The 288,358-nt window shown below is 45.4% G+C and overlaps 1 protein-coding gene, 2 non-coding genes and 3 pseudogenes across 3 annotated transcripts; 1 reads left to right on the top strand and 5 right to left on the bottom strand.

Moving 5' to 3' along the window:
• Positions 1 to 16,600: 16,600 nt before the first annotated feature.
• On the bottom strand, positions 16,601 to 16,839 carry LOC142439530 (ragulator complex protein LAMTOR4 pseudogene; annotated as a pseudogene).
• A 26,523-nt stretch (positions 16,840 to 43,362) lies between these two features.
• LOC142438295 (small nucleolar RNA SNORA73 family) lies at positions 43,363 to 43,568 on the top strand. Its single transcript, XR_012782696.1, has one exon. It is a non-coding gene; the product is annotated as a small nucleolar RNA SNORA73 family (small nucleolar RNA).
• Positions 43,569 to 47,809: 4,241 nt separating this feature from the next.
• Positions 47,810 to 47,916, bottom strand: LOC142438199 (U6 spliceosomal RNA). Its single transcript, XR_012782624.1, has one exon. It is a non-coding gene; the product is annotated as a U6 spliceosomal RNA (small nuclear RNA).
• Positions 47,917 to 53,114: 5,198 nt separating this feature from the next.
• Positions 53,115 to 53,522, bottom strand: LOC142437308 (fatty acid-binding protein 5 pseudogene; annotated as a pseudogene).
• Positions 53,523 to 81,294: 27,772 nt separating this feature from the next.
• Positions 81,295 to 229,343, bottom strand: NR5A2 (nuclear receptor subfamily 5 group A member 2). The gene is made up of 7 exons (XM_075540524.1): positions 229,214 to 229,343; positions 225,026 to 225,144; positions 223,368 to 223,509; positions 220,430 to 221,076; positions 148,575 to 148,694; positions 135,581 to 135,728; positions 81,295 to 81,542 (listed from the first exon to the last, which is right to left on the bottom strand). The coding sequence occupies exons 1-7, from the start codon at positions 229,293 to 229,295 to the stop codon at positions 81,295 to 81,297; spliced, it is 1,506 nt and encodes a 501-aa protein (XP_075396639.1). The 5' UTR covers positions 229,296 to 229,343.
• Positions 229,344 to 255,975: 26,632 nt separating this feature from the next.
• Positions 255,976 to 258,313, bottom strand: LOC142439523 (adenosine receptor A2b pseudogene; annotated as a pseudogene).
• Between the last annotated feature and the right edge of the window lie 30,045 nt (positions 258,314 to 288,358).

The following is a 288,358-nucleotide window of genomic DNA, read 5'->3' as shown; positions in this document are numbered from 1 at the left end:
AAGAAAGTTGGTAGATTTATTGTAACAATAGGGCCCTGTTGCCATAGAAACTTAAGTACACTGGACCAGGCCAGGCTCCCCAAGCGATGACTTGTACTCTAGCCCCACTGATTTCTCAGCTTGACAGACAGGGGAGCCGAGAGACTAAGAGGGCAAATAACTCAAAAACCAAACCACTGCCACTGCTGAGTCAATTCTGACTCATAGCAACAGGGCAGGATATAACTTCCCCCTGTAGATTTCCCAGGCTGTAGATTTTTAAAAAAACATTTTATTAGGGGCTCATACAACTCTTATCACAATCCATACATATACCTACATCAATTGTATAAAGCACATCTGTACATTCCCTGCCCTAATCATTTTCGAAGCATTTGCTCTCCACTTAAACCCTTTGCATCAGGTCCTCCTTTTCCCCTCCCTTCCCGCTCCCTCCTCCCTCATGAGCCCTTGATAATTTATAAATTATTATTTTGTCATATCTTGCCCTATCCGGCGTCTCCCTTCACCCCTTTTCTGTTGTCCGTCTCCCAGGGAGGAGGTCACATATAGATCCTTGTAATCGGCTCCCTCTTTCCAACCCATTCACCCTCTACCCTCCCAGTATAACCCCTCACATCCGTGGTCCTGAAGGTATCATCCACCCTGGATTCCCTATGCCTCCAGCTCCTATCTGCACCAGTGTACAGCCTCTGCTCTATCCAGACTTGCAAGGTAGAATTCGGATCATGGTAATGTGTGTGTGGGGGTGTGGAGAGGGAGGAAGCATTTAGGAACTGGAGGGAAGCTGTATTCTTCATCGGTGCTACGTCGCACCCTGACTGACTCATCTCTTCCCCTAGACCCCTCTGTGAGGGGATCTCCAGTGGCCGACAAATGGGCTTTGGGTCTCCACTCTGCACTTTCCCCTTCATTCACTATGATAAGATTTTTAAAAAAATGATGCTTTATACCTGATCTCTTCGGCACCTCGTGATCGCACAGGCTGGTGTACTTCTTCCATGTGGGCTTTGCTGCTTCTGAGCTAGATGGCCGCTTGTTCACCTTCAAGCCTTTAAGACCCCAGACACTACCTCTTTTGATAGCCGGGCACCATCAGCTTTCTTCGCCACATTTGCTTATGCACCCGTTTGTCCTCGGCGATCGTATCATGGAGGTGTGCAGCCAATGATATGATTTTTTGTTCTTTGATGCCAGGCTGTATAGCTTTCAGGGAGTAGAAAGCCTCATCTTTTTCCTAAGGCATATCTGCTGTCTTAGAATTGCTGACCTTGTCATTAGCAGCCAAAGCATAATCCTCTAAGCCACTAGGGCAGATAGGAGGTAGAAACCAAAGACAACTAAGATAGTCTCCCTCTTGAAGCTGTGCTATATACTTTCCCATTTTTCAGTATATGAAACCCAGCATTGATGAACCTATAGGGACAGCAATTAGAATAAGGGTTTTAGTGGGGAGGGGGATATATTGGTGGAGGTGGGGTAAAAGCGAGATGGTGACAAGCAGTCCATGCAGAAAAAGAGTGGTTGGAAACTGATGATGGTAGCAATTGTACAATTCTACTTGATGTGACTGAAATATGGAATGATATATACAATTAATATTTTAAAGACAAAAAGGCTCTGCTTAACCTTTTTCAGAAAAGTCTCATGGTGCAGAGCTGATCAGATGTTTCCCAGGATGGAGAACTCCTGGCTGAGTCCTAGCCATAAGGCATTTATTTTCTAGCCTGTGAGATCATGTGATCTTTTGACAATTAAGGTGGGAGAAATTGCGTTCTTAACCGTTTAGAGTCTCATAAACCCACCGGGGCAGCCGTACCCTGTCCTGTAGGGTCAATATGAGTCAGAATCAACTCGACGGCAGTGGGTTTGGGGTGGGACAGTTCATGGACAGAAAGAGGGAGAATGAGAGGGATCCACCGAGCAGCAGGAAGGGAAGGCCAGGCGCCCGTCAATGTCAAGCGGAGCGGACTCTTCCTGGGTGGCGGTGCCTGCCTTTTCCTGTTGTCATGAGGAAATCACAGTACCAGGAGACAGTGTTTTCAGGGAGCTTTCCTCGGTTTCTCTCTTAAGTCCTCACAAGGCTGATTGTATGCTTCAGCGCCTGAGCAAACATGGACTTGGCCGATCCTAAAGGATTTTGCTGACAGACGTTCACGTCTGGCTTTGGATCCAAGCTGAAGAGGCACCGCCACTCGGATCACTTTTCCACGAGGGGTTGGGCGTGCAGTATTTACACGACAGTAGAAAACCCGTCCTGTGTCGTGTTTGCTCCTGGACCTTTCCTGGTCCGGGCTCTGGGGATGCCGAATGTCACTCGGACTCCAGTAAGTAATGCGGGCGGCCCAGGTAGATGGATCTGACAGGGCCGAGGACTAACAGCGCCTCTGCCGCTTTTCTCCAATGACGGCTATCCATCAGCACTTGGAATCTGCTGGAGCCGGAGAGGGTGACAAGGGAATAACATCCCTTTCTCTTCCATCGACAGGGGTAATAACTCCTCGCTCCCTAGGGACAGATTGTAAAAGCCAATAGCCAGGAGCTGTGAAGCAGGGAGGGTAGAAGAATGGAAAATTAAAGAGCCAGTGGAAATTTTGCGTAAGGCTTTAGTGAGATGGAAGAACCCATCAAACGCCCGGCCTTTTAATTGCCTTGTTGTCGTTGACGTGGATTTGCTTGCTTTTATTTTATTCTTTTGCAAATGTTCTTTTTGATTGCTTATTTTCAGCAGCTTGTCCGTCATCCCGTGGATTCCATGTATCTGGGTTCATGTTTTATGCCTAGCTTTTCCTGGTGGATGTTCCTGGTGGGTGTTTACGCTTAATATCTGGACTTTCGGTTTTGAAGCCATTGTTACAAAGTGCTTCTGGACATGGTATTTAAAAAGAAATAAATCTTCCAGAAGCACGATGCACTGTTCCTAAAATGTTTAATGTGATGTCTTGATTTCCTCTTGCGTACCTAGGTATTTATTGCTGGCGTGGAACGGGACCGTATCCAGTTTATGCAGATCCCAGACAGTAGTTTTCAGTCGCTCACATGAATTTCGACGTGAGAGTCAGAGTGACGCCTGTGCCCTGCGGACCTTAGTCTTGGACAGCGGCAAAGGAGAAGCGGGCACTTCTTAAGGTTCACGTTTTCAGCGTGAGTTTCACCCTCCTGGCAGCACACGGATAAAGGAGTTTGGGGTCCAAACGGTGCCTCGCATTAAACACCGCACACAGAGGGATGGAACTTTTCAGAGAGCCTCAGAAAGAGGCGCCGTTCACAGTCACCTGGTTGATAGGAAACCCACTTATTTCGCTTTTAAACCGGGGCTGGTGTTTAGTTAAATTTCCTACGGACTCAGTTCACTGAAGGTGACAGAAGTACTCGCGTGCGCCCAATGAGAAGTGGACGCGACAGTAAATTTCTCAGGCAGCGACAGGAGATCTTGTTATAGGACTCCGAGCGGGGGTCAGGGCAGAGCCTGTTGATGATTGAGGAAAAGAGAAGTAAATTCATTCTGCTTCAGGCACTTTGTCAAGTGCCAGTAGCTCACCATTGAGAACCAGTCACCCGTTCCAGTCTTCCGGCCCTAGAGGTCACTCGGTTGATATAAATCACAGCCCCGCAGAGGCGCGGCAACCTACTGCCACTAGGATGAAATAAAAAAGGAGGCAGGGCGCTTTCGGAATGGAAATGACTACGAATATCCCACCACATGTTGCTGTTTAATGCAATATGTGCTTAGATATTGATCTCCAGAATCAAGTCATTAAAATGTGCAGGTTTTGTTTATTGGACTGAAGCAATTAAATGGTTCAGTTATGCCAGACCTTACCTTTTCTGATGAAAACTATTGATTTCTTGCCACAGCTTTATAAGCGACAATGTTTTTGATTACTCTTGACAAACCTCCTTGGAGTGTTAATTAAAATTGTACCAGAGGAGCAGGTGTGGGAGATCATTAGATCGCCCGGATCACACAGCTACGCTTCATATTCTGCAGCCTTGCATAATGAATAGGGCACGAGAGGGGAGAAACAATATCTTCATCAGCAGAATTAGCATCTCCACTTTCTCAAAAACTAGGTGACACGAAACCTTAGACTAGCGCAGCTTGTGAATTGTTTGCTCGTTCTTAGCCACTGTGCTGGACCGCAGATGGCTTTGGAAACAACTTTCCCATGAATATGTCTAGTACCTAATGCGTTGCTGCTTTTGTTTCCGAGGTGGCAAATATTGAAACGCATTTTGTAGACGGAAAATGGTGGAATCAAATAAGGCTTATGCAGATGAACTCATGAATATTAATGTATTGTATTTAGCAACTTAAAAAAACCCCTCAGCAAGATAGCCTCAATATAATTTTTGAAAAAAATAATAATTTGCTCCTTGTTTTGGGGACCTGTGTGGAATATAAATTTTTAGGAATATAGTCTCTTGAAGACTACATTCTATGAATTTATAATATTACCTCTCTTAAAGCTATAATAAGATGGTTACATTCTAAAACCACTTTTTTAGATGGCATCTTCTCAGTGATAATTCATAAAAACAGAGGCTAGAAATAGGTAACTTTCCAGAAATTAATGATCTTTACATTAGTGCCATCCATTATGAAGTATGATTTAATTATTATTTTACCCATATTGGCATTTTTGCATAATGAGTAACATTTAAATAACTGAAATTAGATTAAAAATCCTCTGTGATCTAATGTTTATAGATAGCAAGAAAACCCAGATTTCTCAGATTCTTCAGCCCCGAAAGGAGCTATAAGCGGTCACTTAATCCACTCCCCAAAGGAACTGTTTAAAAATGTACTATTTTTCATTAGTCTGGAATTTTAAAAAGGACTAATGAATTTAGCAATGTATTATTTACAATGTTCTGATCATGTATAGCTAACTGGAGCTAACTATTGGGCTTTGAAATGGTAAGTTTTTATTTTAATCTTAACTTCTCTCTGTAGAAAGCTTTACGCTTTGAAAAATATTTTTTATTTGTATTATTGCATTCGATCAACAATCAAGTTTTACAGTATGGATTTTTTTAGTTGTTTATATATTTATATATACATATATGTGCATATGTATAAAATAAGCCTCTGGCTCAGTTTGCTCAATTCATTGAATGATATTTACATGTTGTAATTATTTGAAGCCACATTATTGTTTTGCAGCTTCCACTATGGGCGGCTTCTGGGATGCACATAACCCCAAATTGGTATTTGCATGTTGTAGGTGAAGGGAGCTATAACGTTCAAATAAGAGTTCCAAAATAATTTTCCAGGAATAAAATTTGACTCACTATTTCTAATTTCTCCGACACACATAATAACTGTGCTCTCCCAATCACTTAGAACACTCAAGAAAAACCCAAAACAAACCCAAACTGACTGCCATTGAGTTAATTCTGACTCACAGTGACCCTGTAAGCTAGGATACAACTGCCCTTGTAGGTTTTTGAGACTATAACCCTTTCGGAGTAGAAAGGCTCAGCTTTCTCCTGAGGAGCTTGCTGGTGATTTCAAACTGCTGACCTTTGGTTAGCAGTTCCATGTGTAACCACCATGCCACAGAACACTGCAATAAATAAATAGATTATTGTTGCTATTGTATGTAGTCGATTATATTCTCTGATAGAAGAGTATATCCACTGTAAAACAGAATAGAACTGCCCCAGAAAGCTTCCATCTGTAATCATTAAGCAGATTGCTACATCTTTCTCCTGATACACATAGAAGTCTTTTAAAATCGTAGACCTTTAATCTAAGAAACTATATCTGCTATCTATTGCTGCTTAACAAATTACCCTAAAACTCAGTATCTAAAACAAGGCAATCAATTGTTTTGTTTATCAGTCTGCTCACCTTTGCTCTTCAGAGGATCAATTGAGGTGTCTGTACTGGGCACTCGAGAAGCCCCTTCCAAGATGGCTCATTCAGATGGATGGCATGTTAGTGCCCAGGAACTCCAGCGAGGCTGTAGGCCTGGGGCCTCACCTCCTTCAACTTCCCCACAGTCTAGTGGTGGGATCTGAACATGAATATTCCAGGAGATTGAAGTAGAAGCCTATGTTAGTCTGGGTAGACTACAGGAACACATTCGTAGACATTCATACGTATATAAGAAAGAGGTTGATATACAAGAGCAATTGAATATTGAGAAAACATCCCAGCCCAATCCAGATCGAGTTCAAAAGTCCAAAATTAATGCATATCTGTTACCAATCTATAAAGTCCTCTTCAGACTCACGAAATACATGCAATGATGCCAAATGCAGGAGGATCACAGACCTGTGCATTGGAAGTCTTGTGGATCCAGTGGCGTTGTAAGCATCTCAGCACTGGCAGGGTCTCTACGTGGCTTCTCCGACTCCAGATGTCTGGTTGCATTAAGGTAGATCCATGTGGCTTCTCCAGCTCCCAAGGCATAGTGCCATGTGTCTTGTCAGTAGAGCATCACTCAAGGAGTGAGGAGAGAGAGAAAATCTCCTGCCTCCAAGGAGGAAAATACAGGAGTTCCCAGAATTCTCAGGAGGCCATGCCTACACAGAGGCTTCATTGAGTATGACCCGATTGACAGACTCCACCCCTTCACTCTTAATCCTCTCAAGTCCTAAACTGACACTGGATGATGTAACTACCACAAAGCCCTTGGTATTGAAAAATTCTAAGCTTAGAAGCCACATTCTATCATTTTTACTATACTTTTTGTGTGATGTACTCATAAAGATCCCCTGTCTCAAGGAAAGGGGATGCAGCCCCATCACTTGAAGGGAGGGGCATCCAAGCCACAGTGTAAAAGGTACATGAAATGGGCAGTCATCTTCAGCAGATACAATCTGCTTTGGAAAGTATAATTTCAATCTTGTGGCATGGCGTATTTTGTATATGGCTTCATTTGAGGAAGGTAAAAAGTAAATAGAAAATCCAACATCACAAAGAATCAACTAACAGCTGTTGCTGTTAGGTGCCATCTAGCTGGTTCCAACTCAGAGTGACTCCCTGTATGATAGAATGGAACATCACTAGGTCCTACCTCATTCTCACCATTTTTGTTAGGCTTGACCCCACGTTGCAGTCAGTGTGCACTGAGTCTTTTCTTTCTTTTTCAGTGCCCAAGTTCACATGCATACAAGGCCATTGAAAGTACCATGGCTTGGACCAGACCCACCTTAGTCTTCAAAGTGACATCCTGACTTTTCTACACTTTAAAGGGAGGGTGGGGCAGCAATGTACACCCAAATCAATGTGCCATTTGACCTCTTGCCTGCTGCTTCCATGAGCATTGATTATGGATCCAAGAAAGATGAAATGTTGATTACCTCAAATTTCACATTTATTCCATTTATCATATTATCGGTCCGGTGTTAAGGAATTTTGTTTTCTTTATATTGAGTTGTAATCCATACTGAAGGCGTCAATCCTTGGTGCTCATCAGCCAGTGCTTCAAGTCCTCCTCACTTCCAGCAAGTAAGGTTGTGTCATCTGCCTATTGAAGGCTGTTAATGAGTCTTTCTCTGATTCTAATGCTGGGTTCTTCTTCATATAGCCCAGCTTCTCATTTTATTTGCTTAGTAAACAAATTGAATAAGTATAGTGAAATGATACAGCTTTGATGTACACTTTTATAGATTTTAAGCCATGAAGTATTCCTTTATTCTTTTGGACAACTGCCTCTTGCTCCCTGTACAGGTTCTTTAGGAACATGTTGGAGTTTTCTAGGGTTTTCATTCCTCTCAATGCTATCTCAATATACAAATTACAGCCATTCTTTAAAATATTACCTTAAGTTGTGGTTTATTTCACAAACAAGGACATAAAGTTGTTAGATACAGTCATCTCTGTATCATAGAATTCATAGTGACCCTATGTGTAGACAGGGTTCTCTAGAGAGACAAACCAGATTGCTAGTAATTATATATATATATATATAATTTTATATATTTATATAATATTATATATATATTTATAAAGTTAGATATATAACACAAGAAATGAACTGTTAAATTATAAAGCAGTACAAATGGCTCAGTGCAACTCACTCCCGTGAGAGAGCTGTGAGACACTCACAGTCCTTCAAGTCTTAAGGGCTGCCAGGTAGTCCTCTGCAGAGAGAGCTAGGCTATATCAGCACAGGCAGCAAACAGCAAGGCAGGTCACCAACTGTCAGCCAGGTCACCAACAGTCAGTCCCCAGCTCCATAGATGTACATTCAAATCATGTGGGCTTAAAGGGAGCTCAACTTACAGCAACACAGTCCACAGGGTAGGCATCCCACAGGTAGTGTAGCCTGTAAATTGAGGCACAGAACAAGCAAGGCAGCCACACACTGGTCCGATGATCAAAGAGCGAGAGACAAGAAAGGTAGGGCTTACCGAGCCATTTATCGCTCCGCCTTTCAATTAATCCCACTTGTGTTTATCCGCCGGGCTGTTTCATTGAAAGAAGCACAGCTGGTTCGTTGCCATCTTCAACATTATTCTGTTTGAGCCCATTGCTGTAGTCACTGTGCTGAACCATCAGTCTTTCCCACTGCTCCTCGACTTTACCTACCACAATGTCCTTCTCTAGGGGCAGGTCTCTCGATCATGTGTCCGAAATATGTGAGATGAAGTCTCATCATCCTTGCTTTTAAGGCACATTCTGGTTGTACTTTTTCCAAGACAGATTTGTTTGTTCTTTTGGCAGTCCATAGCAGCATAATTCAAACACATCAACGCTTCTTCAGTCTTCTTTAGTCAAAGTTCCCCTTTGACATGTATATGACGGAATTGAAAATAACCATGGCTTACCGATGAAACACACAACTTTCCTCTAGTTCTTTAATGCTCACCCCCACTATCATGACCCCAATTCTACCTTACAAATCCGGCTAAACCAGCGCATGTACATGGGTACAGATAAGAGCTGGAAACAGGGAATCCATGACAGATAAACCTCTCAGGACCTGCAATGAGAGAAGTGATACCAGGAGGGTGAGGGGAAGGTGGGAACGGATCATAATGATCTACATATAACTCCCTTCCAGGGGGATCTACAACAGAAAAGTGGGTGGAGGGAGACATCAATCATTAAGACATGAAAAAATAATAATATTTTATAAATTATCAAGGGTTCATGAAAGGGGGAGGGGGAGGGAGGGAAAAAACAAGGGGCTGATATCAAGGGCTCAAGTAGAAAGAAAATGTTTTTAAATTTTTTGCAAGTTATTATAAAGGTTTGTCTTGTTCTTGGTACATAGGTAGTCCACAAATAGAACTTGGAATTTTTTTGATATAAACATGTTCAGTAGGATTCTCTCTCTCAAAATGCAATTTATCTGTTTAACTCCTGCAATTAAATCATATTGTTATGGATTCTTGCTTGCCAACATAACAACTTTGTATAATCAACATTTCAGTTATAGATTTTCCAATCATCAATTTCAACCAACATTTGTTTATATACATCACAGTGTACTAGGCACTTTTCCGTGCATTATTTTCTTTAATCTGTGATGCTATATGACTATTTCCGTGTCACAGATTAGCCTATCTTGTGTTCCGGTCTTCTCTTCCTGGTTAATGTTCTTCCCTACCTTCCCACCTTCTCTGCAGGAGACGTGGGTAGATTGCTCATGCCAGGTCTACATGCAACCCCCAACAGTGAAGGCAGATCCACTGCCCCAAATCCGGCAGTGAAAACCCCAAACAGTCCAAGCCTAGTGAGCAGGAAGCTGCAGCGCTGGGAACCCACCGGATGGCAGCCAACAGCAGGGACAGCATAATTTCACTGCTCAAGAAGGAAAGGGTTCCGTCTAAAGCTAAATCGTATAGTTAGCTTTACAGAACAGGCCCGCCCCGCATCTCTCCTCATCACTGAAAACTGGCACCACTTCAAACACAAAAGAGCGTCAGTATGTATCCACAACATGGAAAGGAGCCGGAGACCAAGCCATTAGATATACATTAGCTAGCGCCCACCTTTTCTGCAGTAAAGTGAAATTCCATTCAAACAGACATGTGTCGTGTACATTTTGAAATGGAGCTGTATTTTCATCTTAAGCACTCCCAAGTCCACCACGGCCGCTGCCCAGTGACAGCAAGGCAGGAGTTGGAGCCAGGAGTCTCCGTGGGTGCCAGACAGCAAACCCAGCGTTTCACAGATGCTCCCAAACAGCCAAACTGGCTGGCGAGGGATTGGCGCAGATTCCTAAGCCCTTTCTCTCGCTCTTCGCTCCGCAGTGTGCCAGCTGTGCGTGCGTAATTTTCCCACATAGCAGTGTGACCTGTTGAGCTCCGTGGCGGCACAACTAAGGTCGGCTGTTGCCACTGCAGTGACTCCCAGTGTCGCCTGGCCCTCCTCTCATAGGGGACCAAATAAAATCCTTAGCAATGTTCATTATCAGTGTTTATCATAGAAGACGTGTTAAATGCCATTGTGACTTGCTTGGCTGACGTATTTGTTAGATGACATGAATAGAAAAAAAAAATTGTCTGACAAAGTTTTTCTACCTTGTGCTTCAGGACTAGTTGCCCGTGATGTGCGAATGAGCTGAAACCTATTTTCATTTCCTCTCACCGTGACTTCATTCTCAAAAGAGTTATTGATTTAGGTTCAAAAATACAAATGACCACAATATTGTAGCTAAAACACCCAGCAAATTTGACAAAATCAGAGATTGAAAAACGCCGCCCGCAGGACCAGCATCAAAAACAGCAGTGAGAGAGCGTAGCGAGCGCAGAAAACCACGTTTTCCAAGCGTCACTGCAGCTGGGTCATGATGGCAGCCCTGATCGGAGTGCATGCCAACGTTCACAACGTAACATCAAACAGACGTTTAGCCTCTGTAGCTAGACTGATACATGAAAGCTGGGCTTATGGAAAACGTCGTTGCTAGAACTCACCCCTTGAGGCCGACTCACAGCGACCCTCTAGAGTAGGGCAGCTCTGCTCCCGGGGGCTTCTGAGATGGCAACTGTTCACTGGAGTAGAAAGCCCTGTCTTTCTCCCGCTGAGCTGCTGGTGGTTTTGAACTGCTGACCTTCTGGGTGGCAGCCCAACGAGTAACTGCTTCACCACATGGCTACCTATGCATAACCAAGCCCAGGGATTCCCCCTCTGGCCCCTGAGGCAGGGGGAAGGGTGCTGCTGAAATGTTGCACAAACATTCTATGGACAGTCATTTCGATGTCACCCCAATGGACAGTGTCACCCTGTGTTTTTTGCACCCCGCCCCAGCGGCTCGCTCCCCAGGTAGGCCGCTGGTGGAGCTGTCTCCTGTCTTTTTGGGAAAGCCGGGAGGTGGGATGCAGGAGAAGGTGAGGTGCACTCAGTCTTGGGCTCAGGGTTGTGCAGAGGGGGGCACAAGCTCACCCTTTCAGAGCACCGGCCGCAGGATGTGTGTCTGTGAGGTGTTCTTCTGCAGTGCTTTGAATGGCTTGCTTGTCAGAGGCGTTGCATGTTTTATCAGCAACACCTGCATTCTCTTAAGACCAGCAGCTCTCTGCTCTCTCCTCCAGGTTGGAAATGGCTCCTGTCAGCCAGTGCACGCTAAGCTGCCTGGGAGAACTTTGGCATCGTTTCCCTAACCTTCTGAACAGTAAAGGCAGAACTCTCCTTTGATTAAAAAAAGCTGGAGGACTTTGGCACGTCGCCATGAAGGATGCAGGGGACTGGGCTGCGATCTGACAGAATATTCCACAAAACCCTGAAAAGTTCTCTTTCAGGCCCCCAGAGTGGGTCGAGGCACTTTGCTTGTACTTAACATATATCAACTGTCACCCGGCAGCAGTCAGTGTGGAGCTGAACACAATGGAACATCCAGATGGTCTAAACAAAGCGGACAAATGCTCACTGCTATTAAAAGCTGTTTACATCAACTTCCAGTATTTCATGTAGTGAAGTTTATTTTGTGTCACTACTGAGGTGCTTAGCTCTGTCCCCAGCGAAGACCAGCCTTCTATAAACTGGCTCAGAGTGCTCAGACTCTCAGCACCTGGTGGAAGGAAGTCAGGGGGAGAGATGGAATAATGTCAGGGAGATATGCAATTCTGGACAATTTGCATGATTGGTCCCTAGTTCAGTTTTACTAATCGTTTTCTGCAGCCTCTGCCCCAGACCCAACAAACTCAGGGTAGACCCTCCTCTGTCACGGCTGGATGGATGGTGGCCACTATCTGCCTGGGCAGGCAGGGCCCCGGAGTCTCTTTGGCTCCTCAGGGGGGATGTTTACGCTCCGAATGGTTTTGTTTTCTTCCTCCAAGACGCTGTGATATCAGGCCCTGTTTTATTGGGGATTAATATACATGAGTGATAAACCCATGGTGTTTTTTCTTCTTCTTTTTCTACCTTCTTCCTGTGACCTCCTTCTGGCAAGTCCTTTACAAATCCCAGCAGCATCGCCGCCCTTGTCAAAGGTTTGCTGTTGCCATTAATAATAATTTGAGTGCACGTCTTATTGCTTGCTGAAGAAGAATCTAGAAACAAAAATGTCTCTATATTCCCGTTTGTAAATCACTACCAATTTCTTTTGTCAAAGTATACCTACAATTTGGGAAATTACTAAATAATTAATAAATGAATACAGGTTATTAATGTTTCCAGAAATTCAAAGTATCATAATAGCAGAAAAGGCCTTCCCACATACAAGTCCATTAATGATTTAAATAATCATTGTCTATAGGAATTGATAATTTTAACAATATGTTGTGTCATATTTGGGTTGAATTATATATTTTTAAAATTAACTGAACATAGTTTTTTGTTTCTTTTTTCTTTTAAGTAACCCCGCTTCAAGTCTTTATGGTAAATATTTAAAGATGGGTGATGTTAAGGGATAAAACTCATATGGTTGAGCAAATAAAATTTATTGTTCTCCAGGAATAACCTTTGTTTCAAATTAAGATCAAGATTGAGGGACTGAACAATGTCATGGGTCATAAGACAAAACTGAGTTTTACTGATGATCGCCTGTGTTGCCCAAGAAAGAGCTATGTGGGGCTATTATGCACATCTAGGAGCCCTGGTGGCGTAAGGGTTACAGGTCGGGCTGCTAACCACAACGTGAGTAGTTTGAAACCACCAGCTGCTCCAGAGGAGAAAGATGGGCTTTTCTACGTCTGTGAAGAGTTCCTGTCTTGAAAACTCCCAAGGGCAGTCCTACCCTGTCCTGTAGGGACACCAGGAGTTGGCATTGACTTGATGGCAATGAGCTTGGCTTTGGAGTTTATTGTGCATAAAGATGAGCTCAGTTTTACAATGGTACTGGTACATCAAATAATTTTGATAGCTTGGGTAAGGTCTTGATCACCCATCTTTTAATAAGGAAGCACTGTATGCGGCTAGCTGTTGGCCTCAGAATCGTAAGGCCAGCAGTTTGAACCCCCTAGTTGCTGTACTAGAGAAAGATGATGGCATCTACCTCTAAAGATTTATAGTCCCAGAAACCCATTGTGAGCTTGGTAGCAGTGTGTTGGGGTTTGGTAGGTTTTTCCGGAGTTGTCTGCTTTCTTTTTCATGCGATCAAGGAAATTCAAAATTACAGCTTGAATGTTTATATTTCAGTGAATCGCTGGCCAGTCAAGCGCAGCTCCTGGTGCTGTCCTGGGTGGCAGAGCAGGGCTGGGTTCCCTAGGGTTCTCTATGGCTGCATGTCCAAAGCAATGTCACGAGGGCTTCTTTCTCCCCAAGGACTTCTGAGTGGACTTGAACCTCCAAACTTTGGGCTAGTAGCACCATGCTGTAACCATTTGCACCACTCAGGGATATGCTTAAGCTTAAAAACAATGCACTGTCTTTAAAACGTCATCCCAGGATGGCACACTTTATGCACACGATGATAATTAGACAGAAGAAACAGGAAAGTTCTCCCGAGAGTCCCTTTCAGGGTTTGAGACTTTTTGTCGATACTAATTTTGTGATGTCAAGAAGACAACATGAAAGGAAAACCACCGTAGGCACCTCTGTATTATACCTATTGCTGCTGAGTCAATTCTGACTCACAGTGAACCCACCGGACAGAGTCGAGCCACCCCGATATTAGGTCCGAGGTTGGGATCCTGGTGGAAGCTGATAGCCCCCTTTTCTCCTCTGGAGCAGCAGGGTGGGCCCCAATCACTGACTTGTAGTTAGCAGCTGAGTGCTTAAGCACGGTGCCACAGGGTCCCTTTCATTTAAGTCGGGGAGAAGAAGGTTTTATTGGCTGTTAGCGTTTGCAATTTTGGGGAGTGGGTGGGAGGACAGATGTCTCTGAGTGACTGGATATGATTTCTGAAAATGCGGATGACCCAGATATACAAATAAATAAAACAAAATAAGGGCTTCGGTTTATGCCCAGGATCAAGCACCAGGCCTACTTTAGAGGAGCCACTCAAAGCCAGGGATGCCTGATTCCCTAATCAGCAGGGCAAACTTGTGTTTGCTTATTGATCTGTGGTGAACAGCTTCCTGTGTCTGTCACTGCAACCGAGATTGTGCTCCTAGGTCTGGCTGCCATCTGTCCCTCTCCCAATCCCACAGCACCTGCCGGCATTATCAAAGTCTCTTTTACAAAATGTTTACCCTCCCTAATAGGAACTGAAACCTGATAAGCAAGGTAATGATGAGCTAATTGACTCATCTACAGCGAGCACTGTCACTTGGTTTCTTTGTACTTACTAATGTACCGTGGAGCGACCAGGTGAGCCCCGCCAGCACGGTTTCTTTGTGCTCATGTGCTCGTTTGTAGTGAGTTGTGCACTACAGATGTGTAAGTGAGCCCACACAAGCCCATGCGCGCCTTGCTTGTTGAGGCATCCGCCTCAAGAGAGCTTGCCCTTCCCAGTAGGAGCTGCTTCGTTTCCTGTTTATGCCTGTGCAGAGTTCCACATCCGCAGAGCTGGCCCTCAGCAGCAGGTTTCCCCGCACACCCCAGGAGATCTCTTCCTTAAAGTGGCCCATTATTTATCCCTCAAGTAAGCCATTGGAATTTTGTTAATTCCTGTTTTACTTAGCACACACAGAACACTATCATCATCTTGCGAGAGATAATGTTAACTTATAACTGTTACCGAAGTACTAATAAGTGACCTTTACAAAACAAACCCAGCTAGGGAGTCTATGAAATAGAGAGAGCGGATGCCAAGTTGGTTGCCTGCCAGGGCTTTGGGTATATAACCTGAGCTATTGAAACCTGAAGTTGGGAGAAAGAGGAGGCCGCCTGCTCCTGGGAAGATTCACAGTCTCCCAAACCCTGTGGGGCAGCTCTGCTCTGAGTGAGTCCAAATGGACTCAGTGGCAATGGGTTTGGCTTTTGCTTATTTGAAGAAGTTAAGCACTTGATCTTTATGAAATCAGCCAAAAGGTAGACATCTCTTTGGCCTAGGCTACTTTTTGAATGGGCTAAATTTAGCTTGTGTCCTCTTTGTTCTTTCTGCTTCCTTGTAGCTCCCTGGGAGTCCCTGGGCGGTGCAAACTATCATTGCACTTGGCTGCTAACTATTCTGGTGCTTGTGTTGGCCGTTCCAGTCCACCCAGAGGTGCCGTGGAAGAAATGCCTGCCCAGGGAGCTATTTCTGAAAAATCAGCTATTGAAAACTATGGCACCCAGCTTGTCTCTGACAAGCCTGGGTGCACTGTGAGCCCGAGGTCCGTTCAAAGATGGCCAACAGCAATAGTGACATCCAGACCCCTCATCTTTTCTTCCAGCCTCTTATACACCCCTTGAGAGATTAGGGTGAGCTAATTCACACTCAAGTGTAAACGATACTTTGCTAATAGTCAATATCTTCTAGAGCTATGTCAATTGAAAAGAAACTAAAATCCCAAACGAATGAAATAAAGCTCTGAAATGGTCTCCTGCAATTAGCTTGCTACGTGAGGCATTTCCGGAGGCAAACGAAACATCTCACTGTTCCTGTCATTGTGTCGGCTAAAAGAGCATCTCTTTATGATAGTCCTGTATTGTATTTTATTGCATTTACTAGCTGATGGGGCATAATTTTTTTTTTGAAAAAAAGAAGAAAGAAAGAAAACTTAGATATAGTTCAAGCTGTGGCTACATAGGAGTTACGCTTTTGAGATTTCTACATTTTCCCCTGAAAATCTTCTATGACTTGAATACTTATCTCAACAGAAGGGGATACTTTGATTTCCCCTTCTGAAGCATTGTTCCCGAATCATAGAAACCCTTCTTAAACAAAGACGTCAATGTGGGAAGCTGTTGTTCTTTTCCAAACAGAAGCTCCATCCAGGTCTGCATACTTCTGAAGGAGGCATTTCCTCCTCCTCCTCCTCCTCCCCTCCTCCTCCTCCTCCTCCTCCCCCTCCTTCTCCTCCTCCTCCTCCTCCTCCTCCCCCTCCTCCTCCTCCTCCTCCTCCTTCTTCTTTTTTGAATAACATCAGGTTTATGTTTATTAGAGGGGAGGAAAGGAAAGGCTTAATCAAGCGAGTGGACCTTTGGGTGCCCCTCTCTTTAACATTGCATAAAGCCCCAAGCCTGTCCCCGTGCAGTAGGTAGGGAGTGCGCCGGCAGTTGTAGCAGAAGGCCAAGGGGGTGGGGGGGGGCAGAGGGCGCTGAGCACTCCTCCTCGCTCATGGCTCACGGACCCTCTGCACCACAGTGGAGTCCCACCTGCCTCCGTGGCAAGCTTAGATGTCAGTGGGCTCCTGGCCTCGGTTCTGCCTCTTCACCACAAACATCCTACCCTGCCGCGGTAGGATGCAGAGTGTATTCTGCAAAGACCACAGGCAGGCGTTTGATGGGTCCATTCATGTGGTCCATCAGAAACCAGATTCAGTGCTGACCAGCTCAGCGAGGGCGCTGGCTGCTTGCTCTGCTCACCGTTCTCTAGATCCCCAGACGACGCCTGCACCGCGCCTGCGCTCATCACGGAGAAGCCCTGTCAGCACAGAAGTCATCGAAAACTTTAGGTGCTGGGGGCTCTCCCCGCTACAAGCAGTTTCTGACTCTCCATGCTTTAAAAAGATGAAGTATATTAAGAGCATCTTACGTGAAGAAAGCAAATGGTCATTAAAAAGACAGAAAAGAAAGAGACCAAAGCAGATGTCAGTAAAGATTGAAACTTGCTCTTGATAATAGTTAACAATTTTCTGTTCTGCTCTTGACTTTATCATTTCACAGGGTAGCTCAAGAAGGCAAAGTATCATGATGAAATGTACAAAGACCTGGAGTTAGAAAACCAAAAAGGAAAAACATGCCCGGCATATCTTAAGACTAGAGAACTAAAGGAAAAATTCAAGCTTCAAGTGGCACTGTTAATAGAGCGGTTACACATTAGGCTGCTAACCACAAGGTCAGCAGTTCAAAAGCACCGATGGCTCTGAGGGGGAAAGATGAACTTCCTATTCCTGAAAAGAGTTCCAGTCTTGGAAACCCACAAGGGGCAGTTCTACCCTGTCCTACAGAGTCAATATGAGTCAGCATCGACTCGATGGCAGTGAGTTTTTTTAGTGAGATGGGCAAAATATTGAACAATGTAGAAAATATCAAAAGAAGATGAATGGACTACAAACTCACTGTACCAAAAAAACAAAACAAACTACTTGACACAATCATTTCAAGTGGTAGCATGTGATCAAGAACCAATGGTGTTGAAGGAAGAAGTCCAAGCTGGAAAGAAGGTATTAACAAACAAACAACAAAGGCTCCAATAGTTGACAGAATACTATTTAAAATGTTTCAACAAGTTGATGGAGCACTAGAGACACTGTCCCATCTATGCCAAGAAATTTGGAAGACAGCTACGTGGTCAATCCATTGGAAAAAAATTTATTTGTACCTATTCCAAAGAAAAGTGATCCAACAGAATGAAGAAATGATCAAACATTAATATCACACGGAAGTAAAATTTTGTTGAAGATCATTCAGCAATGGTTGTAGCAATACATTGACAGGGAGCTGCCAGAAATTTGGGCTGGATTCAGAAGAGAATATAGCAGGAGGGATATCATTGCTCATATCAGATGGATCTTGGCTCAAAGTGGAATACCAGAAAGTTGTTTACTTCTGTTGTATTGACCACACAAATACATTTTACTATGTGGATCGAAACAAACTATGTACAGCCTTGAGAAAAAAGGGAACACCAGAACTCTTCATTGGGCTATGTAGAATCATGGATCAAGAGGCAGCTGTGCTAACAGAACACAGGAATACTGCATTGTTTTTAATGAGGAAAGGTGTATAATAGGATTATATCTTTTCTGGACATTGGCTTCCACTCAAATACTCCCTCAATGGAAGAATACTTTGTTCTATTAAACTGGCATTCTATGGTGCTCACCTTCCTGACACAATCGCTGAAGACAAAATGTGTGCATAAGCAAATGTGGTAAAGAAAGTTGATTGTGCCCAGCTATCAGAAGATATAGCCTCTGGGGTCTTAAAGGCTTGAAGGTAAACAAGCAGCCATCTAGCTCAGACGCAACAAAACCCATATGGAAGAAGCACACCAGCCTCCATGATCACAAAGTGCCGAAGGGATCAGGTATCAGGCATCATAAAAAAAAAGCTCATATCATTGTGAATGAGGGGGAGTGTGGAGTGGAGACTCAAAGCCCATCTGAGGGCAATTGGACATTCCCTTACAGAAGGATCCCAGGGAGGAGAAGAGCCAGTCAGGGTGCAATGCAGCAACGACGAAACATACAACTTTCCTCTGGTTCCTAAATGTTTCTTCTCTGTACCACTATCATGATCCCAATTCTATCTTACAAATCTGGCTAGACCAGAGCATGTACACTGGTACAGATGGGAACTGGAAACACAGGGAATCCAGGGCAGATGATCCCTTTAGGACCAGCGGTAAGAGTGGTGATGCTGGGAGGGTAGACGGAGGGTGGGTTGGAAAGGGGCAACCGATTACAAGGATCTACATATAACCTCTTCCCTGGGGGATGGACAACAGAAAAGTGGGTGAAAAGAGACGTCGGACAGTGTAAGATATGACAAAATAATAATTTATAAATTATCTAGGGTTCGTGAGGGAGGGGGGAGCAGAGAGGGAGGGGGAAAATGAGGAGCTGATGCCAGGGGCTTATGTGGAGAGCAAATGTTTTGAGAATGATGAGGGCAATAAATGTTTAAATGTGCTTTACGAAATTGATGTATGTATGGATTGTGATAAGAGTTGTATGAGCCGCTAATAAAATGATTAAAATTAAAACAAAGGGCTGTATCCTTTCACCATACTTATTCAATCTGTATGCTGAGAAAATACTCTGAGACAGTGGGCCATATTAAGAAGAACACACACACACACACACACACACACACACAAAGAAGAACACAACATGAGGATTAGAGGAAAACTTAACAACTTTGATGACACAACCTTGCTAGCTGAATGTGAGGAGGACTTGAAACGCTTGCTGATGGAGTATTACAGTCTTCGATATAGATGACAACTGAATGTAAAGAAAAACAAGTCTCACAACTGGACCAATACATCACATCATGGTAAACAAAGAAAAGATTGAAGTAGTCAAGAATTTCACCTTGCTTGGATCCACAATCAGTGATCATAGATGCAACAGTCAAAAGATCAAGTGACATACTGCACTGAGGATGCTGCATCAGCCTCCTAAAAGTATTAACGAGTGAAATGCCTCTTTCAGGATAAAGGAGTGTCCGGCCTAAGCCCTGGCCTACTCAGTGGCCTCATGTGCATGTGGAAGTTGGACACCGAATAAGACTAAAAAAATGGCTGCGTTTGAATTACGACTCTGGAAAAGAATACTGCAAGTTCCACGGACAGTCAGAAGAACAAACAAAACCTTCTTGGGAGAAGCCCAGCCAGAGTGCTCTTTAGAAGGTAGAAAGGCAACAACAACAAAAAAGAAGGTAGAATGGCAAGACGTTGTCTTACATACATTGCACATGCTATCAGGAGAGACTAGTCCCTCGAAGGACATCAAGTTGGTAAAGCAGAAGAGCATCAAAAAGAGGAATACCATCAATGGTTGACAACAGTGACTGCAAAGACAGGCCCAAACAGAGCCACACAGTGAGGATGGCACAGGACTGGTAGTGCCACCTGTTCATTGTGTTGCGCGTGGAGTTGCTAAGAGTCGGAACTGACTAGATGACACCTAGCAACAGCAATAACAATAACAGGTGAAGTAAAAGAGCTGAAAAGAAAACGTCAAAGGGCAGTCTGAGAAGGTAACAAAGTATTATAATGACATGTGCAAAGAGAAGTAGAAAACAAAAAAGCAAGAACAGGTTCAGCATATCTTATATGGAAAGAACTACAGAGAAATTTAATCCTCGAGTTGTAATATTAAGGAATTCTAGGGATAAAAATATTAAACGATGCAGGAAACATCAGGAGAAGATGGAAGGAATACAGTCAGTGTTCACGAAAAGAATCAGTCGACTGTCAACTATTTCAAGGAGGAGCATGTGATCAAGAACTGATGGTATTGAGGGGTCCAAGCTATACAGGAGGGATTAGTGAAGAACAAGACCCCAGAAATTGATGGAATGCCACTTGAAATATTTTTTAAAATTGATGCACTCCCAGAAGCACTCACGAGTCCATCCCAGAAATTCCAAGACAGCTACCTGGCCAACCAACTGGAAGAGATCTAGATCTGTGCCCATTCCGAAGAGAGGTGACTCCTACGAATGCAGGCATCTTCAACAACACCACACACAAGTCAAATGTTGCTGAGGAGAATCCTGAAGTGGCTGCAGCAGCACATCAACAAGGAGTATCCAGAAATTCAAGTCAGATCCAGAAGAGGATATGGAATACAGGATATACTTGCTGTTTTAAGATGGATCTTGTTGGAAAGCAGAAAATACCAGAAAGATTTTTACTTTGTTCTAGAGCAGTGCAAAGGCCATGTGTGGAACATAACAAACTATGGACAACATTGTAAAGAACAGAGTGAGTCAAGAAGCTAGGCCTGTGCTCGTGCAGAAACTGTCCTTGACCAAGAACTAGGAGATGCTGCAAAGGCTAACCTCAACTCACTGCCATCAAGTCGACTCTGACCTTGTTGTTGATTTTACTGAGCCTTTGCTACGTGTTTCATCATCAGAGCCTCCTGCTCGTGAGGGCTCATCTAGTCCTAACATTGTCTGATTGGGTTTCTCAACTTCCTTCCCCTTCATCTTTCGTTGCACATGCCATCTTTTTCTGACTGTCCTTATTTTATCAGGGTTTCCCCATTATCAACAGCTCAAAGCTATTTATATTAGGATACTGGACAGTATTGTTTACCTTCTTGCTCTCTCCCTTTCAAGAAATTCTAAAGTCTCCATAAATTGCCTCAGCCCTGTGGTATGTGGCTAATTGATTAGAAGGCAGTAAAAATTTAATATCTCAGAAAGCAACCCACAATCAGCCATATTTATAAACACTGCTTCATAGAAACAGGGTATGATACGCTGTTGGCCATCGAATGACTAAACACTGAACTCCTCTGGGGATTGTGCTCCAGTCCCGTGACGCATCAGCACACATGTTTTATCCATCACCAGAGGAGCAGCCCATTGAAGGCTTTTCCCTGCAGTAATCAAGGCTAGAGTCAGAGGAAAATTGCATTCCCTTCAGAGGGTACATCAAGATAAGCTGAATCGTTTGAGGAGACTGGCCCACTGGACCAATTCCTTTCTATGATAATATCAGCTTAACAAGATCTGACTTTCCCATACACTGCCAAACCATTTGTTGACTCTTTTCTTGAGAAAACCTTGACTTGTAATCACTTTTGCATGGAGGCAGGAGCCTACGATCTCTTTGCTTCTGGCCCCCTCTCTCTCTCTTGCTCGCTTTCTGCTGCCCCCTACCTCCCCCCACCAAGCTCATTTAAAAGATTGTCATATGGTTTCTTTAATTCCATGCTCACAGTCTCAACAGGTTTTTCAGTCATTAAAAAAATGTGTTAGAAGGTGTCAAAATAAATTTGGTATGTGCTATTCCCTTCTTAGGAATATTCCCATCTATCTCGGCTTCCCACATGAAGCATTCTTTTCCATTGATTAGAATTGAGGATAATAAATTCATTCAGTCCACAAATGTGGATTTAGCCCTACATGTGACTCACTGGGGACACAACAGAGTGAGTCACAGTTTAGATATCCTAAGGCTTAATAGTGGAGACAGATAAGCATTCACTTTGTCGTGTGAAAAGGGAGATAGGCAATTCAAGGCTGGCTGTCAGTGCAGGGGAGAATGTGGAGGGAAGGAGACCTGCCTGGGCTTCAAACACGAGCAGGAGGCAGTCATGTGAATGTGCACCGGGTGGAGTGAACACTCATGTCAGTGGGACTGGGCTGTAGTGAGAACATGTTTCAGGAAACAAGCCCCCAGGCATGTGGAGTCCCTGCAGGAATTTTACATGACCACCGGATGAGAGTAGAAAGGGATGGTTCTTCAGGACTACTTCCCATGGGGTTGAATTTTCTCTCAGTTAGATACCTAAAAGGCTGCAGTCTTTTTTTGGTTTGGTTTTGTGGTGGTGAAATACTCATATGTAGCAAAATAGCCGCCAATTGAATCATTTTTACATTCAAGTGACATTAATTATGTCAAAGTGATACAACCAGCACTCCTGTTTCTGAACTTCTCATCACTTAAAAATGTTGTTTTGTTTTAATGCTTTTATTGGGGGCTCTTACCAGGATCCACACATTCCTCCAGTGTGTCAAGCACATTTGCACATATGCCGCCATCATCATTTTCACAGCATTCTCTTCCCACGTGAGCCCCTGATATGAGCTCCCTATTTCTTCTCCCTCCCTCCCCCCACCCTCCCTCATGAGCCCTTGATAAGTTATAGATTATTTTTTCCATGTCTTACATTGTCCTCCATCGCCCCTCACCCACTTTCCCGTTATTCCTCCCCCTGGGAGGGGGTTCTACATTGATTTCCAACACTCTTAACAGAAATGTTGAAAAACCCAAACCAAATCCGCTGCCATCAAGTCGATCCCAACTCACAGGAACCCGACAGGACAGACTCTCCAAGGCTTTACTGGAGCAGGCAGACTCACCTTTTCCTCAAGGAATGTTTGGAACCTCCAATCTTAACAGTTAGCAGTCCCATTTGCAGCCCACAAAGACACTCAGTACTCCTTAAACCATAGCTCTCTATTTCCTGCCCCCAAACCCTGGGGCCACTAACACACTTCTGTCGCTCCCCATTTGCCTGATCAAGAGAGTTCAAAGTGGGATCCTGCTATGCTTCTGCTTCTCCGTTTGTGGCTGACTCCTTTCACTCAGCATCATGATTTGACAGGGGGAGGCCTCAAAATGTCGCTTGTCCTGGTGCAGACATAGATTTCCAGTGCAGGTATACCCATTGTGTTTGCCCACTTGATGGACAACCTGACTCCAAGGGGTGTGGTGAATTAATATAATGCAAAGTAAACACATAGATTAATCCACGGAAAGTGAGGGCTTCGGCAGTGCCTGGCACACATGCTCAATACCTGCTCAGTATTAGTTATTGTTATAAATCCTGTTAGGAAAGGGAGAAGCTGAAGCAGGCACACTGTCTTTTTATATTAATCCAGGGGAGAAATGATGAGCATATGGACCAAGGCAGCAGAAACAGGGGTGGAAGGGGCACAGATTATGGAGATCGAAAAAGCATCCATGAGGTCCCGAGGAAGCACAAACGGCATGTGCTCTATGACTCATGGAAAGGTTGGTGGTTCAAAGTCACCCGGAGACACATGGGAAGAGAAGCTGTTGATATGAGAACTCCAAGCAGCAGTTCCAGTAGGGACACAGGGAGTTGCCCTGAGTCCGGATCAACCCCATAAAAACATACAACAGCAGCAACAAAGAGGAGCAACTTGATCCTGTGATCCACTGGACATGGGGTATGGGAATATGCACCGGATGGAAAGGACGAGGTCAAGGGTGGCTCTTTGAATCCCGGCTATGGTAGTTGGGTGGACGGTGGTGATAGTCAACTGAGAGAGAGCACAGAGGAAAGGGAAAGGGGTTGGGATGGATGATGGGGAGTTCAGTGTAGCTCGGAAGTGTTGATGGCACATTCAGGATTCTGATCAGGAGCTTAGTAACAAGGTTCTTGCTGGGGATGTAAATGTGAATTGATCAGCCTTTGGATGGGAATTAAGCCACATGTAAGAACACTCTTGAGCTACAAGGAATTTCAGAAAGCTCAGTTCAAAATGGTTAAGAAGCAAAAATTACGTATGAACTCAGAAAGGAGGGCAAGTCCAGGAGTGCGGTGGAGGGCAGGCTTGTTTCGGTACGACTCCAGCTCTGCTGTTCTGCTACACTTGTTCTTGGCCCAGCCTGCCGCCGTGTTGCTTTCCCTGCCCTGCAGATGGCTCCATCCAATCCAGCCCTCATGGGCCCACTCGCAAATGTTCAAAAGAAGCACGGCCATAGTGGGAATGGCCTCTCTTAATCACAGTGCTCTCTATATAACCCCCTCCCCAGGGGGACAGACAACACAAAAGTGGGTGAAGGGAGACAGCGGTCAGTGTAAGACCTGAAAAAAAATTCATGCGTTATCAAGGGTTCATGAGGGAGGGAGGCTGGGGGGAGGGGAATGAGCTGATATCAAGGGCTCAAGGAAAAAGAAAATGTTTGGAAAATAATGGCAGCATGTGTTCAAATACGCTCGATACAATGGACGGACGTATGGATTGTGATAGCTGTTAAGAGGACCCAATAAAATGATTGGGGAAAAAAAAAAAAGCAAGGCACAGAGGACTTCCCGACAAAACCTTCAACTCACTGGCCACAGTTAGGTTAGATGCTTTTATCCAATACAAGTCTGAGGCCAGAGGTTTCTATGGCTCTCAAACCAATCACTGTCTTCAAGGAGAGCTGCTGGACTTCTCTTAAACCTGGGCCATCTCTGGAGGGTGTGGGGTGGGAGAGGCATGCTAGAAACACCCCAGGGAGAGATGAGAACTAGTGTTCTCCCAAGGAAAGCACCAAGGCTCCAGGTAGGTGACTAACCAATTCCCTTTACCGTGACGTTTGCCAAACTTTCCCAAAAGGATACTGAAGCACTGGATGAAATGAAGGCCTAGGACTGACTCCTAGGTCCCAGGCAGATTGTAAAGGTGTTTGGCCTAGTGGACTGCTTTGGAAATCTTGGATTTCTTTGAGAGTGCCTTTGGCTTTTGCCTGACTCTGTGATTAAACGGAACTGTCTTGTTTTGGATGCTACAGAGTGGATCAACAATCACTATTGATATGATGCGGTTCTAAGGACATGATCACCGTGTCAAGTCTGCACTATGAGAAAATAGAGGATAATCACATCAGATCACAAAATGTGGGATGACTGCATTATTACATAACAGCCAAACCACTGAGGATCATGACTCAGCCAAGTTGACACACACCCTTAACTATTACAGTCCGTGTAACTTAGTGCTTGTTATGACCAGACACACGAAGATAATATGATAGTAGATTTTTTTACTATTGTCAAAAGTGTAAAATTTTGGACCACTAGATGGAAATTGGCCATGTGGAAATAGTATATTGTACAGACAAGCATGATAATGGTAGGAAGTCTTGGTGAGTCATGTATGCACACTAGAAGCAGTAACAGACACTTACTGAGTCTGTAGCGTCTCTGGGTGGTGCAAATGCGTACTGCACTCAGCTGCTAATGCAAAGGCTGGGAGTGTAGTCCACGCAGCGGCGCCTCTGAAGAAAGGCTTAACAATCGACTTCTGGTAAATCAACCATGGGAAGCCCTGCGGAAAAATAAAACAAAAAAAAAAAATCCAGGCAAATAAACTAAAATGTAGAAAATCCGAAGGAGCAGAGCTCCTTTCTGGCGTGCTCAGGGTTGCGGTGAGTGGGACTCAACCAGAGGACAGTTATTTCGGTGACTCCAGGTTAAGGTCTCACTTTGTCTTTCCAATAATCCTTGTGAGTCATGCACCCTTAGGACAATCGCCTCGTCACTTTCAGATGAACAGATCAGGACCCATTAAGTCTGTAGCTCCAGCACTCCAAGAACTCACAGAGGGGTACTTCAGCTCAAGTCTCGGTTCCCAATGCACCGCTCTTCAGCATTCCCAGAGGTAGAAATTGGCGTGTAATTAAGGATCTCTGTGCTTCCTTAGCTCTGTTCTTTTTGGAATCTTCCTATTCAGCGTGGTCTAGCTGGTTATCTGATTGTGGCCCGTCAAGGTATCCCTCTTCCCATTATAGTGACTTCTCTCTCGGAACAGCCTCGGCAGCCCTTGGAGTCCGAGAGAAGGGGAAGCCCAGTGGCTAGAGCGGGAATGAGGCTGATGAGCGCGTCCCAGGGTCTCTTGTGATTTGCCAGCACATTAAGCAATCTCAGTCATGGATTCCAAGCAAGAGTTCTGGGATCCCAGGACTTACGAGGGAATCACTCTCGGAAAGGACCTGCGAATCCATCTGATTGACACACAAATAATAATAATAACCCCATGGCCTGGCAGGTTACAGATAAGTAGGAAACGGTAGCAGCATAAGCCCATGCCGCAGAAGAAGGGTCCGCTCCTTTGTTCAGAAGGGGACACATGGAGTCCCAGAGGGCTGTAGAGAAGCCCGTCCTATGGCCTGGATTGAGCCATGATTTGATATGGTCATGATTTGAGGCAGAGAGAACTGTTAAGAAGTTATTAGTGAGAGTCCAGGGGAAGATTTTGAAGGCGAGAGCTAGCTGTAATAATGTAGCCTGTGTGTGTGTACACAAATTCCAGGTATGAGAATTCGGGGTTGGTTTTTAGATTTCTGGCCCACGTAACTATGAAAGCTGAGAAAGCTGCAGGGCCAGAGGCTGGGAAGATGGAGGTAAGGTCATATTTGGGCAAACTGTGTTTAAGGAACCTGTAAGAGACAAGTGGCGATGTGCTGAGTTGTTTTTGCCTTGTGCTGTGGACTCCATGACAACTCAGAGTGACTTCATGGGACAGAGTAGAACCGCCTTGTCCCGGGGGCTTTCCTGGCTGCAATCTTTATAGAAGGACATGGCCTGGTCTTGGCCCCCATGGGGAGCTGCTGTGTGCATTCAAACCAACAACCCTTCTGGTAAGAACCAAGTACTAGCCATTGTACCACCACAGCCGGCCTCTTAGATTTCCTGTAAACCCCAATCAAACCCGCTTCCAACCAGTCGACCGCAACTCATAGAAACCTTTAACGCGACAAGAGTAGAGCCGCTCCACGGGGTTCCCAGGCTACAAGTGTTTTGGAAAGCCAGCGACCTCGCCTTTCTTCTAAGCAGTGGCTGGTGGGCGCGAACCACTAACCTTTCAGTTAGCAGCCCAATATGCCTAACTTTCTGCACTCTCTGGACTCTTTCCTTGCTCTGAAGACGGTGGATGGATGGATATGTAGATTCGCCAGACATCTGATGAAAGCAAGGGGCAAGATACCTCCAATTCCACATAGTGGGGCAGACGGGGAGGGAGGAGCCTGGGGTTCTTCTGTCACTTCCTGACCAGCTCTTGGATTGGCCTGGCTTCCTTGTCAGCATTTCTGGAACTTCATCTGCTTTGGGAGCGCAGGCAGGGGAAGGGGAAGGCTTGCATTGTTGTTTGGCAAAGCGATGAGAGACAATCTGGCATTGTCTTCAAAAACTGTAAGCCATTAAAAAGCCCAGTGCAGGAAGCAGGGTCCGGGGTTAGGAATGTGTGTGTCTGAGCTCCTAAGTGGGGCGTTGTCTCCGTTTTTCTTTTCTTGGCACGGCGGCTCCCTCTGCTTGTCTTTTCCCCCGACGGGTCAGCTGGCCTGGGTTCTCTGTGGTCCAGAAACCGAAGCATTTACCTGGGGGGTGGGGCTGGGGGTGGGAGTCCAAAGAGAACAGCAAAGGGGTGGAGGAAAGATCCATGATTAAAACACACTTTTCTTTCTCGCTAGTTCTCACATGGTTTCAGTTCTTGAAATATCATCTTTTCTTTTGGGTGTGGAGGGGACGAGGAGAGAAAGAAAGAAAGGAAGGATTTCCTATCGATTGCACTCCGGCTTGTAAAACGAAAACTTCCTGCTGTTGCTATTGCTCTGCTCCAGATTCGGGAATAAATAGACGCCTCTGCGCACCGCTGACAACCTTGTAAGGAACAGCCCCCGAATATGATGGAGGCCATTGATTTTTCATAAAAGTTTAATAAGATGATACAGGTCAAAAGCTTCGCAAATTTTGCTATAAATTTTAGCGAGGAGCTGAGCAAGATGTAATTGGATCCGAAAATGTAAATGAAACTTGTGCCGGGGCAGGGACTCTGTTGGACGGTGATGGGAAGAAGGCCCGGCTTGGTGATCGGTGCTCCGCAGACTGACAGACCCACATGTGCCTCAGGCTCTATTCAATCCTCAATAACCGATGATTTAATAATATACTCTGTTACCCATCTAGGTTTTGAACATCATGAAAAATTCACCAGATCCATTTTAGGGCTCTAAATTAAATGGTACAATCGGTATGTTTGGCATCTGACTTCATTCTCAGGTGACGCTGGTTAAGGCCGGGTTCAGAAATAGCATCCTAAAGAATAGTGTACGCTTCCTTTCCGACTCCTGTAACGAGCTGCTGCTCAATTTCCAATACATGTGATTTATGTGGCATTGATTTACTGTAAGTTTTCTCAATGAATGGAAATTTATTTCATTTTCATATGAGGTGCTATCTTTTTATAAACGGACTGCTCTTTTCTCTTCATACTTTTGCTTCATTTAAGATTTTTTTAACTGTCTGGTTTCTTGCAGTGACCTTGAAAGTGATCCTAACCCCAGCACTCCCTCTTTCTTCTTATTAAAGAGTGATGCGGAGCTCCTCTGGACAGTGGCTGCCCTTCCCTTCAGCTTCCTGGCTCAGGAATGCACAGGTTCCCTCCTCAATCTGCTTATAGTCAATTGTACATCCCGCGCGTTCACACACAAACGGCTGATTCTTACAATGATGCGCCTCGAGGAGGCAGCATGGAAAAGATAGGCTTGTTGGGGTTAATTCCACGTGGGTTCATTTGTGTTATATTCTCCGTTGCCGTGTGCGGTTTTCCTTTCCCTTGCTGGTGCCATTTAGGGTGATATTAGACCGTGTTCTTTGTTATGAAACAAAGTGAAACAGAAATCTGCCTCCTGTTCTGGTTTAAGAGACTCAGAACTAACGGAGACTGAGAGGGAAATATGACGCAGGGCAAGACATTTTCCACAAAGCAGCCATATAATTTAGGATACCAGTAAATTACTAGGAAGTTTGTGCAACTGCTATTTAATGGACATGAACTAATTATAGCCCCAGAGTGTGTCTCCTGCGGATATACAATATAATTCTTCTTACAGAAGCAATATCATGTTGCTAATAACATGGCCCAGTAGTGTACAAATCCCAAATTTCGAAAGAGGGGAGACAGGGCACAGGACCAGGATGTGGTGATCTGAGCTTTGGACTCGGAGCTGCTCTTGTGTAGCTGAATGACGCTCCTGGATTATGTCACTGAAAGTCCGCACCACGAAAGTACTGCCCACTTTGTCACTCTGGCAATTGTGTAACAGCCATTTTTATGTATTCCTGCAGACAGCAATTACAACTGCCCAAATCGCTCCACTTGTTTTACTCATTGATGAGCACTTTATAGATCTCTTTGATCACCTAGCCCTGCTACAAACCTTGAACTAATAGTATTTTAGGTAACAGATGGAGAAATGTGACTCAGAGAGGCTAAGGGATTTTCTTTAAAGGTCACACAGTTCATCGGTGGAACTTGAATTCAATGCCAGGTCTACCTCATGAGTAAAAACATCTTACACCTGGCTGGCTGGCTGTGCCCTTACTAATTCTGGGGCTTCGAGGTGCACATCACTTGGCTTTTTGTGTACCTTGTACATCTCAAGGGAATTAGATGCTGTTGGACAAAATGAGGCCAATTGGTTTTAAGCTTCGGAAGAAGTGTGTTTTCTAGCCTGGATCAAGGATGTGGCTCCGGGAGCGGAGATTCCATTCCAGTGGGTCTGCTGGATGCTACTCTGGATTTTGGAACCTGCAAATGTCTGGAGGTCCCAAGTTTCCCTTGCGAGAGGCTTTTTGCTTCGGATGCTGGGTTTCTGCCTCAGCCGATCCAGGAATCAGGTAGGGGTGTACGTTGCTAATTCAAGACATACTGCGAAGACTGCCACCCCTCTGTTCCTCTAAGCATGCAGCTTCTCCATGGGTCCCCTTGTGAAGAACCTCGTTCATGCTAGACATTGATTGCTTCCAGAGCTGGGACTTATTCGTGCTGTCCTGAGCAGCACCTTGGGCCTCTGGGTGCTCAGGCATAAGCAGGGGATCCTATGCTGGAGGGATGTCCCCTTCCGCTGGACCGGCTCCTCAGTGGCGTAGATGGCAGGGGCCACTTTGTCCATGTCCTCTTTTCAGAGCGCCGTGGCTGTTGCCCTCAGACTGGCTCATTCCCGCTCACAGAGACGGCCCCGTGGATAAGGCCGCTCTCTCAGTGAGCATCTCACGGCCCCATGGCGGTTGCCTCATTCCCTGACTATGTTCAGATTACTTTCCGACTTTCGGTCCTTTTAATCCTTCGTTCCTTCTCTCAGCGTCCACTGTGTGGCTTGTGTTCACATGAACATCCGCTCTGAGGATACAGCTGGGAAGCAGACAGACAAGGTCTCCACCCTGACCGGGCTTACTCTCCAAGGGTGGTGTGGAGACAAAACAAATGAGTGTTGAAATATAATATCAGGTAGTAGGATGAGCCACGGAGACAAATATAACAAGTGAAATCATGCTGAGCGGTTAGATAGTTCCTCAGATGGCTCAGAGGCGACCTGTGGGTCGTGATATGAATAATAAGCAGGAACCAGCCATGCAAAGAACTAGACTAGTTCTCAGTCTGGGGCCGCGGACCCATTGGGGTTGAAAGAACCTTTTACAGGGGTCACCCGATTCATAACAGTAGGAAACTTACAGTTATGAAGTAGCAACAAAAAGAGTTTTATGGCTGGGGGGATCACCACAACACGAGGAACTATATTAAAGGGTCGCAGCATGAGGAAGGTTGAGAACCACTGACCTAGAAGATGAAAAGTCAGGCAGGTAAAACAGCCTGTCCAAGCAATCGAGGAAGGGCAAACACGGGCACGATGGGTGAGAAGGAGCAGGCCTTAAACCACATGCAGTTATTGGTGTAGAGATATAGGCCTCCTGGGAAGCTGGACCAGGAGCCCTGGTGGACTCGTGGTTACCCACTCCTGCTTTGAGGTTTGCGGTGAGTGCTAGTCGGCTTAGCGCTGGACGCAGGGAGAGTGTTCCCAGGGAGAGGAGCTGTCGAAGGCAGGGTTAGGAGCTGCATAGGAACAGGGCTTGTTTGGGGATTGTAGCCCATTCAAAGCTGGTCCCTTGGGTGGCTTCCAATTCACCATGATCCCATAGGACAGGAGAACTGCCCCGTGGAGTTTCCAAGATGAGTCTTTTACAGAAGCAGATTGACACACCTTCAAATGAAGAGTGCCTTCCTGGCCAAGCTCTCAGCCACCAGGGCTCCTTGGGGGGGACAGTATGTTATTGTTGATAGTAGGTGCCTTCCAGTGGCTTCTGACTCAGCGACTCTGCAGGCAAGCAAAGGAAACCTTGTGGGGTCCAGCATCCTCCTCACAACTGTTCTTCTGCGCCGGCCCACTGTGTCAGTTCACCTTGTCAAGGCCTTCCCCCTTTTCTGCTGCTCCTCCATCCACTTCACCACGCATGATGTCCTTCTCCAGGGACTGGGCTCTCCTGAGAACGTGTCCAAAGACCAAGAGATTGAAGCCTTGCCATCCTTGAGATTCCAAACCAAGAGATTGAAGTCTTGCTAAGCCTCTTGTTTATACTTCTTCCAAGACAGACTTGTGCTTTCTTCCAGCAGCCGTGTGAGGGCCAGGTGGTGGGGGTCAATAGAAGGAAGGGGAGATGGAGTTTGCAAGCCGCACCATGATATTTAATCAGTCGATAGACACACGGCTACGTGTTTAAATTCCAGATCCTGTAGGACATTGTGAGAGCCGAAGAACGTGCAGAGGAAAGGAAAGGTTTTCAGAGCAAAGGTGCTTACTCAGGGGGCGTTCTTGTACCCAGACGACAATGCTCAGAATCTCAACTCCCTTCATAACACAACTGCAACCGGAGGCTCAGAGAGAAGTTTGAGTTTCCAGCTGGATCCGGGCATTTACTGTAGCCACACCCCCCAGGTAACGCGTGTGTCACTTGTTTTCAGTAACTGATAGCAGTGCTTTTATAAACAAGTTATCTGGGTAACAAAGGAGACAGCGCTGGCAGGAAGGAAGGTCAAGAAGAGACTGGAGTCACTGGGGGAAGCATCTACTGCCTGGCCGCATTGTTCTTCCTCCCCCAACACTCCCAGGGGAGAAGTGTTTTGTGGGCAGGGGGAGGGGGGCAGTCACGTGGACGTCACTTTGTTCCATCAAATGTATGCGATGATGCTAAGATCCGGAAGCATGTGGCTCTGCGGTTTTATCTGCCCAGTGCACCCCGTGCCTGGAAAGTGGAAAAGGAAAGGAGAGAGTGGGTCGTCCTATCTGGGCAACGACGTCCGCTCTGGGCTGCAGGTGATTCTTGGGAAGCACTGAATGTGTTTGCATACCGGGCCAGGAGGCGTGCCTTTTTGCAGGGGAGGCCACCCGCTCTGGTCTGTCTCCCGAGACTGGTAAACCGTGGGTTTTGTCAGTGAAATACTTCGAGTAGCTGGTGAATTCCTTCCACGACAGCGTCTCATAACACGGTGTACATGTGGCAAGGACGGGTGCTTGGCAAGTCGTGGGCCTTTTCTCCCAGCGTGGCCGTCCTGTTGACTCGGAGCACAGTAGAGGGAGAGGGTAGAAGAAAGTAGACTCTCCTTTGGCTGTGTGGGAATAACTTTTGCTTACTGGAGGGAGTGACTCATTGGTGTAAGCATGAAAAGTTAAGACTTTTCAAAAGACCACAGGTAATACTGTTTTTCCCTCCGACTTCTGATGAAGCCACCCATTTACCATTTTCACTTATTTGCAGCATACTTGGATAAAAATCTCCAAGCACTCAGTTGATTTGTGTATGTTTCCATCTGTTTTTATGGTAGAGAAAACGGCGGATTAGCTAACTCAGCCAAACCAAACTCACTGCCATCAGTCGGTGCCGACTCACAGTGACCCTATGGGCCAGGGTACAACTGCCACCGAGGGTTTCTGAGCCGGTAACTCATGGAGGGAATCGAAAGCCTTGCCTGTGTCCCTGGAGCAGCTGGTGGCTTCCCGTGGTTGACTGTGGGGTTAACAGCCCAGTGAGGAACCTGTTACCCCATCAGGGTAACCAGCTGGTCTGCGAAACGAGAGTGCCGAGTCAGCTTGAAACTGCAGAAGGAAACGCCAACAGCAGACTGTTCAAAACCGGGGCGGGAGGCAGACCTTCTAGGAAAGGAGCGGTTGACTGTGACCCTTGACGTGAGGACCATGTAGTGGCGCTTACCTCATACTTCAAATCAACAGCACAGGCAGGTGCCCCTTAGCCTGGACACACAGGCATGTAGAATAGTACCAAGAGCATCTTCAATTTGTACCCCCAAACCAGAATATTATCTGTTTGCAGACTTTACGAATGTCCTGTCCAGATCCCTGGTGATGCTGGAGGTTAACCCTGGACTGCTAACCGCAGGATGGGTGGGGAGCAGCTGTCAGCCAGTCTGTGGGATCTTAGAGGAGGCAGTACGGCTTCCAGATGGAGGGGAGTCACAGGTTAGAGGGAGATAAGTGTAACCTTCCGTGATGAGAAGGCAATATACAGTAAGGGAGCGCTTAGGGAGCGATGAAGGCCGGGGAAGACACCGGGAGACACAAGAGTTACAGCAACAGAGGCAAATACTGTCTTATACTCAATCCTGACATTGTGGTAATCTACGATAGACGTGCTGGCTGACCAGGTGTGTGAGGGAGACTGGGAGTATTACCATGAAAGCACGCACACACACACACACACACGCACACGCACGCACACATATGTACAGACAGAGGATGTTTGTATATGTGCACTTACCTTTGCTGTCACTATATCTATGAAGGTGGTGCAGCCTAAAGGGGGCAACATGATAAAACTTCTTAGACAGAACCAAACACCTGGAGGGACTGAGTCACTGGGGCTGGGAGAGCCGAGCCATAGTCTTGGAAACACCAAAGTCAATCGGTACTATAGTGTTCACAGAGACAGTGGTCAGCGCCCTGCTCTGGTGAGTATCCACTGAGGCCTGAGAAGCTCTCCCCATTCAGATGAAAGAGTGATGCACATCAAAAGACACATGGAAACGATTGGTCCCATGCAAACTGGATCATCCAAATGTCGGTCTCTACGACCCGGAGGTCAGAAGGACTAGAGAGTGCCCAGGTACTGTTACTGTCTGCTCTGAGGAGGATCACACTCTAAGGTCCCGTGTAGAGTGGGCAGAAAATGTGGAATTGAACTCAGTATCATAAAAAAAAGACCAGGCTTATGGGCTGGATAGAGACTAGTGCCTTCCTACCTCCCAGGACTCTGGTTCTTAGTCACCTGTCAGGTCTCAAACTGAACTTACTCCCATGTTAGAATGGTTCAACACTTAAGGTCAAAAGGGCAACGTCGCTCAGAGTTCAAAGGGTTAGCGGAAGAAGGATTGGAAACAGGAACCACAGGGAGGAAGTGGGTTAACTACTGTAACGGAGGAGCTGAACACGGTGGGTATGAATGGCCGAATGGAAACGGGTGATCCACTCTGCAAACGCTTACCTGATTCACAACAAGAAGTTTTTACAAAAGGAAATCAGGAGCATGACCTCAGACACCCCAGGGGCAGCTTCTGCTTTGTCCTGTAAGCTCACTAAGAGTCAGAATTGACCCAATGGCAGAGGGTCTTTGAGTTTTGGAATCGAATGTGCAGAAAGATCTCTATGTTGTGCAAATGCTTAATGCTCTCAGCTACTAACTCAGAGCTTAGCGGTTCAAGTCAACCCAGTGGTGCCTCAGAGGAAAGGTCTGGAGATTTACTTGCAAGACATCCAAACCCAAACCAAATCAAACCCACTGCCATCGAGTCAATTCCCACTGACAAAACCCAAAAATGAATGAATAAACGAACAGTCTTGCTGCCATCAAGTCGATTCACTCATAACAGGGACGGAGAACTACCCTGGTGAGTTTCTGAGGGTGTAAATCTTTAAGGAAGCTAGTACTCCGTCCATCTCCCCCTGAGCAGCTGGTGGCTTGAACTGCCGACCTTGTGGATAGCAGCCCAAACTCATGACCTGGTGTCTTCCTGGAGATCCTTATTAGCGGCTGGATGTAGGATTTCCAGTGCTGCAAATCTTTACCGATGCAGACAGCCTCATCTTTCTCCCAAGGGCTGGCGCTTGGGTTTAAATCACCAACTTTGCAGTTAGCAATCCAATGTTTGCCCACCAAAGTATCAGCCACGGAAGACCCCATGGAGCACAATTCTGCTCTGGCATGTCCATGGGACCACCATGAGTCAGAGTCAGCTTGATGGCAACTGGACTGGCTTATGTGACAGGTCTTTGCAAAAGAACCATATAGCATGTTGTAGGCTTGCTGCTCTCCCCAATGGCTGGGTTTTCACCCCTTTCTACCAATCCTAAGGAGCCCTGGTGGTGCAGTGCGCTACACATTGGACCGATAACTGCAGGTACACTGTTCAAAATCACCAGTTGCTCTGAAGGAGAAAGATAAAGCTTTCTACTTCTGCAGAGTTATGGTCTTGGCCCATGCCCTATAGGGCTGCTATTGAATTAGTCTTGACTTAGCAGTGAAAGTGATGCCTGAGGGGGGTGATTAATAATGTTCGCCAACATAAAATGACAATGATATCTCTAAGGTGAACTAGAGACATACACAAATCATAGACACATGAATTTGGGGCTTCACTTAATTCTAACCCCAATCTAAGAGTGATTAGTTCTTATGACATTGCCCTGCTCGATGTTCAATTTGATGAAGAAATCACTGAAAATATGGATCCTCTAGCAAAGTATGGTGAAGACACTAGATGGTGCCCGACTATCAGAAAGAATTGTATCTGGGATATTAAAGACTTGTTTTCAAACAAGTACTCATCTAAATGAAGTGTCAACTAAGTCCACATGGTAGAAGCATGCCAGCCTGTGTGATCCAAGGATTGTAAATAATATAATCCAGATCTAAAAGAATGAACGATACCAGAATTTAAATTGTGAACACTTGGTTTGCAGACAGTAGAAGCCCAGAATCCATTTGCAGGGTCCTCGCATGGAGCAAGCCTCCAGTGAATCCTTCTGATCACAGTTGAGGGATGTGAATCGCCCTGTTTTCAGACAGAGAACATTGTAAAGTCGATTACAGCAGATATAGTGAGGTCAAAATGCACTGTATTATCATTTGATTCCTTTTGGACCTATTTTAAAGTTGTTTTGGTTAAAAAAACAGTAAAGGGGACACAGAATGCAGTGGAAAGTGGATCACTGCAGATGCAGCTAGGTTACAATTTAGCACCCCATCATTTGATCTCCCTTATAACTCATTTAAGTTTGTTCTAGTTTTTAATATTTTCTGCCTTCTTTTCAGTTGAGGTTTTTAAAATCTATTTTACATTGTTAGTCTTATTTGTTTTTGCTTGCTGATTGGTTTGTTTTGAACGCTTTTCTGTATATGAAATCCAAGAGAGGTAAATCTATAGTGACAGTAACTAGATCAATGGTTTTTGGGGGTGTGGCAGGGGAGGCTGGGGGAGGGAAGGGGGATGGGGAGCGGATAAGGAAGAGTACAAAAATGAAGAAAGTGCTCTCAGACGGATTGTGGTGATGATTTTACACGTCTTCTCAACGTGATTGACCTACTGAGACGTATGATATGTGAGTTATATGCCAATAAAACTGTTGGAAAAATTAAAACAAAACAAAAAAAGAGTTATGGTCTAAGAAACTCATAGGAACAGTTCTTCTCTGCCCTATAGGGTTGCTACGAGTGGGCATTAACTCTATGCTATGGTTTTGGTTGTGTGTGTGTGTGTGTGTGCGTGTGTATGTGCGTGTGTGTGTGTGTGTTTTCCTTGTCATATCAATCCTAACCCTGCGCAGGGTTCATGTTCCCCAAAAACATTCTTCCCAAAGTTCTGGAAGCTATTTGGCATATCCTGAAAGGGCAAAGGATACACAGTAGCACATGATAAACACTAAGGAATGACTTACTGCAGGGGAAACCACCCCCTGGCTGGGGGAAGTCAGGAGGGCTTCCTGGAGGAGGAGGAGCTTACATTGGACTTTTAAAAGAGCAGCAGGATTTGGGTCAAGTGCAAGAGATAAGAGTGGGGTGACTATTCTGGGTGGAGAAGAACTCACCCTACTATCCCATTGATAGCAAATGTAATCACGCGCCCTTACAACTGCTCAGCATTTCCTGTGCCACATTCCTGACACCAGGGACAGGATGCCCATCTCAGAGGCTCCTCCTAGTTCTGTGGCTACCAGTGGTTGATAAGCAACGAGGCTCCCTTTCCGTCATTACCTTCCTGAACAAATGACAAAACAAAACAACAACAACAAAGTGCATTTCTCTTCTTGAGACCACCTTTATCACAAATCTCCCACGTCTGATCTGAAGATCTTTGTCATCCTTCCGTTTCTGGTGTGAATCTTCTTGTCTCTCTCCTCACGCCCTGGCCGCCTCTGGCCTTTTCTTTCTCTATCTGCTGATTGAGACTAAACTGATCGCTCAGCACATGGCAGGAAGTGGCGGCTGCTGAGTCATCATTTCTCTCCCCTCGAGTCGCACACAGCTGGCTCCTCGCAGCCCTTCAGCCTCGAGAAAGAGGCAGAGAGCATTCACGTTGCAACCGCAAGAAAAGGCTGCCCTGCCATTGAGGGGTGTTCAGAGTGAGCCAGAGTCCTGGAGAGGTCAAGAGCTTCAGAATCAGCGAATTATTTTGTCATTGTGGGGGGCTAGAAATATATTTGGGGAATTTCAGAAACAGGCTTTCACTTCTGTCTACCCCACAAGGGGCACCCGCTTTCATTGACACTGCTTCTGAGTTTTCAGAACAACCAAAGGGTTTCTTAAAACAAGCTGTGTGGGGGTCAGTCCCTTTGCATCCCTCGATTCCAGTGTTTTGTTGTACTACTGTGTGTGTGTGTGTGTGTGTGTGAGTTCATGTACGTGTGTGTATGCGTGTATGGGTGTGTGCATGCATGTCTTCCAAGAGGTCCCACACAGACAGTTCTTCAGGACATCCACATGTGAGTGGAACTCTTGTGAGACTGATGACATTTAACATGAGAAACCAGACAAAGAGATTGTCCTGTTCACACGGGTATGGCTATCATTGCAAAGCCACCGTGCAGTGCAAACGGTTTGTGCTCCACTGTGCACAGCAAGGACAGGTTGGTGATGCAAACCCACCCTGTGGTGGCGCAGAGGAAAGGCTTGGCGTGCTGCTACCATTGGGATCTTAGCCAAGAAAAGAAAGCTGTTCTACACTGTAATGCCAGGGGACGTCGCCACGAATTGGAATCGACTTGATAATTGTGATTATTAGTCTATTTTGTTCTTGCAATGGATTCAATTATACGACGTTCATTTCTAGGCTAATTCTTATCGTGTTAAAAATAGTGAAGGCTCAGGACTGTCAAGCAGAAGATTTGAGATTTGGCTTGCCTCTAAATTCCTGACATGTTAGAAATCTTATGCCGTGACACCGGGATCAGCAGCCCTGACATGATGTTAATAAAACAAACAAGCTCACTGCCATCGAGTCGATTCTACTAAGACAGAATAGGACTGTCCCTGGGCTCCTGAGGTTGCAACTCTTTATGGGAATAGAAAGCCTTGTCTCTCTGCTACAGAGTGGTGGGTGGTTTTGAACTGTTCACCTTGTGGTTAGTAGCCTGAAGCGTAACCCTCGTCTTAGATGAGGCAAATTTCCCTCTCAGTCTACTGAAGAACATTCTTGGCCAGACAGAATCGAGGTTCTTTGGAAAGGTGGGCAGAAAGTGCTGGAAATGGCATTCGAAAAATAACTGTGTGGACATGTAACACTAACTGGAGACCCTTGCAAACTTATATCCCTTCAACGGTGGCGTTGTTTTTTGGAGAGTTGGGTAAGGCATTTAAAAGTGCAGAAAACGGAGAAGAATGACCAAGGAAGCCTCTGGCTGCTTATCAGAACTTGCATCCCCGTGTTTCCTTTGAACACATATTTTTACTGTAGAAGCTTAAAAAAAATTTACTGAGAATAAGTTTTAAAAAATACAAAACTTATCTTGGTCTTTCTAGCTGTTGCTATGGTTTTGAGTCATATATCATTAAAGCCACGGCACTCCCATGATATATTAAAGTAATATATCATAACAATGCCATGGCTTTGATGATATATTAATGTAATACATCGTGAAGGCGCCATCGGCCTCATGATATATTACTCAAAACACTACCAATTGGTTAGATCAACACACAGGGACCTGTGTGTTAGGGACAGGAGAATGGCAAATGATTCTGGACCCCACACAATTGAACTTCTCAGAGATGTCTCGCCCACAAAAGCAGTTCTGTATGATCCGACGGACTTCAAAGGCTCTCTCAAGAGTGGTTCGGTTGAATTACAAGTGAAGGGCAACAAGGACATCGGCTCTGATGACATTCGAAACCTATATTGGTCTCACACGGGACAAGAGGGTGCCTGTATTTTTGCCTAGCAACAAGCTACGTGCTTTCTGTGCACTGTGAACTCATTTAATCCCCACTGCAATGCTTCAGATAATGTTACCCCTCGCACAAGATCACATGGCTCTTATGAGGTTGAGCTAGGATTCGAACCTTGGTCTAGCAGAACTGGGCTAGGTGGGCTCATTCCGATTTTGTGCCTTTGGTTTAAAGGGATATATTTTTTCTTCTATCTTTCAAGGAAAATTGGGCATGTCTCTCTTATCCTCTTCATCCCTGTGTACATGACACCTGGAGAAGGGCTTTGGAAAAGGAGAACTGGAAAGCATTAGACCACATAAGACCTGGTGGCACAAGGATTAAGCACTTAGCTGCTAACCAAGAGGCAGGCAGTTCGAACCCTTCCAACAGCTACACAGGAAAAGGACCTGGAAGTCTCTTTGATTATTCTTTCTTTCCTTTAATTATTACTTCATTCTCCAAAAATTATTCACAAATACTGTTTATCCCAATAGGACAGCTAAACCACTAGAAAAGTTGACAAAACTGGCAACTGCAAGAACTCTAGCATCCAGGAAAACAGCGTCACCTGCAGATGAAAGCCAGGGAGTCCATGTCTCATTGTAACTGAGTAATAATGTTGGCTCTGACAAGAGCACGTTAAACTGAAACCAAGCCTACCAAAGTCCAGTCAATTCTGACTCATAACGACTCTCTATAGCAGTGGTTCTCAACCTTCCTAATGCCGTGACCCTTTAATATAGTTAATATTGTAGTGACCCCCCCCCCAAACATAAAAATATTTTCGTTGCTACTTCAGTAATTTTGCTACTGTTATGAATCAAGCGGCCCCTGTGAAATGGTCTTTCAATGCCCAAAGGGGAGGCGACCAACCGGTTTAGAACCTCTGGTCTATAGGGTTTCTGAGACTGCAAATCATTATGGACTCAGACACCCCTCATCCTGAGGAGTGGCTGGTGAGTTTGAACTGGTGACCTTGAGGTTAGCAGTCTAATGCTTACCTGACAACACCACTAGGCTTCCTACGGAAGACATCGGAAATTTTAAGATGTAAACTAGCATAGCATACATTGTGTCGGTGTACTCACCTGTATAAGCTGTCCTTACAAAAAATGTTTCCGTTGTTATAACTAAAAAGTCCAGACCCGAATCCACTGCCATTGAGTACAGGGATTGTAAAATAAAAATCAATACTCAAAAACGAAAGACCCAAACTCACTTCCATAGAGTTGATGCCTGCCTATTCAAAGCAGCCTACAGGCCAGGGTGGAACTATTCCTGTGGGTTTCTGAGACTGGAGCTCTTTACCGCAGCAGAAAGCCTTGTCTTTCTCCCTGGAGCGGCTGGAGGTTTCAAACTGCTGACCCCGTGGACTATAGGCCCAAATGTAGCCACCACCCCACCAGGGATCCTTAAAAACCAATATGTTTCTGTTAAAACCTTGCAAAAAGATTGTAGACGGTCATTTTGGTGTAGCTCCCAGTGTGGTCTGTACTCCCATGATGCTCCAGCTTCTGTAAATTCTCCTTAAACAGGACCCCCGCGTTGCACAAGCTTCAAAACCTACATCAACCTACATCTATCTCCAGCTTGGGAAGTTAGCCTAGGAAAAAAGGATACGATTGAATACTAACATGTTGATTAATCTATATGGGAGAACCAAATGCATGTTCAAAGAATCGATTCCTTTTACCTTGAGAAGATCCACAGCTCCTGGTTTCTCGGTCTGTTTCTTTTCGGAGAAGGAGTCTAGAACCGGGACAGTGTCGAGGAATTTTGGGCCAGGCACTTCCGCCATCCATTTCATCCCTTCCTTCTCCTGCCTTCTGCCCAGTCAGACTTCGTTCCCACTCCCAGGTCCCTGCTCAGTGGTTCTGGCCTATTTGAATCAGGCTTGCTTCTAGAATGTTCTTCCTCTTTACAAGTCACCTCTTATTTGCCTGGTTTTCTCAGAGGCTTGTAAACCAACTGGCTTTTTAAGCTTGGACAAGTTAACTGACATTAAGATGTTATTGATCTAGTGCATTCGTTCTCCCAGGGGTACTTGTGGTTAGGAAACACACCAATGTTTACCGTGGAAGAGAGGGGATTAAGGACAAGACGACAGAAGACAGCGGTAGGAAGCATTCAAGGCAGGTCCAGAGTGAATTTTTCTCAAATGAAGGTAGGTCCTGAATAAGCTGTTTTCCAGATTAAGGTACGTCCTTTGTGAACTTGCATTTCAGGAACTTATAAATTAATTAAGTCTGCCCATAGCTCCACAGGGTCTTCCACATGTTAATTGTTGGGACCCAAGTCAGAAGCTACCCCTGATCTCATGGAGCAGCAGTTCTCAACATGTGGGTCGCGACCCCTTTGGGGGTCAAACGACCCTTTCACGGGGTCACTCAATTCATTTCAGTAGCAAAATTACAGTTATGAAGTAGCAACGTAAGTAATTTTATGTTTGGGGTCACCACACCATGCGGAACTGTATGAAAGGGTCGCAGCATTAGGAAGGCTGGGAACCACTGTCCTGGAGCCTCAGCCAGCACCGCCCTTTGGCACACAGATACCCTGCGCCCTGGAAGATGAAGGAGCAAACCGTGAACTCCTAGGAAGCAATTTGGTAGGTAGAGCCTTAACGAGTTTAATTGACGTCATCCCTTGGCTGATAGCCTCCACGTAGCCCACAAACACAGTGGGCTGGCTCTGTTCACAGAGGCGAACGGAGCTATAGGGGGTACTCGGGAACTCGCCCAGGGCTTGGAAGGAAAGGCAGAATGTCTGGACCTCGTTGACATGACCACGCATCATTGAAGAGCTCTCCGAGGGGCTGATGCTGCAATGGAGCGCTGAAGGATGAGAAAGGGAAGTCCCAAGAGGGAGGATGTGGGATGAGGTGGGACTTGAGGGGTGCCCCACCCAGGACTAGCGTGTACAAAGGCCCAGGCGTTGGAGGAGACACGACCACCTTGAGGAGTTCAAGAAAGCTCCCAAACCCTAACTGCACAGACCCCATGTTCTACATCCTGCCGAGTGAGCAGCAGCTGGGGCCATCTGCCGTGCCCCGTGGTCTCTCTCTTTGTGGAGGGGAGAAGAGTGAGGAACATGTAAGACACATGGAAGCAATTAGTCCAAGGGACTAAGGGACCCTGGACTTCAAACGCCAATCTCTGTAACCCAGAGACCCAAAGAGCCGGGTGGTGCTTGTCTGCCACTTACAGCTCTGAAAGGGATTGCCTTTGAAGGTCCTGGATAGATGGGGGAAAGTGTGGAACAAATCCCAAACCATAAAGCAGACCCAGGCACCCCTGTTGAATAGACACTGGTGGAATGGCTGAGACTAAGGCACTGAGCCATCTTTTAGGTGTGAAACAACTCACTTCCATGGACAATTTTCAGCCAAACAATAGACAGGTCTATAAGGGGCCCTTGAACCTTAGGCAAGTGTTCACACCTTAAAATCATCAGGCACTTGAGATGGAAAATGCAGCATTTACCCAAGGACAAGGTTCAGAAGTCGGGTAAGTGAGGTTATATCATGGGATTGCAATCAAGGACACGAAACAAGGTGTATATGAATTATTGAATGGGAAACTGATGACCTGCTCTGTCAATTTTCACTCAATTCACCAGAAAAAAGTAAAAAGAAAGTAAAGACCCGACGTGGATACTCCTGGGAGGTCACTCTCCCCGGCTCTGTCCAGACCCAACGTGGATACTCCCGGGAGGTCACTCTCCCTGGGCTCTGTCCAGACCCGACGTGGATACTCCCTGGAGGTCACTCTCCCCGGCTCTGTCCAGGTGGCATGGAGGAACACAGGGCTCAGTGCCCGGTGATGGACAGTCCTTTTCCACAACGTCGGAGATCAAGTCGGGCCTTGAGCCTGCGCCTGCATATTCCTACAGCTTCTTAGAGTCCTGTGGACAATGACCGAGGAGACAAACCATGCAGGAAACAGGCCTCAAAAAAAAAAAAAAAAAAGAAAGTAAAGAAATATCAGTAGGAATGTACCGAGTTTGTGCACAGTGTAAATAAAACACCCGGTCACCCAGGCTCTTTGGGCTTCTTCTGGCCCTGGACCAACAGGTGAAGCCAGGCGTCACTGTAGGAAAGAGAGCCAGAGGGCACCGAGAGACCACAGCCATGGCTGTTGCTATAGGCAGGAGGAGGAGGCGGGGCCCAAGCCAAGAAGACCCCTAGAATGTTCATGACTTGGGTCTTTATCTTAGGAGCAAGGGGAGGTTTTGTTGAAGGGGTTCGAAACAGTGGGATGGGGGCAGTGAGGTTCCGTAGGAGAATGTGCACTTTCCATGTGGGGATTCCTGGCTGCAGCCCAGTCCACGCGCCTCAGGCATAGCCACTGCTTGTCTGTGAGAGGGAGTTTGTGCATTACTGGGCTTCAGTGGAGCTTCTAGAGTAAGATGAACTAGAAAGAATGGCCCAGAGGCCGACTTTTGAAAATTGGCCAAGGAGAACTCTTTGGAGCACAACAGAATCTTGATTGGCACAGTGCTGGGAGGGCGAGCTTCCCTGGGTTGAAAGGCATGATATCATGGCCACAACAAAGGGTCAACATGATCATAAGGTCAGTGCAGGACAGTATTCTATTGTTCATGGAGTCACCACGAAACAGAGCCGGCTGACAGCCATTGCTACTAAAAACATCAACACCAGCTTCAGAGCCAGTCAAAAACCAAACACTGGCATCAAGGCGATGCCAACGCCTAGTAACCCCAGGGGAGGGGCAACACTGCCCCTGTGGGTTTCCAAGGCTGTAGCTCTACAGGCATAGAAAGCCACGTTATTCTCTTAGAGAGCAGCTGGTGGATTTGAACTGGATAGTAACTAAGCCAGTTTACCTGAAATGGGGATTTTGTGTTAGGGAATCGTGAGGCAGTCAATGGCACTTAATTGTAGGCTAAGGGCTTCCAGAGTTTGTTTAGCAAGCAATAAGAATCATTCCATTAAATATAGGTGAGTAAGTTACAAAAGTGTGGCTACTGGGTTCCAGCCTGTGTTAGTCTGGGCGGACTAGAGAAACAAACTCATGTGTATAAGACAGAGCTTCATATACAGGAGCAATTGAATATCGAGCAAACACCCCAGCCCAGTCCAGACCAAGTCCATAAGTCTGATACCAATCTATACAGTCTTCATGCAAAACATGCAATAATGCTGAATTCAAGGAAATCACAGGCCAGTGGGTGGAAAGTCTTGTGGACCCAGTGGCAGTGGAAGCATCTCAGCGCTGGCAGGGGTCTTCATGTGGCAACTCCAGCTCCAGGGATCTAGCATAGCTCTACATATCTTGTCCACAGGGATATCTCACAGGGAGTGAGCGTGTGTCCTGCCTCCAGCGATCTATTTATCTCCTTAGGGCCTCCAAATGAGCTCATCAAGCTGCAACCCGATGGACAGGCTAAACTCCACCCCTTCACTCTTCAGTCTCAAATGGACAACAGATTATGTAACTACCACACAGTTTGTACGCACACGAGTCAATGCCTAACAAAACCTGTTTAAACTGGCCCCTGCAATCAGTGGATTGCTGCAGACCATCCACCAAGTTCTCTCAGTCAGACACTCGTGGGTCTACCTTGCGGGTGCCTTCGAATCAAGGTCTGTCAAGGCAGTGGCTTCTGAAGGTATCTGTCGGGCCAGGTCCATTCAAGGCGGCTCAGATTAGGGCTGCTGTCTCTCAGAACTCCGAAGGGGTACGCGTGCTCGATCGATCCTCGAGTAAGAGAGGATGGTTATGGTGGCTTATTGTGAAGACGTTTTCAGCTAATTGAGACAAAGACCAGCAAAGTCATCCCAAGGAATTTCCCCAGCAAGAAAAGGCCTCTGCTCCTTTGTTGAGGGCGGCATGGGCTGTCCTAGGAGAATTCTGTTAGCAAACCGGTACTCCGTGCACCATCCTGCCCGGATCTTGCCTCTGCAGACATCTTCTCCTTCCCCAAACTCAAGTACCATTGAAAAGGAACACCGTTTGTGTCTCAGGAGACTGTCCAAACTGCCCTTTTGGCGTACTGTAAATGAAAGAGTGTAGCGTTCTTTGGGGGAAGAGATGGAGAGATGGAAGCGTCGCCTTGAGAAGTGCAGGGAGCTAGGTGGCGGCTCTGTTGAGAAATGATGGCTTCACTTGTTGATGTGGTTGTGTGATAAAGCTTTCTATGATTTTGCAGCAATATTTTTTCCCTTGCCCTCCTGTTTTCTCTTTAAGGAGTCTGGGTGGTTCCGTGGTTAAAGCACTAGGGCTGCTACTCAAAAGGCCAATGGTTCAAACCCAGCAGCTGTCCTACAGAAGGTTGTGGCAGCCTGCGTCCATGAAGATTGACAGCCTTGGAAAGCCGCTGGGGCAGTTCCACTCTGTCCCTAGGGTGGCCCTGGGTTTGAATGGACTTGGCGGCAGCAGGCTGTCTTCTTCTGTTTGTCTGTGCTGTTTATTGTGCTCTCCCCGCCTGCTGGCCATCTTGCTAAGCACATATGTCATTTCTTGAGGATGATCACGTGATTAAACCCAGGTCTGTCAGACACCAAAGCCAACATATGCAGATAAGTGATTGCCCAGGTAGCGATTGCCCAGCTGTGCAGCGTGAAGAGAGGACAGCAAAGAGAGCAGACGTAACTGGGCACGTGAGGAAAGCAGACATGGGTTCAAAAGGATACGTGCCTAGCAGAATTGTCCAATGCAAGCCGTGGTGCTCGACAGCATCTTGATAACCCGAGATCGGACTCAAGAAGCGCTTGTCCACAGCTCTTCGCTGACCCTAACGTCATCCACTTTCCGTTACCGTGGGTTGCAGTGTGCTTGCAGTTGTCACTGGTGATGCACAGCGTCCATCCATTGAGCTGCCCAAGACCATGCTCTTGCCTTGCTGGGATGTCTAAATGCAATACATCAGTGGTATTTTCCTCTGGTGGCGCAGTGGTTCCATGCTGGGCCACTAACCTCAAGGCCAGCAGTTCAAAATCACCAGCCACTGCGAGGCAGAGAGTCCCCGTGACCCTGCCTCCTGGAGCAGGCTATGAATTGGGATGGACTTGGCGGCAGTGAGTTTTGTTTTGGGTCCGTATTTTCCTTCTTGGTTTCTTCCAGTCCCTTGATTTTAGGTCTGACTTCCAGTGTACGGAACCCAAAACCTGTAACGCTGAAACAGGAAACCAGCAGGCTCTGCAGCCCCCGGAGCCCCGTGCGTCTCGACAGCCAGACACAGTCAGAAGCGCTACCACATGAAGTAGCTGCTGTGGGTCACAGCCAGCCTGCCATTCTGCGGGGACAGTGACAGGAGGCGGGTGCAGAGCGAGCAGATGTCTCTTTGCTAGTCCCTTTGATCCGTGCATGCCAGCTCACGGGGCGCCTTTTGTAACTGTCATCTTCGGTTTCAGAGCGTGTCAGGTGGCTCTGACTATGTGGTATGGGTGGCAAGGGAGTGTGGATTCTTCCTGGGGTGGACTCCTGCCAGAGCTCCCCAATCTCCCAAGATGGACGGGGCGTGGGAGGAGAGGAGCTGGTGGGGCAAGAGCAGCGTGAGCGTGCCGGTGCAGAGCGCAGAGAGCCCTGCAAACCCTGAGCTCAGTGACTCAATGCGGGGAGCAGCAGGTCATTGTATTTCTGTGGTGAGCAGAGAAATGTCAACACCTTCTAACCGTGTCCGACGCGTCTGCCCATTCCTGTGGTATGTCTGCGATGGCTGTTTGCAAAGGGGGAGCCATTCCCACGGGAGGAGCCGGTATGGGACGGGCTGTGTCTCGACCAAGGGGATCGAGGCAACCTTAGTGAGAAGTCTTCTCGTCACAGTCGGCAGGTTCCTTGCTGGTAGCCCCTGAGTTGTACGTATTGTTAGGGGTTCAACTATGAGCTGGAAGATGGGCAGTTCAAACCCACCCAGAGCCGCTTGGAAGATAGGCCTGGCGATCTGCTTCAGGAAGATCACAGCTCTGATGACAGTGGGGGACAGTTCTATTCTGCCCAGGTGAGTTGGAAGAGACTCAGCAACAGCAATAAGAGTGGTTAGTGTATGCTGACCACCAAGATGCATCAGAACATGAAATCTCTGTATGCCTCATACAGTGGTTGTCTTAGTATATGAGGAGATGCTAACCACTCATTAGAACTAAGAATAAGTGAAACCTTGAGCGATAAGGCATTTTTTATGGGTTTAATTTCTCACAGCCTTTAAGAATAGGGTGAAGAACTCAAAAGAATCTAGGAACAAGAGATATTGGGTGTCATCCTTGCGCAGGGGCCATGCTAATCTTCTCTGTATCGTTCCAATTTTAGTATATGTGCTGCCGAAGCGAGCACGGAACAAGAGATATTGGAGAGAGAAAAACAACAACAACAAAGGGGGCTGATCACTTAAACCAGGTCCTCAAACTTTTTAAACAAGGGGCCAGTTCACTGGTCCTCAGACCAATTGGAAGGCCGGACTATAGTTTTAAAAAAAACAAAATTATGAACAAATTCCTATGCACACTACACATATCTTATTTTGAAGTAAAAATCAAATGGGGCAAAAACACCTGGCGGGCAGGATAAATGTCCTCAGTGGGCCGCAAGTGGCCCGCAGGGCCATAGTTTGAGGACGCCTGACTTAGACATTTAACTCCAGTCTTACCACTCTTTGGCCATTACATAATCTCCTGGTAACTTGCAAAAGGGTGGGGTGTAGCCTGTCAATCAGGTTGCAGCTTGATGACCTCATTTGGAGGTGCAACAGAGCGAAATAGCTCATTAGACGCCAGACACACACTCTGTTTTGTCTTTCTGCTGACAAGTCAGATGGAGTTACATTGATGGAGCCAGAGTCCTAGAGCTGGAGGAGCCACGTGGAGACCCACGCCAGTGCTAAGATACTTCAATCGCCACTGGATCCACAAGACTTTCCACCCCTGGCCTGTGATCTTCCTGCACTTGGTGCCATTGCATAGTTGCATGAGTCTGAAGAGGAATTTACAGACTGGTATCAGCCATATGGGTTAATATCAGACTTATGGACTTGATCTGGACTGGGCTGGGATGTTTTCTCAATATATAATTATTCTTTGATATAAAGTTCTTCCCTATACATATGAATCTCTCTGGATTTGTTTCTCTAGTCTACCTGGACTAACACACTTCCACCCCATTATGTTGTTATTGGGACTAAGGCTCTGCTGAAACCTGCTCCTCACAATAGCAGTAGACATACATCCATCGACAGATAGGTGGTGGCTGTGCACAAGGAAATTAAACCTGTGTTCTCAGAGGGGAGGTGAAAATTCCATCACGTAATGGTCCATGACCCCCCACCCCCATCCTGCCTATTATAACTGATACTCCCCTTCCCCCAAAGAAAACCTAAGTATTTAGAAAACAGCTCTTACTACTGACACCGCGAGACTCTGCTGCAGAGGTAGGATCTTAGTTCCTTAGGTCGTGCCCAAACTGTTGCCTGGTGAAGGAATGAGACAAAAGTTGCAGTTTCCAGGTGTTCGTACCAAAGCCATAGCCTCAAAGTCCTAAAGTATAAGAAAAAATATGGTCACAAAGAAGTCTGTTTCACACAGAGGCACTGCTGGAACGTTGAAAATAAGAGCAACTGCGTCATGCAACAAACGTTTCACTGAGCTCCTGCAGAGGTGAATGCATCCAAGGTTTGCAGGTAGGATGATGGTCTCTGATGACTCCCAGGATTGGCAGGCAGTGCAGCAAATCATTGGTTCAAATCCAGCTTAACTGAAAGCCGAATTTCTAGAAATTGTTGAAGGGATATATGTACTCTAGCTTTGGAAAGTCACTAGCAAATTGACTAGAAAAAGACACCAAATTCCATTCTTACCCAGAGCTACAGGAGAACCAATTCCTCCCCTCTCTATCATCAGAATATCTTCAGCGGTTCTATTTTTGCTAATCTAGTAGGTGAGATTAATTTAGTATGTCATTATTGATATATTTGATAGTTCTCCCACTTTTCGGTGTCTAGTCCAGGGACATTAGTTATGTTTGCCATGATGTGCAAACATCTCCACTATGCCCCAAACCTATCCTCTCCCTGGACAGAACACAGAATCCTTGAAGCAATTATCTCCCATGTCCCTATCAATGCTTTTTATTACTATTCTATATATATATCCTTCATTCTGCCGTTTCGGCCCTGAGAGCTCATCTAACCCCGACCGTGTGATCTGAGACTAGAAAGGGTGTCATACACGGAACCACAGACGTTAGAGATGGAGAAACTCCTGCGTCATCCCGGAAGTGTTCTCATTGTCGGATGAAGAAACAGAGGCCTAAGGAAGCGGCAGTAATGGTCCCGGTCCACAGAAAACTGGAGACTAAGCCCAAACCAGAACTCATGCTGCCTCTGGCATCATTCAGATCTTTTTATCCTGCTGTTTTTAAAAACGAAAGGCCTCTCCTGGAAATTTAAACCTTTCATTTTAATTACAATCTCCAGGAGCTCCTCTGGCTGCAATCGTGAGCTGACCAGCCAGCTTCCACCAGCAGAGTTTCACTTAAAGGTGTTTGTAGTCTAGCTGGGCAATCCCAGAGGATGGGTCCTCATGCAGCATCTGTACTGCTCTCAAGGCACAGTGAGGGGTCAGGAAATGAGCACCTCTTATGCTCAGGCAACAGTCACTCAAGGCAAATCAACTGGTCTCACCTCTGCCATCACTGGACGTTTCCATGGATTGTTTAATATCATGAAACATTGCTGCGGGGGAGGGTGGGCGGGGGGACAACCTTAAATGCTATATTGTCTTCTCATACCTCCTAGACGCTTCATGAAATCATAGTTCATCTTAACTAAGTCTGGGAATGAGAATTTTCACTTCCTTGGGAGCCCTTCAGTCAAGGGTGACTCACGTGACAGAGCAGAACTGTCCCATAAGGAGATGTGGTGGTATCATGGTTACATGTTCGGCTGCTAATCACAAGGTAAGCAGTTTTAAACCACCAGCTGCTCTGTGAGAGAAAGATGAGGATTTCTACACCTGTAAAGAGTTTCGGTCTTGGACACCCACAAGGCAGTTCTATCCTCTCCTATAAGGTCCCTGTGAGTCAGACTTGATGGCACTGAGGGATTTTATTTTTGGTTTGTTTGTTTTGGATTTTTTATTTTCAGAATCTTTATGGAAGCAGATAGCCAGGTCTTTCTCTCGTGGTGCCTCTGGGTGCATTAGAACCACTAACCTTTCAGGGAGCAGCTGAGTGCATAATTGTTGTACCTCCAGGGTTCATTCTTGTCTTCTTTTGTGGGCCCTTAAAATTATAATAATCTGAGTTTTGTCACTAAGGGGATTTAAAGATGAAAATTGGTCTGTAACAGACTTTATTTCAGGAAACCCTAAATTCAATGGTTCCATGTCATCACCATTCCCATTCTGTTCTGCTTATGTTTTCCTCCCAAGAAGGATGATTTTTATCATTTAGGTAAGTCTAGATCTTCTTTTCTCACACTAGATAGTTCTTTCATATTTATAGAACTTATAATCAACAATGATATACCATTTTACCATCTATAAAATTATTGATGCAATTTTCCAATTGATGAAAATGATGTAAGGTTTTAAAAATAAGACCTTTTTAAAAAATACTGGTAAATCAATTGTTAGGCAACTTGACGCCAAATTGTCCCTACTAGGAAGCACACACACAACAATGATGTTCAAGTTCAAATATGATAAGTCAGCTAATAAATTATTGTCTTGCGATATCTTCAAATCTTGAGCCAAAATCTTGAGCCAGAACTCAATTGGCTTCCAATTGGCCACAGCAGCACAACCCAGAAGATGAGGGAAGAACTGGCGGAGGCGGGGAGCTTGTGCTCGTGGAGGAGGGGCGGACCTGGAAGAGGAGGATGAAGATAAGAATGGTTACAAGCATCTCAGGATGTCGTCAACGCCAGTGGATGGGACAAGTAGAAATGTTGGTTTGATGAATGGTTTCTCAACAACAAGAAATAGAAACTTGTTTAATTACTAGCTAGTAATCACAGGCTGGTAAAAAATAATCTAAAAAACAACTTAAAAGTGAAATAAAACAATGCCGTAGAGTAACAACAACAATAGAGAAGCAGATGGGTGACCATTGTACAACTCTCCTTGATATAATTGAATTGTATGACGTGGATAAAGTGCTAATAAATTTTTTTAAGAAAAGGAGATAGGCCAATGATACGTTCTGAATAAAAAATAAAGGAGATAAGTGAGCTAAGCGCTAAATAAATAGTAATAACTAAAAGTTCAAAGTAAAACCTCCTGATGAATATAAACTTAGAAGCATAATTTCTTTATGAGTGGTTTTTTTTTCTCTTTGGTATATCTCATTAGCTCAATAAATAATCTACAAAAGTGAAAAATAAACAACCAATTCCAGTTCCTGGCCCCATCCTCGACACCCAGTAGCCAGACTTGTTGAAAGGATTACATTAGTTGATATATGAAGGAGTTGTTAGACAGGGTTCTCTAGAGAGACAAAACCAGATTGCTAATAATTATCTATCTATCTTTCTATAGATAGATATATAACACAAGAAATGAACAGTTAAATTATATATGGATAGATAGATATATAATACAAGAAATGAACAATTAAATTATAAAGCAGTACAATGGCTCAGTGTAACTCACTCACATGAGAGAATTGTGAGACACTGGAAGTCCTTCAAGTCTTGAGGGCTGCCAGGTAGTCCTCTGTAGAGAGATTCAGGTTATCCTGGCACAGGCAGCAAACAGCAAGGCAGGTCACCAACAGTCAGCCAAGTCACCTACAATTGGGTGACCAACAGTCAGTCCCCAGCTCAAGAGATCTAAATTCCAATTGTGTGGCAAAGCGGGTTTTGAAGGAACCTCAAAATACAGCGACACAATCCACAGGTTAGGTGTCCCACAGGCAGTGTAGCTTGCAAATTGAGGCAAAGAACAAGCAAGGCAGCCACACACTGGTCCAATAATCAAAGAGCAAGAGACAAGAAAGCGAGACTCACCGAGCCATTTATCTCTCTGCCCTTCAATTAATCCCACATGTGTTTATCGGCCAGGCTGGCACAATACACTAACTACCTCAAGGAGCTTAAAAAGGTCACGAAAAGTTTCCATTATCTTTTATTTGTCCACGAACTTTTTGAAGCCTCCTGTATAAAGCATCTATGGCAGTGCTGGACACATACACTAGCTGCTAACAGCTTTATGTCACTTACTGTGAATACCAAGAGCCTGGTGGCATGTTATACAGCATTTTGGGCTGCTTAATTCAAGGTCAAGCAGTTAAAATCACCAGCCACACAGTGGGAGAAGGATGAGGCTTTTTTTTTTTTTTTTTAGCACAAACACATTCATTTATTCATCAGATAGGTGATCCTAATCAAGTCAACACTTGGAAATAGTTGCATGTAAAATGTGTGTGATCGAAGTAATGGAATATAATAATAACAACAACAAAGCAGTATGGAGATTTGCTAACTGAACTGAGCTTGTTCCTTCTCACAGCTAATTCTTGTCCAAGTGATGATGGAATTTTTATTCTACTTTTTCATAGGTCCGAGTACAGGTGACATTGTTCATAACGCATTCCACCACTAATTTTCCATTTTCCAATTTTCTGGTTATTGTGCTCTCCTTCCCATCCCAGTCCTGGTGTTGAACCAAAACACCATCTGTGAAGTTGCAGACAGTCTGAGTTTTTCTGCTGTCAGCTGTGGTTTCTTCAAACTTTTCTCCTAGGTTACAAGAAAACTGTGTGGTTTTCAAAGTGCTCTCCTTTTTAACGGTGAGGGCTTTGCCATCACAAGTGATGACACAGTCAGGCTTGGCCATCGCCCCCATTTTTCGAAGAGCCATTCCCACTCCTAGTTCCTTCATGTTTTCATCAAAGCCTTTGCTGTCCACCAGGCGCCATCTTCCCACGAACTGCTCAATGGTGGCCATGGTGGGCGAGGACAGGCAGGCAAGCGGAGAAGGTAGAAGAGAGTGTGGCGGGCAAGCGCGGTGTCGGATGAGGCTTTCTGACCCTGTAAAGATGGACATTCTTGGACACCCAACAGGGAAGCTCTGTGGAGTTGCTATGAGTGGGAATAAACTAGACAGCAACCCATGACAATGCCTTCCAGTACTGCTCACACTCATCTGTCATTGTCACACTGTGGTGGCTTGTGTGTTGCTGTGAGGCTGGAAGCTATGTGACTGTTAGTTCAAATTATCAGTAGGGTTTGCCATGGTGAACAAATTTCAGTGGAGCTTCCAGACTAAGAACAGACTAAGAAGAAGAAATAAGTTACTTCCAAGAGATTAGCCACTGAAAACCTCCTGAACACTAAAGGAACATTGTCTAATGTAGTGCCAGAAGATGAGCCCCTCACTTTGGAAAGTACTCAAAACACTGCTCCAGGAGAGCCACCTCCTCAAAGCAACGTGGACGTGAATAATATGGAGGGAGTCAGGTTCTCAGGACCTTCATGTGCCGACGAGGCAATTAAAATGACAAGAAATAACTACAATGACTAATAATCAGAAAATAGACTGTGCAAAATGTGACTACAGGGAAATTGGAAATCATCAAAGATGAAATGGAATGCATGAAGACTGATATTCTAGGCTTAGTGAGCTGAAGTGGCTCAGGCCACTATATGATTTACTTTTGCAGAAATTACAAATTCAAGAGGAATGGTGCCACATGCAGGGTCAAAAAGAACAGTTCGATATCTACCTCGAAGTGCAGTGCTCTCTGTCATAGGAATATATATATATATATATAGATCCCTGTAAGAAAGTCAGGTTAATACAACTATTATTCAGATTTATACTCCAAGCTACTAGAGCTAATGATGAAAAAAAAACTGAAGAATTCTACCAACTTCTCCAATCTGAATGATAAAACATGCAATCAAGATGCCTTGTTAATTAGTGATGATTGAAATTTTAGATTTGGAAGCAAAGTAGTTAGAAAGTATAGACTTGGTAATAAAAATGAAGCTTGAGATGGCATGATAGAATTTTGCAAGGCCAGTGACTTATGCATTGCTAACTCATGCATTGCTAACAAGATGAACAATGACTGGTAACCTGGTGGAAGTCACCAGAATCAAATGCACTAAATCTGTTGGAAGATATGATGAAGAGGCTCAACATCATGAACCAAGCCAGTGCCAGGGAGAGACCAGGGAACAGCCCATCAATTTATCATATATAAGTTCAGCTTGAAGCTGAAGAAAATTAAAATAAGACCATGAGAATCAAAATATGACCTTAAGTACATCACCTGGATTTAGAGATCATCACAAGAATAGATTTGATGCATTGAACACTATTGACTAAAGTTGTGATGAGTTATGGGATGATATCAAGGGCGTCATACATGAAGGAAGCAAGAGGTCATTAAAAAGAGAGGAAATGGAAAAAAGCAAAACAAATAAAAAAAGACCAAAGTGGATGTCAGGAGAGACTCTGAAACTTGCTCTGCAATATAAAGTAGCTAACGTGAATGGTGCTGTCTGTAATCAGTTGGCTGCTAACTGCAAGGTCAGTGGTTCAGACCCACTAGTAGATCTGTGGGAGAAAGATGAGGCTGCTCCCATAAAGCCTTAGAAACTTTATAAAGGGATTCTATGAGTTGAAATTGGCTTGATGGCAGAGGCCTTTGTTCGAGGTTGGAAACCTAATGGAAGAAAGATTGATGTAAAAAAATGAGCTGAATGGAAATGTCAAAGGGCAGATTGAGAAGACAAAGTAAAATATTATTGTAATGAATTAAGCAGAGTCTTGGGTTTAGAAAGCCAAAAAGCCTATCTCAAGTTTAACTTACTGAAGAAAATACCCAAGACTTGAGTTGAAATATTGAATAATTATATGGACAAAATATTGACTGATGCAAGACATATTGAAAGAAGATTGGAGGAATACAGTGCCATTGTATCAAAAATAATTTGCCAACTTTCAATCATTTCAAGAAGTGATGTTGAAGGAAGAAATCCAAGTTGTACTGAAGGCTTAGCCAAACAAAAGGTTCCAGGAATTGATAGTATAAATGAAATGTTTCAACAAGTTGACGTAGTGCTGGAAGTATTCACTGACCTATGAGGATGAAAGGAGTGCACAGAATATCACTGTACAAAAAAAGCTAGCCAACATTCATCCGAGAGGTAATGAATGATCAAGAACCTATGGTACTGAAGGAAGAAGTCCAAGATCCACTTAAGGAACTAGCCAAAAATAAAGCTCCAGAAACGGACAGAATACCAACTGAAATGTTTCAACAAGCCTGCAAAGCACTGGAAACATTCACCTGTCTATGCCAAGATACTAGGAAGACAGCTACCTGGTCAACTAACTGGAAGAGATCCATATTTGTAACCATTCCAAAGAAAGATGATCTACCAGAGTGCTCGAATTATAGACCAATATCCCTGATAACACATACAAGTAAGATTTTGCTGATGATTATCCAACAATGGTTGCTGCGCTACATTGACAGGGGCTGTCCACGATTCAGAGCAATTTTAGAAGAGGATGTTCAACAAGGGCTATATATCTATCATCACTGATATCAAATGGATTTTGGCTGAAAGCAGTATATACTAGACTCTGCCAAGGCATTCAGCTGTACGGATCATAAAAAACTATGAATACTTTTGAGAAGAATGGGAATTCCAGCACACTTCATGTGCTCATGCAGAACTTGTGCATGGAATGAGATGCAGTTGCGCACACGGAACAAGGGAATTCTGCATGGTCTAAAACCAAGACAGGTTTGCATGCATCTGGATTGTTTCTCAGCATACTTTTTCAAACTGTATGCTGAGCAAATGATCAGAGAAGTTGGATTACATGAAGAAGAATATGGCATCAAGATTGGAGGAAGGCTTATGAACAACCTGTGGTATGCAGCAGACACAGCCTTATTTGCTAATGTGAGGAGAACTTGCAACACTTGCTGATGAAGATCAACAATTGTAGCTTTTGATATGCACTCTGACCCAATGTCAAAAAGGCCCAAATCCTCACAACTGGACCAAGAGGTAACAGTGTGATCCATGGAGCAAAGATTGAAGTTGTTAAGGATTTCGTCTTGCTTGGATCCACAATCAATGATTACGGAAGCAGCCATCAAGAGATCCAACAATGCATAGAATTTGGTAAATCTGCTGTGGAAGACCTCTTTAAAGTGTTGAGAAGCGAGGATATTATTTGAAAACTAAAAAGTGCTTGTCCCGTAGCAACAATGAAACATATAACTTTCCTCTAGTTCTTGAATGTTTCCTCAACCCCACTATCATGAGCCCAATACTACCTTGCAACTCTGGCTAGACCAGAGGGTGTACATTGGTACAGATAGCAACTGGAAACACAGGGAATCCAGGACAGATGACTCCTCCAGAACCACTGATGAGAGTGGTAATGCCCGGAGGGTGGAGAGAATGTGGGGTAGAAAGTGGGAACTGATTACAGGAATCTACATATAACCTCCTCCCTGGGAGAGGGACAGCAGAGAAGAGGGCAGGGGGAGACGACGTCAGACAGTGTAATATATGACAAAATAACAATAATATTTGAATGATGAAGGGTTCACGGGGTGGGGGGGAGTGGGGAGGGTGGGGAAAATGAGCAGCAGATATTAAGGGCTCAAGTAGAAGGCAAATGTTTTACGAATGATGATGGCAACAAATGTACACATGTTCTTGACACAATAGATGTATGCATGGATTGTGATAAGAATTGTACGAGCCCCCAATAAAATGATTTTTTAAAAAGTCCTTGTCCCAAGCCATGGTATATTTCCATTGCCTGATATGCATGTGAGGGACTGAAAGGTTGAATAAGGAAGACTGAAGAAGAATCAACGTATTTGAATGATGATGCTCTTCAAAAATACTGAAAGTACCACCGACTGACATAAAGAGAAACAAATCTATCTTGAAAAAGTACAGCCAGCATGCTCCTTGGAGGCCAGGATGGCAAGAGTTGGCTTCACATACTTTGGACATAGTATCAGGAGAGACCAGTCCTTGGCGAAGGACATCATGCTTGGTAAAGTGGAGGGGCAGTGAAGAAGAGGAAGATCCTCGACTGGACGGGTTGACACGGCTGCTGTAGCAATGGACTCAAAGTTGACAATAACGGTGCGGTGTTGTTCTGTTGTGCACAGAGCTGAGATGAGTCAGAGCCAACTCGGTCACACCTAATAGCAAGAACAGCACTCCCCCTAGTCTTCCCGCAGCTGCTTGCTGCCCACAGAGATCCCACCGCAAAGTTGATGAGATCGTGTTGGGAGCACATCAAAGGAGTCCTGGACCAACCAAGTGACAGAGATAGTAACGAGCACATACAAAAATGAAATGATATATTCTTTTGGACACGTCTGCTGAAAAAGGCCTCTTTAAAGTGATAAGGGGCAAATATGTCCTTTTGAGTCCTAAGGTGAGCCTGACCCAAGTCATCATATTTTCGTGTGAGAGGGGGACAATGAATAAGGAAGACCGCAGAAGAATTGATGCCTTTGAATCATGGTTTGGGCAAAGATTATTGAAAGTATCATGGGCTACCAGAATCTATCTCGGAAGAAGTAGGTAGAGCCAGACAGTTCCTTAGAAGCAAGGATGTGAGATTTCATTTCAAGACCAGTCCCTGAGACAGGCCAACCTGGAGGGTCAGCAGAAAAGGGGAAGCCTCTCCGTGGAATGGAATTGACGCAGCAGAGGCAACAACAGTAACAACCGTGAGGCTGGCGCAACCAGGCCCTGCTTCTTCTGTTGTACACAGGGTTGCACTGAGTCGGAACTGCCTCGCTGGCATCTAACCACCAAAACCACCACCGACACTATGGGACTGGTCCATATTGCTTTCCTTTGGACCTCAGTTTGTCTCTCTGGACACTGAGTGGAGAAGAACTCCTGCTGAGATGATTGACAGAAGTTAGAGGGAGCAGATCAACTTAACAGAAAAAGAAAGAATTCCTTAAGGGAGCTTAAAATTCCAGGCAGATGGGAGCTATTATCATTGTTGGTAGAAGTGTTGCTTCTCTTATTGTGATTCTCTATTTATGTGAAACCAAAGACAATTTAAAATAACTAGCCCAATAGAAAACATTATACAGGAGACAGTGCGTGAGCCTTTCCGTATAATAAACTGTTTATTTGCGTCTCAGACTTCTGAATCAGCCTGGTGTGGTTTAGGCTTCTCTCAGCAGCCTGATCTGCACTCTGCTGGAGTGAAGCCTGTGGTGGCCAGGCTTTTGACAGGAGGGCTGCACAGTGGTTTCTGATGGAACCTCTGTCCTCCCATCCCAGGCAGCTCCCATCCCAGGCAGCTTCAGCTAAATCATTGCACTGCCTCTGGATGTGGACCATTTTCCTGCTGGTTCCTTTTATTTTTTTCTGTGTTTAAGAGGTGGAGTTTGCAAGTACTCCCTCAACACAACAACACTTTGTGCTATTAAATTGGCATTCCATGATGCTGACCTTCCTGATACAATCGCTGAAGACAAACGGGTGCATAAGCAAAAGTGGTGAAGCAAGCTGATGGTGTCTGGCTATCAAAAGATATAGCATCTGGGGTCTTAAAGGCTTGAAGATAAACAAGTGGCCATCTATCTGAGAAGCAACAAAGCCCACATGGAAGCCTGTGTGATCACAAGGTCTTGAAGGGATCAGGTATCAGGCATCAAAGAACAAAATTTCATATCATTATGAATGAGGGGGAGTGCAGAGTGGGGACCCAAAGCCCAACTGTAGGCAACTGGGCATCCCCTTACAGAAGGGTCACAGGGAGGAGATGAGCCAGTCAGGGTGCAGTGTAGCAATGATGAAACATACAACTTTCCTCTAGTTCTTGAGTGCTTCCACCCCACCCCCACTATCATGATCCCATTTGTATCTTACAAATCCAACTAGACTGGAGGATGTACACTGGTATAGATAAAAACTGGAAATACAGGGAATCCCAGACAGATGAACCCCTCAGGACCAGTGGTGAGAGTGGTGATACCAGGAGGGTGGAGGGAATGTGGGGTAGAAAGGGGGAATCGATCACAATGATCTACATATGGCCCCCTCCCCTGGGGGATGGACAACAGAAAAGGGGGTGAAGGGAGATGTCAGACAGGGTAAGACATGACAAAATAATAATTTATAAAGTATCAAGGGTTTGTGAGGGAGGGAGAGTGGGCGAGGGATGGGGGAAAATGAGGAGCTGATACCAAGGGCTCAAGTAGAAAGCAAATGTTTTTTTTTAAAATCTTTTTATTGGGGCTCATAAGGCTCTTATCACAATCTGTACATACATCAATTGAGCAAAGCACCCTTATACATTCGTTGCACTCGTCACTCTCATAATTCACCTTCCACTTGGGTTCCTGGAATCAGCTCGGTTTCCCTTTTTTTCCCTCCATCCCCCTCCCTCCCCGATCCCACCCCTGGTCCCTTGATAGTTTATAAATAATTATTATATCTTATCTTACACTCCCCGGTGTCTCCCCTCACCCGCCTCCCCCTTGCCAATCTCCCAGAGAGGAGGTTACACATAGATCTCCGAGATCGGTTCTCCCTTTCTACAAGTCCTTCCCTCCTGGTGTCACCACTCCCACTGCTGGTGTTGAGGGGTTTGTCTGTCCTAGATTCCCTGTACCTCCAGATCCCCACTGCACCGCTGTACATCCTCTGGTATAACCAGGTCCGCAAGGCAAGGTAGGATTGGGGTCATGATGATTGGGAGGGGAGGAAGCGTTCAGGAACTAGAGGAAGGTTTTGAGTTTCATTGTTGCTACACTGAACCCTGAGTGGCCCATCTCCTCCTCACTACCCCTCTGGAAGGGGTGTCCAGCTGTCTACAGGTGGGCATTGGGTCCCCATCATGCACTCCCCCTCTTTCATGGTGATGTGATTCTCACCACCACCCCACCTTTGATGTTGGAGACCTGGTCTCCTCTGTCCTTCATGGTCACCTATGTTGGTGTAGAAAGCAAATGTTTTGAGAATGATGGTGGCAACAAATGTACAAATGTGCTTGACAATGGATGGCTGTATGGATTGTGATAAGAGTGGCATGAGCCCCCAATAAAATGATTTTTTAAAAAGTGATTGACTAATTTAAGACATCATAGGTCCTCTAGGTTCATCCATATTATGAATTATTTCCCAGATTCATTATCACTCTTTAATGTTACATAGTATTTCATTGTATATATGCATTACCATCATTTGCTTATCTATTCATCCATTAATGAGCAGGTGGGGCAGTTCTGCTCTGTCATATATGGTCACTACAAGTCAGAATTGAGTCAACGACCATGAATTTGTTTTGGGGGGATTGTTTCCATCTTTTTTTTGTTATTGAGAATAACACTGAGATGAATGTGGGTGGTCTTGCTCATTAAATGGGGATCATGATACTTGATTTGGGGGATTTTTTAGTATTAAGAATGAGATATGTAAACTGATTAGCACAAAGGATTCAATAATAATAATTATCATTGTTGTTATTGCTCAATATCATCAAGTGGGCTTCGACTTGTAGCCACTGCGTGTCCAACAGGGGAAAGCACTGCCCAGCCTCACAAAAGAAAGACAAAAGAAAGAGGTGGAGTCTGTTTGTCACATCCCAGTCTGGGAAGCAGCTTTCATCCTCGCAAGCTGTGATTATTTCCCTCCAATAAACGATGATATTGAGCACGCAGAGGCGTCACGTGTCAGTAAGGCTTCCTCCGTCACTGGACCTGCTTCCGCTGCTCAGTGGTCACGGCAACTGTAGAGCATCCTGCCCTGTCCCAGGATGTCCCTCCCACGTGAGCAGCTGCTCACACACAATGTCACTACCCAGTACCACGCAGAAGTCAGGCTAAAGGGCCGTCTCTTTACATCATCGTTAATGATCGATGGGGAGTTTGTGATTGATTAGGGCCACCACAACTCACAGCCACAGCATCGGTTCTGACAGGACAGGACTGTGACTCGACTGGACAGGGGAGAACTGCCCTGTGGGTTTCCGAGGCTTAAATCCTCCTGGGAGTGGAAAGCCTCGTCTCTTTCCTGTGGAGCGGCTGGTGCTTTGGAACTGCTGACCCTGTGGTTAACAGCCTCACTTGTAGCCCAAGACACCACCAGGGCTCCTTTTGATTAGGGTAGAGGGGGTTATTTTGAAGTTTACCTTCACAAAAGCATCACAAAGATACGAATCACCTGGGGCTCCCTGTTTCTGTCCTCCTTATAGACGTTTCAAGCACTGCCTACGGGTCATTCGGACTCATAGCAGCCCTGCAGGACAGAGGGCACCTGTATGGCTGCAGATCTGTATGGAGTGGACTGCCTCCTCTCTCCAGGCCAGGGACTGGTGGGTTTGAATCACCCTTGGCTTAGCAACCCCTCTTTACTCACCGTGCTCCCAGGGCTCCTGAAAGCACTGGTGAGCATTTGCGAAATTCATGGTATATGAATTATATAGTCATAACGTATTGCACATCGAAGCCAAATCAGTTGCTGCGGAGTCCTCTCTGACCGACGGTGGCCCAGGGTGCGTCGGAGCAGAACTGTGCTCCACAACTTTAGTTCCACTTTTGCGTTTACTTCAATGGCGATTAAAGGTGGACATATCACATTGAATCTACAGCCTTACCGTGGGCACATATAAATATATTAAACATAAAAATCTGTTACTATATAAAGCCAGTTGAAACTAGTTGCTATCCAGTAGATTGGGAGTCATGTGTCAGGTTAAAACTGTGCTCCAGTATGTGTGGATTGTGATAAGAATTATATGAGCCCCTAATAAAATGATTTTTAAAAAATAAATAAAACTGTGCTCCATAGAGTTTGTAATGTTTTGTTTTGGGAGTGGGGTGGAGATCACCAGGCCTTTTTTCTGCGGTGCCTCGGGTGGGTCCTTTAAGTGAGGCTTAGCAGCTGAGCTGGTTAACACCTTGCAGCGGCAGGGTCCTCTTTCCTGTGCGCAGTATTCGCGTGATTGAGTTCATACAAACTGTGTGTGAAGCATTTATACCCGGAGCGTACACTTTCGTGTTTAGACAGAAGCTGCCTGCGCACCAGTGGCGATTAGCGCCCACGTCCCTTTCTGTCCCCGCCTGTCCTGTAGCAGGTGACAGTTCCCAAACACAAACCGGGTTCTCCTTTCAACACCTTCAGGACACTTCATCACCTTCGCCTCCTCTGGCCTCTCAGGCCCTTCTTTTTGTCACTCCCCGCCTTGCTCCGCTTTCCCCTCCCCCACCAGCACTTGGACTCCTGTCACGCTGCACAATTTGCAATTACCGAGGGATTTATGAGCTATCAGAGTCGCCTCCCAGCCCCGCAGTGCCTACACTTCCTGCATCGGGAGCATCTTAGCCCTCTGGGGCCTCTCAAGACGCAGCACACAGTCATTTTTCAGGGTGGGCTTGCCAGTCAACCACTGCGTCTGGCCCACAACCCCCTCTGGGAACCCAAAGGGCCCGTGGGTCACCGCACCACCGGCTGTAGTCCTTGGCCATTGACATCCTGTCCCTCTGCAGTCGGGGAGATTCCTCAGGCCCAGGCACCCCGGAGCTTGCTGCTCCCACCAAGTGCCTGCAACCTGGGCTGAAACTTGCAGGCCCGTCAGACAATAGTGCGCTGGTCAAAGTACTCGAAGGCCGATGTGACTTTGGAATTTCTCAGACTTCTTGGTGAAGTCCGTTTATGTGAGGGTAAGTTATTCCAATTTCCAAGCAGCCCAGCATTTAATATACTTTGTGATCCACAACAGACCCCCAATAGTGGTTCCTGTTTATTTAGGACCCCTGGGGGCACAGGGGTTAAGAGTCCCACCACTGACTGATGGACATGCATTCTCTGACCCCCAGCAGGAGACAGATGCAGTTGTCTGCTTCCGTAAAGATTGACACCCTTGCGAATCCAGTGGGGGCAGTTCTGCCTTGTCATATAGGGTCTCTATTATCTGAGAGTCACTGATGGCCATGGGGATCTTGTTGGGGTACCTGCGTGGTGCAGACCTTAACACCATTGGCTGCTAAACAAAAGATTGGAGGTTCAATCCGTCCTTAGGCGGCTTGGAATAAATCCCTGGCTCTCTACTCCTCACAAAATCAGTCACTGGAAGCCTTACAGAGCAGTTTAATCTGACACTCAAGTTTGAATCTGCAGGGTAGCCAGGGGTTGGATTTTAGGTATCTGTTGCTAAAAATGGTTCTAACCTCCTAGTCAACCTTTTCTCAGCCGCGTTTCTTAGACATTAAGTCTCTGCTACATGAAGTGTGGGTTGAAGATGAGCAACTGCAGGGCTTGGGAGCCTATAAAAAATGCAGACTGCTGGTGCCTCCCTCCAGACTCGTCTCCGGGCACCTGCAGGTTTGAACGGCACTGCTAGAGGTAAGGAATAGCAATGCAATCTGCCCCTTTGAAAACAATTCTGTAATTCAAAGAGACCTTTTCTTCGTGAAAATAAATAAAAAGGATAGGATACTATTCTCAGCTTAATAAAACTCTCTCACCTAAATTCTGGTATGCTGAGCATAGGAGTAATATTTAGTAGAAAATATCATTTATCCTCTAATCCTTGATGGTGCATCTTGTACATCCTTGATGTTACACCTGCTCCTCACTGACTGACCATTGCTCCGTCCAAGATTTCTCACTTATGGCAATAGTAAGTAAGAAATCTCCGACTCGACTATTTTGTACACGGGCAGCATGTGTCTGACGGTAGTGTAGGGGCTATGGAAATGGGCAGCCAGAGTAAATGCATCAGATGGTTAAGGTTGCGTGTCAACTGGGCTGACCCATGGTTTTGAGTGGTCTTGCAGCTGTGTAACAATATCATTTGGCAATTAGGTAATGATGTTGTCAGCCTGCATTTTGCATAATGCCAGTTTGGGTCTATGGCTTGATCTCTGAAAGGCAACCACACTGACAAGTGGAGAGTAGGTGTGTGGCAGACATGGGAAACTCCTGCTTGTAAAAGGACCACAGAAATGAGCTCCTGACACACAGATATCCGAAGTTGCTTCGCTGTGGTGGGGGTTGTTAGGGATCTTCAAGTCTTTTCCAACAAAGAGCAAAACCCGACCTGACCCTGCACCGCTTGACACTCAGTGCTCTGTCTGAGGTCACTGGGCAGCTATATCGCTGAGATCCAGTCTTGTTGAGAGTCATTTTCTTTTCTTGGATCTTTTACCAAGCATGATGTCTTTCTCAGGGACTGGTCTTTCCTGAGGTTATGTCCAAAGTACATGGGAGGAAGTCTGGCCGTCCTCGGTACTAGGCTTGTTCATTAACCAGACAGCCCATGGTGTACTCAATATTCTTTCCCCAAACTATAATTCAAAGGCATCATTTCTTCTTAGGTCTTCCTAATTCATTGTTCAGCTTTGGCATGCATATGAAAGGACAGCTTACTGCAGATCATCCGATTGGAAAAGAAGGTTAGGCAATTTGTCTTGAAGTTGTAATACAAGCACATTCTTGTCTTTAGAGTATGTACTGCTCAGTCAGCAGATCATTTTTCTAAAGATGAGTTCATTCACATTTTATATCTTGCTGTTGTCCACTTGGGTCCAACCCATGGCAACCCTACGGACAGCAAAATGCAACAGTGCCAAGTCCGGCACCATCCGTGCAATTGTTCCTGGGTCTGAGGCCATTGTGGCAACCACGGGGTCAATTCATTAGAAACTCCCTAGGTATCGTCTTTGTCATAAGCCCGAACTCCAGCTTCTTTTCACCATTTTCCCCACAGCGACTCTAATTCAAGTCACCATCTTCTCTTGCTTGAATCATTGCCATAAGCTTCAGATGCCTTCCCTCCTTCCCATCTACAGGCCCGCATCTGTTCTCCACCCAGCTGTCGGATCATGTCCTCTTCAGTCGAACCCCTCCTTGGCATCCCATCTTTCTCAGAAAGGCCCTGCAGTTCTGGCTGTACGGCCATCCTCCCACTCCCTCGCTACTCCTCCTTTTGTGTTTTTCAGCATCTGGGTCTCTTTGCTGATTTCCAAGTCCAGCCAATTATGCTCCTTCCACGGGTCCTTTGAAATATTCTTACCACTCACTGTTGGTGAACTTTCCAGATATTAAGATAGCAGTTCTCTATTTCTCCAGGTTGCTTTCAATGGCAGGAAGCCTTTCCCAGACCACACAGCATCACTCCCACCATCCCAGCTCATCACTACTCACCAAAGCAGGATGGAGAACATGGTCTTTGTGGATGATGGCATGCCAATTGACACTGACATTCCCAAGGCTACAGTCTTGAGTCCCGAAGCCCAGGGGTTTGGATATGTTAAGAGCTTTTCATAGCTTTGCCCTCTGGAAAGTAGCACCTTGTTTGTGGATATAGTTGGAGCAAAGGTGCTCATGTACAAATATCCTATGCCAAAGTTATCCTCACTAATCAGGTGGTGGAGTGATTTCACATTTGGCTGCTTACCACAAGGTTAGCAGTTTGAAGCCACTAGCTGGTCCACTGGAAAGGGTGAGGCTTTCTACTCCCACAGCGAGCTAGTGTCAGAAACCCACAGGGGCGTTCTGCCCGTCCTGAGGTGCTGTTATGAGTTAGAATGGCCTCGGTGGCGGTGAGGTCCTGTGCTGTCCACACAGTGGTTCTTATGTTTGAGTTCATGGTCGCAGCCACGGGGTCAGTCCACCTTGTTGAGGGCCTTCCTCTTTTTAATGTCCCTCCACTTTACCGAGCGTGATGTCCTCCAGGGACTGGTCTCTCCTGAGAATATGTCCAAAGTATTCGAGATAAATTCTCACCATCCTTGCCTTAAGGAGCATTCTGGTTGTACTTCTTCCAACATGGGTTTGTCTGTTCTTTTGACAGCCCATGCTGCTTTTAATATTCTTTGCCAGCATCATCATCATGGAAATGCATCGATTATTCTTCGGTCTTGCTTATTCAAGGTCCACTTTTTCACATGCATATGAGGTGATTGACAACCCCATGGGTCAGATGCACCTTAGTTTCCAAAATAACATCCTTGTTTTTCAATAGTTTACGGAAGTCTTACGCAGCAGGTATACCATGTAACATATTGTTTGATCTCTTGACTGTTATTTTCATGAGTTGATTGTGTATACAAACAAGACAAGATCCTTGACAACTTCAACCTTTTCTCCATTTAGCATGATGTTGCTTATTGGCCTAGTTGTGTGGATTTTGGTCTTCTTTACATTGAGTTGTAATCCATCCTGAATGCTTCGATCCTTGATCTTCATCAGCAAGTGCTTCAAGTTCTCTTTGCTTTCAGCAAACAACGTTGTATCGGCTCCATATCAAAGATTGTTATTAAGCTCTCCTTCCATCTTGATGCCACGCTCTTCATATAATCCAGCTGCTCTGATGGTTTGCTCAGCAAACAACCCGAGTAAGTGTGCTGAGAGGGTACAACCCTGACACACATCTTTCTTGCTTTTACACCATGCAGAATTCCTTTGTTCTATGTGCACAACGGACTCTTGGTCCATGTACAAGCTCCTCATGACCACAATTCTGAAATTACCATTCTTCTCAAGACTATCCATAGCTTGTTATGATCCACACAGTAGAATTCCTTAGCATGGTCAATAATAAAACACAAGTAAACATCTTTCTGGTAGTCTCTGCTTTCATCTGACAACCACAATGCTATCCCTTGTTTTACATCCTTTCCTGATTCTTAATCTGGCTGGAACCTTTGGCAGTTCCCTATCAATGTACTGCTTCAACCACTGTTGGAAAATCTTGAGGAAAAATTACTTCCATGTGATATTAATGATATTCCATAATTTGCACGTTCTGTGGGGTCACCTTTCTTTGGAATGGGTACATATACAGATTTCTTTCAGTTAGTTAGGCAAATAGCTGTCCTCCAAAGCTCCTGACATAGATGAGTAAGTGCTTCCAATGCTTCATCAACTTAGTAAAACATATCAATGGGTATTCCGTCAATTCCTAGAGCCTTGTTTTTGGCTAATGCTTTTGGTGCAGCTTGGACCTCTTCCGTCAGTGCCATTGGTTCTTGCTCATATGCCGCCTCTTGAAATGATTGAATATTGACTGGTTCTTTGTGGTACAGTGACTCTGTGTATTCCTTCTATCTTGTTTTACTGCTTCCTGCATTGTTCAATATTTTAACCACGGAATCTTTAAATATTGCAACCAAGTCTTGATTATTTTCTTGAGTTCTTTCAGTTTAAGATACAGTGGGCATTTCTCCCCTTAGGGCTCTCTGTGTCTAGCTTGTTGCACATTTCATTATAGTATTTTTCTTCTTGAGCTGGTCCTTGAAATTTTCTGCTCAGCTCTTTGACTTCACCCTTTCTTCCATTTGCCTCGGCTACTCTGTGATTAAGAGCAAGTTTCAGAGTCTTTTCTGACGTCCAATTTGACCTTTCCTTCTTTCTTGTTTTTTAAGTGACCTTTGGCTTTCTCCACATATGATTATCCTCCCACAGCTCATCAGGTTTTCTGCCATTCATGGTCAGTGCATTAAATCTGTCCTTGGAATCCTGGTGGGATATACTGAAGGTCATATATTGGCTCTCATGAACTTGTTTTAATTTTCTTGAACTTGATCTAATTTTCTTCACCATCAACCTGAACTTACATATGAGCAATTCATGGTTTGTTTCACAGTTGGTACCTGGCCTAATATTAGCTGCTGTTGTTGAGTTTCTCCATGACTTCTTCCCACAGATGTAGTCAATTTCATTTCTGTGTATTCCATCTGGAGAAGTCTACATATATTTTTGTGGTGTTGAAAAATTATTTCTACCACAAAAGCCATATTTTCCAATTACTGTTCTTTTCACTGTGTTTCCAACTTTTGCATAACATTTAAGTTGCTGAGGCTGCTAACTGAAAGGTTGGTGGTTCAAATCCATCCAGGGCCTCTGCGAGACAAAAAGCCTGGAATCTGCTTCCATAAAGACTAAGTCTTGGAATCCTATGGGCAGTTCTTCTCCGTCCTGTAGGATCACTATGGTTTGGAGTGTACTCAACAGCATCTAAGCCCAACAGCATACAGACGCCAGTATAATCACTGCAAGGGCTGCAGAAGCTCACAGTGTCAGTATCCTAAATACAAAGCTATTATTGGCTGTGACTTTCAAGCAACATGAACACTCACATTGAATTGACACTGAAATATTAAGTAGGTTTTAAGTTTTGAACCATAATGGGTTTAAGAATTATTCTATAAATGGCATCTGTTTTATCCTAGAGAATGAAAAATTATTGAACCAGAAACGATCAGTGAAAGCACAATTTTCAATTATTAGGTTCTCTTGTGGAGTTGTTACAAGAGACACAGCAGAGGACACGCCTACAGATTAGGACATACATCCCCTTCTCAATGTGACATGAACACTGCTTTCAAATACATTCCCTCCCCCGCCCCCAAGATGTCTTAAGATAAGACAAATGCATTGAGATGTTTGGATCGATGCTAGGAATCTTTATCAAACACCTATTCCATTTGGAGATTGCATAGTGTTAGTATTGGTCAACAAAGCCGGAAGCTGATTTCCCTACCAGGCGTGATACACATGATTAGGAGGACTTGTTTGCAGGCCTTGCAGTTTCCAGGTTTCCCCACAGTCCACGAGCATGGGCTCCTCCAGGTGTGTCAGGAGCTTCCCTCGTATCTTCGCTTCCGTTCAGCTTTGTAGCCAATCAGATTATATTTGGGAGATTTCCGCAGTGCGTGAAAAACAGGAAATTGGCATCACCGTGGACTATAAATCAAAGTGTGGATGGAAAGCCCCGTCATTTTACTCCCATAGCACCAGCTCAGCCCTATTGAATACAGAAAGATGAGAGGGTCTCAGGAGGCGTCCGTCGACTTAAACACATAATCACTTGATCTCACCGATCCCTTAATTGGCCACATTTTTTTTCTAGAGAATGAGTGACTCTTAGGGATTGCATGGTGCTCTCTCTCCTGTCTCCACACACCCCAAGGAACCTTGGTGGCATGGTGGGTTAAGCACCAGGCAGTAGAGTAGACCCCGGCTGGAAATGGGGTTCACAGATCATCTGTAAGGAATGACAAAGGACCTCTGAGATTAGCCACAAGGAAAGAATCTGCCCTGACTTGGACTTCTGGCCCCAGAACTGTGAGAAATAAATCTCTGTTCTTCAAAGCCCCCCACATGTGGTATTCCTGTCCTAGGAGCATTAGGAAAGTAATACAGTTTTTATATTAGAAAAAAAACCATTTCTTTTTGTCACCTAGTTGACTCTTCCGTAGATGCTTGTTCTCTGCAATGTTAATGACGTCATCCATATCTTTCTTATTCTTTAACCCCCCCCCCCATGTCTTTGAGTTTATATGTTTGTCCTTTCTTGGTTTATCTTCTGGGTTCCCTATCACCTTACTCTTCCCTGGCTGTCTAGTTTCCACTTATTTCTTTTAGCCTTTATGCCTAGACTTTGTGAACTTCATTTACATCTAAGTCCTGCTCTGTCCATAAAATTCTCTTGACCGATAATGATTCAGAGGCCAATAATATGAAAAAAGTACCTGCATTTTAGGGTTGAATGCAACGCAGGTTTTTTGTTTAAGTTCTGTTTACATCCAACAAAATAAAAACTCAGCCATACCCCTTACCACCTGGCCATTAGTGGATAGCCATTAAGCTGCCATTTCCTCCTCTTCTAGAACATCCCCCCTCATCGTGAACTGTAGGACACAGTCGATTTGCCCATGGAGTCTCCAAGGTGGCCATCAGTGCAGAAGCAGACTGCCACATCTTTTCTCTGGGGAGCGACTGATGGACTCAAACCACTGACCTTTGGGTTGGCAGCCAAGTGCTTTAACCATTGCACTACTAGAACACTTCAACACCCCACCTCCACCCCCTGCCACCAAGCAAACAAGCAGGCGAATGAAAAGAAAGCATTAGCCAGGAAAGAGGGCCCCCTCATGGCACAGCACATTGCCCTTTCTGTCGAGTTCTGCCAAGATCATGGCTGTGAAAGTTTGATAAGCGTGTGTGTTATTGCAGTCTCTTTCTATGGGCTCAACAGAAGCTGATTGAGATTCTTCTCAAAAATGCAGGCCATGTGGTGATGAAATATAAAATAAAAACTGGCCCGGGAGTCTCCCAATCCTAGCTTCATGTCTCCGTGCTGTTTCCCTCCCAGAGTTCCCGGCTGCCCGCCTAAAGGCCGGGCTCAGAGGGAGCTGGGCTTGCTTTGGGGCCTTACCATTTACCAGCTGTGGGACTTTAGAAAAACCGTCAGTCCCGAAGTGGCTGCTTCCTTTTCTCGAACATTGCCATGAGAAGGCCTTCCCTGGAAGGTAGTTGTGACGAAACAGAATGGGACAATTTAGTCAGAGCTCACCCACGGCGTGAGTCACTACAGCACCTCACATGCCCACACGAGACGGGGAGCAGCCGGGTGGCACAGCCGCCTGTGCTCTGTGTGCTGGGGGCCCATGTCAGGAGCGAGGGCTCCCCTTTCACTCCTGGTGGCTGCTCCGCTTCTTGGCTGCTTTCGGGAAGTGGCGAGGATGAGCCAGCCCTGGCCAGGCATGGCCCAGGGAGCTTGGCTGGAATCCAGGCCACGCAATGGTCACAAAAACATTCGACACTCAAAGAACACAAGGCCGCCAGGCAGAAACAGAGAGGAAACCAGACCTGGTACAGCCACGCTCGGGGGAGCAGAGCACGTGTTTCCACACTTACTTATAGACACTCGCTCCACCTCCAGGGCAGAGAGCTTTGGACAGTTCTAACTTATTCCAGGGGAAGCTCCTTGGACACCGTGTTTTCTCCTTTAAAGCGGATGGCTTTGCATTTTCCCAGAGCCCCACGCCTAATCAGACGGGCTCCCGCCCACATGCTTCTGCGGGGGAATAAGGAGCAATATGGCAAGGCGGAGGAAGGAGGAGAAAAGCGGGCGTCCGGTCACAGCACGGGCAGGACTCGATGTGGGGAAGAGGTGGTGGCGACGAGGGTGCGACGAGGGTGCCCCCTTTACAGACTTTGAGAGGTTGCTGCTGTTGAAGTCTCATTTGTGGGCGACTCCGAGGATGAGCTGTGGACGTTTCCAGTGCATGAAGCACTCCTCGCCTGTGGCAGACGTCAGGGGCCAGAGCTGCCTTTGTCAAGGCTCTGGGCGACAAAGAGAACGTTCTGCGAGTGTTGTTGATTGGGCTGTTTCAGTTCATCGAAACACAGAGCACAGAGACAGCAGCCCCAAGCAGATTCCAAAGGCCACATCTTGCTTCCACAGAGCAGCAGGGGGATCCGAATGGCTACCAGGGATTGGCTGCTTTTGTGCCAGAGTTCTTAAAAAAGCAATCTGTCACCCTTGCTTCTTTAAAAAAAAGAAAGAAAAACGCTTGGTCTCGGTTCCCGTTTTCAGGCAGGTACCACACTCTAGCGAAGTGTTTCAAGAACAAAGGAAGGTCGGGGATAGAACAGACCTGTGTGAACTCCTGCCTCAACAGTCCCTGCAGCCCTTTGGGCAAGCCCTCGTCTTGGGGCACTGCACTTTCCTTCATTGTAACATGTGGTTGTTGTGAGAGTGACTGACATCACGTGTGTGTGTGTCAGGGTACATGCTAAGCTCTTGAAACAAAGCCCCCAACAAACCCCACTCCTAATAAGTCACTTCCACCTCCAAGTGACCCTTTAGGACAGAATAGAACTGCCTTTGTTTGTTTGTTTGCTTATAATCTTTACTAGAATAAACAGCCTCCTCTTTCTTCTGCAGAGTGGCTGTTAGATTTGAACCACTGACCTCACAGTTAGCAGCCCAATGCTTAACCCACGGGGTCACCAACAGACCCCCAAAGTATAATGGCTGAAATAACAGAGCAGTCTATCTCTCTTTCACCTAAAAGCCCTGTCAGGTTAGGTAGGACCCTAACTTGCTGCCACACAATCTGCTGGTTATTGGGACCAACGTCCACACCTGGGTTCCAGCCAGGAAAGAAAAAAGAGGCAAAGTCCAGGGAAATGGCTCATCACACGAGCTGGCAAACACTGGGAAGTTGTGTTTATCATCTCTGTCACCTTCCACTGCCAGAAGCCCAATCTTAGGCCACTCACCCAATCTTAGCCCCATGGCCACACCTGGCTGAAAAGGAGCATGGGAAATGCAGTCTCGAACTAGGTGGCCATTTCCCCAGGAAAAATGGAGTTTTAGGAGAAACTAAAACCCAAGTCAAACTCAACCCTTCGCCATGGGGTTGGTTCCGACTCACGGGAAGCCACGTGTCACGGGGGTCTCAGCACTCACCATCACCTTTCTTCGGTGGCAGCACTCAGGAGGTTAGAGCCACCAACCTTTAGGGTAGCGGTTGAGTACACCTCGTTTGTGCTGCCCAGGGCCACTGAAGAGCTCGAAAGAGGATGCTATTATTTCCGTCCGTTTTCTTGACTGTGTTCCTGGAGCAGGACATTCCGCCCCTGGGCGGTGGCGGCTGCTCAATGTGAATGGCTCTCAGGTAATGGTCGTTGTGTTCCCTGCCCTGACACAGTCTCACGGAGCCCGATGTCCTCCGGGCTTCTCGTTGCCAGATGCCAGGGGCCCGTAAGGAGGGTCTGTGAGAACCAGTGCTTGGACGACCGCGTCGAGCCCAGGACACTCGGTGGCTCACAGAGGAGGGGAGAGTAGAGGGACCAATGCTCCACCCAGGGTCGGATCACCCAACACGCAGGGCAAGGGGGACGCGGCTTCCTCGTGTTTCTTTACGGACCTTCCGCGCAGAAGTGCACATTTTTCACATGAGAGATTCTGCTCCGAGGTATGGCTGGCACCTGCCTCTCTCCCGCCCCGGAGCACCTGCTCCTGAAAGCAAGCCTCTCTTCAAATGTACAATCCCCGGCAGGAACCAGGGACACAGTAACCAGTAAGCAAGATAAGCACGGGCTTACTTGTGCTTATTTATTAATGTGTAGTAAACAGTTTCAAGTGTTTGTTTTTTAACCCCCTTACTTGTAATCGGCCTCTGCCCTCCCCACCTCCCCCCCTCCCACCCACACACACAAAGTGCCGCTCATTTCAGCACAGGTGACTGCTGTTGGTGCCGCCGACTGGATTCCGTCTCGTATTGGTTGCTGTGACAGAGCAGACCTGCCCCATAGGGTTTTCCAGCTGGGATCTCTGTGGGAGCAGGTCTCGTGTCTCTCTCACAGAGCTACCGAGTGGGATCAAACACCCACCTTTACGTTAGCCGCTGACCGCTTCAGCCCTCCGCTCAGAGGGCTCTGTGCACAGCGGATGCCTGAGAGCGAATCTGGACCGCACCCATCCACCCATACAGCTTCTCTAAAGCAGCCAGCGTCCTTTCCAGAATCTCTCCGATGGCCCGTGTCTAAGGGTGAGTGGCTCTCACGTGCTTGGCAGGGAGAGCTTGTACTGGCTCTCCTGAGTCTAACCCCAGTCCTGGAGAATCGATCCTCTGTGCAGTCACCACTTAGACATGGCGATCTCCGGGAGCTGCCTGGGGCTTGCCTGCCAGGATCTTGTCACTGCAACGAGGCTCCAAAGTGACAAGCAGGCTGCTCCTGGAGGGAGGGAGCAAGGGAAGAGGTTCTTGAGGACGTTTTGACCAGTCTGTTAGGCTGGCCGGGTTGGAGTCATAGATTGCTAGTTCAGGACGGTCCTTAAGGTTTCCCTGGCTACCTCATGTGGCATCTGGGAAGGCGGGCAAGGGCTGTATCATGCGACTCCACATGTCACGCTACCAAATTGCAATCCCACCCCGAAGGTACCAGGACTCAGAGGACGCTAATTGGAGGAATAGCCAGACGAGCTGCAGGGGTGGGGTAGTGGGAGGGGCTCTGGCGCTGGGTGAAGGAGGTACAGTGACTGGTGGTAGGTCGGTGCCAGGAGGCCAGTCTGAAGGCTGTTGCATCATTTTATTGGGGGCTCTTATAGCTCTTATCACAATCCATCCATCCATCAATCGTGTCAAGCATTTTGCACATATGTTGCCATCATCATGTTCAAAATATTTTCTTTCTACTTGAGTCCTTGATATCAGCTCATTCCGCACCCCCCCTCCGCCCCCCGCCAAACCTTCCTTCCTTCATGAACCCTTGGTCATTTATAAAAATGTTCCCCCATGTCCTACACTGACTGCTGTCTCCCTTCACCCACTTTTCTCTTACTATTGCTACTTTCCCCATAACTCACAGGTGGGGCTTCATCCTCAGAGAGGCAGGCTGACCAAACCCCACAGCCCACGTATCTGGAGCTGTGGTTGGGGCAGGTGAGACCCGAGGGTGGACGTGCTAGGTAAAGGAATCATCTCGCTAGCTGCCTTTGAGCTGCCAGAGTCCTGGTAGTAGCTTTGGGCTGCTAACCACAAGGTCAGCAACTCGAAACCATGAGCTGCTCTAAGGGAGAAATATGAGGTTTTCGACTCCCGTGTAAAGAGTTAGAGGCTTGGGCATCCACAGGGGCCCATTGTAGGGGGCATTCTACTCTGTCCTATAGAGTCACGAGGAGACAGAGTTGGTTGAAGTCTTTGGGTCTGCCTCATATCAACACCCATTCAGTGGAGCAAACTACTACCTTGCTGGGATCATGCAACCTAGAGCTCTCACTGCTGGATTTTGAAAGTAGACTGCCAGGTCTTTCTGCTCCATCTTCTTTTGCCTGGAAGCTCTGCTGAGACCTGTTAAACTTCATAGGATTTCACAAGTCTCCCCTGACAGACTGCACATGAAGTGCATTGGCTGGGAATCTACCCCAAGTCTCCTGCATGGAGACTCGAGACGTCCACCACTGGGACCACCACTGTCTCCAGGGTTAGACGTTCATCACGTGTCCACACACTCACGTCCCTTCTGACTAACATGGCCCTGAGGACAGTGACTATCCAATCCACTCATGTTCCAGGACGTCCCAGCTGGGATCCACAATAGTCCTGGGGCAAGTAAGGCTCAGACATAGGCTCCTGAAAGGGTCCTAGGTCTGTTGATTATTCAGCAGGATTAGTTTCAAATTCATTTCAGGAATACTCAGCAGTTAGTCTAATTATACCTCCTTTTGCCTCTTCTTCTTTTTTCTATCAACAATTAAACATGGAGAGTTTCATAGAGGGGTTCTCAGCCTTTTTCCTTTTCTTTAAAACTGAAACCACAATCAAAGGCTGATCATCAGTCAGCGGATTATTAATTCCCAGCTTAACATAAAGCAAATGCCTGTGTGAAGCAGTCGAAGTATTGCAAGAATATTTATTTTGAGGGACTAAATAGTATATTTCCTGTTCAGCATTAAGGAAAATTGGCCTTTATTATTCCAGGGAAACGTCAAGATCACTAAGTATTGTAGCATTTTGACCCGTGTTATGTTGAACAAACTCTCCACATGGTTCTCATAAAAACACACATCAGAGATGGCTTCAAACTGAATGTCAAACTTAGTTAAAGCTACAAACCTCTTCAAAGTTATTGTAGGTATCAAGCATAACAATCGAACGCACATCAGCCTGAGCCGTTTTCCCCCCTCTGGGGCTCCTCACATTGTAGGGCTAGTGATGTCTGAGTGTTAGTCTAGCTGCAGGAACGTGGTCCTCTTCATTCACGGAGTGCCCTCTGCCCCTGCCAAGCTGGGTGTGGAAGAATCTCCTCCTTGACCACTTCTTTTAAAGTGATGCATGTTGCTGTTAGATGTCATCGAGTCTGTCCCCTGACCTCATGTGACAGAGCAGCACTTCCCCCAAGGGTTTTCTAAGCTGTCATGTTTACAGAGGGGGTCCTAGTAGCACAGTGGATTAAGCACTTGATTGCTAACCGAAAGGTTGGTGATTCACACCTACCAGTCGCTCTACATGCGAGAGACAGGGCAAGTCTCCTTCCAGGAGGATTTACAGTTTGGGAAACCCCGTGGAGCAGTTCCACTCTCTGGCCGACAGTCCATAGGTGACTTCTGTGAGTCTGTGTGGACGGGGGTAGAGCTTGTTTGACTGGTAATCTTTACTGGCGCAAATCATCATTTGGTCTTTCTTGCATAAGCAGGTTAGTTCGTTGAGTATTCCTGTATTGAGTTAGAAACGTTTTTGTTGACAGTCTCAGGCCTACCGATTACACTGCTAAGGGGCTTCAAAATATTCATGGAAAATTTCATTACCTTTTCCATGAAAGTTCTGAAGCCCCCTTGCATAGAAACACAAATTAAATCTGTTGCCATTAAGTTGATTCCAACTCATAGTGACCCTGCAGGACTGAACTCAACTGCTCAGTGGGTCTCTGAGGGTGCAATATCTTTATGGAAGCAGACTGCTACAACTTTCTCCTGAGGAGACTCATAGGGTCAAGCTTCCAACATTTTGGTTAGCAGCTGAGCTCTTAAGCACTGTGGCACCATATTCCCTATCCCATGGAATGTCACCAAGATTTTTAACAAACAAGGTTCTTCATCTTAAAGAGATGACAAGAGTCAGGTTGTACCGGCCACGGTTGTGTATTCTTTGGTGGGACCGTTACTGTGCTCAGCTGCTTCAAGGTCAGGGGTCACTGTCCATCCAGAGATGCCTGGAAGAAAGGCCATCAAAAACCCTGTGGAACTTGCCTCTCCTCTGGTGCACATGGGGTTGCCATGGGCCAGAATGAACAGGGCCTACAGTGTGTTCTTTTGGGCTCACTGCTTGGTATCATTTTTCCAGGACCTGCTTGGGAAAGGAATACTGGCTGTGGGTTGGAGGAGGGGTCAGGATGGGGAGGGAAAGGTATGGGAGGGAGATGGTTCCACAGGTTTTGATGAGTTTGACGGCACTTGTAGTACTTGGTCAGAGAAGGTATTCTTAATTTCAAAACTGTACTCTGTAGGTGTTGTGCTGCTGAACACATCTGCAATGACTCAATGGTACTGAAAGAGATCCATTTCCCAAACACAGGCACCAGACTTTTTAGGGTTAAACTTCAGACAAGGAGAAGCCTTTCTGTCTCTGAGTTATTGATAAACATTCGTAGGGTTGGATGATCTGGCACCTCATCTCCTAAAATCAATATGAAGACAATCTACAGTGTCACCCTGAACTAGACACCATAACGTAGAGCATGCGCACACTGTGAGGTCACACAGCCTGCGTTCATCTCCTAGCTCTTCCGCCGACTAGGGTGGTGGACTAGAGCAGGCAGGAAGAAGATGATAAACTCGACTCCTGGAGCTGTTCTGAGGGTCGGTCCAGCGAATGGACAGAGCGCTGAGGACAGCCATGAGCACACAGGAAGCTCAGCAATGTAGGCCTGACAATCTACCACCAAAGGTGAGCCAATGAAAACCTTCTGGATTACGGACACACCACCGTCTGACTGGCTGGCTTTGAACATATACCAGGAGGGACTCAATCACTGGGGGTAGACGTCATGGTGAAGCAGAGGGCAAGCAAGGGCATGGGAGACCCAGTAGCTGCTTCAGTGAACTCTTCCCAGGCAGGCAACCGCAGAGATGATGCAGGGCCGGGCAGGGGCTTCGTTCTGCAGTATATTGGCCCCACAGGTGAGTTCTAGGCAACTTGACAGTAGCTATCTGCTCTGAGTTATAAGATTTTATGTCAATCAATCATCAGTGTAAGTGATAGAAACAGTGTGATTGATGTACGGTGATGGGTGCACATGTTAAGCTTGCAGTCTCATTGTATCCGATGAAGGACAACGTCTAACGGCAAAGTCCTCTCCTGGTAGAATTCTTTTGCCTCACCTCCCAGTGACTTAACGAGCTTTAGTAACCCAACAGAATGAGGGCAGCTTAAAAATTTAAAAATGATCAGGCTGAGCACATCAACATTTATTGAAATACTGAAAAAAAAATCCATTTTGTTGGGAAATTCCTGGCAAGAACGGACACAACAATATGCATTTCACTGGTACAGTAAGAAACCGTCAGCAAGTAACCAACTTCACACTCTAAATGCGGCACGGATTCAAATCCAGCATGGGTGCAGAAGACCTGTCGTACAAATACTACTCAGACACCGCCGATTGTCTGCTCACCAACAAAGACCAATTACAATGAAACAGGCGAAGCCAGCAACCTTTATATTTGAGTCTGCTTTTACTGAGAAGTTCTGGAATCAATCAGGTGATCATCCAGTGAATGTATGGTTCCAAGCTGGGTAGCATTTAGAGAAAACGTGCTTGCCCACTTTGGAGGCACTGTCCTTACTTCTCGGCTTATCCTGGGTGTCACCACCAGAGTGGATGTCACTCTGGGCGTTACCACCTTTCTTACGGTTCCCATGGTGTCAGTTACAGGGCTTGCAGCCTACTTGGTTTTAATCTTCAGTGGGGAGCACGGTCGATTTTTAAAAAGCACACATGGATTTTAAAGACCACGGTAGATATTTTTGTCCACGTGAACAATCTGGAAATAACCCTCCCCATCGTCTCACCGGTCTCACGCACAGTCCACAGTGCCATTGCCCTCCACGCGCTGTCTAACTACTTTGGTTTTTAACCCGGGAAAACTGGGGAGGCGGCCCGCTTGCTCTTCGAGGCTTTGGATTCGCACTCGGATCGGATTTGTCTCCTTTGTCGGCAGCGAACACCGGCAAGGGGGACCCTGTGGGAGGAGCCGTCCGCGTCCAGCTTCGCTAAAGTGTACCCTTGTGGACGAGCATTCGCGGTGATTAATAAAAGTAATAAAATAATCCTCTTTGTACACACAGAAGTAATAACTAATATCTTTGGTATACAACTTACAATGTCTGGGAAAGAAAACCAGGTAAGACTTCACCTTGTTTAAATTTACTTCGAAACAGAGAAGGCTACAAGTCACATAATTTACAATAGGTATTAAATAAACTACAGTCAAGAATGATGAAAGATTTACAGACATTGAATCAAGTGAGTGATTTTTTAAAAATTCATTAAGACCCTTCCATGTCCCTGAACTATGTTCCACTAAGTTGAAAACATGCTACAGTAAACACATAGATTTGGTTTCTTCAGGCTTGGTGATATCTTATACAAAGGTGAGACCGAGGAACAATAAATTAGCATCATAATTGTCTACAGTCAAAACTATGATATACAATATAAATAAACTATTCAAAAGCCAGAAATATTTCTGAAAAAAAATTAAGAAACTAGGAGACACCTTTTCTTTCTTTCTTTTTTTTACAATTTCTACAAGTGATTGTGCCGCCATCGTCTCAAAACATTAGTGTAAATGAGATCCCCATCGTTGATTTTAGTGTCTCACGACATGATGATTACGCGCAGTTAAAGATAATTACCGATCAGAAAAATAACATTAAGCAAATGACTGCATCTGCGGCTTTGGGATCGCATGGCTCCCCCACCCCACCCCCACAGGACCTAAAGAATGTAAACAGTGTTTTCTTTGACTTTAAAAGTGTTAATACTTTGTATTTTTGAACCAATCCACATCTGCACAGCTACCTTTGAGAATCATGACACAAGGCAAGGCTTCCATGCCAGCGGCATCACACATTAATAATACTGATAGCTTCATCCGGGAGAGGGGGTATGCAATGGTTTGTCCTCCAATATTTGTTCGACAGCAAACTTTGGTCTATGACTTACAAAGGTCAGTCAGCATCACTCTCTTCTTTTCCCTGTGTGGGAAGATCTGGATTACTGGAATTTCTTTCCAGGCAATAGGCCAAAACACAACACCAAAACCCGTCCAATCGACTGGACCACTCTTCCCCTTTCATAGCTGAACAGGTTTCAGTTGTGTTTTGAACTAGATAACACTGTGACTATTGGGCATCCCAGAAAAAACAGGTCGAATGTTTTATGTAGTTGTCAGTGGATGACAAGGTTTGATGATTGAATATTGGATGCATCCTAGGAAGCCTTTTGGCCAGAAATGCTTTTATTTTTTTTAATGAAACCCAGCAATGCCAAGGCCACATTTCAGCAACAGTAGCAGAAATAAGGTCTAACGTGTGTTTTAGCTGCGGGACAGTGACTCTAGAGGTGTGTCTTCGCCGCCCCTAGGATAATGGGTGCTTCTGGAACACAGAAGAGCGATATCGCCTGCTTGTTTTTTAAACTTTATGAACACGGAAGAAAACAAACTTCGGAACATATTTAACATGGCAAGCTAATATATTAATAGACTGCTTCCTTTAGCTGCTTGCGGGTCTAAGACACAGACATTCAAAAGGCGGCTCTTCATGGTTGGGTGGAACTACGACTGGGTGTGGCTGGACGCAGGTCCCCTATACTACAGGTCCCATGATCCCCAGGGGGCGGGGGTGGGTGGGGAGGCGCTAGGTCCTTGGAGGGAAGCCGGAGGGTGCTGACAGGTGTGGGCAGTCGGTCCGCATCCTTGCGCGCGCGTTCAGTTCAGCTCAGCCGTGGAGGAATTCTGTGAGCTCAGTCTCTCCCCCGCCCCCGCCCCGGGCTGAATGAACAATACGGACCGGTTCCGAAAGCTCTTCATAGGGTAGCTCAATCGAAATGTACAAGAATTGTTCGGTTCCCGTTTTAAATCCGGATGCGCTGTTGCCACCCATTCACAAAGTCTTCCGTAGGGAATCCTTTGGGGTGGGGGTGAGGGGCGGGGGAGGCGGGTGGGAAGCATTTGATTCACAGTTTGCAAATGCAAATACCCTGCAACCTCACGTATTTGCTACGAAGGATTGGATTATTAGGCCGTTTTAAATCGCTCTATCTTTAAACCAAGTCTGTTTTTTCGTGCGCGGTGCTCGGAGCAGTTCTTTTCTCCGTCCCCCCTCCCCCTCCCCCGGCCCTCCCGCCCAGCCTCTCCGTGTGAGGAACGCTGCGCTCACAGTTAGCACTTAGGCCCTTTTGGCATGCAGCATCTCGATGAGGAGGTTATTGTAGGGTACGTCTCCGTTCAGGTGCTTGTAGTAGAGGTATTCTTCAGCCTGCAGGCTGATGGCCCGGATTTCCGGCAGTCGCAGCAGGAGCTGCCCAAACTTCTCTGTCTGCTGCGGGTAGTTGCAGATCGTGTAGTCCAGGAGGGCGGCGTTCACCTGCTCTTGGACACCTTCCACCAGCTGGAAGTTCTCCAGGTTTTTGACATCTGCGTCAAAAGAGAGAGAGAGAGGCAAAACGAAAATCATTTCAATTGCACTTGAATGTGCACTCAAGCTGTGGGTTCCATTAATGGGTGTCTTTTCCTCTTGACGTCAAGCAGATGCTTTCTATGCTGCGGAATATTCCATCAGCCTCCCTCACCAGCTTCCCGGGAACCGGCTCACAAAAGAGCTTAGAAGAAAGTCCTGTTGAAATTCTGCACAGACCTCGACATCAATTAGACACCAGTGGATTTGGAGCAAGGTCAACTCTTTCCACAGCCTGCAAAGGGAAAGGTTTGAAGATTCCTAAAGTAGAGGGATCATAATATATCGCCGGCAAATGAGTCCCTAGAGAGAGACCTATCTTAAACCAGTATATTACACAATTCATATAACACTATATTAATTTTTCTGACCCAAGGTGAAATCTGTGTCCAGGGTATGATGTAGTTAATTCTAATAAAAAGTGACAGGGTTCTTGTTTCTGTTTGACATTTTCTAAATGATTCTGAAAGCCTTTGACTTGTCTAGCCTATGCTAATGAACCATCTGGTACACTCCAGTGACTGCCAACGGAAGATTCGCTACTGGGAACCCGCTAAAGTATATATCTCGGTGACTAATGATCTTTATAAAACGCGAGCCTTGTCCTCTAGGCAGAATCCATAGCAGGATGGTCGGTGCCCTTTAACCTGAATGCGGTTTCTAAATTCGGATCTGCCACTCGTGTTTTATTTCCTCCTGGTCCTGGGTCACTTAGAGAGAGAAGGTCGACATGAACAGTTCCTGCTCTCCTGTCTCAGTCTCACACCGGCAGTTGTGTTAAGGCACCTGCCCCTAGAGCAGTGGTTCTCAACCTTCCTAATGCCGCGACCCTTTAATACAGTTCCTCATGTTGTGGTGACCCCCCCCAATCACAAAATTACTGTTGTTGCTACTTCATAACTGTCATTGTGCTACTGTTAGGGTCGGGCAACCCCCGTGAAAGGGTTGTTTGACCCCCAAAGGGGTGGAGATCCACAGGTTGAGAATCACTGCCTTGGAGGATCCCATCCAAGACTGAGTAAGAGAGAAACACAGTAAATGAAAAAAAAAAAAAAAGCAGACTGCCACACATACACGGACACAGACGATGTGCAAGGCGAAGACAAGTGCTGGAGTTGCTCTCCTGGAACCTACTGATGTGAACGGCGCAGCGCCGGTCCCATATGTAGCTAGAAGCCCCTGGAAAGAAGTACAGAGACGTGTGCATATTTACACACATCTGTGCTCAGTGGGTAAACACCCACACTATTTTATTTTCTACTTGGACAGACAATAAATAAGAAACAGCAGGGACTAGCTGGCTCTGGAGGAACCCTGGGAAGATACTGTGTCCAAGGTCAGATGTGTGATTCAGCGGGCGATTAACCCAACACCCCGAGCCAGTAGTGTTGGCACCGCACGCTCTCATGCCCATGCCCGCCATTCCGTGTGCACACTCACGCTGGTCTCTTGATATGCTCCACTGACAAGAGTGCCTGCTCTTCAAGTGATGCTGACATGGGTTCTGCATGATTTAAGTGTTTGCCATTCGGGGGCCACAACTTGGCAGGAAAGAATGAAGACTGAAATAAATAGATACGGAAATAGAGGGTGTGAGAGCTGGATGCCCTATCTCGTATTGCAGCGTGAGAGGCAGACATGTTTCATCATCTCTGGTTGAGAAGTACATGCATGTACACACATGGACACTCTCTCAGGCTTTGCACTTTCCTGTGGAATTTAAGGCTGCAGCGTGGTCAATGTCCACACACCTTTCATGGATGCAACCCTTCACAATTGATAGAGCATGTTGCCACTTTATTTAAAATAGTAGAAATTAATTATTTAGAAAATTCACACACGTGGCTGTGAAGACAAAGCTGAAGCTGGTCCATATTATGAAGTGTAAACTATCATGAAAGACAGTTGACCCTCTTGGCTCACAGATTCCTCATTTGTAAGTTCACCTGTCAGCATAGCATGGCGAGTCACACCTTTGGCTGCTAACCTTATGGTCAGAAATTCAAATCCACCAACCACTTTGTGGGAAAAGAATGAGGCTTTCTACTCCTGTAACAGTTATAGTGTCTGAAATCCACAGAGGCAGTTCTATCTTGTCCTAGAGGCTCACTACTTGATGGCAACGAGTTATCCTAGACTATAGGGCTAAGTAGAATTCTCTTTTGGGATAACAGGAACAGATGATCAGTATTTATGGTCTAGAATCACGGCTGCTGCTTGTACTGACAAACTCTCTGTCGGCAATCCTGAACCACTGCTACTTTAAAATGTGTCGGCCAAACCCCAACCCACTTCTATCCAGTCAATTTCAACTCACAGCAACTCTCTACAGGGTTTCCAAGACTGTGGACAGCCTCATCCTTCTCCCAGAGAGTGGCTGGTGGGTTTGAACTGCTGATCTTGCCATTCGCAGCTGAACGCCCAACCTGTAGCACTCCAGGACTCTTTGAAATATCTATTCGCAACCTCAACATAGATACTTGCAGTGCTTTTGCAGTCACCCATGGAGAGAGCACCTGCTTCCATTTCAGCTGGTATAGAGGGAGGAAAGTACCACCAATCCACATGGTTGAGTTCCAAAGACCAGGATGTTTTCCAAAAGGGAGGCTGACTACCCCACTACACAACCGCTCAACTATACCATCGGATCCACGCCACACCACAGAGTCATGGGCCAGTGGGACGGACATCTGACCTCAACCATCATCGCAGCCAGTAACTCGCCTGGCGACTCCATGTTTTACATCGAGGGCCGTGTTAATGTGTCATAGTCAGACAGCGGATTTTTCACAATTGTCCTAAATACAAAACATCAGCTAGCGAGGCGGTCGATCGGCAGGGAGGCGCACAGTCCGCCTTTCTCACTGCTTCTCTTGGTGATTTTGCTGTTCAAAAAGGCCCCGCGTGAGTGTCCTAAATGCAGCCTGTGCTGGGTCTTGGCAGAGAAAATGTGGGCGCTAGGCTAGCTCTGCTTTGGCGTGAGTCGCAGGTGGCTAGCTGGATTTGTTGCTAACGTAATATACAACAAATGTCTTCAAACAGAACACAAAGTTCCTGGGTGCCATAAACTATGTGAGCTCATCTACGCCCAGAAACTCCCGGAGGCAGTTCTACCCTGTCCTACACAGGGTTCAAGATGAGGCAGAATGGACTTGATGTCGGGGAGGTCGGTGTTTTGTCTTGACCAAGCCACTGGGTGGCTGTTTGTACCCACTCGATGGGTGCATGGCAGAAAGGCACCAGCTCTGAGAAACGCTAGTCACGAGAACCCTCGGGTCTATTTTTATGTATGGGGTCACCATCAGTCAGAATCAGCTAGGTAGCAATGGGTCTGGTTGGGTTTTGGAAATGCACATGCAAATGTTGTGACTTACAGTTGCGGTGACTTGAGAGAACAATGGGAATCGAGCTGTGTACTTTCTGCATGCCACACCTCGGGATACAACCGAAGAATCGCCTTTGGGTTGGTTTTGTGCTCTCTCACCTGCAAGGACCTGCATTCCAGTTAGGATTAGACAACCTGCAGACTCTCACAGCGTAAAGTGACCACGATCGCTCATTGTCCTATATACCCATGTTCCTTATGGCCTCATTCAAAAGCACTAAAAGGTGGAAACCCAAATGTACACATAGGAATCCACAGATCAAAAGGTATTTTAAAAAGGCATCCGCACATCATGAAACATTACTCAGCTACTGGAACAAACGCCACCGTGAAAACGTTAGGCTGAGTGCCCCACACAGCAATGCTGCCACGATGTTATGCTGAGAGAACTAAGCCAGGCACGAAAAGACAACTATGGTGTGAGTCCACTTACTTAGGATATTTTACACGAACTATTTGGAATGGGCAAGGGCCCCAGGAACAGGCCAGGTTAGTGATTCGGGGTGGGGGGGGAGGCTTGGACTTGGGCGGTGGGAAGTTGTTGCTTAATGGGTACAGAGTTTCTGTTTGCGGTGATGCAAACGTTCTGGAACGTAACAGTGGGATGGTTGCATAACACTGTGGATATAATTAATGCCAACAAATTGTACAGTTAATGATTAACAGGGCAAGTTTTGTTATAAGTCAACATAGCGTATTTCTCCTAATATCCAGAAGTTGAAAAAGAAGACAATCAAGCCCTTTCCAGTGCGTTACGGTGACTCAAAGTGGAACCCAAGTCTACCCTCCAGCGGAAGGTGGTCTCATCAACAAGAGAAAGCTAACAATAGTCACGAGATTAGCAGGGAGGATGTAGGGATTTTCAGTGTAAAATGTAAAGTGAATAATATTTTCTTTTAGAAAATTGTTTTTTGAAATGTTCCTTTTTTAATATAAACGTAATTTTTGAGGGCCCGGCTCCACATTCTGTGACACATGATGCCTCAAACATGAAACAAGAAGTTGGTCATGCGCTCTGGTTTACTGGCTTCTGATATTACCGAACGATCGTTTAAAATCTTTAGAGGAGCATTTGCTGAGCATTTTCTGGGAAAACTGTATGAACTGGCACCATCCCTTGGAAAAATTAAAAATAGATATGTATTTTTTCTTCTAGAAGGAAAATGTACGGGTTTCCTACATAGGCAAACATGTCAACACCATCTCCCTCTAGAGCTGGTCAAAGTTGAATCCACACCAAAAATAAAGACAAAGCCAGTTGTCATCGCGGGGATTCCGCCTCACTTCAGCACAGAAGCCAGACGCCTCCACCACGAGGCTCCAATGACTCAATTCCCCCAGCAAGCTATTTTCTGATAGAATTATTATATTTGTTGCACACCCAATTGACTCAACTATACAAAGCTGAATAAAATGTCACTGCCAAGCTCCTTCTAGGTACTTAACTTGCTGAAAGCCCAACTGTTTTTGTGTCTACACAGGCCTTTTGTAATTTGGTGACAAGGACCCTGGTCCTTAGGTAATGGGATTTTTAAAAAGGAAAAGCAAAAACTAAAAGCAGGATTTGATTGAATTGCTCGCATATTCTGACTAAGTACTCACGGGATGAAGGTGCTGCGGTCGGCTCGCGGGTTCGTTAATGTCAGTTCCACCTCGCTCTGCCGGCACAACTCCCACGGTGGGGTCCACATTTACACCGGACGAGGTCCCGTGATACCACTGCCATCGAGTTGACCCCAGCCCTGAGTGACCCCACAGGACAGTAGAGCTGCCCGGTGTGGTTTCCAAAGCAGTACAACTTTACAGAAACTGACTACCACTCTTTTCTCCCCTACTCATGTTGTGGGGACTGGAACCTCCCACCTTTGGGTTAGTTGCTGAGCACTTTAACCAGTGTGCCACCTGGGCAGTGTATTGGTTGAGGATTGCCCAGGCAACATTCCAATCGCCATTTGCTTTATGCTGTGGGTCTGAAAAACCCCACACTCCACTTCCAGGGGGGGTAATTCCAACTCATGGTGACCTTACAGGGCAAGGAGAACTTCCCTTGTGAGTTTCCGAGACAGCAATTCTTTGCAGGAGTAGAAAGCCTTATTTTCCTCCCGAGGAGCAGCTGGTGGTTTCGAACTACTGACTGTGCCGTCAGCAGTTCAACATGCAACCAGTAGTCACCAGGGCGCCTCTTGGAGCTGAGAAGACCTGGGGTTTTCCACTGTGGTTTCCCAAACCGGATGCCAAGGAACCCCTGCGCCTGGCGAAGCCACGTGAATACGGACAGCACACCTGTCAAAGGAGTGCGGTTCTCTCCTTTTGTGGGGTTCGTTTTAATTACATTTCAGGAACAGTCGCCCAACCATTTTATGTGCTTTGCCACGTGGAATTTGTCTTTGTGCTAATTTGTACCCTTTCATGAAAATGAGAAATTCGATATGACAAAATAACGATGTATAAATTACCAAGGGCACATTGGGAGGGGGGAGAGGGGAGGGAGGGGGAAAAAAAAGAGGACCTGATGCAAAGGGCTTAAGTGGAGAGCAAATGCTTTGAGAATGACTGGGGCAGGGAATGTGCGGATGTGCTTTATACAATTGATGTATGTATATGTATGGATTGTGATAAGAGTTGTATAAGCCCCTAATAAAATGTAAAAAAAGAAAAGAGGAGAAAAAAAAGAAAATGATTAGGGCAAAGAATGTATGGATGTGCTTTATACAATTGATGTATGTATATGTATGGACTTTGATAAGAGTTGTATGAGCCCTTAATCAATTGTTTTTTTTAAAAAAAGATATTTACACCAGAAAGTTTTGTATTAAAGTTCATACACTCCTAAAAAAAGAAATTCTATATCTTCCACATGTTTTCTACATTTCCCCTCCTCCGCATACAGCCTCATTTCACAGTCAGTCATGAACGATAGCTAGCAGATGGGGGGATCGATAGCAGGAGCCTGTAAGGCCAGACGTTCACACACGGGTGGATACAGTACTGCAAACCCAAGCCGACCCATTGGGTTCCTAAACAGAACTGCTCCACAGTGCTTCTTGGCTCTAATCTATGAGCGGAGCCCTGGTGACAGGCATTCTGTAAGGTCAGCAGTTGGAATCCACCAGGTGCGCCGCAGGAGAAAGATGAGGCTTTCTGTTTCTACAAAGAGTCATATTTGTCAGACCAGCCCCCTGCCCCAATAAAATGATTAATTAAAAATAAAAAGAGTTGCGGTTTCGCAAACCCACAGGGTTTCTACCCTGCGTTCACTATGAGCCGGAAGCAAGTTACCAGGCCTTTCTTCTGCAGTGCTGCCACGTGGCCAACAGAGGTCAGCAATTATGTGCAAACCGTGCCGCCCAGCGCCTGGGTTGTGACACTTTAGGAAATAATAATCATTTTTAAAAGCTGCAGAAATTACGGCATGTGTCGGTGTTTTCAGAAATAGAGATTTTTGTGGTTTGCTGTGCACGGCCCATATTGAGCGGTGCTGCCACCACATCTGGGCTGTAGAAGGAGGACCCACCCCCTGTCTGAGGAGCAGAGACGGCACAAGACCAAAATGTCCCGCTCGTTCTTGTGTGGCGCTTGGTGCTGCATCTCAAAGCCTCCTGCAGTTGGCACTCCTGTGGGCTCCTTTGAAATTCCTGAATAGCTTCATTTTAATACAGTTTAAAAACATAAGCTAATGAAGCGGATCATTACAAACTCTGTGTCGGAAACCGCATGTAAATAGACGGAGGCACCCCCAATCCTTGCTCTTAGCCTTTAAAATTTGATGATGGGCGAAAGTATTTTGTGCCTGCCCTCCAAGTATACATCTCTTATCATCTGTTCTACTTTATTCACTCAGGGACTAATTACCAACTTCTCATATGAAGCAGAATTACTATAAGCTCACAGTGGGGTGCTCAGATTTTCCCTCATCCTCACTGGAAAGGAAACCCGGAGGTCTCCTGGAATACATTACCGCTCGGGCTTTGAGGTCAGATGCAGCATCCAGATTCTGAGGCCGAGCTCCTGAGAGCTCCTCAGCTTGCTCCCTGCTATCTGACCCCGCCTGGGAGCCTCCCTGCCCAGCACACTCTGACCAGACAAGGATGGGTCTTTGGCTGAGCTACGAGGCTCTGATGTAGTATGTTTGTCTTTTGTGGGAAAGATGATCATCTGTTAATTTTCCACAAGTGCGGGGAATACATCTCAGTTAACATGGCAAAGGTATCAGCACTGGGGAAAGAAGGACATTTGTCACCTGGAGAATCCTTCTTGTCCTTGAGGCTGTGGAAGGGATGACCACTTGCAGGTAGGCACACAATTTGTCCTCGGAGAAGCCCTACCTCTGATAAGTCAGGCGAGGGCCAAGGAAGGCCTGAGTTTTTGGTAAGGCATGGCTTTTTAAAAGACTAGGTCGGAGCAATATGTCTATGGAATCTTGCCACAACCTTTCTGGGGGGTGATAGCTCCTTTCCTAGGAACAAAATCACTTAATAAAGAAGTGAGGGCCGCGTCGGCCTTCGGGATAAGAAGACAGGATCTTTCTGATGCTGATGTCTACAATTAGCCTCTAGTCCCAGTTTCCAGAAAAACTTGCAAGTCCAGACTTTAAATTCATGCCTGTAAGTCCCTTAACATACAACTCAATGCCTACATATGCCAATAAATCACTCCCAAGAAAATGCCACTTTGGGCAGGTGCTGGGTCTCAACATTGGGGCATACAGTATATGCAATATTTACTTCCATAAGAAAAACTAACTCTTAAAAACGACTGTGCACTACTTATTCCATCACACCTTTATTATGCACAGGGTATGAATCCATTTACTCATTCATTCACACTCATTACTGAGTCAGCCCATCTCACAGCCCGGCTCGGCCCTCTGCCAGGTGTTGACAACACGGGAATGGAGGGCAGTCTCTGCCTCACAGAGTTCATTGACTGTGATAGAGACAAGCCGTGGGTGGTCCCAGCACACACAGGATGAGCACCCTAACCCAGGAGACAAGGAGGGTCCCCGGGGAGGTGACATCAGAGAGGCGCTAACAAATGAGTCAGAGTGAGCTGTGCCAACAGATGGCGGGAAAGGCACGCTGCGTACAGTCCTATGGACCGCAGAGGCCCGGCGAAGGAGAGCAGGGGAACAAGACAAAGATGGAACACAAGATCCAAGGCCATGGATCCAAGGACTTTGATGGCAGAGGCTGGCTTTGTTTCTGAAAGCCATGCAGAACCGCTGGGCCATTTCAGGAAAGAAGGAAATGTCCAGATTTCTGATTTAGGGCATTCTTCCCAGAACTACGGAGAAGGGGGTGGTGTCTTGGTAGGGTTGGGGAGAGCAGAGACCTGTAGAGACAACAGGCAGGAGCCTGCCACCAGGATACAGGTGAGAGATGCAAGAGGACTCACGGTGGGGAAGGGGGGCGGAACCTGGCCTGCATCCAAGGGCTGGCTCAAGAGGGCTTGAAAACCTTAACTAATGGGGACTAGGCAAGGGCGCTGCAGTGCGGGGCGTCTTTGGGGAGAGCGTGGTGGTGGCCGCCCTGAAGGAAGAGAAGAAGAGAGTGAAGCATTTACTGAGTTTAGTTAGGGCCACGTTGCGCTGGAGGGGCACATGGGGCGGTCAGTAGAGATGGCCAGAAAAATGTCTGGCAGGGAAGTTGGTAAGATAAGAGATGGGAGAAAAGGGCTTCTTGACCGTGGTCAGAGGGGATCGGTTCGAGGCTTCATCTACATGGGTTCTCTGCAGATGAATTTTGGGCTCCCACTGTCCTCCCTTGTCTTGTATGAATGAACACCTCAATTTTTGATGCTCTGGAAGGGACTTTGGAATCTTAGGAAGGAACTCGGGTGGTTGGCCTGTCTGCGGCAGCCGGCTTTCCTCCGAGCTCTGCAGCCTGGGAAACTGTGGGGCAGCTCGGGTGCATCGGGTGGCAGCGGGGAGCTGTACCATGGCGGTTCCTGGCCCTCGTCGTTGGGAGCGGGAACCCACTCCACTGCAGTGGGTTGACCATGGAGGGCCAAGCTCATCACTGCGGACAGCAGTCACAGCCGAAAGGAAGTGTTCTATGGAGGCTTCTCCGGGCACCCAGACCCAACTCCAGCCTTTTCATTGGGACCGTGTCAGCCCAAGGATACGGGGCGAAGAAATCATTTCTCTACTTCCACCGGTTTCATCCTCTCGGCTGGTAACAAAATGGTTCCGCTACTGTTAAAAAATGCTCGAAAACACATGGTCTCGAAGTATAAGAACAACGTTAATGGCAATAGCGAGCTATTTGACTCCCAGCGGCCAGCCCCATCCCTCGGAGCAAGTCACTCAAGGCCCAGCCTGCTTTCCCACCAGCAAAACAGGGGAAACAACTCTCTTATTTCTTAGGACCATTTCAAAGTAAAATGACACCCCACATAGGCGCGTTGTTGCTGGTGAGTGGAGCCCAACGCACAGGACCATCATGCGATGTCACTGGGGTTCCCTGGGCTGTACTCTTTATTGGAGTGGAGTGTCTTGGTGGTCCTCATGGCAAGGTCAGCAGTTCAAAACCACCAGCCACTCTGAGGGAGAAAGAGGAAGATTTCTACTCTCCCGTAGAGAGGTACAGTCTAGAAACCCACAAAGCCACTTCGGCCCTGTCCTATAGGGCCGCGAGGGGTCGGAATCAACTTGGTGGCAGGGAGAGAGTTCATCTTTATGGGCACGGGTCACCAGGTGTTCTCTCCCTCGGAGAGGCTGAACATTTCACACGGTGGCCACCAGGGCGACCTCAAGATGCAAAAGTATTATGTACTCACATGGCATGAATCTTCTAAACCTCCTCACTGCCATTTGAACCAATTCCAACTCATAGTGACCCTCTAGGAAGGGTTTGAGAGACCGTCAATCTTCATGGGAGTAGGCAGTCTCATCTTTCTCGGATGAAACAGTTGGTGGGTTTGACCTTGGTTAGCAGCCCAATTACCCAACCCACAACACCATCAGAGCTTTTTAAGCAGTATTGATGAAATTTGGAGATTTTCTTCTGTTTTTACATTCAGCTGGAAGGCGGTTTTCTTAAACCGAAACCTGATAATTTTCCAAGCCATGCAGTTTCATAGACCACAAAATCTGTTGTGGTTTTTCAAAATTAATACAAGGCTGGGAAAACGAATACTTGCAAGTTTATCCCAAGAATGCTCGCGAAAGCATAATCAATTCTCAAGTTTCAACTAAACCCTTTCCCCTTCTCTTCAATTAACTTCAACGCCTCATTTCCCCAAACTTGTCATGGTACTGGCACAAAATGGGGTCAATCTAGCCAGTGTTTAATACAGCACCCAGGAAATCCCGGCCTCGGAAAACATCATTGCCTATGAACATGTCGCCCGTGGTCCTGTATGCCCCGGTCAATTGTGTGATCCCCAGCAGCAGCAGAAGCAACCCTCGTGGTATAGCAGGTTCTGTGTTAGGCTGCTAACTGCAAGGTGAACTGCACGGAGAACAATGAGGCTGGCTGCTCCCAGAAAGAGCCCCGGTCTCCGAAACCCCAGGGGAAGTTCCACCCTGTCCCAGAGGGTTGCGAAGAGTCAGTGTTGAACCGATGGCAGTGACCATGTTGTGCTAGATTATATTCCTCACTAGTGAAACGGCTCAGTTTCTGGGCCTCGTGCTGTCTCTGTGAGACACTGCTTTCAGCCTCGGACTTTCTTATTTATAAGCTGCAAGAAATGAAGATCTCTGCTGTCATTCATATCACTTTGTTCTTACGCCTTGGGCTGCGTGTGGCCAGCAGTTCTAAACCATCGGCCATTCCTTGAGAGAAAGACAAGGCGTCCTACTCTTACAAAAACGTGCAGCCTTGGAAATCTATGAGGGCAGCTCCGTCCTTGTAGCGCTGTGAGTGGCTGTCAGTAATGGTCATGACTTTTGAAAGATATACAAGGCATTGCTCTGCCTTCGCCCCATTGGCCCACCACCACCACCACCACCACCACCTCCACCCCCACCTCCACCACCACCACCACCTCCACCACCACCACCACCTCCACCTCCACCACCACCACCACCACCACCACCACCACCACCTCCACCACCACCACCTCCACCTCCACCTCTACCTCCACCTCCACCACCACCACCACCACTACCTCCACCACCACCATCACCACCACCACCTCCACCACCACCTCCACCTCCACCACCACTACCACCACCACCACCTCCACCACCACCACCACCACCACCTCCACCACCACCACCACCACCACCACCACCACCACCACCACCACCTCCACCTCCACCTCCACCACCACCACCACCACCACCACCACCACCTCCACCACCTGCTTTTGCACTTAACTGTCTACACAGACAGTTGCTGCAGTTCTCAAAGATGGTAGTTGACTTCCGTTACAGATTATGTTGAATGTTGCTTACAGTCCCTGTAGTCGAGTGGATTCTGATGCAGAATGACCAGGGAGGACAGAACAGAACCGCCCCCTGAGGTTTTCCAGACTCCATTGTTCTGGGAGCAGTCTCATCTTTCTCCCCACTCCAGAGCACATGACACACTCCAAGAGTTGGTCTTGTGTAACCCATTATACGATCAGGGCCCCTCTGGGGGTTGTACAGAGCTGTCATTTTATACGGTAGGGCATACGGAGATTGCAATACATTGACATAAAAGTTGCCCCTCTCTTAGCTTCCTGTGGCATTTGCATGTTCAAAGGTTCCAGAAGTTTCAAAGCCAGCTGATGCCAATGTTGAAAGCACATAGAAGACGTGACCCACTCACCTGTGATGTAATGTCCTTTTTGTGAGCACTTGATAGACTTTAATACGAATGGTACCATGTAAACAAAATTTCATCAGCTTACATACATCCCATCCTTTAACCAAATAAAAGGGAAACCCCTTACCATACTCTGACCCTGGGACCGCACCCCTCTGGTTCACCCCTTCCTCCCCAGATACCCTGGCCTTGCGGTTGTTTCCAACACCAACCACTCTCCTGCCACAGGTCGCTCACACTGGCAACTCCCTCGCTCCAGAGCCTTCTTCCACTGTTTGTGCAGGGCCCACGTCCTCCCTGCCCTCCAGCCTCCGCTCAGATACAGTCTCCTCCCAGATGCCATGGCTCCCTGCGCTCTCCTGAGCCACCATCTGCCCTATCACCCTGCCTGTTTTCTTCAGAATTTTAAAAAGAACTTCGGAGGGGGCTTCAGAAAGTTTGTGGGGGGGGAATTCCATGATCTTTTCAACTATTTGAACCAACTATTTGAAACCCCTCCTGGGCCATCCAGTGGACAGTGCATGATGCCGAACAAGGGGTAAGATGGCAAGTTCTTAAGTACATTTTACCACGATAAAGATACGTAAGATATACATTGTTGCACATAATAACATGTAGGGTATCTACGTTATTACATATGAGACTACCCAAGAGCCCACCACCCATCAGAGAAGCAGAGCACGATCAACATCCTTGAGGTTCCTTTGCAGTTCCTCTGGGAAACAATCCCAGGTTTTCAAAGGTACTCGCTTGAATTCTGTGTTTCCTGTTCCTTTATATCCCAAATTATATGCATACTCATTGCTTGTTTCTGACTGACCTTCCAGTAGGCATCTTATTTGCCTTTTTCAAAATTGCGCCTCCTCCCCACTGGCATGCAAGCTACAAAGACAGGGACTCCCTTCTTTGCACCGCAGCGGCTTGACCGGTGCTCAGCAGAGACGAACCTTCGTGAACAGGTGTGGACCGGGCGAATAAGTGCTGGATTGAGCACTGCCTGCCCTCCACCCAAACCTTTTCACTTTCTTTTTGTCTATCCTTCCACATCAAATGGGTGACCGACTCGTGTTTCACATAGAATTGTTCTGTGACGGCACGAGAAGGCACACACTCCATCAGGCTGTGCCATTTTGGGGAAAGAGATTCAAACAGGGATCTGCACTTGGTGGAATCCTTCAGCCTCTTCGACGTGGGGGACAGTCCCCGTTACCACGGCCTGTGCCTTCTCACAGTCTTTGGAGGAGCCACCAAGAGGAACCAGTCCCTTGGAAAGGCCTCGTGCTTAATAAAGTCGAAGGTCAGTGAGAAGTACACTCGGAAGGAAAGAGATTGACATGGTCACCAAACAAAACAACAACCACGACAATGGCGCAGGATGGACGGGACAGTGCTTCCTTCTGTTGTGCAAGGGGTGGACAGGAGCCGGGACCAATTGGCAGCACCCGATGATAACAGGAGGCCTGGTGGTGTAGTGGTTATGTGTTGGGCTGCTAATTGCAAGGTCAACGGTTCAAAACCACTAGCTTCTCCTTGGGAGAGAAAGAGGAGGCTTTCAACTCCAGTAAAGAGTTATAGTTTTGGAAGTCCATAGGGCAGTGGTTCTCAACCTTCCTGACGCCACGACCCTTTAATACAGTTTCTCATGTTGTGGTGACCCCCCCCAACTATAAAATTATTTTCATTGCTACTTCATAACTGTAATTTTGCTACTGTCGTGAATCGGGTGACCCCAAAGGGGTCGCAACCCCCAGGTTGAGAACCACTGCCACAGGCGCAGTTCTTCCCTGTCCTATAGGGTAGCAATGAGTCAGAATGGACTCCGGGGCAGTAGGATGGTGACAACATCTTTGCCAGCTCACTCAGTGGCTTGTCCTGAAGGCTGCCGGCAGGCCTTCGAGAAGTTCTGTATCTGCACACTGCTCACCAGACGGCTTTACTTGGATGACAGGCCTCTCAAAACTTCCCAGGTACGAAACCGAGCCCAACCTCTCCATCGTTTCCAACCTTCGCCACTTATTATTCTTATATCAATGAATAGACCGGTATTAAATAAATCAACCATCTGATTCTGTAGCAACCAGCTAGGAGCTCAAGCCAGAGAGCTAGTATCAATCTCTACTCCTCTTCCTCCCTGTTCCGAACCAGTATTCACCCAGCTGCCAGTCTATCTCTTATTGCCCATCTCTACCACCATCATTTGCCTCTATTCCTTCAAAAGCCTCCACCCTCCAACACTGCATACCGCCCCCTGCCCTACCCCCGACCCCCGGAGTAAATGAACATCCGATCCTCCCCTCCAGCACTCAAGGGCAACCAACTACAAGTCAAAACAACAACAATCCTCTGCTTCAAAACCCTCCGTGGTTCTGTAGACGCTCAGGCTACACGGTCATGACTTGCAGTTCCCTGGCTTGCTTATTTCGCCCATCTTATTTCTCACTTATCACTGACCCGCACATTTATTTCAGTGTCTTGAATGCTCTTGGCTTCTGAGTTGTTCCCGTTGTCTGGGACTTCCTTCCCCTCAGTTTCCTTTGGGTAAAGCGGGCTCTGTACAGACAGCACTCCCTCTGGGAGCCTCTCCCGTCCAGCTCCCCTCTGCTGGGCTTCATGGTCATTGAGTAGCCCTACCTTATAGTCACCCCTGCATGGTGGGACCAAGAGCTATGTATGACTGGTTATAAACTGGACCCCTGTGATCCAAAGGATGCTTTGCTGGCTGTCTCGGGAAGGAGATCGCCATGCTTTTTCTTCTAGGAGCTACCAGTTGGAAAGGCCCCTGGACCCGGTTCCTCACTGTAGCATCAGGCAAACCACCTGGAACTTGGCAATCCTGCAGGGAAGTTCAGAATTCTAGCACCCAGTCACACACTGCTCACCCACCACACAGAGAATATTGGCCATTACATGGTGACTTGATTGTGGTTTCACTATTGGCTGCTAATGAGGCTGACATTTGAACCCACCAGCTGCTCTGCAGGAGAAAGATGGGGTTTTCTACTCCATAAAGAGGTGTCTCAGGAACCCACAGGGGCAGTTCTACATGGTCTTAAAGGGTTGCTTTGAGTCTGAATCAACTCGACGGCAGTGAGTTGTCTGTGTTTTTTAAAACTTGATGGTCAGTTGTAAGGGCAGGTAGCCCTCTACTTTGTGAATGGTTCTGCATCTCCAGGCTTAACAGGGACCTGGATCAAGTGGGAACCCATCCCCCACCCCCCATCCGTCGGGTGAGAGATTTCATCCGCTTCCCCCTGGCTTGTGTCTGGAAGACCTTCCGGATGATTCTCCTTCCTCAAGCTTTCTGTTGTCACCCAGTAGGCCTCACCTCCTCTACCAGATCACATTCTCTCCGAAGACAGGGAGCCTGCCCCACATCACAGAAGCACAGCATCACACATACAAGAGACCCCACAAGTGGGCTACCAGTGACTCATCTGTGTTCAATGCAAATGCAAACAAATTAGATAAGAGCCAAGCATCTTCTGTGTGCCAACAGTCCCAGCCATTAATGGAAAGGTTCCTCAGCTCGTTAAATGCATGACTGATTTCAACAATATCAGGATAGAATACATTTCCTATTATTTATCTCTAAAAAGAGTATAACGATATCCACAGTAAAAGAGACTGTTTTGTGAATAGAAAAAGGGCCGGGGATTGGTCCATTTGATGGGGTGAAGTTGTAATCTCAACACTATCAGGAAAACCTGTTTTGAGGTTCTGTGCCCAGTGATCACTGGTGGCACAGTGGTCAAGCACTTGGCTGCTAACAGAAAGGCTGTTGGTTTGAATCCACCAATTGCTCTGAGGGCTACCTGCTTCCATACAGATAACAGCCCGGGGAGCCCTATGGGACAGTTCTCCTCTTTCCTACAGGGACAGAGGCTCTGCTCCGACTATGAAACACATCCTGCGTGGTGTCAGGAGAGAGCAGTCGGTCCCTGGAGAAGAAATCATGCTCGGTAGAGGGACGGCGGGAAAAGAGGAAGCACAAGGGACTGACACAGTGGCTACAACAATGGGCTGAAACCTAAGAGCAATGGTAAGGAGGGCAGGAGACCAGGTAGCGTTTCCTTCTATTGTACACAGTAGGGTCCCTATGTGTGGAACCTACTCAGTGTGCCCACTACCACTACCACCACCACAAATACCACCACCACCACCACCACCACCACCTCCAATACCACCACCACCACCATCACCACAAATACCAACACCAATACCACCACCACCAATACCACCACCACCACCACCACCTCCATCACCACAAATACCAACACCAATACCACCACCACCACCTCCACCTCCACCACCACCACCTCCACCTCCACCTCCACCACCACCACCTCCACCACCACCACCACCTCCACCCCACCCCCACCACCTCCACCACATCCACCTCCACCTCCACCACCACCACCACCTCCACCTCCACCTCCACCTCCACCACCACCACCACCATCACCTCCAATACCACCACTACCACTACCTCCACTACCACCACCTCCACCACAACCAATACCACCAACACCAATACCAATACCACCACCGATACCATGTACTATCAACCTCCTATCAGATAATAATGAAACCACATAAAAATAAGGCAAAACTGAGTTTCCTGGACCAGAACTGACTGAACACTTGGAGCGAGGAAACAGAATACAGAGGTGTATACCCAATTGGGGTGTAAGGTGATGGCATCCCCTGCTTTCTTGTTAACCCGGGAATGAAATAGACATAATAGGAAGGGAAGATGCACACATTTGAGAAACAGGTCGCACATCACCTCCCAGGTGTGTGGGGGTCACAGGCCCTCCCCCGTTGTGACACCCACCCGTCCCCACAGACTGGGCAGCACTGCGGCCAGTTGTCAACACCCAGCCCTTCCTTGGAGAAGAGCACCCCCCCCCCACATCCCCCAATTCTTGTAATCACGTCCTGAGACCGCTTCCCCTGCCTGCGCTTGCATTTGGTTTCCATTCGGGAACTTTTGTGGTTTTCGCAAAAGTTTTCTTATTCTCTTAGAATGCGATATGAGGTTCGTTTGTTCAGGTGGCAAGCCCAGCCTATGAATAAACCAACGTTATCATATGAAAGAGAATTAAGCAGGCAGGTCCAAGTGGGGATATATTAAGGCAAATTTAAGCTGCAGTTGTTGAATTTAGCCGTGCTAGATGTCTGCTTGCCTCGGGACAGAGCCGGCTTTCCAGCTAATCGAATGAAAAGCCGCCTCGGGTGGGATGAAATTTATAAGAGAGCGCAGCCGAACTGTTCTTGTTAAAAATATTAGCTTCAAGGCATTCTTATCTTCTTTGGGATGAAGCCTGTATTTGCATTTAATTATTTGATTTCAAACTTTTATGAACTTGGATCAAATATTAGCTCAGCCAATTAAAATGTTATTTTGTGTGCGTGTGGCTAAAAGCCCAATTCAGCTCGGCTTTCTCTGGGTGGGCAGTTGCCCACAAGTTTCTGACGGAGCTTCTGAGAGTGCTTAGCTGAGAGCAAGGGGCGCGTGGGGGGGGGTGGACAATATAAATGTACATTTAGTTGGCAAGGTGCTATATTCGAAACAAATCGCCGACATATTCCTCCACATTATGGTGTCAGTCTAAGAGACAGCCGAGGCGTCGTCTCGATTTTCTACCCACCTGATCAATACCTTTTCATAATTCAGCATCGGAAAGCAATCGTTTCCTTTACGCTCCTCACGTTAGGACTGGCCGGGCTGTGCGGACCTCCAGGCGCGCCTTCCTGCTTCGAGGCTCGGCTCCCCCTGAAGGCCGGTCAGAGCCGGTGGACGGCTGTCCTTCGGGCCTTCGAGGGCAGCCAGGGCCACCAGCCCGTCCCTGGCTACAGGTACCCTATACCTCGCCCCTCTCCTGTTTCAATGCCATAGTTGGCTGCCAGGAAACCTTGTAAAATGTTCTGGGGAACTTAGCCGATGGCAGCAAGCCGGCCCCCCTGCAAGGCCAGCAGCCCAAGGGGGATGTGGCCCTGGGCCAACGAGGTCACATGGCGGCTTTGTGCCTCCACTAGATGTGAAGGCAGTAAAACGAGTCGTGAATTGCTACTGCTCTGCTTTTCAGTTCTCCATCGGCCTCAGCTAAGAACCGGAATCATCGTAAGAGAAGATTGAAGCCAAGATATGAATAGAACATCACTAAGTCGTTTGAGAGAATAAGTATTCGTCATTGTAAAAGAGTGAGACACATGTGGCCAGGCCAATACCAGGACATGGAACAGGGTAGCATATTCTACACTCCAGAAATACAAGAAAGACACGACACGGAAAATACCACCACCGTTCCAAAGGGTTTGGGCTTGACTCATGAGTTTAGACCAAGTAGCTTGAGTTTGGTGCGCATTCTGATGTTGGATTTGGGTTTTACTCATTCCTGCTACCCGAAACCAGCCCCAGAATCTGAAATCCAGGCAGTCAGGAGATTGTTAACATGCCATCTATATTAAAGTCTGGTTTGAAAGTGAGAAAGGCCTTATTTATAAGGTATTTTACAGAGCAGAGCGGTGCCAATGGTTCACGTGCTCAGTGGTTCACCCAAACACTGGGAGTTCAGTCCCGCCAGAGGGTCCCAGAGGGGGGATTCTGTGGTCCACTTTAGACAAGTCACTAGCGAAAACCAGAAGCATCATGCTTTCTCTCAAACATGATAGCCATTAGGTGCCACTGAGTCGGTTCTGACCCAACACGACGTTCTGCCCGCCAAGGGAACACGAAACACTGCCCAGTCGTGCTGCACTGTTTCTGGTTGAGCCTGTGGTTGCAGCCAGTGTCCAGCCATCTCGTGGGGGGCTGCCTCTCTTTCCCTGCCCCTCTCCTTTACCACGCATGATGTCCTTCTCCAGAGGCTGGTCTCTCGGGACAACGTGTCCAAAACATGCAAGAAGTCTCACCATTCTTGCCTCTGAGGAGTGTCTGGCCACGCTTCTTCAAAGACAGGTTTGCTTGTCCTTTCCGCGGCCCATGGCACGTTCCCTATTCTTGTCCAGCACCGCAATTCAAATGTGGTTGATGGAGTCTCCCCATGGCTTGGAGTTGACTCCATCACAACTGGAAGGCTTTCCCATTACTTTTTTTTTGTTTGGTTTTGAGAATAATGTGTTGCATTTGTTCAGTTCCTTGCCCTGTCCTCCACTTTTCTCTCCTGTCTCACTCTTTCTGAGGCAAGGTTGAGGAAAGGCGGACTGCAAGGAGAGTGAGGTGCTGGGCTGCTGCCGCCGGCCCCTCTTACATGTGCGTCACTGTGTTGACACATTAGTTTGTAGAACATGTTGAGCTGTGGTCATGAAAACCTGTATGACTTTAGATACCTATCCATTCCGCTGTTCGCTGCCTGACTGAATTTGCTCTGCCTGAGCGAGGCCTGTTGCCCTCCCCGTGTTGTTTCCGCTTGTCCTTACAAGTACTCGACGGGCTGCAGATCGATTCTGGGCCCGTGGAAGGAAAAGAGAATGGCTGCTTTCGTGAGCCCCGGGGAGCCCCCTCGCACATCACAGGCAGTATGTGAACTGCTATTTGTACGGAGCTATTGTAAAGAGCTAAAGACCCCTGGTGGGTCTGTGGGATAAGTGTTGGGCTGTTAACCACTAGGCTGCAGGTTCCAACCCACCAGTTGTTCTGAGGGAGAAAGATGAGACTGTCTGCTCTCATGGGGTGTCACAGACTTAGAAACCATACGGAGGTTCATCAGTCAAAACGGATGGGATGGCAGGGGTTTGGTTTGTGTTAGTCCACATACCCTTGGTTTTATTAGTTTGTAGGATTAAAATAGTACTACTCTTTAAGATGACATCACTTAGGACATCATTCCTTAGCTTATTAAAATTCTGCTCCATTATCTCAGAGGTTGGAACGGAGGAACTCATTCAGCTGACCACTGCTTATTCTGAATCATTTGGGCTGTCAAAAGAAGACAGGGTGTCGTTGAGGTGAAAAATTAAAGGACCAAGAAAACAGATTTTCGAACAGGACCAGAAAAGCCAAATAGCGATCAGTTTGGGAGGCACAATTTAAATTAATGATTCATCCAACTGCTCAAGGATATGTATTTGTATGTGAAAGACAGAAAATCCATATTACCAATTTGTTCTGTTTGCTTGACCACGTGGCAGCGGAAAGAACTGGAAAGAGCAGTTTAAGAACTTTAGGAATCTGAGACAATGTGCGACATGTGCGGTCGTTTTTGTAAAGTGTAATTATGGATTTTGCTAAGACAGTGCTAGTGGTGATACTAAAATACTTTCTCTCTGATAGTATTTGTTTTATAAAATGCTATGCTTTAAATTCTAAAGGAGCCCTGATGGCAAAGTGGTTAGAGTGTTCAGCTGGTGGTAACGAAAAGGTCGCTGGTTCGAACCCACCAGGGCACCGCATGAGGCAGACGTGGTGGTCTGCTTTCATAAAGAGGCACAGCCTCCGAAACCCCAGGGAGCAGTTGTACTCTGTCCTGGAAGGTCTTTCTGCAACGAACACTTTGTGGCCCGAAACTTTCTGACACCCAGGTACTATTAAGTTCAGGAAGGCTTATGTCCCTGCAGTTTTATTGCAGCCTTTTAATAAGAAAAATAAAATTTGAATGTGTTTTAAGTTACAAGTTTATATAGCAAATTGGGCTTCCGTGTAGCAATTCCTATACAAACTGTTTTATGACATTGGCTGCATTTTCCACAACGAATCAATATCCTCACCATTCCCATTCTGTTTGCTCAGTTTCCAATCATCTAAAATCTCTGTCCCTCCTCTGTTTCTCATCATTATTTTAGGGCTTGGTTTCATGTATTTGATTATTTAAGGATGCACAACATTTGCATGCGATATTGTTTATTTTATAAACCAATCTAAGATTGGGGGGAAAGGCGACCACCAAGAACAGTTTCGGTTGCAAGTTCAAAGATATCTAGGGTGACAGCCTTAGGAGTTCCCCTCGTCTTCCCGAGTCCTGTAAGCTTGACTCAAAAAAAAAAAAAAAGAATGATATTTATTTGATATTTCCTCCCTTTCTTTGGTTCTCACCCTTCCTCATGCTGCAACCCTTTAACACAGTTTCTCATATTGTCGTGACCCCCAACCATAAAATCATGTTTGTTGCTACTTCAAAACTGTTATTTTGCTACTCTTATGAATTGTAATATAAATATCTAATATGCAAGATGTATTTTCATTGTTACAAATTGAACATAAATATAATTAAAGCATAGTTATTAATCACAAGACAACATGTAATTATATATTGTGAAATACTTATGTGTTTTCTGATAGTCTTAGGCGACCTCTGTGAAAGGGTCATTCGATCCCCAAAGGGGTCACAACCCACAGGTTGAGAACCACTGGTCTAATGTGTCCTGGTCAGAACAGTTTAGCTCTGGTATCTGGGGACCATCTAGTTCTTCTGGTCTCAGGCTAGACGAGACTGAGCCTCAAGCTGGCTACTGGACCTCTGCACCAGTTTCTTCTTTATTACAGGTAACTCTTGGCTATTTTAGGGGATTTTTTATATTTGCAACTGAGATAAAAGGAGGTGATTTTGAGTCTGACTTCATGATTGTAGAATTAAGAGGCCACTCTGTCTAAGCGTCTGTATCTTTAGAATGTCCTTTAACAGCAGTTGTCGTGAGTAGGACATTGTCATACTCACAAGGTACCAAATGATTAGTTATCTTTTACCTTCTTACAAGGATGACTTTGTTGAACGTGAAAAATCCCCATCTACCCCATCCAGCACTGTTCGAGAAGAATGTTTACTCAGTGTGGCTCCTCCTGAGGCCCAGCTGTCAGCTCCACAGAAAGAGCCGCTCTGACCGTGTCACTGTATTTTCCCTAAGTGAGGGGACAGTCCATGGATGTACTCTCAGGTCAGGTGCCACTCCTGTGCCCTCCAAAGGAAGTCCTCTGGGGGAGTTTTCTCTGTCGAGTCAATACTGTCCTGTGGGGCAACTCATACGTAAACAATCTCGGACAAAAGACAAAACTCCAGAAACTCTTCATTTAAGCCCCATGGTGGCGCAGAGATTATGTGGGCAGTAAAATTACGCTGCTAAAAATAAGTGACATAAAGCAATATGAATTACTGAATCACAAACTCAGCTGTCCCATAAACTTTCACTGAATTCACAATGAAAAGGACAGATGATCCCTTCAGGACCAGTGGTGAGAGAGGTGATACTGGGAGGGGGGAGTGAAGGTGGGACAGAAAGGAGAAACTGATTACAAAGTTCTACATATAACCTCCTCTCTGGGGGACAGACAACAGAAAAGTGGGTGAAGGGAGATGCTGGACAGTGTGACATATGACAAAATAATAATAATTTATAAGTTATCAAGGGTTCATGAGGGAGAGGGAGTGGGGAGGGAGGGGAAAAATGAGGAGCTGATGCCAAGGGCTCAAGTAGAAAGCAAATGTTTTGAGAATGATGATGGCAACAAATGAACAAATGTGCTTGACACATGGATGTATGCATGGATTGTGATAAGCATTGTGCAAGCCCCCAATAAAATTTTGATTTTTTTAAAAAGGCAAAGAAGGAAAAAACCTTCTGAAAAATGTTTTTCTATTTTTAAGCCATCCTAAAAATCACAGAAATCTTCATTACATAAAAATATCAAAATGTGAAGCTACTATTTCTTGACATATCCTCCATCTAGATCTATACACTTCTGAGGGAGGTTCTTCCATCTCTCAAATTCTTCTCTTGAAAGGGGCCCCTGTAGTGCTATGGGGCAAGTGGTGGACTGAAAACTGCAAGGTTGGTGGTTTAAAGCCATCGGCTACTCTGTGGGGAAAATTTGGGGCTGCCTGCCCTCGTTCCGGTTTACAAAGCCTAGGGTAAATACCTTCTATGGCAGCGGCTCTCAATGTGGGGGTCACAGCCCCTTTGGGGGTCAAATGACCCTCTCACAGGGTCATAACAAATTTACAGTTATGAAGTAGCAACGAAAATAATGTTATGCTTGGGGATCAGCACCACGTGAGGAATTGTATTAAAGGGTCGCGGCATTGGGAAGGCTGAGAACCTCTGCTCCATGGGGTCCCTCATGAATCAGAAATAATGGCAGTTAGCCAATACCATCGGCTGATCTGTGTGAGAGAGCAGGATACACCGCTTTCAGAAGGGTTTTCGCCTACATGGTTGCCATGTAGGAAAAAAAATAGCTTCACATTTTGACATGTTATTTAATAAACCATTCTATAATTTTGTGAGGAGCCCTGTTGGCATAGTGGCTACATGTTGGGCTACCAACTGCAAGGTTGATAGTTTGAAACCACCGGCCACGCTAGTGGGAAAAAGATGAGGCTTTCCACTCCTGTAAAGAGTTACAGTGTTAATAATTTTATAGTAGTACTTTTTGACTCACCTGCATATAATTAACTAGGGCCTAGAAAACATTTTTTTTAACTTAAAAAATGAGTCTTTCGTAGGCATAGACAAATGTTGGCCTCAGGGGAAAGAAAATGCATTAAGTCTTAGAATGAGGGAGACGCACAGAGCAACTACCGTTCATTTTTCCTACCACGGTTTTCCAAAGCAAGCCGGTGCCTGGTTGTCGATCAACAGAAGTTCTTCCTTCTCTAATGAAAGTAAAATGCACAGTGGAAAGGACATCAGGTTGATGCATGGACATATGTACTATCTCTCAACAGCTGCCTAAGCACGCCGTGTGCAAGTGTGGTGCTTTTGCTATGACCATTAGTGGCCCGGGGATACGAGCAAGGGACAGTTCTCAGCATCTTTCTGGGCTGGTACCCCACATGTGCACTCTCCTGCAATGCCAGAGAGAACCGTTGGGTCTCCACTCCTGCAGCTGAGGCGAGGATCCTGGCCCACGGGAGTCTAAAGTTTCCCCGAGATGCCTTTGACCGTCCCCGGCCTTTTTGGTTAGTGGGGAACAAATGTTTCTGGTGGGAGTGGAGGGGAGGGTGTGAATTCACAAGTTGTGTCTTTACTCCAGACTTGGGATCCTGGCTACTCCTCAAAGCCTGCTAACAGAGGGGGCCTCAGGAACATGTTCGTGTGTCCCAGAGAGGTGGGGATGCGCATGGACATGGCCGGACCAATAACACGAACCATGTCCTAGAAGCCCACAAAGGGCTCCCAACCACACCGACAGATGCCAGACGAGTGGGCCTGCAGGTACGATAATGTCAACATCAACTAGCCATCCTCGTGTGAACAAACAGCTTTCTGACCACTTGTCCTTCATCATCTCAGATAAATCCCTTCCTGAACACTTTGTAAAAAGGACTCCCCACCATGTCTCCAGCCACCAGTTTTCCAGCTCCCCGTAGTGCGCGTGACTGTCAAGTGTCAGTGCTTTTTGCCATGGGCTGAGCTCGCACGGGGCCAGCAGGATGCCCTGTCTCATGCCAGGACTTTCGCGGCTTGCTGGACCTGAGGCAGTTCCGGGGATGGGGTGGGGGGTGGGGAGGTGCGTGGCTGCAGCCAGGGAGCGGGAAGCCTTGTGCAGGAGCAAGCGGCAGGTGCTTTGTCCTATCACAGAACAATCCCACACAAGTGCCGTCGCCCCTGGACACCACACTGCCTCAGGGCAGCTCTGTGACATTTGAAGGGGTCACACTCTGAGGAAGCAAGTCCACACAGGGATCCCCATGCACGGGCCGCTCCTTCTGGAAATAACACAACGGAACTGAAAAGGCCTACGATACATACAAGAACATCCAAGACCATTTTTTTCTTAAATAACTTGGATAAGTCACGTACCAAGTTAAGAGCTCAGCTGAATCACAGAATAAGTTTTTCCCTTTTAAAGTCATTTTATTGGGGGCTCGTACAACTTTTATCACAATCCATCCATACATCCATTGTGTCAAGCACATTTGTAATGTGTTGCAATCATCAGTCTCAGAACACTTTCTTTCTACTTGAGCCCTTGGTATCAGCTCATTTTTCCCCTTGCACCCCCTTCCTCACAAACCCTCGATAATTTATCAATGATTATTTTGTCGTGTCTTATACTGTCTGACATCTCCCTTCACCCACTTTTCTCACAGAATAATTTTTATGCGAGTACAATTCCAGTATCATGTTTTCATTTCTTTTTGACGTATGAACTTCCTTTCTTTTTTTCCTAAGTAAGAAACTAATGTAAAAGACCTGGTTTCTGGTCAGAAAGAGACTGGTGGGACTCCTGAGATGGTGGCGCTGAACACTGGCGAAGCATGCTCGCTTCGAAGAATTCACCGCTGGAGGCCCAAAGGGCAGCCCTCCGCCCAGGACACTGGTAGGAAAGGAGGGAGAGTGGAAGCAGGAAACGCGGGGAAGGAGCAGGGTGAGTCAGGTTACATTATGAGGACCGGCTGTAGTCACTGAGATGAAACAAAACGTCTATGAATTGTTGAACAGAAAGCTGACTTGCCCTGTGAAGATTCATCCAATTCATAACACAAAGGGTTTTCTTTTTAAGAAAAAAATTCCTATGGTTAGGGAAATGAAATGACTATATTCACGGTGGCTTTTGCGGTAGGCACATTTTCTGCTCCATGGGGCTGTGGGCCAGGCTCTGGGTTGCAGCCGGTGGTTCAAACCCATCAGCCGCTCCATCCGAAAAAGATGAAGCTGTTTGTTCCCGAAAGGATTTTCCACCAAGGAAACCCAATAACAGAGAGGCACTGTGAGTGAGAATCGACCCACCTCCCTACCTTTATCTTTTTGGCTCTTTCTCTGCTTATTTGTTCAAACATAAATGGTCTCGTTCTTAGCCTGTGCTCAATCCTGCTTAAAATGCATTCTTTCGCTACACCTAGTTTTTTTTTTTTTTTTTTTTTAATGTATTGACCTGCTACCCCGTGTGTAGACATCTGACCCGCAACCTCTCCGGCAGGGAGGCGCAGCATTGATGACAAATGTGCTGGGAGGCTGGACTTCCCCCCATTCACTTGACCCTACAGGGCTTAGAACGGGGTGGTTGGAAAGTCCCCTCGTGCACAATATCCTGATGGGGTCTTCCCGGCAGGATCAGCTTCCTCCCTCTGCCTGTGATGAGCCCAGCTGCCAGGGGCAGGCAACATCCTCAGAGCGGACGATGCCTAGGTGGCTCAGGGGGGTGGGGGGCTCAGATTCAGTATGTTGGGCTTTAGTATGTACGGCATGGGGGCACAGGGTTGAAGGATCTAAGGGTGGCGTTTGGAGCCCTTTCCTACAGCCGCTCTGCAGGAGAAAGATACAGCACTCAGTTCTGTAAAGATCACAGACTTGGAAACCCGATGGGGCCCGATTCTGCTTTATCCGATCCGTAGAGTTGCTATGAGTTCGAAGTGTCTTGGCCGCAGAAGGCATGTCACGAGACAGACTTCTTTTTAAACGCAGAAGGAAACGCATAGGAAGGAATGTACACGTGCTGTCAGACGGGAGAATGATCCTAAAGAGCAGGACACTGCATCGAGGGACGAGTAAGAGCGGGGTTCCCGGAGATTCTCAAGTGAGGCTGATGCAAACTAGCGAGGGGATAAATCCTTAGACCTCCTATTAGAGTTAGAAACAGGCTTTTAAATTTTTATTTTTTAATTTACTGAATGTAAATAACATGCATAATATCAACCAGGAAAGCAGCATGGGAAATCGGTAAATGCCAGAACTTAATGTAGACCCGCATCCTATTTTCACAGCTGTAACTGGCAGAGGTACTGGCAGACAAACAGGCTTACCTTGTCACAGCTGTGTTGCTAGCAGGAAAAGGAGGCTGCTCCTCCCAGGCAGGGGTGTAAGCAGAGAAAGCTCTCTGCTTCACAGTGCCTTGTATTTTGACCCCAAACTCAAACCCAACCTTCTACCAAAGAGTCAGTGCCAACTCAGAGACCCTGCATAACGTTTCCAAATCTTTCCCAGGCAGCTCCCCTCGTCCTTCTGAGAAATGAGTGCTGGTTGTGTGGCTAGCGGCCCAGTGTCTACGCCACCGGCCACGGACTCCCGGTGACTCACTGTCTGACTCATTGTGACCTTACAGGACAGGGTGATATGGGAGTCAAAGCCTCAACTTTCTTCTGTGGCTTCAAACGACGGACCTGTGGTTAGTGGCCCCGTGCGCAAGCCACTCTGCCACCAGGGCTCCTTAGAGAAACCTTTATTAGCTACAACAGTCAAAATACAATAGGATCGATTCTCAACGTATCATTGTGGTTGTGAGATCCATTACATAACATAGGTGGTTGTACTATTTCCCCAAACACTTGGTAGTTCTTTAAAATGTTTATGCAGAAAATGATCAAGGGCCAAGTTTCCATCTTCTCACAAAGCACAGCCTCTCTGATGGCCGTTTCTAATCGCTGGAGTTGGGAATAAGATGCTCTGGTGATGCTGTGGTTAGGTGTTGGGCTCCTACATGCAACGCCATCGATTCAAATCCACCAGCCACCCCGTGGGAGAAATATGAGACCGTCTGCCATCCGTACTGATTTACGGTCTGGAGACCTCATTTAGGGTTGCTGTGCATCAGAATGACTCCGTGGCAGTGGGTCTGGTTTGGACAAACCCTTCCATCTCAGATATGGCAGTGTTTTGTTGCTGCTGCCTCATTCCCTGGAGTTGACTTTTCTAGTTGTGTCTGACACGTAACAGGCGCCAGCCTGGGCTGCTCTGGAGTAGCATGGCCTGCTCGCGCAGCGCGGGCTCTTTCCTTGATGTACACAGTCACGAAAGCTCGCTATTGATTTTTCTGTAGCTGCTTGTAACTATTATAGTTGATACATCAATAGAAAAGGAAAGCCCCATGTGTCATGGGAGGCAGAAAATCAGAGACGACATGATGCTCTGACAGTAAATCACGGCATAATCTTAGGGGTTGATGGATGGTTCCTGCTAACTTGAAACCACGGCTTTCTCTAAAAAAGACTGTCTCATAATCGCCCAATATGTCCTCACAGACTGACTGCCCACAATGGTGCTAACGGACACAAGACAATGTTTCATCTCCTGGAGAAGGCTGGGTGGTTTTTATTTATTTAATAGTTTTGCTTGTTTGGTTCCTTCCTTCCGAGCAGATGGGTAGGGGTTATTTCAGCTGGGTGGCTTACACTCAGGGGGAAACTCGTTCTGTTTGTTTGTCTCCTCCCTCCTCCCCCCACACACCCCGATCCCTGTCTAGAGCCATGAGAGAAAGGCAAGACTTTCTACTCCTATCGAGAGTTACAAGTTCGGCAACTCACAGGGGCAGTTCTACCCTGTCCTGGAGGATTGCTCTGAGTTGGCATCCACTGGATGGTAGGGACTTTTCCAGAACCCAAGTGCCCAAGAATCTAAGCGAGTACAGAGTGTAGGAAACACGAGCAGAGGCTTTGCACTCAGCAGTGACCACCTGCCCAAGATTCAGAGACGCGGCTTGCGCTTCAGTGATGAGAGAAGCTTACACACCCATCTGGTCTTCAAGGTTTTCATATTCGCCAGCCAGGGCTTCCCTGGTTCTCTCAGGAACCAAGGTTTCCCTCCGTCTCGTCTCGCTGTGACCCGCCTTCCCTGGCCGCTCCTCGGAGTCTCCATACAGAGTTAATGCCACCACAATCACACTTACGCAGTGCCTTTTACTGCTTAAACCATTTCACAAGCATCTAGTAATTCGTCCATTAATTACTGGAGCACTGAGCTTTGTTGGAAGCCCTCCTCCATCAAAAGTATTAATTATTGAACAAGCAGCCATATTTTTAAGTGGTGCTGATAATCATCCAGCGTTGAACTGCCATCAGCACAAAGGCATTAAATATAGATGATGTGAGTGTCGAAGATGGCTTTCCTGTCTTGACCCCAGGTTGATGTCATGAGAACAAGCCAAGGAACGGTGTACCCAGTCACTCCTCACACAAGCAGCACCACGCCGTGTTTCCTTCACAAGCGCCCTGCACAAGAGGACCCAAGGAGCCGGGCTCTGCGCTGTTTCCCATTTGACGAGGACTCTCTTCTGTCTAAGTGTCCAAAGAACTGATTGAACTGTGAGAGCCGAAAGGAAGTGTGGGAGGGAGTGCTTCTTCCCATTGCTTGACATGGCCTCTAATCAATCAATCGTCAATCAATCAATACTTTCCTTTCCTTTAATGCTGCTTGCGTGCCTACTTTGTACGTACGTATGCATGTATGTGATTTTGGTCCCGGGCTCTCAGGTTATGACTCCAGATTAACCCATGGTATAAATGGATGTTTGTAATGTGACAATGACCAAACACAACATGCTATCAGGGAGTCCAGTAGGCATCTTTGAAGAGACGTTTACACGGACTGTACATCATGCCTGGCTGTTGTTGGCTCTGACCCTTATTGATCCCATAAGTAGGAATTCAGAGCGGTGGAATATGGGGCAGGCCTTGACGGGCAGGGTGCCTGCTGTCAGTCAGTGCTGGGCTCAGGGTGGTTGGGATGTAAAATCAATGCTGGGTGTGCTCCTTGTCAAGGAGGTGCTCATGAGGCGAGCACACTGGGCCTGGAGAAATACTCACACTTGGGGCACCCCAGCTTTTCTGAGCTTGCTCTCCTGACCTTGACACCAACAGCCCCGGGCTCGACCCCTGACAGCAGCCGTGATCCTCTTCCTAGAAAGCTGTGTCCTCCTTCGTCTTACCCACCTCAACGACTCCCCTCCCCGCTTGTGGTGCATTGAGGGTTGGCCTGTGGGATGTGACCTCATAGCGGTGGATTACGGGGAAATACCAATGGCTCAGTGACTGACAGGCATGAAGGGTCACGATCAAAAGAAAGAAGGCTCTCAGCCCCAGCCCTAGTCCGGCGATTCTAAGACTCTGGAATGCAAACATCACCATCCTGCAGACCGTGCTGAGGACCCACTGCTCAGTCAGTCCACACACTGAGGCAGGGTGGGAAGACTGCACCCCACTCTCATAAGTCATGATCATGCTTGAATTATGGGCATGTGGGTCTACATCACCGAGAGATGCAAAACAAGTGGATTCTGAATCTAAATTTCCTGAGTGCCAAGGATGGTGGCAAGTGCTGGAGGCAAAAAGATGAAGAAGAAATCATGTCCATCCTTAAAAAACAAACAAACGCACTGCCATCGAGTTGATGCTGACTCATCATGGCCCTACAGGGCAGGGGAGAAGTGCCTGGCAGGGTTCTGAGACGGTAACTCTATACAGGAGTAGAAAACCCTGCCTTTCTCCCACAGAAGGCTAGTGGTTTTGAACTGCTGATCTTTCAGACTGCAGCCCAACGTGCAACCACTATGCCTCCAGGTCGCCTCTGTCCATTCTTACGAGGACAGAAAGTACCACAGGTTCTCTTCATTTATCTGCAAAGCTTGGACACTGGTTTATTTTGTGGATTTTTTATTGACTGAACTAATTAGATGGATCCACAAGAGCAAAGCCACTTATGTAGAAGCGGTGATTTTTAGGTTTACTGTTTATCAGTGGGTTTTTCTTCGAAGATTTATTGCTTGTTTATTTGCTGCTCAGCTCACTTAACTCCTTTGTTTTTGATTCAAGATGTACCATGAGTACATTTTGATCTTTCTAAAAATGCTGTAGTAGGTTGATCTCCTCGGTTTGAAGTTTTTATTCTTGACTAGCTAGCAATGAACCGATTTCTTAGCTAGCAATGAACTGATTTCCTATTTTGCGGCTTTTGGGAATAATACGCAGTGAAGAATACACCAATGTAACTGTTTCTACATGTACAATTCGGTGACAAGGATCACATTATTCAAGTTGTGCAAGCATTCTCATCCCTTTTCCAACTTGTTTTCCCTCCGCCAACAAAAACTCTTAAGGTTCCCATCTAATCTTTGATCGAAATGTTTGGTAATGAGCTGAGAACCAGCTAGGTCTTCCGGTCTCAGTTGTTCCCATTCCTCCTCCTCCTCCTGACTCTTCTTCCTGTGCCGCTCCAGGTGAACAGAGACCATTGTCATACCTTGGATGTCGGCAAGATTTTAGGATTCCAGCCCCACCCCCAAAACTAGGCTAATTAACTGGGATGCCCCATTAACCTGTGATCCTAAACCTCCCCAGTTTCCATCAGTCAATGAAAACAAATATAATCTCCAACTAGAAAGGTAGTAGGCGTGAAATAACTCCTGTTACACTGATTTGCTACAGTTAAGAACATGAGGCCAACATTAAAACATTTTCACACATACACAGACCAGGGTGCTCTGATCAGCCTCTGCTGATAACAAACAAAGATTGTAAACATGCGTTTAACACCGGAGCCAGTGATTACATTCTTGGGCACTTACCTCACAGAAATAAAAGCTTACTTTTACACAAAAACTGTACATGATTATTCATAGAAGCTGCTTATTTATAAAAGGCCCCAAACTGTAAACAACCCAAATGACCTTCAACAGTTGAATAGTAAACAAATGGTAGTATATTGCCACCCTGGAGTACTATATGACCAGGAAAAACCAACTCTTGCAACCGGATTCCCCAGGGACTGTGGTGTGGAGTCTATGAGCTGAGCAGACCTGAGACTGTGGGGTTGTGAAGAAGAGCGACAGGCTGGCTTCCTGGTGCATGAAAGCAAAGGCCGAGGGCCAACAGAGAGCACAGGCTGAGGACTGCAGAGACGCTTGGCTCCTGGCTAGGAGAGGTGTTGCTGTGAGCCAATAACTGTATCTTTACTGTTTTTGATCTTGACTTGTAGTAACCTATTAACTTCCCTAATAAACCCCTTTAATTTTGAAAAAAGAAAAACAAAAGAATTGCACACACTGCCTTGAGGAGTGTATATGTATTGATGAAGAATATATCCAGAAATAACACCTTCATATATGAAAAAAACAAAAAACTAACTCTTACTACACATAAGTAATCGACCTTAATAGAATTTTGAGGGGAAAAGCTAACCTCAAAGAATATCCTTTGCCAAAAGTCTCATTAACAACAAAGCAATTCTATTCAAAATTCAAGCCAGGTTCTTTGTGCAGCACAAGAAGTTCGCCTTCAAAGCTACAAAGATAAGAAAGAGCCTAGACATCAAGGACCTGGAACAAGAAACCATGTCATTGTGAATGGGGCGGGCGGGGGGGAGGGGTGCAGAGTGGAAACCTAAGGCCCCTCTGTGGGCAGCTGGACATCACCTTAGAGAGGGGTTGCAGGGAGGAGATGAGCCAGTCAGGATGCAGTGTAGCAATGATGAAACATGCAACTTTCCTCTAGTTCTTTAGTGCTGCACCCCCACCCACCCAGATGTCGTGGCCCCAATTCTACCTTGCAGGTCTGGCTGGAGCATGTACATGGGTGCAGATAGAAGCTGGAAGCACAGGGAATGCAGGACGAATAGACCCCTAAGGACCAATGCTGAGAGGGGGAAGGGAAGAGGGTGGGGGGAGTGTGGTGGGAGCTGATCACAATGATCTGCCTATGGGCCTCCTCCCGGGGGTTGGACAGCAGGGAGGTGGGTGAAGGGAGACATTGGTTGGTGTGAGACATGAGAAAAAAATAATTTGTAAGTTATTTGGGGTTTGTGGGACAGGGAGAGTAAACTGAGAAACTGGTGCCAGGGGCTTAAGTGGCGGGAGAGTACTTTGAGGATGATGGTGGCAGCGGGTGTGTGGGGTGCTCGGTGCAGTGCGTGGGTGTGTGGATTGTGGTGAGAGTTGGACGAGCCTACAATGAAATGATTTTTAAAAAATTAAAAGGTATACTTACCACACAAAGAAAGAACAAGCTCTTTAAAGCCAAGTGGAATATACATGGGCCCATAGAAGAAAACAGACATTCTCGAACAGTATCTGGAGTATATGAGTTGACTTTAAAATTACAGGGAAATACCAATTACTCAATAAATAGGATTGGATCATTTGACTACCTGTGAGAAGATGCAATAGAATCAAAAGCAGGCGAGAACTTTAAAAAGTTCATAGAAAAATGAATGAAAGGATAAAGGATCTTCTCATGAGTTTTTGGAAGCCTTCTTATATATCTCCACCTCACAGCCCCACAGAAAAATGTGGGACATTTTAGAGATAACAGAGAGTATGCACTGTCTCAAAAATAGGGGAAGGTTTCTTAAGAAAGACACAAGAAAGCATAACCGGCAGGAAAGTATTGATACGTGTGACTACTTCTGTGGAAGGACAGATAATTAATTAAAGTGAAAAAATAGTCAAATTCTCTGTCTACCTAACCATCTACCTAAGATATCTATAGATATCTAAAAACCAAACTCACTGCCTCTGAGTCAATTCTGACCTGCAGCGACCTTATGGGGCAGGGTAGAACTGCCCCTGTGGGTGTCCGAGACTGTAACTCTTTACAGAAGCAGACATCCTCATCGATCTCCCGTGGATCTGGCTGGTGGTTTCAAACTGCTGAGTCTGTGGTTAGCAGCCCATCACCAGGGCGCCTCTATAGACAGCCAGACCTGCTCAGATCGATAAGGAAAACCGAAAAGCATACAACCCAAAGGGCAAAAGATAGGAACGGGTATTTCATTTAAACATGAAAACAAGGTTAATTTTAGAAATGAATTTTAGACATTTTGGTAATCAGAAATGCAAGTTAAAACCAAAAAAGATGATAGGAATTTATTGGGCTGATAATGTGGACAAATGGAAGTTCTCGATGCTGGTAGGACGGAAATTTGGTACAACCATTTGGGAGAATCATTTTATACCCTGCATTCTTGCACACCTGTTTCAATAGGACATGGAGGAAAATGTTCTTTTAGCATTGTTTATAATAAATATCCGCCCACCTCAACCCCTAAAACTCCAAATATCCATCAACCAGAGGATGAAGCGTAAGGTACATTATAATGGTAACAATACTATAGCTTAGTGAACACAATGATCTAGTTCTGGATTTCTTAAGGATTCCAGAGCTCCACGAATCAACATAGAAATCTGGAAAACCTATCATGGAGCAAAAAAGGATAAATTAAGATGTTTTTCAATGCTCAAAGTCTTGTTCTTTTGTAAGATAAGAATAAGTTTCTGCAGTTACCTCTTTGAGAGAGGAAGTTCCTTGAAGTTATAATTAGAAATAATACTGTTACAGTACTCATGGATCTCAATTCCTTTTGATATGGGCAGCCCTGGAAAAAGGCCAGCACATGTGGTTATCTAATTTGCCCCATCATTTCTCATGGCAAGCAATAACAATCCTACTTTTCTAGTTGCTAGTTATGAAAACGAGCCTGACTCTGGGTATCAGACAGATCGAAAGGCTATGCAATAAAAATTCCTCCATATTTTATCTCGGGAAGTTTTAAAATGTTTACAAAACATCCGAAAAATTAGGTTTTCACCTCCACTCCCCACTCCATGGCGTCCCTTGAGTTTGAAGCTAGCAACAGAAAGGGAGGGGGGACTGGTTAACAATATAGGCTGGGGATTTCTGATAAATGATCTATCCTTTTAATAGAGGATAGGAATGTGGGCACAAATGGTTCCTCGGGTCCAGAACGAATTCTGCATCACAGACTCAGCAGGCCAGCCCGATGGAGAAGAGCGCTGGGTTTTTATCAGCGCTTCTCCCTCTGGCGAGAAAACCTGCAAGGCCGTCTGTACAATTGAAGTGCTTAGAGAGCAGCCTTGCCTGAAATCACACTTGCCAGTCTCCAGCCGGATGCTGGTGAGGGGAGTGCTAACTATTAAGAAGGTGAGATAGTGTCCAGGCCTTTTACTTTCAAGTAAAATCTAGAAGGGTCTGAATTCCTCCCACTTCTTGGTCTTCTTAGCATGACTTTTGTCATAGACTGCAAGCTTGGTGGTTTCTATATTTACTGACTTATTCAGCGTGGCAACAAGGAGCAGTCGAGGAAACCTGGATTTTGGAGTCTCTGAAATGTGTGCAGACCCAGCTCTACTCCTTTTCAGCTGGGTGATTCTCTCCAGTGGGTCTGCTTCTATGATCTCGGAGCAGGAGCCGTGAAACAGGGATGGCTAGTGATACCTGTCTGCTAAAACATGCCATGAAGATTAAAAGGTGCCTAGCTCAGAGGAGACAGAAGATAAGAGGGAACTATTAACCCTCCTGAGGAGCCCTGGTGGTGTGGTGCTTACGAGGTGGGCTGTGATCCTCAAGGTCAGCAGTTTGAAACCACCAGCTGCCCCAGGGGAGCAAGCTGGGGCTTTCGACTCCCATCAGGAATTCAGAGTCCTGGAAACTCACCGGGGCAATTCCACCCTGTCCTATGGGGTCGCTTTGAGTATTTCATCTAACTGAGGTTCATTCCTCACATCTCAGTTCAAAACTAGTATTTTAAGTAGTCTCATACGCATGTTAGATGAAGAAGGAAGCCTGGGGAAGGCTGGAGGCGCTTGGATTGTGGCGTTGGCCAAGAATGGTGAAGGTACCGCTGACTGTCAGAAGGATAAACGCATCTGTCTTGGAGGAAGTCCAGCCAGAACGCTCCGTATAAAAAGAGTGAGGAGATGCACTTCGGGCAGAGTTATCAGGAGAGACCAATCCCCAGGGAAGGACATCGTGTTCGGTAGAGCAGAGGGGCAGCAATGAGCTGACCGCGGGCGGGAACAAGTGTGAGGGTAGCATAGACCGGGCAATCGGTCCTCCGACTGTGCCCGGGGTCACGGTGGGTGGGAGCTGACTCAGTGGCACCTAACGAGGACACCGGGATGGACCTCACATAAGTATCAGGTAAGGTCGGTGCTGGGTAGATGCTTTATGATGGAGGCGGAAGCTCGCAGTTACGCTGTTATGTGTGGACGCTGCTCCGGCCAGCGGAGCCATCCCATGCCCATGTTATTCTGTTTCTACTGCATGGAACTCTAGGCTGCTGACTCCAAAGCACAGTTTTACATCATGCAACTGGTAAAATACACACACATCCATGTCTTAATCTTCATTCCCTAGCTCCCTGTTCCACTTAGTTTCTTGACTTTGAAGCAAGCAACAAAAACGAAGAGAGAATTGGCTATCATTGCCATAAACCTGCTATTATTATTATTACAATTAGTAATGATTATAATGACTAATTATCAGCACAGTGAGTAATTACCATTAATAAGATACCAGTATTCTGGACGAACAGTTGCTAAATAAAGACTATCCTTCATTTCTCTGGAAGGTTTCAATTCTCCAATTTCAACAACTCCACTGGAAGGGATGAAATCGCTGGACTTCAGAGTTCCACTAGGAACAGAGAGGCTAAGTGAAAAAAGTCCAGGTCATGCAATGGTGAAAGCACCCAGATCATTCAAGCCCACCTTCCCTCCTAAGAGTAAGATGAAGCCGTCTGATTCTGTAAAGACGGACGGGCTTGGAAACCCTGTGATGGGGCTGTACTCCGTCCTATGGAGTCGCTGTGAGTGGGAATCAACTGAATGGGTTTTGTGGCTCTCTAAGTGAAGTCTATCCTATCTACCTGCTGGACACCATCATTTCTGTTGACCCACTAGCTTTAGAAATCTTTGCAAGTAAGAAAGAATCATGACATTCTTTTTCAGACTGTTGACGGTAAGGGGTTGCCATTTAAAATCCTGGGAAGGAATAGCTCCCCAGCACACAGTGCCATCGCCGGGCTGCAGTCTGGATACTCTGATAACGAATGTCAGAGGGGTGACACCAAGATGATCCCAGGGTTCCAGGCACCTCCCCACTGGACAATCAGGCCGGGGGACAGAGGCTGGGCTGTGGACCCTACTATTGAATGGAGATGTGGACCCCCATCTTGCCTTGGGGTGGAGAGGTAGGGGGAGGGGAGGCCACAGAGAATGGTGCTACCACCCATCGTGTTTGCCAGCAAGGCCACATGGGGCGGGTGACACAATGTGAGGCACTAACTCCCATGGTACCACTGCCAGCACTGACATTCTTGAGGAGCGGGTAGCCAGCCTGGCTTTGTCAGCACATCCGCATGCAGGACCTGTACCATCTATGACTTGGCACCGAATTCATGTCACTTATTACTAACATCACAAAGACCTCTTCCAGGTAATCTGTATATCAGGGAGTATACCTCCGAAGAGCAATTTCCCACTGAGGTGCCGTCACTCACATGCCTTCGAAGAATATAAATATAGACGCTGTAATAGTAATAATAAATCTGGCACCCTATACCAACCATTGCAGTAGGTCCTTAATATTAATGATTACATTTAACTCTCTGAGCAATTCTTCACATAGACTATTATTACCTACTCAACTGATGGGTTACATCGGTTGCCTCCAGATGTAGAAGAGCAGCCATCTGAATTTGAGTCTGTAGTCTTTACCACCAGATCCTAGCACCTCCATCGTAGGCAACTGGTCATAGCTGTCTAACTTTCTTCTCCCTTCTTCACTATTCACTCAATTTTCTCCCAGACACAAATCATAGGGTGTCCTTTCCTGGGTGGTATGGGGATGGGGCAACGACAGCAGATGGGCTCCTGCCGATTCCACACCATGTGGCCTGGGCACTTAGCCACACTCTCTGAGTCAAGTGACTTTCTTTAAAAGTACTGTCAGGGTATATAAAAGAGTGCTTGCTAAACAACAAAAAAGTATAGACAGAGATGACAATAACACAAACATAATTTTTCTTCTCTAGGAACAAAAAAGTAGAGGAAAATGATTACTTCAAGTATAAGTATCTGTGTATCTATAAATCTATCTCTCTGCAGCCTCAGTGGTGCAGCTGCTAACTGACAGATTTGGGTTTGTGGCTGCTGAGCGGTGCCTTGGACGGTGTGGTGAGCCAGTGCATTCAAACCCCTGGGAGCACAGGCTTACTCTGATGCACCGTGTCACCATGCACCAGAGGCAATCCGATGGGTTAGAATCTACTTGTCCATAACAGGTTTGGGTTCTCTCCACCACCCCCATCATTCATCGATCTACCTATCCCAACTTAGAAGTGGTCATTCCCAGAAATGATTTGTTGGCATGGTCCAATTTGAGCTCAGAATTGTCAATCAGGTCATATCTTTGTGTAAGACATAGTACTTCATCACACACACACACACACATGCACACACACACTGCGAAGCTGAGCCAAAGTGTGAGTGAATGAGTGTGTGAGTGAGAAGCTGAGTAAGTGAGTGAGGGAGAAGCTGTTTTCCACAGTCCAACATACAAAGGATAAAACCCCAAACCAGACCATGCTGACAACTGAGCCCCAGGATGATAGAGCACATCTTGCTGAGAAGTTCCTTTTACACATCACAGCAATGATGGCTTTTGGATTGGTTGTAAAGGATGGCCAGGGTTTTGCAAAGAATACAGAAGCAGGAGTTCAGTGGTTCTGCAAACCCTTCCCTGTGCTCGTGTCCTGTGTGTGGAGGTGGGACATTACAGTCTGCACTGTGGCTCTGCACGGTTACCTAACCTCTATGAGCCTCAATGTCCGTATCTCGAAATGAGAGGGGTGGGATTAGGCAACCGGGCAGATGCTTTTCTGTGTTAACGCGCCAGCATGCAGGATCTTTCCAGGGCTGAGGTCAAACATCTGCGGGGCTCCGGGTGGGGGTGTCAGGTGCGCTGCCCACTGCCGAGGTTGCTGGAGGTAACTCCTTGCAATTTGCCAATTTTTTTCTTCCTTTTTCTTTTTAATTGTGATTTGTGGGACAGTTCACAAATCTGAAAAATAGACTGACCACAACACAACTGGTCCACAGTTTGTCCTGTGCCGCTGGCTGCAGGTCCCAAAATGGTGCAGCTCTCTCCTTACTTCCTCCCTGTGGCTACCACTTCCCTGTGTCCTTCTGTCCTCTCCCTTTCCTGCCCTCTGAGCCTTCTTCTGGCGCAGATGCTACATGGGCTAGCATTTGACTGATAGTCGAGTCAAGGAGGTGGATTCGGGTCCAAGCTTGGGGGTGGGGGAGGAATCTACCGATCATAGTCTCAAGGCTTCCACCAAGCTCTATCTGACAAGGAAGTCTGGTTGATTATTAATATTATTATTATCTTGAGTTTGGGTCCACACGGTATCCCTCTCTCTCCAGTACCCCCCATTATGACCCTTTTCAGAGTGGTTAGCAGCTGTTAGCCGGGCATCATCTAGTTCTTCTGGTCTCAGTGTCATAGATTGCTGAATCTTTGTCTTGCCTCAGATTAATCAATGTAAATGTGAGGGCCGAACAAGGACTTTTCATGAATAAAATACAGTTGACGAGAACGGCAGGTGCATGGACCATGCGGTCGTCCACAAAGGAAGGGAAAGGTGAGAGCAGTAGTGGTAGGCTCACACCATGCTCCGTTGCTCAGTTATATTTTGAACTCTCCGTTCCATGCACTGTTTGTGCAATTTGAAACCATGCCCCAGGGTCCAAAGTGCAGTTCTGTGTCAGGCCAAGGAGTTTTCCACTCTGGGAGACCTGCATGCTGCTAATCATACACTGCCCCCTAGAATTCCATTGCACAGAGCAGGCACCCCTCCCTATCCCCTCCTTCCCTCTATCCCAGATATTTAGGGATTTAATTTAACTTTTTTAAAAAACAGCCTTTTATTTTCATGCTGGACCTCGGTAGGTGGCTTGGATCTGCTAGGTTGGATTTGGATTTTAACCCAGTGTCGGCTAGAACTCAGGACTGCACTCATCAGAGGGCTCCTCCGTTCGCTAGGAAGAGGAGGAGGGCCTTCACGAGGCCCTGCATTTTGGAAGAGACTCCCAGGCCCTGGAGTGTCTGCAGTTCACTGTGCTCAGGCTCCGAGAAGCCACAGGAACTGTGCAACCTCTTCAGAGTCTGGGTTGTGAAAGCCTCTTGGTCCTGAGATCCTAACAGAGCAGCTGGTGCTGACAACGCTGGGGGCCCATGTACGCCAGGGCACACACATCCTCACTTCCTTTTCCTCCTTGGGCATTCCCAGTCTGCCAGGCCCATATGTCTCTGGAAAATGGTCTCACTACACAGCAGTAGTTAGCAAAAGGACAATATTAGTATGAACAACTAAAATATGATAAATATTTTCTAGGCCCAAGCTATTCTCAGAAATATGCCTAAACAAATGAGATTTAGGCAATTATATTCGCGTGCCAGCAGATAACAAATGATAATCATTTCTTCCATGGCTGTAAGTACGTATTGATTAAGCTCCAGCTTAGGACTCCAAAATGAATTATATCTGGTCACTGCTAAACCGCTTTGTTCACTGAAAGAGAAAAAGAAAAAAAAATGCGCGCAACACCTATTATACTGCATTTAATTAAGACAAGCATCAACTTTATGTGCCATTATTTGCTCCTGCCAAATCCCGATGGTGTAAATATTGAATGGTGGCATCTCCTGAATGCTAATCAATCCTTTCTGAATTTCAAATGATTACATAAATTTTAGGAAACGCTTCATTGCCAGCAAGACCCTCAGCTGCGTATACATCAGAGAGGCATTAGTATGAAGATGCGCAGAGTTATCTGACAAGTGTCTAGTGAGTACTTTTTTCAGAATATCATACAGGAGAAGGTGAAAAGTGAGAGTGAAAGCTAATTGTGATCAGCTTGGGACATTTCTTTGGCTGATCTGATTTCACAGGGTACAACTCAGCCAATGCACAGGCAAGTCAGCGTGCACGCCGGTGACAATGGGCACGTGCACACTGCATGGGGTGTGTGTGTGAGTATGGCGTGTGTGTATGTGGTGGGAGGGTCTGGATGAGTGGGGGGGAGCACATATTTGTGTGGGGATGAGTATGAGGATGTGTGTAGATAACCACATGTAAAGGAAGGCTGTCTATAAGGAAAGTACTATGAACAGCCTCAGGAAGGACAAAAAAAATCCCTTCCAAATTCTGACTCACAGTGAGAGACCTCATAGGACAGAGCAGAACTGCCCTTGTGAGTTTCCGAGATTGTAACTCTTTAGTAGGAAGTCTTGTCTTTCTCCCAGATTGGCTGGCAGTTTCAAATTGCTGACCCGGGTGCCTTCAGGAAAGGCAGTTGCCCTATAATGGGAAGCTAGCTCCCTTCTTGCTATTTCGAGACCCTGTCTTATGCAGATGCCATCGACGTGCCACGTTATTACATGCAGGCGGCCATGCTTGTTTCCGAAGTGAATGCATCTTCAGCCATGCACTGTAGCGCACACGCATAAAGTCCCTGTGAGTTTCCAGCCCTCCCTGACGCGTTTCAGGCACTCAGGATGTGTGTGAGGGGGCTGGGGGGGAGTAGCGGTCAGCCAGGCTAAGCAATGGGAACAGCCGCTCCCAGCTCTCGTCTGGCGGAGCAGGCGATTTGCGTGGTGGTGCAGCACTTACTAAAGAGTGGGCAGTAAATTTTGCTCTCGCATGGCAAACACCCAGCGGGTTTCTCCACGGTGAGCAAGTGTCGGTTTGCTTTGGAAGCCTCTTTTATTAGCTGGATTAGGTGTTGCAAAAAAGCAACGAGAGGATTCATTGTTCCCTCTGTTTCGGTTCCTTTCCTTTGACTTGTGCTCTGGGAGCCATCTCACACACACCCTGCCACCCCAGCCCCAACTAGGGCTAGCTAGCCAGGCGCCGAGAAGCTCTGTCGGCACCCAAGTTCAATGCGCAGCTGCGAGTCAAGTGCTTAGTGCTTCAAATCCATTCAAGTAGCTCTTAGAACAAGGACCTGATGCTCTAGTCCCATCGAGGTCACCGCGAGTCCAAAGTCAACTCCAGAGCGCTTGATAACAACAAGAATCCGTTTGCTGACCATAGTACAAACCAACACGTTGCCAGAGCCTTCCCTGGGGAAATGGGCAAAGTGGCTCCTCTCCTGTTTGAACTTCCCTGCACCCTCTTTGAAGGAGTGTTCTTCCATACAGGGCCCTGTCCCAGACAGAAGCAACGCTTCCAATCGGCCAGCTCCATAACTAGCCAGGCATCAATTCAGTCTGCGAACTGCTTCCTCCCCAGGAGGTGGAGCACAGCTGGTCTCTGCCGGGTTGACCTCGGGACTCAGAAAGGCGCATGAAAAAGCACTTCAAGCAGCCAGTCAACACTTCTGCACTGTGAGGGCGACCGTCTCTGGGGTAGCAAACAACTGAGCAGGCAGGAAGAGGGTGTGCACAGTGAAATCCTGCTTCTTACAGGGGAGCCCATCCCAACCTTGGTAGTGACATCATCACAATCTTAGCTATGGAGCGATGAAAGGGACCATGGTGGTGCCGTGGGTTAAGCAGCAGGCCGGTTAAATCCACCAGCTGCTCCACAGAGCACGGGGCTGTCTGCACCTGGAGAGATTTCTAGTATTGGAAACCTTATGAAAGGTTGCTTTGCGTTGGATTTGATTCTATGGCCATTGATTTTTGATATGGAGTAATTAAGAAGGATCCTTCCTTAAACAAAAACATATAACACCCAAGCCAAAGACAGGCCTTTCTGAGTGCTACATTGTTTTCTAGGCAATGTTAACACTGGAGCCTTTTGTAGGCTGTAGTTAATGATGGGATGTTTACTCTTTCTACAAGACCCTGCTGTCTGTCTCTGGTTCCCTGTGATGCAAGATCAATAGCTGCTCTCTAAGTCTTTGCTCCTGGGGAAGCCTGGGCTTTTCAAATGAAATCTGTATCTATGTATGTGTGTGGATGTGCGGACACACATATGGAGGCCTGGGTAGCACCAATGGTTAACATGCTCAGCTGCTCACAGAAAGCTTGGAAGTTCACATTCACTCTGAGGTGCCTCGTGATCCAAAAACTGGTGCACTGAGATGGCTGTGTGAGCCGGTGCATTGTCATGGTGCAAAACCAGTCCCCCACCTGCCACAAATTAAGCCTATTTTTGTCATATGCTGTTACAAAATCTTTTCAGAACCTTTAAATAGAAAGCTTGGTTAACAGTCTGACCTGGTGGAATGAACTCCAAATGCATTACAAATTGTCATTTTCATCTGTTTGACAGATGCCCAGAATGAGGTTTGTCATCAATTTGCATTTCACCTTTTTTGAAATGAGAAAACCTCTCGTACACTTGAGGCTTTCCTATAGTGTTGGCATTGTAAGTTGTGTTCAACATCATAACCATTTTTGCGGCATTTTCCCAAGCAGGAAACACAATTTCACAGCTGTACGCTGTTCTCTTAAGTTGGCCATCACAAAAACAAGGTCCAAGCAAAACTATTTTTATGAAAAAATTCACTGTGACCACAGAGAACCTTCCCAGGTGATGCCACTGAGCACACTAACTCAGAGCAAATGGCTTGATGCTCTTCTAGTGGAAAAAAAAATGCATACTACAAAGTACCACCTAGTGGAGATATTCTCCAGTTGTTTTTTTTGGGGGGGGGCGGGGGTACCCCTTCGTACTTAAGGAGGGATTCATTGGAGAAAGAAGTGTTTTCTTCAAGCTCACAGTAGATCTGCAACCCAGAGTTCACACAGAGATAACACATATGTATTTTGGGAACTATATGAAGTATAAAGTTTTATAAGTTTAGAAACCAAGGAAAGCAAAATGTTCTAGAATTATTCCAAATATTTAATGGAGTGGAAATCATGTAAGGTAGCTCCCTATGTTTTCACCTGGGGTAGTGGTGGTTCCGTGGGAGATTTCTGACCTCATGCAGGACACAGGGTTTGATTCCCGGCCAATGCATTTTGCATGCAGTCGCAACACAGTTGCTGGTGGAGGCTTGCCCCAAGCCACTACCATCAAGCCAGTTTCAATTCATACAGACTTTATATAGTTTCCGAAGCCGTCGATCGTTACAGGAGCTCCCTGAAAACTAACAGCCATTGAGTTGATTCCAACTCACACAACCCGATGGGACAGAGTAGAACTGCTCTCGCGAGTTTTCAAGATTGGAAGTCTTTACAAGAGTAGAAAGCCTCATCTTTCTCCTGTGTAGCATCCAATGGTTTTGAACTGCTGACCGTTGTGGTTAGCAGCCCAATGTATACCCTGCTATGCCATTAGAGTTCCTTTTATAGGAACAGAGAGCCTCAACTTTCTCCCAAGGTATGGCTTTATGGTTTGTACTTCCAACCTTACAGTTAGCAGGCCAATGCCTATGTAATGGTGCCATGATGCTTGTTAGGTTCTATATGAAATCATGGCATTAACAACATTAAATACCAAATAAGACAAAGGTCAACTCAACTACAGGTGGCAACATTTTCACCCAAATGGAAGCTGGTTCTTGAATTTGTCCACATTTGCTGTTTCATTTTGCCTGCATAGATACTGTCCTGGCATGAATGCAGTATTTAATACAGATGGATGAATTCATATGTTTCTGAAGAGGGTCACGTGCTATAGCAGAGAAAACTCTGACCCATATTTGGGCTGGTCAGTTCTAGTCCTGGCTCCATGCCTCAAAGTTAGATAAAGCACTTTGTTTTGCTTTCCCGGCTACAGAGTGGGAGGGAGATGACCTGTTAGGAACTGGACGCTTCACCCACTGATGATACTTTATTATTAAAGCAGGACCAAGACGACGGTCACGGTGCCTTGTTATCGTATCTAACGTTCTTAGTGAAATAATTCAAGTGCAACTTAAATACTGATCACGAATAAGACATTCTATTTATTCTTTTATTTATGAAGGAGAAGAAATCTATTTAGACTCATTTTACACAAGTCAATATTCTAACCTCTCGTACTTACTTTCTGAGTAAAAACTAACATCACAGCTGCTAATATTCCGCAGTAGACAGTGTGTTAACTTCCTCACCAGCCTGCCTGCCTTTCTTCCTTCCCTCCGCCTTCCTTCTCCCTCCTGGCATCCCCCTTCCTTTCTTTCTAATCTCTTCAATTCCTGGTATTTTATTTCATTCATTATTTCAATAAATAATTATTAAAACATAATGCATGTCAGATACAATGCCAAGAGCAAAACAGACACACTTGCGATGGTTGTGTGCCTTCTAGTTAATAAACTATGCTAAAACTTTTAAAAGTAAACTCTGCTTAAAATAACTTATCCAAAAGTTTGATTGCAAATCATTTAAATGTACATACAGTTAAGCTGATGGATAAAATGCCTTTGTTCCAGTAAGAACATGAGAAAAGTCCCAGGGTCCCTTTAATGTTTGTCTCAGATCATTCAAAAAGTGAGAGCCTTAGCCTCTCCGCTCTAGAAAGATCTCCTTTTATTCTTGCATCTTTCTAGAGCAAAGAAGAGAAGAAAATCAAAGACACAATAAGGCCAAGGGACTAAGGACCATGTGGGGCTCTATCTCCACTGCCCTGACCAAAAGACGTAGATGGTGCCCAGCAACCACAACCGACCACTCTGACTGGTATCAAGATTGAAGGTTCAACTGGGAGACAACTCTTGAACAAAATTCAAAATCACAAAAAAGATTAGGAATCCCTAAGACAATGGCCCTTATCTGCCCAAATCCGGCCCAAATCTGCACTTGAACCCAGCTTCATGATTCAGCTTTTAGTCAAATGAGAGAGGTCTGCAGGGAGAACCACAGCATTGAGTAGATGCCTACTCCATAGAACGGTCAACCACATGAGACCAGAAGGGCAGGATTTGCCCAGAGATAAAGTTCAGCAGGCAGGAAGGGACAGGAAAGAAGGATGGATGGAAAAGGGAATGGAGAAGAACCAGGGAAAGCACTGTTGCATGTGGGGACTGCAATCCATGTCACAAATTCAAAGGTGCGTGCATTGCTGAATGGAAAACCAATTTTTTTTGAGAACTTTCACCTAAATCAATGTATTGCATATAAAATTACATATAATTTTAAAGGTCTTTCAGAACATGAAAGTGTTACAGATCTAGTCTCAAAATTCTTTCCAAATTGTTGATTGCATCATGCATATATTATTTTCTTTGGGGACATTTCAGTAATTGCTTGGATGATCATTTGTATTTGAGACAATGTGCTTAACACTTTCAAGATAAAGGTACTGTGGCCTGACACTACAAAAAGCTCCAAGTGGCCCTGGTCTGAAGCAAATGCCTCTTCAGTCAGGTCTGCCCCTTTGGACAGCATCACAGAGGGGTGCTCCTGTAAGTATGGTAGCTTACCTGTCTGCACCAGCGAGGCAAGCCCCAGGCAACCATGGCCCAAACCCTGCGACTTTTGTCCCTGTGAGGAGGAATTCAAACTAGGATGTGTCATGGTGTCATTCCATGCCACCTTCAAAGTGTCATTGTGAGGTAAAGAGATGCTCTGAGGAGCAAAGGTCCAACGCGGAATTACGCCCCCTGTGGTACTATCCACAAGTTTTAGCAGTGCTTAGCAGACTTGTACACCGGGAGCCGGTGCCGGCTGACTGCCACCTATGAGCATTGGGATGGACTTGGATGCATTTCGAACACAGTTCTGGCCAGCAACAGTCACTCGAATCCTTCTGCCAGCTGCCTTACCGAGCCCAGCTCTCCCAGAGAACTTGTAAGGAAGCATCTCCTCACTTAAAGTGGAAGAGTCCTTACTGATCACTGGAATCACAAGGAGACATTGCTAGAGCGGTCTGCGGATAAGCTAGTCTCAGAAAGCTAACCCATACTTGAGAAGACATGACTTTTTGGCTCAACAGTGACTTGAAAGAAGCCACAAGCACTCCGGGAAAGGCCTTGCATCAAGGTTAAGATAAAGTACGTCCATGTATTTGCCTGATTTACCTGTAAGCGTTCCATAAATACCTGCTCTCTACCAGGCAGTGGCTGGGAACCCGAGGTGCAATGGACCCTGATATGGTTTATGACCCCAAGTGAGACTTGGTCTAGAGCAGTGGTTCTCGACCTTTCTGATGCCGCCACCCTTTCACACAGTGCCTCATGGTATGGTGACCCCCAACCATAAAATTATTTTCATTGCCACTTCATCACTGTAATTTTGCTACTGTTATGAATCATCATGTAAATATCTGATATACAGGCTGTATTTTCATTGTTACCAATTGAACATCATTGAAGCATGGTGATTAATCACAAAACAATATGTAATTATCTATTGCGAAATATTTACTTCTAATGACAAATCAATGAAATTTTTCCTTGAAGCATGGTGTAGCGTGGGTAACAGTCTTCACACTGGGTACTCGTATGTGGGCGCATCTGCATGTGGGCGGACCCGCCTGGAGACGGATAGAGGAGCGGTGTCTCGGTTCAAAGACCATCGGAAAGATGGGTTTTGGGATGGTCTTAGGCGACTCCTGTGAAAGGGTCGAGCCCCAAAGGCATCGCAAACCACAGGTTGAGAATCGCTGGTCTAGAGCATGACTGTGACCACACAGACACACAGCGCTCTGCTCATTTCACTGGACTTAGCGAGCGAGACATGAAGCTAGTGACATGAAGCCACCCTTTGAGCTGGGCTAAAACCCCTCCAAGCCAATAAGAATCTTCCAATTCGGCTGGATGAGATAAGTGCTTTTGGAAGTACTGGCTGGCCAGAGAAGAGAAAAATTGAAAGCAAATTAAGGACATTCATTAGAAGACATTGGATGCAATATGCTTATTGTCCTTTCTCTCACCGCCTGGGATATAACAAGAGAGCTGCAGCACCCAGCCATTGAGTCTGAGGGCTAGAAAATCCAAAGACCAGAGCGGCCTCTTGGCTGGCACAGTCGGGCTCCTTGTTGCTTTGAGCACTTAAGCCATAGTAGTATTCCTGATGGGCTTGAATGTGTAATGACATTTATTCACGGTGTGGCCATGAAGACCCGGTGGTCATTTCCCAGTTCTGCAATCCTTGTTGGGAGATAAGGTTTGTGGGGACATGCTATCAGGGGGTCATCTGGGAAGCTATGGAGTCATGTCTGCACTGGTTGGTGACAAATTTCCTGCTATCCGCCACTCTGTGTGTTTTTGTTTGTTTTTAAAGAAGATGAGGGTACAAACATTATAATCAATAAACATTATAACTTTTGTTTTGGCAGCTCTGGGATCATCAACTTTAATGTGTCAACTTAGAATACCTCCTCATCTGCCAAGATATCAATGGACTCAAACGACGTTAGCCTGTGCTTATGAAGACAACAGGCACGCACGCACACACACACACACGCACACGCACACCCACGCGCACACGCACGCGCGCACACACAGTAATGTAACAGGATTTTAAGGAAGTATTGCAACCTGCAGAGACTGACTGGGCCTTCTGTATAAATGGAAGGGGGAGAATTTCATAGGAGAATCCCACTAACTCTTAGTTCCATTTTTTCCAAACTTTTCGAAGTCCCCAGGAATTACATCACACAGAGACATCCATCTGAGAGGTTATTTTTAATTTTACATCCATCTCTTCCCCTGGTTCCCTTTTGATTCTGGTCAACTGTTTGGCTCACAAATTGCTACCTGCCCATAGATAGAATGCGAGGGGAAGAATGAGGTAGCTGACAGGAAACAATCTGGTAACTGTACTTTCTTTCTTTAATCTATCATTTGCCTTTCGTGAAATTTTGGTGACGAATTACTTTTAGGAGAAGTTGTTGCTGAAACCTGCTTTGAGCCGACGGCCACAGAATTTTCTCTCTGGTGAAGGCGCCCCGAAACCCGAGCCTCCTCTCAATTCTGGTGCTTCCTGTTAGCTGCATTCCATAACCCTTCATATCTTATTTTATCCCCACCCCATCACTTGGTCCTTCGTGAGGGGTTTTCTGGAGTATTAAACCACCTTGAACCTGCAGTTTCCAGTCCTGCTCCCTAACACTTTCCAGATTGCTGTGGGAGCCATCTTTCCAAAAGGCAAACCCTCTTAAGGTACCTGGCTCCCTTTAGAGCCCTTGCTCTCCTGCCTACAAAGGAAGTGGGTTGGTCGCACAGTGAGTAAGACTGGTCTGTTACCTGAAGGGTGGGCAGCAGCCGCTCTACAGGAAACAGGTGGCAGCCTGCGCCCAAGGAGGTGGTTGCATCCTGGGGAGCCCAGGGGGGCGGCTTTTCTCAGTCCCAGAGAGTCAGCGTGATTGCAATGGGCTCAGTGGGTTGATAATTCCAACTGCCGGCAGAACGAAGATTGCAGGGCTTATTCCCATGTCTCCCTCTGCTGCCTCTCGCAGTGCCCGGAGAACAAGTATTCCGAGAGCGTGCACGTGCCAGCTCTGCTGCTTCTCGCACCCATAACCGCCCACTGGCGTTCAGAGTCCCCGCTCCCTCCTGCCTCCTGGATTTCACACTTGCTCTCCTTTCTGTTGTGGAAATAGCACCTGTGACCATTCGTGGTAACTTGCTGCAGGATCTCTAACGGCGGGCAGTGGAAACTGCTATGGGGAATTGGAACTGCTCGGTGGCGCCCCTTCACTTGGTGCCCACATCTTAGAGACCCTGCTGGGCTCACCATCGGGCATCTCATAATCCACGTGGGAGACTCGCTCTGAGACACAGCGCAGCTTCAACAGAGCCCATCCCACGGAACCCGCCTGCTCCCCGGGCTCAGCCAGCTCAGAAGGTGTCAGGTTCAGACTCGGGCTCAAACTCCGGAGGGTTTGGGACCTGCCATCCTACCTCCTCCAGGGCTTGGTTCCTGCTTTTAAGTGTGGCTGTTAGGATTTCATTTCCACCACTGGGAAACAGTGGTTATGGGCCAGCCTCGGTATCGAAGGCAGGGTTAGCGATATATCATAGTGTGTGTGTGTGTGTGTGTGTGTGTGTGTGTGTGTGTGTGTGTGAAGGCTGATTGTCCATGGTTCCCATGGAGGAAAAAAAACTTGTCCATTTTCATAAATTGGAAAGCATCTCTACTTTACTGCCAGTTATTTTCCTTCTGCTTCTTTAAAAACAAATTCTTGGCCAAACTGTTTACCTCTAATCCAAACACCCTGTTTTCTTTTCTTTCCTAAACAACTGACTTTAGTTTTTAAGAGACATTTAGGTTAGCTAAACACACACACACACACACACACACACACACCAAACTCATGCTGACCCACCATAACAATCCCCTATGGATTTCTGAGACCGCAACACTTAACAGGAATAGAAAGCTCAGTCTTTCTCCCTCGGAGTTGCTGGCGGTTTCGAACTGCCAACCATGCGGATCACAGCCCAATGCGTAACCACTACACTACAAGGGCTCCCTAAGTTATTTAAAGGTGATTTCAGAGCAGCTGGTGGGTTTGAACTGCTGACCATGTAATTAGCAGCCCAGTGTGAAACCCACTACTCGACCTGGGTTCCCACGGGTGCCCTAAGCTCCTAAAACAGCTGACATGTCCATTAAACGAGAGAGAGTGTGACCGGTAAATGCCTGGTCCAATTGTTCTGGAAGTAATTTGTGGGGTCTACAGGTTGAAAGCACTTCAGATGAACACCCATCCCCCAATGGGACTGGCAACATAATTTTTTTAAAAAAAAACGAGTGAAAACATTTGAAGAAAAATAAGCAAATGAAAGTGATAAAAATCAAAGATGGCATGTAGTTAATATGTATATCTTCAAATGTAACATATTTATTCAACTCATTTAAAATACCATTGAAGTGAGATAACGCTCTTTAAATATTTTATCACTGAGAAGGCTTTTCGTACATGTATCATCTCATTTCGATTTCATTAGTGATCAAATGTACCAGTTAAAGAGGCTGAAATCTCCCCATAAACCAGAATATAATTTGTGAGATTAGAGCAAAGCAGGCCAATAGCATTTCATGTGCAACTTCATAAAAATTTCACTTGGATAGTAAGGATGTAGACTTGAATAAAAACATTCTTACTTAGTGTGGTCACTGCAGAAACCACCCAGCACCCAGTCCTGCACTAGAGACCTTTGAACACCGCATCTATAAAATTCTGTTGTCTTTTTAAATTTTCAGTAACATTTCTTTTTGCTATATTTATCGCATTTTTCCCAAAATATGAAAACGTTCTTTTTATTTTAAATGTTGACTACATGTGAAAAATTAACTCTGGTTATATTGCTTTAAACTATCCCTTTATTGGCAACAGTTGTGCAAGGCTGTCAAGAAGAATTTTGAAACAAAAGTACCAAATTTGGAGAGCAGACACATCTGTTTTACTTCGCAGTGGGTTTTATTGTTTTATTTCTGAGACTATGAATTCACAACTATCTTATAACTGAAAGCTAAAGAAAAAACACATGTTGGAAATCTGATTTATGCAGGGTTTTTTTCTTTTTCTTTTTTGGTCAAGGGAAGTTGCCTCTCTCAGCTCTCTGCCAATACCTAATAAATGGACTTGGCGAGAAGTTTATTTAACTTGGCTTTATTAAGCCAGCAAGATGTAGAAATCAAGCAAGGGACAGGCAGAAAAATCTGTTCCTTTGAAGTCAATAAAAATCCATCTCCTTAATCCCTTTTTTATTCTAAGCGGTGGTGATTTTTCTCAACTGATTCATTGAGAACCTTGATTTAGCTAACCTGTCCTGCACGATTATCTTTCTCCTCCAAAGCTTTCCTGGAGAAGTACTCTTTCCCCTTGACAACCTCCATCTTTTATACTTGCATGGTTGTGCATCTGGTTATAAACATGTTCTAGTTAATCCTCATAGAAAACCAGGTTTTCGGTTACTCTCATGTGCAAATGAGTAAGAGTGGCAAGGAGCAACAGCTAAAAGATGGCTCTCGGCTTTGACAGTGTTCTCTTAAGCTAGCTCCACTGAGCCTCCCTCAAAGCTTTCTATTAGTGGGCCCCACCTCCCACACAGATGCAAATCCACACTCTAGTAGGGAAAGCCCTTTTCCACATCCCCAATCTATCAGCTAAAGGGCTGAGTCATGTGGAAACAGACAATAAGTTACAAAAGAAGAAATTGCTACGTAATCATAGAAACCTCTATTAAACAAAAATATCAAACTAGGAAGCCATCATTTATCAACATAGCCTCCATCTAAGTCTATGCAGGGGGTGTCTCCATCTCTCTGGACCATTCCGGAAGATCTCTTCACTCTTTGATTTAGATTACCTCAAAAACGGCAATTTTGCTAACCTCAAGGGACTCGACTCCTGCTTCTTTTCACTCTGTATTTTGTAAGCTGGGGAGGGCAGAGGTGAGGAGAAGTCTGAAAGGGCAAGATCAGGGCTACAGGGTAGAAAGAGGAAGGTTTTCCAGTGCAATTCTTGTAGGCCAGCCTTGGATTCTCTGCAAGAATAAGCACGCGCATTGTCCCCATGATAAACAAACTCCTCTGTGTAACACTCCTGCTCCTAAATGAAGATTGAAAAAGACTATGGAAAGAAAGGTACTGAGGGTAAACAGAAAGCTATTAAAAAAGCAAAGTAGGAGGCCATTCACTCCCTGATTTCAAAACCTACTATACGGCCAAGAGTTGTTAGTTCTCACAACAGCTTGGCATTGGCTCAGCAATGGAAATGTAGACCAGCGGATTAGAACCGAGAACACAGAAAACACATTCAGTGGAGAAGAGATGGCCTTTTCAATTAATGGTGCTGGAAAAATTGATCTCCACTTGGCAAAAGAATGAAACAGAACCCTTACCTCACATCCTGAGCAAAAACAAACTCAAGGCAGAATAAAGACCTATATAAACCCTAAAACTATAAAGACCAACAATGAAGTAACAGAGGAAAACTTAAGGAGCCTAATATAAGGTATATATACATTACCAAACATAATGAAAAACATCCACATTATGGAAGACAAAGTAAAGAACTGGAGCCTTCTAAAAATTCGCCATTTCTGTAGATGGAAAAACATCATCAAAAGACTAAAAAGAGAACCTACAGATGGGAAAAATTTTCAACAATGACTATCAGATAAAGGGATAATTTCAAAAATCTATAGAAACCTACATCTTAATAAGAAAACTACAAAAATGAGCTGATTCCAGGAACCCAAGTGGAAGACGAATTTTGAGAATGAGGGCAACGAATGTATAAGGGTGCTTTACTCAATTGATATATGTATGGATTGTGATAAGAGTTGTATGAGCCCCAATAAAATGATCTTAAAAAAAAAAGAAAACTACAAATACATCCTCCCCCCCTCAAATGGGCCCAAGATAGTAGACAATTTACTAAAGATGATATTCATGTAGCCAACAACATGCATATGCAGAAATGTTTGTGTTTACCAACAATAAGAGAAATATAACTTAAAGCAACAATGAGATTCCATCTCACACCAACACTCTTACAAAATGAACATTTCGCTTAGCAAAGATAAATATTTTATGACACTACTAATAAAAAAGAAAAAGAAACAGCGTTCACACCAAAGGATAAGACTTTAAAGACTACCAGGAGGCCGGGGGGGGGGTGGGGGGGAGGAGGAAAAAAGCTTGAAAGGAAGTGGGGGCGGCGGGTGGGGGGGGTGAGGAGATGAAAGAAAAGACCCGCATACATGGGACAGGGTTGGGGAGTGAAATGGTTAACAGGATCCTATGACTGATTTGATGATGGGATGTGAAACTACATAGAAGATTTTTTCTTTGTATATTTTGATTCAAAAGCAAAAAAGAAATATATGCATACATTTATTTATAAAGTTAAACTTTTAAAAGAGACAGAGAGAAGGCCCACAGTCACCAGATTCCTCACCTATCAGATCTAAACACTGGTCTGAGTGGCTATGGAAGGTGGAAAAGTAAAACTGGAAAAGATTTGGATTCTTTTGTGACATACAAGTTCTTTTCAAACAGACAAACAAACTAAACAAGCAAATCCCTGTAACCATCCTGTGCTCTTTGAAAAAATAAAAATCTCTCACCAGTACCCTTCTGAAGTAGTCTCCATAGCCTGCAGAGCTGACCTCTCTGCCTTGAACCTAACCCACCTAGCAGGTCCTCTCAGAAGCCATCGTTTTGATTGGACTTTGGGTTTGAAGACACCCTAAGGAAGCTAGGTCAAGTGCTCAGCGTACACCTGAGAGGTCTGGTCTGACGGCACCCAAAATCACAGAGATGTTTAAACAGTTCCGTTGGAACTAGAACCTGGCAGCAACGCTTTCACTCCTGAGCTTGAAGGTTTCATAATTTGGAAGGGCATCCTCTTGCTAGAGCAAAATCACATACTTGTATGCAAATAACATGCATATTGACCCCTGGGCATTGTGACTTCCCTAGGTACCCATTATTGACAAGGACAAGCTCATAACTCCCAGACATTCAACAGTCACCATCTTTCGGTTGCACGTAGTTTGAGAAGAACAATTCCTTACCTAAACTAAAGAGCACCAAGAACTTCAGACACACAAACTCCCGTTGATCAAACTGCAGCGACCGAAGCTTCGCCACTAGCTCCTGCGCGTGACTCATGAGGTTGCCGAGCGTGGGCCCGGCTTGCGATGCGATTATGGGATAGTCCACCTGCAACACAGAAGCACAGTCCTCATGAGGGCCAGGACCAGAAACACATTTCACTTGGGATCATTTGTGGATCAAACCCGACTCCAGGAAAAGCGCAAGTGGCTCGCAGAAGTGGAGGCATAGCCTATCAGAAAATAGATCACTAGTATTCTGCTGGATGATCTATTCCATGCAAAGAACAGGCACCGACCGAGTTAATAAACGCAGGGGGATACATAACACTTTTCTATTATGGATTTACATCACTATATATGATTCGACTTCTCATCAAAAGTATGCCCCCATTTAAAAAAAAAAGCTACATCAAACAAAATAGCACAACCTCAAAAAACCCAAAACAAATCAAAAAACCCCAAACACATTGCCTTTGAGTGGATGCTGATGTGAAGCTATTGTGCAGGACAGGGTAGAGCTATCCCTGTGAGTTTCCAAGTCTAAACTCTGCGGAGGAAGAGAATGCGTCCTCTTCTCCCACGTTAGAGCTAATGGTTTGAAACTGTAGGCCTTGGCCGTTAGCAGCCTCGCACATCACAAACAACACAGGAAATATCGAGTCAACTCTCACTCGTGGGTCAAGAGTTCTCAGTGACTGATTATTCTGCAAGAAGATCGCCAGGCCTGTCTTCTGCGGTGCCTCCGAGTGGACTTGAACCCCCAACCTTTTCACTTACAGCCAGGTGTGTTAACCATTTGTATGACCCAGGGACTCCAAAGGAAAGTCCCCTGTCCATAAAAAGCCAACCCTGGACAGTGTTGTGGGTGTGCACATTGACCTTAACTGGGACCACTGGGCTCCATTTTCAAACATTCACGATTTAAAACTACATGGTTGGGGATGACCAAATCATCGCCTTCCTGGGTTTAATTTGCTGCTTCCTACAGAATCACATTTAAACGATTCTTGTTTCATTTGTTGCTTCCGAAAAAGCCATGGAATAAGATATCTCTTCATGTGCTTATTAATACATGTCTCTAGAAAGACAGCAAGGATCCTCACTTAGAAGAAGTACAAACCCTTGTTCTAGAAAACAAAGACTTCGTCCTGCATGAAAAGCAAGCAATCAAGCGCCGGAGGCCCGGTCCCAGATGGTTCCTGGAGGTGCGGGTTCAGTTTAGCATCGCAAGTTAAGATGTCGGGATGGCTGTCAGCGATGGGACGGGCTCTGCTGCCAGGATGCCTGCACGATGGGGAAGCCCAGTCGGTGTCTGACGCCCCCGCCCTTCTTCTACTGGCGAGCTCGCAGGCAAACAGATACTCTTTTAGGTGCATTTAATATTTGCAGCAGCAGCAAATTTGTCTGGGAGGCAAGTCCTCATCTGCCACTCACCCGGAGCAGACTGTATTAAATTTTTATATTTATTGACATTTCATTACCATAATTGACTGCACTTGCATCTGTAGTGGGAGGCAAGGGCTGCCTCCTAAGCAGGCGAACCAGTCCCTGGAGCAGAATTTGCAATTAAAAACAAGGCGGAATGGATTGTTTTTATTGTGTAAATATGATGAGTTGAATTTTCAGCTTTAACTAGAGAATACGGGGCGTACAGACACCTTTTTCAAGAGAGAGGAAAATTATGAGTCAGTGGAAAGCCCACCCCCAAAGGTGTCAATCAGCTTCTGTACAGTCAAGTGGGTATGAAAAAGCCATGGTTACCGTGTGTTCGAAGACAGCTCTCACACGTCCTGCCTGCTCTGTCCCTGCACAGGTAACTGTGCCCTAAATCTAAGCATCCAGTGTCCAACGAGCTCTTTGGGGTTCTGTTGCCGACAGCTTGGAAGAAAAGGTCAGTACACGGGCAGCTGGAAACCTGAGCTGTAAGCAGAGTGGACAAGCAGTTGGATGCCCAGGGTCGCCTTAAGGCTGTCAAGCATATAAGGTGGTGTTGCAACAATATGTCACCACTTCCCTTCGAGATGAGTCACAGGGTGGGACACACCTTGTAATTGGAAGGCTGGAGGGCCGAGTCCACCCACAGATGATCCACCTCCAATAAACCAACCACCCAAGTCCCGTAGAGTCTTTCTGGACAGCAAGCAACCAAAGACAGTTTTGGTTGTTTTTTGACATGCAAGGGGTGCCTGAGTTTTACATGCCTTAAAGACTATACAGGGCCTAACTGTCCTAGAGAATCATCACATATTCAGGGAGGAATAGAATCAATAAGTGAATGGAGAATGGTCCCCTGAGACGGCTAGGAATGGGCTGTGGCTGGAACAAGGCTGATGATCTGGGCCAACTCTGCCTCTCAGATGGGCCTGGAAAGAAGGCAGTTGGGTTAGACCAGGGGTGTCAAACTGCCCCCGAGGTAAGTGTTTGTGGACTGTGATGCTCTGAAATAAAATGAAAAAACAAAATATTGCTAAGAAGAAAAAAGAGGGGAGATGGAGGCAATACCGTACACACAATTCCCTCATTAACCCTCTAACTACTGAAGATGAGTATGCGCGTGGCCCAGTGCCTGTCCTGGGGGCCTGTGGACGTGTATCAACGCGCTGCTTCCCTTCCGGCAACGTTTGGAAGCGATACGTCTGCCACTCTCAGTGTCACGTAATGTAAACAGATCCCACTAGTGAAAAGGTGAAAAAGAGCACGCTGGCAGCGCTAGTTTAGAGGGAAGCCATTACAGCTGCGCATCACGTTTGTCAGCTGTCCAACATTTTGTGGTTTTCATTAGTTGCTTTGTTATATTTTCCGGTCACAACGTAAGAAGTAAGTAAAAACTTGTAGGAGGAAAGCACTGTCAAGTTTCGGTTAAAAAGAATAATTTTAGTTTTATAAATACATTGCATAAAATTAATGTTTAAATAAAAGCACGTATATAGCGTTTTAATTATCCCATCCATATTCCTGTAGCCTCACTTCAAAATATAAATTTAGCAACATTTGTAAATGTGATGTGCCCCGCGTGAATCTTGCCCGCTGCACCCAATGTCCCGCGTTTTAACTGAGGTTGACACCCCTTGGTTAAAGGATCGTGAACTGTCGCCTCATTTATGATTGTTAAGAAATAACAGTAATTGGGAAGGAATGCCGATTTTAAATTCCCAGCGGATTGCTGAATGCATTCGTGCATGTACATCCCAATCTCACCGAGCCGGTTCTGATCCATGGTGACCCCGTGCGCATAATTGCTCCCTATAGCGACTTCTTGGCTGTCACGTTCATGCAAGCAGACCGCCAGGCTTTTCTTACGCAGGCGGAGTTGCTGTACACCTTCAACCTGCTAAACCTGTAGGTGAATGCAAGTCCTTTGTGATACCCTGGGAGCTTGGACGTTTTCATTAAAAAAAAAAAAAGGAAAGAAAAGATAATTCACTAGCTAAACCTCGTTACAGTGGGAAGACCATCCTAAGAAGACACACAAATGTGCAATCAGTGCACTTTTCTGTGAACGTAGGGCTCACTGATCTGTGCGCCACTCTGACAGGTAAACGACAGTAAGTGCAAACGAGGAAAGCATGGGACAAAATTCAAAAAACACGAAAGACCAGGCTTCCTGTTTGCATACACAGGTAGGACCCCGAGAATATAGCCCGTAGTCACCCTTCAGATCTGCAACTGAACTCATCCCCATGGTAGAATAAATCAACCACTTAAGAAAGAAAGGGCAGCATTCACCCGAGGGCCAAGGTCAGAGGGTTAGGAAAGAGGGAGAGAAGGAAACAGGACGCCCAGGAAGAAATCAGAATAAACAATGGTAAGTGAAGGAACTGCAATGGATCAGCTGAAATAAGATGTATACAGATTGTTGAACGCAAGACTGGTAATCTGCTCTGTAAGCCTTCACCTAATTCACAATAAAAAGTTTATATCATAATAAGTGCAAATAGTAGACCTTCATACTTCAACACGTAGTGCATGATAATGGAAAGGAATCTAAATGGTTTCCTAGGCCCCTATAATTACGGACAGATCTTTAGTGAGCTGAACTTCAGGAAATCAATGAACAGACCAACAACTTTATGGCGCTACATTTATTTACGTGTTAATTTGAAAGCGTGAACATGTTTATTAAGGGGGGGCACCCCTCAGATAACATTTCATTCAAGGGTAATTTATCAAGTTGCACGCCTCAGAGGAGGGTGGGGGATTGATTCCTGAAAGAGTACCAGATCTGCGGCTTCCTTAGATTTTTATTACAAACATAATTATATTTCCATTGCTGAATGTGGAGTTCATGCTCATTTCAGAAGCAGCTGGCCTTGTCTTTTATGTACTTAGTAAAATTAATTTAGTGCTCTCTCACATGTAATCTTTGTGCCGTTAAACTCAAGGAAGATATTGAAGAAATAACTTGAAGCGGGTGTCCCCTTTGGATAAGTTTCATTGATCGTGGCAGTAGAAACTGTTTTCACTAAATTGGCTTTAGTTCGAATAGCTGAAGTTTTGATGACGTGCGTAATGTAAGATGCCTGTCATTTTAATACGATACACAATCATAGAAGATAATGAATAAGTTGCCAGCAGATCTCTCCCTTAGGATGATGTTTCGGTGTCGGTTAATTAGCTACAATATGCAAATACGCAAACCGACCCTGCTTCAAAAGTACTCTGCTGTTTCATTTCACATATACATACATACAGATGTGTGCATGTTTTGAAAATGCTAAGTGAAAATAAAATCCAACTGCAGTCATTCGATGCTCAATGGACAGCAATTGCTTTCCCGATGCAGAATATCACTGCCCACCACTGCGTCCTTTTCAGCACTGCAGTGCTGAGCTTATTACTGAGCTTCTGTAATGCATGCTTATATAGAAGGCAAATGAAAAGACAGAACTAAAACGGAACTGTTTCAGGGTTAAGTAAGAAGTCGGGTGTGACGGCAAAGATCCCCGATACTACTTAATGCTAGCTACCAGCGCCGAGGGCTGCTTTTTGTAATGGGGCCACCATTTCAATTGTTCTTCTGACAGAAGACTGAGGGAACTGAATTCAGCAAAAACATGTCTTGAACCAATGTGAAGTGATTGGTTGTCGCCGGGCGGGAAATGAAAGTTGTGTTATTTCAGTTTAACTTCATACCCTCTCTCTTGAAGCTCCAAGTGGTAGTTCCTTGGGAATCCCCTACTTCCAAATTCAGCCTCATCTTTTCCTTCTTCTCTTGCTGTATCAAATTCACCTCATGGCTTGCAGTGAACTGCTTCTAGCAGGAAGAAGCCAGGAGGCGGACTCCCTGTGCTGGGAGAAGAGGGGCTTCAGACTGCGGGGCATCTAGCAACAGGGCTAAAAAAAGCAAGGTTGAGAATCCATCCATCTCCTAAGCTGGGGAGTCTCTGTTTGATTCAGTCATTGGTGCTATATTGCTGACTGAGGACGCTTAGCTATGTAAACAGAAGGTTCATGAGGAACTAGGACTATTTACTAATCCTAGAGCCCTCGGAATAAACACCCTCATTTTCTTGGACCTAAGTCATTGCAGGACAGCTGAGAACATCGTACAGCAAACCTAGGAGTTCGGAGGAAGTTATTTGAGCATGCTCTATTTGTGTGTGTGGCTAACGTCTGGGCAGGAGCGGCCGGAGAGGAACCCTACTGCTCTTCTGCACACCAACAACATATCGGCAGTTCAGACCCACAGGCACCGGGCTGTGGGAGAGAGCTTGCGATCTGTTACCATACAGATTCAGCGTCCAGGCTCAGAAACTGTTCTACTGGCTCCGCCAGGATTATTCCGAGTGGGAATCAGCTCCCCGGCAAGGGATTTTGTTTCTTTGAACAGCTTGAAAATGGTGCGTAGATGCAGTTGAAATTGTAATCGGCAATCTCTGTCACGATTTCTCTAACTCAGGAAGATTTCCGGCACTGGTGTTGCCTTCAACATGCACAGAGGGTCCAGCCAGGTGCCTTCTCTTCAGGGCAACTGCTGCTGTTCGGTGCCGATGAACCAGTTCCAACTCATCGTGACCCCTCGTGCGAGAGAGCAAACACTGGTCTGTCAGTCTGTCTGTCCTGTACCATCCTCACAGACAAGTGTTGAGGTGGTTGTGCCACATCACATTCTTATCGAAGCCAAATCACCCTGGGAACTTTGGACGCCACTTACTCACCTGGAACTCCCTCCTCTGACATTTCTACTTAGCACCTTACCTGAACCTGTGCCAGGGGTCTTACCCACCAAATACCGTGGGGCAAAGCGCTATGCAGAGATTGGCCACCACGATAGTTAATTAGACATATGGATTACATTATTTTTTGCACACAGGGGTGCGTCTCCATTAAAAAAAAATTTATTACCAGGCATCAGATCTTTAGAATGATTTTTTTTCAAACTAAATGAAAAGGTTACTCATATCCTATGCATGAGTGCTAAGTTGCTAGTAGGGGAATTTCGCATGCGTTGTTTGAATAACGCTGCTTCATTTTCTTCACATGATATCAACATCCTGACCGTGATAAAAGGCATCACGGAAACAGGCTTGTCATTGTTTCAAAGTTCACACTCGGCAAAAATCCACGGCGGCGGGTGAATGGGTCTCTGTGGCACATAACTTATTGTATTTAGAAAAGTGAGGGCAAAGAACCCTCACTGGAAATATGCTCTCTCTCAAATTGGAAGAGACCCTGACAAAAACCAACCGAGCTAAGGTGGTATAGGAGGATGAGTGATTTTTCCCTTAACATTAAAATAACAATTTTATAATATTAAGTGATAATCACATAAAATTGTTTCCAGATCATTTCAATTGAGCAAGTTGGTTATCACACACACACACACACACACACACACACACAACATGCACATACCAACCCCCCCCCCCAAATAACACAAAAAAAGTACAGGCATGTAGGCTTATTCAAAGAAAACGGAATTTGTTTTGCTAGTAAGTTCTGCAGAGCCTGTCATCCACTGAAATTACACATGAAGGCCAAATTGCAAGCCTGGACTAACAGCAAGCTTTTCCGCATCTGTAAGTTATCCAGAAAAGCAGCGTGGCACGTTGGTTACAATCACAAACCCTGGCACCAACCAACTGCCCGTTTCTGACTATCTGCTCTGCCGGCAGATTGCCTCTGGACAAACGACTTAAGGATACAAATACTACCAGCATCTTCTCCAAGTCGCCATGCAGACTGAATTCGTTAATACAGAGAGCATGTTATCAGGCAGGATCAGTCCCTGGATAAGGACCTCGTGCTTGGTAAACAGAAAGTCAGCACAAAAAAGGTGCAGACCCCCAAAGAGATGGCGCAGTGGTTGAAACAATGGGCTCAAAAGTAACAATTGTGGGGATGGCGGTGGACAGGGCAGTGTTTCATTCTGTTGTGCCTGGGCCCCTGTGAGTCAGAGCTAACTCAACAGAACCTAACAACAGATAAAGCATGATTACCAGTGCCTGGCACACATGACAATAAACACTACCAGTTTTGCATCACGCACTACGTGTGTAGGGGCCCTGGTGGCACCGTGGTTTAGTCCGTAGTCCGGTGGGGCTGCTGGATGCAAGGGTGGTGGGACAAACGTCCCAGGAGCTCTGAGAGGAAGAAGAGGCTGTCTGCGTCCACAGATGTCTGGGGAACCCCCGTATACGGTCACCATGAATCTTATGGCAGTGGGTTTGGACTATGTGTATCACCAAAGCAAACTCCATCCATGCAGACTCACAGCGACCCCATGAGGGTTTCCGAGCCTAACTCTGGGATCGAGGCCCAACCCGTAACCACGACATCACCAGGACTGTGTGTACAGGAAAAAGCGGCTGATGTCAATTCCAACTCATGGTCATCCTCCGCAGGGCACAGTAGAAATTGACCATAGGCTTTCCAAGCTGGCATCTTTACAGAGACAGGGCAAGCACATCTTTCTCCCAATGGGAGGCTGGAGAGTTCCGGCCACCCGAGCTTTTTGTTTAGCAGCCAAGAACTACCTATCCTCACTATGGGGGTTCCTCGTGTATTGGGAACACTGTCTTACACGCCAGCTCAGGGCCGTTGAACTCTGGTGACTTCAGTTTCCAATGTGCACTCTTCCAGAGAGCCAATTTCCTTCCTTTTTATTGCAACCATTGTAGTCTGCTCCAGGGCAGGCAAGGACATTGAAGTTGAGGTAGAGAGACTGGTTCTAGATTGTGCAGGCAGTAAGTTGTCAGGGAGGGCATTGGTGGGTCAGCAGTAGAATTCTCATCTTCTGTGCAGGGGACTACAGTTCAATTCCTGGTGAATCTGCCTTGTGTGCAGACTCTGCGAGGTTCACGGTGGGAGCTATGTGTGGCTAGGATGCTGAACAGGTTATGCAGAATGTCAATGCTAAGATGAACTAGGAAGAAAGGCCTGGCAATCTATTTCTGAAAAACAGCCAATGACAAGCCCATAGATCACAGCAGTCCCATTTGCAATTCATTATAGATGGTGCTGGGCCAAGCAGCATTTTATTCTGTTGTGCATGCAGTTAACATGCACAGAGACAGGTACCTGCTCTTTGGAGGAATTATGGTTAAGTGCCAGTGAACTAGTCCCAACTCATAGCAACCCCTCGTACAAGAGAACAAAACGCCATCCTCACGGACAAGTGCTGTTACGTTTGGGCCACGAGCACTTTCTTATGGAAGCTGAATCACCCTGGGGACTTTGAATGCCACTTAATCACCTAGCACACCCTCCTCTGAACCTTCTTTGCACCTAACCTGAACCTGTGCCAGGGGTCTTACCTGTGAAATCCCATGGGGCAAAGTGCTAGGCGGAGAACGGCCATGGGGTTGGGGTCTGAACTGATGGCAAATAACAACAACCACAAGTTTTGGAGGAGGGACTCCCCCGGCCAATGCAAGTCTGAACTCCCCAGGACAGACACACATGCACGCACACATTTCCATCGCAAAGAGCAAGCTGCCTGCATTGCTCATGAACATTTGCTCGGCTCGTATCTGATTGTGACTGGGCTGCGCAGCTAACACCAAGGAGTCATTGTCCATTTTGTTTTCCCCTCTTCTTACCTCTTCTCCTTTTTAAAATACTTTTTTGACTTTCAGAAGTTTGGCTTGATTCTTACACTGGCTATTTTCCTTTTACCACTGTTTCTATTCTCTTAAATGAGCGTTCAGCCAATCACTTACTACTCCTGCTGTTTGTTAACAGACAGATAGGAATCTTCTCCTTTGCGGTCACTGAAATATTTGCCAAGCTAGGAGCATCATACTTTAAGATGCCAGTGCATCCCCCTGAGCAACAGGGCAGAAGGAGGACATGATCACAGAGTAAGAGGATGGTTTATGGCCCCACAGCAGGAAGTCAAGAATTACAAGGAGGTACAGATGAGCTGGGAGGCCTAGCGTGAATGCTCTCTCAGGGTCCCAAGTCTTTGGAGTTCTAATAGTGCATTACATGCTCAGCCACTACCCCAAAAGTCGGTGGGAGAAAGACGTGGCAGTCGACTGACATAAATATTACAGCGTGACCAACCCTGCGGGACAGTCCTACTCTGCCCGATAGGCTCGCTACGAGTTGGAATGGACTGGATGCCAACAGGTTGAGGTTCAGTTAACTTGTTTTCCCTAAGCCATAAGGTTAGAGCTGCAAGAGTTTTCTTTCAGTGGAGTCACCTACTCTATAGCTCACGCCTCCTCCATTCAGCACCGCAGTCAGTGCTTGGCGGGATAAGACTGTGCATCAAACTATCTTTCTGCTCTGTTAGAAAGGTCATCGGTTGAGAAATGGCTTCCTGCTCAGCCTGTTTCCTTTCTTTCCTGCATGAATTACAGGAAGCGCAGGGATACGTTCTAAATGTTTGCACCCAATTTGCGCCACTAGAGCGAGGAGCCCTGGTGGCATCGTGGGACACGAACTGGGCTGCCAACTGCAAGGTCAACAGTTCACGCCCACCAGTTACGGGTTCACAGGGTCGAAAACCCACAGGGTCAGCTCTAGTTGGGAGAGATTCTGAGGCAGCGGGTGTTTGGCATGCCACAGAAGACCAGGGCTAATGGCTTGCATCGTTTCTCTCAATGAGAGAGTCTAATTGTCACTCACATTGGAGAGGATAGGAGTGGAGCGGGTGTTTGGTGGGAATGTGGATTCGTTTTAAAAGTAGACTCCAGGTTGCACAGACAGTGTGGGGAACAGCGGGTTCCCCCCAGGGGTCCCTCATTCCGTGGTGAGGGCAAAACATACAGCAAAGGTAATTGATAATAAAAAGGCTATTATTACACCATCGCTTCCTCGACTTTTCTGGGTTCCCATGATCAGAGAGGCAAGAAAGGCACTTTCTCTGCTTTTTAAATGGTGATTACCTTTGCCCAGGGCAGCACTTAAGGTAAAATGAAACGTGAAAGAAGGAGGATTTCTAAAGAGCAGGGATGGAAGTGCTTTGAGAAAGAACAGCACAAACCCATTTCCTTTCTGAAACTCAGAAGGAAATGAAATCAAATTAATTTGTGGGCCGAATCTCGTTCTTCTAAATGTAGCTTCTAGGTAGGGGCAGGGAGGAGGGCAAAAGAACGTCCGGTGATTGGACTCTGAAAATGGGTACATTTCCCTCCAAAGACTTGGGCCACAGGAGAAAAATGCTCAACAAAAATTTGGAAAGGCAGGAAGTGAAACCCACGGTGGAGTCTCTCTCTCTCTCTCTCTCTCTCTCTTTCTGTTATCCTCCAGGAAGCTTTTCTCCTGGGAGGGGCGGAAAGCTGGGGCCAAATAGTGATGGAGTCAGTCGAATTGATCCAATTTGGTGAAGCTCTGAAATAGTTTTGCCTTTAATTTGATTGGGAAAATGTGATTTATTAATAGTACAGCGAATGGTGTGGAGAGAGCCTTTCCTTTCCAAATATGCACTGCTGCGGTTTCACAGCACATAAACAATTGATGGCCGGATGTAAAAGCTCCCGGGGCCTGAGCACTGCAGGTGCCACTGCGCAGCGACGGGGTGGCGCCCTGAGGGGGTATGACCCAGTGGACTAGAGGAATGGTAGTGACCCATGCTGTTGTTCAATAGCACGTGACCCCTAACATGTGGAGGGAAACAACCACTTGCCACAGAGCCGATTCCCAGGCACGGTGACGGCCACGGGTGTCAGAGATCTGTGCTCCCCGGCGTTTTCCATGGCTGTGCTCTTTTCAAAAGCAGAGCAGCAGACCCTTCTCCCGAGGCAACTCCGAGTGGATTCAAACCACCGACCTTCTGATTTGTCGCTGAGCACTTAATTGTTGCTACTACCCAGGGATCCTTCTCGAACGAGGGGGCCTCAGAAGTTTGTGGAAAAGTTGAATTGAACAGTAATGTCCATTTCACCCTAATTTTTGCACACATCGTTGTGAGTTATTGATTGGGATTATTGTTTAATGATCAGGATTAGTGTGGCTGAACCCCACTGCTACAGAGTAAGGTCCGGGAGGGCAAGAATTCTTTATCTTTTTGCTCACGTGTCTATATCCCAGAACAGTGACATAGGAAGACAGTCAATCAGTATTGACTGAATTAATGAATATCCATTTATACAGGTATAGGGCTGCTCAAGAAGTCATTTCCCCCCTCTCTTCCTTTTGAGTAGTTGCTGGCTCTTAAAAACAAAAACCGCAGCCCCTTCACGTTTGCTTGCCTTTAAGCAAATTACTTTGAATATATGAACTGTTCGAATCAGTCTCTTCTACCAGTCTCAGAGCACCAATCCCAGTGTTTATAAGGGTTTTGTTTTCAAAGTGTGACCGGTGAGTGCAGGACTTCCACCGAGGGCCCTGCTGAGCAAGCATGGGTCTGCTCGTCTCAAGGTGGGAGGTTTAAAACCACCAGGAGCAAGAGGAAACTGTGTTCAAAAAGATCTACCACCTAAAACCCTATGAATCAAAATAGGCAGGCTTTTAGTTTTAGGGTTTGGTGTTTGTTTTTTTTGGGGGGGGGGGTTTGAGGCTGAAAAGTCAGCTGTTCAGAACCTCTTGCCCATGCCATGGGAGAAGAATGTGGCTATCTTCTCCATAAAGATGGGCCTTGGAAGCCCCACAGGGCAGGCCTAGTGTTCCCTGTAGAGCACAGAGTCACTAGGAGTCCGAGTGGACGCGGTGGCAAAGGGCTGAGTGTTAGTTCACTTGTTCAAGCTAAGCAATAAGAGGCGGTTTGACTTTGTCCTTCGGGGTCATGAACAGTCACAATCTGCTCAATGGTGATGGGTTGTGGCGGTACAATGGTAAAGCACTCAGCTACGGAAGTATGGGTTGGTGGTTCCAATCCACCCAGTGGCTCCACCGGAGGGGAAAAAAACCATGTTGCCTTGTCCCCTTAAAGGCAGCAGTCATATGACAAAATAACGATGTATAAATTACCAAGGGCACATGAGGGAGGGGGGTGGGGGAGGGAGGGAAAAAAAAGAGGACCTGATGCAAGGGGCTTAAGTGGAGAGCAAATGCTTTGAGAATGATTGGGGCGGGGAATGTGCAGATGTGCTTTATACAATTGATGTGTGTATATGTATGGATTGTGATAAGAGTTGTATGAGCCCCTAATAAAATGTAAAAAAAGGAAAAGAGGAGGGGAAAAAAAGGCAGCAGTCTACAAAACCCTCTGGGGAAGATCTGTTTTTCCCGCCTGACTCGATGGCACACCAGCACAACCATCAGGGACTCCAATTTAGCCTTTGTTCTGACCCCTCAAGGCAGAACTTGCCCCCCAGGGGACAAGAGGCTGCAGAATGCTTATGCTTACGTTTGCTTTTACAAGTTTAACTGCAATCATCAGAGTGGGAACAGAGTGCACCGACTCATCTTTTCTAAATTATTTGCAGCGAAATCGCTCCTTTTCAAAGCACAAGAGTGCTTCTGACCTAGTTAAATCCCTGCCATTCTGAGCATGCTTAGAAAAAAAAGATGCTTTTTTCTTTTCCTTTTTTTGGGGGGGGGGGGTCTCCATGCCAATACTCACTTGTTGCCCAGTAACCAGGAAAATGGATCCTTCCTTCCCATGGACCACTTGCCGGTAAATGTGGTCAAGGATTAAGAGCTCACTCCAGCAGTTCTGAAGCAGCTTCATTTGGTCATCAACCTGTAAGAGGAAACAGAAGAGAGAGAGAGAAAATGACACTATGTTCCAATGCTCTCTCGCTTCTGTGTGGTCGTCCTCCTAAGAGAAGGTATCGCAAGCCAGAGGCGCTCCACCCGGAAGCGCTGGTGCCCAGACCTTACATCACATCACGGCTCCTGAAAACCATTATTTCCATTTGGACACATACTTTTTAGGCCACATATAAATACTTCAGGTAAGTCTTTCTAATCAATGAGCTGCTAGGAAGAGGCACTCCATTAGGTGGGTCTATCTAACATTAATAGGGCTATTAGAGTTTGCTTGTGGGAGGCGCAGGCGCCTCTGACTGTCCTCAGTAGACCCCCAAGTAACTTGTGTTTGTGTAGCTAATATAGGGACACTAGCAAGTCCTCCCACTGAGAACATTTTACACAAAGGAATACGAGCATGCCCGCTCGTAGGGTACCGGGATCCTTTGTCATCAGTGCTCATTGCGAGTCTAAAGGACACTAACTCCTGAGCACCATCAGCCCCAAAGATGTTCCTGATGCTACTCTGTCTCCGCTTTATGATTTGGCCCATTCCCCCACACAAAGTCTCCAAGCGGCAGTTTCCATATTGCAAAAATGGGTCTAGAGCAGCACCTCCATCATAGGAAAGAGGGAATGTTCTAGGCAAGTTCACCATGGCCTCCTCCCCGGGGGGGGGGGGGGGGGGACATATATCTCATGCGTATTTCACACACCCATGACCCTGGATTTGAAGAATGAATTGACCCCTTTGCTTAACCATCTGTAACTGTTAGTTCTGTGCTTTGAAGTGTAGATCAGCCCCTAACACTGGTGTGCCCAGATGTGGTGGCCACATTTGGGCTGACGATAGTCAACAATGTATTTCTTAAAACAATGCCTGACGTTCACTTGGCATTTTAAAACCTATCTTGTGTTATTTTAGATCTGATTCGCAGAACATCCCTTGGTCAGCAAAGCTAGAATTGTTATAGTCAACTAAGACCAAGGGGGCTCCGAGGTCAAATGGAATGCCCAAAGGCATTCCTCTCTCAACCTCTAGGCCATCTCCAAAGTCCTTCAGGAGGTAGGAGAATACTTCAAGCCCCGTTAATTTAACTCTCTTGAACAACTTCACGTTTAAACTGTTATCCAATGGGATTAGGGTGGTTGGATGATTCGGTGAAGAAATCCCTCCTCTTAGAAAGTTGCCACTGATATCTCAAGGTCAAACCCACAGCCATGAAATCATTTCTGTCTCACACATGTTCACGGTTTCAGAGGCTGTAAACCTTTATGGGAGCAGATAGCCACGACATGTTCAGTGGAGCAACTTGACTGGAGGGCTTCCCCAGAGCTCCTGGTACTAAAAAGAGCTTGTGGCTGGCTTGCGTTTCACAAGCCAAGCCAAAGTGAATGTATCAAGAGAAACCCAAGTTTAGATTTACACAAGGATTTACGGCACAATCCTGTTTCAGCTCTATTTTCCCAACTGAAAAAATACTGGAAGAGGAAGAAATGAGATAGTGGGTGGAAAAGCTCTTTTTCAAGTATGACACAATACATGAAGGAAGGAGCAGAAACCTGGAAGAGATACTAGAAGGCTCCCAACCAGATGACTTTACAAACTGTTGGGGAGGGAAAATATCAATTGTCGAGAATAAGGCTGCAATCAGTCTCGGTGATCAGCCACAGGCAACCCCCCGGCCCAGCCCCAACACATCCCCTTCACTCCTATTTCCAATCAGTTAAGTCTGTTCTGACCAAAAGACTTTCATTCATTAAGGAAACTTGGATTTTAAAACATCGATTACTTGGTGGGTGGACATGCAGGCCCTGGGATGGGATAACGGCGAAGCAGTCAGTACAGTCCATGTCGTGGGGCACATTACTATGGTGGTGGAGAACACTCACTTTGCATGTTTTGGTAGTTCAGGTGTTAGTAGGTGCCAGCCTGCTTCTGGAGAAAAAACTCTTATTATTATTATTTTTTGAAAAACTATTATTTTATGACTTTGCAAACCAGGCAGTGCGCTCCATTGCAGCTGTGGCCAAACATCCTGTGTCCATACCTATCGCTGTACCCAGACCACATCCCAAGAATCGGCTGGCTCAGATTCTTTCCCCCAAAGCCAAACCGACGGCCATGGAGTCTATTCCGACTCAGAGGGACCCTACACAACAGGGTAGAACTGCCCCTATGGGTCTCTGATGCTAACTTTTTGTGGGAGCAGTGTTCTTCCCCCTGTGGAGGGCTGGTGGTTTTGAACTGCTGACCTTGTGATTAGCAGCGCCATGTGTAAGCACCACTACACACCTGCCGGGTGCTGCTCTCTCAGATGCAGTGCCTGGGTGGGCCCCAAACAAAGCGTCCCCTGCTCTTCTGCATTTTGTTACATTCTCGAGTCAGCAAACACACAGCTGGCATCTTATTGTCAGAGTATCTATACATCCATGGCGGCAACTTTATTCCTTTTGACATGTTTTGCCCTATGAGGTGAAGCTTTAGTTATTTACTTAGCTTCTCCCCATTCCTATCCCATCACATGGAAGTCTGAGATACTGTACTTTTGGATCATCTCTCCCCAAACAGAGAGCACATTCATCCATGCTGATGAAAATTACAAGATGGGTAAATGGGAGTGGGCAGGGAGGGGGCGGCTTGAGGTCTAGAGACAGCAGTCTATTTAGAGACCCTGGAGGGATCCGGTTTAGAAGCCTATGTATGCAGCAGGGAAATTCCTCATTCCCGTTTTGCAAGTGGGACAAACTCAAGAGCTATGACATTACCTGCTGGCCAGGTAGACTGGGAGGAAAGGTTGGGCAACATATTTTCTTGAAGACCCTCATGCAGGGCATCTCCTCTTCTTTTGCATGTTACAGTCCCTAGCCCTTCAAGGCCCTCATATGGAGCACGGCAGAAACTCAGAGATGCTCTGTGCCTAACCCAAAGGTGGGCGTTTCCGGATCCACAGCCACTCCTTGGGAGAAAGCCCTGGCAACCTGCTCCGGTCAGGACTTACAGCCTTGGAAACCTGGGGGAGCAGTTCGACTTGATTCAATAGGGTGGCTGTGAGTTGGGGCCAGCTCGGTGGCAGTGGGTTTAAGAAACGTTAAAAATGCAAAATAAGAACAGGACTCTTCCTTTAGGATGTGCAGGACACATTCTCAAATAAGGATAGGGTTTTACGTCGTGTTCTGAAGCAGACCTTCTTCCCTGCCTTGCTGTGTGGCAGAAAGGGCGATCGCCAACCACGGGCACGGGCTCTGCTTTCATGTGCCCCTGAAAAGCCCTTTAAAAGGGGGCTAGTGCCGCCAATGGTGGCATAGTGCTAGAAATGGAGCTGTGGGCAGCTCTTCAGGAGAAAGATGTGGCTGTCTGCTCCCAGAGCCAACAGGGCCGCTCCACTCTGTCCCACAGGGCTGTTGCGAGATGGACCCACTCAATGGCAGAGAGTTTGGTTGTTTTATGGCAGAGAGGATGTTTCCCAGCCCCCCAACTCTGTGTTGTGAGGCAGGCCTGGGGCCAGTGAGCAGATGGATATAGCTTTGAACCTCGCTGTACTTCCTGGTTTCTGCCTTCTTTAACAGTGGTAAAAGTGGGTGAAAATGAGCAGGCAGGCAGGTTGACTTACCTCAATTTGACACCTGTGTTTTTGTTTTGTTTTCTCTTCTGTGCTAAATATACCATTGCTCCTTCTGCCCCCAAAAGAGGACTCGCTGCCGTCCTCGCACAAACTATCGTTAGTTGTTTCTAGACATGCCTGCCCTCCTTGAGGACACACACCGAGTCTGAGACTGCATGTCTCCTGGCACCTGCCCTGGTGCATAAATGCTGCATGATCTGCACTTCTGCAAACCTCTGGTGTTCGCCGGCGGATCCCTGCTACTGAGATGACAAAACTAGGAAGCCACGCGGTCAATGTTTGTGGCAGTACGTGATGTCCAGCTCCCTGTCCCCCTCCATTAGGCAGCTGATCTTCTTCTGGGTGCACTGCAGGTCCTTGGTTACGGCTGACTGTGACTGTCACACACCTCCAAAGCAACTGATTCCTTGTTTTAACACCCTCCGAGGAGATGTCCGCACTAATGTTTCACTTTTTTTCCATATCACTATCAGATTGCCCAGTGAGCAAGGCAAGCATGGGTTTCTATGTGCTTGCTTACAGAGCTATTGGGGATAACTGTTTGTCTTTCTTCATTGCATCTACAAGCTTGCTTCTCTCCCAGCCCATGGCATCTGCCTACAGAATCAAAGCCTCTCCTCAAATGTACAATTCCTGACAGGGAAGAAGTACCGTATATACTCGCATATAAGCCGACCCGAATATCAGCCAAGGCACCTAATTTTACCACAAAAACTGCCTTAAAAATGTCCCAGAAAACTCGGCTTATACACGAGTATACACAGCAATCAGTGAGCAAGGTGAGCACGGCTTACTCTCTTATCTGTAGTGAACAGTTTTACGTGGGTTTCCCCATACCTGTGAAACCGTTCACTGCAGGAAGGAAGCACAAGTAAGCTCATGCTTGCCTCGCTCACTGGGTAAGCCATCTCTGTCCATAAGCGGCAGTGTGAGAGTGTATGCTCTCATGAAACGCGAGCTCAGCCGCAGGTGCTTGGGATGAGAGGGCTTCGGCACAGTCCATGAAGGCGCCGAGCCATCAGTAAAAGGGCAGTGGAAAGGGGTGACTGGCTTGCTCCTATTTCTGCATGAGAAAACTGCCACGTTTGTGGAGATTTTTCTTCAGAAACCAGTTAGTGATGTGTGTGGGAGATAAGTGGTGGTGGTGGTGGGGAGACCTGAATCTAGCTCTTTTTGGCAACTTCTCTCATTGTTAAAAGTGGCCATGAAAACCGTTGGGAGTGTCCAGGATGGAGACAGTGTTCTGTGGAGCTGCTTCTGAGTCCTAGTGAAGCCATGCGACAAAGTGAGACTGCTCCTTTGGGTTGACAAGGCTGTAAGACCTCAGCGGCAGACGGCCACGTCTTCCTTCCGTAGGACTGCTGGTGAGTCTGGCTGATGACCAGGAGCTACACTACTACCAGGACCCCTTGAGTGGGGGACGCCCCAACCCCAATCCACTGCCACTGAGTCCTTTCGGACAAATAAGGACACTAGATAAACTGTCCAATGCTGTAAATCTTTCCCAGAGCAGGCAAGCTCCTCTTTCTCCTGTGGAGTGACTGGTGGGCTTGAACTGCTGACCTTAGGGTTAGCAGTCCAGCCTTTAGGGAATATAATTTCCATTATGTATGGAAGCTCTCACTCTTGGCAGTACCACCTCATATAATTCCGTGTTATCAGCTGCGATAAAAAGAAGGCCTTATCTTGGAAATGCGAGTTAGTCATCGGAGAAACTATTTCTATTGATATTATATGAGAGTATAAAGTAATACAGGCCCCATATTGTTATACAGCACAACTTCCCACAGCCCAGCGCGTTAATGATTAGAAACGTGTGATTTCTCAGAAGAACAGTGATCTCTGGCAAAAAACAATTAGAAGAAGACAAATGTGTAGACCTTTTTCAAGCGCATATTTACCTTATCAAAACCTACTTGTGGGCCCCTCCCCCTCCATTCACCGTATCACATTCCAGCAACCGGATTGTAATTTCGAGTTTCCTCTAGCAGGGGCAGTCTTAAATCGATGTCGTGGATCATTGGCTGTGGTCAAGCTTTCCGAAAGAGCTCTTTTAGGAAACATTTTATTGAAATGGACTGGTAGTACATACAAACCCATGGCTCAACTTGTGACCATTGGAGCTTTGTTTTGAGCAAAGTTAAGAAGGCTGTGATTTCATGAGCAGCTCATTAACATTTTATTGTGGCAGAATAGATAGAACATTAGCCATTTTTTTTGGCATGGACAATAAAATTAAAATTACAGTAATATTAACAGAGATTCTGTATTCCAGCAGTGTAATATGTTTCTCTTTATATTTGGCCTTTCTTGCCCTTAGTTTTGCTGGGTGACAATCCTGCAAAGGGATTGAACAATTTACTGTACAAAGAAAATGTGCAGAATCTTGGTGGGGACTGCGCAATAGGTGGCTGATCAAAGGGACTGGCTACTTTGCAGTTTTTCCATGAGGGTTATTCTAAAAGAGTCACCCCACCGGGCTTGAGGGGGAGCTCAACCACCAAGAAGCACCAGGAGCAGAGTTGGCCCTTTGGACTCGGGGTCCCTGTGCTGAGAACCTCCTAGACTCTTGAGAACGAGCTACAATGAGAGACAGCACGAAGGGGCATCACCGGGCTGGCAGCAGCACCCGTGGTGATTGGCCCGCACAGTGCAGCAGCTGCCAGGAACTTGCCAACACACAGAGCAAGAAAACTGAGCACCTCACAGTGGGAGACTTGCAGGTGAAGAGCCTCTAACCACTTGGTGGAGCCCAAAGAGCTATAACACTTGCCTAAACAGGGCAGAGTCCAAGCTCTAACAGGGCCCAGTGGCAGGAGGTTGGAGAGCAAGTCCCGTCTGGGGGCACAGCCAGGAGGAGCTTCGAGCTGTCCTGGTTGGAAGGTGACCTTCTGAGTTGTATCCTGCTGCTCCCACATTGATCCTGACCTATGACTTCCCCCAATAAATCACAGAACGATCAGTACAGCCTGTGACTCTGGTGTGACCGACACAGCAAATGATTGACACAGTAGAGGAAGAGAGATGGGATGACTGGTAAGAAGTGAGTGTGGTGGCATGTCTGACTTGCACCTCACATGACCAGGTTTAGACTGAGGGCGATGCCCCTCCCTCCTGTAAAAGCTCAGGGACTTCTGGTTCTATTGGATCCCAGCTCCTTGATCAGTAACTTCCTTCCCGTCTTCCCTTAATATTGCTGGGCGCTATGCATCACCTATGTGGATTTCCCATGTAAGAGGAATCATCTGTCTCTCATGGAGCGGGCTGCTGGTTTCAAACGGCTGACCCTTTCATACTCCAGTCAGTATACCCCACGGAGAGGGCTCTGTGGGCGAGCCCTTGTGGTAGAAACTTGAAACAGAGCTAACTAAGACTCACACCTTGTCCTCAGGAGTCTCAGCGCTGTGCTTTGAGACCCTGCGTGCACCTGTTCCTATCACTCCATGCGAGATTTGCTGGACGGAGCGCGCACACGAAGACTCCGGAGCACTTTGTTCCATTTCTCGAGAGGGTGTGCCTAAGCTTGGGGAAGCATATCAGAAAACAGTGCATGCAAAGCACGACTGAAACTGCTAGACTCATTTCATCTCTTTCTCTCTCTGCATGGCTTCTGCTAGAGAAACGAACACAGTATTTTAAAACTGGGAAGGACCTAGTGTCTTCAGAACTGCTACAAGTTAAGTCCAGCTCTTTCTCTTCTTTCTTTCCTCTCTACAAAATAAAAATTTAAAAATCCTTAGAGGTGGGCCTCCATTTCTTTCCGCTTCCTTTAGTGACAAATGCGACATGCATACAGGGGTACTCAGAATCGGAGAGAGCAAAAATCAAGACCCAAACAGATCAAAACCAACTTAGCAAATCCTAATGAGAACCTGCTTCGGGCAAGGTGGGAGCACGGTGCTTTAATCTTTGACTGTTTTTTATAAAGAGTGCTGAAGATTATCTGTAGCCTCTATAATAAACTGCTACAAAGTCCAAGAAAAAAGTGATTTCACATTAACAATGATTAAACAAGCTCTAAAAACAATACCGTACAAGAGAAATAACAGCCAGTAAAACTCCCCAGTCAATTGTTGCAATAACCTGTAGATTTATAGCCAGAGTTCTTCCCTGGTCTGAAATCACTGGGGGTGGCTCGGTGTACTTTCTCATCGGGATGCCCGTGGCCTCAAATACAAAACCTATCTGTCAACACGTAGCCAAGGCACTGAGCTTTCCGGATCCCCCTCTGTTTTCCTAGGAGAGCAGCAATGAAGCCCACCCGGGGTTCTAAACTTGAGTGAGTGAGTGAAAGGGACCGAATTGCTGAGCAGCATGGTATCTTCCTCTGCTTTCCGGTTCTCCCCATACCCTCCAGTCGACACCCATCTTTCCACCCACCAAGGTCACTATCAAGTAGTCTCCGAGCACATCTAGGACCTGTGGCGTCTACCTGCTTCTTCTTGCGCAGATCCATACAGTTACTCGAATTTGAATTGAATTTGGCCACACTATTCCTGTGGACTTGAACTGTGTCCATATTCCATAGACTTTCCTTGAAAGTTGTTTCTCAGTGTGCCTACTGATCCCCCTGCCTGGGGGGGGGGGAGTGGGGGCTGCACCAGGGGAGGTGCTCTGATCATGTGCAATGTGCTCTGTTTGCACTGATGAGCCAGGCAAATAGTATCATTTTTTTAATATACCATTTATATCATTGTTTATAACAAAAAAGGTAGAGATGCTTTCTCTTAAATGTCCTTTCCCATGCCAACAACTGTATATCTGATCACATCATAAAACACCCTTATGTTGCTGTAATCACATTACACATTACGGTGGCTTATATGACCGTGGCTACTAGGAAACACCAGAATGGTGGCCCTTAGGCCCTATTGAAAAAGCACCACATGTGTGATCTGAACCTTCATAACAACTCCTTGAGGTAGTAGCTATTAAGACGTCCATTTTATCAATGAAGTCAGAGAAGCATAGACAGGCTTGAGAAATTTGCCAGATGCTATACAACTAAAGTAAGTAGCAGAGGGAGGATGTGAAGGGGTTTTGCCAACCTCCCCTGGCATGACAACCTCCCCTGGCACATCTACCCATGCCCCGGAGAACCAGTCAACGGTGTGTCCTCCAGGAATTCTTCCCGGATCAACTCCATCCATGCGGATCAGTCCTTGATCTTAATTTCCTTTAACGTTTTTAAAGAAGGGTTCAAGCTTAGGTGTTCCTGGACTTTGCGGATTAAGTCATCTCTAACAATCTGTTTTAGGGACCAAGGTTTTTTGTTTTAAATCAACTTTTGGGAAGACCACCATAAACAGAAAGTCACGGGAAGTCAGTGGCTATCACACGTCTGCATCTCCTGGGAGGTGAGCCCGTCAGCCCTGCCACCTCTGTGTGATGGCTTGTGAAGTGACAGGGTTGCAGCAGTCAGCAGACACCAGGCGGGAAGCAGAGCGGTGCGCTCTGCCTTCGGCTTCTCTAACACGTTGTTCTGCAGGGGTGTTGAACGCAGCAATGTAAATTCATAGAATAAAGATGTGTGGTGGTCACTACAATGTGCACTGGTGCCATAGAGCATTACGAGTTGGGCTACTAACTGCAAGGTCAGCAGTTTAAAACCACCAGTCCCTCCATGGGAGAACGATGAGGCTTTCTGCTCCCATACAGCGCTATAGTCTCGGGAACCCCCAGGGCAGTGCTACTCGGTGTTACACGGCCACATCAACCCGGAACCCACTCGGTGGGCAGGGAAAATGTGTGCATATCGTCACTATGGGTCAGAATCAACTTGATGGCAGGGGGTTGAATGTCATCTATTTTGTCAAAATTTGTTCGCCTCTATAGCAGAAAGCTATTGCTATACATGAGAGATATCTTTGCGGTTTGGGAATAACACTGTACAGTGTTTGTAAGTGTAAAATAATCACTATTTCGATTCATATCATCCCAGGGACTTCTTTAGAGAGAGCTGTAGCTGCATTCTCAGAATCCTACCTCCTCACACCAAACAAGTTTTGGACAGCGCTTACTCTTCCTCTTACCCACGTTTCAGAACAGTGTTTCTCAGTGAAATACCGACCATTTATACGCTCTCAGGAAACCTATTTGGAAGGTCAGATAGCAATTTTCAGTCATGAGTCACATTGCTAAATTTTCTCTATTTTTTTAACTTTCCATATACGACACTACATAAGTCATACAATTTGATTAAGCTAAGCACAAAAAGTAGTGAGAAAAAGGAGTCCTGGTTGCATAATGGTTACGCCTTGGGCTGCTAACCATGAGATCAGCAGTTCCAATCCACTGGCCCCTGTGTGAGAGAAAACAAGGTTTCTACTCCCACAAAGAGTTACAGTCTCGAAACCCACAGAGGTAGTCCCACCCTGCCTAGAGGGTAACTATGAGTCGGCATTGCCTTGATGGCACCAAGCTTGGGTCGGTGTTTTTCCTCCGGGTTGTGTAGCCAACCACATTCCATGTCTCTAGAGAAAAAGCATGCACTGGTATAAGAGGTAGGGAGAAAAGCAGGTTCCTGTTGTAGAGAGCCAACGGAACTCCCCCTCTTCAGTGTGGTGTTTGAGATAATGACACAGTTAGCATGCTAGCAGGATTCTTTCATGAGGTTGCCCTCTCTCACACAGTAAAGAACACAGGAGTTGATCAACTTCATGACGAACTCTGTCTCAAATCTGTCAAAGGTAGATATGGAAAAGCATCGTTTGCATGAGGCCAGAGTTAATCTTTGTCCTTGTTAGTTGCCCTTGAGTTGATTCCAACTCATAGTTAACCTAGGAGTCATTTATCTTGTCATATTTTGGATAAAGCCTAATCACAAATAAATAAAAGAGCATGCATTGTTCTTGGCTGTTACGCAAGCAGATTTTCATGAATATAAGCACTAGGTTCGTATCTTTTAGGAATTTATAAATGAGTTGAACAAGTTAGAAAATCTTGCAAAATAATTTATGTACAAGGTAGTATATAACGCATTAAAATCTGTGGAATCAATCATTAGTGTGCACATGCATGCACACACACCCGGACTTTAAAAAGTACATGAAAACTTTCCATTATCTTTCAATTCCATTGTTCCATAACTTTTGCATATACCCCATTCTTAAAATATATCTGTAAGGAAGTTTACTTATCTGTGCAATAAAGAGATAAAGAATGATATAAATGAGGAAATGGCGAGAAGAGGGAAAGAAGTTGGAATCAAGAACAGAATCCGTTCTGAAATGAGGGCTTGTTTCAATTATTGAGAAGTTGGTTCCTTGTAGCCAACTCACCATCACAATCATGATTTATACGAGATAAAATCATGCTCGTTACTTGCCAAGCCATTCTTCCTACTGCTGGACTCCGGAGGGGCATTTCCCTGTGGGGTTTCATAGCATTCTACATGATTAAGTCAACAGAATTCTAACAACTATGAAGATAAACACAGGAAAAATTTTATTTCTTTTTAATGTACTCAGTGCAGTATTAAAAGGCGCTGAGAGAGCTGGCTGAAAAACACATCTTTCTGATGGTCTGCTCTGTTACAAAGACAGCTCCAAACTATAAAGACTTGAAGAGAAAGTATCATTCATTAACGACAGAGTCCAAAACAGTTAAACATTATAAAGGCAGAAAGTCTGTGGGGTTTGGAGCTAGGAGACCTGGGTTCTTATCCTGCCAACCCCACTGACCAGGTTAGATTTGGGTAGACAATTTAATCTCATTGAATCACAGTTGTTAAAAACAGTGTTACTTTCATTAAATGAGATCTATGTGAGTGTGCCTAGCCCAGAAACCGGCACATGGCAGACACTATTCGTGACAGGTAAGCCTGCAACTAAACACCCACAGAAGGAAACACAAGAGGGGAGCTGACAAAGTTCAGGGATCCTTCAGTGGCGCCAAAGATGCGCACAACCAGCTGCGGATCAAAAGGCTGCAGATCTGCGGAAGCCGGAAGCCTTCGCAAGAACACCCTGCCCCTTACATCCCCTCCAAAGCAGCCACTGCAAGCCTGAGCCCCGATCTGCTCGGACTGAAGATGGAGTCGCTGTAGGGGAATCTTACCTTGACTTTATTATTTTTTAAGCATGAAGATAAAAAACAATAATAATAACTCAGGAGACAGAAAAGGTGAATGAATGAGGAAAGAACTAGTTTGAGGTAGAGTAATGTGAAATACGTTCCCGGGCCTTCTCTTACTGAGCATTGTTTGGTTTACGACTGCTCCTGGTTTTCTCATCTCCAGCCTAGAAATCTCCTCCATATAATTAAAGTAATCGCCTCCCGTGTCTGATCAGGCAGATGGCGGTCAAGCAATAAGGAGCAAATCCTTTAAGTATGATATATTTTCCTCTGATGTGCCGAGTGTCTGAAAGAGCAGGACTATGGGGCGATGAGGGCTGGTTTGGTAGCTGAGTGATGGGACTGTGCTTCTAGGTCTCCTTTGCCATGTGCCCTGCCTGCATGGCGACAATGCCACCAGCCCAGGGGAATTCCAGGTATGCAGAGGTTGTGTCCTGTGGACACCAGTGATACAGGCCTAAATTAAGGAAGCTTCTGGCTGCTCAATGGACATACAATTGAGGCCCTTGGGAGAGGGACAGAGAGGAAAGGGAGACCTGGATGAACAGTCCACAGACTGTGACTCCCTTAGGGGCCTGCCGCAACTTCTTGGTAGATGGAATTCCTGAGCCTGAAAAATAAATTTTCTTTATCTGCTACAACGTCCTTGGGTTCTTTCTGGCTGATCACTTCAATCAGGCAGATGGCCAAAGAAAGGGAGGGCAAGAACCCAAATCGCCCAAGTATTACTCACCAAAAACACAAGAGAAATTAGGGCAGAGGTAAAGGAGGTCTCTAACAGACTGTTCGGTGGTGGAAATTCTCTGGACACAAAAGCATTTAAGGAGAGTTCCTCTACTCAGTTCCCCAGTGAAATGCGGAGGATCAACTCAGACCTTGAAGGCATTTATTTACACTCAGTGTTGGGGTCCCAGTGCTGAGTCTACCTACCATCAGCCTATGCTTGTAGAGACTCGCAGAGACGGGGTCATGGAAAGTAGTGATGACAAGTAAGGAGGCAGCGCGAGAAGGCAACATTTAGGCTCCAAGTCAAAATATTTCCAGGTAAGCCGAATGGTTTTTGTGTTATGAGAAATTTCTCGATACCGTATAAGGTATTTTTGAAACATTCATCCCTGTGCTCTATACTCTGCCTGTTAACAATACTCCTACACCCAAATCTGCTGTCTAAAGAGGTTTCTGACTTATAGCACCTCTAGATTTTCTAAATGAAATATTAGTCCCTGGAAACTTTATGAACAGCAGCAGAAAGCTGTTAAAAACAGTGCCAGGAGAGGAGCCCCTAAGTTTGGAAAGCACTTAAAATAACATGGGAGATGAACTTGAGTAAAACTTTCATTTGCTGATGGGGCACTTCTCAAATTGAGAAGAAACTGCTGGAAACTTCCATGAGTAATTGAAATAGGAAATGTATGAGGTATGGCTAGGGAATATTGAAAAACATAAATAAAATGAAACACAAAAAGATAGATGTGACAGTTACATAATCTGATGTCAATTTGGAACTTGAGAGGATTAAGAGTGAAAGGGTGAAGTCTAGTCTGTCAATCGGATAATGGCCAATGAGCAGTATGTGGGCATGGAGTTCTCCTGAAAATTCTGGGAAATCTGGTTTTTCCTCCTTGGAGGTAGAAGACTTCTCACTCTCTGCTCGACTCTTGGAGACTCTCTATTGACAAGGCTGACTTCCTGTGAGACATCCCTGAGGAGACGCCACATGGAGTAGACAGCCTCATTGTTCTCCATCTTCTGGCCTTGTGGTTAGCAGTTCAGGCATAGCACACCATACCACCAGGGGTTGTAGGCATGAGTGTGCTGAACTGGATAGATACGCATTGGCCATTTTGAGTCAGGCAATCTGTGCTAGGAATGACAAATTGAAGATAAATAGGATCACATTTATCAATACAAATACCATTTCAGATCTAGCTTAAAGTATAATGCTGCCCGTGTTGGGATACATTTTATTTGTCTACAAGGAAGTCCGGTTAATAGGACTATTATTCAAATTTTCACACCAACCACTAAAGCTAGTGACGAATACATGAAGAATTCCACAAATTCCTTCAGTCTGATATAGATAAAAACTTACAATCAAGAAATAGTGATAATTATTGCTTAATAGAATATAAAAGTTGGAAACAAGGAAGGAACAGAAATTAGAAATTATATAGATATAGAAAGGAAGCTGGACATCACAAGATCACAAGACCAATGACTTCTTCATGCAAATACTAGGATAACATGAACATAACATTTCAACAACATAAACAGTGAGAATGCATATGGACATCACTAGATGGAATACAAACAACTCAAACTGACTATATCAGGTGTGTGTGTGTAATAATGGTGCTCAATGTTCGTGCCAAAACAGCCCAGAGCAGACCAGACCATCAATTGCTCACATGTAAGTTCAGGTTGAAGGCAAAGATAATTTTCAAAAATCCATGAGAATCAAAATATGGCTTTGAGTGTATCCCACCTGAATTTTAAGAACATCTCAATAACAGATTTGACAAGGTGAACACTAATGACCAAAGACTTGACAAGTTGTGGGATGACATCAAGAACATCCCACATAAGAAGAGTAAAAAGTCATTAAAAATAAAGAAAAGGTAGAAGAGACCAAGGCAAACACCAGCGGTGACTCTGAACCTTGTCCTTGAAACTACAATATCTAAAGCAAATGGAAGAAAGGGTGAAGTAAAAGAACTTTCAGTCACAGAAAATTTTAAAGAGCAGCTCAAGAAGACAAAATTAAGTAACAAAACGAAATGTGCGACCTGATGCAGGGGGCTTAAGTGGAGAGCAAATGCCTTGAGAATGTATGGATTGTGGTAAGAGTTGTTTGAGTCCCTAATAAAATGTAAAAGAAGAAAAGAGAAAAAAATGATTAGGGCAAAGACTGTACAGATGTGCTTTATACAATTGATGTATGTATATGTATGAATTGTGAAAAGAATTGTATCAGCCCCAATAAATTGTTAAAATTAAAAAAAAAAACGAAATGTGCAAAGACCTGGAGTAAGCAAGTCAAAAGGAAGAATGAGATCAGTGTATAGCAAGCTGAAAGAACTGAAGAGAAAATTCTAATCTTGAGTTACAATGTTACAGGATCCTAAGGGGAAACTATTGAATGATGCAGAAGACAACAAAAGAAGATGGAAGGAATGCACCGAATCACCTTACCAAGAACTGGCTGGCATTCAAACATTTTAAATGGTAGCAAACAATCAAGAACTGATGGTACTCAACAAAGAAGCCTAAGCTGCAGTGAAACCAATAGTCACAAACCAGGGTCCAAGAATTGATGGAATGCCAGCTGAAATGTTTCAACAAGCTGATGAAGCACTGTAAACACTTACTTATCTATGTCAGGAAATTTGGAAGACAGCTACCTGGCCAACCAATGGGATGTGCTCATTCCAAAACAACGCAGCCCAGTAGATAGCAGAAATTATTGAGCAATATCAATCATTATCACATGCAAATAGAATTTTGTTGCAGAGGATGAAAAAAAAAATGGTTGCAGCAATATATTGACAGAGAGCTGCCAGAAATTCTAGCCAGATTCAGAGGAGGATATGGGACAAGGGCCATTGTTGCTAATGTCAGATGGATCTTGGATGAACGTAGAGACTACCAGGAGGGAGGTTTACTTGTGTTATATTGACTATGCAACGCTATTCAACTGTATCGTAACAAACGATGGGTGCCATTGAGAAGAATGGGAATTCCAGAGCACTTGACTGTGTTCATGCAGAAACTGGACACAGAACAAGAGGCAGGCATTCAAACAGAGCAAAGGGATATATTATGATTTAAAATCCAGAAATTGTGTGTTGGGTTTATATCTTTTTTTATTTATTATTTTATTTATTCAATCTATATGATGAACAAATAACCCCAGAAACTGGAATGCATAAAGAATGTTGCACCCGGATTGAAGGAAGGCTTATTAACAACCTGTAATTTTGCAAATAGAATAATTTTGCTTCTTGAAGCATCTGCTGATGAAAATCAAAGACTGCAGCTTTCTATGTAGATTGGAACTCAATACAAAGAAATCCAAAATCCTCATAAGTGAGTGAATAGACAACATCATGATAAATGGAGAAAAGATTGAAGTTGTCACGGATTTCATTTCACTGGGATCTGTAAAGGAGCTCCTGCATTAAGAAAGCCTGCTGTGTAAGACCTCTGAAACAAGCGATGTAGAGCAAGGATGCCACTTGAGACGAAGGAGCGGCTGACCCAAGCCATGGTATTTTCAATAGCCTTACAGGTGTATGCAAGTAGGACAATGAATAAAGAAGACTGAAAAAGAACTGATGCATTTGAATTACGGTGTTGGTGAAGAATATCGAAAATATTATGGGCTGCCAAAAACCAAACAAATCTGGATTGGGAGTAGTACAGTCCGAATGCTCCTTTATCTCGTTTCCTTTGGACACGTTATCAGGGGAAACCGGTTCTGGGAAAAGGACGCCATGCTTGCTAAAATCAGAAAAAGAGAGGAAGCCTCACAGTGAGATGGGCTGACACTGGGACTCCAACAAGGGGCTCCAACATAATCATTGTGAGGATGTTAGAGAACCGGAAGGTGTTTTGTTCTGTTACATATAACAGGTCAGTGTGCATTAGAACCAACTTGATGGGACCGCCATTTTAATCGAATGTGTGGGGACCGTGTAGACAGATTGACCTGCGGCGCCATCATTAGCTACCGGTCCAAAGAGGGTTATTACAACACATCAACCAAACAAGAGTTCCCTTTTTAAACAGCTGGTCCACATAGTATTGAGTGTTATGAAAGCAGCATTATAGTTTGGGTGGAATCCAGATCATCGAAGATAACCGCTTGGTCGTAACAAAAATACATCAAGATGCCCAGTCTGCACGTTACAGTTATGTTGTTTTCTATCGCTAAGGCTCTAGCAATGGTTCTCAACCTGTGGGCCGCGGTCCCTTTGGGCGTCGAATGACCCTTTCACAGGGTCGCCCAATTCAAAACAGTAGCAAAATGACAGTGATGAAGTAGCAATGAAAATAATTTGATGGTTGCGGGGCGGGGGGTGGCGTGGTTACCAGCACATGAGGCACTGCATGAAAGGGTCCTGGCACGAGGAAGGTTAAGAACCACTGATCTAGAGGAACACCACTCTTTCTGAAAAGTTGTTTTGGGGATGCGCTAACTTTTAAACCCTCTGTAAATACCATCTTTCACATGGAAAACAGTCCTTGGGTTTTTAAAACTTTCCAGGAGCCCTGGTGGCACAATGGTTATGAGTTGGGCTGCCAACTGCAATGTCAGCAGTTCGAAACCACCAGCTGCTTCTCAGAGGGAAAGCGGCTTTCTACTCCTGCCGACAGTTCCGGCCTGGAAACCTCACAGGGGCAGCTCTACCCTGTCCTACTGCGTTGTTAGGAGTCTGCATTGACTCGATAGCAGTGAGTTGTTTGAATTGCATTGCTTAGATCTATCTTCCAGACACACCCATCCAAGGGTTACAGCTTACTTCTATTTGGCAAAGTGTGGTCTCATGTAGTTGCCTCGAACTCAAGCTTCCCTTTCCTCCTGAAGGCCAAGTTGGGTTTGGAAATAGGGAAAACAAAATCTGGAAGGCGTCTGTAGGATGCCACGTCATCTGCTCGCCATGACTGTGCACAGCGCCCCCGCCCCCTGTCCTCTGGCTGGGAGGGGCTCGAGAAGGAAAAGGGACCCCGACACCACAAGCTCATGGTCAAGTGTGTGAACGCACTGTGGCCTTGTGATTCATGGTTTCTCTTGGGAACCAGGTGTAAGAGTTTAAAAGGGTTTCCAATGTGATTGTATTCAGCTTGGATATGGGATCTGCTTTTTTTAAATGAGAAATGTTTGCTTTCTTTCTCCCTCGTTTCTAGAATGCCATCTGTTACTTCAAGTAAGACTTACACAAAGGTCACATAAATGTTTACGGCTTCACCGAATTAATATTTCCTCGATGTTTCTGCCATTAATTGGCTGTGGAGCGGCAGTGGTTTTTGACACACAGTAACTCCGGTGCCTCCTGAGTGCTAAAGATTGCCTTGAACAGATACAATTTTACTAAGAAATGAACTATGGTTCCATTGTACATAGTTAATAAATTGATTAAATAATAGTTACTAAATATGCACAACATGTACTACATCAATATATTACATTTCAAAGGAATCCATTTGCCTATATTCAGATCAATGTAACCCCTACTTTGAGCACTCAGGATTGATAAATATTACACTGAAAGCAGCTCTACCTCTAACAGAAAAACCAAAGTTTTATTTGTAAAACCTTCTTTCGTGAGGGACTGATAAACAAGCACAGGAGACCAATTCCTTACAGCCTGACAGGAGGACCACAGGAATCACCTAAATGAGGATGTCAACACATCCACCCCTGGCCATGGGCGGAGCCCCGGCAGCATCCTCAGGGTCAGAAAGCAATCTATCTCCATTCACAAGTGAGCTAATCGGCTCAAGGAGGGACGCGCCAATGAGCTTCCAGATCAATATGGTGAAGTATGGAGATTGATCTCATGCCAGAGTGAGTGCATTAACGAGCTCCTCTGTATGACCTTTGCCCAGCGGTACAAATTAGACTTCACCACAGACCACATTCTCGGATTGGGACCTTAAGTCTTAGTTTGCTTTTAATAAAGCACACTGCAGGCAGACCTCCAACGTGACTACCACCCACCCCTTCCCCCCAAAAGACAGAACATCATTGTCCTCAGATTAAAAGGTCTTAGTATACTTACTATATAAAGCACAACTCATAGCATGAAATATAGTTCTAAGCAAGAAGCAGTCTTAATGACTCTGCTCACTGAATTCGCGAGCACCCATGAACCAGCAACACCCATCCCTTTCCTCAACCACCTGTACTGGCAGCCAGTAGATGGTTGGTTCCCACCTTTCCATCTAGTCACAAGTGCTGAGATCTCAAGAGAACAGAGGCCCCACTCCCTCACCCAGCTGCCCACACCAGGGACCCATACACGGGCATGGCACCTGCTGCTCTGACTGGCCACTGATGTCAAGAGCCCACAGCTGGAAGTGCACACGTCAATGCCCAGCAACCTTGTCAGGGACCAGAGACCAGTAGCACTTCCCATTGCCTCCAGCCACCTTCACTGGGGTCTACACATCAGTAGCAACCCTCTCTCATATCACACGCTGGAAGATAGGAGCACACCCTCCTGGCACACACAGACTGCCTTGCTCTCCACGTCACCCACTCTCTGCACCCTGACAACTGTACCTGCCTGACCAACCCATGCACCCTGCCTGCTTGGGAACATCCTTGAGAGTTTCTTTTCTATCCTCTCAGTGACCAACAACCCCGACAGTCTTACCGGTGCCACCCAACAACTGGTAATGTGCACACACAACACTCAAAACTCCCCAAACCAAGCCCACTGCCAGTGAGTCAATTCTGACTCACTGCGACCCTAGGTAGGAGGGTGTGGGAGGCTTTATAAATCATTGTGGGAACAGCCTCACCTTTCTCCTGCAGAGTGGCTGTGGGTTTGAACACTGCTGACCTTACAGTGCTTAACCAACAGTGCCACCAGGACACACCCAACCTTGAGACAAAGGACAATACTTCCTGCATGCACCATGCTCAGGTGACCAACCACCAGGCTTAACACTTTACCGGCAATGCCAGTTACACCCTCAGCCGCCCTGCAACGCAAGTGAACAGAGACCCATGTTCACACATCCAGTGATACCCGACCCCACCCACCAAGGAACCAGTAGTGAGAGCCCAATGTTCCCAACTAGCACCCAGGAGTACACAGCCCACCCACTTGGATAGCAAACAAAAAATCAGGACCCTGCAAGCAAACATACAAGACAGAAAGTAGTAACTTCTTAATGACATATTGGTTCTGACTCATAGCAACACTTTGCAAAGCAGAATCAAACCCTGCCTGACTCTGCAGCCTTCTCACACATGTTTTCAGGTGTGAGCACACTCTTGCAGCCACCGTGTCAACTCACCTCACCGGGGGGCCTTCCTCTTTTTCACTAACCTTTTATTTTACCAAGCATGACGTCCTTTTCCAATGACAGACTCTCCTGATAACATATCCAAAGTACATGAGACGAAGGCGTATTTATAAGGAATATCCTGACGGTAACTCTTAAGACAGATTTTTAAATTCTGGCAGTCCATGGCACTTCTCAGATTCTGTACCAACCCTCTGCCTCATAGATCATATCACAAAGAAACAGGACAAGATGGCTCCAGCAAGTGAAGAAGAAAATATAAAAAGAAATCAAAACCCTTCTGGAGGAAAAAAGAATGTTGGTAAAATTGTCTGTTAAGAATTTCCATTCCGGGGGTGAGGTCCAAGTAGTATGGTAGGGGCCAGACCAAATCCAGGAATACATATGGTAGCCAACGAAAACAGAGCGGGCAATGGGGAGGGGGAAATTGGGCGGGAGAGGGGAGAAGACACGGGTAGTGGGGGAACAGGGCACTAACCCACCCAAGGGGAGGGTACTGGTTATATCTCCACAGGGAAAGAGAGACCAGACTTCAACCCGGTGCTCCAAGATGTGAATGCAACACACCAACATGAAGCAGGGAACCAATCCCAACCATAGGGACAGTAACCCCTCCCCCCACAGAAGAATTCACTTTAGAGGCCAGTACTGAAGCTACAGCTCAGGAAGAGGGACCTGTCTGATCAGAGCACACAGGAGCAAATGAAGGGAGAGGAAGAGAGAGTGGAACACATCTTGGCCCACCAAGCCCTGAGGACGATATTCCGCTCAGAGCAGCCAAAGTACAGAGAGGATCATAGGGCTGGCCCCACTATGAGACATGATGTCCCTCACTGACCTAAGGCCCTATGGGGGACAACACTGGAGACACAGTGCGGGAATTGTGCCCAATCTGACCCTACCACTCTAAGGTCCTGCAACAGAACAGCAAGGGGAATGGAGCAATGAAGTCCACAGGGAATAAAAAAAAAGTAGACTCTGGGGGCAGGGTGTGGCACCCATCAGGCTCAAATGGAAAACACTCCTAATGGTCAACAAACAGACCTTGAACTATTACAGGCTTTTCTTTTTTGTTTGATCTTTGTTTGTTGTTGTTTTGCTTTATTTTGTTCCTTTGTTTTTGTGCATACTATTATCTCTGCAGGTCTATTTAGATAAGACAGGCGAGATAAACAATCTGGAGAGACAATGGGGCCAACACTTGTAGGGGGGCATAAGGGGGGGGCGGGGGAAAGCAAGTGGGTGTTAACAAACCCAGAGACAAAGGGAACAACAAGTGATCCAAAATCAGTGGCAATGAGGGTGTTGGAGGCCTGGTAGGGCTTGATCAAGGGTCATGTAACCAAGAGGAATTACTTAAACCCAAATGAAGGCTGAACATGATAGTGGACAAAAGGAAAGTAAAGGGAAATAGAAGAAAGAACTGGGAGGCAAGGGGCATTTATAGAGGTCTAAATACAGACATGTATATGTATAAATATATTCATATATGAGGATGGGAAAATAGATCTATGTGCATATATTGACAGGCTTACTATTAAGGTAGCAGATGGACATTGGGCCTCTACTCAAGTACTCCCTCAATGCAAGAACACTTTGTTCTATTAAACATTCCATGACGCTCACATTCCTGACATGATCGCTGAAGACAAATGGGTGCATAAGCAAATGTGGTCACCAAAGCTGATGGTGCCTGGCTATCAAAAGATATAGCATCTGGGGTCTTACAGGCTTGAAGATAAGCAAGTGGCCATCTAGCTGAGAAGCAACAAAGCCCACATGGAAGAAGCACACCAGCCTGTGTGATCATGGGTTGTTGATAGGATCAGGTATCAGGCATCGAAGAACAAAAAACTCATATCATTTTGAATGAGGGGGAGTGAGGAATGGAGACACAAAGCCCATCTGGAGGCAACTGCACATCCCCTTACAGAAAGATTGCTGGGAGGAGATGAGCCAGTCAGGGTGCAGTAGAGCATTGATGAAACATACAACTTTCCTCTAGTTCTTTAATGCTTCCTCCGCCCACTATCATGATCCCAATTCTACCTTACAAATCTGGCTAGATGAGAGGATGTACACTGGTACAGATAGGAACTGGAAACACAGGGAATCCAGGACAGATGATCCTTTCAGGACCAGCACTGAGAGTGGTGTTACCAGGAGGGTGGAGGGAGGGTAGAGTGGAAAGTGGGAACCGATTACAAGGATCTACATTATAACCCCCTTCCTGGGGGATGGACAATAGAAAAGTGAAGGGAGATGTCAGACAGTATAAGACATGACAAAATAATAATAATTTATAAATGAACAAGGGTTTATGAGGGAGGGGGGAGCAGGGAAGAAGGGGGAAATGAGGAATTGATACCAAGGGCTCAAGTAGAAAGAAAATGTTTTGAGAATGACGATGGCAACAAATGTACAAGTGTGCTCGACAATGGATGGATGGATGGATTGTAATAAGAGTTGTATAATCCCTCAATAAAATGATTAAAAAAAAAGAATTTCACCAAATTATTAGATAAGGTTCTCTAAATATCAAGAAGGAAATCAGGAAGAAACACAGACAAAGCAAGAGAATTAAGGATAAAATGACAATATATGTACACTCAGAAACAATACAAAAACAGCAGCTAGAACTCGAAATTCAACCAGGAAAACTTTAGAAAGCGATAACTCAATAGAAGACAGGAGTATAATTGAAGTAATTCAAGACAGAATCAGTGAAACATAAAGCAAGTCCCTTGACACCAAATTGTTTGAAGAAGAATCAGAAAATATAATAAAAAGAAAATGTCAGAATTAATGAGATAATACCAAGAGGGAACATTTATGTGTGATTGGAATTCCAGTACAGGTAAAAGAAGAAAGATGAAAATCACAGATGGAACTGTCAAAATTTTGCTGGCAAAGAAAATTCCCCCAGTGTTACAGAAGATGAAAAGATACCTATCCACGAAGTTCAATGGAACCCACAGGACAGGCCCAACCCAGCTAAAAAATTCCCCCAAATAAAATCAAGTTAAAAGACTGAAAACCGAGAACCAGAAATAACAATCTGTAAATGACAATATCCAAACAAAAAGCAGGAGTAAATTGTGTTGTTATACAACTTTCAGATGGAGAGGACGTTCAATCCATGTCAAGAAATAAAGGTTTGCTCTAAACTTCAAAGGTAAAGACAAATTTCAAGGTAACTACAGAGTTAGTTATTCATTAAAAAAAATTAAGCATAAAGGCTTAATAACCACAATCACAAAGAGAGAAACAAAAAGAAAATTCACAAATAAAAAATTCAGTGGTACAAAAACACCAAGAACAATATTAAAAAGAGAGCAAAACCAAGCAACAGCAGAAAACTCATGCCTAGTGATCATCACATTGAAAGTAAATGGCTTGAAAGCACCAATAAAAAAACAGGGTTGAAAAACAGATTTTTAAAATGACCCATCAATAGAAGATCAGTGACAAAGAAAAAGACCCTTCACCACAAGCTGGACTGACACCATGGCCACAACAGTGGACTCAGCCACCACAGCAACAATGAGGATGTTGCAGAACCAAGCGGTTTTGTTCCGTTGAACATAGGACCTCTGTGTCAGAAACAACACAATGACAACTGAAAACAACATACAAAACTAATGGCCAACAAGATTCTCGACAGAGAGAGTGAAAGCAATCCCCTGGACAATGGGAACCAGACAAGGATGCCCTTCCTTTAATTCCACTCTTATTCAACAGTCTTATTGTAAGTCTTACCTAGAAGGATAAGGCATGAGAAGGAAATAAAGGCAAGTGGATAAGCAAGGAATACAGCTATCCCCAATTAAGGAACCCGAACGAGGCTCCTACAAGAAACATCTACGTGGAAGGACATAGCTTGATGACAGCCAGGAAGGTCCCACACTGTGAAAATGGCAATACTACATGCAGTGGTCGAAGGACAGAACAGAATTTCAACAGCTTTTTCTAATGAAATGGACAACCTAATTTTCAGTTTTATATGGAAAGGAAAGCCAAATCTGATTGGTCAATCATTATAGAACAAGGTAAGCAGTCCCACACTATCATACTAGAACCTACTGTATTAGATACCCACAACCGGAAAACCATCCAGGTATTAGTACAATGACAGACATACCAATGGAATGAAAAATAAGAATCCATAAATAAATCCATCTACTTATACACAGCTGATCTTTGACAAAGGGCCAGAGTTCATTAAATGAAGAACAAAACAGTCATTTTACCAAATAGTGCTGGCAAACTTGGATCTATCTACCCGTAGAGAAATGAAATAGAATCCACCTTTTACACCTTGCACAAAAAAAATGACTCAAAATGGATCAAAGACCTAAATATAAGACCAAAAATATAAGCCAAAACAATGAAGAAAAACTAGGGAAGTGCCAGGGACCCTAATGAATGACATGTATAAAATACCAAGCATAGCTAAAAATGCACAAGTAGTAAATGAACGAGGTGAATGGAACATCCTAAAAATGGAATACTTATGCTTATCAAAAGTTCTTTATTGATTTTTACTCTCTCAAAAGAGTAAAAAGATAACCTACAAACTGGGGGGTAATTTTTTGCTAAGGTATGTACAGCAAGGGTATAATCTCTAAAATTTACAGAAAATACCAATACTTCAACAACAACAACAGCAACAAAATCCAATTTGAAAATGGACAAAGTTTATGAAGATGGTTCACTTAAAAACAGACCCCGCTGGCTAACAACTACCTGAAGCAATGCTCAGAGCGTTAGCCAATCCAGACAACAGGCACCAGCTCACCCTGGCAATCATGGCACTAGTCAAAAAATAAAACTAACACATGTTGGCCAGGTTACGGGGATCCCAGAACTCTTACTCGATGCTGGAAACATGGTACCACCACTATGAACCACTACTGCATGTCCTTATGAAGTTAGAACTATCAACGCCATGCAATCCAGCAATCCCACCTCTGGTTATATACCCGAAAGTATTAAGAGCCATGATGCAGGGCTTCAAAAAGTTCACGCAAAAATTGAATCGAAAGATGTTTTTTCCATGAACTCTTTGAAGTGCCATCGAATTGTGTCATTTGTTCACAGTAGCTAAAAAAACAAAACAGAAATAACCTAAGTGCCTGTATCAAGGGATAAATGAATAAACAAACGATGGTCCATGCACACTATGGAATATGATGAAATGATAGAGAATAACAATGGTCGTGAATCATCTTACAACATGGACACGTTCGTGGCTAAATTGCTGAATGAAATGTGGTCATCACCAAAGGACAAATACATTACGAGACCATGATTTAAAAAAAACAAACAAACAAGAAAAGGTTTACACACAGAAGAAAAAACATTCTTGGATAGTTACTAGAGATAAGAAAGGGACGGAGAGGAATTGGTGCCTTGAAAGAAGGAGTACGGTGAAGAGAAAGGCAATGCATTCGATGAGGTCAGTGCAAAATGCCCAACGCAAAGGAAGGGGCGACAAGGACAGGTACTGTAGCACTTGTATTAACAAACGGTAATTTACAAATGAATAAGGCCTCGGTGGATTGGCATGTCAAAGAGGACATCCAGGAATCACTCATATATATATGCAAATATTTCTGCATATATGATGGAAGATATTGCATAGCTATCAATATAGACAACAGATCACCTAAGGGCACAATCATGGAAACTTCTTCGACACAGCCAAACTACTTGCAAGATGAAGTTCCCTGGCAAACCACTTGCAGAACAAAGCTCCTAAGCTGGAAGTCAAACAACCATAGACTCAGGGACTTGTCAATTGGCACAACATAGTAAAGTCGATGTTCAGCATCCTACTTTGATGTCTTGAAAGCTTGCAAGTGGCCATCTGGGATATGATTGGTCCTTTCCTAACTGAAGCAAAGGAGAGTAGAGAAAACCAGATACTCATGAGCTAACAAGGACTAACAACAGACCATCTGACCTTGAAACCTGAACACCTAGATGGTGCTCAGCTTCTACTACCTGCAGCTCAGACTGGGTGTGGGTGGAGCAAGAGAAAAAACATAGAATAATCAAATTTACACACAGAGAAAGACCAGATGTGCTGATCTGACAGAGACTGGAGGAAACCCTCAGTCTAGGGCCCTAATACCTCCTTCTACTTGAGACCTTTCAGCCAAACAATAGACAGACCCATAAAATAAACAGTAACACCCAAGAAGAAACTGTTACACAAAACGATCTATTGTACAAGATCCAAGGAGATCATTTGCCCAAGAACAAAGACGAGAAGGCAGGAAGGGGTAGAAAATTTGGACAAAATCAAGCGAGGGACTCCAGGGTGACATGGAAGGAGCGCTGGTATATTGGGGAATCATGGCCAGTGCCATGGGACACTGATGTACAAACTATAGAATGGGAAATTAATTTCTCTGTGAGATGTCAGAAAGATACCACACTGCTCCAAACTTCAACATGGGTACGTAAGGGAGCCTGGGGGCATCGCTGTGACACACTGGTTTACTAAGTGCAAGGTCAGGAGTTTGAAATGACCAGCCACTCCTTGAGAGAAAGACAGGCTATCCACAACCGTAAAGAGGTATAGTCTCAGCATAGTGTCCCTCTGAGCCGGCATTGATTCCATGTCTGAGTTTGTTTTATTTGGATGGAGCAAGTCTGGGGCCTGAAATTGCATCTCACCAGGCTGTTGAGTGAGACCCATGTTCTTGATACATACACCACACTGTGGTAATTACATAATTTCATGTCAACTTGAAGATCTATACACGTGTAGAGGCACATCCAAGCTGTCCGTCAGGTCACACCCCGATGGCACCTCCCTGTGGGCCCTTAGAACGCCCCCTTCTCTCTGCCTTCATTCACCTTCCTGCAGGCTGACCCGACTACTGCCAGAGCCACTCCCAAGGAATCCACACGACTTTGCATCCACCAGCCTGTGATCTTCTTGCATTCGACATCATAGCTTGTGAGTGGGTGGGGCTGAAGAGGGACATACAGACTAGAATTGGACTTACGGACTTGAGGTAGACTGGGCTGGGATGTTTGCTTGATATAGAATTACTCGATAGAAAGCTCTTTCTTACACATATGATTGTCACTGGACTTGTTTCTCTAGTCAACCCAGACTAACACACACACTTTGAATAACAAAACTGTAAAAAATTCCAACAAATAGAAGTCCTCTCTTCTGTATACATGTGCATGTATGTGCACACATGCACGTGCACACCAACATTTCAGGCATGGACTTGGGGGACGGGGACAAATCACCGTAGAGGCAGATATGTGCTTTGGCATCAGACAAGACTGAAGGCAACGCCAGGCTTTATGAGCTGACGGCAACAGGGCAGTGACAGGACACTCAGGATGGTGACTGAAATTCCCTGAGCCTCATTTTGGCCAGGTACCAGTCAAATTCTAATTAAAATTGACCTGCCTTGGCCCCTTACTGTGAGCTAAGTGTGCTAATTGAGTTAATGAACGTGTGGAACTGGGCTCAAAATAAACAACAAAAGAGTACATCACTGTTCCTCTGTAATAGCAGAACTTGTTTCCACCCTTCCAAAATAAACCAAACTCACTGCCACCAAATCACTGTCAACTCACAGTGAACCTACAGAACAGGAAAGCACTGTCCCTCAAGTTTCTGAGACGAGCTCTTTACAGGTGTAAAACGCCCCGTCTTTCTCCCGCGGAGTGGCTGGTGGTTTTGAACTGCTGCCCTTGCAGTCAGCAGCCCAGTGCATAACCATTACGCCAGCAGGGCTCCAGTTTCCACCCTTACCTCCATCAAATATTATAAAAAATAACAACCCTAGAGTTTTATTTGGTAATTATTGTGTTCCTCCTTTCTCCAATTCATGAAACGACAGAAAGAAATTCTAGCAGTATGTGAGGCCACAGGGGTCTGGAGCTGAGAAAACGTTCATTCAGATGGACCGGTCCCTTAATGCCAACTCAGAGTGGCCAAGCTACTGAGCACCACCAGAGAAGCAGATGAATACCTGTGATGCTCCAAGGGGATTCTTGTGTGCGCAAGCCCTGGCTGTCACAAACAGGTAAGTGCTGGACCGAGAACCAAAAAGCCTGAAGGCTTGGGCTTTGAGGCCAATCCAGAGACCTTAGAAAACAGCCGGGAGTTTTGCTTCTGAACATCCAGGCCACCGAACACTCTAATGGACACCAGGCCGCCTCTGAAACAAATGGAGTGGCCACTAATTGGGAGTCAACTTGCGAGCAACGGGTTTGAGTTTTGTTTTCTGGTGGTGCTTCTCCATTCGGTGTTTGCTCTTTGTGTCAGTGTGAGTCTGCGTCCAGGTAGCAACAACAGCTCACAGGGCAGGAAGGCCGTGTGCAGTCTCCGGGAGTCCCCCAGTTGTGCTGATTACCTTCAAGGAGAGCAACCACCACGGGCACTGAGGGGGTTTCCTGTTCCCCCGGGTGTTTATCTCACCATTCCATTTACTTGCTGGTCTAGAAAGTGCACTTTGGGAATTCCATTCAATTGGCCGCAAGTTTTAATCCCTATGAAAGTACGGATACCCACCAGAGTGAGGCTACTTAAACCAGAGGTTTAACAGTGCGGTTGGGGTGGGTCCAAGAGGTTAAAACTATACTCACAATTAGGCTAAGATGTTATTTGCCCTTTTGACCCTCATCCTCTCTGGGGTGCACAATGGAGTTGTCCAGAGGCTGCAGGATGCGGGGTGACATCATGGCCCTGATGGCAAATGGAGTGTGTGCTGGTAAGTTCTTGTGCTTTAACGATTCCTCTGTTTTCATTTCTAATGCATTAACATTGATAGTCCAAGCTCACATAAACAAAAGGCCTTGGGGGGATCTACAACAACTTTCAAGAGTACAAAGGAGTCCTGAAATAAAAAAAAAATCTTAAAATCACTGGTTTAAATCAATATCAATCTTTTGCATTGTTTGTTTGCTGCATGTCATCCATTCAATTCCGACTCCTAATGATCCATGTGAGAGAGCAGAACTGCCAAATGCTAGTGGCATGGGTTAGGCATTGAGCTGCTAACCACAAGGTACGCAGTTTGAAACCATCGGTCATTCCCTAAGAGAAAGCTAAGGTTTTCTACTCCCATAAAGATTTAATCTCAGAAACCCACATGGGCAGTTCTGTACTTCCTGTGAGTTGGAATCGACTCAGTGGCAGTGAGTTCATCTTCATGAGAGTAGATCACCAGTCTCTTTTCCCCAAGGAACTGTTAGGTGGGTTTGAACCATCAACTTTGGACAGGATCTCATTGCATAATCATCGGGCCACCACAATGACCATGTTGTATTTAGCAGTAACATAAATGAGTTTCTGACAAGTTCAACACTTTCTCAGAGAAACAACTGGGCCCACAAAGAAAGCCGATTCCCTCTGTGGGGTAGCCCCGAGCTGCTAACTGCAAGGCTGGTGGTTGAAGCCGAGGAGAAAGAGCAGGCCGCCTGCTCCTGTAAAGATTTACTCTTGGAAACCCTACATAGATTCTCATTTAATCAAAATGGACTGTACGGCAGTGCATCCTGGGTTCACAACCTGTGGAAGGACACACTGACACATGGGGGCCTGGTAAAGAGCGAGGAAGGCAGGTATGCGAGGAGGGACCCCAGGGAGAGGTGTAAATATGACCTCCGTAGACCTCATATTTCTGCAGGCAATCTCAACTTCAAGCAGTTCCATGACTACATTTAGATCCGTGGCTGTGAGTTGGGGTGCGGGGGTGTTAGGGGTAGGGTGGGGAGGAAGCACAAAACGATTGTTACAAGAACAAACAAAACGTTACGGCAACTAGGAATGGGGATCGTTCATTTCGGCACCTGGGAATATTCTTAAAATTAAGAGTTAAGCTCAGTGCTACATGTTAGACGAGGGTAAGTCAAAAGGTACTGTACTCGGGTTTCATTTCATACATGCATGCATGTTTTCACTCCACGTGTCTCTGCCATCAAGGGATGGCTGAAGATGCATTCTCCCAGCAGTACACTTGTCTCGGTCTCCTCGGGATGCCTTCAGAAGTAAAAGCTGAGACCCAAGCTGTGATTTTTTTAGGGCAGCTGCCAGTGACATTGAAGGATGCAGGCTAACTCAGAACGTCAGGGCAACTCTTGTTTGTTTGTGGTTTTTTGACTCAAAGATGACATCTTGATAGATTTTCTCAAAGGCCACAGGCTGGCCACAGGGGCTTACTATGAAGAATTTTAAAGAAAACTGAAAACTGTATTGGGGAAACAAAGGCAAGAGAAGTGCTGAGGACATTTTTCTCCATCCTGACAGCAAACCTGCTCCTTCTTTGAGGTTCACCAGGGCTGTCTGGTGAGAACGTCACTGGGAAACTTAACCTCATTGAATCTATAACCTTGAGAACTCCTTTTGCTACTGAAACTTTTCAAGGAACATGGCTTGTGTCCCTCAGGGATGCTGGTTTGACGTGGTAAAAATGGCTTTGACCCCAGCCTTGCTGCCAACAGCCCAGTGCTACCCCACAGCATGAATTGGCTTCCTCTGTGGGCTCAGTCGCTGCTCCAGGAGTGCCCAGCTCTCTGCGGGAAGGGCTAGAGAGATGGAAACACCATCTTCAGAAGAACAGAGTGACCCTCAGAAAGTGTGAGGCAGAATGGAATTAAAAATGATGGGATTTCCCCACCAAGGTTCCGCATCCCCTACGCTAGCCCGAGATGGAGGATATACTAAGAAACAGGAGCGCCACGTTCTGATGTTTTTTGCTTCATAAAAATTTCTAGCAATTTGTAGCAACACATTTCTTTATAAATTTTCTTCTGCATGTGGTGTAGGGATACCTAAGCAAAGGGAGTGATTTGAGCAAACGGGGTGAAAATGACAAACGGAGTCCAGGTGAGGAGTTTGGTGAGTAGGCGAGCTGGGAGGGGAGCGGGGAGGGGGCAGAACAATGCAGTACACCAGCTTTTCTGCACGTGCAGGGGAACGTTGGGAGGGACCTGATCAAGTCAGCTTCGCTAGGATGATAACTAGAGGCATGTGCTGTATAAGACACAAGGACGGGACACGTTTCCACTTTGGGGGACGGTAGAACACCTCTTAGATGTGTATGCAATGCAACTTTGGTAGAATCTGGAAGACGAGGTACAGCCTAACTGTTGATGGGCGAAATCATTAAACAGAACATAAAGTGAAATAGAAGGGGAATGAATCACAAACACTTAGGAGAGACATATTTGTTGGGGGTGAGATCGAAGGAGAAGACCCAGTAAAAGAACCGTGCAAGAACAATGAAAGGCAGGAGAACCGTGGCCCAAGTCTGTCTCAAGAATGTATCTAGGCCTGCAGGCTCCCCAAGGACATGGAATGGAAACAGAGCATGTGGGCTGGGAGACACGGACAACATCTAAATATTTCGATTTCAAGAACAACTCCCACTGAAACGTGTGAAGGCAGCCTGGCTTCTCTGGCTTTGGAAGTCTAATCCCAAGAAGGCTCAGAAAAGGAAAAGGGCGCGGCATGGATGTCATGGAGTGGTGTAGAAACTGTCCAATGGGGACATACGTAACCGAAAACCCAGTAATAATACATTTACTTAAAATAAAAACCCAGCACAGGCATGGCCATCAGATGGGGGAAGCAATGATGACAGATGAGGAGGGACAGTGAAGGGGGCAGGGCTTGGTTTGGTTCGGGGTGGGGGGGGGGTCTCGCACATCTGTGGGGAGCAATGACGTGGGGTAGAAGGAAATGCTACCCAAGGGTGAGAAACGCAGTAGAAGCCAGAAGCAGCAGCAGGATGGAAACTCCAAGCAGTAGAATTAGCTTTGGAAGAGTGGGACCTCCCAACCTTCCTAAGAGGAAGACTAGGTTAGGTTTTGCATGCATGGGGGTGTGTTTCTGTGTATTTTGGGGGTATTCTTCCCTGATTTTAATCCTAATCAGCGAAAGAAGGGTATTTGGTGAGATGTTTTACCATTCTGGTGGAGCCTCAGGGTCTCTGAGTGGTTTAGGGCTCAGTTCCTATTAATCAGGGTTTGTCAGGTTGGTGGTTCAAGTACACCAGAGGCGTCCTGGAAGGGCACCCTGATGATTCAATTCCGAACGAGCACAGCCGGTGAAACCCCGACTCGAACATAGGCATGGAGTCTCCACATGCTGGAAAGGACTTGGTGGGGACGGACTTTGTCTTGGCAGGGCTGGGAGGACCGCCACCCTTCTACTCACCAGACGGTACTATAAATTTCTGAGCTTCTGACTTCCCTCTAAAAATATTTCTGGGACTCCTTTCCATTAAGAATACGTTTAATTGTTTTTTAGTCTAATAATGAGAACAAGAGAGATCCTGGGCCAGTGAATGAACCCTCTTTGACTCGCGCGCTGCTCATTTCCTGCACGCCCCTAGCCCGCAACGCCCGCGACGCCAATGGGCGCGCAGATTTCTCACAGCACAAACGCCGCCCCCTCGCTCTCCTTCAGGAGTGACGACAGTCACAGATGGAGCAGGTCTGACACCAGATCCCAAAGACATGGGAGGTGCTTACAGACTTCAAAAACGATGGTCCCCCAAATTCCCAGTTGAGCCAGCTCCAAATCAAGGCTAACCCAGATGTGTCATGGGAGCACCCCACAGAGTTTACAGCAACTGAGGTTTCAGAAGTAGCTCACCAAGCCTTAGTCGAGCGCCACCTCGCTTCCAGGTGGGCTGGGACCTCCCACCATTTAGTTAGCGGCGAGTGCTCCATCCAGGGAAGAATCGCATCCCCATTGCTGGGGCCTAGCCTGAAGAAGACCCTCGTATGTTAAGGGGGAGGAAAGTTTGAACATGTACTATGCTGAACTTGATTCCTGTTAAGTTCCTGTTAGGTCATTTAATTCTCAGTGACTCTGAAAGAAGTAACATGTCTTTGACAGTTGAGAAAATGTACTGTTAAATAAGCTCAGACACGATCTCTAACCCACAACTAGAGAGAGTCCACGTCTGTCCCTGGGTCTCCTCTGGGTGGCCTTCCCGCTGGAACGTGACCCTGAGGCAGACGTCTTCCTAAATTATAGGTCAGCAGTGTTCATTTAACCACAGCACTATTTTGTGGCTAGAAACCCTGATTCTCTTTTGACGAGTGTGTTTCTAAATCTGCTGCATTTTTAATTTGTGGATACAGTACACTCTGAGACTGCATATTTTTGCAGTGCCAAAAAATGTTTATTGGGCTGATGTTATCGGATCAATGAACTAGAGAGAGGTTACTACAAATGCATTAATGGACACTTATGGAACTGCATAGTCTAAACTTGTTATTCATGGAGAAGAATGGCAGATCTGTGAGGTTTACACCTTAAGAGCTTTGTCAGTTTATCTGAAAGCCCACATAATGGGCTGTAATGCAGAAATATATTTCAGAGATTCCATCAAGCTTTAAAAATACATCTTTTATTCATATGATCTCTACCTTTTTCCTCTGTGATTAGTGCTCCTACAAGTATATGTTTAGTAGCTTCATGTAAGAATTGTTACTATTTCCCCCTCCATCACTGATGCTCTCTCCCCCCACCTCCATCCCCCTCACACTCCAAGGTTCAGAGAAGTGAACTATTAGATCACTATTAGATCATCACTGAACACAGCCAGGGAAAAAGATCTATTGAGCAGGGACTGAAGAGGTCTGTTGGTGGTGGCTTATACAGAGAAGTAGGAATGCTTCATGACTTGCCCAGGTCAATACTGTGATAAGGCTGTTTACTGAATCATATATGCTCCTTCGTTAAGTTAATGTAGTCATTTAAAAATAAATTTTCATAATCATTAAATATTCTCCTCAAAAGCAGAGATTTTTTTGTAATGTTCATGTTGAAACTCGACATGTCCTAAAATATTACCTGCAAAACAACTAACTGACACCTAACAAGGATTTCCTGGACAAAGGACGGAATCTCAAAAGTATCTGACTGAAAAAAAAACGGATACATATGTACATATATAATGAACGGTATGGCAAGAGAACTATACTTTTATTAATTCGCCTATAAAAGTGAGTAAAAAACAAAACTGAGATCCATATTGCTTCCATGGGTCCCTGTACACACAGCACCCTGTCTCATTATCCAGGGGAAAACAAGAGCATGTTCAGGAAGCCATCGAATGCATACCACATTTCATCACTTGAATTGGCTAAATAATCATGTATGTTCTCACAGTGAAATTTCAGAGGACTTCAAAACGATGACCTCAGAGAAAATAGCAAATGACATTTGTGCTGAAAGTTGGAAATAGCAAATGAGAATATTTGTTATTGAAGAAGCAGTTGGAATTAATGCTTTAAAGTAGAGAAAAAGCCCTATGTTGTTGACTTTATTGACTATTTATGACTATTATTTTCATAAACTGAACTTCTATTATTTCTTCTTATTCTGCCCAGAGCATGCTACCCACTGCCATCGAGTCAATTCCAACTCATAGTGACCCTAAGCAGGCACAAGAGCCTCATCGCTCTCTCCCAGAGGAGCTGGTAGGCTTGAGTCGCTGATCTTACGGTCAGCAGTTTAGTGCTTATCCATCAGTGCCACCAGGCACCATAGATCTAGGTGAACCAACACAAGTTAAATTGTTTATAGAATGACTGTGTTAGTCTGGGTCCACAGAAACTAACATATAAGAGAGAATTTTATATAAAAGGTATTACAGTGCACATCAAGAAAACCTGCTAACCCAGTGCTGCCCAAGCCCACAAGGCCAACATTAACCCATAAGTCCGACAACAATCCACAAAGTCCTCCTCCATCTCACAAAAACACCCTATGATGCCGGCTGCAGGAGGAAAACCGAATAAATGAACAGGCAAGCATCTCAGCATTGGCAGGGGTTTCCACACGGCTACTCCAGCACACAGGGCTGCATTGGGGTAGGTCCATGTGGCTTCTCAGGGATGTCTTGCAGGAAGTGAGCCTTGCCAACTGAAGCAGGGAACTGACTAAGGCAGCTGCACCCTGGTACAACCATCAGAAAGCAAGAGACCCGAGAACTAGAAAGACGAGGCTCACTGAGCCTTTTATCCCTCTGCCTTTCAATGAACCCCACATACGTTTATCAGTCAGGTTGGCACAATAAACTAATTACTCAGTGACAAAATCATGATAGTATTTTATGCTGTTGATAGTCTGATATTTATGACTTATTTTAAAATCACCATTAGTAATTTGGGTTCTGAAAACATCTTGAAATTTTAATCTTTAAATGAAAGCAAGTGCTATTTCTGGTTTAAAAAAATCAGAAAACCTAGATTAAAAAAAAATCAGAAACACATACCATATATACTTGAATATAATCCGAGGCACCACTTTTACCAATAAAAACTGTGGGCCTTTTTCAGCATAAAAAATGTGCTTGGTGTACATTCAAGTATATATGGTAGTTTGAGTTTGATTTCTTATGATAGAAGTGCTACTTTAAATGCAAGGGAAAAATAAATGCTTATCAGATAGGTTCTATACATTTTTAGATTTGGGTCACATTAATATATGTAAAAAGCTTTGTAGATTCACAGCAAGTGTTTTGAGCGCTTACGTTGAAAAGCCAACGACTAATTATAAAAGCCTGCCTGGACTAATCAATTATTCAGATCAACATTAGGTGCCTATTATATACATAAACATGGGAATTATATTTCCCTTAAGTAATGGACTAAAATCACGAGTCTATAACATTCTAAATTGAAATGGGGTGACATGGCAGCCTTAATATAATATTAAGATTCATTCCAATGCAATTACCTTTGCATGTATATTAGACATAAAAGATAAATGTTTTCTTTCCATTAGAGACCCATTTTTTGTGATCTGTTTTACATTTTAAAATGATAAGGATGGACCCAGTGCTGAACTAGCATACACTCTGGGGCAAAATACTGGATGATGTGGTGCTCGTCTCTCATAATTAACATAAAAATCACTTCCGATTCTTCAAGGAACTTTCAGAATTGTACACATAAATATAATTCTACTCTCTTAGACTGGAAACATATTGATCCTCTTAAGCGGATACCTGATGTTCCCAAACCTGTTTTCTGTATCTTGGCCCTAACAAAGATATCTCTAGACTAAAAATACAAAAATGTCCTATTACAAATAAGCTTGATGAGCTGCTGCCTGTCAGATATACGATGTCCTTTACCCTTCCCCCACTCCCAGCCCACCCCCAAGGAGAACTCACTCTGCCATTTAGGGGTAAAAAGAAGCAAGCTTGCAAACAGATTCAAACCATAGAAAACCCAGAAAAAGATGCACCCAGACACCTGCTGATGAACAGTGACAAATCCCACTGACACTACATTGACCCCCCAGTTAGTCAAGATTTAATTAAGGGGCATAATTAAGTCAGTAGAACAGAACACTAATGAGGTTTTTTCTTTTCTTTTTTTAATACGGGTAATTACACATAAAAAACATAAAGTGCAATGGGAACCTAAACATACCATTAAACCGTCTAGAATACCAGAATGCTAAGCATGCCTCTATTGCATTCAATTAAAAAGAGGGGGGTGGGGGGGATATTCTCAAAAGTCTCAGGTCAAATACTACTTAGGCAAGTTTATGTTGGCCTCATGCACGGAACATTTGTTATTCTAATTTTGCAACAATGTGTACTAAGATCCTGTTTTCAATGCAGATTCCATTGGCTTTGAAGTCTTTGCATTGAGCAGTTCATCCAACTGCAAATGAGCAATTAAGAGACCGGTTGCCAGTATGTGGTTTCCTATGGATCTGCTATGGAGCTGTCCATCTGAGCGCCTGAGAATCTGACAGCTGTGGAAGCGCCACGGTATTTACGTCAGATTCAGAATGAGTTTCTCTTTGCACCAGTTATATGAATTCCTTGGATTTGGTGTTGGAGGCACCGACACAATCTATAGGACTGTCACCTACTAGCTGGGAAATGTCCCAGAAGAAAGTAAATGTGGCTGAAATAAAGTTGGTCACTTTTCAAGAAGCAGCATGAGACATTTAGATCACAAGTCAAATATCTCTATCTATCTAACCTCTCTCTGCCTGTGTGGTTTGAGACCTATATTTCTGTTGGATTGTTTTACTCACAGAACTCCCATTACAGTTCTTGATAATATTGCAGTTCATGATAATCTTTTATGCACTTATGCAAGCAGATTCTCTTGATTAATAACTCTACATAATTACTGATTCTAAATGTTGCCCTCTGTAAAAGCTGTTTTCACCTTCTCCATCTCGCCAGTCTGTCTACTTCTTTTCTAGCTTGTACTTTGCAATAATCCAGAGGAAAAGAATAGCACACCATTACCAAAACCAAACTCACTGACTTAGTGGCATAGTGGTTACCCATTGGGTGGCTAACTGCAAGGTCAGCAGTTCAAAACCACCAGTCACTCTTCAGGAGAAAGATGGGGCTTATTTCTTGTAAAGGCTTAACAGTCTTAGACACTCACAGGGGCAGTTCCACTCTGTCCTACATGGTTGCTATGAGAACACTCTTCCCTCCCTATTAATAACAGTGACCAATGGCAAGGAAGGCTCGGCAGGATTTTATCTGAACATGGATAAGGAGCCCTGGTGGTGCTGTGGGGCAAGTGTGGGACTGCTAAAGCAAAGGAGGCAGTTCAAGCTCAGTAGCTGCTCTGTGGGAGAAAGATGAGGTTGTCTGTTCTTGTCAAGATTTACAGTCTTGGAAGGCCAATGTAAGGTCCACTGTCAGTCAGCATCAACACAATAGCAATGCATTTGGGCTTGGATTTATGGATTGTGATAAGACGCTATCTCTTAGAGTCTATGCCAAAGTATATGCACTTTGCTGTATAGCAGAGCTTGTCGTTAAAAAATTCAATTTACATTGGTTCTTATATATGATCAGATGGGTGGTCCAACATTCACGTTGTAAAGATGAAGGTCAGTGTGCTGCTGATGATAATAGAACGGTGTCCATGTGAAGAACATACACTCAACAAAGGCACTCCGACTCTTGCGTCTTTCCCTAGTGGGAGTGGCTGGTGGGTTCGAACTGCAAAGCTCAGCAGTAGAGGGCTCAGACCTGGTGTCACCAGGGCCTCTTGGTAGAGGACACATACATTCATTCCAAGTGCTGGGCTCTATTCACTTGTAACATTCACAGCTTTAGGCATAATTCTGATATTGTTGCCCTTTGATTCTTGTTAGGCAAATGGATCACCAGAGTCTGTGTAAAGCAGTGGTTCTCAATCTTCCTAATGCCGTGACCCTTTAATACAGTTCCTTGTGTTGTGATAACCCCCAACCATAAAATTATCTTTGTTGCTACTTCATCACTATAGTTTCGCTACTGTCATGAATCAGGCAACCCCTGGGAAGGGGTTGTCCGACCCCCAAAGGGGTCAAGACTCACATGTTGAGATCCGCTGGTGTAAAGTGTGTTTTTCTAACTCTTGCCCTGCTTTCCCAAATCATCGCCAGCTCTCTGAAAGCAATACAATAGAGTAAGCCACTTGCTACACGTCTAGGGGCTAGTACAAACAGCTTGTAAATTCAAAAGTTAAACATTGTATGATAGTGTCTATTTTTGATGTACAAAACTTTTAAATCCCAAATTAAGAAATGAATGAGGGCAAGAGAATAGAACCAACAGATTTTTTTTAAAGGCTCATAAAGGAATATGGACCAAAATCCCACAGGGATATAGATGCAAAAGTTCTTAACAAAATCCTAATCGATAGAATGACAGCAAATGTATGTATAGCTATAAATACATCATGATGAAGTGGTGCCCACACTAGGGATGCAAGGATGGTTCCGTGTTAGAAAATTGAATCAACATAATTCACCACATATATGAAACAAAGAAAAAGAAAGACATGATCGTTTTAACTGATCCAGAAAACAGAGTTGATAAAATCCAATATCCTTTCTTGATCGACCACAAAACAAAACCCAAATCTCAGCAATATAGCTACAGAGGTGAAATTGCTCAACATACTTAGGGCATACATGCAAAACCAAGAGGAAGTCCTGGGGAAAATTATAGGCTGCTCACCACCAAAAGGTTTGTGTTTTAAGCATAGCAACCACTCTGTAAGAGAAAGACATGGCAGTCTGAAGACAGACAGCCCTAGAAACCCTAGGGGGCAGTTCCAGTCTGTCCTTGGGACCGTTGTGAGCCAGCATCACCTCGGAAGCAGTGAGCTTGGTTTGGTTTTCTACAAACCAAGAGCCAGCTTTATTCTGAAAAGAGTGAGACTGAAATCATCCCATCGAGGACTGGGAAAGACACGGTTGTCCTTCTCACCGCTCTTACTCAATAATGTACCGGAGGTCCTAGCCAGAGCACTAAGTCAAGCAAGAGAAACCACCAAGGGCATTTGCATTGGTAAGGGAGAAACAAAACAATCATTATTTACAGAGGACGTGATCGTATCCATAGAAAATCCCAGACTCCGTAAGAAGGTTACTGGAACTAGTAGATGTACTCAGCAAAATGACATGGTACAAGATCAACAACAACAACAACAAAAATTGATTGGATTCCTCTACATTACTAAAGAGAAGTCCGAAAAGGATTACTTATAGTAACCATAAAGAATTGCTCCTCTGGGTTTCTGAGACTGTTAATCTTTACTGAAGCAGACAGCCTTATCTGACACCCCACTGTCCGCCCACTGTTCTTGAGTGTCTCTAACTTCAGCAGGGATACATCCAAGGTTACTTTTTGAACTTGTGGACTAGTTTTCATTTTCTTCACTGTAAACCTGAACTTGCTTTGAGTCAGCTGTTCCACAGCTGGCCTCTGACCTTGCTTTAGCTGATGACATTGAACTTCTCCATGCTTTTTCTTCTACAGATGTAATCTATGTGACTCCTGTGAGATCCACATGAACAGTCACTGTTCAGGTTGTTGAAAAAGGCATCCACAATGAACGAGTCATTGGTCGTGCACAATTCTAACAAGGGGCTACAAGCTTCAATTTCATCACCAAGGACAAACTGTCCATGTTCCTATCCTTTCTCAGCTTTGCTAACTTGCCGTTTCAGTCATCAGTAAGGACTGATGCATCTTGCTTGGGTGTTGGATCCATTTCAGACTAAAGAAGTTGGTAGACGTTTTCAATTTTGTTATCACTGGCTTTAGTGGTTAGTGTGTGACTTTGAGCAATAGTCTCATTAGCAGATCTTTGTTGTAGATATAGAGAAATTATTCCATCACTGAGAGCCTTGCACTTCAAGATTTTGTCATTCCAGGAAAGGCAAACCAACACCGGCACATGTTAGCTCACTAATGCCTACCATGTTGATCAGCGATTCTCAACCTGTGGGTCTCCACCCCTTTGGGGGGCGAACGACCCTTTCAGTGGGGTCTCACCCGATTCATAACAGTAACAAAAAGTTATGAAATAGCCACGGAAATAATTTCACGGTTGGGGGGTCACCACACATGAAGAGCTGTGTTAGAGGGTCGCAGCAATAGGAAGGTTGGGAACCACTGATGTTAATCTTTATACAATCTATATCTGATGACTTCTAATTTTTCTAGATTCATACCCTATATATTATACTTTATAATGAGTAATAGATGGCTGCAGCTGTTTTTTCTCATCAGTAAATAGCTGATCAGCTCTATCAGTAAATAAGATCCTGCATGTTTATTTGTTTCTGTTCTTTTGTGCTCCATTCAGGTCTGTGAGGCCTGCTCTACTTTGAGGCGTTAGCTCTTAAACGGTCATATTTTAAGTGCCTCCCAACCTGCGGGCCTCATCTCCTGCCAGATAGTGTCCCACTGTGAATCATGGTCTTCCCTGGCTACTTTTTCTGAAAGGCTTTTTTCCGAAAGGCCTCACTGGTTCTTCTTCCTGTCTCTTTCAGTCTGGAACACCACTGACGCCTGTCCTGATAGGTTCACATACACCTGCTGCATGTGAACTAACCAGCACCCCAGGTTGCCGCATCAAACCAACACACAGGTCAGCACAGAGTAACATCCTGACAGACATGTGGTAGAAAATAGAGGACAGGATGTGAAGCTAAGACACGATAGGGGAAGAGTCAGCCTGTTATGTGCAAGGCAAAGGCAGACACTAAAACGTCGGCCAGAATAAATACACAGTATAACAGTCACATCCTTGCAACACCGTAGCAATAAACAGTAATCTGTGGGTGGACACAAAGGTAGATGTGTGTTATACAGGTGTGGGAGGTTGCATAGGCACCTCTTATATAAAGGTGCTGCTGTGGATACTGTCACCTGGGTATTTCTATATGGTCCATGTATATTCATAGGTAGACCACAGGGGAGCAGTTAGGTGGATGTCTTAAACACAACGAAACACACTTAGAGGATTGAATTACTGGGTTTGAAAGCCACAGAGCATATTGATCAATTGGGACAATATAGTTCATAAAGATAATGACATGGATCCAAGGTTGGCGTGGTAATTAAATTTCATGTCAATTAGCACCTGCGCACAAGTGTAGAGGTGGAGTCCCAGCTTCCAATCAGGTCAGACTGAGGACGCCTCCTTAGAGGTGTGGCCTTTTCAGAAGAGAGGCTCTGGAACTTCTCTCTCCACCCCTTCCCCGGCCTGCTCACTTGAACTGTGTCTGGCTCCAGGGGTGGCCCCGGTTGGAGCTGGAGACTCCGGCCATGTTTCCACCGACCTTGGCTACACATGGCTCTGCAGGCCCTGGCCTGTGATCTCCCTGCTTCTTGCTGTCTGTGTCAGACCTGCAGCTGAAGAGGGCCCCGGCTAGCAGTGGAGCCACGGACTTCAATGGTCAGGCTTGGCTTGCTTTCTTGACAGACATTCACTTCTTGAGACACAATCATTTCTTACACATCCATGAATGCCACCGGTTTTGTTTCTCTAGACAACACAGCCTGACGTGCTTGGTGAGTAATGTCAGGAGTTTTTCAAATTCACAGGTTGCCAACTAAGATACCACTATTGGTCCCGTCCCATCTCAAGCAAAACAGAGCAACCCAAAGACTCAAGGAAGCGATTAGTGTAATGACGCACATGAGCCATGGCCTTCTCTAGTCTGAAACCAGAAGAGCTAGATGGTGCCTTGCTGTGAGAGCCAGCTGCTCTGAACAAGAAAGCAATAGATAGTCCTGGTTAGATGGGCAAAACAATGTAAAAAGAAACTGGTCTTAAAGAGGCCAGAGAACGCCTTGAGAGTATGGCCCTAAGGTACCCTTCAAACCAAATAACACACTGGTCTATAAAAGAGACCGTAATCCGTGAGGAATATGCTCCACGGAACAGTGAAATGTACAGGACCAAAAGGGCAACTTTGCCCAAAGGCCACGATGAGCAGGCAGACAAGGGCAGGGGGGCTATGTGAATGGCAACACGGAACCTAGGTAAAAAGAGGGAGGGGTTGACACTCGGCTGGGGGTGGGGGGACAAGATGGTGCACGCAAAATTGTGGGACAACACGATCTGGGTTGTTGAATGGGAATCTAATTTGCTGTGTCAACTTTCACCTAAAGCTCTATAAACAGGAGAAACACACAGAGCAAAACCATCCAAATGACTGAATGTCTTTCTGAACTCCTCTTACCAGACTGATACGCATGTGTGGTTCTCAATATCTGGGTGACCTTTCTTTTTCCTTTCTCTTTTATTCCTGCAGAAGGCCACCCTTATCGAGGTATGTATGAATGCACCCAAGTATCTTCCGCTCCCCCACTTGCCTCCCGGTGGTTCAAAAGGAACTACGAAAATAGCAGCAGCAGAAACCCACCAGCCTGCCAGCGGGCTTGCACACGTCCCTTCTTAAAGGCATGTGAAAGACTGGAGAGCTCAGCAGAATTTTTATGTACGGGAGCAGGCCCAAGGAAAACTCACACGCCATAACCAACTGTGGACAGAGGATCATCTATCAGCAGACAAATGCAGGAACTCCAGAATGTCTCTCCTCAAATGAAATAATATATCTTTGAAAGCCAATGCCCGTTTTAGGCCCGAGGCCCATATATCAAGCCTGAGAGGCTTGTGGAATCGCTCCAGGGCCATTAACCTTCCACCTGTTTCCCCTTGTCCTTCAGGATGAGACCCTGCCCTTGATTTCACTCCCTTTCCCTGTTCATCTTCCGACAGAGTGTAAATGTAAAGCAGAGGGCCTGTGAAATAATTCAAAGGCAATGGACCAGGGGCAGGGTTACAAATCTCTGCCACTGGCACTGTGACTTATGCAGGCAGTTTGTCACACATGAGCCAGGTGACCTCTGTGACATAACAGAGAAAAATATCGCCAGAGATCAAAGATGGGATTCAGCGCACTCTAAGTAACTCTGCTCCACACAGGAGCTGGTTGTCTGGTATCGCAGGGTTTCTTCTTAGACCAATAACATTGCTTCTAGTGAAATGGGAAAGGTAACTCCGGGACTCTAACTGAAATCATTTCTGTCAAGCAGAATTGGGGACTTTTGTGGAACATCCGGATTAGAACTTCTCTTTTCCAGATGATCTCTTTAGGCTTGCAGTGCCTGGCAGCAGCGGGCCCCATGAAGCCATCTAACAGAGGCCTATTGCATAGAGATGAATCAGATTTGAAGAATGTCAAGGTGAACTGATGAAGAGCGTGCCCATTTGGTGACTTAAAAGCCATTTGACGGCAAGAAGCAAGTTTTCCTAAAGCTTATCCTGTTGCTAGGAGAAAGGAATGGGTCGATCCACATTCTGAGACTTACACTGCTTATTAAAATAAGCCACAAATATTTTACTGCTGCATTATGTGTGGCACCACAAGAAATGATAGTCACTGAAGAGTCAAGCGACATCAGGGTGGGAAACACTTCCAACGTCTGGCGCATGTCTGCAAAGGCTGACAGAATGTAAGAAAATGTAGACGGACCCAGGACCTTTCATCGAGAGAGGTGTGTACAGGGCGTGGAGGCCACTCGTTAAATTTTTCTTGGATTTGCATTAGAATAAATTTCTAGTTTGAACTGCTGACATGAATTGTTCTCTTGGCCTGACTTTTCCCAGTCATTTCGTCCATTTACTTGCGCTCTGCTGGATCCAGGAACACAGAACAACGCCAAACACTGCCCTTCCAAAGCCAATGATCTCTCTGAGCGCAACATTTGATTTTGAATTTTTTAACTAAAATAAGTAAATAATCAAGTACGTAAAATGCGTAACACGCAGTCTTGATTGGCAAGGGCAGGTGATGTAGTGACAGGTAAGAGTGCCCGGTGGTACAGTCCTCTCCTAAAGCAGGGACTCTAGCTCAATGAGAGCAGAAACCCTGGCTGACCCCTATCATCTGGATCCACGCACAGGTATTTCAGGTGTGGCACTGTCTTCAGCGGATCAGCTACGTAAGTGTTCGCATGCTACTACAGAGACACTAAAGCATCAGCTTGCATCCATCTGTTTCCATACGTGAATTTTTCGCTATGTGGAAATGGAAAGAAACAAAAATAATTGAAAAAAATTTTAATTAGGAAGCTCTGATGCCACACCTGGAGCAATTGCAAACTGCCTGCTTACATCGTCACACAATCTTGAGTTTATATAAAACTCCTATGGAGAGCCGCAGGGACACAACCTGAGTTGAAAACTGGGTCCTGGGAGGCTTCTAAAATTGCAAGCAAAATTTCTTCTGTTCACACATTACTTTTGAGAAGAAGAAGAATGAGCTCTTATGGGATGCTCAAAGGTGTTTGTGACCCACATAAGGCTTCCGTTGACAGCTGTGGTCAATTCAGTGCTGACTCGTCAGAATCCTATGGACAAGCCGCATTTGAAGCACTGAGAGTTTTCATTACCAAATTAGATTCATAAAACGCATAAACCCAAAAGGATCCTTGAAGTCATCCAACCTGAGCCACCATCTTGCAGATGAGATGATAGAGGCCCAGTGTGAGGGAACTATACAGCTACAATGAATTAAAACACGAATTAATCCCATCAGAACGCCACACAATTACTTCCTAACCTAGCACGATACGTGTCTCCAAATCCCCCCAATTGTCTCTTTTTTTAAAAGCAAGATTTTGTTTGGTTTTGGAAATAATTTCTGTATAATATAGAAACCTAATTATGAGAAATACGTTTTTTTTAAAGCAGAAATCATTATTGTGGCTGTAAGCTTCTGTTGTTGAGGAATAAATGTTACAAGACTTGTATTTATGGATTAACTTTTTTTAAAAACACACCGAGAATTATAGATATTGGGCCTTGAAGAAATTATTCGATTTTCTACTTGAAAAAATAGTCTGTAGACATGCCACGTGATGTGGTGGGTCTCGTTTTTTAAGTGGCTTTCCTGCATCTGTTTCATTGTATGCACATTTTAAGCTTCTCTACAAATTAATATTTAATTTATACAGATAAATCCATTCTCTCTTACAGTAAGTATGAGTTAGTGATGTTCTTTTGTAATATTCATGAAAATTTCAAACTGAGATCATGTAGTGCTGCCAACATTACCAATAAGTATGTTTTCACATTTACTAGTTTGGTTATTGTGAATTCCCTACAGCCCCAAATTATGAACAAAAATAACTGAGCAAGGCAATGAAGTGTTCCTATCCAAGAGTAAAAACACTAACGTAAAAAAAAAAAAAAAGGTGATTCATCTCAGAATTCTTAGATAAAAGTCAGGCATTTAATATTTTTAGTAAACTACACAAAACAGTTATTCCTTTTAGGAGAAAATTCAGAACATCAACAACAAAAGAAAAACACCCAAGATGCTCTAATAATAGGTTGTCCTGAAATGTTGAATCCCCTTATGCTCTATGATTTAAAACAAATAAAATATGGTTAGTCTGCAGCCAAAAAAAAAAAAATCCTGGGCATGAATCACTGCTTACATTCTTTTCCATCCACAAACAATTTCATTTGGGAAAGTTGCCACATAGTATCGACAGTGACAACAAATGGCATTGTCCCGTGAACATCTGTTTCCGACTCCCACACTGATACTGCAGCCCGGGCACTGGGCAGTTGGTGAGTCTTCCCAAGCGGCTGAGCCACAAAGGAACTGGAAATCACTGGTAGGCTGCGCGTTTATTGTTGGAGCTCAGGAAAACTTTATCATCGTGCTGGGAAGTTCTGTGTCTTTTGAAATATTGGAACCGGGGTTATGTTAGCACATTAAACCATGCGGAAGACTACTTCTGAAGAAAAGGGAGGGGGAAAATGTTTCTTGTCTATTTTATTATGTCCTTGGGTTGAGGTTCCCACTCAATCTTCATATAACTTCCTCACCCACCCTCAACCGAAAAGGACTTTGTTTGGTAAAAGATGTTATTGCATTTAAGAGGGTTTGGGTGTTTTTTTTTTGTTGAAATTGAAGGAACCGAAAACCAAAGACATTCTAAGGCAAACCTGATAAATAAACACTATTGTTTCTTCACACAAAATCAAATGAGACTAGAGGACCTTTTATGTCCACTTCCCCCGTGCCCCGAAACTGCAGTACTTGTGTGTTTTTCAAACCCTAGCAATGGAGGCTTCTCACGGGCCTTCCCCTCCGCGCCCAGTGTGCAAGGCAGGGCCCAGAGCTGCTGGGGGCAACCCTGGGGAGTGTGGTCAGCGGAGAGGTGCCCACAGGACACAGAGCGAAGCAGGGCTAAGAGTAATGGTAGAGGCTCACCTATTAATCACCATTTAGTCCTCTTCCGGTGCAAAGGTCCGACGCATGCTGCTTGACACATTTTTCTCTGCGTGGCCTCTATTTTTAACAAAAGCGACGCCAGGAGAGAGAACTTCCCCAGCCCCGGCCCCCACCCCTAAATGGTGATTCCAAACCATGGCTGACCGGAATTATTTGCATACTTGAAAATAATTTGCATATTGCTAGAGTCAAGGGCTCCTCCTCCCTTTCTGTGCTGCCGGTAAAAGTGGCCTGACTTATATGAATGAAATGCTGGGTGGGATTCAGTCAATGTCTGGCTTTCACAGGTGGGGGTGTGGTGGGCTTCAAAAGCTTCATAGGTAAATGGATATTTTTCCCCTTGTACTTTTCCTTTTTTTTTTAATGTTTCATTCTAAAAGACGTGGGCACATATTCTAGAAGATAATATTTGTCTCATTGTATATCACATGTAGAAGGCACTAAGAAAATTGGTTCCCTAGGTCACTGAATGAAATAACAGAATTCTAACAAATGGTGAAAAGGAGACATTTCCACTAGGGAGAAATGTCTGCTAATTTTGACCAGGGAACGATGTCTCTCACCAAAATACACGTATCACTTGTAAACAAATCTCTTGCTTTTAAAAATTCTGCTTTTCAAAAAGGAAGAAAAATAATAATGTGTTATTAAAGACTGCATCTAGGTGCAAAGAAAAAAGACTGCATGTTTATGATCTCACTAATTACGTGTGCTGAAAATCACCAGGGAACCATGACTTAAGTCGGGTTTCATTTTTAAAAGGAACATCATTACCAAACATCAGGAAATATGTCTGCATTTTCAGACCTTATCTTGTCTTCATTTGATTATGGTTCCGGCTGATTTTTTGTTGATTTAAAGGTGCTTGAGTTGTGTGTTTCGCTCACGGTTAACTAGTCTTGTAATCAAATAATTGTATTCATCATTAGTTATCAAAAAAGAAAAATGATAATAAACAGGAAATGAGTATTGAGAAGTAGAATGTAATGTTTATACATGTGAATCCTTTTGTGGTGGAAAAGAACAAACAAGATACAAATTCCTTATGGCCATTACAGTGGAAGACAGTCTTCTAAATTCCTATTGTCTTTCATCATCGCATCTCCTGGGGAGGAGTCAATGTATGTACAGGCATTTTCGAATGGCAACATGGCTGCAAAGTGTCACCAGATGCCCCTGTCCCAGACCGAGTAGCTCTGCCTTATCTGCTTTTACACCTCTGTCATACTCTTCGCACATTCTAATTTCATTACAAAGTATTAAAAAAGAAAATGATGTGCTCACAAACCTGTCTTGCCCTGCTGTGCACGGTATGTGCACGGGCACTGTTGGTGGGCAGCGTCCACAGATTTTTGACTCAGCCGCCCCACGTGACAGAGTAGACCTGCTTCCTAGACTGTTCATCTTGACAGAACCAGATGGCCAGGCCTCCCTCTCAGAGCCGCTGGGTGAGTTCAAACCACCCACCTTCCAGGGCCCAGCCCAGCCCAGCCATTGCTCCCCGGGCTCCGCGCTCCTAGGTGGTTGTTGGAAGTGGATGCCAACCCAGAGTCACCGCAGATGGCACAGTGGGACTCTCCCAAAAGGTTCCTAGGGAGAGTCTTGGTGGTGCCACAGTTGAGCACTTGGCTCTGGAGGGTGGGCCCGCACCTCCAACCCTCCAGGTAGCAGCCTAATGCTCAGCTGTGGCACCCTCGTGAGCAAAGGCCACCGAACACGCACTGGCGTCCAGTCGATTCCAACCAGGGATCGCTTACTTTGCATCTCAACTGCGTGGCAATAGGGCTGGCATGCTGGTGGTTCCCTACGGGCTGCCCATATGAGTGAGTCAGAAACCGAGTCTCAGAGAAGGTCAATCCATGCTTCGACTGGAAGCCACAAAACTCATTCGTGGCTCGAGTGGTACAAACTTGACTCCCACCTGGTCCAAAGCTACTCGGCACTACGTCTTCCAACATCAACGGCATCCACTGATCTTCCTCTCTGCACACGCACTGACAATCACCAAATAAGTTAGCAACCAAGGCAAATGGTCTGGGCGGCTGATTTTAGTAAGGAAGTGAAGATAAAATTCTTCATCACACCTTGTGTCGCCCAGAGGAAGCATCAGCCTGCCAACTTCGCAAACATGCCAGTAAAAGAATTTCCTTGGCAAACAGACAGCATGGAAATGTCCTTTTAAAAAATCAATTAACCCCCTAAATTCATGAGCTTGCTAGAAACATTTCCTAGGCCGTGGAATACAAGGCTCACCTAGATGTTCTTTCCCTTTCTATTTGTAGACCTCTTCTTTTGTTCTACTTGCTAATAATAGTGGCAGAGCTGGAGGGGGGTTATTTATAGTCCCGAAAGCAGCATGACTCCGTGAACACTTTATTCATTTATATTTCCTGTGTTTATTGTTACCTTACCTTTTCGGTAATTAAAAGTGTTCATCCAAGATTTTATTTAGTAACAAACCAGTTGTAAATAGCTTTTCTTTTAATATATAAAAGCCTATATTTAGGCTCAATAAAATATTTTACTCCCATTTTGGTATTAACTAAAAACAGGTTCCAATGGAGGGGGAGCGGGGGCGCGGGAGGGCATAAACCCTGTTTTCGTTCCAATTCTGTGACCTTTAGCACTTTGATTTTTAAAGGGTCTCAATGACTAAGCAGTAGATTACGCATCTTCAAGTCATTTCAGTTTTGTCCTTCCATGAAACAAGAGTCGTACTAGGGTGGATCTATCCTGTAATCCACAAATGGGTCACAATGTTAATATCTGCCTCACGGTTACATGAGATGGCTCGCAGCTATAATAAACAGTGCCTCCCCTTCTCTGCCAAGCTTGCTGGTAACATAGTTGGCAGCTGCAATGTACCGCATCCTCTTGGGTGAGTTTTGACTGGGGCCTTAAAAGCTCACGGGCAACCAAGATGCAGAGATCAGTCTCTCCTTCAGAGGAACGAAGAGATATCAAAACCAAAAGGCATGGGGAAGCAATTAGGACTAATGGATCACAAAACTATCAGTCTCCACAACCGTCAAGAACTAAGGACGATGACTAACTGCTCTGAAAGGATGGCAGTACACAAAGCCTTGGAGAGAGGGAGGAAATGGGAAGCCAGGCTTCCGCTCAGATAGAGACAGGGGAACCTCGCAGACCATGGCCCTCAGTCGCCCTTCGGGTTTGGAGCTGAACTTACCCTTGTGGTAGGGTAGTTACCCAGTGAAGAGAACAAGGGCAGCATTTACCCAAGGACCGCATTCAGAGAGTGAAAAAGGAGGATTGGCAAAGGGAACCGCCGGAAGAAAGTGGGGTCAGTGACAGTGCACTGAGGGGATTGAAATGGATGAGTTACAACAAAAGGTTGAGTGGAAAAGTGATGTTCCGCTTTGTAAACCACCCTCCAATTCACAGTAAAAAGTTAAAATAAGTTAAATGAAACATTTGGGGACTGCAGAAAAGAAAAAGGCAGAAAAGAAAGAACAAACAATTCCTTGCAGACATCAGAGTCTAAAAAAGACTCCCACCTATGAATTCCTTTGCATGCCAATATGGATTTATGGTTTGACAAATCCAAAACCAGAAAAATCACTTTGGCCAAATTTAGTTCTGCTAGTCCTTTACCTCTGTATCTATCATTTAAAAAATGTTTTAAAATCATATTAATTAGGGGCTCATACAACTCTTATCACAATCCATACATACATCCATTGTGTAAAGGACATTTGTACATTCATTGCCCTCATCATTCTCAAAACACTTGCTCTCCACTTAAGGCCCTGACTTCAGCACCTTTTCCCCTCCCTCCCTGATCCCCCTTCCTTCATGAACCCTAAATAATTTATAAATTATTATTTTGTCTTATCTTGCACTGTCTGCTGTCTCCTTTCACCCATTTTTCTGTTGTCTGTCCCCCAGGAAGGAGGTTCTATGTAGATCCTTGTAATCCATTCCCCCTCTCTACCCCACATTCTCTCCACCCTCCCGGTATCACCACTCTCACCACTGAGACGCTCATGTCTTTATATGCATTTCCTTTGTGTTGGCCATACTGCCATGCTACATCTAAGATAACAAAACTTCACACTCTGTCAATGTCAACCTGAACCTTTCTGTACCCCACAGGCCCTCTATTCTATAGCATAAACTACTTCCATCTCAAAGTCAAAAGAAAGGTGATCTGAGTGCATGTCTTTTTTATGTAGATGATTAATTTTTAGGACCTTTGGGGAGGAAAATCGCAATTATAATTCAATCTATTGTCAAGTAGTGATATGCTGAGTCACACGGCTGATGCTGGCTCCTGGGGCCCCACTGAACCTCATCCCCACTTTTTAAAAATCATTTTATTGGGGACTCATACAACTCGTATCACAATCCACACATCAATTGTGTAATGCACATCTGTACATTCATTGCCCTCATCATTCTCAAAACATTTGCTCTCCACTTAAGCCCCTGGCATCAGCTCCTTGCTTCCCTCCCTCCCTCTCCACTCCCCCTTCCCCATGAACCCTTGATAATTTAAGTTATTATTTTGTCATATCTTCCACTGTCCGAAGTCTCCCTTCACCCACTTTTCATCACAACTTAGACTCTGCTAGAATGAAAACAAAGTGTTGTGTGTGTGTGTATGTGTGTGTTTAGTCCCCACTAGGTCTTTATTTAGAGAAATAATCAGCAGTTAATGAGAGCATTCAAATTCAACAACCCTCTGTTAATAAAAAATAGTTTTTCCTCCTCTGCTCTCTCAAGCTGAGGCAGCTAAGAGGTTCAGCAAAGTGGGGCAATTATGTATCCATTTGTTCACCAATTCTCAATATGAGACAATGTAACTACTGGATGTGCCCTGGTCTCAGATTTACTGGAACAATGGAACTTGGGCAGGGGCTATTGTGTTAAGTGTCGTTGCAGTGACTCTCTACCTACTGCTTTGCTTGGATAAAGTTAAAGCTAAATAACTACTCCTTAGTTCAGAAACCTTTACAAAATGTCACACCTGTGCAGCAGGGTGATTTCAGATATAAAAGTAATTATTAATGTATTTGCCTGTCCCTCTCCCTTCGAAATGAAGTAGGACAGGACTCAAAGCTGTGAAAATCACACCGCAAAAGCACACCAACCATCGGCCCCTGATTCGCGGGCCCCCCACATGTGGAGTGGACCGCTGCCCATTCCCGACCCATCCTTGTGGTCGAGTGTGGTTGGCCCTTTGTGATCCTGGGGGTTGACAGTAGCTGCATTTCTGATTCCCGAGTCTGGAAGCTCTCCTGCACCCGGGTCAGCGTCAGCCGCAGGACAGCCGACACGTGCTGTCCCCACCACTGCCCTGGTGCAGCCTTGACAAAACCACGTGACCCTCTGGTGTTCGTGCCTGTTCCCGGCCTGCCATTGATCTAATGGCCACGCACCGCGTACAGGCATGTGCCACATGACCTGTGGGCAACATCTGACTGCACATGCAAGGGTAAGTGAGAATGGATTGCTACAAAATCATAAAGCCCTTTAAACACACACACACACACACACAAAGCACACAAACCATATTTCACAGATATTAGTTCTTCTCTCTGGATATTAGTTCTTCTCTCTGTTGAGTTTAGTTTGTTTTTATTTGCTTTATTTTAATTGTTATTTGGGAGTTAGTACATATGTCATTCCATAGTTCAATCACGTTAAGCAGCATTACACAATTGCTACCACAGTTTCCAAACATCTTTTCCTGAACTGCTAAACATCAACCTGCCCCCATCCTTCATCACCACTGTTTTTGTTCTTAAATATGTAAACAGTGGTGAAATGAATTTTCTGAATATGCTCCTCCCTCCATTTCTCTATAACTCCCACCCAGTGATTGGGCGGGACAATGCAATTAAGGTGTACAGGGCTCCAACTCAGGGACTGGTGAGCTTTGTCACTCCCCTGACTGAGAGAGCTTCTCAGAGGCAGGAATAGAGCATCCGTGGGCCATCGGGGAAGAAGAGTCACCAGTAGAGCACTTTCAAGATCCCTGTGTGACACGGCAGAGGCAATAGTGGTCGTGCCACACCAAGACAAGAGGAGCCAGAGCAGAGGTGCTGAGCCATTGAGACCAAGGGACCGGGAGGTGGAGCCACAGGGTGGGGGCATCCTGGCCCATGGAGGCCAAAGCTAAAGGACTGTGTGACTGAGAAGCTGAGGACCAGAGAGAGATTTGGCTGCTGGCTGACAAGATGCAGTGCTGTGGACCCAACGCTGTATCCTTAATGTTTTTGGATCTTTGGCTTATGGTAACTTGTTAACCTAATAATTCCCCGCCTGGTGACTACTGCCCAGGAGTTCGATGTGGTCACTGCCATGGAGTGTGGTCCCCCAGCAGAGAAGCTGAGTGCCATGGGAGGAATGGTTGGTGTCGGAATAGGGTGGAGGCTTGTCTCACCTCTGCCGGTGGCATTGAACATGGGTTGGTGTGGCACTGGATCCTCCCTTCTCCCTGTGGAAGCCAGAGATCAGATGTGGCTGCCACACCATTTCCCAGGAACATAAACTTATGTTTACTCTGACGCAGTGAGAGAACAAGTTTCTGCTATTCCCGGCGGATTCGTGCAGATTTCTCCCACTGACTGGGGGCCCAAAGCGCACAGGGCTGTGCACGAGCTCCACCAGCGGGCACCCCTCACCAGGAAAGGTGAGTGGCCACAGCCCTTGGTCAGGCTCATTGACACGGTCAGCTCATTTCTTCAACAGATTTTTCCTCTTCAATGATGACCGTTGGTGAAATTGCCTGATGGATCATTTTATTTAAAGGTTATTCTTGACTGTTTATCTATTGGGGAAAAAAATCATCAGGCACTTCACAATCAGCTTGGCTAAGCTGCCTTCTCTCTCGACCTCGGTGAGCCCTCACACTAAGAAAAGTCCAGATCCATAGCAAATGCAGCAAGAGGGTCTGCCAGGCATGTGTTCAACTAATGTACGAAAAAAACAAACCAGAGTCGCTGCCACCACATGACGCCGACACGTAGCAACCCCCTAAGAAAGAGCAGCCCTGCCCTGTGGGTTGCTGAGACAGTAACTTTACGAGAGGAGAAGGCCTCATCTTTCTCCCAAGGAGCAGCTGGTGGTTTCAAACTGCTGACCTTTTGGTTTCCAGTCCCATCCATAACCACTCTACCACCAGGGCTCCCCTCAACTAACCTATACTGACAGGTCATTATGAAGAGAAATGTAGATGCCCATGAAAAAAGGATCCCAGACCAATGGTACAGACCAGTTGTTTGGTTGTCTGTATAACTTCATCAGTCATACAAATGGAAAGAAGTACTTAGCCTCCTCCCTGGGGGATGGACAACAGAAAAGTGGGTGAAGGGAGATGTCGGACAGGGCAAGATATGACAAAATAATAATTTATAAGTTATCAAGGGCTCATGAGGGAGAGGGAGTGGGGAGGGAGGGGGGAAAATGAGGACCTGATGCCAGGGGCTTAAGTGGAGAGCAAATGTTTTGAGAATGATGAGTGTAATGAATGTACAGATGTGCTTTACACAGTTGATATATGTATGGATTGTGATAAGAGGTCTATGAGCCCCTAATTCAATGATTAAAAAAAAAAAAGAAGTACTTAGAAAACCCACTACGTTTTTTAAACAATGTTAGACAGGAATAAAGCTCACTTTTTTTTTCTTTTGGATCTCTCAAAGCCTCTTTATTTAGACTTTGGAGCTCCAGTGAGCATACGTGTCATCAAAACATTCTCTAATATCCCACTTTAAAGCCAACTAGGGCCCCTCTTACAGGTCAGCACTCTTGGACAGATGTGTAGTATTGGGACATAATGAGAGGGTATGCTTGTCTTTCTTTTTATTGATGTCTCCTAATCCCGTTTTATTTCATTTCTGCTGTTGAGAATACACCTAGCAAAGCACACAGCAGCTCTCCAGTGCAATGTTGTTACCCTCTCCAGGATGGGCGTCCATCCGCACTCCCTTCTCTGTGCTGCCCCTCCCCTCTTCGCATAAACCCACTGCCCGCCCCCCTCGGGTCCTGACCTCAGCCTGCTGTTGCTGCGGTCAGTTTGACCCCATTCAGATAACTTGCTAAAAAGAACACTGCTCAAAGCCAACACTTGCCTTACTGAAGCTAGATTCGTTTAATTTCAGAAGGTTATAGAGCATATTTTGGGTTTAAGGTTCAAAGATTTATCTCAAAGCAGTAGTTTCTGGAATGTATCCAGTCTCTGTGGCCCCTGAAAGTCTAGCATCATGGGAATTTGAAATCCTGCTCTGCATCCATTCCCCCTCCCCCTCCCCCTTCCCCTTCCACCTCCAGAGGTTATGGCTTTGGATTTTTTCCTAAATGGCGTCTAATCGTTTCACTTAGATGTGCAAAGTGAAATTAAAAGCAAATGTCAGATCCTCTATATTTTTGGTTAAAAAGAGATTATCCTTAAGAATCAAAATTTTGAATCGATACAATATGAGGACTCCCATATCTTAAGAACATGCTTCATAACTTACTATAGAAGATCCCGTGTGTGTGACTGGGTCATTGTGAACCCTGCATCTTCCTTTAAGTACTATAATTACTGCAGGGTGGGAATCCTTGGAGCCCTTCAGCAGGACTGAAGCAGAACCGACAGCATTCTCTAGTTAAATCTGGTTTGATATTAGCCTTGCAGATTTCAGGATAGGACCACCGGACCTGTGCTTGGCATTGGTGAGGTGAGGCAAGGAGAAGATGGAAAGGTGAAGGCTGAATTGCCAAATAGAGCCTAATGATGCTATAAATACTGAGTTCAACTCATAGGAAAACCATTTCTTTAGTAAGAGCTATACCTGTCTTGATGGTATGATGATCCCTCGCCTCCACCAAAAAAAAAAAAAAAAAAAAACCATCAGTGAAAATGGCTAGGGCTAATACTGATTTTAACCAGGTTGGGAGTTAGACTTAAATCCTATCAGATGAAGTGTTAAAGATGATCATCCATGTAGGCACACAGAGTGGGTCAGGTAATTTGTTGCTCGTCTCAGGCGATTCAAGCAATTCTCATGTGCCAGGCCGCTGCTTGAAGGGAGAAAGCTGCCGCTACCACATAGTAATTTATGTTTTTATAAACCCTTGCTAGGGTCCCTATGAGTCAGAATGGACTCACTGGCAATAGGTTGGTTTATCCTTGATGTAAATTTATAGCTCCCAAAACCCACGACTAGCACAAGTCAATTCCAACTCATAGCAACCCTATTGTACAGAGCAGAACTGCTCCATAAAATGTCCAAAGCTGTAAATCCTTATGGAATTAGATTGCCACATCTTTCTCCTGCAGTGTGACGCACGCGCTCCAGCGGACAATCGTTTAGAGTTGGCAGGCAAGCACTTCAATCACTGCACCACCAGGGTTCCCTTCAGAAATATTGAAGCTACAGCCATCTTCATGTAACAGGCACAGGAAGGTCCACTGTTTGTGTAAATGGAAGAGATTTCTGTGTGCTTTTCTTTTTTTCTTTTTCAACAAAAGTTTCCTAAATTGTCTAACCTTCAAGGTACACAACGTTTCTATCAGCCTCTGTCGCAGATGATTACTAGCTTGGGTTAATAAGAATCTTCTTTAACTACAAAGATATTAGAATAATATCATTTTTCAAATGCCCATTCACTCATCAATGAAATACGGTACTCAGGAGGGAGAAACGCCGTTTGGGTGGAATATTGGGAGACTTAAGAATGAGGATCACTAAAACACTCATTGCTATCAGCAGGGTTATTGATTCTGCGGTGCATCACATATTCATGCTCATCTAGAATTACATGTATAAACCCTGGATTTGTCTTCTGATCCAAACAGCATGCACCGCTCTGCCCTGGGGGAGACAAGTACATGTCGGAAAGATTATAACCTGCATATCTGATGCTACCGTAAAGAAGTTGAAAAGGCAATGAGGATACTTAAAGGACTGGGGATAAAGCCCAGAGAGGACACCTAATAATCCCTAGCAGTTTTACCTTCATAACAAGTAGCAGGGAAGAACATGAACTGGGACAACATGAAGCCATTCATTCAAACTTGGGGTTAAAAAGATAGGACAAATATAGATATTAAAACATCCTACTTTTAGAAAACAAGAGGCTCCATCTTCCCCGCTTGCTTTCAGAGCCCCCCGAGAGCACAGGGCAGGCTGTGAGCCTCCTCTGCCACGTCTCCCACGCACAGCCACCTCCACTGAATCCGCACTTTGGTCGGCATACGGGGTCATACCTGCAACCTCTGTACTCATTGCTGGAATGGGCCGGGCCCTCCTAAAGGATGGATGATTTTTAGGTTTTCCTGTAGCTCCTGTTCCCCGAGCAGCCATTTTGAAAGCTGATGACCAAACAAAGATTAACCATATTCGACCTCTCCCAACAAACTCAGCACCTAGCAGAGCCCTGCAACTGGACAGATTTTCGTTGCCTGCAAAGCGCTACCTGGAATGCTATCAAGCTCTGAAATCGGTGGTCGGGGCTTAAAGAGGATCCCCAAGTTTGCGAACAATCTCTTCTGTGAGTTCTTATCTGTATGAAGTCATCTATCTACCTTTTTTTTTAAATGAAAAGAGGGATCAGAAAAAACTCGATATTCTGAAAGGGGAGCATTTTGGCAGCAGCTCTTAAATGTCAATTTAGCGGTTGAGGAAGATTTTGATACAATGTGTAGATTCTTCCTCTGGAAATTCTCGCTCCCCCTGTTCGACAAAAGGCTCCCAATGGCATATGTCCAAAGTCCAAGAGAGTTGCCCTTCTGAAGCGCACGGTCTTCCTGGTGTTCTCGAAAGCACCAAGCTCGTGAGCTGCCCCTGTGGGTCCGTGCACTTGTTGCTCTGCCAGCGTGGCTTCGCCTCCGATGGGGCAAAGCTGGTTCGGTGGTGCTTTCCCGCTCCTCTGCATGCCATTGTCAGCTCTTTGCAATCCCCTCGAGGAAGGGAGTTTGGTTTGGTGGGTGCGCAGTGGTCTTTCCTTAACCGCTGGCACTGCCCCCCACCCCTCTCATATCCTACTGTCTTTCATTCCATCAGTTCATGTTACTGCTTAGTGTTTATCATCTGCTTCCCTCCCTCTAGACTGGGACCACCAAGCAAAGAAGTCGCCTTGTTGACCTTACTCCGGACAGTATTCCTAGGCTCTCAGGCAGAGAATTCAAGCAAGCCCACTGCGATCCTATCTTACAGGGACCCTACATAGGGCTTTCCACACAGTGAATCTGCATGGGAGCAAAGACCCTCTTCTTTCCCTCAAGGGGTACCTGGCACGGTTAGGCCATCCAAACCTAACCTTCCAGTTAACAGTCCAATACTTACCCTACAGAGCCGCCAGGACTTCTTTAGAGAGTAGGTAAGCAAATGTATTAATGGATGACTCATCAGTAATGGGGTGGGGACTGATAAGTCGTTTTGAAAGCTGATGTGTAATCACTTTAGGTACATTTGGCTAGATTGCTCCCTTAATGTATATATAAACTAGAAGGCTAATTTGGTGTCATTAAATCAATGAATATGAAATAAACAACAATAAATCACTGAGGATAAGAAAAACACCATTCTGGTCAAAAGAAAGCTACCCTGAGCAAAAAGTTGTAAACCTCACGTTTGTTTCAATCATAAAAATAAGGGTACAATCTAAACAAAATTGACCTAGAGGGAAAAGGCCAATTTGGAAAAAAATAACCAAAATATCCAAACATATAAAAGTGATCAATTATATGTCTGCATGGTAACAACAATGCAACAACAAAAGGTTTCGTCAGTACCGATGAAGAAAAATTTGGAATGCACTTTAGTTAAATGTTGGAAAACAAGGGAAAGCTATATGTAAATTCAAACGGAAATTATGGTTCATGGCAACATATGCCCAAGAACTATTAAGTGAGTGTCCCTAACACACACACACACACACACACACACACACACACACACCCCTCTCTCTCTCTCTCTCTCTCTCTCTCTCTCTCTCTCTCTCAAGAGAATTGCATGCAATTGGCCCAAAGGACAATGTTAATGCCTCTGCATTCCCCAAGCTTCTCTGCCAGGAAAGCCTCCTCCCATTATTCCCATCTTTTCATCTAGTTAACAATTCCTACTTATCCTTCAAAATTCCCCTCACCTGGAGGTTTGGGACAGCCCAGTTAATTGGCTTAGTAATGTGGTTAAGTGCTTCGGATCTACATTGGTCTTAATGGCTTGCAAGCAGCCATCCAAGGCACAGAAATTGGTTTCTATCACCTGGATCAATATAGGAAATAGGAGAGTCAGGAATGGGAGGAGAACATAGCATCCGTGACTAGTTGCCGCCACGAACAACTGCCTCCTTTGCCATGAAACCAGAAGGATGGTGCAGTGCCCAGCCACCAGCCTAGAACATGTTGATCGAAACTTAATACTACAGATCTGCCTTGGACATGAAGCTGCTGCTCCCCTCCCCCAAGAACTAGCTAACCAGGATCCATTTGACAACAGCAATAGCAAGGATAGGAACCTTAGCCAGCAGTGAGTTTATGTTAATGAAAAAAAACTCATGTACATAATCAATGCCGTTACACTGTGCATACAGAAATTGTATGTTTCATTATGCATCAGATCTCAATAACAATGAAAATAACATTTAAAGAGGAAATAAAACAAAACCACTCTCCTTGCATGTTCATTTCCTCATCCCGGTCCATATCTCCCTTCCTCCACACTGGGTTAAAAACAAAAACAAAAAAATTCACTACTATCGAGTCAATGCCGACTCCTACTGACTCCCTCGAATAGGATAGAACTGACCCTGTGAGAATCGGAGACTTTACCTGCTTACTGGAGATCGCCCCGTTGTTCTCCTGCGGGTTGGCTAGGGGTTTCCTGCGGGGTGGCTAGGGGTCTCCAGCGAGCAACCTTAAGGATCACGGCCCAGTGTGTAACCACTACACAACCAGGCCTCCCTATTTTGGGGCAGGGACCCTCCAAATAACTTGCACTGCATTCTGGGGAAATTTTTACCTCACACACTCTCTTTTCCTCACTATTGGACTAATGCAAAACTTCTCAAAAGTTGCTGGGTTTCCTATGTGAATAAATGCTATGTTTTCCTTCAAACATAACAGTGATGATTGGCACAGGCGCCGTCATAATCTCGCATGTGCCTTTCACAGCTAAGCACGTTCACAAGATCTCCGAGTCGGGATTTGCCTTGTGTTTAGTACTGCACCGAGGCCAGGTGCAAGTTGCTGTCAATGCCAAGTTGTGCCCAAGGCAACCCTATGCTCCATATGGTTGACTAGGGTTGGTTTTTCAGAAGTGGATTGCCAGGTCTTTCTAGCAAGGTGCCTTTGCATGGGCTTGAACCTCCAACCTTCTGATTAGCAGCATTAACTGTTAATGGTTTGCACCACCCAGGGACTGCCCAATGCCAGGTCATTCTACTTTAGCTGAAACAAGAGTCCGGGATGGCCTACACTGTGCCCTGGGAAGACGGCAATGGTCTTTAGCAGTTTCACATAGGGATGACGCTGGAGGAGCGCAGTAAATGCATGATGAATGAGTGAGGGATTGAATGCGTACATAAATAAGGACCCAATCTAGCTTAAGAGTAGTTCAGGACTACTCACTAAGGCCAGAAGTGTTTTAGGGGCCGCACTGAGTGTGATTCAACTCTAATTCTTAAAATGCTATGGTCTCAGCACGACATGCAGGCTACTGGGTTCCGTTCCTCCTCACAAGCTCAAATGTCACCTGGAAGCTCCGGGGAGATGACTCAAATGAAGTGTGTGTCAAAGATCGCAAAGCCACAAAACGGGATTCTCCGTGGTCAAAATGAAAGTCGCCCCCAAACCTTCATAACCAGGATCCCCATACTGGAGTGGGACACAGTCATGCCTTTAATGCAAGTTAGTCCCGAAAAGAGGCAGCCAGGACCACTGTTTTCACTGCCAACATGAAGCAAGATTTGAAGCCAGCACAAACACTGAAATCACGCCACTCCGGCACCTCCTCCAATCCAATGAGGCACCAAACCAATCTGGAGACTGTCTTGCACGCACATGCACAAGATTATCAATTAAAATCTATAAAACGGTGTTAACTAGCGCATACTGCAGGTCACATTAAGAGGCATTTCAGGCCTGAGTTTTTAACAGCGGAAAGTTCTTTCTTTCATTTGCTCTGTAAGATCTATAATTGAAAGAATACCATGAAAGATGCCTTTCATCAGCTCCGGGAGGTCCGTTCCCTGCTTTGATAACTGCGCGAGGAAAAGCTAAGCCCCTTCCAGCCACCCAATTACATTTGATTAGCTAGTCAAAATAACAGAACAGCTTTCATCACCCAGAGGGAAACTTTTGAAGAATTCTGTTGCTTAATGTTGCTACACAAACATTAATCCATATCATTATTTTACAAGGGGAAATGCAATATTTAGTACTTTTTAAAAATTAGTCAATGAGTAAAGTGTCTTATTCGCCATAACTTCAGATCAGAAAAGCACAACTGTGGTGAGTCGACCTGGGTGGTGAAGGGGCTTTTGAGAAGGTTTTGCAAAAGATGGGGTGCAGTCAAAAAAGAGTCCGAATCAAACTACAGACCTGAGAATGAGCCAACATTGCAGGGAGCATATCTGAAAACAGGCTACCTCCTCAAATTCTGTGATACAAACACGCAAGAGCCGATAGGAAACAGAATTATTTGGGGCCCCCAAACTAGGATTTTTATATAGTTCTTTTCTAGCCAATGACTGCTCAGTATGCTGGCAGAAAATCAGAAACACGACTTAAGCAGGCATCTGATGCTCACGATCGTTGGCCATCAGAAAATGCAAATCAAAGCCACAGTGAGATATTACCAAATTAAAATGAAATTAAGTGGGCAAATTAAAAACAAAAATATGGAACTGTAAGTATGTGCAGCCACTGTGGAAAGCCAGCTGGCGCTACCTCAAATAACTGGGAATAGAAATTCCATACTGCTCAGCAATACCTCTGTTGGGTATAAACCCTAAAAGGTTATACACACCTACATTGATCACAGCACTGCTTACAACAGCAAGAAGATGGAAACAAGCCAAATGCCCAAGTAGAAGAATAGGTAAAGAAACTTGGGTACATGCGCACAATGGAGCACTATGCATCACTGAAAAAAGCAGTGATGAAACCACAAAGTGCCTTATGGCATGGACGGACCTGGGGAACAGTACACTGCATGAATCTGCTCAATTTCCAAAGGTCAAAGGCTGTAGGAGAGCACTGTTGTACAGGAAAAATAAAGAGCGGGGGAGACAAGACAAAGACGATCATACCAAAGGCAATCGACTTTGGAGGTTACCAAGAGGGAGGGCAGAAAGGGAAGCTGAGACTGGAGACTAGAGGGTTGACAAGTATGAACTTGGGTGAAGGGGAAGTCAGTAATACACAGAGAGAAAAGATGTCAAGGGGAAGGGGAGGGTAAACTATTGGGGTTTGATACGTTCTGTAAACTGCTGAATACGAAAGTGATTATCTGAAAATGTAAAACAAACCCCTGCCTGATTTACGCGTAAGAAATGCAAATTTTCAGATCACAAAGAATATTTGTTTATGGTTGCTTATAAATTCTCTATGGATTGCTTTATCACCAACAACTTTGCCTCCTTATTAAAGTCTTGAACGTGTCAATTCGACATGCATCCCAAATCTACTATACTTCATTCCCATTAAAAAAAATGTTTTTCATTTAAATGAAATAATGACACTGCTCTCCCAGGTAAAACTTTCTGTGAACAGGGTAGATATTTAGAAATGTGATAGTCAAGGCATTGGAGGTGGTCTCGCTGGAGACTTTTGAAAACCAACAACATGAAGCCACGTTTAAAAGGCCATGTTTAGTGTTACTGCCTTGCTCCCAAAAAGAGTACTAGAGAAGGGTGCTCGGAAGGCACCTGCCTGAGGTCACATCCTGCCTATGTGGTCCTCTTATCGCACTGAGGGCAGACTTTCCACCTATTGGTCAATCGCAACAAAAAAGCTTCATTGGAGAGTTAGAAGTCAGCTCCGGTTTGGTTGTAAAGTTAATCCTGAGTGTGTGCAATCCTACTGACAGATGTAAATAAATGTTGAAGAGAAGTGAATGGCATCCAATAGCCCCGGGGTGCTTCTGACTTCTAATTTTTTTCTCCTCGAGGTTTTGAGTCTCTACTCTTTCAGAGTATAAACCACATGTGGAAAATTCAAAGAACTGATCTTGGTGGGTTTGATGATTGCCCAGGAGGAAATTCCAAGTGAAGCGGTGGGAGGACACTGCCTGGAGCCCGAGCCCCGGGCTCTGAAAGAGCTGTGCCAGTGGGGCCACACTGACAACAGGTCACGTTGTTAGGAAGTTTCGAGGGCCGTGAGGTGATGCTGACGGTGGCCCGGGAAGAGTGCCAGTGAGAAGGGCAGCACAACTCGAAGAGCGCAGCCAATGTCACTCGGTCGTGTACCTAGAAATCGCTGACTCTGGGTCTGTTTTGCTGTGTCTATATTCTGAACAACCAAAGTGGAATCAAAAAGTTTTCTTAATTTTAAGTGAGGCAAACATTGGTGACCACTTGTGGGATTGTGCAGGGAGATATGGCTAAGATCCTGCACGGGGACAGCGTGGTAGTGCCCTCACGGTCATCGAGTGGATGCCCACTCACAGCGGTCCTTCAGGGCAGGGTGAAACTGCCCCTGTAAGTTTCTGACTTACATTTACTACAACTCTCTGTGGGAGTAGACAACCCAACTTTCTCCAGTGGAGGGCATGGTGGTTTCGAACTGCTTACCTTGCAGTTGACATCCCAGTTAGAAACCACTACGCCACCAGGGCTCCTAATTGCACGGGTGTCTGATATATCATTTTACTAAAAACAACTGGCTGGATCAGCAAACCACTTACTGATCAGTGAACTCCTGTGTCTCTAAAGGGCAACATGACCCTATGCACAAGGAAGGTCAAATGGGCATCTCCTCCGGGAGGACACGAGGCTGTTGGAAAATGGAGAAGCAATACTGCACTCACTCCACAGGGTGATCTTAGGGATCCAATCAGAAAAATGGTCTCAGGAACCCAGCACTGTGGCACATTGCTTTTGTTGTTGTTAGATGCTGTCGAACTGGTTCCAACCCATAGCAACCCCATGTGTGACAAAACCAAACCCTGCCTGGCCCTGCGCCATCCCACATCGGTGCTCTGTTTGAGCCCATTGAGGCAGCCACAGTGCTTGTCCGTCTGCTTGAAGATCTTCCTCTTTTCCACTGTTTCTTACTTTACCAAGCATGATGTCCTTCTCCCAGGACCCGACCTCCTGCGAGCATGTCCAAGCTAGATGAGAGGACCCTGCACCACCCTCGCTTGCGTCTAAGGCACACTGGCTGACCACTTGATAGCAGGCACTTAGGATGCGTGCCAGGGTAAGTACACCTCAAGAGAGTTACTTCCATGCTTCATCAATTGACTTTGGGTAAAACAAAAACTCACGAACCATTGAGCCCATTTGTATAGAGCAGGGCAGAACTGCCTCTGGGGGTTTCTAAGACTGTAACTCTTCACGGAAGTACAAAGCCTCATCTTTCTCCCGCGGAGCAGCTGGTTTCAAACTAATGACCTTGTATTTAGCAGCCCAGTGCATACACACTGTACCACCAGGGAGCAGACCGAGGAAAACACCAATTTTCTTCCCATTCCGGTCATTCCTATTCAGACACCTGACAATGGCCAAGTCAGCTAGATGCGGCTTTTTAGTTGCAACTGCAGATAACAAATCAATAGGATCCAGAAGCTTACCTAGTATTGCAGCAAGCCTAGTGTGACATTACCACAATCACAACTAACAATTTTATCAAATAGGCTGGCTTCCTGTGGACGATATGTTTGCATGGGAACTGTCGTGCCTGGCTATGCAGAAACAAAGCTCCAGTACATTAAACTAGAAAGCTCACTGCCATCAAGTCCATGCCAACTCCTGGTGACCCTATAGGACAGGACAGAAGTGCCCTGTGAGTTTCCAGGACTGAAGAAAGCCCTGTCTTCCTCCCACAGAGCGGCTGGTGACTTTGAACCGCTATCATTGCACGTGGAAGCCCCTGCGGCCACTACGCCATTAGGAAATCTAAATTGAGTGCATATTTGAATGTATAATCACTTAATAAATCAAATTTCATCATTGAAAAATATCTACCAAAACAATGCCTACCTAAAACCCAAAAGGCCAAATAGATCGGAAAGGCTGGGTGGAGGAAAGCGCTGCCGTCAAAGGGGCGCAGGATAGTTATCTTTGGGGGTGAGGAGAGGTAACAGAATGGTATAATTGTATAATATTTGACGATCCACTAAAAGAGTGAGTTTTACAACATGTAAATTACACCTTAATAAAAATAAGTAGGGTATAGCAATTTCAAGGTACATGGTGTACTCCGTAAGCCCAGCACTGTAAAGAACACGAAGGTGGCAAGGGCATGCCCGCGGTCAGGCGGGCAGTTTCAGCTGCCTACTGGGCAACCCGCCATTGCACACACAGGATGGAGAAATGCTGACTCGTCTGGTGACTAAGGAAAAGAGTGCAAGATGATAGATTCCGTAATCAATAAATAATCCATGTAAACATAGAATAAATATTCCCAACACTAACAGTCGGATCAGAGGCTTGCTTCAGACCTACTTGGAAGAAATCCTAGAAGCAGATGTTTAACACCTAGCCAAGGCCTGAGAGACAGACCGTCCGGTCAAACCTGCAGGTGCCAGTGTTCTCCTAATTCCCAAAGGAAAAGCCCTGTCCACGTCGAGTCCAAGGAAAGCCAGTATTCTCTTTGTCCTGTACACTTAGGCGGGGCACAGTTGTTTCATTTTGATAGATTTTGGATGAGCTGGCAACAGACAGTTGGATGTGCCTTCAAATAGAAACACCTCTCCCCTCTTGGTCGGTAAAGAATTTTTTTTAATTAAATCATTTTAATGGGGGCTCGTAGGATTCATCACAATCCACACATACAACCATTGTGTCAAGCACTCCTGTACATTTGTTTCCCTCATCATTCTCGAAACATTCGCTTTCCACTTGAGCCCCTGGTATCTGCTCCCCCCCCCCTCCTTTCCCTCTCCTCTCTCCGCCACGAACTCTTGATAATTTATAAATTGTTATAATTTTGTCATATCTTACACCACGGTCTGTAAGCAATTTTTGAGGTTTGTTTTTCCTTCTCTTACTTCTTTCAGGAATAGGTACCTTGCGTCAAGAGATACAAAAATAAAAGCAAGACAAGTGGCTGGCTGTCATTCTGGGGCACCACATGGGCAAGTGACTCTGATTGCTGATCGGAACCATTGCTGATATGTCTCATGACGGCTGACCCCAGCGCTGTGGCAAAGGCAAGGACGGCAACAGGGCCGGTGTGTGCGTTAAGATGCTGTGCATCCTCTCTCTGTGGATGCGTGCGTGCGTGCGTGCGTGCGTGCGTGCGTGCGTCCTGGTCCTGTCTCTCCTAGAAAAAGGACTCAGTACTTTTACTGAAGGAAGGCCTGTGTTACAAGTATCCGAGCTCTCGGTCGCTAACCTCTGAAGAGGAGAAACCGGGTGAAGGTTACCACTGAAACCGAGGGTTCAGTTCCACTCAAAGCTGACTCAGTGGCACAGAACGACACCACCACGTTGACTAAAGGAAATCGGGGTGGAGCTGGTGAACTCTCGCGTGGTCACAGTGGGATTTGGCTGGGAAAGGAGGGATCAGGCCAAGGCTTGGAGAAAGGGATGGAATCTAGAATGTTACAACTGAATAAAACTGCTCAGAATGCTTCTGCACTGCAACAAAGGAAATGCAAACAGTGGCGCCCCCTCTCCGCTCACCGTGGAAAAGCCTACCCTGGAAATTGGCTTTGGCGTGGCTGAATTCCTTTGGCACAACTCCCTGCGTCTCTGAGACCTACTTTCCACAGAAACGCTGGTTACGCATTTCAGTCAAAATTAATTTAATTTCTGCAACATATGTAGATGTATATAATTCCTATACACATCAGCATCATTCTCCAAGGCAGTGGTTCTCAACCTGTGGGTCGCAACCCCTTTGGGGGTCTAATGAGCCTTTCACATGGGCCGTCCGATTCATAACAGTAACAAAATGACAGTGATGAAGCAGCAACAAAAATAACTTTATGGTTGGGGGGGGGGGTCACCACTACATGAGGAACTGTCTGAAAGGGTCGCAGTGTTAGGAAGATGGAGAACCACTGCTCCAAGGAGAAATTCACATGTATGCATTCTCAGAATCCTCTTAAGACAGTTGGGCTCGCAAGAAGATGAGCTAGACCCTCCAGATTCAGCGGTTCATCAACAAAGTGGGGGTACTTTTCTCACTGCCTTTGTGCTCATGAGATTCTCAAGATCCGGGCGAAGGGAAAACAAACATGCTCTGGACTCAGAAGCACAGCTCTTTTGCAGAGTGGGGAAGTCTAGAATCCCCTCTTAATTTCCAAAAATACAAGAGTGCTTTAAGAATGTCAGGCCATTGGAAGACCGCTTTGGTTTACAGGTTATAAAGTGCATTGAATGGAAGACATTATCTTGGAAAACATTGCTAGTACTTTTCTAGTCAGTGGCTCTTCTGGCACCGGGTTACAATCCTGGTGTGTTGTTCTTGCCGATGTTCGCAAACATAAGAAAAAGGCCTTCTCTGAACACAGCCCGCATCCAGCAGAGCGCAGGACACAAGCATGGTTGCCCATTCTAGCTCCTGAACATAACCCAGATGCTGCTGCAGAACCGGCCTCCCGAGGGTCAGGTCTGTGTAGTAGAGAGGGTACTCGGGGAAGCTTCGGGAACTCTTTCAAGACCCGAAGTGCAGCTAGTAAATCCACTACCCTGAACGATACCCCAGTGGCCAGGAAGAATTATTGCAGCTTTCTAAAGTGACTCATTCACTCTCAGGGGGTTGTCTGGGCTCAGGGAAAATCTGTCTCCCTGATTACGGGGGACTGGGTAATTGGGGTGGTGATGGACTTCAGATAAACTGGAGCTTTCTTTAGCTTCACTAGCAAAGTCCTGTGTTGAGGGGAGTCTAGATGTGTGTGGGGGGGGGGAGGGGGGCGGTGCGGTGCAGAGGCATGTACTCCATGGGCTGGGGAGGGAGGCTGCACAGAATGACTCGGTCTTGAGACCTGAGTCGACCAGTCCCATTTCTGCATCCAGTACATGTGTAATGTTGGGCAGGCCACAGTCCCTCTTTTGCCTCGTTTCTTCCTTAGTAGGAGAAAACCAAAAGCCAACCCCATTGCATGGAGCTGGTTCCGACGTGTGGCAACCCACTAGTGGTACAGAGCAGCACAGATCCACAGAGCGGCTCTACGTTGTGACAGGAGCGGCTTGCCAGGCCTTTCTTCCACAATACCACTTGGTGGGTTCCACCCACCAGCCTGAGGTTCAGTAGTCAAGGACAAGTTTGTACCACCCGAGGGCCATGCAGAAGGATTAGATGGGCCTGAAGGAGCTCCATGTCTGTTCCAGCTCTGGAAAAAATCTGTTTCCCGGCACAGGACATCTTGTCGTGTACATACAAACACAGTTTGAGAGTATTGATGTCATCTTTCTTGTGCCGATTTTGGAGAAAGAGATGGGCACTCTCCCATCAAGGTGTGCAGAAACGCGAAGTAGCTCAACAGCTCATGCCTATACGCCCTTGATTCCCTATTCCTGTCTCCTCTTCCAGCTTTAACTATGATTCACTCTTTCTTCTACCATTATTTTGAAAGTAAATCGGAATATATATTCTAAACACCTTGCAGGTGTTTAGAAAAATCGAACAGCTCACACCAAAATTTCCTCTGGCCCTTTCCTCCCCTCGAATCATAAACAAAAGGAATCTGCTGTCTCTCCTCTAATACCTGTGGAAAGTATAACTGGGGAGTGTCGGCAAGGGGGTCTTTGCCAGATTCCAGAAGCAATTAGGTGGCTTTGCATCTTGGGACTGTAGAAGGTTACGTGGCTGCCCTCTGAGGACTCTCTTCCTGAATTGGGTAGTTTGTTGTGAAGTTCACAAGGAAAAGAGAAAATGTTCGAGAGAGAACATCCTAAAGGATTTTTCCAAAGAAAACTTTTGCAGGAAGGCAGCATGAGCTCCGGCACTAGAAGTTTCTGGGACACTGGGAGAAGTCGCGTCAGGAGCAAGAGAATGTTTTTAGTTTTGACGAGCGGGTCCCCAGGGGTAACAGAAAGAAAGCCACCACCCTCCCCCAGAGCAGTGTTTCTGGACTTGCAGGTCCGGCCTCCTTAGTGGCTGGTGAGCAGAATTTCCACAAGCCCCAACTAAGCGATCCCTGGAAGGTACAGATGAGTGCTTGACTGTGGGCCACCGAAACCCACCCAGAGGCGCCTCAAAGCATCGCAGCCCTGAAACCGGAGGGAGCCATTCTACTCTGGACACATGGGTCACTAGGAGCCCGAAGTGACGACCAATGACAAGTGCAAATAAAGCAGGGCGGAATGGAAAACGGCCATGTGCACCCCGGCCCGTGGCACACAGTGACACTGGCTCGGGCCTGGGTAGGTGTATTTGTGTGTGCATGCGCTCTGTGTGTTTGGCACACTGAGTCCTCATCGGAAAATAAAACATATTTCTCAGTGAACGTCAGAGCCAACAAAACAAACAAAACTGTGAAAGCTGCCTCCCTGGCCAACGTCACTGTAATGGACATGCCTCTTGGTTGGCTTCCAACGACTTGCTCCACTTTCTGACAAAGTCGATTTAAGAAGGAAAAGGGAAAAAAAATGCTGCCGACTGGGAAGAGCCCTTTCACAGCTCTGCGCGTCTATCGAAACTCTCCCCAAGTTGCTCTGAATACTGGTTTGTGGTCCCTGAAAAGTCCATTCGTGGACCCACCCCCTGTTCAGGGTGAACCCACAGAGGCTTGTTTGTCTCTCTCTCTCCCATGGGAACACCGTCTGTCCTTTGAAGATGCCTACTCTAGCCCACCCCCCATGTTTGTACTTTCTTTCCCTTTCCACTTTCAAAGCTTTATTTTCCTGGAAGCCTGATCAACACTGTAAACAGGATAAAAGTACTCCAGTAGGTCCTGTTCCCAAAGGTATTTCTATTTTCACCAAATCGTAAGCCTTGTGCCAGATAAAAGCACCTCCTGTGGGACTTCACAGAAGGAAGAAAAGCAGTCCGCCCTGTGGCCACGAGTTCTGCTCACACTTCGTTTAGATTTTTCTTCTTGCTTACATGAAACTAACATGTTCACCTGCTTTTCGGGCGGATTGCTAAAAATATGTCCTTATTTTTTTCAGTGCTCTCATAAAACTTTCTTATCAAAGTTCTGGAGAGAAAATAGAGTCCTGTATTCAACTGTGTATTCAACTTACACTCAACGTTCTGCCGGACACAGCTCTGGTCTTCGTTTCCCTCACTCACTGCCCTCGAGTCCAGTCCCACCCTCAAGGACCCTAAGGGACAGAGTGGAACTGCCCCCGTTGGGGTTCTCAAGCTTTCAACCTGGACAGGAGCATCAGCCTCTTCGTGCCCCCCAAGTCCCTGGTGGGTTCCACCTGCTGGCCTTGTGGTTAGCGGCTCAGTGGGTAGCTCATTACGCCACCAGGATTCCTTAGGTCTTCTGTCGATGATGGTTAAAGAGTGGTTTAATTACTACACAGTTTCATTACTCTATGACCCATGCTTGATGCTGCTTCCCAATGTCACACTAATAGGACAAATGGCAAGCTTGCTTTCCAAATTTAAGGGGGTATTCTGAAACATGAGGCTGGCTTAGGACAGGCAGTTTTTTGCTCGATGTACACAGAGCACGAGTGAGAACTGACTGGATGACAGCTGGCATTTACACTCTGTAAAGATTTGCACTTTTCATCAAAAAAAAAATAAGTCTTTTGAACTCACATCCATTTGTTAAGCATCTAATATTATTGTCAGGTCTCCAGGACTTATCTTATTTACGGTACTTCTTGCAACCCGGCTTCGAGATAGGTACTGTTACTCCCCCACCACCTCAAGAATAGCACACACACCTAGTTTCACATCCGAGAATGCCGAGGCTTGGAGCGAGACTGGCAACGTGCCCACAGGACCATAAGTATCAAGGGGCAGAGACGACTCCAATCTGTCCATCTGACCGTGATGGCTACGCTCCCCTCACTTTGACCTGGCCTAATTTTTTTTGCCGAATCTAGAATTAACCTTTTCCTTAGAAATCCTGGTGTCCCTGGTTTATCACAAAGTGCACAAAGTATCTGACCCGATCTCGCAATGCTTTCTGCTTGACCTGGGCAGCCTCACGGCCCCTGCTTCAGCCATGTTCACAGGCAGCAATAAAGAAGTTAGAGTCAAGAGCGGACTATGTCCTCCATGGTCTGACCAGTCGGAGAGCTCTTTTGTTTCGGTGTTTAAACCACAGTACTTCACGGAGACTGCAGGGAAGAGCATGGTTTTTCACGCGCCCATGAGTTCCACTTTCCCTGGTCCTCCTACAGACAAATTGTAGCGGCGCCCCTTTAAATTCAAACTGGGTTTCTGTGTTGCCTTCTTTCCCCGCACTGTCCTAGGTGTTCAGAAACCCTCCGTGTGTAGCGGCCACATATCCCCCCAATGAGAGCAAATGGAAGAAATCGATTTTGTACCAGATCCTCGTAGTGATCCAACTCAGGATTCACTTTTCTTTAAAAGGGAGAATAAGCCCACTGACTACCCGTGTGGTTTGGTAGCCCGTCTTAGATGCCAAAAACATCCAAATAGCTTTCCCACATTAATTTTGCCTTCAGTTTCAGGAAATAGAATAATTTTGTAGGTACATAGAGATCCTTATACAAACAAGCACCATGTTTACAATGTACTAATCCATTAAAATCAACGACAGGCAGACATTATAAGAACTAAAACCCATTCCAAGTAGACTAGCAGCCCGGCTTCCATCTGCCCAGGCCCCATCCTTTGCCACAAAAACTCCTATTTGAACCTGCTCCCCAAACAATGGCTTTCCCAACCTCACGTCAAGGCAAAGACCTCATGAACACTATTGACCAGTGGTAGCATTTGCATTCTCTACGTTCCAAACCCAACTCATGTTGGCATTCTTTCCTTTGAAAGTAACCTTTAAAAAGATGTCATAACGTAGCTTTCACGGATCTGCTTAAATATAGTTTAGGAGACGCTGTTCCACATTAACTTACAGCTTCTAACCATAAACCGCTTGAGTCAAAGAGAATACAGTGAAGGCGAATTCCATTATTCAGATGAACCCCAGGTTCCCCGTGTTTTAAGCTTGAGCCCACACTTTGAAACGGAAAGCCACATACAGTTTAGTGCAATGGTCCTGCGGTCAAGGTCAGAACATCCTTCTACTGCATAGACCAGGCACAGAACAGAAGGAAAGCTCGTACTAAGAACACAGGGTTTCTCAAAAGGGTAGTATTAGTTGTAATGGCTGAAGGACATACCTTAAGTTCTCTGAAGAAGATACTACTCCTGGCCCACTCAACGATGGAGAACAGGGTCTGATCGGCCATTTTGCACATGAGTCCAAAGGTGCTTAGCTTTTCATGCTTGCTTCGGTTAGCTTGCTCTTGTTGCAAATAGGCCATGATTTTGGCCTGCACTTGAGGCTCATCCGGCTCACACTTCAGGAGTTCCAGTATCAGATGTGGGATGCTTGCCGGGGAGCTGGTCTGATAGCTATCCATGTAGGAATAGCCCATTATGGACTCGGGTGAGCTGGTGTAGGGGTCTGGGTACTCAGACTTGATGGCCCGGCTAGGAAAGTGGCCATAGGTTTGGTAACCTGGCAGGCTGCCGTGAGGAGGCATTGTCATGCTTATGGGGGACGTTACAAAGGGACTTCTGTCATAGTCTGCTGGAGGCAAGGCAGCATGGTTCAGAGGTAGGCCTTTGGACGCAGAGTGGATGTTCTGAATTGCAGACGAGATGGTCAGATCCGAGGGCATTGCTTGGATCACCTGAGACATGGCTTCTAGCTTAAGTCCATTGGCTCGGATGAGGGCTTTTTTCTGTTGCTTCAGGGCCCTGTCTCTCTTGTACATGGGCCCAAATTTATTCCTTCCTCCTCGCATTCGGTCGGCTCTTACGGCTGTTTGGGGAGGACGGGTGGGAAACAAGGGTATAAATATGATTCATATTGTTAGCATTCTCCCGATCAAATCACTTCTGGAAATGGTGAATACCAAGCTGGATGTGTACAGTTGTTTGAATTACAATAGCCCACAAGATATTTTTAAGCCATGTCCTTTTAATTTATGAATTCTTTCCTGTAGCATGTTTTGTCATCAAAAAAATACTTTTTGAGACCTAGAAACACATTAACCCTTCAGTGAAGGAGATTTCATAATCTTTGCTACACGGAATGGGATGCTGTCTTGCTATGGAAGAGTATCCGTTTTTCAACTAGGAAACAGCAAAACAAAAACCATTTCGCTTCTATTATGCCATTGGTCTTGTGAGTCTATGTACTTACTCCCTACACTGCTGTGGAGAAAGTTTACATAATAACACATCTCCGGATTAAATTGTGACTCCTTTCCCCTAGGACTTCTTCCCGCCTCAAAGGCGTTTTGGCTGCTTTGTTGAAAAAGGATAGGGTACCTGCTCCTCCTGAAAAAGCATGTTCACCTGGACTGGGCCACTGGTTGCTGCTTTCAATGTAAGCAGAACTGGACCTAATGAAAGCACATTCATCTCAGCAGCTGTCAAGAGCCTCGGCTGCAGGGGGTGTGGAGTCAGGGGCCGTGCCTTCTAGGTTGGTTCACGGTTCTCCCCACGCCCTTAGTGGCCAATGGCAATTAGACACAAGCCAGCCACCTCTGACAGCTTGTGGCATGTTGAGATTGCTGGAGGTGAAGTTTTTCAGCTTTTTATCTTAGGATTAGTATAGCATTAAAAATTTATTGAGTGCTAGGTATACAGAATATTACACAAGATCATAAAGAACGGCTTGTTTATTCATCTGGATGATAATCTGCTGAATACTCAGTTGGTTTCATGTCACCATGAAGGATGTCTGAAATATGCGCCATAAGCCACTGGTGATGATAAAGGCACATTACTTTTGAAAGTTAAGAAAGGCAATTTTGTTTCTTTTGTCAAAATACGGATAGCTATCAGATGACATTCCATTGAAATGGAAGCCTTTGATTTTTTACTACATCTTTATCTTCTATGCCTCAAACTATTGTCCACACCCCTCCATGCACCACGGCAGGTCACGGATGGGAAAGTAATACAGTGGCTGATGATAAAGAAATTAATAAGCATAGTTGCTCCCTTCTTGATTTCTTCTTAAAGTGATACTGGCTTTATGGTAAGCATTGACAGTACCTTGGTGAGCAAAGGGACGACTTTTATCTGGATGAATCTGTTAGCAAACTAACAGATTGATTTCATTTTATTGAGTATTTCTATCACGTCACAAAAATAGCTTATGCTGCTCTGACCAAAAGAGAAAAAAAAAAGAATTTAAAGCACTCTTAGGCCTGGCATGATCAGCGATCCATATTCCGTGTTATTACTGTGTTTGCAGTATATTTAATTTGTGCCAAGGCAGTCGGTCAGAGGCTGGAAAACAGCAACACACCAGAAGCGTCCAGGAACTACAATGATTTGCAGCAGTTACACATTAACTTCCCTGCTGACAGTGGGCACATGCTAAGTTCGGGGCCGCTCTTTCGATACAGAGTGTAGCATGGCTTTTGAGGAACGGAGCGTACTGGCGCTGCCAGACACTGCGGCCCATCTAACAACAGCACATTCGTCTTCATGTTTCTTATTTCACATTAAGTTTGCAGGTTCCGCCATTATCCTTTAAGGGGGAGAGGATGAGGGCTGTTCCTTCCCACCTTCTCAAAATGGACAGTCTCTCCAGGAAGCTCCTCTGCACAGCTAGAGGCTTTAACTCGTACGCAAACATTATGAAACTGATAGTCACAATTAGCACACCCATGTAAAGGGGCATAGGGGGAGATGGGATTCAAACTTTACTAGGCTACGCTAATTGCAAGTTTGCAAGGCTTTGGGAATATCTCTCTGTTTGCAAACTGATTTTCTATTTTCATTTGCTCTCAGTTGACTCCCTTTAACCTTGTTTTCAGCTGGCCTGACTTTTCAGTGTCAAATGCATCCGTTAAACTAAACAAGAGAAGGGGGAGACTCAGATACTGAACACAACAACAAAATGAAACAAAAATTATCCGGTAGGTTATACCAACATTTAAATGAAACTCGTCCTATAGACAAAACCGAAAGGATGCATGTCTCTTATATTACGGTCTGGAGTGTTTTAAAGAACTGGGAAAATTAACGTTGTTTGTTCTACAGCCCATGTTCTTGGAGAGTTTTCATAGGAAGTAGCCTTTAAGAAAATCTTACCTTCCAGTTTCATTCCAACACTTAGACATTTCTGAAATCGACAATAAGGGCAACGCTTTCTCTGTGTTTTGTCAATTTGGCAGTTTTGGTTTTCTATACATGTGTACCTTTTGTTATTTTGGACCGTTCGCTTAAAAAAACCCTGTAAGACAGAGAAAATAGTGAGATGCATTATAAATCGAACATCCGCCTGCACCATTGCTTTATTGTAAGGAAATCACCAACAATCCTTTCACCACCGGAGCCCTCTGTGGTTCTGTGGCGTACTTCACACTCAACAAGATCAACCCTCCCAAAGCAGTGCCAGACCAGAGCGGGGATGTTTCTGGCATCAGAACTCTATTCCTGAAGAATTATGTCAAATCTTGGGGAAAGTTGGCTACACACCATTTCATCCATAAAGAAGAGGGAAATATACTCTATATACACACAAGTTATTATTTTTAAATCGCTTTCCCAATTACTCTTCACACTCTAGTTAAGAGACACTTGGGAGATTGGGATTGTGTTTAAGTAGTCCGATATAATTTAGTAATTTAGTGACAAACCATTGAAAAATGCCAGTGGAAAAACTGAGTAGCAAAACGCCTCAGATCTTTCACAGTTGTCAACACGAGGTAACTGAAAGCAAAAACGGTTTAAAGAGTAAAATGGGGAAATGCTCATAATTCCATTGGAATACATTCAAACCTAGAACTGTAATAAAAAAAGGTGGAACTAAATGAAAAGCCATGTATTCCAGAGAGCTAAATTTTAGCACAGTATATCCTTCTATTTCACTCAAAATAATTAATCACCAGTAGGATATATAGCTTTACCAGAATGATGCTCTTTATGTTGATCCTACTAGCCACAAAAAGAAACTATTCTATTTTATTAAACAGAATCAAGGGCTTTTCTTAGCAATAAAGTCACTACACTGACTTTTCTACTTAAAAATATGCGTATACTTTTAAATTGCCAATATTGAATTTACTACAGATATAAAGGTCTGAAGTCGATTCATAAAATATAATTGATAGGATTAGTGATAATGTAGTAAATTTTACAGATTAAGCACCTTTCCATGAACATAGTTTATGACATCTTTATATGAAAATTACTATATAATGGACAAAGATCCCCTGTCTTGTTCTTCGTGATTTAAGTTTTTTTTAATCTTAAAATCATGTTTGGAAGAATTCAGAATAAAATTACACAGCTGGACTTCAGACTTGTACGTATGTGGATAAAAAAATGTTCAGATTTGCAGCACAGAATACTGTGAAGTTAAAATGTATTGGGGAAATACTTTGTCATGGTCCCTCTCAAGAACAACCGTGCTTTAAATATCTATAAGTCAAGCAAAATCAGTATTTAGGGCTGCGAGAAAGAGAGGGCTCCCAACAGCTCCATCACGTTACTACAGTGAAATACTTTCAAGCCACGAGACTGGCAAAGTTTTCTACACAGCATACATTTCTTTGCCTTTTGAACTAAATCAGACACATATTTCTAAGGGTCGCCTCCCTGAGTCGAATGCTCTCTTATCTCATTTAATTGAGTCTGAAAAAGACAGACTAAATTTAGCACGGGAGAGGGAAAAACAGAAAAAGCAACCCGGTGGTTTATTTTGGCATTGGGCATTCAATTTTTCAGGTAGCAACATGTGAGCAAACCTTGCAGCTTTCACAGGTGAGAAGCCCATAATGGTACCCAGACACTTTATCTCCACACACCGGACAGAGCTCTTCAAGATCTTCATCATAGGAGTAATTCACCATTTTAAACTGAGACACTGCAACAAGAAGAGAAATGTAGACACATACCCAATTAATTTCGCTACGTAACTTTTCATCCTGCAATGGAAAGCATGTTGGGGACTGTGGACAAAAATCACCAGGTAAAAGAGATTAAAAAAAAATATTCCCTCCCACCCCAACCCCTGGTGGTACTGAATGAAGAGCACTACTTTTTACATATATTTTAACGTCTTATTTTTTATATAAATATCTTTTAGCATCGGTGAGCATGCACTTCCTTTTTTAATTTGAAAATAATTCTAAGTTATTTTGTTAAAATTTTAAACGGATCACTCTTGGACACAAGTTTCATAATCCTGTAAAGAACAGAAACACGCATTGCATGCAGTTCACAACTGAAAAGTTTCTTTTAAACAGCTATAAAGTTCCAAAATGTCACCTTTGTCGAAAGAAGGAAAACAAACACACATATTAGCCCCTACCCCTGCCAGCCCTTCAACTTGAACCAAGTTTCTAGCAAGTACTGATTTGTCAGGATAGCAACACTGACTTGCAAATACTGTTGGCCAAAGACACTGCAGCCCTTGAGACCTGCTGTACTGCAGAAGCTGCGACCCCCTTAACAATAGCCTGTAGCTCCCAAAGCTCAGATCTGTTAGATTAATCTTAATCAGGTCACTCATTTATTGACCAGACTCCTGCTCTGGCTAAGTCCATGTCACATCTGAAAATCTGTGAGAAAAAGAAAAGGAAAGAAAGGGAAGGGCGCCCGGCGAATAAAACAGAAGAGGGAAAGGTACACACGAGGGTTATGCTTCGCCTCAAAGTATTGGAAACCCTGTAATGAACTTCACATGTTTCCGATCATCACTGCAAAATATAAACACCTCGAGATCGCCTTGTTAAAGTTAAACAGAAATCAGGCCGCGGCGAGGCACGACTCACTGCAGGGATCGGGTAACCGACTTCCTTGCGACGCAGGCTGAAGAAGGCATCTTCGCAGCTGAAAGATGGAGACACAAGGCTCCAGAAGGTCAGTGGTTAGGAGGCCCCGGGAATTACCTGATCTGACCCGCAACTGAGACACCTGGTCCAAACAGGGCCAAGTATCCCAGCACCAGGCGCGAGTGGGCGGGCGGGCGCGGCGAGCGCGCTGGGCTAGGGACCGGTCGGCTCAGCTGGGGCCCGAGCCCGCACCCTTCCCGGGCATCTAGTCCAAAAGCCCCTGGGCTCACCGGCTTTCGCTTCTTGCTCAACCTTGGGCAGCACCCGGGCTCACAAACACCGATCAGAGTTTGTTTAAAGTTAATCAGTGGCATTTACAGGGGGCGGGGCGCGGGGGATGGGGAACCGACAGGCGAGCAGAAGTTTCCTCTGATTTGTTTACCAAAAAGGAAGGACAGAAAGAGCCCCCACCCCATCGCTTGTGTACCCGGGCACTTAGATATCACCGTGGTGGCCTTCTTGCCAACGGCTAGTTCTTTTTTAAAATAAAGATCTTTTCTCTCTCTCTTTCTCCAGATTCTTAGGGCTCCCGGAAAAGGCCGAGGGGAGGGGGGGAAAGGGGGGTCACCCGCAGTTCTTGACGCCTGGGGGCTGAGCACAGACCAGCCCGGTTGAGGCGTCCCTTTCAGGAACACAATCCAGAGCTGGAACTTGAACGCCAGCGCTTTGAAAGTTTGGGAGAACCCCAGGTAGGAGGTTCCGCAGAGGCAGGAGCCTGGCTCTGTGCAATAGAAATAAAGGGGTTGCCAGGCGCAGCGGGACTTCCAACCCTAAGACGCCCGGGCTTGATTTGGGGAGGTGTGAGTTTTCTCGAAGTTTGCCAATAGCTCCATTTTCCCTAAAAGTTTCGTCTTGTATCTAGTCTAGAGGCATGTTGTAGTTGGGGGGCGGGGGGGGCGGGGTGTGAGCATAACCCAAGGCGATCTTTTCTATGGACTTTCCCCTAACTCTAACTTAGGACCTACTGGCCCGGGAGAGGCAACCGCTACCAGGGGTCCCAATGAACACCTCCGGGATCCAGCATCGGAAAAAACGGGTCTAGAATTGAGGACCCTCTTGGAAAATCCAGAGGCAGAGGGGACAAGCCGAGGGCACAGTGAAAGGCCGGAACGTTTTTCAGAGTTTCCTAGCCCGGCACAAGGAGAGCCAAATCTGTCCGGGCCAAGAAGTACCCATCTACACTCCATTCTGCGTCTGGAGCGGGGTCCGCAGGATCTGGAAAGCAAGAAGCGCCGATCGGCGCGCGCGGAGATTCGCACTGGGACACGCAGTGCTGTCCTGGGAATCCAGCAGTCAGCCGTTTCTGGGATGCCCCAGGGGTAAGATCCATTCCCGCCACCACCCAATCCCCGCCCCCGGCTGCCGTCAGTCCTTGAGGGCCCGAATGGGGTCTCTGTCCCCAGGGACCTCTTCCGGACCGACGCACAGAAGGAGAGGTCTGGAGAAAGGCGTGTCCTGGTACCCCACGCGCGTTGGCACCCCGGCGGGACAGAGTAGCTGGGAGCTTCTCCTCCGTCCTGGGCACTGTCGGAGGCCGACGCGCGGCTCTGGAGCGCCAGGTCGGGTCAAGGGCGCATCTCCCGAAGTTTACCAAGAAAATGTTACCACGGTATCCTCCCTAACCACCCAATCCCAGGGCACGCTTCTTTCGGCTTCCCCTACTTCTTGTTCCAGCGTCTCCCCGAGCTTCCCTTTCAGAGTCTGAGCTGGGATGAGAAGCAGAAACTTTCCTTTCGGATCAAGGGATCGCGCCAACGGCAGCCAGCAGACCAATGATAGGCCCTCTCAGAACCGCGCGTACAGGGACCCCCGCCTGGCCCCAAGCGCCGCTTCCCCGGGGCTCCTTCTTCGCAGAATCCAAGGTTTCGGGCGGAAACGCCTCCTTGGGGCAACCAGTTTCCCCAAGAAGTCAGCCCGAAGAGCCGCAAGTTAGACTCAGGGGATTCAGCCCCAGGAGAGTTCCACGGCCCTCCCCAGAGATTTAGAGAGCGACCTTCAGATCCCGGAGCCCGTAACCGATCCCAGGAGCAAGACGCACTGCCTCCCCACCACCCACTTTGCCTCCGCCACCGGCAGCGTCAAGCCCCGAGGCCAGAGCGCCGGGAGCGCGCACGCCTAGCCCGCACCAGCCGCATGCACCAGCCCTGAACTCTGCTCTCAACACCTCCCCGGCCCTTTCAAGTTCTCGCAAGGGGATGGCAGGAAGCGTTCGGGGATCACAGGCCGGCGTGTCCGCACATCCTGCGAGCTGGAAGGGGCGAGGATGGAAGAGCACCGGTGACTTTTCCAGGCATTGTTCCCTCCGCGGCACAGGGCAACTGCGATAAACTTCTAAAGGTCTTAATATAAGTCAGACAAGAGTTCTTATTTTGGAATACGGTGAAAATATAGCCAGCGGGATTTATTTATGTTCTTGTTAGCAATCAAGAGCTGGAAAACAAATGGGATTTTCCTATCAACTCGTAGGTTGTAGAAGGGACATTAAACTAACCTCGGGGTCCCAGCTCCAAAGCCCGACCCAAGAAGGAGTTAGGTTTAGAGGTTTTGGTCACTTTCAATTCTGCCTGCAGTTTTTAAGTTGCCCCAATTCCAGTTGTCCCCTTGGACTTTTGGGAGTGGCCACATTCATTCTAACATTGCTAAAGCAAACCTTACGCCGCTCGCCCTCCGTAGTTGACGGTCCCACGCGGCGTACTCTCCCCCACACTCCGCCCCAAGCACTGATTACAGTCTCCACTGGTTTCCAGGACCGAGAACCTGTTCGGGCTTCCCAGGAGACGTTCCAGATCCTAGAAGGGTCTCAGGATTACTAAGCACCTTTTGCCTGAAGCTGCCCGGCTCCGGTGGCCGTGGAGTTCGAAGCCTTCTTTTCTTAATCAGAAGCGGCCAATTAGGCAGTGCTTGGAAACCCTCCGCCCCGCATTGTTCAAGAGCCATAAAGTTTTATGCCTGTTTCTGGGGAGGGGGGTCTGACGCCTGCGCACCGTCCGCAGCCCTCGGGCTCCGAGCGGCCGCGCGGAGAGGGAGGCTGCAGCCCGCCGGGCGATCTCGGGGGAGGGGAGGCGGAGGGAGCCCGAGCCGCAAGCCAAGCCTCCTTACCTTGCATGTTTTCCGGCATCTGCCCCTGTTCCCCATGCGATCGAGCCAGTCCCAGGGCTTCCGTCTCCACTTTGGGCAGCATGACAAGGCGGCCGCGAGCGGGGATGGGGGGTCCGTGTCGGTCCGGAAGCCCAGCACCTGGACACGGGCAGCAGAGATTCAACTCCGGTGGAAGAGAAGGGGGCGACCAGGGTGCCCGCTCGCCCACCCGCTCGCCGGCGCGCGCCTGAGCCTCTGCCTCCTACCCGACTGCGGGTCAGGACCAAGAGCCCCGACCGGTCTCGCAGCCCTGGAGCCTCCCCCAAGCTGCGAACGGGAGGTCGGGGCTTGGAAAACTGACGGAGGAAAGGGCGACAGTGCGCCCGGGGTCGGCTCGGCCAGGGCGGAGGCGGCGGCGGTGGCCGTGGCCGTGACGCGAGCGCAGTTGCCTCGTGCGCAGCTGAGCTCTGGGCCGGCAGCCGAGGCGGCCGCGGGGCTGCTGCTACCGTGGCGGCTGGTGCCGCTGCCGCTGCTCTCAGACTGCTCGGGAGACTCTGGCTGCTCCCGTCACCCGCCCTCTAGCTCGGGATCCGCAGGGATCTCTCTCTTCCTCCGCTCCTCTCTCCACACTGCTCCCCCACCTCTCTCCTAGGCTAGCCCCTCCGCCCCTTCCCCGGTCTCTGCCTGCCTCTCCCTGCCTGCCTCCAAGTGTGGAGTTGTGAAGTTCCAACCTCCCTCCCCTGCCTCGTTGCCTTCTCTCCTGCGTCTAAGAGCAGCCCTTTCCAGCCGCGAGGGTGAAGGTGCTGGGAAGGCAGGGGGAACAAGGGAGAGGAGAAGGGAGGTAAGTAGGGCTGGGGGTAGGGGGAGGCTGAGGTGAGCGGGTGAGGCTGGGATACTGGGTCAGCAGTGTACCGACTGGGACGTGGGTTCCGGACTTGGGTCGGACACCAGCCGCCAGCCAATGAGGATGAGGCGCATGCTCTGGTCCCCTCTCCTGCCCCAACCTTTTCACCCAGCCTTAACCCCCTCCTACCCCTACCCTGGCTTGGGGCGGAGGGTTTACACGCCAGGGAGTCTTCCAGCTGGTGAGAAGCAACCTCTGTCAGATCGCAGTTGAGGCTGAGCTCAGGGGAAGAGGTGTGGGAATGTAAGGGGGGTGTCTCCCCCCCCCCCCGCCCCTGTGTGTATCGGGTGAGGGGCTGCTGGGGGAAATAAACCCATTTAAACAACCGAAAGGAGAAAGAGAATGTTGAATTTAGCAGAATTCTCAAATGCAGAGCTGTTGGTGAGGGGTCCCCGCGCTTCATTGCATTCAGACCTCAGAGGCTACGTGGTGGGATCCGCCGCCCTGGAGTAGCTAGGTGGCAACCGACTTGCCCAGAGCCGCGTTCACGCTGGAATCTAAAGCAACAATTTCTGTTTCTCCACTCCCGCCATTTTCTCATTTATAGTCGAAATCTGAGCTCAAGGTGATCTAGACTAGGTTTAGTGAACTGTCTTGCCAAACAACACAAAGATGGCCTGGGCCTTTTCTTTCCCATTCTGGGGTCTTTGGTGGGACAGATCCACGTGAGGCTCAGAGAGGCCCAGCATTCAAAAAAAAAGAAAGAAAAGTTTTAAAGAACCATCTGTTAAGTAAGCTCTTCGGCCACCAGCCCAGCCACATCTTCAAAAGTTCTCAGATCTCATCCCAACAAGCAGAAAACATTCTTTCCAGCCCCGGACTGCATGCAAAATGCCGCGTATTCAGGGCTGGCCTTGCCATGCAATCCGGTAATTGTCAGAGTCCACCCACAAGGGGGTGGATTTGAATCTCAAAAGATCTGGATTTATTCTACTTGAATGGCGCAGAGATTACACATTCCAAGTACCCGGTCCAGTATGTGATGAATTGAAACGTCTTGCAATCGTTGCCTTCTACCTCCACCCAGCAATTCAGATACAGCCTCTGACACTTTGCTGTTCAAATTTACATTGCAAATATAAATTATTCTACTCTTTGGTTTCAGTAGGATTTTAGGATTTCATGGGTAAGTTCAAACCTAGGAGGATCTAGTCACTCTTAAGATGTTCAGGTTTTCATGATAATATCAAGAACTGTCAATACATTTGCAACATTACTACTTGTTTTAAGTATCACTGTTAATTCAGAATAGACACATTTTGATATGGTTCTGATAGAGACAGTCTTAGGACTCAAGCTAGTCCTTGATGTGCTTTGCTTGTGAACTTTGAAATCGGTTTATTACAAAGCCTTCACTTAAAAATAATCTCTTCCGGAGAGCCTAGGAACCGCGTATGGTGGCACTTCCCCAAACACCAGGTTAGCAGAGGCTGGAGATTTGGGATTGCAGGTATCCAGAGGGAGTTTCTGGCCTCAGTGTGGGAGGAGAGGTCCTTAGTTGTTGGAGCCGAAGGCAGAGGTTAAGCGAGTGGAAAGGGGGCCTGACGGGGACTTGAACTTGTGGTTCCGCAAGAACTCTTCATAGAGTTGAAGCTGAGGTTTTCCTAGTGAGGCAAACTTTGCTCTCACGCTCATAAGGTTGTGTCCACACTAGAATCTTTCCAGCCCAGGCCAATCTGTCCTCCCCATCAAACCTCTCCCTGAAAAGACGCTACTGATGGCGACTGCTGGCGTTTATGTTTCACCGCACAGGTAGACTTAGAAACAGAACACGCTCACAATAGGAATTATGGGCAGAGGAACGGCCACGGAAGTTTTAAAATCCTCCGTTGAAGCAGAAAGGAAATGCCTCGCGGCTTTGCGCCGGTGCTTTGGAGAGCCAGCCCTTCGCAGAGACCCCTAGGAGCACGGAGAGGGCAGCAATCTCACAGGAGAGAGAAAACGGTCTTTTCTGAAAGCCAAAGAAAACTCCGAGCCCGGAAGTCCAGCCCCGGGCGTAGCAGGTTCCAGGGCCCCTCTCGCTGGAGGGGGTTGCTCCCTAGGGCCTGATCAACGCAGACGGTCACTGGAGTTCACAGACCCAAGGGTCCGCTCGCTCTTCTCTAGGCCACTCGCCCACTTTAGGGGTTCAGAGAGGCCTCAGCCGCGGACCTGGAGCAAAGGAAGGAGCGGCTGTACCAAGGCTGACACCCCAAGCTCAGTATTGTCCCCAAAGTGCAACCTTCCTCCGCCCTCTGAACTCCCTGCTCCCAAGGAACACCCATTCTGGTTCTTTGACCACTCGGTTCCGCTCAGCGTGTTCCCCGCTGGAGCCAGGGACTCACTGATTGAATGTCCTAGGGTCAGACCACGCTGGGCCCCGGGAATTCCGGCGTCAAACGCTTCCGCACGGTCATGGGGGGTGGGGGGGTGGCTCTGGATTGTCGGGCCGGTAGCTGAGACGAAACGCGGCGAGGGGTGGCCCTTGGAATTGTAAGTAAGGGAGACAGGACCTGTGCTGCCTAAATGCCCATGCCCGCGGTGGTCTGGACTGAGACTGACATACCCCGGCAGCATATGGACCCCCGTGCAGGCGGCCAGCCGCTTCCCATTTTCCGCCAGATCTTATTTTACTCACCACCACCCTGCCCTTGTAAATTTAGGAAGCTTACTGCTGCGGGACGTGTTTCTGGTGGCCGACACCTGAGACCAGAACTCTGTAGGGGCCGCGTGGGAGGACCACCTCGGCTTTGGTGACCTGGCGCTGTCTACAAGTGCCCTCTACTTTCCCTCCACCAACTTCTGGCAAACTTCTCTCCCCTCCCCATCCCTCCACCCCCACCCCCTACGCCTCCTCCTCTCCTCCTCTAGGCTGGCAAGACTAGTCTCCCGGGCTCGCCCTTCCCGCTTCTGACTTTGTCTTAAAGTGTTGATTGACGGTTGCAATTACCAAGGATGATGGCTCGGGGAGGCTCCCGCAGCCTTGATGAGCCTGAGAAGCGCAGTCCTGGCATATTTTATACCGGCTCAGCGTTACGGGGGCGTGCGCCTCTTCCACCCAACAGACTGGCGAAAAGGAGCCCGCGCACTCCCCACCCGAGAGCCGGCGGCGGCCGGGCTCTGCCCCCGCCCCACTCCCCCCGCGCCGGAGGGCCGCGCCGCCTTTCTTGGGACGAAAGTCCGGAACAGCTTGCCCTTGACCTGACCTGGGAAGTGTCTATGGGTCCCGCGCGCTTCAGCAATGAAAAGACTTTCAGGAGCTGTTAAGATTCCCGAGGCTTGACAAGCACAGGTCCCGCTCTGAGAGGTGGAAACTTCCTTCGTGCGTTTTGGGGGAGAATCCCCCGAGGACCCACCAAACCGCACCCGAAATTTGTAACCCTTCCTCCTTGAAAACATTCTCTAAGGGCTCCTCCACAATCGCGCCTTTACCTACTCTACCTACAATGCCTGGGGTGATTACGTTTTGTCTTTTCCACTAATCTACGTTTGTTTTCAGCCCTGGGGAAAGATAATGTTTTGTTGTTTACGTGTTGGCTTGTTTGTCTGTGGTTAACAGATCCCCATGACTCGGGAAGGATAGCCAGAGGGGAAGAGAAGCAAATTTGTTAGCAACCAGGGAATCGTCTTCTTCCTGAAAAGCAGAGTTAAGATGGCTTTTGCCTGTCCCTGACAGTTAAGTTCTACAGGGACTACAGAAAGTCCTGGCCTCAGGGGCTGGACTCTTGGCCCCCACCCCTAGTCTGGCTCCCAAAGGCTGGGCGTGTTGGTTTTAGGGGGGGAAATGGCTAGATTTTAGTACAGCCGTTGTAAATAATGCAGGCACTTCTGATTGGCCAAAACTTTGAAAACACAAACTTTAGCGAGAAGTTGTGCCACGTGAACAAGAATTCCTTTCTCATACTAGAAGGGACTTTACTGCTTTCTGCCTAGTGGAGGCACTAACAACCGCTACTGGTGAAAAACGGGGTTAGGGGCAGCCCCCCCAAAAGCACTAAATCCACATTTCTCTGGGAACATGCTAGTACTTCATGGCAGAGGAAACTTAAAATTGAAGCAATTATCCTGATAATTCTGGCTCCCCTCTCCCAGACAACTTCCCACTCCAGCAAGAAAGAGAGTGTTTGGGCAGAGTTTGGATGGGATTATCTCAACCAGTGGTTCTGCCAGTTAAAAGGGATATGGGTGGGAGGTGGGGAACTTCTTGACTTTGTTTTCTTTGAAGGCAAGTGGCTCCAACCCTGGAAACCTGGCAGCCTTGCCTCGATGTCCTAGTTATACTTAATGGAGGGAGATTCTGTCTGGGTTAGGGAAATCACCTGGTGCAGGTGGTCCTATCTGATCTCTGTTCCTCTCTGTAATTGAAATAGAGATGTGAGCCAAGTCTGCCCCAAACCTAGGACTCCACTTGAACCCATCCCTGCCCTTGGTGGTTCCTCATTAGGAGGTTAGACAAAAGGTCAGCCAGAAGCTTTGTGGGAGAAAGATGTGGCTTTCTACTCCTGTCCAGTTACCTCTCAGACGCCCACAGGGGCAGTTCTACTCTGCTCTGTAGGGTTGCAGTGAGTCGGAATGGACTGGACTGCTGTGAGTTTCAGTTTGGTCCATCACCGAGGAACTAGACTATGGGGTGGAGTTCTCAATGACAACCCAAAGGCTCATGAAACTCACGGAATATATGTAATTCCACTGCCGTAACCCAGGTCTCAACCAAGACTATGAGCTAACTGCTGATCTGGGTTCTACATACCTTCAACCAACTGTGGTCAGACTTTCTTGACGGTTCAAGTAACGCCCGCATCGCTTCAGAACTCCTTGACTCAATTGAGCCTAGATGGACCCATGGGACACCCTTCCATTAAAAAAAAAGAGTCCCTTTTGCTAGCGGTTTCCGGTTTTTTAAATCAGAGTGCACAGGGGTGGGTGTTGAGCAACTTGGATTCCTATCGGTCAGCAAAGAAAATGGTGTGGGGCATGAAAGTTGGGCGGACTTTTGGGCCAGGGCAGTTCTGGAAAGGTTCAGTTCACTGAGTGCTGTGGGCTCCGCCTCCAACTTGAAGGCGTTCTTCTCAGTGGTGGCCAGTGTGTGCCCCGTTTGGGACACCCTTTCACTTCTTCCCAGGGTTTCTTGACTGGGAATTGTGAGAAGTTGCTTGGAGAAGCTGGAGGTGAGATTTAATTTTCCTGTCCATGCATGTAGAGGCTGTTGCAGGGAGAGGTTCTCCGGGAGGGGGTGGGGATGAGGGTGAAGGTGAAGGTGGGGTGAGCAGAAGCCCCAGCGTCCAGCTTTTGAGCATGGAATCCAGCACGATGAAAAATATTGGCGCTGGTGTGCGACCAGGGTATTGTAATGGGAAATATGCATCCAGTTGGTCATCGACACCTTTCGTGGAGCAGGGCAGCAACTAGCTTGTTTCTCTTTAAACAACAACAAAACCCCGGACCCAGTCAGTTCGGACTCAAAACAAACCTACAGGGTAGAATAGAACGGCCTGCCCTTTGGGTTTCTGAGGCTGTAAATCATCACGGGAGCAGACAGCCTCAGCAGTCTCTCCGGAAGCTGAAGGCCTAGAACTGCTGACCTTGTGCAGCAAGGGCTGACCTGAGCAGTCCAGCGCATATCCCACTGAGCCACCAGGGTGCCTTTGTTTCTCTTAGGGCCTGGGTTGGGGAGGAACTACCTACCCCTCCTTTTGAGTGTTTTTTTTTTCTGCCCTCCTTTTAATTCCGTCCTGTCCATAGCCCTACTTTTTGAGTATCACCGTAGACGACACAATCTAAAGCTAAGCTTTCAAACTCCAGCACTCCCTGCCAGAGAACCTCGGAGTAGATGACTGACTGACTACCCCACCTCCCTCAGATTTCAACTCTCCCGGCCCCGCCCCCACTCACCACACCTCGCCCTCCAGAGGGGGGCTCATCCCACCCCTCTAGATTCCCTCAGGAATGAAAAGGAAAGTAAAGAGCCATTTACAACTTCTTAAGCTTGGAATGTCTTTCAGAACAATGTCCGAATGGGCCCACATTTTTGTCATCATAATTCCTTTCTATCACCTAATGCAAGTAGTTTCTACCTGGAGAAAGAAAGGTTGGATTTCCGAATCATACCGATGGGGCTTTATTTACAACTCCATATCCTGACAAGCTGGGCGATCTTGGGTAAATCACTTTACCCTTCTGGTTCCAGATTTCCTCAGTAAAATGGAGTCAACAAGCATAACAAGGTAAACCACAAGACACAGCTAAAGCAGCATGCATTACTCACTAAAATTTGGTCTCCTTCCTCTCCCCCAAAATTTCCTTCTTTGTAAGGAAAATGGTTACTAAGGGAATCACCATCCTAGGACCATTAAAAATATAACCTTCTGAGGGGAAACTGTCTAACACAGCCCCCTCCTCTCCCACTTCAACTAACTCTAGCTCATTGAACTCACCAAGGTGATGCCTCCTCCTACTGACTCTATGGGACAGAGGAGAATCCCCTCTGAGGGGTTCTGAGAGGAACTCTTTCCTGGAGTAGAAAGTCTATCTTTCTCCCATGCAGAGCCTAATGGTTTTGAACTGCTGACCTTGCAGTAGCAGCCCAGTGTGTAACTCACAACACCATCAGGGTGTCTGGTCATCTGTACTTAGGTTATTTGGAGTTTTAAAATTAAGTATGTCTTTTCTTATTTATCAACCACACAAAACTATTTATAGCAGAATCACCCCCCAAGGAATCAAAAGAATAAAAGAGGCTTTATTAACTAGTCTGGTCAATTTTAGTTTACATTGGTCTCCCAAGTTTCATCTGCCAAACCCTCACTGACTGTATTTCAACTCTTCTCCAAGGCCTCCTCAGAACCCAATGCTCACAGACTCCTGAAACCCCTAGGAGCCAGAGGGACTTTCGAGAAGTTTTTGTTCCAATGACATGAAGTGTAGAAAAGTACAAATCAACGAAGCTGCCTTATGAGCTAGGTTCTGGGCCTTGGGAGCAAAATTGTCTGACTTGTGCTCTGCCTAAAGCATCCCTGAAAATGACTGGTGGAGCCAGGACCAGAGGCCTTCTCTAGCTCCCTCAAATTCATGGCTGGATACAAGATAACCTTAGACATTGTGTCTGATAGAGGGGTCAAGTAAAGGAGGAAAGCATTACCGAGTCTCTATTCTCCCTTCTGCCATAAATCTCCTTTGGTTTCTTAAAAGAAGTCTTAATGAATGCCTTTCCGGGCCCTGGAGACAGACAGAGTGGGTTACAAATTGGGCTGCTAATTGCATGGTCAGCAGTTCACAACCACCAGCTAGCTGTTCTGTGGAAGAGGAATGAGACTTTCTACTCCTGTAGAGAGTTACAGTGCTGGAGCCCACAGGGCAGGTCTAGCCTATCCTATAGGGTCACTATTAGTCAGAATGGACTCAATGGTAGTGAGTTTGGGTTTGGGTTGTTTAATGAATGCCTTTAACCCTAGCCACAATTGTGAATTCAGGCCAGTGCTAGATTGAAGATGAGTTGGGTCAGGGAGAGAGGGGGTGCCAGAATTTAGCTTCTTAAGAGGAAATGGCAACAAGAATTAAGACACAGGCTTGCATGATTGGCATTCGAAACTGTTTTGCAGAATTAAGGCAGCTAGAGGTTAGAATGTCGTAATGGACTGTCTCATTTTCCACTAAGTGAAGTCTACTTTCAGAGACCCTTTTGAGGAAGAGCCAGTTAAAGGCCATCATTGGAATAAAATCTGACATCTAGAGAGGTAAGCGGGCCAGACAGAGTTTACATTATGCAAAATACCCCCTACCTAGGCAGACATAACTTTTATCATTATTGTATATTACTTTGAATATACATGGTATATTCTCTAGGTGCCCTTAATTTGAGATATCCATATAAATTAATATAGATCAAAGCATAACATTGGGCATATTTCCGGAGAATCAATAAATGCTTGTTACAAGACAGGGTTCTACCACAGATTGGACTCCTGTTTATATAGACCAGGATTTTATAATTAATTTCATTTTTAAAGTCTACCAAATTAGTATTGCAGATCATGTAGTGCAATCATCCCATTTGGGAGAAAGCATAGTCTAGACACCACAATCTGGTTCTGGGGTCTGCTGTCCCACCATGTGGAATGATGACCTTGCAGGCAGGCAGGGGGAATGGCAACTTTCCTTCTGTGTAAGAGTACCCACACAATGACAAAGGGAAACTGTACATAATAGGGAACCACCAATGCCATGCTCAGTTAGGACCCTTGGGCACCGCTTTCTGGATAAAGGTCTGTGTGAAGTTGGAAAGCCTGGCTGTTCTCACACTCTGGTCTCAACATCATGAACCACTCCCCAGTGCCAGCTCCACGTGCAATTTGCCATCTTGAAGGCTACCAAGGAACTTGAAACACTGGTTAGTTCTTCTCAAAGTGCTTGCCCTGGCCAGGGTCAGAAAGGTCCTAGGTCAAGGGGCAGCTTTCATTCCTGGATGGCATGGACCTTTTCCATTTGACCTTCATTCAGTCTGATGACCCCAAATTGTCCCTTCTCCCTCAGCCCCTGGAGTGGCCCTCTGCAGCCAAGAACCTTGGGAATAACCCTCAGCGCTCCTTAGAGGCCAGGGATGAAAAGACAAGACTAGTGTATCAGAAGGCTCTTACCCATTGAGGTATTGCCAGGAGGACTCCTCACGACCACCTGTGGAGCTGTACTACTGGAGGGGCAGCGAGTCTACCTAGGCAGGAAGGGGAGGGTGGCTCTGCACAGGATGTGCAGAGGTCTCTTTTGATGGTAAAATGACTGGAATTTTGTCATCCTGGGATCTGATGCCCATAAGTGTCTGGACGGGCTGGGGTTTGGGGCTAAGGCCGAGTGAGTGCCTCCTTCGGACCTTCTTCCAGTCGTGGTCGTCAGGGCCACTCCCTGACTAGAGAGCGCCTTGCTGGCCAGGGCCCTATGCCACTGGGCCATCTCGCGACTAAGCGCGGCCGGTACTGAGAGGCTCCCAAAGCACCGGCCTCGGCCCCAATCTAGCTCTCACGTCCGGTGAATGCGGGGTTTGGCTGGCGAGAATACCGTGTGTTTCAGAGAACAGTGCAAAAGCCCGCCCCGCCTTTACCCTCTCTAATACCCACTGTTTCCAACTACCCAGTGCAAAAACACCTTTCTGCTCTTAGAGTCCAGCACCGCACTCCCAGCTCGGCCTGGGGGTTGGTGGGGGGTACCGCTGGGTCCGCGTGTGCGGTCCTCACACCCCTCTGCTTCGCGGCCCCCGCGGGCACGGCGCGCGGCCGGGCTGCGGCGAGAGCGGGAGATCCCAGGGCGCGCGGGCGCGAGTCTCTGGGCGCGCTTCCCCGCGGAGCGCGCGCACGGCGACTGGCAGCAGGCGCTCCCGGCGGGCGCGCCGCGGCAATTGGGCCTGGCAACCCCGATTGCAATGGGCTGGCCTTTCTTTTGTAGCTCCTTTCTTGTGCCCAGCTCTCCTTTCCTCCGCAGAGGAATTGCTTCTGTCTCTGTGTGCCTTTCCCGAGTTGTCTTTCTCGTGAGCACGGAACGTTTTTCCTTGGAACTTATTTCCTCAACCGATACTCTTGAGGGTGTGGTTGGCCCATAAAAAAGCAATCACGGCATTCAGTGGCGTCAACTGGCGACCCAGGGGGAAGAGAAGAAAAGCCGCAAACCCCGACTTTCCTAAGGGACCCAGGAACGCCTGTCCCTGGAAACTTACTGGGGGGCTGGGGGGGGGGGTGGCGGGGAGCGGGCATTGCAGCTTCGAAAGTGCGAGGAGCAAGAACAGAGGTCCAGCGCGCAGAGGAAGACGGGAATGACTTCCAACAGACTGGGCTGCTAACTACAGTGGCAAATCACTTCCCTCTAGAGCTGATCATGAAGACTGATTCTACTCCTGCCCTAAAATCAGTCAATGTGTGAGTGACTCCATGTTTTTGTTCTTCGTTTTCATGAAAAAGTAGCATAGTTTACTTATGTTCTTTTACGAAAATATGACATGTTCATTATTTTGAAAAACAAAACGAACAGACCCGAACTCTTCATTTCTAAGGAGCTAATTGTGATCCTAGTGGCTTTTTTGTTGTTTCTTATTTTTTCCCCCTCATGATTTTATATCTGCCAGAAAAAGAAAAGACTTTCCACAGTAGGTGCAATGAATGAGACACCAGTACTGTGAGGTGGCAAAGACTTGAAAGCTGTCTGTTACAAGTTTGGCCAAGGATCACTCAACATGATTGACCTTGAATCTTTAATTTGGGTCACATTTTAGCATATTAAAGTGATTAGAAAATATTAAGAGTAAAGTGATATGTCTTCTGGCTGTTTTGGGCTGATAAAATGACATTCAAAACACTTGATAGAATGAATAGTATTCAAGTGTTGACTTATCCATTTGTTGTTTTTGAACGGCAAGAAAGATGTGTGATATATTTGCATGGGCTCATTATGTTCTAATACAAATTCCACTGATGAGCTTAAATTATACATAGTAATGTTGTGGCATAATAATAAGCAGGTGATAAATAGAGCAGTTCCTACTTACCAATAGGTGGAAGTCCGTACTTGACAGGTTCTTGTAAATCCGTGGCATCTGAATTAGAAGACATTCTTGGCGAAATGAGAGGCAGTCCTGTGGTTTACGGCAGAAATCATTGAGGATAAGGAAAAAGACAGCTGGTCAAATTGTGTGGCTTTGGGGAGCACACATAGGCTACAGTGACCCTTAGTGAAAGTTAAGGGGGGGGGAAGCTAGGCTTCAGAAAGTTACCAGCAAGTCTTTCCCTGATCTCTAGTTTTTCACGCATTAGAGACCTGCTGTAAACCATGTATCCAGTTTCATGATGGTTTCTAATCTGAAAAAAGGAAACTTTTGATAGGCCTGGGTTGATCACATGACTCTATGCAGGTTGATAAGAGGACCCTGTTATAAAGTGACAGCAAAAGAGATAAGAACTCTTGGCAGATAATGGCGAAGAAATGATTAACTCAGAAGAGGAGAGGTGCTATGCAGCACACAGGGTGGAAAGTTGTAAAACTGTGGGGTCAGAAGATCAGACTTAGTGGATAAAGCTCAAAACGAGCTAAAATCCACTAACTAAATTTAGGCTTGTGACATGCCCCTGATGTCATCACCTCTTTGCATAGAGGAGAACAGACAACTCTTTTGGCCTCTGCAAATACATTTTAGATGATAACATTGGCAGGTTTTCATTCTTTAAGTGATGACTGGAAATATGATTGACACTTTGAAGGTATTTCCAAGTTTAGACTCATTTACTTACTGATGTTTGGATTAACTCATCTTTTTATTGTGCCTACTCATTAGAAGGTGTAACCTTAGCTTGTTTGCACCTGGGTCAGTTGGTTAAAAGGACAGCCCAGCTCTCTATCCAATAGTCAAACTTACACTTTGTTACTAGTTGAGCGCGTAACAGTTTCCACCATGAACTTCCTGTCTCTTATCCATTCCCTGGATGAACACATTACAATTCAATAAGCTTGGTGTTTAAATTAGACACGTAATGAGGCTACAGGAAGCCCTGGCAGTATCATGGTTATTTATTGGCCTGCAATCCAAATAGATGGCAGTTCAAAACCACCAGCAGCTCTCCGAGAGAAAGACTGGGCTTTCTACTCCTGTAAATAGTTACAATCTTGGGAACCCACACTGGGTCGCTGGCAGTGCGTTTATGGATGGAGGTTAAGGATGGCAAACTGGTGACTGAGTGATACACATAAAGTTCTCATAAAGTTCTTTTCTCAGCTTCAGGGAGGAAATTTGGATCACTATTCACCGTTGAACTGAATCGTTTTAGATGCTTGTTGAATTTCTCCATTGTTTTGTAAATTCATGAAGGTTGAAGTCTATTTCGGTGTGTCCTTTCCCACATTGCAGAATAACTCGTTAGTATTTCCGTTATTTTGATTGAGCTACGAAAAGTTACAAATATAACAGCTTGATAGAAACTACTTCTTGCCCTTAGCTGGTAATGCCGATTTTCTGCAAATCAGAGTCTGCCTTATCATCTTCCAAGTTTTCACTCTGGTCATTTTCAGTCTAAGGCTCTAGGTTTGGCTGGATCTGACTGACATCAACCTGATATTGATATATTTCATGGTATCGTGGATGTTTCAAATGGTTCGTAACGCTTCCAAGGACTTAATATTACTCATATTTTAAAGTTGGATGCTGAAGGTGAGAAACATTCCAAAGGTCTACAGAACCAAATGGAGCAAACTTTAAAATTTTTCTTCTTTGGATTTTATTTGGGTAAGATCAAAAGTTTACTTAAAGCCTTTTTCTCACTTAAAATGCAGCTATTTTTAAAGATTGGAATAGAGCATAATAGCAATAGTACCCAGAACAACAGTGGCTTATCATGTAATAAATAACATCACTTCTGAACTTATTCCTCTTACATTCAGAAACAGGAGATCCCAGGAGAATAAGACAGCCCTGTGTCATCCTCACGATTGTTACAGTTGTGTACTTGAGCCAGTGTTGCAGCCACCGGGTGGGTGAGTCAGTTTGTCTAATTCACTGATATCACCACCGATCTTGTCAGACAGATGTCTTCAAGTCACTGGAAAGCTGTCAGACTCAAAGTGGCAGATACAAGCTTTCTAAAATTTGGATTTTCACCTTAAAGTTTCCTTTTTCTTTTCCCCCCACTAGAGGAAATACTTCCTGTGTTTTCCTTGAAAGTGCTTGAGAAAGTACTTCATTCAACTGTGCGGAACATGCCTGGAAACCAGCGTGCACACACGCGTTCTGCGACAAAAACCCACGAGTCTGTTCACACAGAGCAAACCACTGGATGTACTGGTGCTTTTCCTTCGCCCGTCCATCTTCAAGCCACTCTCGCTACTTGAAGAACTTTGGGCAGTGCACGGGAGGAATTGAATTCCCATGGCCAGCCTTACATAATTACAGGTGTGCTTTTGCTTGGTGAAGCAGCTGTGATTTTAAAGAGCAGTATGTTGATCAATTTTTTGCAACCCACATCATGTATTGAATACCCCCAGCTGATGCTTTAGGAGTCCTTGTGCAGCTCAAGGAGTAGTAGGTTACTGCAGGGACAGCAGTTCGAAACTACCAGCTGCTCCACAGCCGAAAGATGAGGCTTTCTGCTCCTGTAAAAAACTGACAGTCCCAGAAACCCACAGGGCCAGTTCTACCCTGACCTACTGGTGTGTCATGAGTCAGAATCGACTGGACATCAATGAGTTTGTTTTGGGGGGGTTTGTGTAGCTCCCATGGTTCAGTGCTCAACTACAGGCCAAAAGGTTATCACAGGCTAACTTGAGCCATGGAAGACACACTCACTGCCATCGACTTGATTCTGACTCTTAGCACCCTAAGGGTACCCTAAGGGTAGTAGAACTGCCTCTGTGGGTTTCTTAGGCTACAACTCTACGGGAGTAGGAAGCCTCAACTTTCTCCCCGTAGAACCTCTGGTGGTTTTGAACTGCTGACCTTGCAGTTAGCAGCCCACCATGAAACCCCCATACCACCAGGGCTCCTCCTTAGAAGACAGTCCTGGTACTATGCTTCTGGCGGGTCACAGCCTTGCAAACCCGGTGTCACAGTTCTACTCCGTATATGTGGGGTCGCCAGGAGTTAGAATCAATTCAATGGCAACCAATAACAACCACAAAGATGATAGTCTCTCCAGAGAATGTGTTTTTAAAAATACAGATACCTGTTTTAGAAAACATCATGATCTATTCTTTCCACATATGCCTTAAAAATATACACTTTTCATATTTGTCTTTTTGTGTGGGGGATATGTCGGAATAAAGATCTGAATTGGATTAATACAGGTCCTACTTTCTTTTGTTAAATATTCTGCATTATTCGCTTCACCGCCCTAGGTGTGGAATAGAAGTCATGCTGGGGTTCCTTCTGTGACCAGAAACATTTTCGGGTCGCCTCTAGGTCCGCATGCTCACCAGGGGCTGCGCACGGGGACCAGACTGTGAAGGGATTTGCTGACTTGGGGGACACTTTAGTTTACCCCCTAGGAGCCCAAGATTTTGATTACAGTCACAGCTTTTCATCCTTTGCAACAAAAGTCAAGATTATTTTAAGATGAACCCCCTTCCACTTTGGGATACACTCTCAGTTGGGTAAATCCCTGATCTTCAGATAAAGCGGCTTTACTCATTTTCGTAAGCACAGTACAGTTAGTAAACTCAAAGATGTTCTTTTAAGCCCTTTCAACTTAGACAAAAGAGTGGGGGCCTTCATGTGGAGCAACCCCAAAAAAGAATGTGCCTCTGGAACTAAGTTCAAAACAGAGGAATAGCGCATTGGTAATAAAAGTTTCAGAAAATTCGTGGAAAAGTATAATAAAAAAATCCTGGAATTTTTCCATGAACATTTTGAAGCGCCCCCCCCCCCCTTAGATATATTCCTTATACCAAAATGAGCCCTGGCTACACAATGGTTCCGTTCTCAGTCGGGAAGTCAACATCTTAACCTAGCAGTTGCTCTTTTGGAGAAAAGATTTGCTGTCCTAACGATGTCAGCCTAGGAAACTTCGTGGAGCAGTACTTTTCTGTCACGGGGGGGGGGGGGGTCCCTTACGAGTGGAATCAACTTGATGACACCCAGCCAAACCCAAACCAGCCCACTGCCATCACGTCAATACGACAGGGCAGAACCGCCCTGTGAATTTCCAAGACTGTGCCTGTGTATGTGAGCAGAAAGCCTCCACCAGCGTGCCAGATATAAATCAGCTGCCGAGTTGTTTCTGGCTCACCGCAAGGCCAAGTGTGAGAGCAGAACTCCTCTCTCAGGCTGTCAAAGCTGTGTCCTTTCGGAAGCCAGTCACCAGACCTTTCTTCCCAGATGTCAAAGTGGATTCGAACCTCCAATCTTTCAGTTTCTAGTTGAGTGCATCATCGTTTGCACCTAGAACCTCCTTTTACTTACCCTTGATGAACACATTCTAATCCATTGAACTTGCTATTTAAATGAAGCTACCATCGTCGGCAGTTCGAAACCACTCCAGCTCTGAGGGAGAACGCCTGGGCTTTCTACTCTTATAAACAGGTACTGCCTTGAAAACCCACAGGGGGTTTCAGCAGCGACTCGGTGGCTATGAGTTTGGTTTGTTTTGGAGGAGGCGACAGTTCACATGTTCATGGCTGTGGGAAAAGTTTTACAGGTGAAGACACTCTGTAAGGGCCTGAGCCTGGTAGCAGGGGCCCTGGTTAAGAGACCAACCGACTGCTATCTCAAACACTGGGGGCTCTGCGGCCGAAAAGACTTGACGGACCGTTTGTAAAGGTCCTAGCCTGGGGCATTCTGGAAGACACCCCCACTCTGTGATGCAGCACTGAGAAGTGACGCAGCCGCACCCCCGCCGCCAACAAACTCTGGTCAAGGCTTGCCACGTTGTGCCTGAAGTGGGAAGAGATCCTCAAGCTGTAAAGAAGAAAAGGGCACCTTTTCTGAAATGTTGACTGGATGGTGAGTTTGGATAAGTCAGAATATAAGAGAGCCGTGTCACCACACAGTTTGACTGTTCAAATTTGAAACGTAGTCTATTCTCTTTACGTTTCTGGAAGAGAGTTGACCTCTATCAGTAAGGTAAGTCTGTGCACATTTTAAATCTTTAGGTGGCTTAAACAGTGCTACCAAGAACACAGGGGGGAAATTAAGCAAAGGGAATGTCTATTTGTTGCTTTTTTTTTACATTTTATCAGGGGCTCATACAACTCTTATCACAATCCACACATATACATACATCAATTGTATAAAGCACATCCATACATTTTTTGCCCTCATCATTTTCAAAGCATTTGCTCTCCACTTAAGCCCTTTGCATCAGGTCCTCTTTTTTTCCCCCCTCCCTCGCTGCTCCCTCCTCCCTCATGAGCCCTTGATAATTTATAGATTGTTATTTTGTCATATCTTGCCCTATCCGGAGTCTCCCTTCCCCCCTTCTCTGCTGTCCCTCTCCCAGGGAAGAGGTCACATGTGGATCCTTGTAATCAGTTCCCCCTTTCCAACCCACTCACCCTCCACTCTCCCATCATCGCCCCTCACACCCTTGGTCCTGAAGGTATCGTCCACCCTGGATTTCCTGTGTGTCTATTTGTTTATAGATAATTTGTAGCTCCATATAGGAAGATTGGTTATAACTCAAGTCCACATATCAGATTACAGCTTTAGCAGTTCTTCTCTGACAAGCACCTTTGCAAAATTCTGGGTCCAGTTTTAGTTGTTGTTGTTTACTCTGACTACTGTTCATGTCACCGCCTGTCCACACTGGATTTTAGTTGCAGTGTTGAGAAATGGCATCTGAACGATGCCTTTCCCACTGTCTTTCCGCTGTGCTCCTGGTTCCGAACTCTGCTCACCTCAGACTCTAACCACTGACAAAAATGCTTCCCCTTGCTGGGAAGGGCTTGGTGCCTGGCAGTCCGGATGAGCCCTTGACGTCAGAATCAGACGTGGCCCCAGCCACCACTGTGGTCGGAAAGGGTGTTGGGCCTCTGCCCTGTTTGATCTCCATCCGGCCCTATCTTGTCGTGGTCGTTGCTGTTAAGGGCTGCTGAGTTGGTTTGGACTCGTAATGACCCCGTGGACAGCAGAAGGACACACTGCCCTGTCCTGTGCCATCGCACATTTGTTCGTATGTTTGAGGCCATTGTTACAGCCACTGTGTGAATCGCTACGGGCGACCTAATCTGATTCGGATAGTGAAAAGCACTAGACAGTGATTTGCTTCGATTCACTTTCCCTCCCCCACGTGATCAATAAAACAAGCAACAGCAAAAAAAAAAAAAGAAGAAGAAGAAGAAAGAAATTTTATGCTGTGCTACTTGCCTCTGACGAGGCAGAATTATTTTACGAAATGTCCAAAAATAAATGGAAGGATGTTAGCATCACAAGGTTGCGTAATAATTCTTAACAGGACCTTTAAAAGCGATGTACTATTTGTCACTGTCTTACTCACTTTCCCGTGGAACTTACTGGCATGCTGAGGAAACATTTAATTAATGAGTTACTTTAGCCTTTTGAAGCTTATCTATCGGTCTACCTAGAAATAGGTACTCAGTCCTTTGTGAGAAATGAACAGATTTTTGTGAAAGAGGGGCTGGCGTAACATTCACATGTGGTACAAATAACAGGTGCTCAGAACTCAGCCTAGGCAACAAGGAAACCGTTTACGTTCCAACTAAGCCAATGCAAAGCCCGCAGCGAATCACAGCCTCAGGTTTTACTACTTATACTTCTCAAGGCACAGGCTAACCTTTGGGTACATTTGGGCATTTGTCACGACAGCCTTCTGTTTTCAAACCCTTCGTAGCCCATCAGGTGCCATTCCGCAGAATATTCATACTTGAAGTTATAAGGATGCATGTTTCTTATGATTAAACATTATTTGCTAACTGATTTCAGAAAGGGATTTGTAAATGATTGACAGATAACTAATGACTCTGAGGCATCTTTGCCAACATCCAAAAGGCATTCAACAATGTCATCTGAACCTATTTTGCATGATGATGTTGAAGCTCAGTTAATGAATGACAATCATGGTAACCTCCTGACCACACTCGTCCAAGACATGATGACATCCATTAGAAACTGATGTTCAATCATATTGATGTGAACAAGTGGGGGTGGTGTGGAGACCCAGAGCCAAGCTGTAGACAGTTGGGTGTCCCCTTTCAGAAGGGTCACAAGGAAGGGATGAGCCAGCCGGGGTGCAGTATAGCACCAATGAAATATACAACATTCCTCTAGTTCTTTAAGGCTTTGCACCAACTCTCATGACCCAGTACTATCTTACAAATCTGGCTAGACAAGATCCTGTACACTGGTACAGATAAGAGCCCTTGACACATGGAATCCAGGACCGATAACCCTCTGAGGAGCAACCATGGGAATAGCTATACCATGAGGGTAGGGGAAGGTGGGGTGAGAAGCAGAACCAATCACAATGATTGATGTGTAACACCCGCCCCCCTCCCAAGGGGACGAACAACAGAAACTTGGGTGAAGGGAGACAGCAGCAGAAGGTGTAAGATATGAAAATAATAGTAATTTATAATTTTTTAAGGGTTCAAGGGGGCGGGAGGGTGGGGAAGGGGGGAAAAAAATGAGGAGCCGATACCAACGGCTCAAGTAGAAAGAAAATGTTTTGAAAAGGATGATGGCAACATGTACACAAGTGTGCTTAACACAACGATGTATGGATTATTATAAGAGCTGTAAGAGCCCCTCATAAAATGATTTTTTAAAACCCTGATGTTTTTGTAAAATTTGATTTCTGGGAGGCACCTCATAGAAGGGGTTCTAGTGACACAGTGGTTAAGCATTGGGTGACTAACCCCATGATTGGTGGCTCAAAACCAACTGATCCTACAGAGGAAGCAGAAGCTACCTGCTCCCAGAGAGAGGCCCGTCTCAGAAACCCTGGGCAGCAGATGGACTCTGTCCTATAGGCTTACTCTGAGTCGGAATCAACGTGACAGTGACAGCCGTGGGTTTGGTTTGCTTTTGGAACTTAATGCAAAAAGACTCCTGGTGTGACGATGATTGCTGATCCAGGAGCTAGCTAGAAGAGGAGTTATTCGAATAGACCAGCCACTCTGTGGGAGGGAAGGCCTGGTGACCTGTCCCCTAAAGTTTGGCAGCTTTGTAAATGCTATACGGTGCATTGCTATGAGTTGGGGCTGACGGACTGACATAACAATGACATCAGCAACTTCATATGAAGACATGCTAAATTAAGTATGCGTACAATTCGGGTTTATAAAGAACAAATCTGTCTTGGAATAAGTATGGCCAGGGTGCTCCTTAGAGGCAAGGAAGGCGAGACTTTGTCTCACGTACTATGGGCAAATTGTCAGGAGAGACTGGTCCCTGCAGAGGGACACCATGCTTGCTGAAGAGGAAGACCTTCACCAAGCCAGACTGGCACTGTGGCTGCACGGGTAGACTCAAACGTAAGAACAGCGGCAAGGATGACGGACACTGGCCTGGGAAGCAGTTCTTTTGTTGTACGTAGGGGTGCTGTGAGCTGGGGTGACTCGATGGCACCCAACACCAACAAAGGAACAAGCCCCCAAGGCCACTCATCATCCCAAATATTGGGGAGTTTATGAAGGACTTATCAATGCTGAGCCGGGCGGTTCCTGCCCAACCCTTGCTTCTCAGTACACTTTGCTTGCATCGGTCACTAACTAAGACACATCACCGATTTTATAGGCAGAGTTGGCTTGTGAAAAAAAAATCCACTTCCTAAGACTCTCCCTTCATCGCCCTCACCCTTATTATATAAGGTTGGCACATGTTAAAAAGGAACGACCAAGTAAAGATTTCTTCTCATTCTTTTTAATAATTATGGGAAATGCGGCACCTGGCAGGGAAGATAAGTGACTTTTACACAATAATATTATAGCCAGGCAAATATTACTCTCTCTTTACAGCACTAATAATTAAACAGAGCCTTAGTCAATCTTTTGGCAATTGGAATGTTGAAGGTTCCTCTCCTCTAGATGTGTGCAGACTTCCCATGTTTGTCACAATCTGTGATCTCTGTCTACTGACTTAGCGCTTTATATCTTTACTTCGAGCCAATGAAAGAAACACAGGACTCCTTTCTTTCTATTTAAGGCCCTTTAAAACATTCGGGCAAATCACTAAGTGATATGACCTATTTTTCAAAAAGGAAACTATTAGGCATCCAAAGTGATTTCCTTAGGAATTAGCAATTATTTGTACAATACCGACTCACACAATAGATCCCAGATAGCCTCAATTCATGAAACATGTTGCATCTCCCCTAACATTAGCTGGTAGACCACAGAGGTAAAGCAATCTTTCAAATAATAGATGTTCCTCCGGATTCAAACCTTTTACATGGCTAGATCTTATAAGGGGCTATGAAACTCAATTTTGGTTTCTATTTCAGTTATTCTAATAGACCTGTTTTTTTGGGGGGTGGAGAGTGGGGTTTGCCCCTCTTAGTCTATTGTAAAGTAAGAAAATGTCTAATAAGAATGATGAAGTGGGATTTTCTAAAATACCCATTCCTTAAACAGTTTCTCCACACAGAGCAATCTGTGATTTGTCAAAACATCAATCTACTGACTGTAATAGAATAGGAGCATGAATGTGCTTACGAAACATTTTTCATTATATTTTGAGGGTTAAAAAAAAAGAATAAAACCAGAAAAGATTAGTTGAAAAACACCGAAACTACTTAGGAAGCTCACTTTATAACTCTGAAATTGAAAAACAAAATTGCATTTCAAAAAAAGTAGATTTCCTTTCCATTTGCTTTTCTCATTCCTGTAAATTATAACCCCAAGCACAGTTTACTTAAAAACTGAATACATCATGTCTTAGAATTTCCAGGGTGTTAACTATGGATTATATTCTCCAGGGTGTTAAGCTACGCACAGTAAATCCTAATTTCTATATTTTGGGGTTAGAATCCTGTGTGGAAATGGGTTTTCTTAGTTAGGTTAAAGGACCATCTCATTGTAAGGTGTGTGTTGAGCTATAGACAGAGCAGATTGGGCATGAGGACGCAAGCAGAGATGGAGGGAGAGGTTGTCACGCCACGTATGAAGGTCGCCGGGGTGCCCAGGAGCAGAAACTGATGAGAGAGGGCTTCCCTCCAGAGTGTTCAGGGGAGACAAGCCTTCCCCTGCCACGGGTCCACTGAATTAGGACTTTCAGCGTCCTAAACTGGGGTGAAAGAAACGCTGTTTGTTAAAGCACCCACGTGTGCTGTTTGTGTATAGCATCACGGGATAATTCAGGCACGTGCTCTTTTGTATTCACCAGAGGCTGTAACCTGATCAATTTATATTTACCTCAAAATCCCACCACCTACTAACTGTCTTGTTCTGTATGCTCTCTGTTGCTGTATGCAGGAGGTTAAAGCTACTGATGTTTCATATAGCCACAGGGGCACGCAAGGGGCACAAGTGTTAGTGGAGAGGCTCCACAGACTGGGCATAAAGACCTAGTGATCTGTTTCTGAGAGTTAGCCAGTGAGGCCCTATGGATCACACAACACCAGTGACTGGGACCGAGGTAGAAGACAAGCCCCCGAGGGTGGAAGGCCTTCGGTGGCCCCAACAACAGCCTGGGACCTACTTACTGCGGAGAAGATGGAGAGATGACTTGGCCAGGATCCAGAGGTGACTTGTCATCAACTCATACCACCACTTGATAATGAAAAGGCACAACATTTGAAACCACAAGTAAATTTAAGAAAGGAAATGTTCTGTGATTAGACCCCCCAATTTAAATGATGCTGTGTTTAAATGGGTTTCATTTTCACTCTTTATTATACAAATAGACTATCTTAGCTGCAGATGTTATTATCAGAGGTGATTTTGACTTCTTTTCCATCTCCCTTTGCTTCTAAATCCTCATGCATAATTCCTACATTCATGCAGTGCTGACTATATTTTAAACACTCCTCTCACTGCTTTATGTGCATTATATAATTTATTCCGCAAAATTAATATTTTATTTACCACTATCTTACATATGAGAAAATTGGTACTGAAAATTCTAAGTAATCTGTCCAATGTCTGATAGCATATAACAGAATTGGATTCGGACTTTAAATTTCATGGTGTTAATCATTTAAAAGTCAGCCCTAAGAAGTCATTTTATTAAATAATATGCGTGCTTGGCACATGGTAGTCAGTGTATAAATATCTATCATCAATATTTATATTGATATCTGGGAAAGTTAATATTGGGAAAACTCAAATTGATAAAGCATTATGTCTTATGTAATTGTGCAATGTGATCATTAGTCAATGAATTGATTGAACATTAATTAATGCTTCGATTAAACATTAATCATTATGCAATAACATAAGTTTAACTTAAAATTGCAGCAAGTTGTAAATGCAGGTTCAATTTATTATATCACAAATAAAGCTACTGTATATACTCGAGTATAAACGGACCCGAATATCAGCCAAGGCACCTAATTTTACCACAAAACCTGCATAAAAATGTGTCGAAAAGCTTGGCTTACACATGAGTATATACGGTAATTTTATTTCATCTCAAAAACCTCTCTAATTTTTGCAGGAAGACATCAATTTGCTAAATCGGAAATCCACTGTCATCCTAAATGATTTCCTTCCTGTGTGACGTTCAAAGATAAGCCTAGTTCATTCTGTTTCTTTACCTGTAACTGGTGTCTCCTCGTGCCTGATCCTCCCCCTCTTGCCTTTGCTCAGCCTGGCACGCACACTAGTGTGTTCTCTGGACGGCAGGTGCAGTCAGAGTACACTATTAATCGCCATGAACACCTTTACGGAGTTCTTGGTTTCCTCGGCAGGCATGCTGCTTGAGCCATCTTTTGGGAGGGTGGGAGAAGAACACCTTGCACGTGTGGTCCCATGATCGGCACACCCATGGCTCTTAACATTTTTCATTCTGCTCCAACAGGTGCCTGTCCCCTGCTCCGGCTTCTTTTTGATCGTCTTCCACTGTGCTGCCTGAAGAAGTTAAAAAAAAAATGTTGTTGTTTTGTTTTTGTTAAATCTGATCATGATACTCTCCTGCTGAATTCTCCAGGACCAACCTGATACTTTTCAAGTTTGATCCACAGGACCCTCCTAGACTGGGCTTTTTCTCTTTTTATAATCTCCTCTCTTTCCATCCATCTTCTCCCATATCTTCACACTCCTCCTATCCTCTAACTACAAAGAACCTGATGTGGTACGTCTGTTTATTCACCTAGCTGTGCATCCATCTATTCATTTGTTCATTCAACTAACAACGGTGCTGAAGCTTCTGTTTGGCGCTGGGGAGCTGGAGTCCATCAGCCAGGTTCAACTGGATGGAAGAGTCAGTTGTTTATCAGAGTGAAGCCAGCGAGCCCTGGTGGCACAGTGGGTTTCACATTGGTCTGCTAACCACCAGGTCTCATGCAGCTCCAAACCACCAGCTGTTCCATGGGAGAAAGACGGGACTTCCTTTTCCTGTGAAGAGTGACAGTCCCAGACACCCACAGGACCTACCCTGCCCGACATGGTCGCTATGAGGCAGCATCAACTCAATGGCAGTAAATGAGAAGCTAAGGATGCTGGGAAGCACTCTGGGATCACTAACCAAATCAGAGAGACATAACAGGATATATCCCAGAGGAGCAGACGCTTGAATATTGTCAAGAACAAATTGGAGTTAATTAAGTAGCAAGGGTATTCCTGAGAGAGCTCCACATAAGCTACAGAAGTGTGCTATGGCATGTTTAATGACCCAAATGTGTTATGTTACAAAAACAACGTTACACTAGAGCTGGGTCTGACATGTGCCTAGGGTATGTTGTCAGAGAAAACAAATGGGAGAAAAGGGAGTGGCCAGCAATTAGCCATTAAAAAGCGAGAACAGCTTTATCAGATGGCTTTGAGGGAAGTGTTTATTATTGCAGGAGTAAGAGAACCACTTACAAAAAGAAGAAAAATAGGAAACAAGTATAGGTGGCATGTGCTCAGAGCTACACATTGATGTAAAAATCTGTGGACAAAATAAAAGAAAGAGATGGAAACAATTGAGAAAGCGCAGACTACTCTAAATGAAAGGTACTTGTGGCAGTCATGTAATCTGGTGTCAATTTAAGGATTAAGAGTGTAGGGTGGAGTCTAGGCTGTCATTCTGGAGATAGCCAATGAGACTTCTGTGAGGGCGTGGCCTTCTCCTAAGGATTCTGGGAAATCTGGTACTTCCTCCTTGGAGGTGGAAGACACTGCTCTCTCTCTGCCGCTTCCTGGGAGACATTGCAGAAGACACAACACATGGGCGCAACCAGACCTTGGAAGCTGGAGAAGCCACAAAGAGACCCCTGCCAGTGCTGCGATGCTTACAACGCCGCCGGATCCAAAGACTTTCTACCCAGTGACCTATGATCATCTGCATTTGGCGTCTTTGCATGTGTTTCGTGAGTCTGAAGAGGACTTTATGGATTGATATCAGACATATGGACCAATATCAGACTTATGGCCTTGGACTGGACTGGGTTGGTATATTTTCTTAGTGTACAATTGCTCTTGTATATAAACCTCTTCCTTATACACATGAGTGTCCATGGATTTGTTTCTCTAGTCTACCCAGACTAACACAGTGCTTGAATCTCTTGTCATCCTGACATGCTGAGATCTTAACATTTTGTAGTATTTTCTTGTAACCTCTTTGAGTGTATGTAAATATAGACAAAAGTCACCTCAAATTATACAATAATTTGCCCTTTAAACATTGACCATTATAGAATCAATAATTTTTTCACTGTAAAGGTGAAATCAAGGGCTTATTTTATGTTTCAACAAAGATATTCAATTTCCTATAGTTAAATAGTCATTATTAATCAATTATTTAGTGAATGTAAAATATATCCTGTAGAATTTAAGAACCTTAAATCAGAAAGAGATCATCAAAGGAGACTGTGTACAGTGACTTTTCAACAGTCAGAATAATTTTTGGGATCCCATGTCCTGCAGTAATCCAAAAGAGCAGTTTAAAACAATTGTCACATCAATTACTGAAAACAAACAACCCCCAAAACTTTTATTTCTATTTGTAACAGTTTTATTCTTCTTTCACATAATATGCACAACATTTGATCATTTTACTCAGTAAAAATATCCCATGTTGACTTGCAACACCTAGGTCGGACTTGAACTTAGGAGAGGAGGCAAATGCATCACCTAACTATAGGGAGGGAAAATGGAATCTGGTGGCAAAGGGATTGCGTTTCTTCAGTTTCTTCCTCCAGAGCAGGTTTTCTTTTTTGTGTGTGTTTGTTTTTATTATTTTAAAAATCATTTTATTGGGGGCTCGTACAACTCTTATCACAATCCATACATCCATCCATTGTGTCAAGCACATTTGTACATTTGTTGCCATCATCATTCTCAAAACACTTTCTTTCTACTTGAGCCCTTGATATCAGCTCCTTATTTTTTCCTCTCCCTCTCTGCTGCCCCCTCCCTCATGAACCCTTGATAATTTATAAATTATTATTATTTTGTCATATCTTACACTGTCTGACGTCTCCCTTCACCCCCTTTTCTGCTGTCTGTTCCCCAGGGAGGAGGTTATATGTAGATCCTTGTAATCGGTTCCTCATTTCTACCCCACTTTCCCACCACCCTCCCAGTATCACCACTCGCACCAGAGTATGAAGGGATCATGTTTCCTGAATCCCCTGTGTTTCCAGTTCCTGTCTCAACCAGTGGACATCCTCTGGTCTAGCCGGATTTGTAAGGTAGAATTGGGATCATGATAGTGGGGGGAGGAAGCATTTAAGAATTAGAGGGAAGTTGCATGGTTCATCATTGCTACCCTGCGCCCTGACTGGCTCGTCTCCTCCCCAAGACCCTTCTGTAAGGTGATGTCTAGTTTTCTACGTGGAAAGATGGGAGCTCCGTTATTTTCTGAAGCTACTCTACCAAAGAACTGATGAGAATAGCATTTCTCTAACCCAGGAATTTCTTGATTGAAATAATATACTTTAATTTTCCTGATTGGCTTTTTAGGAACAGTATACATTTATTTTTTCATTGCCTCTAAGTCAAAAAGATTTGCATTAGTGGTGCGCAGTTTTCAGAATGGCGTCAGTTACTTCCTACTATGAAAGCAGGCGCTTTATAAAATCCGTTTTAGACTCATTCACATGTAAGCATCGTCCACCTGGTAAGAGCTGCCAAATAGAGCTGTAAATGCCACCAGATAAATTTGCCAACACTTGGAGTCTGCTAGTAACATGTGTGTATTACCTAGCTGTGTGTTAACTTCAGGGGAGTCCTGAAAAGAGTCACCCCGTGTGCTTGTGAGGTACAGCTCGAGAATCACATCGAGAATCAGCTGGTCATGTCACGCTCCTGTTGAATGTGAATTTCTGTTGCCTTCTTGAAGAGGCTAGAGCTGAAGGCATGGGCTGACATCCAGAGCAAACTGTGCCCCCGTGCAGCCATTCCCACTCTTGAGGATGTCTGTCTGTCAGAGAAGACACTGGGAACTGATTTTGTGATGAGTATAATGGAGCTCTCCACTCTGGTAGGCATAGACAGTGGATTGCTGACTGGGTTGGCATGTGATAGGAGCATGACCACTGTGGCAGTTACACGGCCTGGTGTCAGTTTAGGACTCGAGAGGATTCAGAGTGAAGGCGTAGAGTTTAGTCTGTCAATCGGGTCATAGCCAATGAGGCCTCTGTGTGGGCATGGCCTTCTCCTGAGAATTCTGGGAACTCCTGTATTTTCCTCCTTCAAGACGGGAGACATGCTTCTCTCTCTTGGCTCACTCCCCTAGAAACACTCTACTGACAAGAAACATGGAACTATGTTGATAGATCCTGTGCCCCTGGGAACTGGAGAAGCCACATGGAGACCTCTGCTAGTGCTGAGATGCTTACAACGCCACTGGATCCAAAGACTTCCTACTCACTGGCCTGGGATCATCCTACATTCTGTGTCATTGTATGTGTTTCATGAGTGTGAAGAGGACTTTATAGATTGGTATAGGACATATAGGCTAATATCAGACTCATGGGCTGGGACTGGACTGGGTTGGGAAGCTTTCTTAATGTTCAGTGATCCTTTATATCAAACTCTCTCTTATCTGCATTGGAGTGTCTCTGAATTTGTTTCTCTAGGCTACCCTGACTGACACAGCCACAGTCATTGCCCACTTGGGCTTATCCTTCGCAATAGCTAGTTGAAAAGAGTTGATAACACGTACCCAATACAGAGCAAAACTTCCAGCAAATTTTTCCCAGGGGCTTGGCTCCTCTGATCTATCTTTGATGGGTGGTTCTGGAGGGGCCCTTTAGCTCAGCCCTGAAGCTGCTTGCAGGTGACCATGATGATCTTGTTGTGGCTCAGCAGCAATATGAGCAGTGGGTAAAACAGAGCCAGAGAAAGTGAAATAGACCAGGTAGCTCTTGGGGACCACATTCTCAAGGAGACACTTCATGAGACAGCGGCTTTCATTCATGCATCCAGCACAGGGCTCTCTGCAGTTGCTGGCGGCACTGTCTTTGCTCTTCCATCCCAAGTGCAGAGTCAGTCCAATGCCAAAGTCAAGGACCCAGAGGACAGCAGTGATCCCTCTCTCATGGATCCCTGTGGCCAGACTCATACCTGAGTTAGGGACACAGACAAGGTACCTGTGGGGGTTACAGCCAGCTTTTTTTGACCATGCGCACTCAGCAGGCAAGGAAGAGGCAGCTGTGAAAGTCGGTACAGCAGCGCCCAAGCTGAGGGTGATGGCCAAGGGATGGTGAACAGCCCCACGGCCACGTTGATTGCCACCAAGGACACCACAAAGTAGCTTGTGGGTATTTTCACAGAGCTCCACATGCCCATCACAGCATACACCAGCATATCACTCACCACCGATAGTGCGGCAATGGCCGGATCCAGCTCTGCATACAGAGCGTCTTGTCCCGTGTCACCTGCCGAGGCCGTGCCAGGTGCAGGGAAGCTGCATGGGCCCTGCAGGGTCTGGCCTGAGACCCAGACTGTGTGTCCTGAAAAAAAACAACACTTTTAGATGGTAGCTACAGAGCTGCAGGGCGGAACCAGTCCAGTGGCCAAAGCCTATGTGTATTACAATTAAGCAATGGTACATCCTGGTTCAGTTCAGTGACTCTGTATTCATTCTTAGTGTACGTCCAATTTGTTCAAAACAAACATCCACATTTATGTGTTATGGAATAGTGGTCTCAAGATCGAAATCTCAAACTCTCTGCCATCTAATATATTCTGACTCAGTGACCCATGGGACTGCGTACAACTGCCCTCAGTGGGTCTCCGAGATGGTAAGTCCTTCTGGAAACATAAACCCAATCTTTCTTGGGGTTCATTTAATTACAACCTATTATGTTATTTTTACCCCTTCATAGGTATTTATTTTCATTGTGGGAAATGTATAGATGTAACAATACATTTGTCATTTCAACATTCTGCACATGAACAATTCAGTGACAAAAGTTTAGTGTCCAAGCAGCTCCCTCGCTGCTATCTATTGAAAGTCAGCCCTCGACACAAGGGTTTGTTAAAAAAAAAAAAAAGTTTAGTGTTCATCATTCTCAAATTTTCCACCATCATTATATGTTTTCTACACCATGATTTTTCTTTCCAAGCTACTGTTTTTAGACGCCTGCTTTATCATTTATCTTACCATTCTCCTGCTGTGAAACAGTTTCTTTTCTTTTTTTTCTGATTTGAGTAACCTTCGACTTCCTGCTGATCATGTGACTATGGACACTTGACTTCATCCTTTTGCGTCTCAGCTTCCTGATCTGTTAGGTGGAGCTGTTATTGTCATTCTGGGTCCTGGTCAGTCGCTACCACCTCTTGCGGGCCTAACCTAGAGCGGGATGAACACTGCCAGACCTGTGCCATCCTCACATGGGTACTCTGCTTGCAGCTATTGTTACAACCACAGTGTCCAAACATCTCTTTGAAGATCTTCCTGGCTGGCACAGGCCCTCTACTTTATCATGCATGAAATTCTTCTACTTTCTCCTCCGAGGACTAGCTCCTCCTGATGACATAACCAAAGTATGAGAAATTAAATCTTGCCATCTTATTTCTAAGAAGCATTCGGGCTTTATTTCTTCCAAGACACATTTGTTTGTTCTTCTGACCAGTCTACAGTATACTCCATATTCTTTGCAATCGGCATAATTCAAAGGCATCAATTCTTCCTTGGTCTTCCTTATTCATTACACAGCATTTGAATGCATATGCGGTGGTTGACAATACTATGTTTGGTCAGGTGCATTTAGTTCTTGGAGTGGTTTTTAATATTTTCAAGAGGTCTTTTGCAATAGATTTGATCAATACAATATGTTCTTTAATTTCTTGATTGTTGCTTCCATAGATGTTGATTATGGATCCAAGTAAAATGCAATCCTCAACAACAGTCTGCCCTTGTCCCCAGCCACCCTGTGGCAGTTGCACAATCTCCTGTCAACTTGGGAAGGGTGGAGTCTAGCCTGCCAATCAGATCACAGCTTGATGACCTCATTTGGAGGCATGAAGGAGATAAATAGCTTCCTGGGCGCCAGATATACTCTCTCCTTGCAAGATACTCCGGTTGACAAGACACATGGAGCTGTGGTGGTGGCAGCCAGAGCCCTGGAGCTAGAGGAGCCACGCGGAGACCCACGCCAGCGCTGAGATGCTTCTACCGCCACTGGATTCACAAGACTTTCCACCCACTGGCCTGTGACTTTTCTGCACTCAGTGACCTTGCATGTGTTGCGTGAGTCTGAAAAACAATTTTCAGACTGGTAACGGACATATGGGCTAATATTGAATTTATGGATTTGATCTGGACTGGGCTGGGATGTTTTCATAATATACAATTACTTTTTTATATAAAGCCCCTTCTTAGACACTTATGAGTGTCTGAGTTTAACACACCCCCTTAGCATGATGTTGGTTACAGAAGCAGTTGTGAGGATTTTGTTTCCTTAGGTTGAGGTGTAATCCACACAGAAGACTGTAGTCTTTGATTTCCATCAGCACGTGTTTCAAGTTCATCTTCTTTGTTGCCAAATACTGTTGGCAGGTGCTGTGTGTTCAGTTCTGACTCAAAGCAACCTACTGTTTAATAGAAGGAAACACTGTCTGGTGCTTGAGTATTTGTGCAATATTTAGCAAACTAAGTTGTACCATTTGCCTATCACAGCTTGTTAATGAGTCATCCTTCAATCCTGAAGGCACACTTTTCATATATCCAGTTTCTCAAGTTCTTTGCTCAGCATGCAGGTTGAATACATGTGATAAGACCTGACGCACACCTGTCCTGATTATAAGTCATGCAGTATTTCTTTGTTCTAGTTGAATGCCTGGTGCTCTAGGTACAGGTTCTGCATGAGCACAATTAAGTGTTTCAGAATTCTCATATTTTGTAATATTACACATAGTATAATATGATCCACATGCTATAATGCTTTGGCATCATCAATAAAATACAAGATCCATCTGCCATCAACAACGGTATCCTTCATTCTTTGTCCTCTTTGACTCTAGCTTGCATTTTTGGCAATTCCTCTTTTTTTTAAGTCACTTTATTGGGGGCTTTTATAGCTCATATAACATCCCATACATCAATTGTATCAAGCATATTTGTACATATGTTGCCATCTTCATTCTCTAAACATCTACTCTCTTTTTGAGCCCTTGGTATCAGCTCCTCTTTTTTCCCTCCCTCCCACCTTCGACAGTTTCGTCTTGATGCACTGCTGCAGCTGCTTTTGAACTATCTTCAGCAAAAATTTACTTGCGTGTGATATTAATGATATTGATGGATAATTTAGGCATTATTATCACTGCTCTTTGGAATGAGCACAAATATGGTTTTTTCCAGCTGTTGTCTAGGTAGCTGCCTTGGAAACTTCTTGAACTAGAAATAGAGGTGAGTACTTCCAGCATCGCATCCATTTGCTGGAACATCTCAGATGGTACTCTGTCAGTTCCTGGAGCCTTGTTTTTCACCAGTATTTTCAATACAGCCTGCCCATCTTCCTTCAATACCATAGGCTCTTGATCATATACCACCTCCTAAAGTGGTTGATCATTCACCAATTCTTTTTCACACACTAGTTCTCTGTATTCCTTCCATCTTCTTTTAGGTTTCTGTGTCATTCTATATTTTCCCCATGAAACCCTTTAATGCTGAAACTGGAGGCTAGAATTTGCCCCCTTCAGTTCTTTCAGTTTTAGAAATACTGAGGGAGCAGTTTCCTCTTGGTTCTCTAACTTCAAGTCATTGCACATTTCATTCGAATGCTTTCCTCTGTCTCCCCTACCTGCATTTGAAATCTTGTGTTCAGCTCGTTTAAGTTCAAAAACAACATCCACCATTCATTTTTTCCAGCATCTGTAATTCTGTGGTGGATTGTGTAGATGCTGGAAGCCGTGTCACTGTTTTTTCAAATGCTCAAAGAATGAGTCATGGTTGACAAATTTCATTAGAGCTTCCACACTAAGACAGACCGGGAAGAAGGGCCAGGTGCTACTTCTGAAAACATTAGTCAATGAAACCCTTATCAGTAGCAGCGGTCACGAATCAAATTGACTACGTCTGTGGGCAGAGACATGAAAAGCTTAGTATCGGTGGTCAGAACTGTGCCAGGGGCCACCTGGGAAGCAGACCATCAATGGCAAAGTTCGCGTGAAAGCTGAAGGAAATGAAAACAAACCCATAAGAATTTAAATACAATGAGTGTGTTTCATCTTAATTTAGAGACCATCTCAAGCGTAGATTTTCTGCCTTGAACACGAATGCTGAGCTGTGTGGTGACACATGGATATCGTGCGTGCAGGAAGAAAGCGAAAGACCATTACAAAGATGGAAAAGCTGGAGTTTCTGTCCTACCCACTGCCATTGAGTCAATTCCAACTCATAATGATCTTATGTGATAGAACTGCTCCTTAGGTTTCCTGAGAATGTAAAGCTTTAGGAAAATAGGCTCATTTTTTCCTATGAAGCAGCTGATGGATTTGAACTGCTGACTTTGAAGTTAGCAGCCCAACTTTTAAACCACTGTGCCCCTCAGGCTCTTGAAGTGAGTGTTAGGAAGCAATAAATACACATTACAAATGGAATAACAATTAAAAATAGAGGTGATGTAAAAGCTATATATTGTGAATGAGTCACTATTAGTGGGGTTCAGAAAAACATGGGAATAGATTACAAATAAGACCGGAGTAGATAAGCAAGGTAGTCTGGTTACACATAATTTATTCAGGTGGAGGAAGTCCTGTAGTGGGGAGAAGAGTCCAGCATTTGGGACTGGAGAATGGGGATCTCAGTCCTGCTGTGTACCACGCTATGGGGTCCATGTGTAGATTGGGTACAGTAATATTGAATTACTGGTAGTGCCGATTACATGAGATATCAGAACTACAAGTACTCCACCCAATGGTCACTAGCGTATGGTGGTTCACACCCATGTTTTCTCAAGAGCCCTGGGATACGGATATCACCTTCTTAATAGCTTCGTCTGATCTGAGTCGTCAGGAGGAAAGATTAGAGGACATGGTGAGAAACCAGTCACGCTTGCAGAGAGGTGAAATGCTCTGCTTCTCATGACGAAGGAGATGCTGGATTATTGCATATGTGAATTAGCACTGTCTTTGTTTCATGTGTTAGAATTAAAATTTCTATTGTCCCCCATAATTGCCAAGCAGGTCCATTTCTAGTACCAAACAGGACCCAACCGAAAACCATAGCCACCAAGGGGATTTTGTTTTGCAGCAAGCTGTGCACAGAGTCAAACGGCCCCATCGGTCTCTCAGTTTGTAACTCTCTGTGGAAGCAGCCAAAGGCACCTCTCTCCTGCAGAGCATCTGGTGAATCCCAACTGCCGATCTTCTGGTTAGCAGCCCAGTGCTTAGCACACTGAACCACTAGGGTTCCTCTACAAGCTGGAAAGAAGATGCAAATTTAGAATGAAATGAAAAGCTACATGTGCTTATGCGTGCATGTAAAATAATGTGTATTTGTGCACTGTGTGTGTGTGTGTGTGTGTGTGTAGAGGCAACAGAGTGCTAGAGTGTGGTGTGTGGGCTCTGGGGGCAGACTGCTTTGCTTTTAGCTTAGCTGAATTACCTAGGGTAAGTTCTTTAACCTCTCTTTGCCCCAATTTTGGCATCTATAAAATAAAAGTAGTAATTGTATATATGTCATAAGGTGGTTGTGGTGCTGGAGAAGAATACTGAAAATACCGTGGTCTGCTAAAGGGAAAACTGCCTCTGTGTTGGAAGAAGCACAGCCACAGTGCTCCTTAGAGGCGAGGATGGGGCGACTTCTTCTGACATACTTGGGCGTGTTGTTGGGAGCGACCAGTCCCTGGAGAAGGATGTTGTGTATGGTTCAGCAGAGGGGCCGCGAGGGAGGGGAGAGCCCTGGAGGAGATGGACTTACACAGTGGCTGCAGCTGGGCTCAAACCAGAGAAACATCGTGAGGACGCGCAGGATCAAGCAGTGTCTCGGTCCCTTGTGCCCGTGGTCAATATGGGTCTGAGGTGACTTAATGGCACCCAACAACAGCAAGGTGGTTGAGGATGTGGCATGAGTTAACACTGTGAAAGCCTGCTGTGGTAACAGTGAATTCTAGGTCTTACTTTCTCACTGTTTGCACGCTTCATATGTCTCCCAAGGCAAACTTCTTTTATAAGAGCTAGAAAACCACTAAACATCGATTATATTTTATTTCCATGATCATTTATTTCTCTAAAACTTACATATATTTCAACGGGAGGGGAGAAAAGCCTCCGTAGCTGCATGGGAGCGATTCTGGGAGCGATCGTTTCGGCAAGGGCAGCTTTGCAGACCTGCTTTGATAGCCACTTGATCCAGTGTCAAATGAGTGATCGATTGAGGTGGGCAGTTCATGTGCTAGCATTTTATTTGGGATGTGGAGATGGGACTGACTTTGCTGACCTGACTTCTATCTATGAGAACTTGGAGAGTCTGGCAAAGCAAAGAAAGGATCCGCAGATTCCTTGGATGATACATTTACTTTTCATCTAGAAATACTGGTACTTTTAACGATGTAGAGTCATTCCAACTTTTTATAAAGTATCCATCCATTTATTCCTGGATCAACAAAAGCTGATGAGATTGGCCTAAGCTTAGACTCAAAAGACAAAAAGCAAAAGAACATACCTGGATATGCTTACGTGTATGAAATGACTAGAGTCCTTCTAACTTGCGCCAATCTCAGAGATGGTAAAATGTGGTATTAAAGCTGTGATATTCATGATATTGTTCGGTAATTTAGGCAATTTGGATCACCTTTCTTTGGAATGAGCACAGTAGATCCTTTCCAGTTGGTTGGCTAGGTAGCAGCCTGTGGTAGTTCTATAATTTTGTGTCAACTTGAAGATATAAAAGTATAAGGGTGGAATCTAGACTGTCAATCAGGTCACAGCCTGATGGTACCTCCTTGTGAGCATGGCCTTCTCATAAGGAGGGTCCTGGGCACCTCCCCCCGCCCCTCTCTCGGCTTCACCTTCCTGCTGTCAAGTCAGCTGAGACCTGCACAAGCCCTGTGATGCTTCCACTGCCATTGGATCCACAAGACTTTGCCCCCACCAGCCTGTGGTCTCCCTGCATTCCGCATCATTGCATTTGGCTGCGTGAGTCTGAAGAGGGATTTATGGATTAATATTGGATTTATGGACTAATATTGGACTTATGGACTGGCATCGGATTTATGGACTTAATCTGAACTGGGCTGGGATGTTTGCTTGATATACAATTAGCTTGATATAAATCTCTCTCTTACACATATATAAGTGTCACTGAATTTTTTTCTCTAGTCAACTAGGCCTAACACACTGCCTTGAAAATTTCTGGAGCTAGAACTACAGGTGAGCACTTTCAGGGGTGTATCTATTTGTTGAAACATCTCAGTTGGGACTTGGTCAATTCCTGGATCTTTGCTTCTCACTAATACTTTCAATGCAGCCTGTATTTCTTCCTTTAATTCCACAGGGTCTTGATCATACACTACCTCCTGAAGGGGTTGATCACTGACCAATTCTTTTGGGGTTGGACTGATGTACCTTTGGGTGGGTTCGCTCCACCATCCTTAACCATTCCTGCCACCTAGGGACGCCAGTGGAAATGATGTAGCGGCTTAAATTTATAGGTCTGTTTGAAGCATGGTTTCAAATTAATTTCGGTTTTATCTACACATGAGGTAATGATAATTATTTCTTCCACTTAAAAAAAAGCTGCTCAGACATGGAAAATCGAAGGCATGAGTGTTCTATGCTGTGAAATACAGAGTAGCAACTCATAGCGGAGCTGAGCCTGAGGACCACGGCTCTGAGGGGAGATGGCAGTGCTTATTCATTCCCTGACTTTGGATTCACCTCCCCCAAGACTCGCGGGCTTCCTAGAGAGACCCACCTTGCCACACAGAAAGCCCGTAGCCTGGAATTGCGTGATTACACTGACTTACTATTAAGAACCTTGTTATTCTTCCTTCATTTCACAGCCGAATATCCATAGATAAAGACTCTTCCTTAACATCTTTCAAAGAGCAAGCAACTTCCACCAAGTCTGTTACACTAGAATCACACCATAATGAGATATCTTCCCAACCACGTGTTTAAACGACTCAACTGCTTCTCCCTGATAAGAAACCCCGTTTCTGTACCTCTGTCTTGACTCTCTGGTTCAAAATACTGCTGAGGATCAAGCTCCTGGGAAAGACCTCTCTGATTTATTGAAGATATCTTCACAGTCCCAAATGCCCCCAAATCCTTTTATCAGGGGATTAGAACAATGTCCCATTTGATTACTGCAGGTTTAAGAGTCCCCTTTTCTTTTCTATTATTCAATGCAGCCTCAGACCAGAGAGGACCATTGTGACTGCCTTTAAGCATCAGGACCTGAGGGAGTCTTTCGGAATCTGGAATTAGTTCATGGGGAGACCCATTTTCTCCTTGAGATAAGGCTCTAAGCTAGAGAGAATCAGTTTTCACTGTTATTGCTACCCCCCAAAATGAAAGTTCAACACACAACAGCATTTCCGACCTATTCGCATTGTGTCCATGCTGACTTATACGACCCTATAGTTTATCTAGCTCTTCGTATTTCAGTCTTTTTAAAATCTTGACTTTGACCTGTTTGCTCAAAATATAGATATTAAAGATATTACATATGCAGCCTTTTAAAGCCACTGGGGAATAAATATGGGTTAGCAGTAAAGGAAAAGGACTAGCGTTTCAGAAAACAAAACAAACCAACCTGAGTTTTATAGTAGACATGGTTTTAGAATCTCACGATAAAAGTACCCTGTAGTTTTAGAAGTATGCATCATGGAAAATTAAATTTTCTCATAAAATTATTAATTATTTCAACATGAGAAATTAAGAAGAACAATTCAGTGCAAAAGAAGCCCTCCTTTCTTCTATCTCTCTAGCACAAGCTTTCATATTTTTTTGACAATCAAGATATAAGGAGCTCCCTAAACACACACACACACACACACACACACACACACACACACCCAACACACATACACAATGTTTTCTTTCCCTTCTACACTTTCATGCCACTAATCAAATTTGGTTTTCTTAAATTGTAGCTTTTTTTGTTTGTTTTTTAATGATAGCATTTGGTAGTGTTGGCTATTTGAGCACCCAAAGTAAACAGAAGAGAGAGGTTGGAATCTTAAAAAGGAAAACTTTTCCTTTTTAAGAACTAATGATTAACTTGCTCATAATCAGGTGTTTATGCGTTGTCATTAGTTTATTGTTAGTCGCTGTGATGTCTCATGGCAACTCATGTGTTAGGCAGTAGGACGCTCTATCGATTTCCTGGAGACCGGCAGGTCTTTATTCCAAGGTACCACTGACTGGGTTCTAAGTGCCAATTGATTACAGAGTTGCTTGCACCACTGGGGCTCATCCAGTTTTTGTAACAACTCCTATTTTTGGAGCACCTGCCTTGTACCAGGCCTCGTGCAAAGTTCTGCAAGCAAAAACAGTCTCCAGATGCATCAACACCACAGGGACAGCTTGGTGATGGCCATCTTCCATCACCACAAGACACAAGAAATCAAGATGGAAAATATCTGTATTTTGGGAGAGGGGAACGCCCCTCCAAGTGCTCTCTTTCATTTTAAATGAGAGAAACTCAGTTTAGCAAACATTTAGAGAGTGCAATGTGATTCTGTCAATGGATACGATGTATTCAAGGATAGCTCGGAGACTGATCACTCACATTATTAACTGTTCCTTAGGTAGTCTATAGCAGCCTCAGAAATTTAACAAAAGCCTCCCATGTCATCTCCACTAGCCACTCCATGCGAGAAGGTTTTCTGCTTCCACAAAGAGCTGCACTCTCTGAAGCCCACAGCGGCAGCTCTACTTTGTTGTATAGGGTCACTGTGAATCAGAATTGGCTCAATAGCAGGGAGCTTGGTTTGGTTTAGGATGTCTTCATTGTCATCAATAAACTTATATAATGTTTGGAGAATTTTCCTTTTTGTATTTTGCTAGGCTAGTTATTTCCTTTCCTAATTTGTCAGAATTTAATCAGTGTGGAAAATAACATTTAATACAGCAGCATACACTGTTTACTCAAATTCAGATCTCTGGTTTCTAATTCACTTGATTATGAAATGGCAATAACAGGATTGTTCATTTAAACTTGAACACAGACCTCTTGTACCATCTACACGAGACTATGTTACAATGTGCATGTAACTCCTACATCAAATTTTTATTATTAAGTTGCTTACAGCCACTGCGGAGGAGCCCTGGTGGCACAGTGCTTATGTGCTGGGCAGCTGACCTGAAGGCCAGCAGTTCAAAACCACCAGCTGCTCTGTGGGAGAAAGACTGGCTTGGGACCCCAAGGGTCCCAATGAGTCAGTATCCACTCCACGACAGACAGAGCATTTGGGTTTTGAGTATGGGCCTTAGCAATCTGGAAAGTGATTGTTAGAATTGCCTCCTATTGTCCCTTCATTAACCTTCACAGCTTCAATTGCATAACTTTGTTTTAACTGAAATATTCTTGTTTCCTTCACCGTTGGATCCACACTTCAGCCCTTTCATCCTGAATCTCTGATGAGCTGCGCCTACCCTGGGCTATCCCTGTCATATCACACACACACACACACACACACACACACACACACACACACACACACACACACGTACTGAGCTCCTTTGGGCCATACGAAGAGTGAGAAGCAGGCAGCTCATGGTCCTGTCACAGGCTGCATCTCAGAGAGTTCAAATAAAGGAGATGGGGAGTCTCGAGCTGTAACAGTGGCTTGGGAAATACCAGCCCTCATGGTAGAAATGACGCTCCCCAAGAGGCTCTCTACTCCCATCAATATTCACAGCCCTGGAGACCCAAAGGGGCAGTTCCACTCCGTCCCACAGGGTTGACGGGTCAGCGTGGACCTGATGACAGTGCTTTCCGTGTTCACATGCGGGGCAGCGCTCAGACTGGCACCAACAAGTGTGAGGTTTGAGTCCGTCCAGGGAACACTTCAGACGGCACACTTAGTAATCGCCTTCTAAAGGCTCAGCCATGTAAAAACTGGATGGAATGTCATGAAACAAAATGTGCACGAATTATTGAATGAAAAAACAATTTTCTCTGGAAGCTGTTATTCAAATCACAGTAAGTAGAAAAAAAACCCAACCCAAACATATTCCCCCCTCCAAAAGAAAAATCCAAGAAAACCCTCCCAACTCTATGGAGCAGAGTCCACTCGGACAAAAACGTGGTTGCCATGGGGGGGGATCGTGTGACTACAACAGCTATTTGTTGTTTTTAACTGTTCACCAGAGTTCATGCTTTGTGTTTGACGATGACAAGCTGGGTGAGCGGTAGATTGGACGAGAAGGGTTCAAAGTGACAGGCAACCTCTACTCCATGTGTGGGCCTGAGGGGACCTTGTCTGTTCCCCACGGGGCTCCTGGCATAACTGCTCCCAAGGCATTTCTGCGTGCATGACAGTCAGACCGGAAGGAGGGGAGACAGCTCTGGGTCAGAGTTAACTCTCAGGAAGCTGCTCCGGGGAGTTGTCAGGAAAGTTTTAGCTTTTACTTACAATTTTAATGTTGCTTACAGGTTTAGTGGCTGGTGGTACAAGGAGAAGAGTCTGCCAGGCTTCTTTTTAAATATTTTCCTTCCTCTTTTAAAATCAATCAGACACATTGTTTGTCCCTCTGGGTTTGATAGACATGTTGTAATAGGGTCCTGAACTGCTCACTGTCTCTTTATGTACCTTCTGTCTACAGGCTTGTTCCTATTGTGACCTATATTCATGGAACCACAAACAATGGGTTTAACCATTAACTTTTGAGCCACCTTTAAATGAATTCTTTTATAAGATGAGAGTTACATAGACTTCCACAGGCTGGTTAGAGGAGGAAAAAGGAAAAAGACAAGAGGAGGGTTGGGGTTGTACTAGATTATGGGAGCTGGGTTGATGGTTAGGATGCCCCTAGACTGGGCAGATAATTTCCTTTGACCTGACCATGTCAGATAACAGTGCTTAGCTGACATTCCAATGCCCCTGAAAAACGCAATGCTTTCTAAAGTTGACTTGGTGCAGAATAAAACGAAATTGTGGCACTAGGTTGTATTCCTTCAGCAAAGCCCTGTCTCTACTCACCCCATACTTAGTAGCCATTAAGGCACAATTTATTGTTTGGTGGCTGTTTCAGGGCCCTTCATGGTGGACCTTGAGAAAGTTAAAACTCTACATTTTTTCTCAAAGGATCTATAGCATTAAAGAGATGACTAAACTCTGTCCCTTCAGATTCATAATGTTTCCCCCCCTCTTTTAGCTTTTATTTTAAGCTTAATTTACTCCCAAACCAAGATTCATAATTTTTTATGACTTTCTTATTTTCATCTGAGTGACACCCAGAAGAAATATTCACTTTCCAGGAAGCTAAACGAATTAAGCACTGTCTAGGTAATATTTAATTCATTTTAACCATATTTCATGCAATGCAAAAAAATTCTTCTATTGGAGTAGTGAGATTGAAATTACTTGAATTGTTCATGATATAGCACCAGGGACTCTGGGGCCCATTCGGGATCTTCCATACTTAGAATCTTCTGCTTTGCTGGAGCTTAATTTCCATAGCTGCTTTGAATCACACAAACTCATGCCTCATACCATAGCCTTAAAAAAAACACACAAAACATTGGAAAAGCCTTTTCCTATTCTTCTGGTAGATTAATTATTTCTCAGAATCTGTCTATAGACTGGTTTAACCTACTGGCCACAATTTTGGGGTTAAGAAATAGAAGCATGGTGGGATAGGTTGGTCAGTGACAGATTCAGCATGACCCAGGAGCCTGCAAAAGCCAGGTGCTCTTGCTTCTGATCCTGGCTTTGCTGTGTTGAATGGCTGAGGGGTTGAAACTCAGAGAAAGGCTTACCTGTACAAAGCTGTCCCTATGGAAGAATTGTATCCTGAGTTATCCTTGATGCTGCACTGTAACCTGCTATTTCCCTAATAAACTTCACAATCTTAAGTATTATCTGTGAGTTCTGCTGTGGCCACTACCATGAATTAATGAACCTAACAGAAACATAGAGGAAGGACATGGCTGGTGTCAGAATTTGTAAAACAGCCACCAGGCTCCTTAAAGATTGGAGAAGGGAGGTATAGTCCTATGATCCTTGTAGGAATCTGTGTGGGCTGATGTTGAGGTTGACTCTTCCCCTTTGTAAAATGAAAGGAAGCCAGCTGTTACTAGCATCATATATATGTATATATACATACACATATGTATACATATATATAATATGACTTTATATTTAAAGGATGCAGAAAAAAAGTAGTTTATTCCTAGAAATTTCCTCCACCTGTCTCTCAAGATGCTTGGAATTCCCTGCCTCTTTAAGGAGTCAAAGAACATTCCTCACCAACACCATTTAAAAAGGCCAGGATACAGCACACCGACCCTTTAAGATTCTAGCCTAACGGCAGTATGAAGGCAGCTTTTCACTTCATACAGACTGCTAGTGCTGGCAGACCAGGTTGAAGTACTCTGTACACTATTAATATTATTAAAGGGAATGGGAGACTGAGCCTTTTACATCATTCCTATATACCAACCACAGTTTCCAGAAAGCCAACTGAACCCTCCAAACATCACAACATGCCTGTGTGGTAAATGCTGTTATCACTGTTTTACATACATAGAAACTAGTTCAGAGATGCTCAGCCACTTGCCTACGGCCACATAGCTAGTAATCGACAAAACCACTAATCAGATGGTGTGGTTCTGGGAAGTACACTGAATTGGGAAGAGTGGGGCGTAGAGAAGATGGAAAGGGGAGATTGAAATACAATTTCCTTAGAATTTGGTCTTTGTCTGCAACATGCTCTCTCATTGTCAGAGGTAAGACACGTGAAATCACGTGTGAGAGGCAATCAGTTATTTCCAGGACATTTTTTGGTTTTAAATGAATAATGAAGTTCCTGCTGGCTGGAAGCGGCAATAAATGATCCACAGGAGAAGATTCTGATTTCACTCCTGATCCCACAGTCCCCCCTCTGTTGGTCAAGGACACAAAATAATGAAATATTTAACTAGGTGTGTAAGTCTGGGTAGACTAGAGAAACAACTCCATGGACGCCCATATGTGTATAAGAAAGAGGTTTATATACAAGAGGAGTTGAACACTGAGAACACATCCCAGCCCAGTCCAGTCCAAGGCCATAAGTCTGATATTAGCCCATATGTCTGATACCAATCTGTAAAGTCCTCTTCAGACTCACGATACACATGCAATGAAGCCAAATGCAGGATGATCACAAACCCGTGGGTAGAAAGTCTTTGGGTCCAGTGGTGTTGTAAACATCTCAGTGCTGGCAGGGACTGTGGCTTCTCTGACTTCTGAGGTCTGGTTGAGTCCATGCGTTGTGTCTTCTGCAATGTCTCCCAGGAAGTGGCAGAGAAAGAGAAGTGTCTCTCTTCTCCAAGGAGGAAGTCCCAGATTTCCCAGAATTCTCAGGAGAAGGCCACGCCCTCACAGAAGTCTCATTGGCTATCTCCAGATTGACAGCCTAGACTCCACCCCTACAGTCATAATCCTTAAATTGACACCAGATTAGGTGACTACCACAGACCAGTCCTTGTCAATTTAACACTTTCACATAACTGTTTAGCCATATATAATTTTCAAACAACAATAAAATCACATCTGTACCTAATAGGATAAAACTAAAAAGCATGCAATTCACTATGTGCCACCAGGTAACACAAAATCATTCCAACTGTGGGTTTCTTCACTGTGGCCAAGGTGAAGCACATCTCTTCTGACAAGTGGGAGAGCCTCACCTCAACACAGCGTCATCTGAAACCAGAGAACCTGTCCCCTGAGTGAGAGCTCCAGATTTGCTTGGTCTCTTTTTTGTTTTATTTATTTATTTCTGACTCCTATAAATAAAAGTCCCACTTGGGGTGTTGATGCAGTTCTCTGGGTACACTCATCTGCTATACATTTTCACTGCAAAAAATTCAGTCTTTGATCTGAGAAAAACACTAAAGATGAGCCTTACCTAGCCCTCGTCTCCTTTTGGTGTGTAATAGAGGGAGCCATCCACAGAGAAGGTGCATCTAGTCAGTGCCACACCAGGGGACAAGCTACACACCTTCTACCTCTCAGCTTAGTGCTCTCCACAACCACTGGTAGTAAAAAGGGTCACTTCCCTATGTTTGCGAAAGTTCCTTTTCGACCGGAAGGTCCATTGTGACTTTCTTCTCACTATGAATTAACTTCTTGTCTAGTATATTAGTCACTGATGTACGTCGTTGAGTTGACTTCAACTCATGGTAGAGAAGTAGAACCGCACCACAGGGATTCCAACGCTGCCAGCTTTCCAGAGCTGACTGCAACATCTCTCTCCACAGAGCTGCTGGGGTTGAACCTCTGACCTTGTGGCTAGCAGCTGAGCCCTTAACCAGCATGCCTAAGAGTATGTTGGCTATTAATACTGCTCACCAGCATTTTCAGAGTCCCTTCAGAGGTGAAAGAAGCCCAGGGGACAGGAGGTTCTGTGCTGCACTGCTAGCATCAAGGTTGGCAGTTCAAACCCACTGGCAAAAGCTTCAGTCATTGAAAGCTCAACCCTCAAGGTCCCCGTGACCAAGTTGACTTGATGGAATCTTCTAGCTCTCTCTCTCTCTCTCTTTTCCCCATGCACAGGAATATTGTATTTACCTGGCTCCTTAAAGTTGGGTATGCCTATGTAAATTTCTCTTCCCAATAAAAAAATGAATGGAAATGATAACTGTGATAATTTTGGTACAAACTTTTAAATTGTTGGTGCTAGACTCTCCAGACTTCCTTTCCCCTTGCACATTAACTTAAGACGTGTATCAGATGCTTAGTAGACTTTGATCGATTGAGAAATAAACCACTATGGGTTAACTCCCAGAGATTATGTCCTTGTGTCTTACAACAGGGTAACCTAGCCTATCCTGACCCTGATACATGGACCTTAAGAGGCCAGCTTAGCGATTTTCATGAGTGCCTACAAAGTGCTGGCCACAATGGTATTTATGCGATTTCTCATTTATTAATTCAATTATTACAATGACCAAAGGGAAGCCTGTGTCTGTATCATGTTGTAAATGAGGACATTGGGTTTCAGAGAAAGTAAATAGTTCAAACGAAGGGGGAAGTGCAGAGTGGAGAGCCAAGGCCCATTTGTTGGCCGCTGGAGATCCCCTGCAGAGGGGTCTAGGGAAGGAGATGAGTCAGTCAGGGTGCGATGTAGCACCGATGAAGAATACAGCTTTCCTCCAGATCCTGGATGCTTCCTCCCCCCCAACTACCATGATCCAAATTCTACCTTGCAAGTCTGGATAGAGCAGAGGTTATACACTGGTGCATATAGGAGCTGGAGGCCCAGGGAATCCAGGGCGGATGATCCCTTCAGGACCAGGGGTGTGAGGGGCGATACTACGAGGGTAGAGGGTGAGTGGGTTGGGAAGGGGGAACCAATTACAAGGATTTGCATGTGACCTCCTCCCTAGGGGATGGAAAACAGAGGAGGGGGTGAAGGGAGACGCCTGACTGGGCAAGATATGACAAAATAATAAATTATAGATTATCAAGGATGCATGAGGGATGGGGAAGTGGGGAGGGAGGGGAAAAAAGAGGACCTGATGCAAAGGGCTTAAGCGGAGAGCAAATGCTTTGAAAATGATGAGGGCAAATAATATACAGATGTGCTTTATACAATTGATTTATGTATGGATTATGATAAGAGTTGTATGAGTCCCTAATAAAATGTTTAAAAAAATAAAAGCGATTTAACCTTGAAAAAAAAGACATTAATTTAAAATAGTTCAGCAAAAAATGAAAGCATTTGAATAGTGATAAAGCAAATACGGTAAAACATTAAAATTATGGACTTTCTGTGGAGGATATACATATAGTCTCCTGCTTTTTAAAATTTCATCTCTGTATTTGAAACAGATTAAAAATTAAGATAATGAAAAGAAAAGAAAGTAAATAGTTCTCCAAATGTATTCAGCCTGTAGGACCCAGGGCGACTGGAAGGCGTGTTTGTCTACAGCTACTTGGCTGGCTTTCACACCTTCTCCTGAGATCGGTGCCACCCCTGCAGAGTTTTCAATGGGTCCAATTTGTCTAATAAGCATCATGTGGAGTGCCGCCTGCGTGTGTATCATTGTGCCCAGCGCTAAACCAAGAACTTGGGCTTGAAGGTCAGTCAGAAGACCTGGGATGGTGATGGAGAGTGTGAACTCGGGACGGCCCGAGTTTGAAGGGTAACGTTACCATTTAAATCTCCATCAGCCTCTGTTTTCTCCTCTGGGCACGAGGTCACAGTGCTAGCATTAACGGGTTGTTGGGAGAATTCACTGGATAGTGAATGCGAAGTATTTAGCAATATGGTAACACAGTAGGTGCTCAATTAAATGTTAGCTGTCTCCAGGGCCTGAAAAATATGTCTCTTTTGTGGGTTAGGTGCTGCCAGTCAGTTTCAAATCATAGTGACCCTACATACAACCAAACCAAACCAAACAAAACACTGCCCAGTCTTTACACCTGCACGATTACTATGTTTCATACCATTGTGGAGCCACTGTGTCCATCTCTCTCATTGTGGATCTTCCTTTCGATACGAACTCTCTAGCAAGCAGGAAGCGCTTTTCCAGGGATGGGTCTCTGATCACATGCCCAAAGTATGTGAGAGGCAGCCTGAACTTCTTCCAAGATGGATGTGTAAGTTCTTCTGGCAGTCTGTGGTATTCAGTGATATCAAGCTACCTCTGATAACTGCCTTTGCAGTGTCCCATAAGTTTTGATATGTTGTATGCTCGTTCTCATTAGTTTCTAGAAATTTCCTGATATCCTCTCTGATCTGGACCTTAACCCATTCATGTCGCAGGAGATCGTTGTTTATTCTCCAATTGGTGGCCCTTGCTTTTCTGGGTGCCCTCCTATTAATCTCCAGCTTTATGGCATGGTGGTCTGAGAAAGACGTCTGGATAATATCTATGTGTTTGAATTTACTCAGGCTGGCCTTGTGCCCCAGCATGTGATCTATTCTTGAGAAAGATCCGTGTGGATTGGAGAAGAATGTGAAACCTTTTGCTTTTGGATGAAAGGCTCTATAGATGTCTATCAGGCCCTGTTGCCTAATTACATTGTTTAGCTCTCTGGCCTCTTTGCTGAGCTTCTTTCCCTGTGACCTGTCTTTCTCTGATAGTGGAGTGTTGAAGTCCCCCACTATTATTGTTGTTTCCGTGATTTCTTCTGTCATTTTTTAATAGTTTGTTTGACGAAATTTGCCGCACCATTATTAGGTGCGTAAATATTCAGTATGCTTATTGCTTCCTGGTTTACTGAGCCTTTGAGCATTATGTAATGTCCCTCTTTGTCTCTTTTTATGTTTTGGATCTTGAGATCCATTTTGTCGGAGATTAAGATAGCCACTCCTGCCTTCCTGGAGTTACCATTTGCTTGGTAAACTTTCTGCCAGCCCTTTATTCTCAGCATATGCTTGTCTGCTTGCTTAAGGTGTGTCTCTTGCAGGCAGCAGATTGATGGGTTATGTTTTCTAATCCAATCCTCCAGCCTCTTTCTTTTAACATATGAATTGAGCCCATTTGTATTCAAAGTGATTATTACAATCTCTGGCTTCATGGTTGCCATATTCTGTTTTGTGTTTTGGGTCTTTGCCTATCTTCCTTCATATCAGTGTACTGCGTTTGAGTGGAGGGTTTCTATCCTGTCCTCTTTTCCATCTGAGACCGTGTTGTCCTGGTACGTGTTGCTGGCATGTTGGCTTCTAGATGGAGATGGGCTATATGGTGGTCTCCTGGTGGTTCTAGTTGGAGCTTGATCTTCTGGCCATAGTGAGTCAGCCAGTATGTTCTGCAGGGTCGGGTGACTTGCAGTATATTTTTTGAGTTCTTCCTTGTCCTGGAAGACCCTTATCTTACCCTCTATCTTAATGGATAACTTGGCAGGGTATAGGATTCTGGGGGAGGCATTTTTATCTTTCAGTTTTTGGAAGATGTTGCTCCATTCTCTCCTCCTCTTCATGGTTTCAGCTGATAAGTCTGAGCATAACCTTACCTGCGCTCCTTTGTATGTGACTGTCTTCCTTTCTCTTGATGCTCGTAGAATTTTCTCTTTTTCCTCTAAGTTGGATAATTTAGTCTGTGGTATTTTCCATATCATTCATCAACAACAAAATTTAAATGCATCAATTCTGAAATAAGGGCTTCTTTCTTCTTTGTCCAACTTTCATTTGCATACGGGGCAATTGGAAAATATTGTGGCTTGATCAGGCACACTTCAGTCCTCAAAGTGACCCTGTTTATCAACACTTTAAAGAGGTCTTTGCAGCGCATCTGCCTGAACGCAGTCTGTTATCTGATTTCTTTCTTTTTTCTTTTTTAGTGTTATCTGATTTCTTGACTACTGTTTTCAGGAGCATCGATTGTGGAGCCTTGAAAAGTTTTCTTGGTTTATCATGAGGTTTATCATCAGTGGTGAAGTGTGGATTTTCTTCCTTTGAGCTGTGATCCACACTGAAGACTGATGCCATTGATCTTCTTCAGCAAGTGCTTCAAGTCCTCCTTTCAGCAAGCCAGTTTGTGTCATTTGCATATGCAGCTTATTCATTAGCCTTCCTCTAGTCCCAATGACGATGTGCTTTGCTTCATGTGGGCCAATTTCTCTGATGATTTGCTCAGCATAAAGACTGAATAAGTCTGGTGAAAGGGTAAAACCCTGACACACACCTTTCCTGATTTTAAGCCATGCAGTATTTCCTTGTTCTGTACTCAACTGCTTCTTGGTCTATGTACATGCTCTGCACGAGGACAATGAAGGGTTCTGGAATTTCTGTCCTTAGTGCTATTCGTAGTTTTTTACCCCATCATTCACACAGTTAAATGCCTTTGCACAGTTAATAAAACACAAGTAAACAGCGTTCTTTTATCCTCTGTTTTCAGCCAAGGTCCATCTGACATCAGCAATGATATTCCCCAGGCTAAGTCCTCTTCTGAACCTGGCTTGAAATTTTGGCAGATCGCTGGCAATGTGCTGCTTTACTTGAACTATTGTTAAATAATCTTCAGCAAAATTTTATTGCATGTGACTTTAATGACATTGTTCAGTAATTTCCATGTTCTTTCAGGCTTCCATTCTTTGGAATGGGTATAAATGTGGATCCCTTCCCATCAGTTGGCCAGGTAACTTTCTTCCAAATTTCTTGACATAGATTAGTGAGTGTTTCCAGTGCTTCATCAGGTTTGTTTTTAAAATTTCAACTGGTAGTCCATCAATTCACGTAGCCTTATTTTTCACTAATCCCTTTAGTGTACCTTACTTGGGCTTCTTCCTTCAATACCATTAACTCTTGATCATATGCTACCTCTTGAAAGAGGTAGTAACTGGTACTTTTTATTTTTAAACAGAGCAAGTGAGTTTATTTGTCCTCAAATTAGCACCAATCACACAGCTGTGCCTCACTGGATAGAAATACAGATGCTTATACTACTGATAGCAAATGTTTTGTGAATGGCCGGAATTTGTAGCACACTTCCTCTTTATGTATGTTGCAACAGCACCCAAAGTTCATGCGGTGCTCTCACCGTCTGGCCAGGACCCTGGCTGCATTCTTCCTGATGCTCTTAGTATTAACTCAGTCTTTCGCGAGGGTCAACAGGCTCTTTGTGGTACTGTGGCTCTGTGTAATCTAGCCATCTTGGTTTGATGCTTCCTGCATCATTCAGTAGTTTTCCCAAGGGATATTTCAATGTAGTCCCGTGGGGCTTGAGTTGTTTTCTTAAATAACTGTCAGTTTTAGATACACCAAGTGGATTCTTCCTTTGAGACTTTTAAATCGGAGGTCTCGGCAAACGTTATTCCAGTATTTCGTCTTCGCTAACTGTCCTCTGCTCAACATTTTTATTTCATTATTCCTTCCATTTGCTTTAGCTACTCTGGCACTTCAGAGTGTCTTCAGACATCCACTTCATCTTCTCTTTCTCTTTCCTGAATTTGAATGACCTTTGGCTTTTCCATGTGTGATGGTTTTGAGTCATCCTACAGCCGGCCAGTTTTCTGTCCTCAGTGTTCAAAGCACCAAACCCTAGTTAGTGAGATAGTCTCTGAATTCAGGTGGACTGTATTTAAGGTTGAATTTGGCTTTTGTGAATTTGTTTTAATTTTCTTCAGCTTCATACTCAACTTGCATGTGCCCTTGGATTTGTTTTGGTTGATGATTTTGACCTTCTTTATGGTCTCTTCCCACAGAGAGTCAACTTTATGTTTGTTTGTTTTTAAAATAATTTTATTGGCACTACATTCACATATTGTACAATTCATTAGTTCAATCATATCAAGACGAGTTGTTCAATCTTGACCACAATCAATTTTACCACAATCTTCTTTCTTGTACCCATTGTTATTTGTGTTTTTTTTAATTTTGTAAAAAATATGCACTACAAAACATTTTTTAATTCAACAGTTTATACATGTAAAATTCACTGCCATTGATTATACTTCTTGTGTTATTGATATCCATTATTGATATCCCTCTCCAAATTGTTCTACCACCATTGGCATAAACTCAATGCCACCTAAGCAAAAACTCTTCCTCCTTCATCTATGTAACCATAGATCAAGATTTTTCTGTAGTTTACTTGATATAATATTCACATATCACCATGCACTTCCATATTTAAATGGCTTTTTAAAAAAAGAGTTGCATATAAATCATCACAATCAGTTCTAATGCTCCCCCATCCCGCATTCATTGGTTGCTCCCTAATTTCCCTCTGCCTCCACTTCCCTCCCTTTCCTGATAAACCATTGCATCAGTTATTGTCTTTATGCATATACTCCTTTTGTGCTTCATAAACTGAGTAACCTAACAGAAACAAGAAAAAACAAAACAGAAAAAAGAAAACAACAACAATAATATAAAGATAAAGATGGAAATAAAAATAAAGTGTGTGTTAGTCCGGGTAGACTAGAGAAATAAATTCATTGACACGCATATGTGTGTTAGAGAGAACTTCATATCAAAGAGAAATCGTACATTAAGAAAACATCCCAGCCCAATCCAGATCAAGTCCATAAGTCTGATATTACCCCATATGTCAATACTAGTCCACAAATTCCTCTTTAGACTCACACAGCCATGCAATGATACTGAATGCAGGAAGATCACAGGCCAGTGGGTGGAAAGTCTTGTGGATCTAGTGGTGGTAGAAGCATCTTAGCGCTGGCAGGGGTCTCCATGTGGCTTTTATTGGGGGCTCGTACAATTCCTATTACAATTCATACATTCATCCATTGTGTCAAGCACATTTGTTGCTCTCATCATTCTCAAAACATTTTCTTTCTACTTGAGCCTTTGTATCAGCTCCTCATTTCCCCCCTCCCTTCCCCCTCCCCCCTCCCTCATGAATCCTTGATAATTTATAAATTATTATTATTTCATCATATCTTACACTGTCCAATGTCTCCCTTCACCCACTTTTCTGTTGTCCACCCCCCAGGGAGGAGGTCACATATAGATCTTTGTAATTGGTTCCCCCTTTCTACCCCACCTTCCCTCCACCCTCCCGGTATCATCACTGTCACCACTGGTCCTGAAGGGATCATCTGTCCAGGATTCCCTGTGTTTCCAGTTCCTATCTATACCAATATATATCCTCTTGTCTAGCCAGAGGAAGCATTTAAGAACTAGAGGAAAGTTGTATGTTTCATTGTTGCTACCCTGTACCCTGACTGGCTCATTTCCTCCCTGCAACCCTTCTGTAAGAGGGTGTCCAGTTGCCTACAGATGGGCTTTGGGTCTCCACTCTGCACTCACCCTCATTTACAATGATATGACTTTTTGTTCTTTGATGCCTGATACTTGATCCTTTTGACACCTCGTGTTCACACAGGCTGGTGTGCTTCTTTCATGTGGGCTTCTGAGCTAGATGGCCACTTGTTTATCTTCAAGCCTTTAAGACCCCAGATGCTCTATCTTTTGATAACTGGGCACCATCAGCTTTCTTCACCACATTTGCTAATGCACACATTTGTCTTCAGTGATCATTTCGGGAAGGTGGGCACCCACTGTTATGATTTTATGTTCTTTGATGTCTGATACCTGGTCCCTTGTACACTTTGTGGTCACACAGGCTGGTGTGCTTCTTCCATGTGGGCTTTGATGCTTCTGAGCTAGATGGCTGCTTGTTTACCTATGAGCCTTTAAGACCCCAGATGGCATATCTTTTGATAGCTGGGCACCATCAGTTTTTTTCACCACATTTTCTTATGCACTCATTTGTCTTCAGTGATCATGTCGGGAAGGTGTACATCATAGAATGCCAATTTGATAGAACAAAATGTTCTTGAATTGAGTAAATACTTGAGTGGAGGTCCAATATCCATCCTTAATATTAAACCTATAAATATATGCACGTAGATCTATCTCCCCACCTTCCTATATAAATATATTTACATATGTAAATGTCTGTATTTAGACCTCTATAAATGCCCTTTACCCCTAGTCCTTTCCTCTATTTCCTTTTACTTTCCTCTTGCCCCACTATCATGCTCAGCCTTCACTTGGGTTTCAATAATTTCTCTCAGTTACTTTGCCCTTGCTGAAGTCCTACCAGGCCTCTCACACCCTCCTTGCCACTAATTTTGGATCACTTATTGCTCCCTTGTCCCTGGGTTGGTCAACACTACCTCCTTTCTCCTGCCTCCTCCTCTTCCATGTCCTCCCAGAACCATCGGTCCCATTGTTTTCTCCTCCAGACGGTTCATCCAGTCTATCTTCTCTAGATAGATCTGCAGAGATAATAATATGCACCAAAAAACAAGGGATAGCAAGACAAAGAAACAAAAGAGAACACAACAATGGCAATAAAAAAGGAAACCAATGACCCAGAAAAGAATAAATTAATAAATAAAAAAAAGAAAAAAATTTTAAAAAGAAAGAAAAGCCTGTTAATAGATCAAGGTCTGATTTTTGACCTCTAGGCATGTCCTCCAGGAAAGTCCGATGTGGTCCCGTGCTCTGGTCCCTGAGTCTATGCTTTGCCCTCCCTCGGGTGTGCAGAGCTCCCTGCTCTGCTCTCTCCATTGCTCTGCCACATGCCGTTAGTGTTTTGCCTTGGTGTCGCGGGGTCAGACCAGGCCAATCCCGACACCGAGGCTCCAGTAAATTGATTCTTATGTATTCCCTCTTGTGAGGTCCATGTGTATAACCAAAATAACAAACTCACTTCCATCAAATAAATTCCAATTCATAGCAACCCACGAGGGCAGTGTTAGCAACCCGATGCATAACCAGGACTGCTGCTGAAAGGACACTAGCAGTGAAGACATCATGGTCTTGAAAAGTTCTATCATGGATTTCCAGTTTTGTTTCTATCACCAAGGCCATATTTTCCAACTGCTCATCTTTCCTATTTGTTTGCAACTTTTGCACTCCAACTATTAATACATCTTGACTGCATGTTTGATTAGTTTCAGACCAAGAAGTTGGTAGAGTTCTTCAATTTCTTCATTACTAGTTTTAGTGGGTGGTGCATAAATTTGAATAATGGTTGTATTAACCGGACTTCCTTGAAGGGGTACAGATACTATCCTACTGCAGACAGCATTGAACTTTAAGATAGATGACGAGTGTGATGCCATTCCTTCTGAATCTGTCTTTCTTAGCATAGTAAACACTATAACTGTCTCATTCAAGATGGCCAATTCCCATCTGTTTCAGATCCCTGATGAAGATCAGATATTGATCTTTATGTGTTTCATTTCATTTTTGATGATGTCAAACTTTCCTAGATTCATACTTCATACATTCTACAAGTCTTGTGGTCCATCCGTAAGTTAAGGTTTCCATCCACCTCATTAATATTGACATTACATTGAGGAGGAGGTTCACATTTTGAGCACCTGCCAATCTGAGGTGTCCATCTCCTGGCCCTCTATCTGAGAGGGTTCCACTACAATTGACAAGGTTTTCAGTGGGCAATCCATCAGAAGTGGACAGGCTATTCCTTCTTTGTAGTCTGACCTTAGTCTGGAAGCTCCACTGAAACCTGTTCACCTGGGTGACCTGCTAGCTGTGCAACACCAAAGCCACCACAGTAAGATAAACTCTTCCTTGTGACCCTTCTGTAAGGGGATGTCCAGTTGTCCACAGATGGCCTTTGGGTTTCCTCTCTGTGCTCCCCCCCATTCACATTGATATGATTTTTTTTGTTCTGAGTCTCATCGACTCCTCATGATCACACAGGCTGCTATGCTTCTTTCTTCATGTGGGTTTTGTTACTTTTTAGCTAGATGGCCACTGTTTATCTTCAAGCCTTTAAGATCACAGATGCTTTATCTTTTGATAGCCGGGCACCATCAACTTTCCTCACCACATTTGCTTATGCACACATTTTATCTTCAGCGATCGTGTCAAGGAAGGTGAGCATCACAGAATGCCGAGTTATTAGAACAAAGCGTTCTTGCGTTGAGGGAGTACTTGAGTGGAGGCCCAATGCCGGACTCCTGCTTTAGTACTTAACATATAAATATATGTACATAGATCTATTTCCCTATCGTGATGTATAAATGCATTTATATGTGTACATACCTGTATTTAGGCCTCTATAAGTGTCCTTTGCCTCCTAGTTCTTTCCTCTATTTCCTTTTACTTTCCTCTTGTCCCACGATCATGTTCGGTCCTTATTCAAGTTTCAGTAATTCCTCTCGGCTACATTGCCCTTGATCAAGTCCCTCCAGGCATCCCATGCCCTCCTTGCCACTTATTTTAGATCACTAGTTGATCCCTTGTCTCTGGGTTTGTTGGCACCCCTCTTTCTTTTCCCTGCCTCCCCCTCTCCCGTGTCCCCCCAGAACCATGAGTCCCATTGTTTACTCCTCTGGATTTTTTATCCCACCTATCTTATCTACATAGATACGCAGAGACAATAATAAGCACAAAAACAAGTCTACTCCAGTAGCCACATGTATTCTAGTTGTTATTAGTGTATGTGTTGTTTTTACTTCATGATGCCAAGCTGTGGAAAGAAAGGCTTTTGAGTTACAGGGACCTTGGGCAACCTGTCTCAACTGGGAAACTTTGGTAACCTGTTTGAAGCTCAATCTCTTCATACTATTCTTTAAGATTCTTTAAAGTGTGCTGAATTAGTTACTTTTAATACACACCACTCTTCTTTTTAGTCTTCACTTACCAAACAGTTATATGTCTTTTAGTAAGACCCAAATGAAACACTACTCCTGTTTCTATCTATTCAATCTTACTCATAGTAACCCTATAGAACAGAATAGAACTTCCCCATAGGGTTTATAAGACCGTAAATCTTTACAGAAGCAAATTATTACATTGTCCTTTTGCAGAGAGCCATTGGGTGGATTTGAACCACTAACCATTCAGTTACAGTCAAGCACTAAACCATTATGCCACAAGAATTCCTTTTGAATGAGATTGGGGCATTGGGAGTTGTACTTTTACTCTTCCATCCAGACAGTCCAGTTGGCACCTGTGTGAAGAAAATTGTGACGCCCTGCTAGTTTACGGTGAAGCTCAAGTACATTTAAAAGGGCAAGCCAGAGTAAACCAGCGTAGAGTTCAACTTTAGGGTTAGGGAACTTTAGCAGGCAACTCTTTCTGAAACGGTCTTCCATCAACACTCCCTGTATTGCCTTGATTGTTCTTGACAAACCGGAGTGTGTGTTCATTAAAGAATCTTCAAATTTGCACTGGTTGCCATGGTCCTGTTTGGTCTTCATGTTTTGGGGGCACTGGGAGCCCCTATGGTGCAGTGGCTATATGTGGGGCCGGTCAGCAGTCTGAAATCACCAGCTGCTCCATGGGAGAAAGACTGGGCTGTCCATTCCCCCAAATAGTTACAGTCTTAGAAGCCTCAGGAGCATTCTACCTGGTCCTATAGGGTTGCTATGAGTCAGAAACGGCTAAATGGCAGTGAGTTTGAGATATGCTTGTGGGATAACACAGGCGACCCAGTGATACAGGGGTTGAAGCACTTGGCTGCAAACTATTACCCACAGTTTCCCCCTACAGGAGAAATATGAGAGAAGCTACTCCCATGAGGACCGTTAGCCATCAAGTGGATGGCAGTAGGCATGACTTGCTTTCATGCAAACTGTATAGGAATGAGGGAGGATAATAACTCATGAAAAATGGGTTTTATTACCCTAAAGTTTGTTTACTATTTATTTGAAAATAGTAATTTTTGAGTGCTTACACAAGTCTGTATAGGAGATGGTGGGAATATTGTGGTAGATAAAACACACACCCTGATTTTCTCAGAATTTTCCATTCCTATACGAGATCCAGGCAAGTTCACAGGCAGTTAATCCGCAGTGAGGGTCACTGGGAATGGACCACCCAGAGAGCCTTGAGACTCTCCGGCTAGAAGAACGCCCTCTCTCCTCTTTAATAGCACTGTCCTAGACGAATACCCCGGCCTTTTTCTCTGTACTACGACACTAGCTTTTTGAAGACAAGAACTTTTTTGAGTCTTACAGACTTCTTGTGTTTCCCATTGCATCCAAACCATTATACCCAACTTTATCACCAGCCGTGACTCAGTCACTGCTTGTAGGATAAAAACAAACAAACAAACAAACAACTGACTCTCTATTTGGTTCCCCTAAGAACATTATTACATAAGAGAATCCCAGATTCCAATTTTAATATTGTAAGAAGAATGGTACAGCATCATAAAAGAAGTTGAAAATACACAGAATCAAACCCCTATAACATTCATTCATTCACATAGTGTGTGGTCTCAGGCACCTTATTAAGCATGAGGATACTTGAATGTTATATTGTTGCTGTTATCTATTGTCAAATTGATTTTGATTCATAGTGATCTTATAGGACTAGATAGAACTGCCCCTTGGGGCTTTCAAGTCTGTAATTTTTTTTTAATTAAAATTTTTTACTCTGAATTAGAGGGTGGGTTTCCATTTCAGACCATCGATTCTGCATTCAGTTCAAACCACTCACCAGCACCCCATCCCATACTAGACCCTCTATCACCCCCATCTGATTTATTTTCTCACTTTTATGGACCCCTGTCCTCTGTTTCACCCAACTCAGCACCTGCCAACCTTCATCTCCTTACCTCTCCCTTCCCTCCCTTGGGAGCCTCTGAAATCTGTCCCTTTGGTATTCAGATTTTTGTCTGGATTTTTATCCTTAGAGTAGTGGTCTCATACAATATTTGGCCCTTAGTGATTGGCTGATCTCACTCAGCACAATGTTCTCCAGGTCCACCCTTCACAAGCTGCTTCTTGTTTATATCAGAGGTTTTCAGCATTGCATAGTATCCCGTGGTGTGCATGTACCAAAGTTTCTTTATCTGTTCTTCTACTGATGGGCATTGGGGTTGCTTCCAGCTACTTGGTATTGTGAACGGTGCTGGGAAGAACATGGGAGGACATACCTATGCTGTGTTATGGCTATTTTTCTTTTTTAAGCAGTTTTATTACACCTCATCCACATGCCATACAATTCAATAAATCAATCACATCCAGAAGAACTTTGCAATCATCACTATAATCAATTCTAGAACATTTTCTTCTTCCTTATACTCATTGTCATTCATTTTTTTAATTGTGGCAAAAATATACACAAAAACATTCTCTACTTCAACAACTTCTACATGTATAATTCAGCACCATTAATTATACTCTTTCTGTTGTGGGCCATTATTAATATCCTTTTCCAAATTATTCCACCACTATTTACAGAAACTCAATGCCCCCTAAGCAAAAACTCTTCCTCTTTCACCATAGTAACCAAGTTTTGTTTCTTCTTAAAGTAATTTTCTTGATAGAGTATTCACATTTTGATATTTGAATATCAAACTTCCAAGGTTAAATCACTTTTAAAGAGTTGTATACACATCATCATAACCCGTTCTACTACTCCCTATCTCCCCCTTCATTGTTTGATCCCCAAACCCCCTTATGCTCCCCTGCTTCCTGCCTTCATGTCTCAGTGATCCATTGTATCAGTTATTGTCTCTATGCATCCAATCCTCTGTGTTTCACAAACTGGGAAGCCCCACAGACACAATAGAAAACAAAAATGAAACAAAATGGTAAGAAGAAAATAATAAAATATAAAGATAAAAAAGTGTAAGAAAGAAAGGACCACCATTAATATTTAAAGTCAGAGAAGAAATTTCTGTCATGGAACAAGTGAGAAATATCTGATCCTAGTGCTAATTCAAGTTGGGTCAAGAGGGAGTGCAACTGACCAAGTATTACATTATCCCATGGTTTGATCCACCATAATCAAGTTTGCCATAATCTCTGATAATAAAGCTCTTTGAGTTAGTTGTCTGTGACTAGAGGGGATCTACCAGAGGCTTAATCTGACTGGATACTCTGCAGATGGATTTTGGGCTCCCACTGTCCTCCATAGCCTTCTATAAATTGGGTGCTCACAAGTTAAGATCTAATACTTTCCTATCCTCATATTTGGATTTGGTTATCATCATCTATGGATCACACAGGCTGGTGTGCCTCTTCTGTGTGGACTTAGTTGATGGCTCACTTAGATGACTGCTTGACTATAACCCCAGACATTATTCCAATTGAGAGCTGGGCACAATCTGCTCCTTCCACCATCCTTTGATGTAGCACCCTTATCTTCAGCGATCTCTACATGAAGTCGAATATTGAGCAGGGCCATGTTATAAGAACTAACTCTTTTTGGATTGGGGCTAGGATTAAGCGGGAGCCCAGAATCCATCTGCTTGTCCCTGAGTTTATGAACTAGTCTAGTTTACTTTGTCAGCCATATTATGACAAAACCATAAAACAACAAGAGCAAGAACAACAATAACCACAGCCAAAAACAAATGAATAAACAAATAAAAGACAGAAAAGCAAAAACCAAAAGAAACAATAAACAGAAGCATTGCTAATCGTCCCCCTGGGATATAAGGCAATTGCATTTATAACATTGAAAAATTTCCCGATGATATAGAATTTAAGACACTGTTGATATGAGGAGTTTATGCAAGTACAGTCCAACCTCAAGCTGTAATCCAGGAGTAGTTGCTTTGTACATATTGCATTCTTAATTGATTGAGCTATGTTTACACTGAACATAGGGGTTGGTGCTAGGGGGAATTTTTTTTTTACATTTTATTAGGGGCTCATACAACTCTTATCACAATCCATACATATACATACATCAATTGTATAAAGCACATCCATACATTCTTTGCCCTAATCATTTTCAAAGCATTTGCTCTCCACTTAAGCCCTTTGCATCAGGTCTTCTTTTTTTTCCTTTTTCCCCTCCCTCCCCGTTCCCCCATCCCTCACGAGCCCTTGGTAATTTATACATTGTTATTTTGTCATATCTTGCCCTATCTGGAGTCTCCCTTCCCCCCCTTCTCTGCCGTCCATCTCCCAGGGAGGAGGTCACATGTGGATCCTTATAATCAGTTCCCCCTTTCCAACCCACTCACCCTCCACTCTCCCAGCATCGCCCCTCACACCCCTGGTCCTGAAGGTATCGTCCACCCAGGATTCCCTGTGCCTCCAGCTCCCATATGCACCTGTGTACAACCTCTGCCCTATCCAGTCCTGCAAGGTAGAATTCAGATCATGGTAGTTGTGGGGAGGAAGCATCCAGGATCTGAGGGAAAGCTGTGTTCTTCATCAGTACTACATCGCACCTGACTGACCCATCTCCTCTTCTAAATCCCTTCTGGTGTAGCCCCTGGAGGATGCTATGTTCCTTCTGGCGTAGCCCCTGGAAGATGCTATGTTCCTTCTGGCGTAGCCCCTGGAGGATGCTATGTTCCTTCTGGTGTAGCCCCTGGAGGATGCTGTGTTCCCTCTGGCGTAGCCCCTGGAGGATGCTGTGTCCCTCTGGCACCATTATGTAAGGTCATCATAGTGCTCAGTCCAGAGCGTGGTTCACTGGTGGTTGGCTAGAAACGCATTTTTCGTGTCTACCTAGGAACATAAAATTGGGTTTACTCTTCGCTTAGGTTACCTACAATTACTGTTTAGCATCCCTTCTGGATATGAGGTCGCTCCTACCGTTTACCACCATACTCACCAACAGAAACATCAATGCCTCCTCTGAAATGCAGATGCTCCCTCCCTCAGTCTTCATGGGGTCTTCCAGGAAGATTTTCCTCTCATTCCTATGGATGGCCTGTTGATTTGTCTCTTACTTCTTCAGGGTTTATACCTAGCGGT

This window comes from Tenrec ecaudatus, chromosome 1 (genome assembly GCF_050624435.1).
Source record: "Tenrec ecaudatus isolate mTenEca1 chromosome 1, mTenEca1.hap1, whole genome shotgun sequence".
Lineage (NCBI taxonomy): Eukaryota > Metazoa > Chordata > Mammalia > Afrosoricida > Tenrecidae > Tenrec > Tenrec ecaudatus.
This window is presented reverse-complemented; position numbering and strand designations above follow the sequence as displayed.

Bases quoted from the DNA above. Each gene is read 5' to 3' on its own strand.
- NR5A2 (XM_075540524.1), bottom strand. From the start codon at position 229,295: ATGCTGCCCAAAGTGGAGACGGAAGCCCTGGGACTGGCTCGATCGCAT. The intron at 225,145-229,213 runs GTAAGGAGGCTT...TTCTTGTTGCAG, and splicing joins GATGCCGGAAAACATGCAAG to TGTCTCAGTTTAAAATGGTG. The intron at 148,695-220,429 runs GTATGTCCTTCA...TTCCTCTTACAG, and splicing joins TCTTCTTCAGAGAACTTAAG to GTTGATGACCAAATGAAGCT.